This window comes from Erythrolamprus reginae, chromosome 1 (genome assembly GCF_031021105.1).
Source record: "Erythrolamprus reginae isolate rEryReg1 chromosome 1, rEryReg1.hap1, whole genome shotgun sequence".
In the NCBI taxonomy this organism is placed as follows: domain Eukaryota; kingdom Metazoa; phylum Chordata; class Lepidosauria; order Squamata; family Dipsadidae; genus Erythrolamprus; species Erythrolamprus reginae.
The window spans coordinates 197,171,449-197,428,788 of NC_091950.1; the positions used below are offsets into that span (position 1 = coordinate 197,171,449).

Genomic DNA, 257,340 nt, shown 5'->3' on the forward strand with positions numbered 1-257,340 from the left:
CTAGCTCCTCCTTGGATTCAGAACAAGAGTTATGATACAGCCAGGCATGCGGAGAGCGATGCATAGGCAACAACAACTGAGAGATTATTATCAAAGAAAATGAGGCCACCTGTGGTTGGGTGGGGCTGTGGTAATTAGTGAGGCTGCTATAAAGAGCAGCCTGTGGGTTTGGCCATTGTGAAGGATTATCTGATCGTTGTGTTTCATGACTGCTTTACTGACTTTGACCTTTTGTGTGCTGATTTTTCCCCCACTTTGAAACTAAACCAGAGCAAAATGTGTTTCACTTTGTGAAAGAAGAAGGACTGTGAATTGCCTCACAGCTGCAAGCTAAGTATCACAGAACTGATAAGGGACTTGTACAAATTACCAGTCTGTTTGGAGACCAGTGCTCTTTGCTATACCAAAAGAGGGCTTAGTTCAAGTGAATTTTCATTATAAAGAACGTTGTTTTGAATTTTAAAACGTGTGTGTGTCTGAAATTTGTACCTGTGAATTTTTGGGAGGAGTGTACCTGAGAGCCCAACAGAACACTTTTGTCACAATTTCCTGCTTCGTCTGAAAATGCCAAAGCAAATCTCAGATCACCCTACAAAATGCTACCTTAGCAATTCATGTCCCAACCATGAAGACAAAACTTAACTAATTTGTCTCTGTAGGCAAAATGCAATGCAATTCCATCAAAGTGGTGTGGTGGCAGATATTCCTGCTAATCATTTCCAACTGGAAGTCTCTCTTAAATAGTACTACTGGATACTGGATGATGACTCACTGATAAAGTAAGGTTGGAAAAGTACTGATGCTCTTCCAAGGTGTGGGCTTGAATATGAGTTTGTACTCTTATTTGGTTATCATCACTTTTTGTTTTCATTCCCTGGCACTTCAAGCATTTACTCCCATTTCTTCAATTTCTGGAGCAAGTCAGCAAACTAAGGAGGACCCCGAGATCAGAAAATAAGAGAGGCTGCTCAGAGGCAATCATGTCAAATGCAATGCTCACCTTCTAATCAAAATTTTTAACCAAGTACACAACAGGAATTCTTTCCCCTGCAGACAGACAATAAGCTTATTTTATTATTTGGCTTTCCTTTTCATTTGGCCACAAAATACAGGGCTTCTCTTGTGTGATTCTATAATTTGGGATTATATTTTGCATTTAATGTAACAAGTGGGACCATTATTAGTTTTATTTCATTAAATAACCAGTTCAGTAATAGTTTTAAATAACTGAGACATTCCTCTGTGGATTTGTTTCAACGATCCAGTTTTCTTACAAGGCTATTTGTTCAATTGCAACGTGGGATGTTTGATTTTCACCTAGCACGATATATGAACAGAGCTGTGTGGTTGGTATTTATGTACCGATGCTTTATCTGAACAACAAACCAGAATTTCTGCTCTTTTGTGAAAATGTCAAAGTTGGGGGGGGGGGGGGTCACTGTAGTTTTCTTTTAAGCCATTGCTATCTTGCTCAATGTTCTGCACTGCCATGATTCAAAGCTTTCTGTCTCTCTATTCAAGCTGAGACAATTTTTTAAAAAATTAATAATTTGCCTCTGCAATTTGTACAATTTCAAAAGGCTTTATCTATTCATCATGTTATGTCTTTTCTTTTTTACCTTAAGAAAAACGTTAATGTTACCAGCTATATTTCAGCTTCAACTGAGACTTTAATAGCCAAGCAGTAATATGCAATTTTTATGAGATCAAATGGGAATCAGCAATTGCACAATGTGTAGAAAGTTAATTATGAGCCTGTCAGCTATAACCATATGTCCAAAGAAACACAGTGTAGGCTTACAAAGGAAAAAAATATAAATGGCCTATCAATAATACAAAAAAAAAATTAGAAACATTCAGACAAAAGATGCTTTCAAGCAGAAGCAATATAAAAATTGAAAACCATGGGTGTATATATTTATAAAAATCCACATTCGTCCTTAAGCATGATTCCCAAGACTACTTCTTCCTAAATGTTCCTTATACTGGACTACAAATACTGTATAACAATATATTGGACATGGCTTGCATTTGTTTTGTTGCTTCCTTCTGTCCCACCCTGGCAACAATTCATACTATTTCTGTTTATAAATCTTGCAGTGTTTGAATTAGGAATGCGCCCTGAAAATGCAGAAGGCCAGTCGGTCACTAAAGACCTGATTTTTATCATTCTCAGCCTTCTGAGACATTACATCATAGTTAGGGAGGCTTTGTTATACTGATCTTTGTTTGTCTTTAGCATGGGAGGAAAATGTCTCTGCTTTCACTGTTGGAGCTGTGAAAAAATATACAAGAACTTCACAAAATAAAAATAAAAATGACATTTTGCAACTTTCCTAAAGGGAGGAATAAAAATATTAAGAACAAAATTGCTTCCTTCCCAATAACTTAGCACAAATAGTATTTTCAGTTTGAAGTCAAAATTATACTCATTAAAATCTCTTGGAGATTCAGAGGGAAGGGCAGTTAGCTCCATTTTCAGAGCCCACTAAATGATATTTATCAATATTATGTCACTAATATTTTTTTAAAAAGCGTAACTGTGTTTCATTATTACTAAACTGATAAAATGATAAAGATGTTTGATAAATACTGTGAATTTATTTATTAGATTTATACCCTACTCTGTAACAAAAACAACACCCATCCTAACCTCTTAAATCCATTCAATTAAAAAATGTTGATTTGTGTTTACCATCAAAAGCACCCAATGCCAAGGAAAGCGAGGATCGAGAGGGAAGAGAGGAGTTATTACTGAATCTGGCAAAACCTGTCCATCAAAAATCTGTCTACCAAGACACTACATTCTGAAGACAGCCAATAAATCAATTTCTTCTCTGAAATTCTCAAAAAATTCTCAAAAATTATTGGAACAAAATTTTCATACAAATAAACTTCTGAAAAAAGCAGAGGTTGCTGTTCTGTTTTAAAAGCAATCTCTATTTTTTGTTAGAAGTTTATTTCTATGAAATTTTTGTTCCGATAACTTAAAAAATGCTTATCCACATTCACAACTTAGATTGCTGACATGGTGGCACAGTGGTTAGAGTGCAGTACTGCAGCTACGGTGGGTTCTTCCCAGTTCAACCCAGTAGTAATGGCAGGCTCCACCCACCCACCCAGGACGCCTCTGTGCAGAAGTGTTGCATGGAGTGTGTGAGTGCGAACCAGTTTAAGAACCCACTACTGTTCTGCTGATGGCCAATTGCCTGCGATTTGGCAGTTCAACTCTCACCAGGCTCAAGGTTGACTCAGCCTTCCATCCTTCCGAGGTGGGTAAAATGAGGGCCCAGATTGTTGGGGGCAATAGGCTGACTCTGTAAATTGCTTAGAGAGGGCTTTAAAGCACTGTATATTGCTTAGAGAGGGCTTTAAAGCACTGTATATAAATATAAGCACTATTGCTATTGCTAAAGCAGGTTGGATATGTACCAAGAGCTTACTGATAATACGGTACTACTTTTAAATCTTATGAATAATACTGCTGTTGCTATATTTCAACAGTACTGACTTCCTCAAAGGCACATTCACTAAAAATAAATTGGCTCCTTCAATGGAATATCAAAGACAGGGAAATTAATCATCCATTAACTAGAATATTAGAAGGCTAGCTACTAATACCTTGGTATGCTCTGTCCAAAAGCCTTGATTCTGGAGCAAGTGTAGGATATCTTTTGTTGCCTTTTTGAAGATTAATGAATGCTCATTTTGAAGAAAAGGTAGAAGCTACCCTGACAATTTCTCATCAAGTCCTCAGAGTATTTCTCTGAAGCAGACTGATTAGAGAGGAAATAAGGCCGTTGAACTCAGAGATATTTACACCTAAATAAATAGACTTAGGGTTTTATTGTATGCTGAGAGGGAGGATGTAAGTAGTACTAGTGGGAATTCAGCCAAGACTCAAGATATACAGTATAACCCTATATACTGCAAATCTTCCACATGTTGCTGAATTGGTACAGATTGCTGAATATGGTATTAAGAGAGACATAGTTTCTCCAGAATGCTAACAACCTACTTACTTAAAGGAGACCTTGTTACATTTAATAAAATTTACTAGCACATATGTTCTCCAGTTTAGAGTCACAGCAAGATATTACTATTGAGTGTGGGACAATATTTCCTAAACTAATAATTGTGCAAATGCTTGGGGTTTTTTTAACCTATTCATGCTGGAAGATAATCTGGATGGGGTTTCCCCCCCCTAGAAAATTATGCTTGGGGCAGAAAGCAGAAAGTCAACAGCATTTGAAAGCAATTAATGGCTCAAAAATTACCAGAATAAAATCTTCATACAAATAGACAACTAAATAAAGAAGTTGCCATTACAACTGAATACATCACAGATGTTTACCCACATATACAACTTAACAGATTGTTGACTCTGTCTGAACATATTTCAAGAGTATTGACTTCCTGAATGGTACATTTGGCAAAAATAAAGTAGAATGTTTGATTTCACCAAGTTTGATTTCACATTATTTTTAATATTTTCCATTTCATGTTTCTTATATTCTGATGCCACATATTATTTTTTCCTCACCTAAGTCAATATGAAAACTTGCACAAATTTTTATAAGTGTCTCCTAATATATGCCTAGGTATAGTATAGTCAACTTATTTTCCATATATATCTATTTTTGTTGCACCTATCTTCAATGTTCAGTTTTGTACACTTAGTTTGAATCGTGAACTTCATCATAAAATCCATATATTTGTACATTTCCTTATATTTGCATACTAGTTCATGAACAGATTTTTGGATATGCAAAATGTATAGGCTTCCACTGAATCACAAATATGTTTATAATACCCATGTTCCTAAGACATATGTGAAACTAGGATGTCCAATAAATTATTATGAATTACCCTATTTTTCCGAGTATAAGATGCACCTTTGCCCCCCTTAAAAGAGGCTGATAATTTGGGTGCGTCTTATACTCTGAATGTAGGGGGTTCAGCCCTAACTAGCTGCTAATGATCTTCCCAGCACTTACTGTACAGACTATTCCATTGTTTGCAAATAATGTTTTCCAAACTCTAAGTCTTTGCAAAGTTTTTTTCATTGCTCTAACTTGCTCTGAATAAGTTTCTTTCCAACCCTAACCAGGTGCTAAAGATGTTCCCAGCTCTTACTGGCTTGCAAGCTCTCTCATTGTTACTCTCTGCTAACCCTGTCTTTGTAGGTTGCTTTTTTTTTTCATTCTCTACTTGCTCCAAATGTTTCTTTCCAGACCTAACCAGGTGCTAACAATGTTCCCACCTCTTACCGGATTGCAAGTTCTTTCATTGTTAATTTCTCCGAATAAGGGTTTTTTAAAGCCCTAACCAGGGGATAAATAATGTGCTGAAGCTGACCAGACTAAGGATGCCAGCCAGATGAATACCTGGTAAGCAGATTCTTTTCCCTATTTTCCTCCCAAAAAACTAAAATGGGTCTTATACTCGGGTGCATCTTACACTCCGAAAAATACGGTGTGTACATTTTGCAACTTTAGGTACCAAAATATATACTGCATTATCTGTACTAGTCATGGTAAATATGCTAAACATGACATTCTTTTCATAACTAATGTTCACGTGAAAGAATCTAGTATCTTAGATATATATTTGATAAACTTTCATTTCATACATCATAAAAAATTTCTCTCCCATCAGAAAACAAATGTGATCAGAGTGCCCTCTTGTGTCTAAGTATTGATATTATCTAATAAAGAAAATCACTTCTCAGCAAGATGCACAGTTGAAATAGATTCTTGTCTGGGGATGCCATCTTCACAATGCCATATAAATTACCTGTTTAAAAAAGTTGAAGTACAATGTGGTTTGAACTGGATTAGAAAACAAAGCAATTCTCATTGTTAAAAAGTATAACTGGGCTGGAAAAATAAATGCAAGCTTGGTAAAAGTTCTTAAGCTTTGATTTGCTATTGTCATTATTTTAAATTTAAGTTTCCCAAATGTTTATTCCTGAATAAACTTGAAAAAAATTGAATATTGTGCAAAAGTTCATTTATTTCAGTAATGTAACTTAAAAGATGAAACGTAATATGTGAGAGAGACTCGTTACACCTTTGCATCTCATTTAGAAACCAAGGACCCAGAATATGGAGGAAGAATGGAGAGGCACACACAGCAAGATGCTTGAAGTCTAATGTGAAGTTTCCACAGTCTGTGTTGATTTGGGGAGCAATGTCATCTGCTGGTGTTAGTCCACTGTGCTTCATTAAGTCCAGGGTCAATGAAGCTGTCTACCAGAAGATTTTGGAGCGCTCCATGCTTCCTTTCACAGATGAGCTTTAAGGGGAGGTTGACTTCAGTTTTCCAGCAGGACTTGGCACCTGCCCACTGCCAAAAGCACCAAAACCTGGTTTAATGACCATAGGATTACTGTGCTTGATTGGCCAGCAAACTCACCTGACCTGAACACCATAATCTATGGGGCATTGCACAGAGAAAGGTGACAGACATGAGATGAACAATGCAGAAGAGCTGAGGGCTGCTGTTAAAGCATCCTGGTTTTCCATAACACCTTAGCAGTGCCATAGACTGATAGCTTCCATGCCACACTGCAGTGAGGCAGTAATTGCTGCAAAGGGGGCTCAAACCAAGTTGTGAGTACATATGTATGCTTATACTTTTCAGAAGTCCAATATTGTTCTATGTACAATCCTTGTTTTATTGATTGCATGTAATATTCTAATTTTCTAAAATGGTGGATTTGGGGATTTTTATGATCACCACAATTATGGCAAATCACATCTTGAACTATCTTGCTTTGCATGAAACAAGTCTCTTTCATATATTAGTTTCACCTTTTAAGTTGCATTACTGAAATAAATGAATTTTTGCACCATATTCTATTTTTTGAGTTTCACCTATAATGTTTAAGGATATTTACATAATTGAAAAAGAAAGAAGGGAATAAAAGCTCATCATTATGTACATTTTCTATGCCAAGAGCAGGAATGCTTCTCTTTTTTTTGGTCCCAAGAACTATTGAAGTGAAAGGGGTTTTAAAGACACGTAATCATGTTTGGGACTTTAAAGCAGAAAGGGCTGAAAATGCTCTTCAAATTGCACTAACTGCTGTTTCAGAATCCTATTGCTAAAATGTATAAGGATTTCTTTCAGTAGTTCTGCTTGTCAGATTTCCCAATTAACTTTAGTTCTACTTTTATACAAAGACCACAATAGATCTTTCACGTCTCTGAAAGTTAGCAAGTTAGAACTTCTACATAGGCAAAATTTATCCAGCTATTTGATAATTTAATCTGGAATAACACTTTCTTCCAGCAAATCTAAAACATTAATGTAACCATCCTACCATATCCAGAATATTGTGCTACAAATTAAGAAAATGTCAATTTACAACCACAATTTAGCCCCAAATTTGTTATTAAGTGAGACATTAAGTGAATTTTGCCCCATTTTTGCATTCTTTCTTTACACCCCCAATCAAGACAAGAAGCTATAAGAAGTGAGGTTCAACCTCCTTTCCTGGCATTAAACGTGCTTTGCTTTGCAAAGACATCTCCAAAACCAAGAGCCATGTTGCCCACTGTGCTAATTTCTCTTTGGGTGTGGGAGTCATTAGCAGGTTACGTGATATGTTAATGAACAGGGCTGCAAAATAAGCCCGCTCTCTCACCCCACCCACTAATTACCAGTAAATAATAATAACAGAAGAAGAAAAAAAGAGGGTGAGGCATCTGGGATTCATCTGTAGGAGATACTCTCCGTCCCTCCCCATCCATCCATCCATCCAAACAAACACCTGTTCTGAGTGTTTAGCAGCAAACAGCAACAGCTACCTCTAGGCCAGCATTTCCCAACCGGTGTGCCGTGGCACACTAGTGTGCCGTGAGACACAGTCAGGTGTGCCGCGAAGCTCCTAGGGAAGCTCCAGCTGGGCGGGGCGCTGCCGGTGCCGGTGCCTCCGGCCTGGAGCTCCCACTCGCAGCTGTCCCCCGGCTCCTGCCCGATGCCGCTGTTTCCGGCACTCTCCTGCTGGGCCTCAAAGAAGGAAGGCGGGAAAAAGGAGAGCTTCATTCTTCACGCCTCCTTTTTCCCACCTTCCTTCTTTGGGGCCCAGCAGGAGAGCGCCAGAAGCCGCGGCATTGGGAAGGAGCCGGGGGACAGCTGCGAGTGGGAGCTCCAGGTCGGAGGCACCGGCAGCGCCCCGCCCAGCTGGAGCTTCCCTGGCGTTGGCGGCAAGTGTCCTTTGGGGCCCGGCAGGAGGGCACTGGCGGTGGGAGCGGGAGGGTGCCGGCTGCAGCGGCCCCAGGCAGTTGCGGGGAGATGCCAGCGGCAAGAGGGAGCTCCAGGGTGGAGGCACCGACGGTGGCGGTTGGACGTGCTGCTGGACGCCATACATGCTGGCGCTGCGGGGCTGGCATATACGGCGTCCAGCAGCACGTCCAGCTGCCACCATCAGGGCTCCCGCTCGCAGTCAGCCGAGAGAGAGAGAGAGAAAGAAAGAGAGACATAGCAAGAGAGGCAGAGAGAGAGAGAGAGAGAAAGAGACATAGCAAGAGAGGCAGAGAGAGAGAGGGAGAGAGACATAGCAAGAGACAGAGAAAGAGAGAGAAAGAAAGAGATATAGCAAGAGAGGCAGAGAGAGAGAGAAAGAGAGACATAGCAAGAGAGACAGAAAGAGAGAGAGAAAGAAAGAGAGACATAGCAAGAGAGACAGAGAAAGAGAGACATAGCAAGAGGCAGAGAGAGAGAGAGAGACATAGCAAGAGGCAGAGAGAGAGAGAAAGAGAGAGAGACATAGCAAGAGAGACAGAGAAAGAGAGACATAGCAAGAGGCAGAGAGAGAGAGAAAGAAAGAGAGAGAGACATAGCAAGAGAGACAGAGAAAGAGAGGCATAGCAAGAGAGGCAGAGAGAGAGAGAGAAAGAAAGACAGACAGAGAGAGAGAGAGAGAGAAAGAGAGATAGCAAGAGAGGCAGAGAGAGAGAAAGAAAGAGACATATAGCAAGAGACAGTGAAAGAGAGAGAGCAAGAGAGAAAAAAGCAAGAAAGAGATAGCAAGAGAGACAGAGAGAGAGAGAGCAAGAGAGAGAGAAAGACATAGAGGAAGGGAAGGAGGGAGAGAGAAAGAGAGCAAAAAAGAGAGGAGATGGAGAGAAAGAAGGGAAGGAAGAGAGAGAGAGAGAGAGAAAGAGGGAGAAATAGAGCGAAAGGGAGGAAGAGAGAATTTTTTTTGTCCAAACTTTTCTTTAGCCGCCTACCCCCCCACCCCCGTTCAATGTTCCCCAGGATTGAAAATATGAATAATGTGCCGCAGCTCAAAAAACGTTGGGAAACACTGCTCTAGGCAAACACAGCAAGGCAGAAAAGTAAAGGCAGAAAAGGGGCCATTGCCCAGGTACAAAAGAGGCAGGGGACCTCAAGTCTTTACAGTGGTGTGGAAGTCACCGTTTTAACCAGTGTAACAGCTCACTTTCAGAAATTAATTAATTAATTAATTCATTCATTCATTCATTCATTCATTTATTAGATTTGTATGCTGCCCTTCTCCAAGGATTCGGGGCGGCTCACAGCATATAATATAACAATACAGTACAATGGCAAATCTAATTAAATTTAAAATTACAATCTAAAAATCCAATATTTAAAAACAATTATACCAGTTCAGTCTTATCTCATTTCGTTGGCCAGGGGGCTGACACCTAATTGCCCCACGTCTGGTGACATAGGTGAGTCTTAAGACTCTTACGGAAGGCAAGGAAAATGGGGGCAGTGCGAATCTCCAGGGGAAGCTGATTTGATGGCCGGGGCCCCTACAGAGAAGGCTCTTCCCCTATGCCCCAGTAAGCAACATTGTCTGGCTGATGGGACCTGGAAATGGCCAACTCTGTGGAACCTAATCGGTCGCTGGTACTCATACCGCAGAAATTGTGAGCGCTTTGTCCCTGGAGGTTTTTAATTAGAGATTGGACGGTTACTTTGTCTTAAATGGCACTACTGTGATGGCGAAACTGTGGCACGCAGAGCCATATCTGAGGGCACATGAGATGTTGCCCTTTGTCAGCTCCAGCACGGATGTGCACGCTGGCCTTCCAGACGGAGGGGGAGGCTGTTTTTGTCCTCTCCAGCCTTCAGGTAAGCTTCTGGAGCCTGAAGATGGGAGGAAAAAGGACGCAATGGGCCTGCCAGGCGTTCAGAGGCTTCAGTGAGGCCCACGTGCATGCTTGTGGGGCAGTAAGGGTTGTGCATGCATGCGTGAGAGCAGGTATTGCATTATGGCTGTGGGTACCCACAAATGCTATCACCTGTGTGTGTGCCTGTCCTTTTGGCACCCAAGCAAAAAAAAAGCATCACCTGCATAGGATCTCCTGTTTGAAGGGAGGAGGGGTTGGACTAGAACAGGGGTAGGCAAAGTGGGCTCTTCTATGACCTGTGGACTTCAACTCCCAGAATTCCTGAGCCAATCATTCTAGCTGAGGAATTCTGGGAGTTAAAATCCACATGTCACAGAAGAGCCAACTTTGCCTACCCCTGGACTAGAAGACCTGCAAGGTCCCTTCCATCTACCGTAGCTCTACTCTGATTCTGGTTTGAACAACTACTAAACTACTTGTTATAAGGACAAAGAAGCTCATCCACCCGCCTTCCCCCCCCCCCAGCCCTCCCGGTCAATCGCATAAGGTTTCTGTCAGGTTAACCTCTGAATGAATGAGACATTCGCTTCGGAAAGAAGCGGCTAATAAGGAGGCCACGATCACGCTCCTAGCGCAGGAATCGGCTTCCGAGCAGCCATGCGGAAGGGCCCCTGCTGCCCTGGACTTCCTTCTCCGGAGCTACTTTTGTAAGTTTGCAGGGCTTCGCCCCCACCCCTCCCCCACAAGGGGCCTCTACCCTCATATTTCCCCCTCGGAAGACTCGGCAGCCGGAGCTGCGGCCACGTCAGCCCGTTTTGCCTTTTCTCAACTCCGCCCGCCACTCCCGCCGCCTTCTTCTTCTTCTCCTCCTCCTCCGGCTCCGAACCGGATCCGCCGCCTCGCTTTTCCCCCCCAGTCTTCGCCACCGCTCCCGGCTCCATCTCCGGCTCCTCCCCCTCGCCGGCACCAGCAGGCAGGGATCCCCCCAGCATCAGGTAAGGACTCCGGCTGCTGCTCCACCGGCCGCGGCCTTGGGACATTGTGTAAAACTGGAGCCGCCAAGGCACCCTGGCTTTCTCCGGCTGCCCCGATCTCAGCCCGGCTGCTTTGCCGGGAGAGTCTGCCGGCTTTCCTTTCCCGTCCCTTGGATGGAGGGCTCGGTTTGTCTCCCATGTCTTCCACCCCGCTTTCCTTTTTCCGCTCGCCGGCCGCCTCTTCTTTTATTTATTAATTTTGTCAAGTATGTATTGGCGGTATACAAAGATATAACAATGTTTATATACTAGTAAGAGAGAAACATCGGGACAGGGGACGGTAAGCACGCTGGTGCGCTTTCTAGGCCTTCTTATCCTCCACCGCAGCCCGAGCATGCCTTGCTCCGTTTTAAATCCCCGCCGCGGCTTCTGCACGGAGGCGTTTTCTGAGGCTGTTTTGTAGCCTTTCCTCCCACGTTTTAGGCCGGGGGAACCGTTGCATTGTTTCTCGAGATTCTGCTGCTGCCCTGCTTCCTATCCGCTATTGGTGACTCCTTTTTGTTTTTTTGTTTTAAATAAGCCAAGAGTTTTGCAATTAGAAAGTGATTTTGGCTGGTTTCCCTCAAGCCTCCACCCAGTGGGGTGTCAGCTATTTCTCCTCCTTAAGGATTATGGAGAGAGAGAAATTAGCAATAGCATTTAGACTTATATACCCTTTCATAGTGCTTATATAGCCCTCTCTAAGCCGTTTACAGAATCAGCCTATTGCCCTCAACAATTTGGGTCCTCGTTTTATCCACCACGGAAGGATGGAAGGCTTGAGTCAGTGGTGATATTTGAACTTCTGAACTACAGCTAGAATTTAGCTGACGTACTGTGCAGTGCTGCATTTTAACCATTGCCACCCTGGCTCTATAATAAAATTAAAAGTTGGAGCTACGGCTAGTCCTCGATTTAGGACCACTTGAGCCCAGAATTTCAGTTGCTAAGCGAGACAATTGTTAACTGAGTCCCCCACCCCCATTTTCTTGCCACAGTTGTTAAATGAATCACTGCAGTTAAGTTAGTAAGATGGACTTATGGACTTAACCTTGCGAAGTGAAACCTTTGTTAAATGAGACGTGCCCCATTGTATGACTTTTCTTGCCACTGTTGTGAATCACTGCCAACGTTAAGTTTAATATAGTTGTTAAGTAAATCAGACTTTCCCACTGGCTTTGCTTGTCGGAAGGTAGCAAAAGGAGATCACGTGACACCGTTGGGACACTGCAGTGGTCGCAAATATGCCAAGCGTCTGAATTTTGACTGTGGGCCCGTGGAGGTATGCTGCAGTGGTTGTACTTGAAAAACAAGTCAAAAGTTGCTTTTTTCAATGCCCTTGTAACTTTGAACCATCACTAAATGAACTGTTGTAAGTCAAGGACTATCTGTATAGAGAGGTAGTTGCTTTGGTTGATGGCTTCTATCATCCTTTGCCCTTGCTTTTTCTGGCTTGGAATGATGGGAATTGCCTAAATGTGTACCTGAGCTGCATCAAATTACAGGCCCAAAGCAGTGTTTGTATTGATTCATCAGTCCCCCACGAAGGCAAGGTGGATTATTAGTGCTCCAGAAAGGATTGGCAGGGTCCAGATTTATTAAGTCTCAACACGGTAGCTTCGTGAATATTTTTAAAGAACCAAGATGGCTGCTACTTGGCTTTTGAACCATGACCTAGGTTGGAGGGATGTTAGTACTTAAAATTATCACATTTATACTTTCCTTAGGTTTTTTTTTCAAAAACTGAAGATTTTAGTATGTGGTCTAGCTACTAAATCAATATTGATCTAAATCAACATTCTTTTGATTTCTCCTTAGGGTGAACTACAAGTAAGTGCATTTGCTCATTCCCTGTAGCCACGCTTCATCTGAATCTTGCAAAGCTGCTTTGCTGGAGTGCTTCTATCTTTGAACCATAGGAATAAATAGGTGAGCCTTTTCCTTACTGTGCAAGCATTCATAGTTGGCAGGGGTGTAGCTTTGTGTGCAAAAGAGCATATGCTCACAGCAGTGGTGGATTTCACTTTTTTCTTAGTACTAGTTCTGTGGGCATGGCTTCTGTGTAACTTGGTGGGTGTGGCAGAGAAAGGTTATTGCAAAATCCCCATTTCCTCCTGATCAGCTGGGACTTGGGTGGCAGAGAATAGATGGGGGGAGGGCCGGTCACAGGTGGTATTTAGCGTTTCTCCAAACTACTCAATATTTCAGCTACTGTTTTTCCGAACTACTCAAAATTTCCACTACCAGTTCTCCAGAACTGGTCAGAACTTGCTGAAACCCACCCTTGGCTCACAGGCTGAGAAAGTATTGTGTAGAACTGTTGATAAATTACTATATTACTGATCTAAAAGAGCTAATTGCATCAACGTTCTAACTCTGCTCCGTTAATCCATGTATTGAGTGCTTCACAGTTAGATTGTTGTAATGCTGAATAATGTGTGGTTTTGCTTCTGCTAGATCTAGAAGTTGATGTGGAATATAATATGGGAACATCAAATGGATCATTTGGCCATGTCGTCTGTTAAAGCAATTTTATTGACTGCCAGTTAATTTACTAAGCTAGGATTAAAATTTTGATTCCGGCAAAAAACCTGGGACCAGGATGTAGATCCTATCAAACATTAGAGAAGTACTCTTGAAACTGCTGTGTTTGGCAGAATGCCATTTTTTGATTACTCATAGTTGAGCCTATGGTGGCCCCAGCCAGGGATGGGATTCACATCATTTAGCTAAGGGTTCTCCCAGCAGCACCAAAAATGTGCATGCTTTGCTAATATACACCGTCTTTGTGCATGCACAAAACCTTCCGCTCAGGCACTCAGCTCGTACATGTGGCTTGAAAACGTGGCAGCACTCAAAGACCACCCTCGGTCTTTGCGCTGGTGAGCTGAGCTGTTGTTTAGCTCAGCTGAGGCATGGCAATGTGCTGTGCAAATCAGCTGACCTAAAAAGGGGGGGGAATATAGTACAAGGAACAGCGGAGGCAAGGGTGTGGTGCCAACCAGAGGTGGTATTTGCCAGTTCTCCGAACTGCTCAAAATGGCTGCTACCATTCGCCCGAACCGATTAAATATCACCTCCGGCCCCAGCTTTCTAAATGATCTTCCCCCTGAAACCTACGGGGTCATCTATATTTTATTCATTAGATCCTTGTTAAAAACTTTCAAGCCTCCACCAAATGAACGTTATGCACAAATGGTTTTATTTTCTTCCATTTTTGATAATTTTCATTCTTGCATTACTGCATTACTATTGCGTTATAAATACATAAATAACTGATTTAAGATATGGCTAAAGGGGAAACAATGTAAAAACCAGTTGAATAAATTAAATATAAAGCAGCTTTTCTAGGTTCTTGATAATCCCGGAATCCTTCAGGTTTTGAATTTGATTTACAGATTATTCGTCCCTAATTTACAACAAACTCTGCAGAGCTTGAATTGGCCCACAAGAGAAGATTTGTTTATGCGTTTCTACATTTTCTATTAGTTGGTAACAGTTTCATCAAGTTAAAGTACTTAAACTCCCATCCCTGCCTTTCGGGAATGATTTCTCACAATTTTTTCTTCCTAGCATTTTTTCCTGCAAGTGCAGGATCTGTTTTTTTTCAGATCAGCTGAGTGCTAATATGTCAGTGGCAACAGGATTTGATTAGCTGATTTGTCAGCCAACCATGAACTGAAAAAGAGTGAGTGGTCCAAAGTCTCCCAGCCAGCTTTCCTGCCCAAGGCCAGGCTAGAACCCATAGTTTCCTGGCTTCTAACCTGGTGTCTTAAACAAACTAAATTAAACTGATTCTCAATAATTTATTACATGGAGGCCACAACCAATTAATGGTCTTTCTAGGCAAGTGCTGGCGAATTATTTTGCAGTGGACTTTCCTGTCACTTGCGTCATGGTTCTTTAATTACATTCAGCTGGGTGAGATCATCCAAGGGCATGGGGTGAGGTATCATCAGTATGCTGACGATACCCAGCTTTACATCTCCACCCCATGTCCAATCAACGAAGCAGTGGAAGTGATGTGCCGGTGTCTGGAGGCTGTTGGGGCCTGGATGGGTGTCAACAGACTCAAACTCAACCCGGATAAGATGGAGTGGCTGTGGGTTTTGCCTCCCAAGGACAACTCCATCTGTCCGTCCATCACCTTGGGGGGGGGATTATTGACCCCCTCGGATAGGGTCCGCAACTTGGGCGTCCTCCTCGATCCACAGCTCACATTAGAGAAACATCTTTCAGCTGTGGTGAGGGGGGCATTTGCCCAGGTTCACCTGGTGCACCAGTTGCGGCCCTATTTGGACCGGGAGTCACTGCTCACAGTCACTCATGCCCTCGTCACCTCAAGGCTCGACTACTGTAATGCTCTCTACATGGAGCTACCTTTGAAAAGTGTTCGGAAACTTCAGATCGTGCAGAATGCAGCTGCGAGAGCAATCATGGGCTTCCCTAAATATGCCCATGTCACACCAACACTCCGCAGTCTGCATTGGTTGCCGATCAGTTTCCGGTCACAATTCAAAGTGTTGGTTATCACCTATAAAGCTCTTCATGGCACCGGACCAGGGTATCTACGAGACCGCCTTCTGCTGCATGAATCCCAGCGACCGGTTAGGTCCCACAGAGTGGGCCTTTTCCGGATCCCATCAACAAAACAATGTCATTTGGCGGGGCCCAGGGGAAGAGCCTTCTCTGTGGCGGCCCCGGCCCTCTGGAACCAACTCCCCCCAGAGATTAGAATTGCCCCCACCCTCCTTGCCTTTCGTAAATTCCTTAAAACCCACCTCTGTCATCAAGCATGGGGGAACTGAGACATCTCCCCCTGCCAATGTAGTTCTAGTGCATGATATGACTGTATGTATGTTTTTATATTGGGGTTCCTTGCTTTTAGATTTTTAAATGTATAATTGTTATCTTAGATTTTAATTATTAGATTTGTCAATATATATTGTTTTTATCACTGTTGTGAGCCGCCCTGAGTCTGCGGAGAGGGGTGGCATACAAATCTAATTAATAATAATAATAATAATAATAATAATAATAATAATAATAATAATAATAATAATAATAATATGTAAGGAGAGAACCTGGAACTTTCTTCCAGCGCCCAGTATATGCTTTGTTCCTAAAATTATGATTCTTCCTCTTTTTTTTCTGTTTTTGACTGAGTATTCCTAATATGTGGGTTATTTTACACTCAATGAGAATACAGAATAACAGAATTGGAAGGAAACTTGGAGGTTTTAGACCAACTCCCTACTCAAGCAGAAAGCCCTATACCAGTGATGGGGAACCTATGGCACACGTGCTACAGGTGGCACACAGCGCCCTCTGTAGGCACGTGAACCATACTTCAGTTCAGTTCTGCCGCACATGTGTGCATGCCTACCACCGGCCAACTGATCATCAGGTCTCTGCTGCACATGCACAGGGACGTGCAGGGGGCATGTGTGCATGCGTGGGGGTGGGTGGGGCACGTGAGGGTGCATGCATTGGGGCAGAACACGTACACGGGGCCGCGCTTGCATTGCATTTTGGGAATTCAGGTGTGCGCGCGTGCATTTGCGCTTTGGGCACCCGGTCCAGAAAAGATTAGCCATTACTGCCTTATACCATCTCAGACAAGTACCTGCCCAGTCTCTTTGTAAAAATCTCCAATGTTTGAGCACCCACAATTTCTGGAGGCAAGCCATTGCACTGATTAATTGTTCTCATTGCCAGCAATTTTCTCCTTAGTTCTAGGTTGGATCTCTCCTTGATCAGTTACCCTCAGTTACTTTTTTGTCCTATCCTCGGGTGCTTTGGTGAATAGGTTTGATCCCCTTTTCTCCGTAAACAGCTCCTCAAATTTTGGAAGACTGCTATCATGTCAGTCTTCCAAAATTTGTCCTTCTCTTCATTAGGCTCGACATTGTAGTCATAGCTTTTGCTCACTCCAAAAGAAATGTTCATTTTTGTACTTTGGTTGTACTGTCTATTATCACTATTGCAAGATATTTTGTACGAAGGAGGATATGGACAGTTTACAGCAATAGAGAAAAGGAATTAAATTTGAGGAAGTTCCATTTATGTCTCTTTACAAACAAGATAAAAACAGCAGTGTTGTGTTGAATGCTTCAAAGAAAACTCGGGGAACTACTGAGGGAACTCATGTCATGAATTTGCTGTGGAATATGCAGAACCCTAAAATCTGTTTGTTGTTTCTCTAGGCCCTGTCTATTTGAGAAGCACACATTTCTATTCCTGGATTATGACAGCAAAAATCCTACAAGAAGCTTCTTCAGAAATATATGCAGCCCAGGTTACATCAGAGCAAGAGCTATTAAGTCGTCTGTGAAGTACTGTATACTTGACATTATATTCATAATGGAGAGCTCAATTCCCAAAAGACAATGTGTCAGAAACTTTATAAAAATTGCCTCCTTGTACTTCATTTTAATATGGCTTGTAGCTTTAGTTGATCCAACTCAGGATTATTACAGTTTACTTGGAATATCCAAAGAAGCAACAAGTAGGGAAATTAGGCAGGCTTTCAAAAAGTTGGCTCTAAAACTACATCCTGATAAGAACCAGGTAGGTAGGCTTATCAGTAAATGTTTTCCTGTTAACTAAGAAATGTTCATGCAGATGTTTAAATATCTTGGTGTAATACCTATTTCTTGATTAATTGGTATAATTGTTTCAAAAAGTACAGTGTATTATGTTACAGTTGTAGAGTCTTGAGCTTCCTATATAAGCAAAAGGAAAATACCTACAACTTCCACAGTTAGTACTTCTCTGTTTTTTTCCTGCTTCCAAGAAACCATTTCTCTTCATATTCAACTTGATGCTTCTTGTGGACTACAGTTCCAGAGGTTGTGGTCAAATCTATTTGATTATATAATCTACACCAATTTTTCTCAACTTTGGCAAGTTTAAGATAAGTGGACTTCAACTCCCACAGCCAGCATCATAAAGTTGCCAAGGTTGAGAAACACTAACTTATAGCGCCCAGGTAAGTAATAATAATAGATCCATGCAATATAATCCATCATACTACTTTTATAATAGGAGCTGCAGTCTGGCATCAATAATAATAATCACTCTGACAACACTGTGCATGCATTTCAATAAAATGAACAGATGGTGTTCCTTTAAAAATAGGTCACACCTTGTACAGGTTTGCTGTGCAATGTGACATTTCTAACTTGAATTACGCACCCAACAATAGAATCTGTCTTAATGCTGTGGGCATAATAGCCGCGTTTGTTTAACTTCAAGCTCAGAGATGGTGAGATTTCTGCCTATCTCTCCTTAGCAGTCTTTCAGACAGAAGTTGCCTCTGATATGTGAGCTATAAATAGAGAAATAAATGAAAAGGTTCAGAAACAAGCAAAATTATACCAGTATGTAGGAACTTAAAAGTCGTATCACCAACTGCTTATTAATTCTCATGCTACAGTTCACTTAAAATTGAATAAAATAAAATAAGTAAAACAAACTTAAAACAGTCATCAAAACACTCATGCACACACACAAACCCTACTGTAACAAAGTTGTGATATTGTTACAACTAGTAGTAAGATAGTCAAATTATCTTCCGACATGTCATAGCCCATCCTGTTCAGCACTTGTCAGAATCCTAGGTCATGTCTTCAGCTGAAGTTAGCAAAAATGTAATGAGCTCTCTTGACATATGTATAAGAGAGTTTAAAATTGATACAATGGCAGTGTCAAAACGTTTTTGAAAATTGAAATGCCTGAGCAGATTTCAATGTTTTTCTCAATATTTTAGTTTTAACACTAGCGTGCTTTCTCCAGAACAATCCAGAGGCACATGAAAATTTCTTGAAAATAAACCGAGCATATGAAGTATTAAAAGATGAAGATCTGAGAAAGAAGTATGATAAATATGGTGAGAAAGGTCTGGAAGATCACCAGCAAGGAGGTCGCTATGAAAGCTGGCACTATTACCGCTATGATTTTGGTAAGATGTTTTTTCATAGGTAAAACTGAATTGTAACCTATCTTCTTTGGTTTATTTACTTTAAAAAAAAAAAAACTTCAAAGGAAAAGGTTGGCCCTAATTTGCACACTAAAAGGTGTAGGAGAATTTAAGTCTTAATTAGGAGCATGGGTGTTATGTGATAGCATATTATGTACAGTTGGCTTTTTCGATTACTTTGGGAATAGGACATCCACTATATTAAACTTGTTTTGCCATCACAGTTGTTAATGAGTTGTTTCATAGTAAGTTCTCAGATTGCTTTCAGATTGAATAAAAGTCTCCATTTAAAATGGCTTCTTGGTATGGGTGGCCAACTGGCAGTCCACTAGCCAGCCATACATACAGTACATACGTGCATATCAAATACAGTTCTCCTATGTCAGGTAATGCAGAGCCCAGACAAAGAATAGTAGAAGTAGCAGATAAAAGAAATTAAAGGAGAAGTGGGGAGGCAATATAAGAGAAAAGGATGGTAGATCTCTGTTGCTGGGTGGCTGAGGGGATATTTCAGTGTAAGTCTTATCTGGTGAAAAAGATGGTTAGCCCTTTGGTCTCAGACATTGTCTTAATATACTCACAAATAAGTGGTAGAGTGGTGGTTTCTTTCCACGTTTTTGTATTTTGTGTTCTTGACAGTAAACCAAATTAGTGAGATGAATCTTTTTTCATTGCTCTGTGATGTTAGAAACTTGACAATGTTGTAATATATGACAGAATGAGCTATGAAACTCAATTTCAATTGAGCCAAAAATTAAAATGTACTGTCTATGTGTGAATGAAATGTAGCTTCTCTGCTTTAAAGAGATGCATTATAGTCATTATTGCTGTGTTTCTTATGATAAGATTTGGTTATTATAAAATATTCTAAGAAAGAAAATAGAACTTAAAGTATCTCACGGTTCATGGGTTAATGGTCTCTAAAGTATATATGAGCAGAGGAGTAGTAATTGATTATTAGTATTAAAATGTTGTATAGCTGGATTAAATGGACTTCTAAAAATGCTAACCCAGTGCTTTTTTTTAAACCAGGTATCTATGATGACGATCCTGAAATCATAACATTAGATAGAGGAGAATTTGGTAAGTCATGGAATTTCCTAACATTTCTGCTTCCCAATTTCTTTATTGCGTTGTTTTTTATGACTATTTTGTTGTTACTGTAAAGATAGTAGAATGTCTTTTAGAATCCATGTGAGGTGCTCTTCAAATATATATTTTTATTTGCACCTTCTCATTTAGTGATTACAATTATTAAATTGGAAGTGAAACAAACACTGAGTGAAATGACCATTAGGTGACTGAGAGAGACATACATACACTGCTCAAAAAAATAAAGGGAACACTTAAACAACACAATATATTTATGTTGTTTATATATATCCGCTTTATGTATGGTCTGTATAATTGTTTTTTATATTAAATTGTTTTAAATTGTTTTAATGTATTGGATTGGATTTGTACTGTTTCTTGTTGTGAGCCGCTCCGAGTCTTCGGAGAGGGGCGGCATACAAATCTAATAAATGAATGAATGAATGAATGAATGAATGAATGAATGAATGAATGAATGAATGAATGAATAAAATAAATAAAATAAAATATAACTCCAAATAAATCAAACTCCTGTGAAATCAAACTGTCCACTTATGAAGCAACACTGATTGGCAATCAATTTCAGATGCTGTTGTGCACATTCAACTTTGTACAGAACAGAGTATTCAATGGGAATATTTCATTCATTCAGATCTAGGATGTGTTATTTGACCATTCCCTTTATTTTTTTGAGCAGTATACTTTGTGAAGATCACTGCGTGCTGCCATTTCATTCAGATAAAATTATCTGATGAGGCAAAGTGCTAGGTTCTGCTGGTCTGATCATCTTTCAATCTAATTAGCCATGTATCATGTGTTTTAAAGTATGGGAGGGAATCTAGCTCCTTCCCAACCATCAAGGTAAATAACTGTGGATTATAGGAGTTGTTCAGCTGGAACTTGCAAGTTTCAGACTCATTTTTAAGACCTTTTAAATTAGCATATATACTGTACTGTAAGCCAGGAGTGTCAAACACATGGCCCTCAGACCAAACCCAGCCCACTATAGGCCACAGAGTTGGCCTGTGGGCCATCCTGGAAACAACGAGCGACCGGCCCCTACTGCCCTGGGCTCAGTCATACCCACCCAGTCAGCTATGATAACCAGGCCATGCCCACCAAGGGCAAACAAAACCCTGACACAGCCCATGACGGGGTTCAAGTTTGACACCCCTGCTGTAAGCATATAATCCTCCCCCAATGGGATGGGCTACAGGGATACTCCAATTCCTTCCACATACTTTATCCTTCAATTCCCATCATCTCTAGAACAACAGCATGTTGACTGGAAGACATGAAAAATCCTACTCAGCTGGATGACATTGGTTTAGGAGAAGACAAGGCTAATCTACGTGCTCCCACTCCCCCCCCCCCGCCCCCCCAATTATGCTTGTCTGGAAATTGTTCAGTAATAAACATAATGTTTTCATCCTCATTTTTCCTTTGTTGATAGATGCTGCTGTTAGTTCTGGAGAACTGTGGTTTATAAATTTCTATTCTCCTCGGTGTTCACATTGTCATGATTTAGCACCCACGGTAGGTTTCCACTGTAGGAGTGTTGCCATTACATTTATGATTCTGTGTCTGTATCTATGTGTGTGTGAGAGAGAGAGAGAAAGATAGGGGGGCAAGTAGAGAATGAAAGAGAGGGTGGGATAGAATTCTAGAGAGCTGATTGAGGGGAAAAGTGAAGACTTTGAGAATAAGACGAAGCTGCATACTTCTGGCATGGACTAGGACTATATTTCTGCAATACAATGATCTCTAGCCTGTTACATGTTTTAGCAAGAATATAGGCAGTGTCTTGCAGTCTGCCACCATTTCTTCTGAAACTGTTCTGCTAGGAGTCATATCAAAAATTACTCTACCATTTTGACCATCTATGAGAGCATGTAGTGATGTCGAACAAGAGTAAAGAATATACTTGGTAGTGGGGGTGATGTCATTATTCATCTAACTTAAGAAGAAAAAGTGGGGCTTTGTAAACAATACTAGCAAAGAAATATTTGAGTTACACTTAAGGGAACAGATATTGAAATCATATCATTTTTAAGCATTTCTAAATAGGATGAAAGGCTGAAAAAAATAATCATTTTTTTCTCATTTGAAGTGGAGAGAATTTGCTAAAGAAATGGATGGATTAATACGCATTGGCGCCGTCAACTGTGGTGATAACAGAATGCTTTGCCAGAGCAAGGGAATCAATAGCTACCCCAGCCTCTATGTCTTCAAAAGTGGAATGGTAAGTAGGCACAGAACCTAGCATCCCATTACATTCCATAGAGCCGTGGTGGCAAAACTATGGCACTTGTGCCAGAAATGGCACACTGAGCCCTTTCTTTGGACATGTGCACCGTCGCCCTACCTCAGCTACCTGGTTGTCGGGTGTCTGGTGCATATGCACACCTTCCAGTTTGGCCACTCTGTGACAAAAAGGTTCGCCATCACAGCCATAGAGTAAAGTTTGAAATAACTCTGCTGCCCTCGGGGAACTTTGGCAGGAAAAGAAGTCTTTCCCCATTTATTAGATACTTGGGGCCAAAGCTTGTCTTAGTTCCATGGTGATGTGTAACCTCAAGCCCAAGCACTTGAATACTATTGCAAGAGGCTGTACCAACTTTTTGAAAGGAAAGATTGGTTTCCCCCGTAATTTATTTCTTAACTGAGAAGGATGTCTTAGATTTTCTCAGAGAATATGCAGATTTTTTTCCTCTATCCAGTCTTCAGTTGACATAAATTTAGAATTGCCTTCTTTTGAAATAAGGCATTTGATAGAAAGCATTTGATGCCGGGAGGAAACTTGAAATAGTAGGCCATTGTTCATACATTGTCTAAGGCAGCGCATGAAAGAGGTACAAGGCATCCTGCTCCTCAATTTTTTTTTACAGTGTTTGTCCCCAACATTTATATTGAGCAGAGATAAGAAGGGTTCCCCTTGGTTCCAGAAAATGGGAAGAAAAGGCCCTACATAATCCAAAACCCTAAGCAATTTAAACTATGAATTTTTACAATTGCAAAGCAAGCATCAAATCTGTAAAGGTTAAATGGACAGGATATAGCACAGGTTGTTGCTTTGCTCTGCTAGGCACAACTGTTCATAATTTGTAGATCCTTTTAGTGTTTCAGCTAGGAGAAGAACTATAGCATCAATAAGGTAATAATGTTATGTATTTGGTTTCTATTCCAGATTCCTCTTTTTAAATCAAAACAGATCAACTCTTTTTAAATCAAAACAGATCAACAAATCTTTCTGTAGCAAAGATTCAGGATATAAATAAGTTCCCAAGAATAGTAATGGTTAATATATGTGACCACAAAATACTGTTTTAAAATTGGGTGCTTTTCCAAATCTTTTTTAGAATCCAGTGAAATATTATGGTGACAGATCAAAGGAGAGTTTAACAAATTTTGCTATGCAGTATGTCACAAGCACAGTGACAGAATTATGGGCAGGTAAACATTTATTTATTTTCAAATAAGTATTTATTTTCAAATTGCATATGCTTTTCTTTTAGTACTTATTATGTTAGATCACACAAAGCAGAGTCTTGGATAGTTCGCTATTGGATAAAATATAGGTGATTATATTTTAGACAAATATGTTTCTTTCATAAATTATATCTTAAAGTTGTGTTACATCTAACCCATATTATGTAAGACTTGTGAATAAGTAAAACAAAAGGTACAAGTTCCTAAATCTATTGTGCTCTTTTTTTCCCTAGGAAATTTTGTCAGTATTGTTGAAACTGCATTTGGTTCTGGTATTGGCTGGTTAATTACATTTTGTCCGGAACAAGGAGGTAAATATATATATATATTCCTTATCAAAGAATGGATGAGAAATTTTAATTCTTCTAACAGCCAAAAAAACCCTTAAAATTGAAACTAAGCAATAAAATATTTAGAATTGCATCTAGGATAGGAATTTTTAAAATTAGTTTTCATTCATATTTTTTGAACTTCAAGAGGCAGAATTCTGTAATTAGATAATATAACCCTGCAGGAGTAGGTTTTTGGGGGTTTTAACAGGTCTTTTGAAAAGCTATTTTTAAAATCTCACCTCTGCATTACTATTTTCTTTGCCCCTTTCTTATTAATTTTAGACCTTCTCTGTGATTGGAAATCTATCTTTTCAGAGGGATGGAGATTATTATAAATAAATAAATAAATAAAGATAAATAAATAAATAAATAAAGTTCTGTATTTCAGTTGAGACACATGAATAAATCTTTCCTACTTTTCATAGGACTCAAAGCCAAGTATTCTATAATCTCTTTGTGCTAAGAACATACAGTAACAATTTCCCCAAAGAATATCTAGCTGTCTAATGGTATTTGAACATACATACAAATATGTAAATCAAATGTGTATATATTTCAGCTCCCAGAATTCCCAGCCAGCACTAACTGGGAAATTCTGGCACTTGAAATCCATACATTTTAAATGGAGAGGTTGATGTTGATGTAGATTGACACAAGCCTATTAAAAAAATTGTTTACTCCTTTTAATGTAATTTGTCTAGATTGTTTGACTTCTCGAACACGCCTTAAACTGGCTGGCATGTTGGTAAGCATTGGTGTTTTCTATTTTTTAATTTTTAAAATATTAAATACATATTGGAGTTCTTTATGTCGATTCAACTTTGCTTTGGCCATTGTTTTTAACTCTTTCATGGAATGGAATTATTTTGTAAACGAAACATAATCCAAAGGGCAAAGTATGCCTGCCATTCAATGACGCATCTCTCTTAGATTTCAGTTTTTCATTTTTCTCTTGTTTTTCAATACAGGAAGGCCTGGTTAAAGTGGGCTGGATGGACTGTGCCACCCAGGGTGAGCTTTGTGATAGTTTGGATATCTCATCTAGCACAACAGCGTATTTTCCACCTGGAGCCACCTTATCTAATAAAGAGAAAGGAGGTGTTTTGGTATGAGTTTTACCATTGGTTTGCTTTTGTGTATGCTGAATAGTTGGTGGTGGTGGAAATGGTGAAGGAAGAAATACCTTAGTATCTTTTTCTTTCTAAGTTTTGTTCATGCTCAGTTGGTACATGTTAATTTTAAGTGTTTGGGTATTGTTGGTATTCCAGAAAAAGATTAAAGTTTTTTATGTTGGAGAACACCTATGCTTTATGACAGCTTTATCCAATCTGGCACCCTTGAAATAAGTTGTTCTCTGTGTTGTACCCTCATCCCTAGGCAGCATTGTCCATAATCTTGCTTACTGGGCTGCTCAGATTTTTAATCCATCATACCTGGAGAGTATCAATTTGGAGCCCTGGTTAGCAGTGCGCAGTGGTTAGAATGCAGTATTGTAGGATGTCTCTGCCCACTGCCAGGAGTTTGATCCCTGCCAACTCAGCCTTCCATGTTTCTGAGGTCGGTAAAACAAGGACCCAGGTTTTTGTAGTCAATATGCTGACATTATAAACCAGCCACAGAGTGCTGCAATACACTATGTGACTGTATATAAGATTAAGTGTTATTGCTGTTATATCTTTAGAGAGCATATACCTGTACTAATATCATGTAAGCATTCTGGCAGTTAATTGACTTGAAGATACTAAAGTGTCTCCAGTGCTTAACTATACCATTTTATTATATTTATTATATTCTTTTTCTAATGATGGACAAAATATAAATACAGTAGTACCTCTACATACGAGCTGCTCTACATGCGAGTATTTCAAGATACGAGCTACGAGGGGAGAGACATTTCTGTTCTATTCCCGAGCTCAAATTCGGGTAACGAGCCGAGCGTCCACTAGGTGGTGCAAGAATCCTTGCTTTTGGTTATCTCGGAGGGGAAAAACAACTTGTTCCATATACGAGTTGCCTCGAGATACAAGCTCCCTTATGGAACGAATTATGCTCATATCTAGGGGTACTACTGTATTTATAATAATTAATATTGGTAGATACTGAGTAACATTGATGTAGTGTTTAAGGCATCAGTCTAGAAAGCAGGGGACTTTGAGTTCTAGGCCTGTTTGGCCCAAAACCAATTGGGTGATCTTGGACCAGTCAGTTTTTCTCAGCCCTAGTAAAGAGACGGTGGCAAACTACTACTGAAAAATAATCCTTTTTTTCTCTCTGGAATTCCTTTGTGTATTCTGAAATTTTGATAGGATCTAAGTAAGGGTAAGAAAGAATACATGGTGAAAATAGTTTTACAGTTCTCTTTAACTCGTGATAATTTCAAGAAGACTGAAACGTTTTAAGGAATGAGAATGTATCAGAAGTGGCAGTAAACATAAGCTACACAAAGGAATAAAGCTTTTTTAGTCTTACTATTATATTTTTTTCCTCTTCATCTTGTCAGAAGAGTGCAGAAATGGCTCCTGAAATGCAGTTTCAAATTAAAAATTCAAATTAAAAATTACTGAAACATTATTCGGAACAATCTACCATACAATTGAATAGCATTTATATGATGATTTCCACCCTTTTCAGCACTTGGACTCCTTAGATGCAAGAGAAATATATTTGGAAGTCATGAAGCACCTTCCAGACTTTGATACAATCCTAGCATCTACTTTAGAGGTAAAGATTTGAACTCTCAATCTCTCTCTTCATTATTATTTTTGTTCCCTAAATTATCTTCATTTCTCCCTAATAGGTCATACCAATCCTCTTTTCTTAAATCTGGGTCATGTTTTCTTTCAAACTGTAGAGAGGGCCTCCTGGCATTTTAAACATATCAGTAAATTCATTGCTGCCAAATGTTAGCACCACCAGGAAATCTCTGCCCTTGCCCTCCTGAAACAGACTGATGAGTCTCTCGCATGATTCCAGGGTTTACCAGAGTTGCCAACTCTATTGCTGCCATCAGTATGGCCCATTCCATCTACAAAATGTGCAGGCCTTCTCCTGAGGTTTAGTGATAACCCTGGATTTATATCAGAATGTAAGAAGCAGGAGAGAAAGTAACATCAGTTTTGGTTGGGAAGCTCAAACGCTGCCATTTTGAATGAAAAGTCAAATAACATGAACATATTATTGCTAAATGTATTTCATTTGCTATGCCATATATTTGATACAACATATGCATAAGTAAGCACATTGATCCATGCATATGTTTGGCTCCACAGAAATATGCATTTCAAAGAAACTTCCATAGCTTTGCATTATGAGTTAAGAAGAAACACATATTTATAGTTATTCAGTGGGAGAAAGCATGCATATAATAAATAAATATGGGGAGCTACAGATAACCTGACATGTTATACAGCTGGGAAAAATCAGCTAATCTATTTGATCTCTTTCTATGTTCTCTATTTAATGTTTTTTCCTTCAAAAACCTTGAGTTGTTTTTCCTTCCCTTTTCCCAGGATCATGTGGCCCACCATCGATGGTTAATATTCTTTCAGTTTGGCAAAAACAGCAATTCAGATAACCAGGACCTTAAGAAGTTAAGTGTTCTCCTTAAAGCTGAAAATATTCAAGTAAGTGCATGAAGCTCAATACTCTTTGATTTAAAGAGACAATATTGTTTTATGTAGTGCCTTTTTCACCCTTCCACTACATAAAACAATATTAGCAAAAGAAAAGAAAAGAAAAAAAGATCATTTCTTACTCAATTAAGCTCTTGAGAAAAAAATGGACAAAGAAGAAAAGGAAACAAGTTTTTTAAATGACAGTGAAAGTAGAATGTTTATTTTGTGAAAAGTTTTGCCTTAAACTTATAACTGTTTCTTTTGCAGGTTGGGAAGTTTGACTGTCTTACTGCTGCTAATATTTGTAGCAGTCTGTATGTTTATGAACCACGTGCAGTGGTCTTTAAAGGACGGGGAATGGATAACTATGAAATCCACCATGGTAAACCATTTTTATACCCAAAATTTACAACACTTTTAACTGGCATAGGCAATTTAGTTTTTTACAGGTATATTTAACTGTAGCTTCACAGTTCCTTGCCATTGACATTCTAAACAATTGGAATCAAAGTACAAAATGAGTAGATAGCTTATTTCTGATTTATTATAAAAACATAGAAACGTAGAAGATTGACAGCAGAAAAAGACCTCATGGTCCTATTTACTATTTCCTGTATTTTATCTTAGAATGGATATATGTTTATCCCAGGCATGTTTAAATTTGATTACAGTACTGTGGATTTACCAACCATGTCTTCTGGAAGTTTGTTCCAAACATCTACTGCTCTTATGTTGTGATATTTGATAATCTTTCTTTAGAGAAGCGCTGAACTGTCTGTTCCAATTCCCCTTTTAAAACACATTGAAATCCTCCATGAAGTTGCTGAGGATGTAACATTAAAAAAAAAATTCAGGATACTGGAGTCACAAAGGATGTGTCATAAGTTATGCAGATTAAGGCATACGCTGCAACCCTTAACCCCACCCCCAACCCTCAGGTTTATTCTTTACTAGCAAATGGCATAGCCCACACGTACACATAAACATTTGTAAAAGGGCCAGCAACTTGGTCTATCCATTCTGATATTAATATCTGATATCATATATAATGTGATATATAGAAAAGATAAATGGCTCCCAAAAGAAAAGGCTTGCCCACTCTAACCACAGTGGAAAAATAAAAATCTGCAGATACTAAATATCATATTCAAGATTTACATCAAAAGCAATTTTGGATACTGGTATTGTTCAGCAAAGATATGACTAGAAGAGTTTTCAGCTGTTTCTATATTGGTTATTTTTCCATTCTGAATCCTCTCCTTCCTCCTTTGCTGTCATCCTCTAAACTGCTTGCTTTAACACAGCTTGGAAAATAATTTTTAGGTTTGGGTGGCCCTTTGAATGAGAAAATGGCCAATTTTCTCAATTTTTTTCCTATGAATTTAAGCAGTCTTTTCCATTTGCTTGTTTTGCTTCTCTGCTCAAGAGTATAACTATCTAGGATTGTTTTTCATTTGGTGCAAGTTGGAAAGATACCATTTCATAGGTATTCCTTAGATACATCATAAATTGTTTTGGTTCTGATCAATTTAACACAGTATCTAATTTGTTCCTGTATTGTATCGGAATTTTCTGGAGCCCAAACTTTGCTCTCAGTTAATCAGAAAGAGAATTTATTTTATTTTTGCTATTTTAAGTCAAAGAAATTGGATGCTGTAGAAATCAGGGATGATTATTCCATAAGGTTTTTGGCATTAAGCTCAGGGTGATTGAAATAGGCTTTCTGACAATAGAATAGAATAGAATAAAAAAAAAATTGGCCAAGTGTGATTGGACACACAAGGAATTTGTCTTGGTGCATATGCTCTCAGCGTACATAAAATAAAATATACATTTGTCAAGAATCATGTGGTACAACAATGATTGTCATAGGGGTCAAATAAGCAATGAAGAAGCAATATTAATAAAAATCTTAGGTTATAAGCAACAAGTTACAGTCATACAGTCAACATGGGAGAAAATGGGTGAAAGGAATGATGAGAAAAACTAGTAGAATAGAAGTGCAGATTTAGTAGAAAGTCTGACTGTTGAAGGAATTATTTGTTTAGTAGAGTGATGGCGTTTGGAAAAAAACTGTTCTTGTGTTTAGTTGTCTTGGTGTGCAGTGCTCTGTAGCGACGTTTTGAGGGTAGGAGTTGAAACAGTTTGTGTCCAGGATGCGAGGGGTCAGTAAATATTTTTCCCGCCCTCTTTTCGACTCGTGCAGTATACAGGTCCTCAATGGAAGGCAGGTTGGCAGCAATTGTTTTTTCTGCAGTTCTGATTATCCTCTGAAGTCTGTGTCGGTCCTGTTGGGTTGCAGCACCAAACCAGACAGTTATAGAGGTGCAGATGACAGACTCAGTGATTCCTCTGTAGAACTGTATCAGCAGCTCCTTGGGCAGTTTGAGCTTCCTGAGCTGGCGCAGAAAGAACATTGTTTGTTGTGCTTTTTTGATGTAGTTTTTCTTAACTAGCTGTCTGTTGGAGATGCTGGTTTATATTGACAATGAGACTTGCACTCCAAAACATACTTCTGTTAGTCAGATTGACTTGTAGCATTCATGTACTTTCTTTCATTAGGCATGCTATATTTATTATGACTTCTTTAAAAAATATTAAACTTTATTTTGGGAAGCAATGATCTTGCAAATTTGATTAACCTTCCTCAGAACACATGCTTGTTTGTTTGTTTGTTTGTTTGTTTGTTTATTTATTTATTTATTTATTTATTTATTTATTATGCCGCCCTTCTCCTTAGACTCAGGGCGGCTTACAACATGTTAGCAATAGCACTTTTTAACAGAGCCTGCAGTACAACACTCTACCTACTGCGCCACCCCGGCTCTGTTATGTTCTTTTTCTTTTACTTCAAGCTCTCTTTCTCATCTTCATCTGTCTTTTGCTGAGCAAACAGTAGGTGGCTGTCTAACTACATCTCTATTTTTGTTTCCTTTTAAAGGGAAAAATGTTCTGTATGATTTAGTGGCTTTTGCCAAGGAGAGTGTGAATTCCCATGTCATTACCCTTGGACCTCAAAATTTTCCTGGCAAAGAGAAAGAACCATGGCTTGTTGATTTTTTTGCACCTGTAAGTATTTTATCAACAGACGGTTTTGTGTTATAGTTAAGTAACCAAGGTAGAATCAAGGACACTGAGTTCTAATTCCACTTTTAATATAAAGCCAGCTGGGTGGTCATGGGCAAGATATTCTCTCTCAGAGAGAAGGCAATGGCAGGACATTTCGAAACATCTTCTCATTAAAAACTGCAAGAATATATCCAGGTAATCATGAGGAGTAACAACTGACTTGAAGGCCCACACACAAAAAAGTACCTCATCATACTTCCATGTAGCTAGCGCAGGAGCATATGTTGAGTAATAGAAGCATAGAAGTAAAATCATCCTTAAAGTTAAACTCTAAGGCAGTGTTTCCCATCCTTGGCAACTTGGAGATATTTGGACTTCAACTCCCAGAATTCCCCAGCCAGCATTTGCTGGATGGGGAATTCTGGGAGTTGAAGTCCAGATATCTCCAAGTTGCCAAGGTTGGGAAACACTGCTCTAAGGAAAGATTATGTATGAATAGGTAATTACCAAGAACAATCGGTCAAAAAAGAATCAAAAGTTGTGGTGCTCTGGGAAGATTTATTTTTTCTTCATTCTCTCTTTGGTCTTAGTGGTGTCCCCCTTGCCGGGCTTTATTGCCAGAACTGAGGAAAGCATCAAAGCATTTGTATGGCCAACTAAAGTTTGGGACATTGGATTGTACGGTTCATGAAGGAATTTGCCATTTGGTAAGTTGCTTGCATACAGTTACACTGGCATGTGTTTACACATATTAACCATATTAGGCTAGGGGATTTGAGAAATTACATCTTTTTAAAAGTTTCTATTAAAATGAAAGAATGTCTTCTACATATACACTTGCTTGGGTGCACATTCACAGACACACTAATTCTTTGAGGATCTTACAACTTTTAAACTTTATGAACCTTAAATCTTGAAAATATAGAATAAAGTGCATAGAACGTAGGCAGAATAGCTTACCTGGTTTTAAAGAATTATAACTTTATCGAGATGAATATTCAGATAACAGATATCTCTAGACAAATTTATTGCTTATTTACTGTTAAAAGCTCAAGCATTTGGCTCTTAATAATTAGGAAATATGTTTATTTCCTTTAGTTAAATCCCACTTCTCAAAAAAACAAAGTCCAAAGAGCTGCTCAGAAGTTAAAATCGTGTTCTTTGAATTACAATTACAAACTTTGAATTTGTAATCTTATCCATGTTTTTGGGGACTTAAATATATACAGTTGCAATGCAAAACTATTTTTAACCTGACTAATACGTATCCCATCTGACGCATGTGTTTTGTTCACTTCTGGGTTTTTTTAATAAGTGTTTGCAGTGATATAGGATATGGGTGCTTTGGTTTAATTTTCAGAAGAAAGTCCCTGCCAGAATAATGAATGAAAGGAGGCCTAGCTCCTGCCATTTCTCAATACTTTTTACTTCATGATCTTTTATAGCACAACATTAGAGCTTATCCAACTACTGTGGTATTCAATCAGTCTCATACGCATGAATATGGAGGAAGTCACTCAGCTGAACAGATCTTAGAGTTTATTGAGGTAATTATTTATTTATTAACATTTTCTACCACATTGCAATCAGATAGGAGTACCGTTTCCCGTAGGCTGCGCGCGTGAGTGCGCGCGCACCCCAAAATACCGGCCCACCCGCCCTTTTCCATGGGCGCGCAGTCCCCATCCCCCTGCCAGCCCGTGGGGGGGCGGGGAGGCGCTGGCAGCAGAAGGGAAGGGAGCCGCGGCCGCCCCTGCCTCCCCACGGTGCCTCCGGCCCCCTCGTCCTTTCCACGCTGCCCACCACCCACCCGATCTGCCCCCTCTGCTCCTCCGCCACCTCCTGCCTTTCAGCGAAGCTCCTTCCGCACCCGGAATGCATGCCCTGCCCGTCTCACCTTTGCCGAGAGCACTTTCGTCCCTGGCTCTCAGCAAGGGGGGCAGCCGTTCTCTCAGCGGAGGCCGGCAAAGGTGATATTCAATGTCGGGGGGGTGCGGGCGGTTGCGCGGGCTCCCTATCTCCCTGCTAGCCCACTCGGAATATTCAAAATAAGAAAAACCTTCGCCGGCAAAGGCTTTTCTTATTTTGAATATTCCGAGTGGGCTAGCAGGGGGATAGGGAGCGCGCGCAACCGCCCGTGCGCCCCCGACATTAAATATCACCTTCGCTGGCCTCTGCTGAGAGAATGGCTGCCCCGTCTCTCCTGCAACCCCCTTGCTGAGAGCCCGGGACGAAAGTGCTCTCGGCAAAGGTGAGACAGGCAGGGCGTGCGCGCGTCACCGCTGAGAAGAACGGAGAGAGAACGAGAGTGAGTGAGAGCAACAGACAGCAAGATAGAGAGAAAGTGAGAAAGAGAGAGAGAGAGAAAGGGGGGAGAGAAAGATAGCAAGAGAGAGAGAACAAGAGAGAGAAAGAGTATGAGAAAGAAAACAAGAGAGAAAGAGTGAGAGAGAGAGAAAGCAAGAGAGAGAGAAAGAAAACAAGAGAGAGAAAGTGAGAATAAGAGAGAGAAAGAGGGGGAGAGAGAAAGAAAGAGAGAGATGAGAGAGGAAGGAAGAGAGTGAGAGAGGAAGAAAGCAAGAAAGAGAGAGACAGAGAAAACAAGAGAGAGAGAAGAGTGGAAGGAAGAGATAGAGAGAAATAATAGAAAAAAGGGGAGATAAGAGAAATGAGAAAATGATTGAGGCAGAGAATGACAGGAAAGAGAGAGAAACAGAGAGAGAAGTGACTCTTGATTTAAAGCATATGGTAAAAGCACTTAATAACAGAGAAAAAAACCCCAGCCCTCACCTGTTTTTATTAATAGTTATGTTTTTGGTTTTGCTGGTTGATTTAGTTTTAATAGTAATGGATTTTGGGGGGTTTTAATTATTAATTTCTTTTAATAAAAAAGAAGGGATTTTTTTCTTATTTATTTATTTATTTATTATTCTATGCCGCCCAGTCCCAAAGGGACTGTCGCTCAGACACTATACTTTTCCGCCCACACCGAAAACAAATTAGAGGGTACATTGGATAGGAGTCTCTGCAGACAAGAAGACAAATATAATTAGAACACCTATGGTCCTTTTAGCATCATACAAAAGCTGAATTATACAAGCCAGAAATAATTCAAGAATGTGTTGGACTCTTTGGTCTGTAATATATGTATGAAAAAAGGCAATTTATTTTTATCATAAATTCATTTAATGAAACTTTTATATTCTCCATAGAGGGTGGAGCTAGCATCTAGACAAGGGTTGTCCTCATCCGTTCATCCAATAAGACTGAGTCTTTTAAACTGATTATTCCTCTCTGTGAACCGGGAGTCCCAGCTTCACTCAGTCCTCAGACAAGGACAGACATGTGGTTGCTTGCTTTTCCTCTTAAAAAAAAAATCACCGTTTTTCCAGTTGCTGATTTTATCCACCTCTCTATAAACTCTGAGTTGCTAAGGATCCCTCTGCACTGGGACTACTGTTTCTTTTTTTCTTAATTGCTCCGTACTTAAGATTCAGCTGGATAAAGCCAATTGCCTCTTCTGCCTATAGGCAGCTCTATTTATGCCTTGGGGAGGGGGGGCTGTGCTTAGCCTTCCGTGCGGCCTGCCAGAGTTTTTACGCTCCAATTATAAGCTGATGGCTTTTTAACAGGTTTCTTTGTTGGAGGGAGCCTAGTGCTCTCAATCAGAGGCTGGAAGGTGGTTGGAGGAGTTTTTCTACGCTCCCACATATATGTGGAGTGTGTGTTGCAGCTAGCTGGCAGGTCTGGAGCTAATGGTGACAACTGTCCAGCCTGAGCAGCTGCATTCCTAAATGGACCATTTGGCCACTGGAGTTTTGCTGCTCCAGGTTTGAATCTGCTGTAAGGAGTCCAGCAGTTCAAAGCACACCTCTCGGCCTGAGGCCAACCTAGACAAATCTGAGGCTTCCAGTTCTCATAAGGATTCCCACAGCCTCCATCCTCCGACTAGGGCAGGGGTAGGCACAGTTGGCTCTTCTAGGACATGTGGATTTCAACTCCCCGAATTCCTGAGCTAGCATGATTGGCTCAGGAATTCTGGGAGTTGAAGTCCACAAGTCATAGAAGAGCCAACTTTGCCTACCCCTGGACTAGAGGGTCCAGAACTGCTGAGCGGAATGAATGTCGCAGGGACAGAGCACTAGATAATTCCTGTGCTCAGGCAAATCCTCTGATCCTCGGCCCAGTAGCAATGAAGCCCTGACTCTGTCTCCACTCTTCGGATCAATTACCGACCAGCATCAGATCCAAGTGGCTCACTCGGAGGTCTGGGAGATACTGGCAGAATCCTCAGTAGCCATCCCCAGGGCAGAACCTTTGGCCTCTAGCACTCCAATTGCTGAAGGTTCTCATGACCCCGACCAACCTGGTCCTTGTGTCCTCCAAGGGCCTGCAATGTCAGCTGAGATGCAGGCTGGGATCTCAGTGGCCATCAGTAAGGGAATTGCTGCTGGCATGCATCAAATGGGGAGGTTCCTCTCAGTGTATTCTGGTGGGTCTTGTTTCTTCTTTGAGGACCAGGACTGATTTGCCCCAGTCATCAGTATCAGGGCCTCTGGTAAACTATAAATGATCATAAGGTAATCATTACAAGGAAGGAAATGTAAACTGTATAACACCATTTTTTTTTCATATTTTAAGCCTTGATGCTATATAGTCGTGAGAACCACTACCTATCCTCCCTAGAGGAAGTGTTGCTTAGCATCGGCTGGTGAGGGTTGGTAGGGTTGATATGTTTGAAAAGTAATTTCATTAAATCTTTTCCGTTCTGTGTTCCAGGATCTTATGAATCCATCAGTGATATCCCTAACACAAGATACCTTCGTTGAACTAGTGAAGAAAAGGAAGAATAAAGAAATCTGGGTGGTTGATTTTTATGCTCCGTGGTGTGGCCCCTGCCAAGCTTTAATGCCAGAATGGAAGAGGATGGCAAGGGTAAAAGCAAATATTGCTTATTTTTAGTTGAGAGTGTAGGTGGCGAACCTTTTTTCCCTCGGGTGCTGAAATTCAATGCCTGGGGAGGGTGAAACTGATCCCCAGAGGCCCTCTGGAGGCTGGAAACAGCCTGTTTCACTACTGGTGGGTCCATTAGGCTCATGTTTTGCCCTCCAAAGGCTTTCCTGGAGCTTGGGGAAGGTAAAAACTCCCTCCCCCATCTCCCCGGAGGCTTTCTGGAAGCCAAAAACGCCCTCCCAGAGCCTCTGTATGGGTTAAAAATCAGCTGGCTGGCACACACATGCACATTGGAGCTGAGCTAGTGCAGCAGCTTGCGTGCCAGCAGATATAATTCCGCATGTCACCTGTGGCACCCATGGCATAGGTTCGCCATCACTGATATAAAGCATATTTTTTTTCCCAAAATACCATCCATGGAAACACTCTCAGTGTTCCATAACATTTAATATACTTTGTCTAACATAATTTTAACACATTTTTTTGCCTTTGATAAACAAACAACTGTCCTGTTCCAGGACAAGCATACACAAAGCCCTAAAGAGGTGGTTGCAAACTTTACTGATACTTCTGGGAAATAAATAAACAAGAGGAAAAATAAATTTAAATGCAGTTGTACACGTACAGAGCAAAGGAAACAAGTCCCGAAAAGCTTGCCTTAAAAGTTCCAGTCCATAAAAGCAGCTACAAGAGTGATCAAATAATGTCCAAGGTTTATAGAAGGTTCATCAGCTGGTTCTGGATCCAGCCTCAAAGACAGAATAACAGAGGTGGAAGGGACCTTGGAGGTCTTCTAGCCCAACCCTCTACTGAAGCAGGAGACCCTATACCAGTGATGGTGAACCTTTTTTTCCTTGGGTTGCCGAAAGCATGCATGCAAAAGCACACACGTGTGTGCCCATATCCATAATTCAATGCCCCCTGCGCCCCACCCCGTGCACGTGTGTATGACCACCACCACAACCTGTTTTGGGCCTAGCAGGCCTCCCTGAAGCCTCTGGAGGCCGGAAACTAACCATTTCCAGACTTCCAGTATGCCCAATTTCCGCCCACCCCAGGCTCCAAAGGCTTTCCTGGAGCCTGGGGAGAGTGAAAACGGCCTCCCCCGCCCCAGCGGAGTCCTTCTGGAGGCCAGAAATGGCCCTAACTGAGCCAGGGCAATAGCTTGCGTGCTCACAGACATGGCTTCACGTGCCACCTGTGGTGTGTGTGCCATAGGTTTACCATCACGGCCCCATACCATTTCAGACAAGTAGCTGTCCTGTCTGTTCTTAAAATCCTCCAGTGATGGAGCATCCACAACTTCTGAAAGCAAGCCATTATGTTCAAATTGGAAGTCAAGGCCCACACAGTCAGAGTAAATAAAAAGTTGTTGCCCACAGAGAGGCCTGAGCGGACTGGTCTTAACTAAAACAACCCCAGTGTTGCACATTTGGAAGGATAATGTTCCTTTCTCTACTCTGTTGCCCACAATGCAAGCCCTTGTACTAGAGGGGCGAATGAGAAATTGGTGGCAGCTGTGCCTACTGGTTTTCCCATACAGCCGTACTTCCTCTGAAACCCCTCAGGCAGCAGTTAATTCAGAAATTCTGAAACTGGCCACTCAATGTTGGTTTCCTCATCTGACTTTAAGCTAGCCATGACAACTTCTGACTTAGTTTATTCAATATTTTCTTCTCTTTCTGTCATAAGAAGGAGGCAGAATGGAGTATGTAATAGATAGTAGAGTTGAACATAAGTAGGGTCCAAGTTATCTGCTTGCCTCTATGAATTGCCTTTTTGTAGCAGATACTGTTATTCCAAAGCAATTAATTCCATAGTTCAAATTCATTGGACTAGTACAACAATTTTTTTAAAAATCTGTGAAAATAGACATTAAATGGGGTTATGTTTTTCTTTTGAGGTTCCATGTCTGATTTATGGCTCTGGTCTGTTTCAATTCCTCAGTTATTTTGAATAACACATTGCTATTCATGGCATAGAATGTCAGAGAAAAGAAACTCAGAAAAAGAGTATTAACTTATGCAAACACAGGGGAAATGACAACTACTTGGCTGCTTGATTACAATTGCAAAATATTGTCTTTGGGAACAGGAAAATGCTACAAAGAAACCTCTTCAAATTGCTTTTTCCCTTCACTTTCTGACAAGCAAATTTGGGACTAGGAACTCACTGGCGAATCTTAGCCGGATGAACGTCAGCTATAGTTATCCGCTTACTACCATTTTATCTTTAGTTCGTTTTTATAATGAGATCTTAAAGGTTTGTTTTGCTATCATCCCCATAGCCTTTATGCACATATAAAAACTCCAATTCTCCACCTAGGACCTAAGCTCATGTGATTTAAAGGCTTTTCATTTTGGAAAAAGCAGAGAGGTGTGCATTCTTTTCTTTTACACCCAGTGTGGTATCTTAACCGAAATCCATGCAAAAATAAAGAAAGTCGGAGCAGGGGCTTTTCTAACATATACTGTATGTAATTGGGCACTAATAGTAGTGGCAGCTACTCTTTTTGCTGTGCCCTCAAGAGGTTGCTTTCATCTCTTACCCTGCCTATGAGTGAGATAGTCTTAAGTTGTCCTTAGTTGTACTGGTGTTAAAGAGCTATCTAATCTTTCCACTTATTCTAACACTGCCAAAGAACAGCCTCAAGCTGTATAAAATCTGTCAGACTTTGTTTCCTGTTACATTGGAGGGAAGTTGACTTGAAACAGTCTATCTATAGAGGGATGATAAGGAGCAACATAGAAGACTACCAAATGTTATGCCAGTATACTTCCTTGCTAACTCAAGTACACGCCTAGCGAAAAACTCTTTGAAAACTCTATAAATGATAAGCTATTGAATAAGATAATTGGGTAGGTTTTCTTTAAAAAATGTATTTTTTTTTAATTGCAGTAATGTTTGGATGGTTTATTGGAGCAATTTTTACAACTCACCTAGAATAATCCAATCCTTTGTTTTAGTTGCTGAATGGACTGATTGTAGTCGGTAGTGTGGACTGCCAAAAATATTCTTCTCTGTGTCATGAAGAAAATATTCAAGGCTATCCTGAAATAAGGCTGTTCCCACAAAAATCAGCTTCCTCTTATCAGCACTAGTGAGTAATGCAGTTGTTCCTATTCTAGTCTAAATTCATGCAAAAGTGCTTTAGTTAAAAAAGCTTGTATGTGTGGTATATTTTGAAGATCTGAGCAAGTATTTATTTGTCTAGAAGGGGGAAATATTGATGGTCTAATATAAAATTCAGTGATTTGGATTAAATCCTGTTCATTACAATTGTGTACTATTTCATAACTGAAAACATATTAGTAATTTGGCATGGCTGAAAATGTAAATATAGCTGCTACTTGCAAATCCTTACATTATTGCATCTTTTTCCAGGATAGCACAATAGCTGCAGAACACAACCACACAATTCAGAGGAAGTGTACAATTCCTTTAAATAATTGAATATATGTACTATACTGTATTTGCACCTTACGTATTCCAAAATGCTTTCTTTTTATTTCTGAGATGCTATTGCTTAATATTTGTACAAGGATCACTCTCTTTTTAAATATTTATTAAAATATAAGTGTATAATATGACTTATACTGTATTCAAATGTCACTATTCATATTGTGGATCTCACAATTAACTAAACCAAATGAGCATAGTGATATAGGTATCCTAGCTTATACATTTGGAATACATCTTTTTCTGCATCACTTTTATTATTTGATTGTATTTAACTACTCATTTGGGGAATTCTTGCTCTTGAAATGTGGTGTCAGAATCTAGTATAGGGACTTTAAAAGATGTTTAGATAAATTGGGGTGAAATAGATCTTAATAGCACCTATTAGAGTTGTCTGCTGTATGAAACTCTAGATAAGGGCAGACTATCCTTTTAAATGACTTTTGGCTCGACGGTGTCCTACGACTTTGACCACTGGACAGACAGAACTATTGAATCTGACCTAGCACAGTTGTATTTGTAGTATATTCTGACTATTCCTAAATTTTAATAAAATGAAAGTACGCCCATCAGTTCAGAATCCATGACATTAAGTTATCCTTTCCTGTCATATAGAATTTCTTCTGTGGAAGAAATCTTGGGCAAAATTTGAGACTGTTTGTTTAAAGGAAAATGTATTAGTCAGATTCAGGGTAAGGATATTTTTATGCAGCTCTTCTCAAAACTGAATATTCTATTAGAAAGGTAACTTTGTTTTTTTATATATATATGTACCTTTCAACAGTAGCTACAATGGCTGGCATCGAGATGCCTATTCATTGCGAAGATGGGCACTTGGGTGAGTTGCTTATTTATTTATTTATTCATTCATTCATTCATTCATTCATTCGATTTTTATGCCGCCCTTCTCCTTAGACTCAGGGCGGCTTACAACATGTTAGCAATAGCACTTTTTTAATAGAGCCAGCATATTGCCCCCACAATCCGGGTCCTCATTTTACCCACCTCGGAAGGATGGAAGGCTGAGTCAGCCTTGAGCCGGTGATGAGATTTGAACCACTGACCTTCAGATCTACAAGTCAGCTTCAGTGGCCTGCAGTACAGAACTCTACCTGCTGTGCCACCCCGGCTCAGCTTAGCTTAGCTTAGCTCTACCATTGTTCACAACTTGATCAAACTTTTTTTTTTTGCTTAAAAATCAGTTTGCCTGATGAAGAGTTCTTAGAAACGTGGAAGCTTATAGCAATGGTTATAGCAATGCTTTTCATATTATATTGTGGACAAGTGTATAACACATCTTCTAAAACCAGAAATTCTGGCCTACCCTAGCTCCCTTTGATGAATACATTTTTGGGATTGATTCAGCATTTAAATTGTTGGAGACCTTCAAATTTGTATTATGATTCTAATTAATCAAAGGAAATTATTCACTCAGCTAAAGTAAAATGTTACTTTTTTCCCCTGAAACTCAGGCTGATCAATATTTCAGTAGGTGCTCTTCATCTTCGATTATGATGAATGTTCCAACAAATCAACTTTTATGAATCTCTGCTTTTAAGAATTTGAGTTGTTTGTTGCACTCTGAACTTTTGAGATTCTCTGAACTCCTTCACATTAAGGTACTAACTTCATTGTTGATTTCACTGGAATTCTATGCCTCTTCTGTTTCTTTAGTTATCTGCCTCAAGTGTCTCTGGACCTGACACCTCAGAGCTTCAGTGATAAAGTTCTGAATGGAAAGGACCATTGGGTCATCGACTTCTATGCCCCTTGGTGTGGCCCTTGCCAAAATTTTGCTCCAGAGTTTGAGATACTCGCAAAGGTAAAATTCTTATGGTTTTTCAGCATCAAAAAATATTTGTCCAATTGAATTTACTTGGCTGCCAACCAGAATATCTAGCATTTTAATCACTAGATTATTTTTCTCATTCAAATACAGTCTTCAGCAGAAGAAAATACATGTAGCTCATGATTGAAATGTAGAATCCTTGCTGCTCTCTAAGCTTGGTTATTTATGCGTGGAGGTTTCGTTACCCAACTAGGTGACATCAACAGTGAGCAACATCTCTGATGAGCACCATGATGATGCTCCTAATATCACAATGAACACCTAAGATCATTAGTGAGCACCAAGGGCTCCAAATATAGTCTATAAAAACTCAAAAGTTGGCAATGACGGTTGAAGTAAAACAATAAAAGGAGTATGTCAGAAATAGAAATGTTGACAATATACTTATCTAAGCATAGTTCTTTTCTGGCAACTAAATTCTTTATTAGGATCTGGAAAAAATAATGGCGAACTTCATTGGCTTATTTGGTTTGATAGTTAAGGTCCTGGCCTTGAAACCAGGAGACTTCTAGGCCTTCCTTGAAAGCTAGTTTTGTGGTTTTGGACCAGTCACACTCTCAGCCCACTAACCTCACAGGATTATTAGGGGCAGAGTAGGAGGCAGGGGTATAAGGTATTTTTGCCACCTTGAATTACTGTATTTATGTGTAGATAAACCAAGATCAGCTTATCTGTGAATAGGTCCACAAGTCTATATGGTATATTTAAAAAAAGTGGGATTTTAAAAAATGAGGAGATGACCACCAGCAGGATAGTTTGTGGGACAAAGTGTCTGAACCCAAACTTTGAAAATCAGTTTCAGTCGCTCAAGCACAAGTGTGACTTTCTCACAGGAATTCATTGCATAAAAGATAGTTCAAAGGCCGTTTTCCCAGGATTTGCTTGGTTGATTTATGTCCGTATTAGTAATGCTAGAACTACTTTATCATTCCAAACAAACAAATCCTCTTATGGCAAATCCTCAAGCGAGGAATTTTGGGGTGGGATGGGAATTCTCTCCTTTCCTTGAAACAGCCTAAAAAGTTGAGAATGGCTGAACCAAGATCCATTGATTTTGAAACTCTTGAGAACCGATTAGTTAGTATTTGGTATGGCAGAAGCATTAACTGCACCGAGTTATGAGACTGGAATGTTATAAAAGCTTGAATGAATGAATGAATGAACGAATGACAAGTTAATTAACTGCTTTCACCTAATTGCTTAGTAGTAAAACTAATTGTTAAGCTAATGGACTTTAACATGCAATTCCTTTTCTTTTTTTCCCCCATTCTAAAAGACTGTTAAAGGAAAAGTGAAAGCTGGCAAACTTGACTGCCAAGCCTATGCTCATACGTGTCAGTCTGCTGGCGTCAGAGCCTATCCCACAGTTAAATTTTATCCTTATCAAGGAACAAAGGTAAGCCATCTATATCAGCAGTTGCAAAGAATAGGTTAGAATATTTGAGGGTTAACACCTGTGCCACCTTGCCATAGTCATTCTTTTATGAAAACTTGCAGGAAAGCCACCTTTCGGTGTAGACATATAGTACTAGATGCCTGGTTCTCTATCTTAATAAACCATGGTTTGCTAAGTTAGAGATACAGGATGGGCATTTACTATACTTTATTATATATATAGATTAATATCTGTTCCAAGGCAATCTTTTTTGTGTTATCTTAGAATTGCATCTAATAAAATGTGCTTGGTCATATGCAGAGCCCCATCCACTGATTATAAACACACTTTTTAAGTACTGTAAGGCAAAAAAGAGGTTGGGGAGGGGGAGATTTCTTAATCCTGATCTCTCAATATTAAGCTATGAAAGATATTTGAATATAAGTAGCTGAGGTTGGTAGTGGGGCTGTTGGTCTGAGCTCTGAGTTTAGCAATTTGGTTGCATACTTTTTGTCAGCATTCAAGAATATATTGTCAGTGTGCTTTGAATTGTGCTCATTTGTCTGGCCATTAAATACCTTTTTATGTGATGCAAAGTAGTGTGGATATTGTTTGTTCCGCTACCATGTCTCAGAAGTAGCCAAACAAGCAACACTCCCACTAATTTGCATCACATTAAAAGATATTTAAAGGCTAGTGCTCTGAAAGACAGCACAATTCAAAGCACATTGATTATGTCTCCTCGAATGGTGACAAAACGTATGCAACCAAATTGCCAAGCTCAGGGCTCAAACCAACAGCCCAAATATTAAGCTATTCTTTATTTATATGTATCACTTTGTTCTTGTAAAGGCAACAGTATAAAGCCTACATATACATTACCTACATAAGCAGCACCAAACATTACTATTAAACCACCCGTAAATATGTTTGTTCCTGTATGTGCATGTATCTTGAGCAGAGCTGATCATTCTTTCTTGCTCTGTTTTTAAAGAAAAATTATTTGGGGGAGCAGATTGAAAGTCATGATGCAAAATTCATAGCCGAACTACTGTTGGAGAAAGTGGAAAGCCTTAAAAAAAAGAAAAAGCAGTCTTCCAGAAAAAAGGTGGGCAATATTTTATAAGATTTTTTTTTCCAGAAACATACTTTAATGTTATTATCTTGTACCATTAGTATCTTTGAAATTGTTAGAGTTGCCCCATTTGGCCTGCAAGAAATCGGTGTGATGATTAGATGTTAACAAATGAGATTTTCCTGAATATTTACAGCCCAGACATGGCAGCAGTTGCTCCTGAAGGTCAAATAACTTTTCTCAATATTTGATCAGATCACTGAAATTTGCGCGTCCCATCTTATTGGATGATCAACTACGAATACAAACCCCTTCTTCATGCCCTCCAGATATGTTGGCTTTAGTGAATGGAATTTGGGTTGCTGTATACGTGCCAGGTTTGAGAAACTGCCAAAAAGCAAAAGTGCCATGTAATACAAGCCTGGAAAAATGCATCCTGTGAACAAAAACCCACTTTGTTTCCAAATGATGGCATTCTTAATGTTTCCTTTCTTTTTTCAATTTCAACATTTCATGGTTGAGACTGAATCATTTCAAATATTTACAGATTTCTGGAATTAAGAAAGCTGAATTTGAATGGGACTGCAGGCCAAACAGGTGATAGTAAACAAACTTCTGATATGGGAGTGCCTTGCAACCCCTGGGAGATCATTGCAAAATAACACAACAGTATGTTCAGGAAAAAGTGTGAGTCATAAGATTTAATCCAAAGAGGAAAGGGACCCATATTGAACAACTAGGAAATGTTTAATACATTGTAACCAAGTTAATAAAGAAAAGAGTTTTCCTGTCTTTAAGATGTAACACAGCTAATATGTAGCAGGTAGGACAGAAGAAGCTGGTTTTCTGAGACACTGAATGCAATAATTTCTTGGTATTTTACTCGCTCAATCGTGTTTTCTGTTCTTTTCCTCCCTTTTCTGAAAATCAGGATGAACTCTAACTTAAAGAAGTGAATTCAACCCATAGTGAATCTGCAGCAGTGGCTTGATCAGATCATGTTCCTCAAGAAGAAAAGGAAATGCACTGAAATTCCTGGGCACATGAATCTTCTATGACTATCAAGGAACATGTTCTGAATCATCCAAAGTGTACATTTAGTAACAGAGATGTCAACTCCAGCAACCAGTTTGGTACCCGAACTGCATCTCAGGAAGGCTGTTCTTCTTTGATTATGGACATGGGACTTGATAGGTAGTGGGGGTTTCTTTTCTTTTTTCTTTCCATCTTCCCAATCATACTCTAGAGAATCATCTTTTCTTATATTGAAAAAAGATCCTCAATAAGATGGCAGGTGAACAGTCTGTTCTTCAAGATAGAAAGACTGAGCAAATGTCTTCGTCTCTGACGGGGGAAAGCTGAACTTTGATTTCGTCTCAAGGGAAATGGCTGAACTTCGGTGTTACTGTTGCCTTTAACATTCAACCCTCTTTATGTAGAATATGAGTTATCCCAACCTCTAGATCATCACCAACAACTACATGAAGATTTCCACGCATGGCAACGCATGGCAACTAAGAGAAAACCATTTCTCTTGGGTTGGGGGGACATTTTGTGGACCTCCACTGTAAGTGTTCGAAGAGCAATGACGTCGTCTCTAGGGTCATACAGTGAACTCAATTCAGCAGCTGGCAGTACGTGTACAAGGTTGCAGTCTTGCAAGCTAAATTGGTTTGGTTTTTCATCCCAGGCTAAAGAGTTTCCTTCTGCAGATTGTAATAATGTATCTAAGAACATGAAGGAACAGAGGGATCACCCATCATGGGTTGTGTCAAGATCACTTTGAAGCAACAGTAAGATAATATTGGCATGGAAATTCATTGGTTTCTGCAAAACTTGCTTCCAAGTAAGCAACTATAGAAGAACAGCTTAAAGGTTTTTTATATCAAAGCAGATAACACGTTTTAAAAAGCAAGCCTATAAAAAGGTATATCTGGATGGATTTTTTCCAGTTCAAAGTACAGTACACCTTTTTCAGTTTGTGCCACAGCAGAATTATTCTGGTTTTTTAGAACAGGGTAATCAAACCTGCATCTGAAGTGTGCAATGTGCTTTGTTGCCAGCCTGTTCCTATGTCTTAAGCAGAACTATAAAACAAAAATCTGTATTTCAAGTGCCTTCTGAATATTTACTGATGGTTATTGGCTACTTTTGTGAAGCTTGTAGTATTGGGAACCTACTTGAGATATTCTCATTAGACTTGTTCAAAGATTGAAAACAATGTCCTTGATGCATACCTATACAGTATACTATTTGTCTGGTGACAAATCAAGACCTATAAAATTATGAAAATTATTTCAGATTCTCAAAGTCTATATTTCACTTGTTCTCACACCTTTTCTTGCAACTCTCTTGCTGGTTACTTGAAAAAAAATCTATCTCTGCTTAAAAATGAAGTGTGTTTAATACTGACACAAGATTAGTGGCCGTATTGTTTTAAGATAAGGATACCACTTTTCACACTTACAGCCTTTTTGATTATCTGCCATCAAGTTGAGGTCAATTATTGGTGACCACATCCTAATTGTTACTGACTTCTTGCATGTGTAATATTTTTCTGCATATGGAAGGATCAAAAAGGACATATGTACTTTCATAATCTGAAATATCCATACCCAGATGTAATCAGTAATAGCTGAGCTAGGTTTGTTATAAAATTACAAGATATGCTTCTTACATAAGACTAAGGTTACAGACATTGCTGGTGAATAGAAAGCAAAACAAGAATATGATTTTGTCTGTAATAAAAAATAATAGGTAAAATGGCTACATATTTGGGATGCAGGATTCAATAATGTAAAAAAATCTTTTAAAATGCTACTTAGCAGGAAGAGGGAGAAAAAGCTGCCTGCCATTTACTTTTACTCTTAGAAATTGACTTGCAAATTATTTTCTATATACCTGAGAATGGATTTTGCTAATAAGGAAACTTGATTTATGACAGGGTTTGGAAGATCTCTTAGGCTTACTTACCTTTGAGCTCCTTGATGATACAATCTAGGCCAAAGATTCTACACTGTAGGAAAACACTCCTATATTCTTGAATGATTATGTATGTAATCATACTTTGGGATACTAGACTGGAAGAAGAATAAGCAGTTGAAGAAACACAGAATAAATATTTGATTAATTGGGGTTGCATTTGAAGAAGTCTTAATGTAAGTAGCCTGAACTCATTATGAGATGGGTTCATTATTGGCTACAATATTGGGAGTCAAATATATGTGAAGGCATAAAAGCTAAAACAACTTGTCTGGGGAAAATATATATATCTGTTCCTGGATGCCTGTACTTCTGTGTATTAGAAAGAGGACCTTTATAAACTTTCAGTTTGAGAATGACAATTCTGTTTTAAAATCAGTTGTAAAGTTTACAAATAAAAAATACGATACTTTTTAGCCCTTTTAAGCAGAACAGATACAGAGCTACACTGTGACTGACAGTGTCTCACTCCATGATTGTATTGTAAACCAGAGTTTATAATAAATTAAACTGTATTTCAGAATTGTGTTATGTAACGCTTGTGAGATTTTCCCCCTTAATATGTTCTTAACTGTATTGCTTCTTTTCAAACTTCTAAGAATCTTTAACCAAGGAGGCAAAGCTCTAGTGATGGAAAATGAGCTGTGTCTGAACATCCATCCATCCACTGCCCTTAGTATTCTCAAAGAATACTTGGGAAGTATTCTTTATCAGGAAGTAAACCCTGATTCTATACTACTCTCTCCTAAAAAGGGAAAATTGGAGCCTCAATGGAAGTTGTCCAACATGGCTGGATTTCAAGAAGGCACACCATCACTTTCAAGGGCACTGGAATTTTACCCTCCTTAAAAGTGGCATTAATCACCAAACATGTCCTATCAGCCATTTTAAAGAGCTAAAAAAGACCCTATTCCCTTGCTCAGATTTCACAGTCTAGAAATAAACAGACCTATTAGTTGCAGCAAAGCAAGTTTAAACCTGATCTGTACACAGTTCTTATATGAAACAGTTTGAATATCATTACCCGTTTTGTTGAAGTATTATAAACTCTGCCCAGCATTTCAAATGATTTCATCATAAATTTCTATTTATGATAACCACCATAAAGTGATACAACCATTCAATATCATTACGGTGGTAGTTGTTACAGGCGATACATTTTCATTTTGCTACCTATCTGGGAAATAAACACAAGAAGAATTCTTGTTGGTGAATCAAACAGGCCCAAAATGGATGCCAAGTGTTTTATTTAGAACAGGAGTGGTTGATTCAAGTATCAGGAACACCCGGTCATCGGTTGGAAGGGAGAAGATCAAAATCTGCAAGATGAAGGACAAAACCTCATGATCAAAATTGCCTCTTTAGTACATGTGGTATGAATGAGTCACACTGCCATCCTGCATATTATCTCGCACAGTCATATATATGCACAATGCTCATACCACTGAAGATACCTCCTTCAGTGTCCTTGCACTCCCTATATCCCTCTTATTTTTTTTAAGTATATTGATTGAAAATATGGGGCATCGGCATGTTTCAAGTTGGTAGCCATTTCCAGTATTGTCTTTACAAATATTATCAGATCTGATTTTAAGGGGAAGAAAAGGTTAGGTGATTGTAGCCCAGAATATTTGGAAATAAGAGGAGAAAACAAAATGGGAGGAGTAGAGTACAGTGAGAACTCTACTTACCTACTAATTACCTACTAAAGTTCTACTAAACATCTTTTATCAGCCATTTTGAGTATAGTCCCTCAGGAATCACACATCAGCTGCTATAGAAACATTACATGGATACCCTGAACTTAAAATTTCCGGAGGAAGGTTTGATTCTTTTCCTAGAAATCAAAGAACTAATTAAAATGCTACCATAGTTGCTCCAAGGATTTTTTTCCCCCCAGTCAAAGATCATCAGTCACGAAATCCAGGAAGGAAGGCTTGTTGCTTCAGCCAAATAAATAAAAGACTTATTTTCATGCGGGAAGCCATGCTATCAGAAGCCAAATTCCCGAAGCAGACGGGTTCAGCAGATGCAACCTTCAGATCAAGCATCTGGGACATGTCCAGAAAAAATAAAGATACTGAACAGGAGAAGAATGTATTACACTTTCCCAACATGTTTTGTAATACTCTGCAAGGCCATGTATGAAGTAGCAAGCCTGATTCCTTATTAAAACTCCTAACTATATTTGCACACTTGGACACAAATCTGCTTGCCCTGCCTCAGAGAATACCTAGTGGGGGACAGAAGCAGGCCTCTCTCTGTTAAAAAGGAAGCAGCCATCTTGGCTGAGATCTCAGACCTTAAAATAAATTTGAGAGAAAAAAGGTGTCATGACACCAGCAGGGGCGGATTGCCATTACCGCTGCTACTGGTGCACTCCGCACACAGCTTCACTTCTCTTGCATGTGTGCGCATCCCAGTGTGTTTTTGCTTCTGCACATGCACAGGAAGCAAGATTTTGTGAGAGGAAGCGCAAGAGAGATTCTGCATGTGCAGAAGCAAAAAAAAATCACCAAAATCTCACACACGCATGCTTCAACTCGCAAGATTTTGCTTCTGTGCTTGCACACTGTTGTGGTTAGCTCTGGCCCAGCTCCTGCCCCAAGGTCTGTGGATGTGGGGGAGACATCCACATGCTTCAGGCCTGTTTTGCCCCCGGTGGAATCTGCTGATGAAGGCTCCTCTGACCAAGAAGACATGAGTGACAGGGAGGAGGAGAGTGTGGCAGACAGCTCAGAAGGAGATCAATTATCTAGCTCCTCCTTGGATTCAGAACAAGAGTTAATGATACAGCCAGGCATGCGGAGAGCGATGCATAGGCAACAACAACTGAGAGATTATTATCAAAGAAAATGAGGCCACCTGTGGTTGGGTGGGGCTGTGGTAATTAGTGAGGCTGCTATAAAGAGCAGCCTGTGGGTTTGGCCATTGTGAAGGATTATCTGATCGTTGTGTTTCGTGACTGCTTTACTGACTTTGACCTTTTGTGTGCTGATTTTTCCCCCGCTTTGAAACTAAACTAGAGCAAAGTGTGTTTCACTTTGTGAAAGAAGGATTGTGAAATGCCTCACAGCTGCAAGCTAAGTATCACAGAACTGATAAGGGACTTGTACAAATTACCAGTTTGTTTGGAGACGAGTGCTCTTTGCTATACCAAAAGAGGGCTTAGTTTAAGTGAATTTTCATTATAAAGAACATTGTTTTGAATTTTCAAACGTGTGTGTGTCTAAAATTTGTACCTGTGAATTTTTGGGAGGAGTCTACCAGAGAGCCCGACAGAACACACACAAAGCAAAAATATGTTGGGACACACACGTGCATGCAAGAGAACCAAAGCTGTGCACACAGCGCACCGTTCGCTACCAATGCGCCATTCTCTACCGTACCAGTAGCAACCGATACTGGCACCAGAAAGGATAGCTGAAAAGTTTAAAGATAATCTATAAAATGTTGGAAATGATATCAAATACCTGGTTCTTTTTATCATGTGGTGGGCATGTGCTGAAGCTAAAGCATATTGGAGTTGAATTCAAATGTGGATAGAAAATATTTTGAAACAGCTTATAGAGTTGAAACTGGAAATATTCTTGTTGGGGTATTTTCCCAGAGAAATATAATAATAAAGAACATATACAGTATATTTAATTATTTATATTAGTTCCTGCAGTTAGAATTGTATTTTCACAAAACAAAAGAAACAAAAGCCTCCGAAGGGAAGGTAATTAAGAGACTACAGTGTTCCCTCGCCACTTTGCGGTTCACCTTTCGTGGACTTGGTGCATTGTGGGTTTTTATAAAATATTAATGGAAAATAGATTGAAGCCCTACCATACCACCAAACATCCCGCAAGTTCTACGGCTTCTGGCATCGAGCCTAAGATAAGCGAAAGATACTTACAATAAAAGAGAAAGTCGCGCTGCTCGACATGCTGAAGGAAGGGAGATTGTACGCCACAGTTGGCCATCATTACAGGATACAATAGCCCTACTTCCCAATTGTCCCTACTTCATGGATTTTTGTTTATCGCGGGTGGTCCTGGAAAGTAACAGCCACGATAAATGAGGGAACACTGTATTGGACTCTGCAGAAATGAACAGACTAACAGTGATACCTAATGTAAAGGAGGATTCAGAATATTTTTATGATTGGATGGAAAACGAATATGGATAGAAGATAAGTTATACCAACTAAAATGGGAGGAAAATGAAATGTTAAAGATGTGAGACCTGTTGTGGTTAGCTCTGACCCAGCTCCTGCCCCAAGGAATGTGGAGGTGGAGGTAGGGGAGACATCCACATGCCACAGGCCTGTTTTGCGCCCAGGAGGAGGTTAGTAATCTGTACCACCCCTTCTGAACAAGAATTAATGACACATCCACACATGCGTAGAGTGATGCAGAGGAGACAACAACTGAAGGATTATTACAAGAGAAAATGAGGCCACCTGCGGTTGGGTGGGGCTGCTGTAATTAGTGCTACAGATAAAAGTGCAGCCTGCTGTTTTAGCCTCATGGCAGTTTATCTGATTCATTGTTTCGTCAAGATCATGGTTTTTGCTGTTCAGGATTGTGTGTGTGGACTCTCTGGACTTTAGAATTGGACTCAATTTCCCAGTTATTGGGTGAGCAATTGGACTGCATTTAACCTGTGCCTTATGTGTACCAGAAAATCCCTTTGACATTTAAAAAGGGAGCTGTTTCTGTTTTTCTGTTTATAAAAACTTTTGGGTTTTCCTTTTATCGTGTGGTGTGTGTCTTCCTGGACTAATTGCCCTGTAATTACGGGCAGTTGAGACACGCCGGCAGAACAGAGACCCATGTGACAAAATTATGTAATTAGGGAGGTGGCTGTCAACGCCCCGAAAGGCATCTGAGAAATAAATCAGAATCCACTCCAATTCTCACAGAAGAGGTTTGATTTATTATCAGAGCCATGTTGGATTACATTTCAGCCATTCCGATACCAATTTCTCTCCAGTGCTCCACCCAGGTTAAGGTTCATCTCACATCACCACACCCACAAGTGTAATCACGTAGACCGGTCTGGTGCAGGGATTCACCTACTTCCACTTTTGTATAGTTGACGCAGAACAAAAGATGACCTTGGACTTTGAGAAGTAATTTGTTGTGGCTATAACTTCTCTCCACCCATCCCAATTCCCTCATGCTGTGTTACTATGGCAGGCCAAAGCCTCTAATTCCACATGATGGCTTTCGGCCTGGCAGTAGCATTATATTAGTATAAAAATATACCTATAATGATTAATATGTATAGAACTATCAACATGGAAAAGACTTAAGATTAATATTAGTACTCATTAATAATATTAGTTAAGGGAAACTAGAGAGATGAGTCTTTTATCTATTAACCACAAAATAGATTACAAATGGATACACAAGGACGAAATAGAGGGATATAGAGGAGAGGAGGAGAGAAGAAAAGAGTGAAGGTAGGAGAAGACAAGGAGGTTAGAAGGAAGGAGGAGAGAGAGCTGAAAGAGGATAAGGGAGAGAAAGTTAGAGGAAGGGGAAGAGGGAAGTAGCAAGAAGGGAGAGAAGGAGAAAGAAGGTAGATAAAAGGGAAGGAGGTAAGAGATGGGAGTGACATTATCTCAGGGACCGCCTTCTGCCACACGAATCCCAGCGACCAGTTAGGTGCCACAGAGTGGGCCTTCTCCGGGTCTCGTCAACTAAACAATGTCGGTTGGCGGAGCCCAGGGGAAGAGCCTTCTCTGTGGCAGCCCCGGCCCTCTGGAACCAACTCCCCCGAGAGATTAGAATAGCCCCCACCCTCCTTGCCTTTCATAAGCTCCTCAAAACCCACATCTGCCATCAGGCACGGGGGAATTAAGATAATCTTTCCCCCTAGGCTTCTACAATTTATGCATGGTATGTTTGTATGTATGATTGGTTTTTATAACAAGGGTTTTTAGCTGTTGTAGTATTGGATTTTTTACATTCTGTTTTTTGTCATTGTTGTTAGCCGCCCCGAATCCATGGAGAGGGGCGGCATACAAATCCAATAAATAAATAAAATAAATATGGGGAAACAGATGAGCAACCTGGAATTGATATGTGTAAAATTATTATGTTTGTTTATTGGATAATAATGTATAATTTAATACTTGATAAGATACTATAATATATGTATTGATGTTTGTATGTGGGGAAAAACTGGTCCCCCCAAAAAAGAGGGAGAACGTGTCACCATGGCTCAAATGGAGTTAAGAGACACTGGATATGGTGATGGTAGGCTTAGCCATCCCCATTCCTTTTCCCCTTCCCTCTGCGTAGGAGTGAAAAGCAAAGCCAGATGCCCTCCACCCACCCCCCATCTTATTTCAAATTTTAGGCTCTTGTCCCTAGAAGGAGATTGAATCTTGCATTACCTCTTTTTTCCAGGTTCACGTGACACAGCTGAGCAGGGGGAAACAGTTTAAACTAAAACAAGCCTGAGGCTATTTGGGGAGAAAACTAATCCTCTCTTATCCTCCTGCTGACTCAGTTTTTGTGTTCTGTTGAAGTGTATTGTGCAAACCTATTAGCCTTGTCACATTCAGTGAAATCACATTATCCCTTGTAAGGGCAATAAAAGAGGTTTCTGGTAATGTTTAAGGGGACCAGATTTTGGGGAACAGAGGAGGGAAGCAGATATATAGACACAAGTACAAAGAGGTGAGGCATTGCATATTTGCAATTACCCCTTCCAGCCCCATTTATTTATTTGGCTGAACACTCTCACATAATAGTAAGTCATAATGAGTTTGCTCATCATGCTAAGTTAAAAACAAACTGCAGAATCAGAATTTGAAAAACTTTAGAGGCCACTTAGCTCAGGGCAGGATCTGCAAGAAGCTCTCTAGCAGATGATCCATAACCTGTAGAATTCTGATTGACTCTCCCACTTTACCATCTAGAAAAGGGATCCCCAACGTTTTGGACCTCAGCGACCACTAAATCCATAGCTTAAAATCCCATAGACCACTAATATGGTATCCCTAATGCCTGGGTGGGTGGGTGTGGCTAGGTGGTCATGTGACTGGGTGGGTGATGTCTTTTATTTATTTATTGTTAGAGTTGGAAGGGACCATGCAGGTCATCAAGTCCAACCCCCTGCCTAAGCAGGAACCCTATAGCATCCTAGCCAAATGGCAGTACAATTTCCTCTTAAAAATGTCCAGAGTATTGGAGTTCACAATGTCCGCTGGTGGGTTGTTCCACTGGTTGATCGTTCTGACCGTCAGGAAGTTCTTCCTTATTTCCAGGTTGAATCTCTCCTTGGTCAGCTTCCAGCCGTTGTTGATGTCACTCACATCGAGGGGTGCCTCACTGGCGTCAACTTGCCCCTTCCCTCCAAGCCTCGCCTCACCTGCCCGCCCAGGCTCCTTATTGCCCCAACAGGAATCAGTTGTTGGAGGTAAGCAGCCACCACGAGAAAGAGTTGGCAAAGCAGCTGCCTCAGCTCAAATTGGATCTGACTAAGAAGGAGGCTGAGCAGAAGTACCTCACTGAGGACTATGCATTTTCCAAGCAGTGGGAAGACCTGAGGGAATGCAAGACAAGGTACCAGCACCTGGAGGCTCAGCAGGCTGAGATGATGCGGCCCATGATGCAGTCCCACTGGAACGAGGCCCTCTGGCTCTTTCCCACAGCAGCACTTCCCTCCAGCCTTCGCCCAAAGCTAGACATCAGGAGATCCCAAGTCAGAATGTCTGTCTCCATCTGACCTGCACAAAAAGACCCTTAAGGGGGAGATTCTCTGCAACAACACAAGCATTCGTTGCATGTATGATCCAAGGTTGCATATTGCTGGTCCAGAACCTAAGTCCAGGCAATGGATGGCTAATCTGCCTGTGTGTTCTGCAGCCAGGCCAGGCAAATAGTTTCTTCTAAAGATGTGCAAAATGCTAAGATATTTTATCCTGAAAGACTACCTCCCACCAATCCCCTGGTTCTCTGGCATCTCTTGAACCCAGGCCACAAACGTGTACCACAAACATTGTACCACCATTTGGCAGACCATGTCACAGCTGGAGCTCCAAACTGACAACTGGGATTATTAGTGCCAAGCTGGTTTTGACACCCAGCTTTGAGAGCAAAGTAATATCTCAGCATCTGGTGTTTTGATGTCTAGTTTGGTTTCCAGTCTGTCTGTGAAAAAGAAAACAAACTCACAGCTGAACAACTACTTGACATTATCCCAAAGGACTGTAACTTGTTACTGAATAGAACGTTAGTCATTCTGGTTAGAACTAAACAATTGAGATCTAATTTCCTCTCAGGGACAAATAACTCCATTTTGGAGGATGGGAAGAGATTTTGTTGAACACAAATGGCATGGGAGAATCTGTTCAAATATTCTGTCCCATCCTAAACTCATACAGTGTTCCCTCGATTTTCATGGGGGATGCGTTCCGAGACTGCCCGCAAAAGTCGAATTTCCGCAAAGTAGAGATGTGGAAGTAAATACACAATTTTTGGCTATGGACAGTATCACAAGCGTTCCCTTAACACTTTAAACCCCTAAATTACCATTTCCCATTCCCTTAACAACCATTTACTCACCATTATTACTGACACTCACCATTGAATAAGACACTTAGTGATCCTGATATTTATAAACATAATTATTTATTAACAATAATTATTTTTTTTTGTTATTTATTTGCAAAAATTATTAGTTTGGCAATGACGTATGATGTCATCGGGCAGGAAAAACCATGGTATAGAAAAAACCCCGCAAAGTATTTTTTAATTAATATTTTTTGAAAAACCGTGGTATAGGCTATTCGCAAAGTTCAAACCCGCGAAAATTGAGGGAACACTGTATTGCAGTTCTTGTTCCAATCACCTGTCCTTCTTATGACTTCTGTTTTAATTTAATTTAATTTAATTTAATTTAATTTAATTTAATTTAAGAGTCCTTGGAGAGGGGTGGCATATAAATCCAATAAGTAAATAAATAAATACAATTTACAAAACATTGTCAAAAGGGGTATGTTTTGTGTTTGTTTTACAATACCCTGCTTAATTTCAACTTCTAAAAAATGTTTGTTTTCAGGATTTGTGGTCCTTCAATTGATTTTATCCTTTTCATCTCAAATAGAAAGCGCCTTCATGTTTTTATAACCATTTTGTTCTTTCAGCAAATGTTTTTATTAGGATTAAGGACAAAAAATATTGCAAAATCCGTGGTAATCATATTTTTCACTAGTAGTCTTGTCAAGCAGACTATCAAAAATTGATTAGAAAATAACATTATACAGAGTCTCATAAAACTTCTCCAGAGGGAGCATTTTTATAGATGTTGAGAATATTTGAGAGAGAGATAACTGATAAAAGGGGAAGGATAGGAGAAATAATATCATTGGAGTAAAGGGTGAAAAGAGATTGTATAGCAGTGGAGTGATTTCTAAAATCTTGCTAAAATGCAACCAAAATAAAGAGAGGCACCCACTGGAGGACAAACCTGGAAACATGTTTAGAATTTACAGAAAAATCTCCTTTATTATGGACTCACAGCAAAGATTAAAAGTGTTCCAATATGTTCCAAACATAACCTAAAGCAATGAACTGCGTAATCAGGATGTCCCATTATATTGTAAGTTGATATCTTAAATGCTCTTGAAGCCAGTAAATTCTACTCATGCCATTTTAGATACATTTTACTGCAATTAATGTGATTTCTGTATGGTTTTAAGTTACCTTTTGGATGGGAATAATTAGAGTCAGCTGGTAGCATTTCACCTCTCTCTTCCGTCCTCTCTCTGCCGGCTCTCAGCCTGGCAGCTACTTGGCTGTTTATCTTTAGACAAGTCTTTCCTTAGTAGAAAGGCTGGAGGTGATGTCCAGGTTATGGTCATTTCCTCATAGCTCCTCTTAGGCTTCTTTCAAACAAAGCCTGCAACAACTGGGATGGACTTATCAAAGGAGGAATGGAGTTCAAGTCTCTTACGTATTTCCATCCTTTTGTTCAGTAGGTCAATAGACTACAGATCCACAAGAACTGAGGATCTGTGCTACTTGGGAGCCCATAGGTTCTCCCAGAGAGTGGTGGAGATAGGTGCAATAACAAAGAGGCCCAGCACATTAGCTCACAATGAAGTATATTTTCTTTCTTGATTTACAAGTCTATAATTCTTCAAGCGAAACCTTGATTTCTTAAATCTCCCCACAAGGAACACAACAGGTCAATTTGCCATCTGGATATCCCCACTGAAATTACAAGACAGGACTGTTTCCTATGAAGTAGTCCAGACAAGGCAGTTAAATGGATGTTAATTTTACAACATCTGCAGTGGTTTATGTGATTTGTTTAATGACATCATTACAAAAATAAGGCAAATTGGGTAATTCATGGCTATTTGCATCATTGGTGTGATTACGTTATTACACAGATAATGCAGATTGGCACAAATGATGTCAGTTATCATGATGACATCCTTTCAAATGTAATAGACCTTCTGGAATAGTGGATTACCTCCCAAATGATCCATGAATGAGGTTTCATTGTGGTTTCATAGGGGATAAGCAATTTGTCATTTACAAGTTTATAGATGCTCATATTATTTCCCCTGTGGGAGGGAGCGAGTCATCTTTCTTTATAATAAAATGTTTATCCATAAGGCAACACAAATAAATTCAATACTATTCCTTTGTCTGCAATAACGTTATGATTCAATTAGCTTGCACTGTAAACATTCACGCGTTCATATGTTCTCATTTCTCTTCCTTATTTTATCTGCATATAAAGGTGGATGTGTTGTGCTTGTAAAGATGTCAGAAAGCATAGAAAAATAGAGTCGGGAAAAGAAGGTTTCAAACTGTGTTATAGAGAGTATATATCACTATTAGGTCCTGAATTTGGGGGAAAGTCTATTTCCCCAAGGGATGACTTGGAGAAGACTCCAACCACTTTAACAGGAAAAAAGTGACTCCATAATTTCGCAGCTCATTTGTTCAATATATTTCACATGGCTGGGCAAACACTCACAATGTGAAAGAGGAATAAGCAGAACCAATACCAATTGATTTTCTTCTTCTGTGGGCTATCAAGATGACGGCTGTTCTCCACCCACCCTTCTTTGAGTCCATGGCATTTGACATCTGAAGCCTAAAGGTGATTGTCTGGCTTTCTTCCCTATTCATCCTTAGCATTTCAGCTTGGTGAGAGCAAAAAGGTTTTTTTTTTCCTTTTTTTTTAATAAAAGAAAAGATTCTAGGAATTGAAAGCAGTGCCAAAGTGGAAAAGATCTCAATTCTGTTTACTGCCTGGCCTGGGGAAACCAGCCGTTTCAATCGAGGTGAGATATATAAATGTGAATACTAATCCTTTTGTATAATATGCTTAAATTAACATGGTTTACCTTGACAAGGATTTCTCAGTTAGACTAATGGTGTACCCAATGTGCTAAACTCAAATGTAGTTTGCTACTCTGTGGCTCACTGTTTTGCCCAAATCCAGTCCCTGAATTGCTTTTCATGCTCAATTATTCTTTTGAATGACCCTTCATTGTCCTTTGGCTGAAGAGAAGAAAATGAGGCTGAGAACGAATCATTCTGCTGAAGCTTCCAACTGAGATCATTCTGGGAAGATGATCCGCTCATTCAAACTCATAATCCTCATTGGTATATAACCATTAGATTGTTGGGCAACATTTTTCCTCCCCTAGTATTGGGACAATGTGGAGGTTTCACGTTTCTATAGTTATCCCTGTTCTGATAACACATCCAAGCAGCCGGTCCTATGTAACCGATGGAGCAAAAAGGATCATCTGTAACACTGATAGCAAGGGAATTGGAGTGAACTCCACTGGTGCCTAAAAGCCAAAAATCTACTTTTTGAGTGGCTGAAGTAGAAATAGGGTGGTCCTTGTGTATTATTCCAGAGTTCAGACAATCAGGAGAAAGAAATTGAAGCTCTGGAAATAGTTGCTTGAGTACAAAACCATGAAAGGAATGGATAGTCCTATATTTCTGCCAGAATTGGGGGGGGGGGTCTCTTCTTTTTGCCTGTCTCAAGGGCATTGCTTAACAATCTCAGTTTTTCCTCTTAATGGATTTTCTCTGGCAAGAGAAAAGATGGAAGGAGAGGTAGACATGAAGGGAGGATGGACATGAGGGCAGGGTTACCAAAGGCAGCCAACATAACAATCTGTAAATAAAGCAGAAGTATTGCACAACAGGTTCGTTCAGGAATAGCTTTATGATCCAGCCTGCAGATTCAGGATAATCATTAAAGGGAAACAAATTCTGATCTAGCAAACCTCATCAGATAACCGGCGTAGCTCTGTGAAATGCAGTTTCACTCAAGACCACACATTCTTTGAGGAAGTGGCAAACTCCTATCAATGAGGTCTGCTGCGTTGTGCTAAAATGGTATTGCCATCAGAATCCAGATGTTAGCAACTGCACATTATTATTATTATTATTATTATTATTATTATTATTATTATTATTTATTAGATTTGTATGCCATCCCTCTCCGAAGACTCGGGGCGGCTCACAACAGTAATACAAAAACAATATAACAGTGAGACAAATCTAATATTAAAATAAAACATATCTAAAACCCCAACAATTTAAAACCATACAACACATACATACCAAACATAAAATATAAAAGCCTGGGGGAAGATGTCTCAGTTCCCTGGCGATAAAGGTGGGTCTTGAGTAATTTGCGAAAGACAAGGAGGGTGGGGCCCGTTCTAATCTCTGGGGGGAGTTGATTCCAGAGGGCCAGGGCCGCCACAGAGAAGGCTCTTCCCCTGGGGCCTGCCAAACGACATTGTTTGGTCAACAGGACCCGGAGAAGGTTAACTCTGTGGGACCTTATCGGCCGCTGGGATTTGTGCGGTAGAAGGCGGTTCCGGATGTATTCTGGTCCAATGCCATGTAGGACTTTAAAGGTCATTACCAACACTTTGAATTGTGACCAGAAACCGATCGGCAGCCAGTGCAGGCCGCGGAGTGTTGCAGAAACGTGGGCGAATCTAGGGAGCCCCACGATGGCTCTCGTGGCCACGTTCTGCACGATCCGAAGTTTCCGAACACTTTTCAAGGGTAGCCCCATGTAGAGAGCGTTGCAGTAATCGAACCTCGAGGTGATGAGGGCATGAGTGACTGTGAGCAATGACTCCCAGTCCAGGTAGGGCTGCAACTGGTGCACCAGGCAGACCTGGGCAAACGCCCAGGGTAATAATCATTTGGTCCCCTTGTTGTCTTGTAACTGCACTCACTTAGGGCATAGTACATGGCATAGGCAGTAGAAGATAATTCTAGCCGTGTCAAAATCTGAAAGGCTTGCAGAAATGTACCGTCCTAACATAAATGCCTATTCATAATAACAATAGGTCAGTGTTTTTGAAATAAAGGTGCTTGAAAGGAATAGAACATGCTCCAAATATACGTAACATCCAGATGCTGTGGCTTATGAGATAATATGTATAAGAACTTCCAAGCTTGCGGTTAATCTTTGTTATTGGAATTCATTTTCTACACCGAAGCCTGAGGTTTTCAGAAGATTCTGAAGACATTTGGGACTAATTGACTATTTTATGATAAAGAGAAACAGATTGTATCAGGGAAAGTCAAGGACATAGCTCCAAAATTATAAAAACCAGGAGAAGGAAAAGCTTCAAATCTTAACTGTGTTTGGAGTTTTCCATTTGCTGAAACAAAGAAAGATCATATCTTATAATGAATATATTGCAATGAGATAATGGGAGAGAGGGAGGAAAAATGGGAGGAGAGAGGAAAGGGAGAGGGAGAGAGACAAGCAGAGAGGTAACTTTCTATAAAGCAAGTCAGCTATTCTATGCTTAAATTAAAAAGGTGCAGGCATGCCAAATATATAGAAATAGTGACATTGTTATACCTTCTAAAATTCAGAGCTATCCTGCTTCGCACTGAATTTGGAAATTTACTGAACTTAAAACTAGTTTTAGGAAGTTGGTTTCTGTGCCTTCCATCTGAACTTGACATTGCAAAACCTAGAATCCATCGGTTCCTCCCACATATTATCTGTTCACAACAATGTCAAGTCACAGCTGCCTGTTCTTTAGCTGGTGTTCACCTTCATGCACATTGAGTTCTTCCAAAGAACGGAGGATGATGTGATGTATCAATATAGTACATATGTACTATAAATTAAATTAAAAATAAATAAAATGGTTTCTGCTAAACCCAGGGCATGTTTTTGCCTGAGCTTGGCCCCCGATGGACATTCTTAAAAAATAAACATGGTGGCAGGCTGTACTTCAGAACTTATATGGAAGCATGCAATTAATTCTGATGAATTACAAAGGACAATTGTCTTGCTCTTCTAGATATTCCAGAAGCAGAAAAATTCTGATCGAGTGCTTTTAATAGGTTTAGAGTACTTTTATTGGGATGTGCAAAACTTTAAAGCTACTACTAAAATGATTACACAAAAGCTGGGAATGATTCATAAATGTATAAAGAAATTTAAAAAAAAATTTAAAGGTCATGTGAAAAAGATTAAACAACTAAAAGGTACAGGTAAATACTTGTTTTAAGTAAAAGAGAATGTTCAAGAAGAAAATGTCCATTAAAAAAGAATTGTTCTACAGAAGTAATTTCAGAGGTCCAAATGTTTCTTTCAACGCAGAACAAAATCAATTGTAATGGATTTTGGGCTGGTTTTTTTACACTCTACCTGAAATATAATGTAAAGATGAAAACAACAAATATTGTTACTTTCTGTGGGAAGCCATGGGAATGACCTTGGAGAAAGCATCCAGAAGCTATTAGGACAGCAGTAAATGCAGAAGAAACATAGGCTAAGCTCAAGAAGGCAAGAAAGCCTAAGAAAGAGACTGACTGAATGGATAAATGATGTTCATATAACTAAAATATGCAAATTGTTAAGTTTTGATAAAGAGGATGAACAAGTTAAAGACTATATGGTGAAATGGGATAAAATATTTGGTTATAATATATTGTAAATATGGATATATGGGAGAAATGTGGGGAACTGGGGTCAACTTTACTTTAAGAGAGAACTTGAATACAATGATATACCAATGGTATATGACACCAGCCAAACCATCAGAAATGTAAAAAGGAATATCAAATCAGTCTTGCAAGTGTAAAAAGAAAGAGTGGGATTTTTTTAAAATCAAGTGAAATGGATTTATGAGGAAGCAAAGAAATTTGGTGCAAAGCCATACAATGAAGCAAAAAGATATTGGAGACCAGAATCATGAAACCAGAATTATTCCTAGTAGGTTTTGTGGGCATGCACTTAGAAAAGAATTGTGGCTAATTTGGAAGCTTCAGATCAACTGTGAATGAGCATCATGAGGAAAGTACACACCAAAGCCTAAATGGCCAAGCTACCCCATACAAATAATACTTACCTACATATCCATCTTCCCACCCATGTTTAGCATATATTTCTTTCTTCTCCCTTACCTTCTGATCCACCTTTGTGAGATGCATTTCTTTATGGTGACTGCTTCCTGGTGGTCCTTTGCTACTTTTTTTTAGTATTGGAACTGAACCTCATGAAGTGGGTGGGGAAGCTCTGAGTGGAGAAATTGCTGAGACCAAGATAGTTGTTGAAAATCAAAACATGTTCTCTCTCATTCCAGGGCACGCACAAAACAATCATGGATTTAAGGTACAGCAAGGCAGATTCTGTTTTGTAATAGCAACAGCAATTTAACAGTGGAGACACTTACCAGAGATATGGGGGCATTCATTTTGTTGATTGTCTTCAAGCAGAAGTTAGTCAAAGAAATGTTTGAAATGCTTTAATCTGGATTTCTGCACTGAACTGCACTGTAGCCTAAATGCCACATTCTAGCTCTAGGATTTGAGTTCAGTTGCCCATGTCCCCAGTGCATGCCTCTGTCTTAAAAATAAATTTGTGCCAAAAATAACAAACATTACAGGGGAATTGTGATAAGACAAGCTTAATGGCATGCTTTGGGATGAGAACCGTAAAGAACTTGGGCCTCATGACAATTTATCCTCAAGGGTACATACAGTAGTTATAAGAAACGATCATTCACCACGTAACAGCATCCTGCTAATTAGCCGGAGAAGATGTAATTACACATTTGCTCCCTGAAATAATAATACCCAGATGCAGAAAGGTATGGATTTAATTAGCTGCCTCAATAACCCGATTCATCCCATTGCACATACATTTTTATGCATTTGCTATATGAGAAAACAATGTGAACACTTTGCCAGATTACTTGGGAAAGCATTATTGTCAGTCTGTCCAATCTATCTGTATTTCTTTGTCATTTAGCAGTGTGAACTGATTTTATTTTTAGCCACACTTGAAATAATCTTTTTGCCTCATGGAATGGTGGGAAATGGGCTTTAGGGGGTGGGTTTCTTGGGAGAGATGAGCGAATAATTCTGGGAATGTAGTCCAGGAGAATATATTTCCAGCAAGATCACCCAAGGCCTGAAGGTCATCCCAGTTGCCTAGCTTAAAGCAAATAGGCCAGTAGAAATATAGGAATGTGCTGGATGTAAATAATAACTTCAGTGACAATGGCAAAGACTCACATTTATATTGTGCAGGAGGCTTTTTTTTAAAACCAAGAAAAACACAGATAGAACATATATATTAAAAAAATCAAGTAAACTTAATTTTAGCTTTTTAAATACCTTCCAGAGAAGCCCTGTGGTGAGATGGGTGGCAAATAAATTTAATTTAACAATAAGAAGAAACTTGCAGAGAGCACCCTTAGGGACTACAATGGCTTGTGGGAAGGAACTATACAAATTTGTCTTGTAGTAAAAGGATATTTGGCCACACCCATCATATCAACAATTTGTGAGCATGCTTGTAACATGTTGTCAAAACTTAAAATGCCAGCAATGGCCCAAAGGGCTGTCAAATTTTAGGGTGAAAAAGAAAAAGAGAGCAAGATTAAGGGTGTCATTCACTATTTGAGCTAAACAGCTGTGTTGCACCTTTTAAAATCCACCTGAGAAATGGCAAGGGGCAAACATCCAATTCTCTGTTACTATACCTGTTTTCTCTCACCTGACAAGATGGACATTCTAAGGAGAAATATAAGTGGTGACATGACTAGAATGAATGGCCAGCATTGTTCACTACATATTTAACAACAATTATTAGCATTCCATAAAGAGGTGGCCAATTTTGAGCCAATTACCCTAGTTCAGAAGTTAATCGTCATCTTCATTTAACAACCCCATAATCTCTTGCGGGGTGGTCTGGGCAATATAATGGAGCTAGCAGTGTGTTTTACTGGCCGGATGCCCTTCCTGTCACCAATGCGGAACAAATATATTCTCAGTATGCCCAGAGACAGAAATATCTACCTCTATTAGGTTTGTGAGGCAAGAATTCCACCTCTAGGCCACTGCACCACTCCACAGCTCCATCCTAGTTGTCCCATGTTAAATGGCTAACATGGAAGTAACAAAATGAGGGATACATCCTATCAGGAAACAACGGAGCTAGCAACTTTATGATGCATTGCAAGATTGCAAAGAGACCACAGGTTTGCCATCAGTAAAGTTTTATCTTCCACAAGTTCCACAAGTACAACACATTTATCCCCCCTTTTTTTGTTTTGAAGAAGTAACTGGCAACTGTGCAATTATATAAAGTACATTTAGAGCAGCACCCAAAAAAAAAACCAATGTCAATCATTACTGAAAATAAAATCTGCAACTATCTGTATCTGATTCATTTTTAGTCACACTGAACCATGATGCAATGAGTATGGAAAGCCTTTTCATATATAAAAAATGTGTTGCATCTTGACCTTTAGACACATTTTAAGCCAAGAGGGTATAAGGCTAAAAATGACTAGAGAACTAAAAATTTGGAGGAAGGATGCAAACAAAAAAGAAAGAAAATAGGGAAGGGAAATGATTATCAAAATTAAATATTGCACACCACTTCCTCCTCAGAAAAGATTCCACCCCTACTCCGGGTTCTTATCTGTGGTCATATTGAAATAGGATGAAAATTATATCTAACCGTTACCATTTTGAAGCCTTACATATGCACTCAATCTAGTTTAATTTTAATTAATGAATTAATGAATGAAATGAATGAATGAATGGATGAAATGAATGAATGAATGAAATGAATGAAACCACCACACTATTACATGCCAAAGAAAGACATGCCATTTCTTTCTTTTTTTCTTTTTTGCTAAAATAATTGTTTTATTTCAATTCAGAGAAAGAGAAAGATTGGAATTACAACTTCAAGCTACCTGCACTGCTACAAAAGACTTAAAATATCTGATCATTAGGTTAATCTGTTGGCACTTGTTGAATAGAAATATGCATTGTAAGTTACAATTGATTGCAAAGAAGTTGATGCTTTTACTTGTTACTGATAAGGGTAAAGACCCTATGGTTGATCTTGTAAGGGCGAAGACCCCATAGTTCTCCAGGAGTGTTAGACTCAGACTCCCATTGCCCACAGTCAACAAGGTAGGAAGTTTTAGTCCAATAATAGCTGAATGACCACCCTCTCAGCTTTCTCAGAAGCATTCATCCAGATCCCCAACATTGACCATTAAACATTCCAGTTGCATATAGTGAAATACAATCAAAAGGACAGCCTGAAATGATAAAATGTGGGTCTACGCTGAGATGGAGGTCTGAAGATGACCGCATGTATTCCTATGACTTGGCAGCAATAATGAAAAGGAGGGAGAAGTATTAACAGAGGGCAAGTATGGGGTATCTTTGGGCAAGAGTTTAACAATTCTATACAGCTTTTCCCAGAAGGATTAAGACTTTCAAAGTAAGTCCTTCATGAGGTCTTTGTCATAGCTAATGTTTTAAAACAAAGCTTCATATAAGTGGTTTATTGAAGCGGAATTGACATTTATTAGCAAACCTACTCTAAAAGGCTGAATTCTCCTGGTATAATCTCTTTGCATAATCTAGGCTTCCATAAACAGTATGAGTAAGGAGAAGGGGGCAAAATCTTTAAAAATGATCGATTTTTCCACTTGCCAAATTGCAAAAATAGTTTGGTTTTCTCAGATAACAACTTTTAGAACTTATTTGCCTTTTTGGAACTTTATTTCTATTAGGAAAGGCCCATTAAAATCTTAACTTTTCTTAATACGTTGGATCCTAATATTCTTCACATTCACCTCATTCTTCTTTATAACTACAGGGTAATTTGGATTGTGTTTCTTAATACAACCTAAGAATTGTGAGATTTTGGGGGGGTGTTATTTTTTGTTTTTTGTTAATGGCCTTTCAGGCAACTTTTTTATGCATATAAAGAAAGCATTTGTGGCTTTCTAGACTAACATAACTGTATACAAAGAATTATCATGAGCATCTAATAAAATCAATTTGGCCATTCGAAAAAAGAAAAACGTTTGTCAATGTAATTCACAGATAGATGTTTGTGAATATAATATACCTTTCTTTTCCAAGTGTTTGTACTCCTGCACAATTCAAGAGGCAAAAAAATAAAAAATAAGGGAAGAAAACCCCCTGCTAACATTGGCTACAGAATGAACTCATAGTAAACAATAAAAGGCAACGTGCAATAGTGCAATTTCTCTTTTGCTGCTTCAAGAAGGCAAGTCTTTTAATTTATACAAGTCCATAGATTAGTTTTGGCCTCAAGGTATTTTTCATCTCAGTTGCGCCTTTGCCGTGGATTGGTGCTTCTCCCAGATTTGGGAGCAGAATCACTTTGTCCAGGCTCATTTCGGCCTTTGGCAGGATGACGGAGTTTCTGGTCCCAGCGCTGTAAGATTAAAAAGAAAAGGTGAGATTGCCACAAGGGCAGTTCAATTTTCTTACTAAAGACGTGATTCTCTCATCTTTTAATAAGTGATTAGATGTTTATATCAGAATTATAGTTCTATAATGTTCTGGTTTCTGGTAGAAATTTAGCAATTACAAATAACTCTTATTAAATGTCTTATATCATGAATAAAGAAACTCCATTTATTTCTCTGCTCTTCTGGAATTCAAACACATTTCATACACGCACTTATCTGTTGGTCTGTTATCTCCCTTGACCGCATTTCTCACATTCCTTCTCCTTCTCCACTTAACAAGATTTATTTTCCTAAATGCATGATCTCTAAAAACAGCAGCCCTGACTGTTAATCAAACAGAATACTTTTGCTTACTTGAGAGCGGCAAGAAAAACATCCATTTTTCTCATTGGCAAGGTTGAAACTCCACCCTTCTTCCCCACTGACCCCTTGACGTGCCAAATACATCACTACAGTATTTAACCCATTCTCTCCTTAATATCTTCTTCCAGACCTCTGTTCTCTACATTTTTGGGCCCTTCTGAATTTAGGGTTAACCCAGCGAGCATCTGATTCTCCTTCGCTAGATCCTGAACTCATAGCCCCATCCTGTGGCTGGCCTTCCACCTGTTCTACTACCTCTAACCCCCCCCCCCACTAATTCATAAACACTATCTGAATCAGAGTCCTCAATATCTTCATCATCCTCCAACTGACCAGGAGTATGTACAACATATAATATACAATTATGTGCAACAAGATATGCTATTATTGGATCTTTCATTTTATTTGTAGTTTAAGGGATTGATATGGCAACATTCTGGTTTTAAAAATTCTGTTCTTATGATCTGTTGTGATACACATCTATCTATCTATCTATCTATCTATCTATCTATCATCGCTCTATTATTGACCTACCTACCTACCCATCCACCCACCCACCTACCTACCTATTTGCTTTCTGCATTTGCTTGGTCTGTTGCTTGAAGAGGTTTCATTACCCAGCTAGGTAATATCTTCACTGGTGTTTGTTTGTACGCATGTATTTGTATGTTTGTATTTGTGTGTGTGTGTGTGTGTGTGTGTGTGTGTGTGTGTGTGTGTGTGTAAAATACCCTATAAATGTTTATAGGATTGTGTTTCTTTCTTGATAGTTTCTTGCTTAGGCTGTTGTTTACTGCTTGCTTGATAATCTGAATTGGAAGTTACTTGATTAGGGCATTGTTTACTGCTTGTTTGTGTGGTGTTGCTCCTGGTGTTAAACCCTCCCTGCTTATCTAGATGTTGATGCTGGAGAGGAGGCCTTCTTAGCTTTTTGTTTCCTTTTTAGATTTTTTAAATTGTTCTTTTGAATGAATAAACATGTAAATGTGGTTTATCTTTAATAAACTTCTTGATGGCTGATTCATTTGAGTGCCAACCTTCTGGAAATTTCTTAGCTGTTTGGATTTTGCTTGGTCTAAACACTAAAATGAGTTTTACAGTCTGTCCATGTGTAATGAGATTCAAGAGTTTAAGAAATTAAGGAAAACACAATGACACTGTCTCTTTTGAATAACATTCTTTTTTGGGGGAGGGTATAATTTTTTTATTGTTTTTCACATTTTACAGAGATTCCAATTTACATACCGCAAGTTAAAATATAATACAATACAATATCAAATGTCAAATTCTTAGTCAAATTAATCAAATTTTTCTAATTATTTATCCAATTTATTCTGGTATATGTGTGGTTAGTTCTGGCCCAGCTCCTGCCCCAAGGAATGTGCAGATGGATGTGGGGGAGACATCCACATGTCGCAGGCTTGTTTTGCTCCTGATGAAATCTGCCGATGAAGCCTCCTCTGACTAAGGCAGCATGAGTGACAGGGAAGAGGGGAGTTTGGCAGACAGCCCAGGAGGAGATGAATCACCTGTATCATCTTTGGATTCTGAACAAGAATTAATGACACATCCACGCATGCGTAGAGTGATGCATACGGTAGGAGACAACAACTAAAGGATTATTAGAAGAGAAAATGAGGCCACCTGTAGTTGGGTGGGGCTCCAGGTTTTAAGAGGCTTCAAAAAAACCCCAAGAAAATGGGAGCTGTATATTTTTCATGGGGAGGTGGTGGTGGGGAAATGCTGCTCTAGAGAGCAAGGGATACAACAGAGAAGGCATGCTTCCTCAGTTCCATAAGGTGACAACATTTAATTGATGGGTCATAGTTCCCACTCTGACTGAATGCAGCAAATAGGCAGAAACAACCAGAGATAGGCAGTCTCTCAAAAAACTAAGCCCTATGCCATGCAAGGTTCTGTAGGGGATGACCAGCATCTAAAATTAAATCTGGAAGCCAATAGGATAATCGACGTAGATCATTTAGCACAGGGAATCCCAACCCGCAGGCTGCGGCCCAGTACCAGGCTACGGCCTGTTCGAAACTGTGCCATGCAAGTAGTGAGTGAATGTGCATTTCCACTTGTGCAAATGGTGGACAAGTATGTGCACGCAAAGCTCCATTTGTGTGAGACGGAAAGGTTGCTGACCACTGACTTAGAAGCTAAGGCACATGGGCATAACCCAAAGCATTTGTTACTATTTGTTCTGAGCTTCCAAAGTGTCTTCAAGCAGCCCATGCAAGAGTGCATTGCAGTAATCTAAGCATGAGGTAACAAAACCATGAATGACTGTCAGCTAAGTAACTTACATCTACCTAAAAAAAATGCCACTTTCTTACCTATAGTTAGTTTTTCAGATGTCTGTACATTTTACTGCTTTTCCATTCAACCCTATTTGCTTTTATATTTTTAATCAAAGAGCCTCAAAGCTACCTTAGCCCACTTGAGTGCCATCGCATCCACTTTTGTCTAAAACTGTTAGTAAATGGAAAATTTTGGAGGACTTCATTCATAACTAAGAGTTTTAAGTTGTTAAGCAGTTTTAATGTTGGAGGTTAGATATTTAGGAAGAAGACAATGCAATTTTTTTTGGTCACAGAAAAAAACCAAATAACATGAGTAATATGTCATGTTTCCAGGCCACTTTGACCTAGAAAGTGATCAATACTATTAAACACAGACTGCAAATGGAAAGTTAACTCTTATCAAATGATAAATTGAAACAAAGATTTGAACTTTCTACTGCCTGTTTTTTTAAACAAATGGTTTATAACATGTCAAAATTATTTTTCAAGATATTTTTGACCCATGTATGCTGTTTTTAGGACACGATATGTAACTGTCCCTTACAGATGACTTCCTTATAAGGTGAGTTGGGAAACAATTACCTCTTTATGGCTTGTGGACTTTAATTCCCAGAATTCTGGGAGTTGAAGTCTATATGTTATAATAGGGCCATTTTCCCCAGTTCTAAGGCATTTCTGTTGACACATGTCTCTTGCTACCTTGTATTAACACAATGATTAAGTATTAAAAAGTGTGTGATCGTTACAAGAATGACAACATTTCATTTCATATCAAATCCACAGTAAGAGAGTTTTTCAAAAAAAAAAAGAGAGAGAGATTTTATGCACCCCAGTAAGAGATTAGTGCTGGTTACCAGTATATGTTGCTGAAGACTTTATGTTGCAATGAATATGATGGCTACACGTTCAAACAGTGATAAATGAGCGTGGGAAAGTGGACTGCGACATTTCCTTCTTTCAGCAGTGAGAGTAAGAAATAATCTGTGTTGCATAACAGAACAGATTTTAAACCCTGTTATGCAAAATGAATCTCTGGGCATAATGTCATACGCAAAGCTCAAGCGAAACAGCTCGCACCATTGTCCTCCTTACATTGCCAATTTGAAAGGATTTTCCCTGATTCAAAATAATCTTCCATAAACCAAGAAAGAGCAGGAGCATGTTCAAAGCTCAGCATGTTCTCTTCTGGTGTCCCCTCAAGACATGTACTTAAAAGTTCCTGACTTAATACTCTCTTAACCCCCATGGAGATGAATTGAGTGGACTATTGTTTTGTGTTTTGGCAGCAGTTTAAAAAAGAAGAAGACCAGGAGTAAAGACAAAGGAAGCCTTAGCAGTAGTGCTGACAAGATCTCCACAGCCTGTAGATATGGCCAATTCTCAACAGAAGGATAAGCAAACTGTGTCAGCGGTATTGCTTTCTTTTCTATTATTTCTTAACTATTTTGAAAAGCTTCAATCGAGTTGTTGCCATTACAAAAGGAAGTTTACAATCAGTGATATTTCTGTTTAAAAATACAGTAACTAGGTGCTTTTACCAGGATAAAGACAACTCTGAACAAAATGCCTTCTAGGAACAATTATCCTATATAAGGATATAGCAAATATCAATCCAAGAGCACAACAGGGCATATATGGCTCCTGCTTCACCTTCAATTTCAAAGTTCCCTGTGAAATCAAGGAGCTAGCGATGTTTTTTTACACAGCAAAACAACACTATTCTGGATCAAAATATACTTAATTACTCTGAAATCATCAACATTTAATCCCACTGGTACTGCTCTGTAACATAGATCTTAAACTAGCAATGCTTTAGACATCAACATGACCCACAGTTCTTCAACAATATATTCCAATTTGTAGCCAAAATTACAAAATGAATGGTCTGCACCGTGGATGGTATCAACGGTATTCAGTAACTGGGGTCAACTGCAATTGTCTTTAGGGTTTCCCCCTCCTACCCATTCTGTAATTCTTAAAAAGGATTTGGAAAGTATTTTGTTAACTGTTGCTTCCTTACTCCAGCATTCATTCTATCACTGACATTCCATTCGACCAAAAATTCTATTAATCAGTCATAATACATATTTCTTCATGTTTTTCCTGTTCATCTCAACATGGAGTACATCTCTAAGCACCGACAATTGATATACAGTGTTCCCTCGATTTTCGCGGGTTCAAACTTCACGGATAGCCTATACCACGGTTTTTAAAAAAATATTAATTAAAAAATACTTTGCGGGGTTTTTTCTATACCACGGTTTTTCCCGCCCAATGACGTCATACGTAATCGCCAAACTAATAATTTTTGCAAATAAATAACAAAATATTAATTATTGTTAATAAATAATTATGTTTATAAATATCAGGATCACTAAGTGTCTTATTCAATGGTGAGTACCAGTAATAATGGTGAGTAAATAGTTGTTAAGGGAATGGGAAATGGTAATTTAGGAGTTTAAAGTGTTAAGGGATGGCTTGTGATACTGTCCATAGCCAAAAATGGTGTATTTACTTTCGCATCTCTACTTCGCGGAAATTCGGCTTTCGCGGGCGGTCTCGGAACGTATCCCCCGTGAAAATTGAGGGAACACTGTATAGGTAATTCTTGACTTACAACTACCGTATTTTCCGGCGTATAAGACGGCTGGGTGTATAAGACGACTCCCTAACTTTTCCAGTTAAAATATAGAATTTGAGATATACTCGCCGTATAAGACTACCCCTCTTCTGACGCACACCAAATAAAAATGAAAAAAACCCCATCAGATTTGATTTCAATATGATAATAATTTTAATTCAACTGCTTATGACATGCAGGTGTTTAGCAGGAAAACATAAGACTGCTTGTCATCAAACATCAAACCTAACTACCTAACTACCTACCTACTTTTCTATCATTCCATCTTTCTCATCTATTTATCTCTCCCTCTATCTATTTAACTATCTATCTATCTATCTATCTATCTATCTACCTACCTACCTACCTATCTTCTATCCATCTATCATATATCTTTCTGTCGGTCTGTATGTCTATCTATCTATCTATCTATCTATCTATCTATCCATCCATCCATCCATCCATCCTCCATCCATCATCTATCTGTCTGTCTGTCTGTCTGTCTGTCTGTCTATCTATCTACCTATCCATCCATCCATCCATCATATATCTTTCTGTCTATCTATCTATCTATCTATCTATCTATCTATCCATCCATCCTCCATCCATCATCTGTCTGTCTGTCTGTCTGTCTGTCTATCTATCTACCTATCCATCCATCCATCATATATCTTTCTGTCTATCTATCTATCTATCTATCTATCTATCTATCTATCTATCTATCCATCCATCCTCCATCCATCCATCATATATCTTTCTGTCTATCTATCTATCTATCTATCTATCCATCCATCCATCCATCATATATCTTTCTGTCTGTCTGTCTGTCTGTCTGTCTATCTATCCATCCATCCATCCATCCATCCATCCATCATCTGTCTGTCTATCTGTCTGTCTGTCTGTCTCTAAATTTGTAATTGGCTTATAGCAGGACTCTGAGCAGTATACAATTTAATCAATGTAATAAAACGTTAAAACAAAATAATTAAGATTTTTTAAAAATGTAAAATAACATTATCAAATTACATTTTTTGTATGTGTGGTGGTGGCTATCACACACACGTAAAAAGGCTTCAATCCTTGTGGGGCCCACCATTTTAATGCTGTTGACTATGCCTGAAGAAATTTCCACCCCACTTAGCATAGCTAAGAATGCTGACGGCCCAAATTGAGGGAAAAACAAGATTAAGAATTGTCCTAAAATTCATTTGCAGTAACTAAACTTAATAAAGCATCAAACAGTCACCTCTTCAGGTAAAGTCAAGTGTAACCAGCTGTTGGACAATTAGTAAACAGGTTGCTCAACGGCCCTCCTAGAACTGACAAAGGCATTCAAACTGTCAACTGCCACAACCATCTTAGAATGGAACGTATTCAAATATGTGAGAGTTCTGAAACAGTTGCTGAAGGGGGCGGGGGAAGACAGGCATTTTAAAAAAAACCAAAACCTCTTCCTTTTATTTTTTCTTTTCTTCTTTCTTCTCCGCCTCGCCTCCGCTACTCCCGCCGCCACCTTTGCTCTCCCCGCTGGGCGAGAAGAAAGAAGCGGCGGATAGCTGGCGAGGCGCCGGCTAGAGGGCTGGACCCCGCCGCTTTGCCGCTGCCGGCTTTGCTGGGGTTGAGCGCCACGCCCAGCGGCAGGAACTGCGGGGGGGTAGCCGGCGTAACGAGCCCTTGCCGCAGCTATCTGCCGCTTCTTTCTTCTCTGCCTCACCTCCGCTACTCCCGCCGCCACCTTTGCTCTTCCCGCCGGGCAAGAGGCAAAGGCGGCGGCGGGAGTAGCGGAGGCGAGGCGGAGAAGAAAGAAGTGGTGGATAGCTGCGGCAAGGGCTCGTTACGCCGGCTACCCCCCCGCAGTTCCTGCCGCTTCTTTCTTCTCCGCCTCGCCTCCGCTACTCCCGCCGCCACCTTTGCTCTTCCCGCCGGGCAAGAGGCAAAGGTGGCGGCGGGAGTAGCGGAGGCGAGGCGGAGAAGAAAGAAGCGGCGGATAGCTGCGGCAAGGGCTCGTTACGCCGGCTACCCCCCCGCAGTTCCTGCCGCTTCTTTCTTCTCCGCCTCGCCTCCGCTACTCCCGCCGCCACCTTTGCTCTTCCCGCCGGGCAAGAGGCAAAGGCGGCGGCGGGAGTAGCGGAGGCGAGGCGGAGAAGAAAGAAGCGGCGGATAGCTGCGGCAAGCCAGCGGCGGGAGCGGCGGCAAAGCGGCGGGGTCCAGCCCTCTAGCCGGCGCCTCGCCAACTATCCGCCGCTTCTTTCTTCTCCGCCTCGCCTCCGCTACTCCCGCCGCCGCCTTTGCTCTCCCCGCCGGCGTATCCGGCGTATAAGACGACCCCCCACTTTGGGAAAGATTTTCAGGGGTTAAAAAGTCGTCTTATACGCCGGAAAATACGGTATTTGTTCAGCAACCCAGGGCCTTTCCCACACCCCATGCTCCACATAGCATTCGCAGTGGGAGAGTCAGGATTGCATGGATGCCTTGCTCTACGACTACTATAACTTATACCTGTAGTCCCAATTGTGGCCATATGTTGAGGACTACCTGTAAAGAGTTCTGTCAAAAAGAATCTGAAAGGAGAGCAAACCTGTTCCCAAAGTGCTGTCCCTAAAATTTAATCACGCTACATAATTATCCATGCTTCTTTACTCATTTTCTATAACATGTTTAATATTTTTACACCATTCTCTTTGAGGCAATTCTTCACCTCTAGCTTGGATTGCCTCAGTTTATATATTCATTTACAGATTTTGGAATTTGTTTTGGCATGGTATAATGAAAAAGAGATTCAGTATTGTATATGGTAGAAAAAAATATCCCTCTGTGGAGAAAGGAGTTGCCTGAGGCTGTATTCTCATTTAAGCAAGCTGGACAGAGAAGCATAATTGTTGTTTCTGAGTAAACAAACAGAATCCAGCAGCTTGTTTAGAAATGAGCCAGCCAGACAGCCAGACAGCCAGACAGACAGATAAAGAAGCAATAGACATCACGAACTCTGGAACAGTTTAAAAATGTATTTAAAACTACTTAAAAAACTACTAAGCTTTCGTCTTTCTACCAGGGAAGAGTTATATCTTATTTTCTATTGAATCACCCTGGTATATCCAAATAAACTACTCAAGACTCACTTATGCCGCCAGGCATGGGGGAGTTAAGATATTCCTTCCCCCTAGGCCATTACAAGTTATGCATGGTATGTTTGTGTGTATGTTTGGTTTTATAATATGGGTTTTTAGTTGTTTTATTAATTGGATTGTTACATGTTGTTTTTTATCATTGTTGTTAGCCGCCCTGAGTCTAAGGAGAGGGGCGGCATACAAATCCAATAAATAAATAAATATAAATAAATAAATATGGGAGGGAGTGTATTGCTTCCTTTTTGCCTCCTGGTCCTTCCGCAAGCTGAGAGGAGGAGAACCTGTGGCCTAGAGGTTAAAGCTACTTCCTTACAGGAAGACTCCCCAGGTTCAAACCCCGGTAAGGGTAGGGTTAGCTGATGAGAACAAAATAGCTTGAAATAGATCTATACTAGTCTCTCTTCCTTTTCATGATCAGGAAAAATATGTTACACATATAGAATATACTGTAGTTTGTCCGCTATAAAATTTAACTGCCTTGGGTATGGCCGCTGGAGGCGCTGAGAGGCAAAAGGTTTTATACTGTATCTCTTATTGAAATGTTGTGAGCCGCCCTGAGTCCACGGAGGGGTGGCATATAAGTCCAATAAACAAACAAACAAACAAACAAACAAACAAACAAACAAACAAACAGGAAGCAGTATGCTCTCTCCCATATTTGGGTATACCAGGGTGATTCGACATAAAAAACATATATCTGAGCTGCCGTCCCTCTATAAATACTGGTGGGCGGGTGTGGAGTACTGGCTCAGCTGCTGCAAGCAAGTTGGTTGGCTGTGTTGAAACTTCCTGATTAGTTTGTAGGGTAACACCTTCAGCAAAACTTCCTCACTTTTCTAACGCCTCAAAACAACAGGACATGAAATTGACTTTGAAAGAAGTAAATTAATTTCCAAAACTGAACACTCCCCAACAAAAGAATAATTATGGAAGCCATTGAAGTAAACACTCCCACAATATGAATAAATGTGATGATACCTCCCGCCTACCAGACATCTGGAAACTAGCCATAATCAACAAACAAATTCCAACCATGAAAACTGACACCAGACCCAGAACAACACAGGACACCACCACCAATCACTCTCACCAGACCAAAATCCATACTTACCCAACAGACAAAATATAACCACCACCCAGAGGCCAAGCTATGGCGGCACCTCCCTCTGACACGCACAGAAAGCAAACTGACACACACCATCAATGCATGGCCAGACCACAAACTCGGAGTCAAACCAAAACCTGGGATATCATACCACAGACATACATTACAAAACAGCTGACCAGTCTGCAGGCTCCAACTGCCACAACTACTGAGGATGTCACCCCTCATCTGCAAACATCAACTAATCTGCATACATCAACTGCATCAATTACTCAAGGTGTTACCCCACCAACTAATCAGGAAGTTTCAACACAGCCAACCAACCCTCTAGCAGCAGCTGAGCCAGCACTCCACATTCACCCACCAGTATTTATAGAGGGACAGCAGCTCAGATCAGACTTTCTTCACCCGAGCAAAGCCAAAGACAACAGCCTGAAGATGACGAGTGGGACCTTGTCGAAATGTCGCCAGGAGTCTATCAGCCTTACACAGGAAAAGACCCGACATACACACACACACACACACACAATCAAGGTCAAATGTGATTATGCAGTTAAATTTGTCTTACCTTTACTTTTTTACCGAGACGATCCTTCCACTTCTCGGCTATGGAGCCTTCCACTAAGAGTAATCTTTGCATTTTAAAGAAAAAGAACAACACTGGTTATATATAAAAAGCAAAATAGCTCAAGAAAGAAAAAGTTTTATATTCAAAGAGCAAATACAGTTCTATTAAGGACCACAACATGGGACCACTTAAGTCCCATAACAAAAGCCTACTTTTCCCATTTGTACAAATGTTTGTTAATGCAATCTATACTCATAGAAGGAAAGCTGTCTATGGATATATACAAGTACAAACAGTATGTAATACTACAATAATTTATCTGTATCCTGCCTTAACTATTCTGAATTTTAAAAGATGAAGAAAAAAAAAGAAACTGATGTATTGGGCCAGAGATTCACTTGACCAGATCCATACAGTCTCTGATTCTGAAACATGAGTTACAGCCAAGATCCCATTTTTTCAGAATCTGTCACTCAAGATTGCACCTGTTCTCCCCACCCATGTGCTAGAACTGTAACTTCAAGAATTTCCATCTAGAAAAATGCTGAAAATACTGAAGTGCATACCTTACAGTTCAGACGGTTGCAGAGTAGGGACCTATGACCATTGGTTATAAATTAAATGACAGATTGGGTAGACTTTCATGACTAAGGACTACAGCTGAGAAGGCTGAAATCTGCAGAATGGGAGATAATACATCACACAGGGACAGGACTAGTTTGGGGAGAATGTGAGGTTTGTGTTTAGGGGTATGCTATGATATACCTATTTTAAAGGTTTTTTTTTTACAGTGGTAGGAAACTGTGCTAAACATCTTCACCATGTATGAGCTGCAAACTCCACAAAACAAGGGTTCAAGAACTCTCTGAGGACAGCATCCAACAAGACAGATGGATTACGTCAAGCCAATGAGTGAGTCACAACTATGGTCTAGACCACTGAAAGCTTTGGCATGCTTAGTTATTGCAAAATGCAAGCTGTCTGCATTAGTTGAATAAAAATCGTTTGATCAGATCTGAGAGGTTGTTCTTGGTGCCAATTACCTTCTTCAACAATCCAGGGGTTGTTTTCCATTGTTAAATCCTGATTACTAATTCTTATTGCACATACTTCCAAGAAATGTTTCCATGAAGCTGGGTATCCTTAATTTCAGGCACCATTGAATAAATGGAAATTTTAAAAACTATCACAAAGCATTATTTTTCTGGGCAACTTGGAATGCATTTGATAGAATTCTGAATAATGACCACCTACCATTAAGTGCACTAGTACATAAGTGCACTAGTGTGCCTTTTGTCCCTGTCCAATTGTCTTTCCTTTATCTCATATTTGCTTCCTTTCATATATCTTCTCTATTTTTACATATTATCTTTATATATATTACTCCATGTCTATTCTCTTCCATATGTATTGTGTATTGGACAAATGAATAAATAAATAAATAAATTTTGCAAGAAAACTAATGAACTCCCAAAACACTCTTGGAAATAAAGTTGGAGTATTAAAAAAAATCAGATAAACTTTAACTTTTATAAAAATACTAAGATGGTGATGGAACCAAGAGGCACAAAGTATGCCAAGTTTATTCATCAGAGGTGTAGATGTTTTCCCTCTGGCTATTCTCTTCTTTTTTAAAACCTCTTTTTCAATCAAAATATTAATTGGCCATAATATAGCTTGTTTTTGATAACATTTAGTCCACAATCAAGATTTAAGATTTCTGTTTCGGTTTCCTAATTTTACTGTGTTTTAGTAGAACTAATTAAAAGGAGGAGCCCATTATTACCTAGAACGTTCCTCATCTTCATAGCCCATGATGATATATTCTTCGTTAGCGTTAAGTGGTGGGCAAAGACAGCCAGAGTTTGTATATAAATTGACCGTGTCCCTAGGAATGTTCACCAACGAAGATTTTAGAATTTCTTTTACTTCGACCACTGCAGTGACATCATGACATTTGGTCTTTACCTCCTTAACTTTAGCCCGAATAACTGGGGGAAAGGAAAAAAAAGAACAGAGATTAAAATGAGGACAGCTAATATATTTTCCAGAATATTTGGTTCTTTTTAATCCTGGAGGAAAAGGGGTTTTTTAAATGTATAAATTAATAATTGAAAACATAGTAAAAGTGTTCTTATTTTCTGAAAACAATAAGCACTGTTATTAGGACCAGGAGGTTGCTTTAAGAAAATGATGGTCTTATCACCTGATTAGTGATGAAGAATAACAATACCTGCCTTCTTGAAACCAATATTCTTGTTTTGCTTTTCCAAAGAAGTGCTCGCATTTCTAGTTGTATTTGCATTTCTAATTCTAATTGTATCTAATACTTCTGGAATTTCCCAAATGCATTTGGTTGATCTTGTTCCCTCCAGAAAACTACTTATTCTCAAAGGTTTCAGGTGAAAATGAAGGAATGCCAGGTTGAATTTCCATTAAGCTTCAAATCTTTTACCTTGACCTTTGGGATGATCAATCTTTTTTGGCACCCTGAACTATCTAAAATGGTTGCTTTGAGCATGAAACTGGTAAGGGAGGAACCCGAGCTCTTTAAAAGTCATTTTCAGCAGACAATGTTTGGTCCCCAACAGCTACCTGCCTTTGGAGATAGCAATTGGCTGAAGTAGCTACCCAAGAGCCCCTTTCTGTTTTCATTTAATCTTCTGTGCCTCAAAAGTTATTTCCTGTCTTCATGCCACACTTACCATAGTTGTAATTGTTCCGAAGGTAGGTCTTCTGGGTAGCTTTTATAGGCTTGCATTTGCAGCGCTCTAGAAAACAGAATTTCCCTTTGCATTAGAACTAAAAAAAGAAAAGGTATGTGATTTGGCAATAATCACAAATAAATTGTGTTGACAGTAGGAATTGGTTTGTGTCTCACTCAGCCCATTTGTTGACAGGAAAAAAATATAACTTTATTGCTTATATACAATGTCTTGCAGATTTATTAGAAATCTTACTGTCAAAAGAAAGATGTTATAATCATTACAGGCATTTCTTTCTGCATACAGTTAAACACAGCATAAAATTCGAGTTTGCAACAAGTTATTTTCCCAGGATCATAAAACAAGACAGGATTTGTCTTAAGGCACTGATTCAGAGCAGAAGATTTCTACTGGGGATTGCAGACCACGAAGGAAGATTCCTTGGTATGTCTAGACATGACCTTTCCCACCAGCCTACCTCTCCTCCCTGATTTTTCCCAACACTTTCCTCTACTACACCATCTCTGCTGCTGTCCCAATGCAAATCTAAATCTACTTCAATGATATTATCTTGTTGTCCTTATAGATAACAAAGGACCAAGGTTCTTTGATACAGTGATTAGTGGGATGTAATGTTCCCTAAAGTCATGAACAGGGGTGGGATTCAATTTTTTTTACTATGGGTCCTGTGGGCGTGGTATGGTAGGCGTGATGTGATTTGGTGGGTGTGGTTTGGTGGGCATGGCAGGGAAGGGATACTGCAAAATCTCCATTCCTAACCCACTCCAGGGGAAGATTACGGCAAAATCCCCATTTCTTCCCGATCAGCTGGGATTCGGGAGACAGAGACTAGATGGGGGTGGGGCCAGTCAGAGGAGGCATTTACCAGTTCTTTGAACTACTCAAAATTTCCACTACCGGTTCTCAAGAACTGGTCAGAACCTGCTAAATACCACCTCTGATGAACCGTTCATCGAGTAAAAGACCACCCTACCTACTTCCCTTGTGGTGATAGGGGAATGTATTTGGGATGCTTAAAAAACAAAACAATGGAGAAGACAAGTTTCCATGCCCCTAAAGTTCCATGTGCTTTACTTCAGACAGATCTCTCCTCATGGATCACATATTAGACAAGAGAGGTGAAATAGTAGGTGAAAAAAGTGAATGAGGGCACCTGTACTTTTATTCTGGCAAAACAAAAGAAAAAAATCCAACTCCTGGTAAGGAACCTATAGCAAAGAGTGGAATGCTTCTAGGATACAGTCAGCCTTCAGGTCAATGATTGACTTTAATAACACCTTCAAATACACTTTGTCTACTGTTTCAACAGGCTACTACCAAAGCAAATCTTCCCACTCCATCCTTTAACAGCTTCCAAATTGATGGTAACTTTTAACATGTAGAAGATCAAACATTCATCCTTCTTGGCTAAGGGGAAAGGCAAATAAAGTAAAATGATCTGGCAGAAGTACAGGTAATCTTCAACTTACGACTACAATTGAGCCCAAGATTAATGTTGCTGCTAAGTGAGAAATCTGTTAAGTGAGTTCTAAGTGAGTCGGTCCATCATTTTGCAAAAGAAAAAAGTGTGTGTGTACATGTGCGTGCACACACACACATACACAAACACATAGTGATTCAAGATATGAAGCATTTAAAAAAAGCCAGAATCAACCTTTATAAAAAATGTTGAAGGAAAAGCATTATTTGCAAAAGTAACAGTCTTGTTGGATACAGTATCAGTTGAATAGTTACCACAGAACAGAATCTTATCTAAATACGTATATGATTCTACTCTGCCATTGTTTTATCCAATTTATCACTTTCCTCCATGCTACAGAATTGGGAGTAATAGTTAAGGGAGAAGAAACTTATTATTATAAGCAAATAATTTTTGTACCATACAAAATATCCTGATACTATTAGGTTGCTTCTATTCTGTTGAGGCCTGAGCTCAACAAAACAACAAAAGGAAAAGGCAAAAACAAGGTATTAGATAAAAATGTACTCACCAGCATTGGTGCCTCTACAGTTCCCATTATTAGAATCCATAGGGAAATCTGGCATGAATTGTTAAATATGCAAACAAGTGTTAGTATTTTTTAACACTGGATTATTCAAAACAGCCACAACAAAATGCTTAATTTTTCCATCTATTAAAAACAATTTGGTATATTTGGAAGAGTTGGCCTGAAACTCTCAGAATCCCCAATATAATATAAATGCTGTAAATTCTAGGACTTAAAATCATAGTATGAGGAAGACTGAATTGTTAGTAGGTGGAACTAAAATTACACTTGTGGGTTTTTTTAAAAAAAAAAAAACCTGATGGGATGGGGAGTTTTCTCTCAAGAGTCCAACTTCCTATGATAAAAAGAATTTGCCATACAGGTAGTCCCCAATTTATGACCAGCTGCTGAGCAGCTGTTCAGAGTTACAACCAAGCCAAAAAAGGGGACATATGTCCTGGATCCAAAGTTCCAAAAGTGTTTGCACCATCCTGAAATTATATAATCACGCTTACAACACTGAAACTTCTGATTTTGGCAAAACTGTGTCCATTGGTTAATTTAATCACTGAGACCTTCACTTAATGATTATAAACCATCACAATATAGGTAGTCCTCCACTTATGACAGTTCGTTTAGTGACTGTTCAAAGTTACAACAGCTCTAAAAAATGTGACGACAGTTTTCCAGTTACAACGTTTGCAGCATCCCCATGATCATGTGATCAAAGTTTAGATGCTTGGCAACTGGTTCATATTTATGACTGTGGCTTGTGTCGCAGGATCATATGATTCCCCTGTTGCAACCTTCTGACAAGCAAAGTCAAGGAGGAAGTCAGATTCACTTAACAACCAAGTTACTAACTTATCAACTGCAGTGATTCACTTAACAACTGTAGCAAGAAAGGCCGTAAATGGGGCAAGACTCACTTAACAAATATCTCACTTAACAACAGAAATATTGGGCTTAATTGCAGTTGTAAGTCGAAGACTACCTGCATTTTATAACTGCCATGTCATATGTGATAGTGAAAAGCTGGACTAGAGCACACAAGAAATGCTCACAATGTTAAAATAAAGACATTAATCTAAATTTGTTGCTACTACTACTATTCAATGTACACTGCTCAAAAAAAATAAAGGGAACGTTTAAACAACACAATATAACTCCAAGTAAATCAAACTTCTGTGAAATCAAACTGTCCACTTAGGAAGCAACACCGGTCGACAATCAATTTCACATGCTGTTGTGCACATTCAACTTTGTACAGAACAAATTATTCAATGAGAATATTTCATTCATTCGACCTAGGATGTGTTATTTGAGTGTTCCCTTTATTTTTTTGAGCAGTATACAATATCCTCATCTTTAAAGATCATCCCTAAAAATGCTTTATATGAATATTTTTATTCACTGAAAGACCAAGAACAAAGGGTACATGATCTTTAAATATCTATTTCAAAAATGAGCCTGGAGTCCCATCTACAATCTTTGGGCACTGAGTTTGTGTACCTCAGCTCCAACTTTAATAGCAATTCAAAAAACACTGACCAGAATATCATTGGGACCACCTTCTACCGCACAAATCCCAGCGACCGGTTAGGTCCCACAGAGTTGGCCTTCTCCGGGTCCCGTCGACTAAACAATGTCGTCTGGTGGGACCCAGGGGAAGAGCCTTCTCTGTGGTGGCCCCGACCCTCTGGAATCAACTCCCCCCAGAGATCAGGACTGCCCCCACCCTCCTTGCCTTCCGTAAACTCCTTAAAACCCACCTCTGCCATCAGGCATGGGGGAATTGAAACATCTCCCCCTTGCCCATGTTGTTTTGGTGTATGATTGATTGTGTGCTTGTTTTTTATATATATTGGGGTTGCTTTTATGAATTTTTAAACTTAAAACTGTAATTAGATTGGTAATATTAAATTTGTCACTATGTACTGTTTTTGCCATTGTTGTGAGCCGCCCCGAGTCTGCGGAGAGGGGCGGCATATAAATCCAATAAATCTAATCTAATCTAATCTAGAGCTATTCTTGTTAATTAGGGCCAGGAACAAAAAAACCCATGAAAAAATATGCAAAATGTTCTTTACTCATTGGTCCATTAATTCATCATTCAAACTGGTCACAAACTGATCAAGAAAAGCTTAATTAAATTATCATTAAATCTTGTGACTTATCAAAATATTAAATAAATACTGTATATCTTTCATAAGGCAGGATGCTATGAAAGACAGAAGAGAAAATGGAAATTTCCAATTTCTTCCAGAAGACTTTTGGGATGTATCCTGCCGTGGAAACGTGCCTGTCAACTTAATGCATTGCCTATTTATAAAAGAAACATTGTTTATGGCAGTAACCTCCAGCCTGCACTTCTCCAGATGTGTAAAGTTTATAGTATATCCCAGAATCCTCAAACAATAGGATCAATGGTTTATGCTAGGTGGCTATTAATTAGGATGGCTATTACTTCATTAGAAATGTAGTCTCCATAATTGTAATGATTCATGACATTTCAATGTTCTTTCTCCACCTTGCCTGGACAAATTCATTCAATGTGTTTTGGACTAAACTCCCATCACACCCAAACTTCATGCTTGATAATATCTGGACACCTTCTGATAAATAAAAGCAGTATTAAAACAACAGGACAGACTAACACCATTAAAGTATAAGAGTTGTGGCGATTCAGTAATTAGAATGCAGTCCTGCAGGCTACTTCTGCTGTCTGCCAGTTGCCAGCAGTTCAAGTCTCACCAGCTCAAGTTTAACTCAGCCTTTCATACTTCTGAGGTCAGTAAAATGGAGACCCAGATTGTTGGGAGCTAGATGCTGACTCTGTAAACAGCTTAGAGAGGGCTGTAAAGCACGGTGAAGCAGTATATAAGTCTAAGTGCTAATAACTATTGTTATTCACTGAGCAAATGTCAAGAAAGGCACTAGCAATGCTACATATTCATGCTTGGGGTTTTATTTTATTTATTGATCAAATCTATATTGCACCTGACTTGCATATATAGATTCTGACATAAAAAGACTTTGGCATATAAAGTCTATGGCATCAGTATGGAAGATGTAACTGCCTGCAGCTTGAAAATCAATCTGCTGTAGAATGACATTCCCTCCGCCAAAGAAACCAGGATGTCTTTTCAAAAAGGGAAATAACTTCAGACGAAACAAACAGAACTCATCTCTTATCTCTAGATTCTAGTCATAATCTGATAATTTTTTAAAAAAAAACATTCTTAGAAAAATAGTTCCATTGTCTCTCCAGACAATAATGCAGTGTTTTGGCATCTGCTTTGGTAGTAGATTGAAAAATTCCAAAGGAAAGAAAAACTGCAGATTGAATTATTCCAAAATAGAATAAGCTTTAAATCAAGGATTTTTGATCAATAATAAAGTCTTCAAATTTTCTGGTTCAATCATGAACATTCTTAATATTGAAGTAGTAATAGTACTAATTGGGATTTGCAAATTGAAGTTGAAAGAATTTGGGGGCAAAGTCAACTGAAACCAGAACTCATATAGTAATTCCCCAAATATTTTAAATTATTAAATTTACAGCACTGAAAAGAAAACCATTTCAAAATACTACAATGAACTCTTGGTTAAAACCCAAATCAGAAAATGCCCAGTAATATTGATTACTGGATGATTACGATAAATATAATATGATTATTTAAGATTTAAAGCCACATATTTTAATAGCAAATCCCATCAATGTTCTCTTAAAACAGACCTTCTCTAAATTGATTGGTAATTATACTGATCCTACAAGAAAAATGAGATTATGGGTTACCATTTTCTACAGCGGTTGTCCTTTTTAAGCATTTTCTCAGATGTATTGCTTTAGTAGCAAGTTAGTTACTAACACCGACTAATAACAATTTTCCTTTGATAATAGCAATTCTATATTTAAAAAACCCAAGTATCCATGGAGGGCAGGATAGGATTGAAACAAACAAATAGTTTAAAAAAAAAACAATTTATCTTTTCACAAGCAAGACAAAACTAATTGCTTATATGGAAATCTGTAGTTTGGCTTTCATTTCATTTCTCTTCTTTTTCTAGGAAATAGCACTGTATAAGCTTTTATCTGGGTTGTATAATTGAGGTACACACTGCCTTGCTATCAGTGAGGTTAGCAGGGTGGCGAACAAAATTAAATGTTAATGGAAAAGTCCAAAGTGATACAATCCAAAATGCCTTCCCATCAAATACCTTCTTGGGCTGCTTAATAGGTAGCCAAACTGTTTTGGCAAGGCAATTTCTATGAAATGAGGTCCCAGGGAGTGAAAAGAAGCAGTTTTGAGCTGGGGACTTTGTCCATATGAATGCCTGTCAGTCAGCTCTTCATGACTAAAAAAGATTGTTTACGATTGGTGGTCAGATTGCTCTCCAACTTCATACCCTGTTATGCTAAATGTCTTAAGAAAATCTATTTCATGGATCTGAAGGGTTCCAGGGATAATCTTTTCATTTGGGAGAAGTGTGCTCATGGACCTTGAGCCACCAAGGGCTGGACAAGGTTATAGGAGGACAGGACAGGAGATCCTATATTCCATTATAGGCCCAGTCATATTTAGTTTCAAAAGTGGGAACTCTTGTTTCTCCAGATATTGAGTGTCAACTCCCAGCAAATTAATCACAGGAAAAGCTGTGCACTATATGGTGGGTAATGGGAAATGAGATTTAACACAGCTGAAAGCTACTAGGTGGTAAGAGCTGGCCCACAACGTTATGTGCTATTCAGCACCCTGCCACCCTGGGCCTAGAAAGCCTAGAACTACGGCGCCTAAAACACGATTTGAGTATTGCCCACAAGATCATATGCTGCAGCGTCCTACCGATCAATGACTACTTCAGCTTCAACTGCAACAACACAAGAGTACGCAACAGATTCAAACTTAATACGAACCGCTCCAAACTTGACTGTAAAAAATATGATTTCAACAATCGAGTTATCGAAGCATGGAACTCATTACCGGACTCAATTGTGTCAACTCCTAACTCCCAACATTTCTCCCTCAGACTCTCCACGATTGACCTCTCCAGGTTCCTAAGAGGCCAGTAAGGGGCATACACAAGTGCACTGGTGTGCCTTTCGTCCCCTGTCCAATTGTCTTTCCTTTCTCTCACTTATCATATATATTTTCTTTCTTTCATATATCCTTTCCTCTAAGTTCACTTTTACCATTATATATATTACTACATGTCTATTTTTCTTCCTATGTATTTGTATATTGGACAAATGAATAAATAAATAAATAAAAAATTAAGTCAATGAATCAAATCACTAGTTAGCCTATTTCTTAGGCTCAGCCTAATTTTATGCACTCTTCTCACCTAATTTAGAAGCACTTGTCAATCAAGACAAATGACATTATTTTGTTGTTGTGAGCACTCTGATTCTCTGGAGAGGGGCGGCATACAAATCTAATAAATAATAATAATAATAATAATAATAATAATAATAATAATAATAACTAGAATTGAATGCAATAATAACTCACTTTTGACTTTGCCTCCTACCCCTTCCTGCCTCAGCTATATGCATCACTGCCCCAACAGATGCAGCATTGCAGGAGAGGGGAAAGCTATTCATTCCCATTCACAATGATTGGTACCATGGCTTTCTCTGATTTTAAACCAGAGTCTTGCCAGGACATAACAACAACGGGAGTATGTCTGCACAATAAGTGTAGTTTTGTTTTGTTTTTTCCCCTGTGGCTATTATCACAAAGCAAGCTCTTTGACAAATGCAGTGCATTTAAGATGATTCCTCCCTGAATCTTTGTGCCCATAATTTAACAGGACATATCCAAAGCACAGTACAGCCCCAGGTGCTACAAACCCCCACTTCTTTCTGACTACATATGCCTACAACATATAATCCACATAGAGATGCAAACTTAAGTTGTGGAAGAGACTGGTGGGTTTGCTGGAGAGATCCCAGGGCCCTGGAGTGTTTAAAGCACATGCAAACAGGTGTAATAGATGAACAATTTGCATGGACCTAAGGAAGCCCAGGTCTTGGAACACTTCCTAAAAAACCCTATCAGTCTCCCCACCCACCCCCAATTTGAGCTTGGATCGCCAGTTCCCAAAGTTTAAAGTCACTGTTTAGTCTACTTTCAGAAGATGAGGAATTTGTATTCCTGGAAGGAGGTGGGGGGGAGAGAGAGAGCAGTGGGAAGAGAGGTGGCTTCGGCCTAGTGGCCAAGTGTGTTTGTTTAGTTTAAAAAACATCTCAGCACCAAGAATATCATCATGTTCCCCTTCAGTGAAAGAAAGCGTTCATGGATTCCACACTGGCTTTATTCAATGAAACTATTGTGCTTTCTGCTCCTCCGTAATAGGTAACGTTGGGGCAATCTGACAGAAAACGGCTTCTCCATTGCTCTGAATATGACGGTTTCTTAATGGCTGCGAGTTTTGCCAAGCTGGATTTCAGTGCCGATCTGTTCTGAAGGCACTTTAGGAAGCACCTCCGTGCTTAGCGGAGGTGGACCTTTGCAAAGGCTTCAATGTGAGACATTCACCCTCCCCGCCCCCACTCCGCCATTTGAAACCACTTGCCCGCAGAGCTTCCCAGCAGGTATCAAACCCAAGGCAGCTGAAACAACAGTCAACACTCTGTCTGTAGACGGATCTGGGGAGTGAGGTTTAGAATGGCTGAAGCTTGAAGACCAGTTGTCAAAATACAAGGTGAATGAAGAATGGGAAGTGGGATGAGCCTGAGGAGGCAGACGGGCTGTCCCAATTGTCTCAGCTGAGCCAGAAGGTGCAAGTTCAACTCTGAGTTGGAACTAAAAAGCTATAGTTAGAAGCACACTGTTCAGGTTGTACAGTATACTTTTGGAAAGCCACAAGCGACAGCAAACCTATCTTGAGATATATACTGTATCTTCTTTTCTTATAAAAATTCTTCTAGCTCTACTGTTTCAATTCATAAGCTGGTCTAGATTTTCAAATGAATCTCAACTTTCTGGTGTCCAGATGATGTCCTGAATAGTTCCCAGCCATTCCAAAACCTGGCTTAATGGAAAAGCAAACCTCTGCACATAACCACAAAGTCAATCAAGTAGTGTAAGTGAGGACATAGACAACCAAGCCTGAAATATGGCAAGTACGTAGCAAACCAAATGTCAAGCCAATACAGACAACTTCCTTAGTCCTTGTAAAATGGTCAATAGAACAGTTTTGGGGCATTTTCTGTGCATTCTGAAGTTTTTCCATCTTAATTCAGAATGCTCTAGCCCTACAAGAGTAAGGTATGAACCTGGAAATACTTGTGACCTTTCAAATTCAGCAGTTTTCCTCCATTCCTGAATTAGAAAATCCTTTAAAAAAATTAAAATACAATTTTTAAGTTTCACAAAAATGGTATAGAGCCATGTTTGAACTGCCCAGGATTTCTTGATCCTGCTCTAGAGCTAAGCATCCTGGGCAAATTATTTGGGCAAGTCCCTGCAGTTTTTCTTGGCAACATTTAAAAAAAAAAAAAAGTTTGCCCTTGCTTTCTTTCTTGGGGTGAGAAAGAATGATTGGCCCATGTTTAACTTCTATGTCTAGGACAGGATTAGAACTTGAATTTTGTTCACTCTTCATCCAGCATTCTAATCACTACACCAAGCTGGCTCTTGCTGTGCTTATAGATATATCTTTATGTTTAGCTGTCTCATTTGAAAGGCATGCATTCTTTTGCCAGAACCTCTGTCAATTCATGTAGCTTTCAAGCAATTCCTGATCAGGTTGAGGATGTAGATCCTATAGAGCAGGGGTCTCCAACCGCCGGTCCGCGGACCGGGACCGGGCCGTTGGGGGTTTTCAGCCGGTCCGCGGCGCCAGGGCCCCCTCGGCCTTTCCGCGCTGCCCACCGCCCGCCCGATTTGCCCCCTCTGCTCCTCTGCCACCTCCTGCCTTTCACCGCAGCTCCTCCCGCACCCGGAACGCCTGCCCTGCCCGCCTCACATTTGCCGAGAGGACTTTCGCCCCGGGCTCTCAGCAAGGGGGCTGCATGAGAGGCGGGGCCGGCGGAAGGTGATATTCAATGTCGGGGGCGCACGGGCGGTTTTGCGCGCGCTCCCTATCTCCCTGCTAGCCCACTCGGAATACGTATTCAAAATAAGAAAAGCCTTCGCCGGCAAAGGCTTTTCTTATTTTGAATACGTATTCCGAGTGGGCTAGCAGGGAGATAGGGAGCGCGCGCAAAACCGCCCGTGCGCCCCCGACATTGAATATCACCTTCCGCCGGCCCCGCCTCTCATGCAAACCCCCTTGCTGAGAGCCCGGGGCGAAAGTCCTCTCGGCAAATGTGAGGCGGGCAGGGCGTGCGCGCGTCACCGCTGAGAAGAACGGAGAGAGAACGAGAGTGAGTGAAAGCAACAGACAGCAAGATAGAGAGAAAGTGAGAAAGAGAGAGTGAGAGAAAGGGGGGGAGAGAAAGAGATAGCAAGAGAGAGAGAACAAGAGAGAGAAAGAGCGTGAGAAACAAAACAAGAGAGAAAGAGTGAGAGAGAGAGAAAGCAAAAGAGACAGAAAGAAAACAAGAGAGAGAAAGTGAGAAGAAGAGAGAGAAAGAGGGGGAGAGAGAGAGAAAGAGAGAGGGGGGGAGAGAGAGAAAGAGAGGGAGAAAGAGAGGGAAAGGGGGGAGAGATAGCAAGAGAGGGAGAGAGAAAGAGAGAGGGAAAGGGGGAGAGAGGGGGGAGAGAAAGAGGAGATAAAGGAAGAGGAGAGAGAGAAAGGAAGAGAAAGAAAGAAAGAGGGATAGAAAGAGAGAGAGAGTGAGAGATGCTCAGTGAGCCTTTCTTTGAAGTTGCCTTTCTTTCTTTCTTTCTTTCTTTCTCTTTCTTTCTTTCTTTCTTGCTCTTTTTCTTTCTCTCTTTTACCTTTCCTTCCTCTATTTCTTTTCTTTCTCCTTCCTACCTTCTTCCCTCCCTCCCTCCAGTCCTTCCTCTCTTACTCTCCCCTTTCATAAGTTTCCTTGCTTCCTTCCTCTGTTCCTGTCCCTTCCCTCTTTCCTTCTTTCTTCCTTCCTTCCTTCCTTTCCTCCCTTCCTTTCCTCCCTCCATTTCTTGCTTTCCTTTTCCTTCCTCCCTTCTTTCCTCCCTCATTCCCTTCTTTCACTCCTTCCTCTCTTACTCTCCCCTTTCACACCTTTCTTTGCTTCTTTGCACCCTTCTTCTGTTCCTGTACCTTCCCTCTTTCCTTCCTTCCTTCCCACCCTCCGTCCATTCATTCACCCATTCCTCTCTTGATCGCCCCTTTTACGGCGCCGCTGACAGCTAGCTCCCCCCCCCCCACCGGGCCATGGAAAACTGGTCTAGCTGAAAGCCGGTCCCTGGTGCAAAAAAGGTTGGGGACCTCTGCTATAGAGCCCAAGATGTTGTTGAACAACTTCCACTGCCTTTCAGGACGAGAACTTGTAATTCAGTGATGCAGGTAGTCCTCGTTCATTTGGTGACCGTTCAAAGTTGCAGCATCAGTGAAAAAAGTGATTTCTAACCAATTCTTCACACTTACAACTGTTGTAGATCCGCATGGACATGTGATCAAAATTCAGACAATTGGCAACTGGCTCACATTTATGACAATTGCAGTGTCCTGGGATCATGTGATCACCTTTTGCGACTTCCTGGCTGTCAGATTCACTTGACAACCATGTGATTAACTTAACAACTGTCAAGAAAGGCTATAAACTGAGGGGAAACTCACTTAACCAATGTCTCACCTAGCAACATAAATTTTGGGCTCAATTATGGCCGTAAGTTGAAGACTACCTCTATATGACAGATTATGGACCTTTCCACCTTTTCAGTATGGAAAAGGTTTCCTCTCATTGGAACTTTTGGGAAATGGCAGGATACACCAGAAACTGCATCCCAGAAACCTTAAGCAAAGCAAACAAACTACAGTGCCAGCTAATACAAACAATCTTGGTTTTGAGTATACTTTGCAGTTGAAGGCTTCCATTTAATTTCATTGCTCCGAGACGTAAAGGAATTTTAAGGGTCATCTGCCAATACTACCACCTGGTGTGCTCCACAGCCAGGAGACTATCAGCATAAGAAGGATTTTACCAAAGGAATTTCTCCCCCCCTCGGGGATGTTCTGTATTCTGGATTTCATGACTTTTTGTTATAATCTTGCATCATAAAAATTTTAAACATATTGGAGAAATGCAAGGGGAAGAGTTACACCAATGAGTAGCCAATCCTAAAGAATTTACTTAATCATCACTGACTAAGATTGACCAAATGGAATTTCTCAGATCCTGCTTTAATTGTGGCAGACTCTACCTATAGCAGACACAGGTAAAATACCCTCCTGATTTTCTTACTAAATCTACATGGTAAGTTAATAATTGATCACAAAAAGCTACCTTTGAATTCCAATACACATTTCTCTTGGAGTCTCAAAAACTCTCCTAGCCTCTGAGCACAAATCACCAACTGTGCCCTAATTTCTATTCAATTTCCAAAGGGACTGAGAATAATATTGTGTTGAAATGGAAATGGACAAGATGGACATTGTTTATGGGGACTGGCACACAGATCCGAAACACTTCCACTAGATTAAACTGCAAACAAAAAATTATACGCATAAACATTCTCTCATAAAAAAATTAAGTAAACCACAAATTTGTGTAGTGGAAATCTTTAAAAAACTGTTCATTTAACTCTACCATGTAAAGGAAGTTTTTATTTCCTTTTTAATAAATGCACTCATGTACAATATTCTACTTTATGCCATTCGAGGCATTATCCATTAATCTTCATTTAAAATTTTATATTTCCTCTACATTGCTCTATAATTGCAGGCAGGATGTGTTAAAATATTTTTTTCATACAATTTAAAATGGACTCAATAATAATAATGCTTTTTGGTTGTATATGCCTTTGAGTCACCACTGACTTCCAGCAACTGCCAAGGCATTTTTTTCCACTGTATTTTTCATGGCAAGATTTTCAGAAGTGGCTTGCCCTTGCCTTCTTTTTAGAGATAAGAGACAGTGACTGGCCCAAGATTACCCAGTTAGCTTCATGACCAAGGTGAGACTGGAACTGCATCCTAATGTAGGATTTCCCAACCCTTGCAACTTTAAAACACATGGCCTTCAACTCCCAGGAGGTCCAGCATCTTAAAATTCCCAAGGTTGGGAAACCCCTTTTTAAAGATTTTTTTTTAAAAAAAAATAAGAAAATATATTTGAAATGCTATGTGTAGCTGAGATATATTAGGCAGCCACCTCATTTACAAAGTGGCCAGGAGGTATGTGTGCCATTATTCTAATTCCATCATAGGTATCATCATCATTTTCCTGGCTTTAACTAGAATCCAAGGAAAAATAAGAACCCAATCCATCCATGGAACTTCTTTAGATCAAGGAGTATGAGTAGCAAGGGAAGCCACAGAAGGATGGAGGCTCTTAAAACAGAATCCAGAAGTTTCATTTATTTTAGCACATTTAGCCCTAGCATTTTCCAGAACCACCGCCAAAATAAATTCAAAAGAAAACATAAAAGATCCTAATAATAATTTACAAAGTTGCAAAACTTTTTGCAAAGAATTAACTTTGGGGAAACTGATTTTACCATTCTAGTGATAACTGCACAGGATAACCAGGATTCTTAGTGAGAGTCACAGGTGGCAATAAGTTGCAAATCGACATATTTCTTTTCATAGAAGACTTCAATTGGCTTCAATGCAAAGCAAATGTTCAGTTTATACATAAGACCAATTATCTTAATTCATCCAACAGAGAAGAAACCAGCAAGCATGGGCAAGCAACAATGTCTACAATTATGGACAAACTGTCAAGTGTCCCAGACTTATTTATTTTCCAGATGGAGAAGACAACTCCACTAAAGCTGGTACTATCTCTTCTCTTCCCTTCCTAACTTAAATACATTTTGTAACATTTTGAATTAACTAAGAAAAAGCTTACAAGCATTTTCAGTTGATCACAAATAAAGTATTGCCTGGGAACAGAGTCCAAAGATTAAGTTTTCTTGCAAAATTGCTTCTTCTTTTTCTTTCTTTCTTTCTTTCTTTCTTTCTTTCTTTCTTTTTTTTCGGCTATGCAAGTTTTACATTAACTCAGATGAAGAACAGAATATGGGACATTAGAGGAGGTTGCAGACTTCTCATGGTTACACACTGGAAATGGAGATACACCCATATACAGTAATTTGAACAAGAAAATTAAAGGCACTTAATTGCTTTAATTGCTGGTGGAGGTTATTATTATTATTATTATTATTATTATTATTATTATTATTATTATTATTATTTCCCAGGGAGAAACATCTGGAGGCCGCAGGTTCCTCATTCCTGTTAAGATGTATCAGCCATGATCCATAAGGATATGAAAAGTAGATTAATCATCTCATAGTTCTTACGATTCAGTTCGTTTTCCAAACTAGAGATTTACAAAATAAATCAGCATCACTGTGGCTACACAAAGGTACAAGGAAAGTTAGCTGATTATAAAGGACCACAGAGGAATTGGCTTACTTTGATAGGCAAGGTTGGGAACGCGAGGGATTGCCATAGCAAGAGACTGCCACTTCAGTTGTGGGCAAATATAGAAAGCAAGAAATGCAAGAAGTGGAAAGGTTTATTTGCTATCCAGGAAAAAAATGGGGAACCGGGGAGAGGGGAGAAGACAAGGTTCAACTGACAGTGAGTAGTTGGGGTAAGATAGGAATAGCCAATAGATTTGAGACAATGGTTGCTTAGTTGAGGAGGAATTCTACAGGTTCCTTTAGGAAGAAAGAATCCTGAGCATATTTATTATTATTATTTATTAGATTTCTATGCACAATGATTTATGCACATCTCTCCCTCCTATAGTACACACTCCCACTCCTCCTGTAACACATTGATTTTGCTTTCTCCACCTCCCCACCCCATCTGTCTGTATCTATCTATCTATCTATCTATCTATCTATCTATCTATCTATCTATCTATCTATCTATCTATCTATCTAACTAACTAACTATCTAACTATCTAACTATCTAACTATCTAGTTTACAGTACAGTACAGTATTCCGATTTCTATGATGCCCAATTCCAAGGGACTCTGGGCGGCTCACACTTATCCAAGGGGCCTCTAGACAAAATTATGTTGATGGAGTTTTAAGCAAAACGCCAGATTCCGAATTTGGGACAGATTTGGGACAGTCTCCACCCCCTTTGATCCCAATTCTACCCAGGCTTAGAGAGGTGGAAGGGAAATGTCAGAAGGAGCAGAAGGCCAGGACCAGGGCTCCCAGGATGGGTGGCTACAGAGTGGGGAAGAAACGTGAAGGCGACTCACCGGATCCTTCGGCTGTGACGATGGCCTCGGGGGAAATGCAGACCCCTCGGTCGTAGACAGGCAGCTCGTCGCAGGCCAGGCTATCCGGCCAGGCGTGGCCGTACTTGATCAGGACCGGTTCGCAGCCGGCCCGGGCTCTCTCGCAGACGGACTTGCAAGGCTTGATGGGCTCGTGCTGGAAGTCGAGGGTGCAGATGGGCGCGTACATGGAGCAGAGGAAAAAGAGCAGGTCCGGGCTGCAGTGGATGCCCAGCAGCCCTTCGAACTGCTCCATGGCCAGGATCGCGTTGGCCTGCGTGCTGTGGTGCAGGTGGTTGGGCATCTTGGTCATGTTCCAGGGCAGAGACTTGCACAGAGGGATGCGCACCGGCTCACAAGCCGCGCCTCGCGCCATAGGCGCCCAGGAAGCCAGCACCCCAGCCAGGGCGAGCAGCAGAGTGGACGCAGGCACCCCCAGCAGCATCTTCCCAGAGCCGCGGCCGCAGCCCAGAGACATCCTCTCCCCACCACCACCACCCGGCTTCGAAGCCCGCTTTCTTCCCGGCGGAGGGGGATGGATACCTCCTTCCTCCGGCAGTCCAAACTGATCCTCTCTGCGCGACTGCTACAAATAGTTTGGCCGCGGCGGGGGCGTGCCGAGAGTCTGGCTTTCCAAAACTCTTCGCGCAACCAGCCCGGGCGGAGAGCGAAGTCGCGATCCCCCACCACGCACACCCTCTTCCAGGCTCGGGCGAAGGGTGAGGGGGAAGAACAAGCTTCCTTTGCGTCGGCTGAGGGGATCCCGCTCGGGCAGCAGCCGCGGGCTAAGAGGCGCCGAGTTGAAAGGAGTTGGGCAGCGGAGCCCGAGGGGAAGGGGGGGGGGGGGAGAGAGGCGCGAAGTCGAGAAGTTTTCCTGAGGAGAAGAGCCGAGCGCGCGCCGGAGGATGAGCCCGGCTTGCCTGTTGTGTGATTGGGATTCGCGCCGCTGCTTTTTTCACACTCTTCCCCACCACACACACACACACACCCCGCCTCCTCCTCCTCCTCCCGGGCCGGAGAGCCCCACCTCCCTTCTCTACCCGCACCGCCACCCCCTTTCCCCGGCTCCCTCGTCCCCTCTTTTCCTGGGAGGCTCGGCGAGGAGAGGCGGGAGAGAGAGGAAAGCCCTGACCTGAGGCTGCCTCCGCTTCCCTCCCGGCCAGGAGCCCTCCGCCCCTTCTCTGTTTATCCATCTGGAAAACGGCCGCCTCTTTCGCTCGCTTTGCACTGTTCTTTTTTTTTTTTTTTTTTTTTTGGTGGGGAGCTTCTGGTTCTGCCCGAAAATGAGCGCGGTGGGGACAGTCCCCGCTCCAGACTGAGATTCGTCCCCTGACCCTTAAATTGGCAACTAGGTTTAGGAAAGGCACCCTATTTCCCCCACTCCTCTCTCTCTCTGAAATCAGCCTTAAATTCTTCAGGGAGTTTTTTTTTTTACAAATTTCGGCTTCCTTTAATTTAATTTACTGTAATTTATTACATTTATAAGCCGCCCATCTCCTTTCTGACTCAATTTTTTTACTTTTTTCTCCCCTACACTAGAAGCACCTCTGAAGGGTCAAGAGGAAACTGAATATTACAAAGTCTGGGACAACGTCTATGATTGGTTGAACAGAAGATTAAAGAATAACCAAATAATTAAATACATTATATAGAAATAAATAGCTAAAATTTTGTAAATATTAAGAAATATAAGCATATGGTTTTTTTGTATGATATGATTTGCAAAGACTTTTCTCCGGAAACTTCTGATAAGAGTGGAGTAATAGCTCCTATATTTTGTTGTATGTTTGTCATTTTCTTATATGTATGTTGGTGTCTTGTTTTGTCTTAATAATAAAAAGAAGAAGTTTCCCTTAAAGTCCCCCAAACCTGCCTCCTTTTGTCTTTTAATAAAAACCGTTTTTGTTTGACCTGGCTTCTCCCACCCCCTTCCACAAACCCCCCCCCCATCTTTGGGAAAAGTTTCACTTAGCGGCCAAAGGCAGCTCTTTCCACTTGGATCCAGATGCTTTTGATAGTTAGGGACAAATAGAAAGCAGACCTTCTCCCTTTGCTGCCACCTCGACCCTTCTCTCCCACCCTTGGACCCCCCTTCATTTCCTACTGATCTAGGGGGGCACATGGCAGATACCAGCCAATGCATCCCCTCCCACCGAACAGAAGTTAAAAACCAACCAAGGAGAGTAGCAGAAATCTAGGCAAGAGGCAGTCTAACAGGAAATCACCTTTGCTCCCCCATCCCTCAACTATGCTTTTGTTTTCACTCTCTCCTTTACACTCAGCCAAGAGAGATGAAAATAGAAAGGAAACTTTGCTTTAGCCATCTCTCCCAGGGCATTCCTGCGCCCTCGGTTGGCTAGAAGGAACAGCAACAAAGAATTTTGAGTGAAGGTCAGCCCTGCATTGAAACATAGAAACATAGAAGATTGATGGCAGAAAAAGACCTCATGGTGCCTCTAGTCTGCCCTTATACTATTTCCTGTATTATATCTGGATATATGTTTATCCCAGGCATGTTTAAATTCAATTACTGTGGATTTACCAACCATGTCTACTGGAAGTTTGTTCCAAGCATCTACTACTTTCAGTAAAATAATATTTTCTCATGTTGCTTCTGATCTTTCCCCCAACTAATCTCAGATTGCGCCCCCTTGTTCTTGTGTTCACTTTCCTATCAAAAACATTTCCCTCCTGAACCTTATTTAACCCTTTAACATATTTAAATGTTTTGATGATGTCCTCATTGGTCCTGGTGTTTAATAATGGCTTAAGGTGGTTTCCTGTTTGGCTGTTAAGTTGTAGTCAGCCCTCTGCTTTTTTTCAGTGGCATTTTTATAACTCTACAAGGGGATAAATTATGCAATCATCCTCCTGATTGCTTTAGATTATTTCATGGCCTACTCTTGTTGCTGTACAATTAGTTTGTGGTTAAAGATTTGCAGACTGGTGCTGCATTTGCAACCCTGCATGCCCCAAAGCACTAGGTTGAATCCAAAGGGCTGCACCGTTCTAAAAGGTTAAGGTTGAACTTGACTTCTGATGTCTTCATGGACGTCTCAAGGTTGTTATCTTGGAAACAATACAGTGGGTTTCCATTTGGAATGCTTTTCAGATTTCAGAGTTTATAGTTTCCTGGTGCCTCCTATTCAAATACCAATCAGGTCAGACACTACTTGGGTTTTTCAAGATCAAGACAAGGTTAGCTAATTGTTACCAGGTTGGGATGTGGGGCTTTAACATAGCACTGTCATTTAAACTATTCATATAGTAGTACTACCCAGTAGAGCATTGAGAGAAATCGGGAGTGGGAGGACAGGACAGGATATTGATGTCAGGAATATAGTCTCATTTTCCTTGGAGGGTGTAAGAAATTAGCATTGGGTGAATATTCCTGCTTTCCAACAAATTTGGGCTCTTCATGCAGTGGTTCTCAACCTTTCTAATTCTGTGGCCCCTTAATACAGTTCATGTTGTGGTGACCACCAACCATAAGTCTAGTGCCAGTTCTCCCAACAGAGCTTTAAGCTGATTGGTTTGAAGGAAGGTCAAAGGGACATCCCCACTGTAAACGCCTGATGGGTCAGATTGTAAAAATATATTCCAAGGCGCCAGAATAGAAGCATTAGTTCCTAACACATGGGAATTTTTTCTTTTCCCATGGTCTTAGGCGACCCCTGTGAAATGGTCATTCAACCTCCAAAGGGGTCCCACAACCACTGCTTTAGAGGCAATTATGGCCAAACATTGTGAGATGCTTATGTTTTATTACCAGCAATAGCTAGGTACTACCTACTGCGAAGAAGGAGTCCTTTCCCATACACACCCAATGCATCTTTTAAAAAGAGCTTCCCATTTTCCCAACTGCACCAACTATCTTTCCGTCTCTCTGCTTTCCCACCATTCCCTGCAAGGTGTGGTCGGATGGCTCAATCTGGGTCCAAAAGGTGGGTATTGATTAAACTTCTGCCCCGCCCCCCATCCTTTGCCAGTTAAGTGTCTTCTTTACAGCTTGCTATTTATTTATTAAACAAGCATAAAAAAGTGCAATTGGTAAAAATGGGTTAAAAGGCATTCATAAATAGGGAAAAAGAGACATGAAGAACAGGTACCATTTACCTTACTACTGTATGTATCACAAGGACTTGTATAAACTAACTGTTAAGATATTAATGAACTGGGGGAGCCATGTTAACAAAGTTAGTCAATGAATAGACATAGCAACTAAGTCAGGCAATGGGAGCTAACCACACCTGAGTCTGTGCAGAGAATCAAAACTGAAAGCTTAATCTTAAGGCTGGGCATGGCTCAGCTGATTCTACTTTCTGTGCTGAATTGCTTTCTGCTGAAAGGAAATCCTGTTTGTGTTTACTTGAAGAACTGTGCTAATGGCATTGTAAATGTATCTGTTGTTATGTTTATAAAGAAGTTACTGAATCCAGTTGTCATCTGTGTGTACTTTTGATTTGATTTTTACAATAAACTTTAATATACAGCCTTAGGTAAGGCTACACCTAGAATACTGCATCCAGTTTTAATCACCATATTACAAAAAAGACGCTGAGATTTATTTATTTATTAGATTTGTATGCCGTCCCTCTCCTAGACTCGATTCAAGCTGCATTAGGCATTTAATGAGCAACTTCCAAAAGGAACAAGGACAGGTTTACAAGTTCATCTGGCATTTGCTCATGGATGTCATTGTAAAAAAACATGGCAAAGCAGATGAGCTTATTCATGGTTTCATAATATTGGGGGGGGGGGAAATATGTGATAAGGTTTCTTAAATGATCATTTGGTAGGTTAATTCATAACTTGAAATCATGAACTGCCAATGAAGATGTGGGTGCTAATTTTTCTTAACACAGGTTGAGATTTCAGGATGGCTTTGATTTTTGTTTAATTCTATGTCAGGTATTACTAGCAGAGCCCATCTTGTTCACATTATAAATATAGTGGGATAATTTTCACAGAATTCTAATAAGACTTAAAAATGAGATAGCCTTTTGGGTGTAGAAGAGGACTTTATGAGGGAGACTTACACTTACAGGAGCAATAAAACCAAATACAATATATTGGAAAATACAAAACAATACTAGTATATATTATGACACAATAAAACAGTCCAGCATTGATAAGTGCTTGATATATCCTGAGTGGTGGTGGTGGTGGGGAGTTCTTGGCAACTTTTTAAAACTTGCAGAATTCTCCAAGGACTGTAGAGCAGGTTGGCTTTCAGTTAAATCATAGAAGCAAATGAAATTACAGACATTTCATGTATAAATATTCATAATACTCTGGTAGGGAAATTTAAAATGGCATCATGTGTAATTTGTTACAGGTGCAACCTTTGTGTAATGTAACTTAAGATTGTCACACAGAAGAAAACTCCCTCCAAGGCCAAAAAGAAGGTCAAGTTGAAAATGATATGCAGCTGTTGTCAGAGCCTATTTCAATGGTAATTTTTTTAAAAAAAGGTACACCAAAGACCTGCATAGTGTTTTCCTATAGTTACTGTTTTCTGTGTTGTGTATGGCTGTATCACAATAGTTGGAACAAATAATCTAATTTGAATCTAATGGAAGATGTAATAAATTAGGCCTTTTATATGATGGTCCAAGAACAATATTTCTGGAAGATCTTTTGTTTCTATTAACCTTTTCCAATGTAAGAAATATTTGGACTTGTGTCTCTGTATGCACTGGAATAAAATCCCGAATGAAATAAACTGGCTATCAAAACCCCACGGGAATAGCTAACAATATGAATTCTTCATTTGATAAAATATACTATTTCAATTTTCATTTTAATTTCCTTGGAACGTCTGCAAAAGAAATATGCTGAAAGTTTCCTTGAACATTGCCAAGGGTCAGTAGTTGATCAACTAGATTTTCATAGTGATACAGCAAGATGGATCATAATATTTTTGTTACTTATTGCCATTATATACTCAATAGCTTAGGAAGAAAATATAGTGGTACCTCTACTTAACTTAATTCATTCCGTGACCAGGTTCTTAAGTAGAAACGTTCTTAAGTAGAAGCAATTTTTCCCATAAGAATTAGTGTAAAAGCAAATAATGTGTGCAAACCCATTAGGAAAGAACTAAACGCTTGGAATTTGGGTGGGAGAAGAGAAGGAAGAGGAGGAGGAGGAGGAGAGTCACTGCTGAAGGAAGAAGGTGAGGTGAGGGGAATCAAAAAATCCAACTTTAAGGCTTTAAAAAAAAGAGTGACTCTGAGGCGAGGAGGAGCACGCACCTCCCATACACCCGGCGTGAGGCTGCCTCCCATACACTAGCTGCTGCTGCTGCTGCTGCTGCCTCTTCCCATGCTGAAGGGCTCCCTCTCCTTTTGCTTTCTCTCTTTGTAGCCGGCGCTTTTCGTTCGCTGTGGGGACTCCTTGGCTGCCCAGTGAAGGGAGCATTTCTTTTCTCTGGGTGCTGGCAGGTTTGTTCCCTGTCCAAGTGCCCAGAAAAGGACCGTTGAACTTACCTGAACGGTCTTCTCGCTACACTGCGAAGAGAGTCCAAGGTGGGTTATTATTCAGCCTGATTGGCAGGGACTGAGTTAAAAATTAACATAATTGTTATGTCCCGCCCACCACTACACTCCTTAGGTCAGTCGAAAAAACGAAGGAATAGTGAAACAAGGCAAATTTATTCAACAAACTTTAACTATAGAAATTAACTGAACTGTGCACCTGGGCAATTTTCACTGCTCTGCGAACATCCACTTTATGCCAACGGAGCTCTGATGGGTGGGAGCCATGGGTGCAAAAGTCCGGGAGCACTATATCCTGTGACCTATGAAATCGAGTATTGATTTTAGGCATGAAGCTAGGGTCCAAGCGGAGAATCACTCTGTCCGGGTGAAACACGCATAAGTCCGGGTGCACTGATAGGGCGGCTAGCTCAGAAACCCTGCGTGCGGAGGTTATGGCCACTAAAAAGGCCACCTTGATGGAAAGGATGCGCAGTGAAACCTCCCTCAAAGGTTCGAAAGGAGGAGCCGTGAGGGCCTGGAGAACCAAGGGTAGGTCCCAGGATGGAAAATGGTGAATCACCAGTGGGGACAGGTTCGCTGCTCCTCGGAGAAAATCCCTGACCCAAGGATGGTGAGAGATTGGGCAGAGTGGGTCCGGCCGGAGTACAGTTGCGATGGCAGCTACCTGTCTGCGAAGGGTGTTAGGAGTCAACCCCTTGTCAAGGCCCTGCTGCAAGAATTCCAGTAGATTGAGGACTGAGGAGGCAGAGGGTAAGACTCCTTGTGTCCTACAAAAGGTGCTGTACGCTGCCCAGGTCGCCTGGTATATGCGGGTGGTTGAGGGGCGCCGTGCCACTTGTATGGTGTGGATGACATTATCCGGCACCTGTCTCTCTCTCAAGCGGTTCCCCTCAATTGCCACATGGCAAGCTTCCACCACTGCGGCTCTGGGTGAACTATGGAGCCCTGTGTCAGAGTCAGCTGATGGCATGGAATCCTCCATGGGGGAGACAGCGATAGGTCCATCAGGTCGGCAAACCAGGGGCACCTGGGCCAGAAAGGAGCTACCAGGAGTATGTCTGCTCCTTCGGCGATGATCTTGGCTACAACTCTCTGTGTTAGACTGACCGGAGGGAAGGCGTAAAGGAGACTGGCCGGCCATGGTGACAGGAGTGCGTTCGTCTGCTCGGCTCCCGGCGTTGGGAACCGGGAAAAGAACCGTGGGACCTGGTGATTGAGGTGTGAAGCAAACAGGTCCACGACTGGAACACCGTAACGTTGGACTATCAGTTGGAATGTCTCTGGATTCAGGGACCATTCTCCCGGGTCTATTGTTGTGCGGCTGAGCCAGTCCGCTTGCGTATTGTCCACTCCTGAAATATGTTCCGCACGGATGGAGGCGAGGTGAATCTCCGCCCAGGACATCAGGGCATGCGCCTCCTGCATTAGGCGGTCCGACTGTGTGCCCCCCTGGTGATTTATGTGGGCTCTTGTTGCCACATTGTCTGTTAGTATGAGGACATGACGGTCCGCTACAGTCTGTGAAAAGGTTTGCAGTGCTCTGAAGACTGCCCGTAGTTCCAGGAGGTTGATGTTGGGGTCTGTCAGGTCTGAGGCCGACCATCTGCCCTGCGCAACCTGGGATCCGGAATGCGCTCCCCATATGGACAGACTGGCGTCTGTGGTGATAGTCACCTCCTGATGGCACAGAAAGGGGGAACCCCTGGTTATTGCTGGAGATGTCCACCAGGGTAGGGAAAGCCGAACTGCTGTGGTCAGGTGCACTCGATGCTTGGAATTGCTTAGCCGAGCCCTTTGGAATGGAAGAACGAGCCACTGTAGGGGTCGGGCGTGCAGCCGAGCCCATGGTACGATATTGATGCATGAAATGAAGACTCCCAGCAATTGGGAGAGCAGTGCCAGGGGAACCGTGGTGCGGCGTGATATTGAGTATATCAGTGTCTGTATTTTCCTCTGCCTCTCTGATGACAGGAAGACAATGCCGGAGGAAGAGTCTATTGTCGTTCCCAGATGGAGCAGACACCTGGTTGGGTGCAAGTGGCTCTTGTCCTGGTTGATTGTAAATCCTGCCCTTTGAAGACAGTCTATTGTGTGGGCCAAATCCCGGTTGGCCCGTTGAGGGCTGCTGGAAAGGACGATTATGTCATCTAGATAAGCTAGGAGCCGTATGGACTGTGATCGAAGACTGGCTGTTAACGCATCCAGGAGCTTGGTGAAGGCCCTGGGTGCTGAGGACAGGCCAAAAGGCATGGCCCTGTACTGAAAGTGTGTGTCCTGGAGGCAAAAGCGGAGAAATTGACGGTGGTGCTGATGAACCGGAACATGTAAATACGCCTCCTTGAGATCGATGGATGTCATCCAATCCCGATGACGGATGGAGGCCAGGATGCATCTTGAACCTCTGATACCGGATGTAAATGTTCAGTTGTTTGAGGTTCAAGATCAGGCGGCAGCCGCCAGAGGACTTGGGGACCACGAACATTATGGAGTAGAACCCCTTGCCTCTCTGCTCTGCCGGGACCGGTTCTATCGCCCCAATGTCCAAGAGGTGTTGGACCTCTTGAAGAATAAGAGATCTCTTTTGAGGATGACTTAAGATGGGACATTGTACAAATCTGACTGGAGGGGTCCGCCAAAAGTTTATCCACAGACCTTGGCTCACAGTCTCTAAGGCCCATGCGTTGGTGGAGATGGAGCCCCAAAATTCGGTGTAGAATTGCAGGCGTCCACCTATGGGCGGGTCGTGGCCGAAGTCACTTCTGCTTACGGAATCCCCCTCTGTTGCCACCTCTGTAGGATCTGCGAGACTGCTGAAACTGGTGGTTTCTATCTCCGTATCCGCCTATGTCAGATTGAAAGGACGGTTGGGTATATGTCCCCTGTCCATAGGTCCGAGCAACTGGGGATGAGGTTGAGGATGCCTCTGGCCGAAAGGACTGCCTGCGAAAGTAGGGGGCCCCTCGCCTATCATGTCTCCTCGCTGATCGTGGCAACACCTTTCTCTTGTCCCTGTCTTCGATCAGGAAAGTGTCTAACGACTCACCAAAGAGTTTAGTACCCTGATATGGTGCAGTGGCAAGGAGCCATTTCGATTTCACATCTGCTTGCCATGATCTTAGCCAAACCAATCTTCTGGCAGAGAGATTAGTCGCCAATGCTCGAGATGAGAATCTTGCAGATGCTAGGGTGGCATCTGCAGAGAATTTAGTAGTGGCAATGAGTTTGTTAACATCTTGACGTAGGCGAGCGTCCTCTGGGCCCAGCCTGGAGAGCATATCCTGGAGCCACAAGATGGAGGCCCTGTTGAAGAAGGAGGCCGCCGAAGCAGCCCTCAGGGACCAGGCTGAAAGTTGGTGCATTCTCTTGATCAGGTTCTCAGCCCTTCTATCCTCTGGGCGTAGGCCATCTGCCATCTCTGAAGGTACCACTGCGTTGGACATCAGAGAGGTGACAGGAGTGTCCACTGAAGGGTACTGGAGTAAATCCTCCACCTCCGGATCAAAGGAATAAAATCTCCTGTCAATAACTGATGGACCCAGGGCCGCTGATGGGTTGTGCCAGGGCTTTTTAATGTTTTCTGCGAAGATAGGCACGGCAGGGATATGCTCTGATTCCCTCTGGGGCTCATTAATTAGCCTGGCCGCTGGCATGATGCCTACTTCTTGGCCAGCTGGCTTAGATGAGTTATCTGGCAGCAGCCTGGCCTTGGCTTTGTTCAAGAGGGTCCTAAACAAGGAGTGTTTGAACAATCCTATTAAGGGTGGCTGCTCTGGTAGGGTGGCCTCATCCCCTGAGAGCTCATCCTCTGCATCTGAGGCCATCTCTCCAGGATCCAAGTCTTCCTGAAAGGAATCATGCAAGGACGGAGCAGGAGCAGGAGCTGTCCAAGGGTCTGACCTGGTGACTCTGGGTGGCTGAGGAGATGGGCGTTGCTGGGCACCCACTGCGATTCCCTGGGAATATGCAGACGCTATCATGTCCTGTATTGAGGGGGACATAGCCTGCCAGTTATCCATGGGGCCCCTGAGCCCCGCAGCTGTTGGGGTAAAGGTGGCTGCAGGCAGCTGCCCAGATTGGGACCATGATTGGGATGGTCTGGACCATTCAGCTCTTTGAATCCCCTCTGATAGAGGTGGAGCACTCACTGGTCGATCAGGAGACAATTCCCCAGCTGCAGAGAGATGTGGTCCCTCAAAGGGAGCAACAGAGACCGAGGGGCTGATGTTGTGGAATGGAAGTGGCAGAAGAGTTAGGGCCTTGCCTTGGCTTATTCAATTCCAATTGGGCCTCTAGGGCCTTGATCTTCTTCTCAGCCTCCCTCAAGGCTGAAGATTGGGAAGACTTCCCTTTGGACTTAGAGCTTTGGCTCTTATCCTTCCCCTTGCTAGTGGAGGGGACAGCCGGTTCAACTGGATTAATCTGTTGTTGAGACATTATAAATGATCAACACTCACGGTACAGTAAAAACCAAGGGCTCGATATAACAGGCACTGGAAATCACAATTAGAGAGAATGCTATCTCATTCCCCAGAGGAAGTAGTCATCAACTTCCTGTGGTTGGGATTGGTTGAATTGCCCTGGCCACGCCCCTCTCCTCCTGTGGAAGAAAAATGGCCGCCGTGGAGTGCTAGCAATTGCTGACTCACTGGCTGCTAGCCCCCACCTTTGCTCCAAAATGGCGGCCCCCACAAAGAGGGGCGGAGCTATGCTGCCCTCGGTGGTTTGAGGATTCACCCTATTTTCATGCTGGCAGCTCGGTGGGTACCACCCCAAAATGGCGATTATGCCTCCCGGTCAGCAACGTGACCTACTGGGAGCCCCCGCTGCGGTTTTTACCGCCATATTGCCCCTTGCGGTCCCGGTCAGCTCCGTGACCTCACTGGGAACCCCCTCGGCTTTGCGGCTATTCTGGGCATCTGCAGCTCGTCATGCCGCTGTAAATCATCTGCGGCCGCTTATAACACCGCCGAACAGCTGATCCCAGCGGCGGGAAACGGCGCAGCTTCTCCCGCCGTTTCCAGTCTTCCGTGGCCGATTGCGAGGCCGCCAAACAGCTGATCCCCTTCAGGACAGTCGAGCCGAAGCGGAGGTTTGATCTGGCGACGGCGAGGGGGGGGTGTCTGAGCGCGAATGTCAGGGACCCCATAGTCATCTTCCCTGTCTACAAGGCAGTGCTCTGGAGAGCAGAGGCCTCTCAGGGGTGAAGCGTTGGAGAGCAGTACCCCAGAGGGAAGAGGCTCTCAAGGAAATTGCATTCTCTCTTCTTCCTGAAAAAGAAAAGAAGAAACAATTAAATAAAAACATGTATTTATTAAAATAATTTTACTCTCCGTAGAGAGGAGAATAACTCAGCGTCCCTACACTGTGACTGAGTTTTTTAGACTGACCTAAGGAGGGTAGTGGTGGGCGGGACATAACAATTATGCTAATTTTTAACTCAGTCCCTGCCAATCAGGCTGAATAATAACCCACCTTGGACTCTCTGAAGCAGTGCAGTGGAGAAAGGAAGATGCTTTGTTCGCTCTGGACTGCCAAAGCCTCCTTAAGTGCCACCAAAATGCTGGGATTAAAGGGGGAATGGCAGGAAACTGGCCGGGCCTTCATGCTGCTCTCAAATTTCCTGGGAATTTTTTCCGGGCTTAAGTAGAGACAAAAAAATCTTGAACACCCGGTTCTTATCAAGAAAAGTTCTTAAGTAGAGGAGTTCTTAAGTAGAGGTACCACTATACTCTGTATTCAACAAGGTTGTCTTCTGAATAGGTTTAAATTACACCGTACAGGAAGTTTAAACTTCTTGAGCACATGGGCAATGGCACCTATTACCTAGAAAATACATATAGAATAACAGAGACGGAAAAGACCTTGAAGGTCTTCTAGTCCAGCCCCCTGATTAGGCAGAAAACCCTACACCACTTCAGACAAATGGTTAGCCAACATCATCTTAAAAACTTCCAGTGTTGGAGCATGTACAAGTTCTGGAGGCAAGCTGTTTCACTGATTGTTCTGTCAGGAAATTTCTCCTTAGTTCTAGGTTAGTTCTCTCCTTGATTAGTTTCCACCTATTGCTTCTTGTTCTACCCTCAGGCAATGTACCCTCTAATTTTTTTTCAGTGTGGGCGGAAAAGTATAGTGTCTGAGCGACAGTCCCTTTGGGACTGGGCGGAATAAATAAATAAATAAATAAGAAAAAATCCCTTTTATTAAAAGAAATTAATAATTTAAAAAAACCAAAATCCATTACTATTAAAACTAAATCAACCAGCAAAACCAAAAACATAACTATTAATAAAAACAGGTGAGGGCTGGGGTTTTTTTCTCTGTTATTATTTAAGTGCTTTTACCATATGCTTTAAATCAAGTCACTTCTCTCTCTGTTTCTCTCTCCTGTCATTCTCTGCCTCAATCATTTTCTCATTTCTCTTTTCTCCCTTTTTCTATCATTTCTCTCTATCTCTTCCTTCCACTCTTCTCTCTCTCTTGCTTTCTCTGTCTCTCTCACACTCTCTTCCTTCCTCTCTCATCTCTCTTTCTTTCTTTCTTTCTCTTTCTCTCTTTCCCCCTCTTGGTCTCTTTCTTTTTCTCACTTTCTCCCTCTCTTGATTTCTCTCTCTCTCACACTTTCTTGTTTTCTTTCTCACACTTTCTCTCTCGTTCTCTCTCTTGCTATCTCTTTCTCTCCCCCCTTTCTCTCTCTCTCTTTCTCACTTTCTATCTTGCTGTCTGTTGCTCTCACTCACTCTCGTTCTCTCTCCGTTCTTCTCAGCGGAGGCTGGTGATATTCAATGTCGGGGGGGGCCCCGGTTGCGCGCGCTCCCTATCTCCATACCAGGCCACTCGGAACATTCAAAATAAGAAAAGCCTTCGCCGGCAGGCGTTCTCTCAGCAGAGGCCGGTGAAGGTGATATTCAATGTCGGGGGGGGGGGGGCGGTTGCGCGCGCTCCCTATCTCCATACCAGGCCACTCGGAACATTCAAAATAAGAAAAGCCTTCGCTGGCGAAAGTTTTTCTTATTTTGAATGTTCCGAGTGGCCTGGTATGGAGATAGGGAGTGTGCACAACCTGCCCCGCCTCTCCTGCAACCCCCTTGCTGAGAGCCCGGGATGAAAGTGCTCCCAGCAAAGGGACTGAGACGGGCAGGGCGAGCGTTCCGGGTGCGGAGGAGCCGCGCCCAAAGGTAGGAGGCGGAGGAGCAGAGGGGGCGGATCGGGCGGAGGCCAGTGACGAAAGGCCGAGAGGGCCGGAGGCAACATGGGGAGGCAGGGGCGACTGCGGCTCCCTTCCCTTCTGCTGCCGGCGCCTCCCCGCCCCCCCCACGGGACTGCGCGCCCATGGAAAATGGGGACTGCGCGCCCATGGAAAAGGGTGCGCGAGGCGGTATTTTGGGCTGCGCGCGCGCTCACGTGCGCAGCCTACAGGGAACGGTGCCCTCAGGTGCTTTGGAGAATGGTTTGACTCCCTCTTCTTTGTGGCAACCCCTGAGATATTGAAACACTGCCATCATGTCTCCCCTAGTCTTTCATTAAACTAGACATACCCAGTTCCTGCAATTGTTCTTCATGTTTTAGCCTCCAGTCCCCTAATCATTTTTGTTGCTCTTCTCTGCACCCTTTCTAGAGTCTCAACATCCTTTTTACATCATGGCAACCAAAACTGAATGCAGTATTCCAAGTGTGGTCTTACCAAACATTGTAAAATGGTATTAATACTTCATGTAATCTTGATTCTATCCCTCTGTTAATGCAGCCTAGAACTGTTGGGGTTTTTTGGCATTAGGATGGCAGAGAAATAGGTAACAACATGGAAAAGATGAAAGGAGAAGGGTGTAGATTTGAGGGAAGGCATATACCAGTCTCCAAATTCATCTTCAGATACAGGTAATCCTCAACGTACAACACAATTGAGCTCAAAATTTCTGTTGCCAAGTGAGAAATTTGTTAAGACACCTGGATCCAGAAATGGAGGGCAACTGTACGGGGAATGATTCTTGCTTGAAAGTAAAACATTGATTCTAATAGAAATTTCAAAGGGCTGCGCGCAACTGTGTTTTCAAAACAAAGCTTGAGGTTCATGGGAATGTGCATCACCATAAAGTAAGTTAACAGCAAAGGGGAGCGCACAAATATATTATGGTGATTGTTTTTTGTCATTAGCACCTAAGTCAAACCATACAGCTTCCAAGAATAAGCCAAGAGTAATGTTTTCCTACCTGGGTGGAAAACCAAATAACAAAATCACCAGCTGTGTTTTCACTCTGTCTAATGCAGTTAGTCCTGGTGGAGTGATAAAAATGAGCAGCTTTAATTCAGGACTCTGAATTTCCTAATAACACAGTCCATTGTTTCATTATGACAAAGATTACTTGAGCTGGATGAGGATAACTTGAGACAAAGCTCATCCTTCTATCTAACTCATCTTTAATATTTACTCTAGTTTGCAATTAACTCAACTGAGTATCACAAATCTTTTTTGCATCTAAATTGTTGTTAAATGATTGTTTGTCTGTTAAACAGTTCTCTTTGCCAGCCTGTAAGGTATGCTTAACTCATTTGTTTACCCCCACAGTATGTACTTTCTATTAGTCTTGCAAAGTAAACATGACTTAAGGACTGCAGTGTGTGTTCTAACTCCTCACATTTTCTATACAAGCTTTATCTTACCTTTAATTATCATCAGCTAACACAACAAAATCTTTAATTCAACTTGAGCTTCATGTCCTACATCAGCAAAAGCCATTTTTGCAAGTAGCCAAAATGAATGAAATATGGAACTCAAAAGTATTTGAGATGGATGCCTATTATAAATTTAATTCATAAATATATTGATAAATTTGAACTTTATAGTTGCTTTATGTACTTTTTTTCATTTGATTGTTGTACAGCAGCCAGATTTAATTCTGGAGAGATAGGAGTCCATATAAACTTAATAAAGCTAAGGAACCCGTTGAATTTTAGAAAATATTCAAGAGCATAGGATTTCAGTAATATACAGTAATTCTTGGAATCTCTTTGACCCTTTTACTTACACTCACATTGAATGGCCAAAATACTACTGAAAATGTATGGTTTTTTTTTCTTTTTTCTTGACTTGTTCATGTGTGAACTAATGGCAAAGGATGGCATAAACAACTGTTGGACTATATTATGATTATTACACCAGGTATTCAAAAGTAACTGAAAAGTATATAACCAAAAGTTAGGGGAAGTAATGAATACACTTTTCACTTCCTTTAATTATGGTAAGGAAAAATGCAGAGCAACCTGTAATGTTAAGTGTACAGTAATACCTCATCTTACGAACTTAATTGGTTCCAGGACGAGGTTCGTAAGGTGAAAAGTTCGTAAGATGAAACAATGTTTCCCATAGGAATCAATGGAAAAGCCAATAATGCGTGCAAGCCGATTAGGAAAATCCAAAACATTAAGGCTTTTAAAAAAAAAGCTGCCGGCAGACGAAGCTGAGGCGAACGGAGTGGGGGGAGGGAAACCCATGGAGATCCAGAGGGGAGAATGGGGCAGGAAAGACTGGAGAAAAAGGGAGGAAACCCATGGAGATCCAGAGGGGAGAATGGGGCAGGAAAGAGTGGAGAAAAACGGAGGAAACCTATGGAGATCCAGAGGGGAGAATGGGGCAGGAAAGACTGGAGAAAAAGGGAGGAAACCCATGGAGATCCAGAGGGGAGAATGGGGCAGGAAAGAGTGGAGAAAAACGGAGGAAACCTATGGAGATCCAGAGGGGAGAATGGGGCAGGAAAGACTGGAGAAAAAGGGAGGAAACCCATGGAGATCCAGAGGGGAGAATGGGGCAGGAAAGAGTGGAGAAAAACGGAAGAAACCCATGGAGATCCAGAGGAGAGAATGGGGCAGGAAAGAGTGCAGAAAAACGGAGGAAACCCATGGAGATCCAGAGGGGAGAATGGGGCAGGAAAGAGTGGAGAAAAACGGAGGAAACCCATGGAGATCCAGAGGGGAGAATGGGGCAGGAAAGACTGGAGAAAAAGGGAGGAAACCCATGGAGATCCAGAGGGGAGAATGAGGCAGGAAAGACTGGAGAAAAACGGAGGAAACCCATGGAGATCCAGAGGGGAGAATGGGGCAGGAAAGAGTGCAGAAAAACGGAGGAAACCCATGGAGATCCAGAGGGGAGAATGGGGCAGGACAGAGTGGAGAAAAACGGAGGAAACCCATGGAGATCCAGAGGGGAGAATGGGGCAGGACAGGGTGGGAAAAAACGGGAGGAACTCAAGTCTGGAGGTGGGGCATCCCAGCGGCCGGCGGCAGGTTCGTAAGGTGAAAAAAGTTCGTAAGAAGAGGCAAAAAAATTCCGAATCCTGGGTTCGTATCTTGAAAAGTTCGTATGACGAGGGGTTCGTATCATGAGGTACCACTGTATTTAATAGATTAAAAATATTCAAAAATTAAATTACTCTTCAATCATAGTCTTTAGAGATGACAATAGGGAAAATCAATGTGAAATTCCTTGATGAAGATACATTAAAATTGTGTCAGTTCAGTTTTTAGCTTAATATAAAATAGCAAAGTCACCAGGACATTTCAGTGTAGTGTTTATTGTATGTAATGGAAGATACACTTGAATTTCAAAAATTTAAAACATATAAAAAGTGGTTAAGGGCTAACATTTTATCAACATTTGATAAATGCATAAGAATGTTTATTATACAGGAGGATACAATGTAGTGTTAATGCCAATGGGGCACCATGGACATTAGTCTTAAAAAATTTCACTATGTAGGCTTTGTACAAACAAAATCACTTTTTCTCATTTCAGATTGTATGGAGAAGATTGTTTAAGGATAAGCAATCCTATAACTTCTTTTTTAAAATATTAGATAGCATCTGTCATTAATCTGAGTGAGTGTTTCAAAAAATAAAGTAAAAATGTTGTAGTTCACAGAAATGCACATCCAGATCTTATTTCTGATAAGAACAATAGGTACAGGTTGTAAATTCTCCCTATATGAAATAATTTACACACAGATGAAAACTAGGAACACTAAAATAATCACTAAATAGAGTTCTTCATGGAGATAAACAAGCCATTATGATTTCTGCATGATCAAATATGAAAAAAAACGCCATAACCTCAGCATTTCTCTTTTGAAGAGAACTGAAACTCAAAAATAAAAAAAGGAATTATTTCAGCAAATGTGCAACCTAAAAATCAGCCAAGCTTATATTGTAATACAACCATATTAAGAAACCACTGGTCAGAAATACAACTGCATTGGGAAAAAGTTTAGAATCCACAAAACTCTGCCAGGCCATAAAATAAAAACAGCTCCACAGTTTACAAGTAAAACTGAGGCAACAGAGAGGCGTGCTTAATTGGTCTCCAGATAAGTAGCTATTCAGGCAGAGGATGTGACACTTTGTTTATACACAGCATGGTACGCATTCCGTAGCAAGACGTAGGGAAAGCAGGACTCCAGAAGATCCATAGTCAGGAAGGGAGACTCCTGCACAATCTAAGATGAAAGAGGAAATCAGTCAGAATCTGGACAAAGAGTAGAATTCAGGATGCTGGTAAAATTTATCTTCCTATATTTATGGATGTCCCTATAGGACACCATACACACACACACACAGTTCAATTAAGGCTTTAATAAAAATGGCATTTGGGGGGTAATCTCTGACAAGGAGATTCAAACTGGTGGTATAGTTTCCAGTCTGTAAAGCCAATAAACCAAATAATTAATTAGCCTGCTCCTTCTGGATACATTATAAATTATACATCTCATTCACTGGGCTGAATGCCGAAAATGTTTATTATGATTCTGTGCACATCTGTGAAATGATCCAATCAATTTAGATGCAGGAATCATGTCACATTGCTAGCAGACTTTGACCAATAGGAAAGAATCGCAATGGCTAAACTACTACATTTCTTCTTATATTTTCCGAATGAGCTGAATGACCATGACTTCACAATAATAAAATTACTTCCAGAAATGCACTTGATAATGGCCTATGTATTGCTGAGAAAATTTAAATGGGAAACTGCTGAAGTGAGAGACAACACTAAAGAGAAAGCAAAATATATTGATATATCATGTCTTATATTTTTTTTGAAATAAGTGTTTGGCCTTATTGCCATGCACTCAAAAGTCCAATTGGGCTCATTATCATAGGATATTATCAGGGTAATATTGTGGGCTCCAGCTATACTGAACTAACACAAAGTCTGCAGCCAGTATATGTCCAATTTGAGACAAAAGTTAGGGGAAGAAGGCTGAAATTGTTTTAATATGTTGAACTTGTTCAGCAATTATTTTTCTGTGATCCACAACAGTATCTCTCTTCTTATTTGCAAACCAGCTTTAAGGAATAATAATTAGGATTAAAGCCTACCATGTCAAGAAGTAAGTAAACAGATTCTCTGTTCCTTGTAGTAGTTTTGTCTGTCTCCTGGCCAATTTTTAGTAGACTGGAGGAGGCAAGCTGTAAGGATGCATACATTAGAATTATATTTTGTTACTGGTCAAGTGTGATTGGACACACACAGAAGAAATTTGTCTCTGGTGCATAAGCTCTTGGTGTACATACAAGCAACAAGTGACAAATCATGATCGTATAACAAATAAATTATGATCACATATTATTTGATTAAACATAAACAATTCCTCCTAGTTTTAAGGTACACTGTGTCGTTCAGCAATGTCTGAAACAAATACTATGTTAGACTAAGGGCAATTTGCAATGTTAAGGAATGTAGGAAACACGGGGAATATAGAGTAATGAGTAATAAAGAAATGAATGGGACTAATTGAACACTAATTGAATGGTTTCATTTGAGTGCTTGGATCCCTGGAATAGATTAATTCTAATGAAATAGAATAAGCAAAGCAAAGCATGGACATTCATTATAGCAAACATTATTATGTACAACTGCCTCCCCCCCTAATATTATCAAGATTGATGTGACATTAATCACAGTATAGCTGCAAACTTTGGAAAATACAGATTTATTTCTAGAGCAGGTTATTTTAGAAAAAATAATTGTACATACAGCCAAAAATTCTTTGAGACGATCTTCAATGCTTCCCTTGTGAATGGTAAATAAGGCTGCAGCAATCTGATTGATTGCTTTTGCCAGGCAATGGATATTGTTACAGTGACCTAGACAAAAAGACATTTTTATTATTTCATTCATTTTTACACACATAAACACACACACACACACACCTCTCTTCAATACTCTTCCAGATAATCATTATTGTTTTTCATCTTAAAAATACTTCCATTGCATCAGGGTCCCCGACCCCCGGTCCATGGACCGGTACTGGTTTGTGGCCTGCCAGAAATTGGGCTGCGCAAACAAATGAAGCCCTATCCACAGGATGCAGATGGGTCATTCTTTGTCAAATGGACCAGGTGTCCCCACTTGACCACCTTCAATTTCAACGAAACTTTGCACATATATTCCTTACAATATAAAACTGAGGTGTGCAAAATTTTAGACCTAAAAATTTGTACACCTCAGTTTTATACCGTAAGGCATATATGTGCAAAATTTCATTGAAATGGAAGGTGGTCGAGTGGGGAAGATCCTGAAAATTGGTCCACTTGACAAAGAATGACCCAGATAGCACACGAAACCATGCCCCCCATGTCTGTGGGGGGAAAAAACACCTCTCCATGGAAATGGTCCCTGATGTCTAGACTTTGGGAGTTGCTGCACTTTAGCTTAATATTTTCTAACCACTAATGTGTAAAAACCAAGTCGATTGAAGCAAGAGATTTACTTTTTGAAAAGTACCATTGTGAGATAAAAATGACTTGTTATTCCACACCAAAGTGTAACTACAAAAGACCATAAATTGAAATCAACAGTTTCAACTGAATAGTTAACAGATTCTCTCTATGAATTCCCACAAATATTACCTTCAATGGCAGGACTGTATTGAGACATCACATTACTAGCCAAAGTTGGTAAGGAGACTGCCACAAAGACCATCAGAAGGCAAGCAATTTTATATTCCTCCTCTGGACTAATATTTTCTGAAAATGAATTCAAATTAAAACAATTTATTGGGGATGAGTGGGTGTTCTAGAAAGAAACACACCTTAGTTTAATCACTGAAAAGAAAGGTGAAGGAAAATGAATTGCTACGACATTAATGATTTCTAAAAAAGGATGCTAGAGGAGAGACCAGTAAAGTGTGTGTATATATAACTATATATAACTATAACTATATATATATATATATATATACACACAGCAAAAATATGCGACACACACACACACACATATATACATATGTGTGTGTGTGTGTGTGTGCGTGCGTGTGTCACATAGTTTTGCTGTGTATATATATACGCAACTATATATATATATATATTAAAAGAAGAGATGAAGTTATTAAGAATTGGAAACTTAGAATGAGTTATAAGTAAAATGTTTTTAAGGACCATATTCATTTCAACTTGGTTGAAATGAAAACACATGTTTGTATCCTAGATAGGGGCCAAGATAAATAAACTTAAATCAACTTGGAAACAACAACCAACGACTTAGTAGCCAGCCGTCAACAAACACCTCAATCAACTACTAAAAAGTCACACACAACCAGGAACCATATAAATTATCACACACAGATCTTGCATCATTATCCTGGGAAATGTATATTTGCCTTCATTTGTGAAACTTAAATCAAGATTAAGTATTTAGCCACCTCCTCCAGCTGCATGCATTCAGTTTTTCATTACTTCAATTTCCCCCCCATAAATAAAGCATACAAATAGCAGCAATAATCTTGAAATATTTTATCTTGTAAAAAGAATGTTGATTGAAAGGGAAAAAAACCTTTGTGTGCTCTAAAATAAAGGGAAATAAAATCAACAACAGTTGATTTCATGTCAGTAAATGGCTGAATGCAAAAGTGTCACATAACACTCACTATCCATATGACTTATAATCTTGCCTGATTTTTGAGAAGACAGAGCTACAACCAGGGCAGGATCTATTTCACATGGGAGTCCTGCAGCCGATGAGAGCTCATATACATTCATTGCAACCTGAAAAACAAAACACTGCTGTAGAATGAAATATGTCACTAGACCATATGAAATTTAATTAGATTAAAAACAGAATTAGGGAAAAGTGGAAAAATTAAAATGATTTGAAAACTGCTCTTGAGATGCACTAACTGAGAATCTAAGTAACTTCATGCACTTGTGCTGTTAATGCTTCTTGTCTCATATAGAAAAGAAGTATTCTAGATGTCTTCTGTAAATAAAATCTGATTTTATTTCAAAGCAAAAGTCTTATCATTTTAGAGGATGAATGCTCATTATCCTAAAAACAATATTTGCTGCCTGTGAACCATGCAATTATGTACATTTATTAAATCAACCACCCAACCGTCTTTCAAATTTTTCCTCTGCTATGCTTGGTCACATATTTAGGTGTTCATTGATAGAGAACAATTCTATCCCAATGCTTGTCAGAAAAAACATCGGCTGGTGAATATTGCTGCTACAAATTCCTCCCATCCTATACTTGCTTGCATCTGTCTCTTAGAACACCTCAGACCAAAATGATTTTAAAATATCAATTTGTGTAAAGAAGATTTCAATAACTATACTTTAGAAATTCTTGCTAAATGTAAAAGTAACAATAAATGATTATTCTCTTTCCTCTTTCACTCCCTTCCTGGGTACGACTCTATTCTTGCCACTAATGATAATTTAGCCCCAATCTTTCCCAAGATATCACTTAATATTTTTGGTTACTATAAATAGTTCTTCATTATATGTGTTGAAGATAACAAAATGTGGAATTGTAAATAATCACAAAAGCACAATGCTATGATTCTTTTTATCACGCTAATTAAAACCACCCAGACATTCCACAGCTACTGTGGTGTACTGTGGTGTATCATATTATGATTTGATATATATTCTTCATATATATTATGATTTGATATATATTCTCCAGAAAAAATTCTTACCTTCATATCTGTCTCTCTTGGAATGTGGTCCTTAAAGTCTTCAATTGAACTTACAAGGAAAGGAATGTGATAGGATAAAACCTAGGATAAGGGAACACAGAAAATAATTTATTTCTTATATCTTTTCTCCCTTTTGACAGCAATTTATAATTTATGCATATATTTATCCCATGCCATCCTCAGTTTATGCATGGCAGCTGTATTAAGGCTACCAAGACCTTATTTACCATTTACAGTTTTAGCACTTATTTACTTTTACTTTTGTAATATATTTCACTCAATATACATCAAGGTAATTGAATGTGTTTTACAGAAGAATTGCAATGCATAACACAGTACTTACATCCCTAAGCGCTTCTTGTGCAAGTGATCGGAATGATAAAATAACACCAATAATAGTCATCCTCTTCAAAACACTATCAACAGCTGGAAAAAAAAAATAAAGACTGTGAAACAGAATGACAATTTTTCATTAAGTTACACCCATAAACAGTATTTTTTTGTCCATGCTGAGTTCTATAGCACAGCAGCCCCCAATCTTTTGGGCACCAGGATTCTAAGGATAAAGGTTTTTCTGTGGACTGCAAGAAGCGTGGTTTCGCAAGCTTCCCACATCACGTGGATGGAGCTTCTTCACTTGTTTACATGGCCCGGTTGCAGGTGTGCCACAGGGACTCCGGCTGTGGGAGGTGGAGCATGAACCAGGAGGAAAATATTTGCATTTAAAATCTCATGGACATACCCTCCTGGCCCGAAATCCCCCCACCCCCCAATTTCTGGAGGAAGACCCTTGCCTTAATGGATGGAAATGAACTAGTAAAAGGAAAATCAAGACACAGTCCTATACAGAGAAAACTACAACCAAGGTGAACTGAAACAAGTCCTGTATCAGATACAAATCTACCATAGAAAATATATTTCACTTAAGCATATCAAAATGGAAAGCCATCCTCCACTCTACCATCTCATCCTACAGGAAAATAATTAATCCCAAGTAGTCCCAAGGCCTGGAAATTGGAGAAAGTGGCATGCCACTTCCTCTTTCAAAACTAAGAGAATAACTTTTTTTGGGAAAAAAGAAAAGTCTGCAGTATCTCCAGATAACCATTCCCATTTGCCCCAATCCAGTTGGCCTTTTGCAAAGCTTTGAGAACTTGGGTAGATACCTGGGTCTGGGGTTCTGAATGTGTTAAGGGCCTTGTTACTTGGCTTTACCATTAGTTGATTAACTAACCATCATGGCTTCTGCCTGTATTTTACTGATTTTGTGGATGCTTTTATTGCTTTAATTTTTTTAAAATTATTTTAACTATACAATTTTAGAACTGTAAGCTGCCCAGAGTCTCCTGGTTGAGTTGGTGGCTATAGAAACTGATGAATGAATTTATTAATAAATACATCTCCAGCTGGATTTAATTAGCTAAGATGATCAAGGGTAGAGCACAGTGGAGTAGCCTCAATATTCGATTTAAAACTCTGCATTGAACATAAAAGTAATTCCATATAAATTAGCAAGACAATGGCTTAATTACTTCAGCTCATTCTGCAACTTTCTCAAACCTAGCCCCCACCAATCACTGGCTCTGAATTCTGAATGAAAGGTAACAAACTAAAAAGATTAATTTAAGTCTTGAAATGCAAATCAAATCTAAGACTGAATGAAAGGGAAAGAATGAAAAAAAATGAATGCTCTTTTTCCAGAAGCTTGTTTAGAATCCACTTTGATGTCCTCTTCTTAAAATTCTTGCAATCTTTTTTTTTTAAAGTCTTTAGTTTTATTTGTGAGTTTCATTCAACTAATGAATTAAATAGGTTGTTGTATCAACAATATATGACTGTTCATAAATTTATGCAATTCATTAATGAAAGTCCTGTTATTTCTAATGTTAATTTTAGTCTTTATTTGAAAGCGTTGGTCTATTGTGGCTATTTTTTGTGTGTCACTGAGATTATATTAACAAATATGAATGTTTGCAACTTTTATTGATTAGAATACGTACATGACAATCTTTTGAAGAGAGCTGCCATCTGATCCGGTTTATCAAAACTGGTCCTCATTTGCGTTAGTACTTCAACATTCTCAACCACAAGTTTCTAAGACGAAGCAAGATCTCAGGTCAGGCACAGATCTGAGTATAGTAATAAGTGCATGCTTTAGAACATTTCAGTGAGGCAAGCAGGAAACAGCTCACGAAATCCAGATCTTCCTACTATTTGACCAGAAGAACTATGTCATTACACTATTTTAGCCTAAATACACAGCAAGCAGAAAGCTTTGGGTGTAAGAATAAAAGCTCTGTCTGCTTCATAAAGCATTTATTGTTCTAATCATCTCACAAAATTGGCCATAGCAGGTTTGGAATAACTGGATTGCATTCCTCAATCTGGACTAAGATGCCCTGAAAAGAAAGTAGAGCAAAGCAGAGCAGAGCAGAGCAAAAAGCATAGCAGGGCAGACTAGAGAGCAAAACAAAATAAAGCAAATTATAAATAACATTCTCTGCATAATATGCAAAGAAAATTGAAAGCATAACTATAGCAGAACGCAGTATCCAACACAGTACAACATTGGTCCACATCAACATCACTTTTACAGGTTTTCTTCATGGAAAAATAACTTACATTTTCTGAGTTTGGTCTGGCTAGAGCTTCAAAACATTGACTTCTATTATTCCTTCTTTTATTTTGGCAGCATTTTTATAGTAAATCCTTTAGACTAATTTATAAGCTATAGTAATTTGCATTCAAAGAATTAAAGCTATAGCTCTACGGCTACATACCATATCACTCTGCATGATACTACATCTCAAGGATGAAGTTTCCTGAATCATTACTGGATTTCCTTAAATTAGGGATAGACAACTTTAAACCAGTCACATTTCGTATTTCAACTTCCATCAAGCAGTCAAGGCAAGAAGTTGTGCCTCAAAGTATCAAGGAGACATTCTTTAATGCAGAGCTAGCCCAGAAAGAAGTGGTGCAGACAATTTGGGGCACATTATATTATGCCCTTGACACTCTTGTTTTATGCTGCATTGTTAAAGTGGGTTTCTGGGTAGAATGTAATGTGCTGGAAAATCATATAGAATCTTAAATGGGTTTAGGATATTTGCAGTCTTTTGTGTTCAACCCATCAGAACAAATAGCTCTGGCATACACCAGGTCCTGTCCATAAAGAAATATGATTTTTGTAGGGTTTCAAAGTCATGCCTTCTCTGTGTTAGTACCTATCCTGTGGAACAGTATCATCTCAGATCAGCAATTCTGGATTTTTATAAAGGCCAGGATGTCCTCCTAGGCACTGAGCCAGGATATTAAACCTGGTGGTGGATTTGTGGTTTGGTCTCTATGGATTAATATTCAATTTTTAGGTCTGATCATTGCATATTATTATAAATTTAAGTTTCTATTTGTGGCATTATGCTGTGTTGACTTGATTACTTGCTGTGTGTGGCCACCATGAGGTAGGAGGTTATATAAATTGTTTAAATAGATAAATAGGGCATATGGCAGCCACAAAATGGAAAGTTATAGGTAATCAGATGTAAAAGATCTGTTCAGCCAATCCCAGGCATTTATGATTTATGGAGATATGCTGTCTGAGTATAACTGATATTTAAACCAACAAGTTTGTGCACTTAAGAAACTACATTTTTTTCCTAAGTGAAATGAATTTGCCATTAAGATGAAATGCAGGGAAAAATCCTGATGAACAAGGACAAAAGATGGTACTAATTTAAATAATTTGAGGGATACTTTATTTCAACACAAATTTGACTATAAAAACAGTAACCATGCAAGATTATTGAAAAGCTACCTTGAGTTCAGCAACCTGTGAAGATATATGCCACATAAGACTTTCACTTAAGAACTTCATACCATATGGACCAAGCAGTTCTGATAGGGCTCTCATTTCTAAGGAAGATAAATCACATTTATTTGTTTTAATATAATGCCTTAATATAATGCATGCAGTATATATTGGTATTCCGTTCTGTAAGCATCTTACATGCGTACGCTACCTCAAACACCTGCAACAGAAAATAATTTGCAATCTATTTGCTGCAATGTAAATGGATTGTGAAACTAGCCAGTTTGATCTAGTGAAGCAATGGCAAACCTTTTCAACGCCGAGTGCCCAAACCGGAACACATGTGCCTGCCTGCATTCTGCCGGGAACCCGAAGACCAGCTGGTCAGTGTGCACAAGCCTGTTTTTTGCCTGTTTTTAGGCCATTTTTGCCCCCCAAACTGGCCTGAAAACAGGCTGGCTGGTGTGTATTTGCGCGAAGGAAACCAGAAGAGCAGCTGGTGACGCCGCGGTGCCTACAGAGGGCTCTGTGTGCCACTTCTGGCACACGTGCCACAGGTTCGCCATCACTGATCTAGTTAGTGGTTAGGGCACCAGGCTAGAAACTGGAAGATCATGAGTTCTAGTCTCTCCATAGGTATGAAAGCCAACTAGATGACTTTAAGACTGATCCCCCTCTCTCAGCCCAAGCCATCTCACAAGATTGCTGCTGTTGTGGGGAAAACTGGAGGAGGATATTATGTTCGATGTATTCATTGCTTTGAGTTATTTTAAAAATAATAAAGGTGGGATATAAATAGAAACTCTCCTCACTATAGAAACAAACTTATTCTCAACTTTTGCTTTTTACATCATCTCCACTCCTTAGCTCCCTCTGATCCATCACATGTGTCACAGGTGCAACCTTTGAAGACCTTTGGGAATGTGAACTGAATTCTCTTTATTCCCCTCTGGATTCAACAATACAGCTTTGCTATCTGACTTCCCAATGTAGTATTTATACTTAAGGGTGTTACTTGAAAGAGTTACCTGACAGAAAAACTCTCAATATTTTCAAACGATGATACAAACATTTACAGAAAACCTACCTGAGATGTCTGAATATTCTTCTGCATTAAATGTCAGCTCATTTTCGGTAGGCAAGTTGACAAATGCCTTCATCGCAGGGAAATAAGCTATATGGCCATTACTGACTTGCCGTAGCAAAGTTTCCAGATACCTGGAAACAAATAAACAAAATTTATTTTCACAGCAGAATTCACATCATATCAATTCTGACAAGATCTCTATGAATCTTTGTCCTTGCTAATTCACATGTGACCATTTTCACATGTAATATTCAGTAAATATCAATTTCCTTAATAGGAAACTAAAAAACTTCACTTAATGAAATTCAGTAAGCTGATATACTAATTAATATCTCTGGTACAGCCTCTAAAACTTTGAATGTACTGAAGTTCTTTATTGAGGCTAAATGGACAATTTATTCCTTTAAAAAAAACTTTGGACAATATACAATAGACTTGGAACACATAATTGGGGGCTGTTAGATTTCAATTTATATTTTTCTGTGTAAAAGAATTTAGAATCTACTGGATCCCTCAGAAAATAATTTTAAAAGATTGTCTTAATCCTTACTACAAAGATGAATGACACTTGTCATTCTGTAGCGCTTAGGAGTTATTGCTAAAGTGAACTATGTTCTTCTTGGAAGGCAGTTGGATTTAAAAAATAAGGGATGCTTAATGTTAATGAGAGAGAGAGAGAGAGAGACAGAGAGAGAGAGAAAGAGAGAGAGACAGAGAGAGATATGAGTGTCTTACGGGAGATGGTGCTCTCCCCACTCCCATAGCGGCGGCTCCAGAGCTTTGATCCCTGCCTCACTTCCTCCTCACAGGCAGGAACGCGTTTCAAAACGCCACTGGAGGAAGAGCCCAGAGGATCCGAGTCCTGCGAGGTGTGTGTGTCTTGTGTTGGTGCATGTGTGCACCCACCTCTCGCTTGCTGTCTCTCTCTTTCTCTCCACCAGCCAAGAGTGCCTGCTTGGAAGAAATGGGAGCCACCAGACGAGGGAGTGGCTGCCTCTGCTGCCCCTGAGCGAGCTCAGCCTGGGTGTGTGAGGCATGTCCCCCCTTTCCCCAGAAATAGTTGGGGGGGGGTGCTTATTGAGGGAGGGGCTTATTTTAGCGCATGGCCTGAAAAGCCCTGTGTTGTGTCCCACCAACGTCCTGTGCAGTTGGCACCAGAGTCGAACAGTGAGAATGCTGGAGAAGACTTGGTTCCAGAGGCAGGGATTCAACCAGGTCCTTCAGAACCTCCAGAGACTAGAATGAGCGAAGAGGAAAAAGAGGCGGGGACTGTTCTCAATGCACGGGGACGCACAGCTGACTAAAGGCAGGAATGGTTCCTGAGCAGGAGGTCTCCTTGGAAGTAAGGCTTGGGGCTAATTGGTTACTCCCCCAGCCTATTTAATAAATGACAATGATGGAGTCAATTTGCAGGAAACCACTTCATCCATATTACATCCTGTCTTGAATTCAGATACATCTGTTCAGTTCTTGTTTTCCACTGACATTTTCCCTGCAAATTGCTTCTGGGCATTTTGCTAACCACAGTAAGATTACTGTTATCTGAAAGACTTTGCATCAGAATTGAGGTTTTTTTCCCTTGGACTCTTGCCAGCTGTTAATGAAGTTGAATTAACAGTCATTGTTCAGAAAAGACTGAATTAAACTGTATTTGTGTTTGAATGACTACTATGAAAGCTCATTAGTAGCCCTTAATTCTCTGTATGTGCTGTGTTCTTTGGGTGGGTCGCTGGGGCAAAACACCCTGTTAGGATTAATATCAGGACAGGTCGTATTTTCAGGGAAACACAGTACAGTGTTCCCTCGATTTTCGAGGGTTCAAACTTCGCGAATAGTCTATACCACGGTTTTTCAAAAAATATTAATTAAAAAATAGTTCGTGGTTTTTTTTCCTATACCACGGTTTTTCCCCACCTGATGACGTCATATGTCATCGCCAAACTAATAATTTTTGCAAATAAATAACAAAAATAATAATTATTGTTAATATATAATTATGTTTATAAATATCAGGATCACTAAATGTCTTATTCAATGGTGAGTACCAGTAATAATGATGAGTAAATGGTTGTTAAGGAAAGGGGAAATGGTAATTTAAGGGTTTAAAGTGTTAAGAGATGGCTTGTAATACTGTGCATAGCCAAAAATGGATTATTTACGTCCGCATCTCTACTTCGCGGAAATTCGACTTTCACGGGCGGTCTCAGAACACATCCCCAGCGGAAATCGAGGGAACACTGTAGTTTTTTTATTCAATTGTTCATAGAGTTATACTGATACTTAATGAAAACCAAGTTTTTAAAGAAATATTAATTACAATGTTTTTAAAGTTTAAAAATTGTAAACTTGGAAGTTTTCTTAAATTAAAAAAACAAGGTCTCTGACATATTCAGTTTCAAGCTGCATACCGAGGCAGGGCACACTATGCTCTCTTACTTGGGCACTCATTCTCAATCTTTTTTTTTTAAGTCTCAAAGTTCACCTCTTACAAAACGTAACAGAGGAAATAGTCATTCAAATTCTTACCAATTTGTGTACAGACTGGTGATGGTTGGCTCCCCATGGCTATCTAAATGCTGGGTTTGCTGAAGAAGGACGTTATTAAACACTCTTGTAATGTCAATCTGTACATAATTTTCTATTGACTGGAGCACTGTCATATAAGCTCTGACACTCGTTAGCAATTCTGAAGGTTTTGCAATTTCTTGTGTTGCCTGATTATACATTGTCATCCCAACAATTGACCTTTGTAAAAATGAAAGAAGTTATTAGCACATTAGTGTCATGCAGGTACTAAATGATCTAAGTGAAGAGTTCTCAAAAAAGCAAAATCTGGCTTTAAACTACTATAACACAGTTATTTATATCATCGGAACAGTCTGTGGTTTGCAGCCTGCTTTTCCAGTACCAATAAAGGGTTGCAATGAGGGGTTCTCTCTGAGCTTGATTGTTTTCTTGCAGACATTTCATTATCCAAACTAGTAACATCATCAGTGTTAGTAAGAAACCAGTTTTACTCTCTGTTTATATTTATAAGTTTATAGAATACAAAATGAGAGCAAATCACACGCCTTACTAGCACTGATGATGTTACCTAGCTTGGCCAATGAAACACCTGTAAGAAAACAACCAAACCTCATGAGTTTCTATTGACGCCAATTGCTTAGCCCATGATTGGCATTAAAATGTTTAACAGGCTAGACGCTTTCATACAGAGATGTTGAAGTATGCTTTGATCTACCTGATCTACCTGAACTGGTAGGATTAATCAAAAGCAACAAAGTCTCGTGTCTGTAAAAACAATAGAGGTGCCTATTGCAAAATGTCAACTGACTAGGATCTTTCCAATATTCAATGATTCTACTTGTTTTGATATTAAGAACAGGCACATCCCACCATCTAAACTTAAGGTATTTGTCATGAATATCTGATTGCTACGATCATAACCTTGGTAAATTATAAGTCTAAATGCTAATACTATAATCCCTGTAAGGTGACAAAAGGCAAAGCATAATATAGTTGCACAACTGAAAATAAGCAGCTGTGCAACTATAATGTTGGTCAGCACCTAATGCAGGGGTGTGTCAAACTCGCAGCATCATATTGACATATCATGACTTTCCACCACCCCTTTGCTAAACTGGGGGTGGGCATGGCCATTGGGTGATGTATCCTGCCCACGGGCTGCAAATTTGACACTCCTGACCTAATGGAACGTACAAATGGAAGATTCCAAAGAAGAATTATTCATGACAGCCAAAGGCCAACATTTAAAACATTTAATCGGACTTACTTGGTAAAACGAATTTCCAAGTGAGATGTTAAATACTCTCTTGGGGTAAAGGTGTGTTCCCATACGATCATGTTAGGAACATAATTGATAGAAAAGCAGAGTTCAGAAAGTGCTGTGTGCAATTTGTCCAGGCTTGAGTAGGTGAAAAACAAAGAATATGCAAGTCACATAAGAAAAGTTAAAACTACATAAATCTAAATGTAAATCTATATTAATTAATTAAAATTTATAGGCTGCCCTTCTCCTAAAATGGACTCAGGGTGACGAACAATAATAAAAATACAATAATAAAAATGCAATTTTAAAACCCCAATGTTAAAGCATTCCTACATCACTCGTTCATTACTATTGGCCGGAGCAGAGTATAATGCTCAACGGCCCAGGCCTGCCGGCAGAGCCGTGTTTATAAGGCCTTTTGGAAGGCCAGGAGGGTGGGGCCGTACAAATGTCTGGGGAGAGTTGATTCCAGAGGACTGAAGCCGCCACAGAGAAGGCCCTTCCCTGCAGCTCCGCCAGTTGGCATTGCTTGGATGACAGGACCTGGAGAAGGCCAACTCTGTGGGCTCTGATCGGTCCCTAGGATGTAAACCCCAATGTAATATATGCTATTTGAATGCAATTACAGTATATAATTCTTTGAGAGCTGTTAAGGCATCAGTCTAGGAACAGGAAAACTATGAGCACTAGTCTTGCCATAGGCACAGAACCAGGTGAGTGACCTTCAACCAGCCATTTTCTTTCTGTCTTGGAAAAAAAGGAACCTCCAACCCCATCCGCAGCCCATTAGGAACCGGGCAGTGGAAGTGGTGGGTGCATGTGCATGAACGTGTGCGTGTGTGAAGCTGCATTTTTGAAAGTGGCACATAGGCATGCACACAAAGCCATCCCCTCTTCCATGCTGGTGCAGATCTGCTGAATCGGAAAGGTTGGAGACCATTGCTGTATGTCAAGGAAAGTTTTTAAGCAGGATTCTCATTGATAAGGTCCAAGAGATGACAAACTAAACTTGGAACATTTTGTTAAGTTTAACTGGGTAGGGAGCATGCAGACCAATTAGTGCTCTGTAGCAGTAATTGGGGTAAAATATGAGAAATGTTCACTTTGTTGATTCAAAGAAAATATTTGATAAAGTGAATCGAATGAATTCAATTTTCTGCAAATGTGCTATTGAAAATTGACTAATGGATGTAGTAAGAATAGCATATGACACAAAAACATGCAAGAGAATGGAAAGCTTAGCAAAATGATTCAACACAAAATGGGGAGAAGGGCAAAGATGTGAAATGTTCCCTGATTTTTAAAATATATTTATGAAAATGTTTATGGTGATGCTATAGATTATGTTGGTTGGCATCATGACTGTGCACAGTGAAGCCCTTTGGCTGAGAAACCTGAATGATGCAGAAAATGTCAGGTAGATGTATGGTTTAAATTAAAGCATGGGCCTGAAAGTTAAACTATCAAATTAATTCATTAAACACCAAGGTGAGTGATGAATGAATATAGAATGAAATAAATGTATACGATCAGTGAAAAAAAAACAATAAAAACCAATATTGTGATGGTTTGGTCATGTATAAAAGGACAATGCCTGATTCAAGAGAAGGTAGATAGGTTAATCTTATGTCTCCTTTAAGAAAGGTATAGTTGATGCGGTTGATTATATTTTCAAAAGGCAAGGAGTGAATGAAATCATGTGTCATGTTGTAGAAACAAAGATGGCTTCAAGGATATAAAGTGATAGGGAGTTATAGTGAATGATATGACTGCAAAATATATTTAGCTATATTTCCTCTCCTTTCTCGTATCTTGTACTTTTAAGTAGTTTAACTATTTCTCCCTCATTTTTTGCCTTTTGCACAGCACTACTTGGCCTGGAAGGGAATAGCACGATATTTATGTATGTAAATAAAAGACAGAAGAAAAGTTAAAATAAATAGTATCTACTTAAAGATAAACAATCTCAGAATTACTCACTTGGTCACTACCAGCCTATTTTTTCTCATGCTTTCTACTCCTGGTTTTTCTCTTTCTGGTTCTCCTTTCTTACCCGTCTGTTTCTTTGACTTTTTGTTCACTGCTTGGCTAATGGTTTTGGCACAATGTTTTGGCAGTAACTTAAAAAAGGAGAGGAAAAAAATCAAAACAGATTACAATTTGCAAAAAAACCCTCCACAAAAACCCTAACTGATTTCATTTGCAACACTGTACTTTGTATCTTCAGTATCATTTTGCCTTTGATGATTTGAGTAAGACCGTCTATTTCCAGGATTTTACCCACTTGCAATGTAGTAATGACATTTTAAATTGAAAAAAAATATATTCTAATTTCTATGTATTCCAATTTATGAAAGGCTATGCTGGCTTCCGATTGAAGTAAAGACTGGGTTATGATGAAAAAGACTTCATTAAGAATTTAAATATTATATTATGTAACAATATCTAAATTGCTAGAATGGTCCGCCCAGCTCCGAGTCTTCGGAGAGGGGCGGCATACAAATCTAATAAATAATAATAATAATCTATCCCTCTAATTTTATGTCTCCCCCATGGTAGCCAAGTAAACTTTAAGCAGCTAACAAGGGTTAAAATGTTATAATATGAAACATGATAAACTCAAATATAATATAGTAAAACACATTAAAGTGGAAACCAGGTGCGTAACCTTTATTATTCCAGCAGGTTTATCATTCTGGCTCACATCAGAACTAAAGCTTCAGGGGTAGGGCCTATTTAGTATTGGGGATGTCTGTTGTTCCATAGGATAGGTGCTTTAACAGAGAATATACACCCTACAGATCCCGGAAGGTAATTCTGTTTAATTAACAGAACCTGAAGCAACCTTTCAGATCTTGTAGGATGGGCAGTTAACTGGAGATAGATGATCTCACAAATATTCAAGTTTTTTTCTTATTTTATATATTTTTCATTTTATGTAGGTGACATTTCACATAGAATTGGGGGAGAGGGAGACAGGTTTGGCTTTTCAATGTGAGTAGGGGACAAGGTAAACTATGGAAGACAAGGGTTACAGGCAGGGATAAACAAAAAAAAAGTGTAATTATTGTATAGTACTGACTTTCATTTAGTTACAATACAAAATAATGAGATTTATTTCTCACCTGGTCACTTAAGGTACATTGCTCTGTACAAATATCTGTGATAAGATTCCGGGCCTGTTTAGCCATTTCATCCAAAAACATGTTACACAAGGAGAGACTGCGATCACCAATGTGGTGTCTCTATCAAGATAGATAAATCGATTTTCAATTTATTTCTACTCTTTTAAAATTAGGAGATCATTAATAATAATTGAAAATAGCTTTTAAAAAATTATTTGAACTAGCACCATGGCAAATAGGTGATATTCTTTATAGATTAGTCATTATATTAAAGTATTTGGTTATACACACTGAGCAACAGAATGAAATCTAACGAATAAACAAATATATTAAGTACACATGGCTAGACCTCCCTTCAAAGGAATTGACAACATTAAACAGATGACATGCATTCTTACTATACCTAGCTAACCTCTTTCCATCCAAATATATGTGAACCAATATCAATAATTTTATACCACACGTTTAAAAAAATCCTTAACTTAGAAGAAATGAAATTAATCAGCTAAAAATGATCTTTCTATTTTGCTGAGTTGGGGACGAGACAGAAATGTATTCCTTACTTTCTGACATATTACCTCTAAACCAATTTTGCCCCCTTTCTTCAACATTAACATAAGCAGACTAAGTCAGACTGATCTAATAGGAACCAGGCTTTTCTACCTGAACCAATCTTAGTTCAGGTATCAGCTTATGTCCAATGTATTTTAAGTTTCTGCTGTCCAAAGGGTCACTTATGGAAATTTTATTAAACTAGTTGGCATATTTGAACACTAATTTAAAATTTAATGTTCTTTATCTATATGTGGGTATGAGTGAATTCATAACCAGCCCTCTGTTTTTTATTCGTCAAGAATGGAGGAATTTCTAATACAACAGACAAAATTTTGAACTGTGTTCAACCAGATTGTGGCTGACGAAGCAGACACCCTAATTCAGTCTTGCCTTTATATACATAAAAAACAGTATGATCCTCTAGCTTCTCTTTCTACTTATGCAAGGAATACTTTAAGTCACAGTATTACCTCTTCTGGGCACAGTTCATGGGTACAGCTCATAAAGTGAGTGCAAAGCAGTGGAAATGCAATTGAGTATCTGGACTGGGAGGGCAATTCCAAGCACTGCTGAAACATCTTCTCAAAAGCACGACTGTAAAAACTGTTAAGAATCATGATTCATTTTCACTTTACATGGAAAAAGTGTTTTATATCAATAAACAGTATAAAACATGTTACTAAATGCATACATTTAACATACCGCAAAAGCCTTAACACCTATCTTTGTCGCCAGGCCTGAGGCAATTAGAGCATGCCCCCTCTTCTTTCTGACCATGAAATATTGTGTGGGTGTGCTTGAATTAATTGACTGATTTTTAAATATAAGGGGATTTTAGCTTAGAATTTTAGATTTGTTCACATATTATTATTGTACTGCATTTTGTGAGCCACCCCGAGTCCTCGGAGAAGGGCGGCATACAATTTTAATTAATTAATTAATTAATTAATTAATTAATTAATTATTAATAATAATACCAGAAATTGTACCCTATATTCTATTTATACAATAACTGGGACCATCTAAAGACTGAAACATGATATAACATATAAGAGCTTCACAAATTATTCTAATAAAATTAGAGGAATAAATATATTTAGAGCAATAATAAATTACAACAGAATCAATCTTCATTTCAAATGTTTCTGAAATAAATAAGTCATCATGGCCCTCTTGAAAGAAAAAAAGAGCAGAACTGTCTTTTAAAAATTCAAGAAGGTCTTTTAAAAATTGAAGGTTTCTAAGTGGATTTTGATTAAAAAACAGAACAGCAAAATAATGAAAAAGGGTTCCCATAGTCTGTTAAGTCACCAGTATAAAAACTGAGACACTTGAATTCTATTCCTGGCTTAGGCACAAAGTCAGCCGGGAGACCTTAGGCCTGTCAATCTCATTCAGCCCTGTAATATATCCACTTTTTAAAAATGCTGCCAAAAAACTGCAAAGGGTAGTTTCCAGGAATCAAAACTGATTGGGTGGCACAATTTTTCTTCCTTTGTTGTTGCATTCCACCACCAACCGCCAAACAGATGAATGGCATGGCTGGTAGCAGTGATCTAATTCTACAACCATTGCTAGCCTTGTCTTTGGTAACATCTCCTTTATGGCCTCCATACAAGATATATTTCTTCCCACCTCAGGTAAGCTACTGTCAATAAATACTGTATTTTTGCAGTATAAGACGCACCTACGTTTTGGGGAGGAAAGCAAGGAAAAAAGGCCTCTGCCTCCCAGCAATTTGTCAAACAGCAAACAGCACAGATGATATGCACTGTTTGCTGTGTATTTCACAGCAAAGAATTGGAGAAATGTACATTATGGCAGTATATTAATGCCAGAAAGTTTTCTTAAATGTAACCACATTAACTCCTCCCAATTATTTAAATAGATCTACTGTACTTCAAACATGACTAAGTGAGGGTTTAACTCAGCTGCCTTATGTAGGACATTGTTACATTTCAGATTTTACTTTTACAGTTCTTTAAAATTGATGTGGTTTTTTGGAAGTATTCTCTGCTATTTAAAAGAAGATACCATAGCACTGGGCCACTTCAGAGCAAGCAATTTTTTTTAAAAGCTTCTTCATTTTGTTAAGTTAATAATAAAGCAGTCTTTAAAAAATAAGTCTAATAATTTGAACATTCTATAGTCATTTATAATTATTGACTTACCTCCTTGCAGCAAAAATCAAACAGCCAATTTCAGCATAATCTGCTCCCTCCAGCAATTTGCCGCCATATTTTACTTTCATTTTAGCAGTTGGCTTGCCTGAAACTTAATTCAATCAGCTGAGTGCTGGGAGGCAGATAGTCAGTGGCTTGTGCTAAGCAGGCTTTGCTGCTATTTGCTGTGAGGAGGTAAATTGCTGGCAGGTATAGACCAAAGAGTGGGGTGGTGGTGGATGGGCAGGGTATATTTGGTATATTAGACTTACCCAAGTTTTCACCCTCTTTTGGGGTGGTGGTGGTAAAAAGCTGCATCTTATCCTCCGAAAAATATGGTATATAAGCAATAGCATGGCACAGAGGCTAGTTTAATCAACTAGATTAAATTGATACAATTTAATAAGATCAGTAGCTGTATTCCCACTCTTTTGTCGGTATCAAAGGACTAAAATCCAGATTAAAGTAGTTTCCTTCCAATCTCTGAATTGAAGTAGCTCATAATATGTACTAATACGTGCATTCTGTAACATCTATTCAAAACTGTTCTATTGAATTAAGTAGGGCCTAATAAACTGCAATTTATTAAGAATGCAATCTAATCATGTTAACAGCAGACCTTATACAGTATTTCATAATTTGTACATTTTCTTTAGAGTTGGACTAATATCAAAAGTTCAGAACTAAATTAAATGACATACCAAAATATAGAAAGATCCGAGGTTTCAACCAACATTTCAACCAAAGAGTCTACCATTTTTGTGTGGAAAATTATTGTATTCATCATCTTTCCAAGTTCTCTGTGGTCAGCAAGACTAAGTGAAGCCTTGGACACACTAGTATAAGCCTGTAAATATAAAACAAAAGCAAAATAAACAAAAGAGGGATCCCAGGCTAAGACGTATTCCTCTTAGAGAATCTGTCACCATTTATATGGAAATATTTATGTAATAAAATTGAATGAAAAATAAAACATAATATGCTTTTGTTATATTTTGCTTAACTTGGGACAGGTCAGTTTTAGCAATCACCATTTGGAAAATTTCAAAATGCTCCTTAACAACCTTTTATGCATAAACAATCTCTTTTTACAATGGCAGTTTATTTATTTTATTTATTTAGTAGATTTATGTGCTGCCCCTCTTCGTAGACTGCAAATAAGTAAATTGAAAGAGTCATTTGAGAACCTAGGAAGACTATTTTTCCAGTTACTTTTGTTTATCATCTCAATTTAGAACTATGAGTTACCGGTACTTATTTTCCTTATAAAAAACATTTATTTCTTCAATATTTTTATAAAGCTATCTGAGTCAAATGAATGCCAAATCTGATTAAAATAGTAATGTGCAAATTAGAAATTAAATAAATGTTACTTGAAACAATATGTTTACAGCCAAAACCTCTTATGTTCAAATGCAGAATTAAAATTTTAAGCATATTTTCCTGTAGTATTTTTTTAGGGATGGGTGAAATCCAACATTGTATAAAAAGATTAGTATGTTCTTCCAATTCTTGTTCTTTGAACAACTGAGGAAAACCAGACTTTACACATTATCTCAAAAGCAACTTACAAAAAAAGTTTATTTGGGTTTAACAATGGGTTCTTTCTACAAGGATACACTTAGGGTACATGCAATAAATTCATCAAGAACAAACTACAAAACCAACTCTAAACTGATTTGGCTATGCAACTGTTATTACAGTTCTCTATTTGTAACACTTTATTTTACATTTCTTCAAATAATCTGGTGCTACCCTGCCCTTTTGCTTTAAACAAGGGCCATGTCTAAATGACTAATAATGTTTATTTTATGAAAAGGCTTGTTCTCCAGATTAAGATATCTATGTGTTTTAGAGCTCTTAGAAAATATAATGCCAAAAATAGCAATAGCACATAGGATTACATACCACTTTACAGTGCTTTACAGCCCTCTTTAAACAGTTTAGAGTCAGCCTATTGCCCCCAATAATCTGGGTCCTCATTTTACCCACCTCAGAAGAATGGAAGGTTGAGTCAACCCTGGAGATACTCAGAATTGAACTCCTGCAGATTCTAACCACTGTGCCACCACGGCTCACATATTCAACATTCAAGCCTGATGTGGTGATTGTTAGATGACTGACACTAGCTTGCCATGTTAGGTGAACATAAATGAATGGTTCATATGCTAATCCAAACAAATGCTTCTTCTGCCCAGATATAGCTAGCACAAGCAATCACAAATTGGAAGCAGTTTTGTCAACTGAGCAGTCTCTACAAGGCCTTGCCAGAATAGCTTGTATTTTCACTGAAACTCTCTCAATGTTTGATTTAATAGAATTCTACCTCCTGACACCAAAGCAGTTTAAAAGAAAAATCTGATCTGAACATTGCTTTTAAAGCCCATGCAGGATATTGTACTACTGTAGCTCTTTCCAGCATGTCCAATAAGAATCAATGAAATCATATAGGGAAGTTATGCAAGTACAAATCAATGCAATGCCTTTTAACATCAATAAATGTAGGAACACATTGACAACAGAGATATTGAAAAATAACATTTTTCTGCTTGTCAGCAGCAAATTATTGTCTAAGACTAACAAGAGGTCTTTTTGTTTTAAAGGTATGAGTTACTGCAATATAAAACATATCCTATGATTATCAGATGAGAGATGATTAATCAATCAGGGACACATTGATTTATTTCACCATAAAAGACATGGAACAAAGTATACAAATGTCCATTAAAATCTGGGCATATTTCACCTTTAAATTGACATATAATTTGTTGAATCAGACCAACGTTATATATTGTATTATAGTTTTTTTTAAAAAAATAATGGAATATACTTAAAAATTAACAACTCAAAAATCAATGGAATATTTGAGAAACTATCCTTCCTCTCACCAGGCAGCGCCCATGTAGGAAATCTTAAGTTTTTATATTTTGCTCTCTAACCATATGAATGATATAGAAATTACCAGTTCTATTGGAAAAATTCTAGGCCTGTTAATGTTAATTTGGAGATTATTTTGTTCCAAATAACCAAACCCAGATGGTCATATGCAAATTATTCAATTTACCATCCATGCATGAACAATAGCAATAGCAAACATACTTTTTGCTGGTAGATCAAGATGGCAGCTTTAATCATTTAAGTTCATTTATTATTATTTAGTAAATTCACTTATGCTCAGGAAATATAGCTCTGAAAATATGAAATCATAAACTTAAAAATTATTAGCTTAGCTGAAAATGATTAGCATCTAGAGCAGAAAAAAGTAAAATACTTTAGAATACAAGAGGATAATTCTTACCTGTAATCTAAACCAATCAAGCCTCATTCCTCTAAAGTCAAATACCTCTCCATCTTCAACTGCAGGATAGAAGGAAATGAAAAATCAACTTGGTAACACATTATTAATGCACAATCTTAACATGTTGTATTTAATGTGTATGCTTTTTAAATAATGGGGGTTTTAGGCTTTTAATGTTAAATTGTTATTTTACACTTTTAATATTAGATTTGCTATTGTATATTGTTTTATCACTGTTGTGAGCCGCCCCGAGTCTGTGGAGAGGGGCGGCATACAAATCTAATAAATAATAATAATAATATAAGAATTTTGCCGATTATTTTTAGTCCTATGCAAAATATGTTTCAAAAACACATGCAGGGGAAAAAATAATTCAAAGATGCCTATTAATTGGTTAAAACAGCTGCACGAAACACACAATTCTCTATATATTTGTATGCACAATATTGTTCAGAATAATAAAAGGCAGGAATCAGCACTTTCAAGCAAGAACACTTTCACTGTTATAGGTGCCTCTGAATAAATAAACAGATAAGATACAATAAAAGTTCGAACCCCACAATGTCATTTGTAAATATTAAGATTTTGCAAGATGTGGATATCTCACAAGATTTCTACTCTTCTGCTGCACCCTGGTGTAAGTGTAGCTTTTAATGAAGAATGAAGAGTAGATAACTCATCTAAACCATACTCCTTTTAAATCCTTTAATTTCATTCTCATTGTTATTCATTCATTCTTTCATTCATTCTCTCTCCCCCTCCACTTCTCCCTTCCTCTCTCTCTCCCATACACACACACACACTCTTACCTTGTTTGACGCTCAAAGAGGTCATAGTGTTTACAAAAGAGGACATAATGATGGATTCATCTTCAGGGCACACTGAAAGATTCTAAATATTAAAATGTATAAAGAGAACAAGTTAGAGCATTACTTACTGTTATTTTTCAGAGTATGAGACACACTTTTTTCCTGCCTAAGAGAGGCTGAAAATTTGAGTGCGTCTTATACTCCAAATATAACCAGCCCCTACCCTTCAGCCTCTGGCAATCCTCTTCCTGGCTGCAGAGATTGCCACTGACAATGACTTGTGGTTTTTGGCTACCCACGTTGCATTTTCAGCCTCCAAACACTCATGCGGTGCCCCAAATGGCTTCCTGGAACAGCTGCTGCCTTCTCTTACTCCTTCTCCACTTTAGTCACTAAAGCTCCCTCTGAGGATCAGCTGTGCTTTTGAAGCTGTTTTTCAGCCCAAACACAAGCAAAGCAATCATCCATGCTTTGTCTGCTTTACTAATTGCTGCTCCCTCCGACAATCAGCCGTGCTTTAAAAGCATAGCCCCAATCATCCCCAACCTCAAAACGAGAGCGAATGAATGTGGTGAAGTTTATCCCCCACCAACCCAATCTCAAAACCAGCAAGTGAACTAATGCGCTGAAGCTGACCAGGCTAAGAAATAGCCAGATGAATAGCTGGTATACAGAATCCCCCCCACCCATATTCCTCTCCAAAAGCTCAGGTGTTTCTTATACTCTGGTGTATCTTATACTCCAAAAAATATGATAATTCTGTAATCATTAACTGCAAGTTACCACAAAAGGGAATTCTTATATGCACACACAAACACATTCTATCTCTATATATTAATGATAAAAAGGTGCTTTGAAAGCCATGTAAGTGTGGATTTAACAAGTGTCTGCAATTGTTTAAAGCAGCAAATTCTTTTCTTGGGATTGTTTCTTATGAATGAAATCTATGTATAAAAGAGTTAGGGTAAAGGAGAGTACATAATTTTATAGACGGGTTATTAAGAAAATAAAATCAACCAACAAAATTTAATCTGAAAACTGTTCTTAATATTCTTTCATAGCTGTTAGGCTAAAATAATTTAATTACAAACAAAAATGAACTATATTTTTAACATTCCCTACCCCGATATCTATATGATATAATCCCAAGAAATTATTGATGAAAGCAGGAAAACTAGAGATTTTAATTAAAGATAGTTGAGAACTTTCAAAAGTCAAATGCTGGCATTCAGGGATAGCCAACCTAATAGTTACTATCAAATGCTTTAGACAATTTGTCTTAACCATGCTAGGTAGAGCTGAAATGTGTGGCAGTTTAATTCATGGAAGGGAACTTCCTCGTGAGCCTCAAAGTGCCATATAAATGACTGATTTTTATAAATACCTTTCTATCTGTATCTCTATTGTATAATTTCAATGTGATTATCTGCAGGACCATCGGGGGGGTTTTTTTTTTTTGGAAGCTATCCAAACATGGAGAAAAGGCCTTCTAAAAATGCCACTGATGGCCAAGGTTCACTCTTAAAGGGTTGGAGCAGAGGTCTTCAATCTGGGCAATTGTAAGACTTGTGGTCTTCAACTTCCAGAATTTTCCAACCAGCTTTTTCCAGAAAAATTTCCAGAAAATTCTAAGAATTGAAGTCCACAAGAGAATTCTGGAAGTTGAAGTCCACAAGTCTTAGAGTTGCCAAGTTTGGGGACCCCTTCCAAGGAACATATTTCCTCTGTTTAGATGCAGTCACAATGTATTCTTTTCCCCAGGTTTTTCTCAATTAATGCAAGTGTTCTTTTTGAACATACATTTTTTAATTTTTGTCTGTAGTTTGCTGTTCAATTTCTGTTACCCATCCTGACAACTCAGCTATGATCATAAATCAAATTAAAAGATAACCAAAGGTTACTAAACTACACTAATAAAAGAGGGGCGAGAGGTACTAGTTGTTTGCTTTTATTGTTTTCGCTTCTGCTGGGATGTCCTCACATGCCTTTTCCTTGTTGCAACAACCTTCAACTTTATTATATGCATTTATTGTTTAAAAATATAAGCACATTGGTAACTATTTCCTCTTCTGAACATCTTAATGACTCTTTGATGAAGAACAAACTTTGAGCCCCATCTAGTGGACACTAGAAAAAGGTGAGTTGTCCTTCCAGACAAAATACGAAGCCCTTAAAAATGTTGTTATCACTATAGGAAACACAGGCTTTTACACTGACTTGTAATTTTAAAAAATAAACATAACAGTACTGTATTTAATCCAACTCTTGCAAATTGTATTAAATTTTATGGCAAAATCTTCACCACTCACCTGTACAAGTTCATTTAAAACAACTGCATCAAAACCTGATAGATATTGAACATAGTATCTTTGCATCACTGGGCCATATTTTCGTATGTGTGCTCTAAGCTCTTCCATGTAGAAAATCAGTTCTGCTATGTGCCTGAAGGAATAGAATAAAACAGATGGAAAAAAACAGTAAATTTGAGTGAGTAGGAAAAGACCTATAAGCTCGGATGACTTTGCTTTTTCACCATTAACTTAATTTATTATTTTTATTATTTTATTATTTGGATTTGTATGCCGCCCCTCTCCGAAGACTCGGGGCGGCTCACAACAAGTGCAACAAATCATAAATAATCCAATTAATTAAAATATTTAAAGATTTAAAAAAACCCATATACTAACAGACACACACACAAGCATACCATGTATAAATTAAACATGCCCAGGGGGAGATGTTTCAATTTCCCCATGCCTGACGGCAAAGGTGGGTTTTAAGGAGTTTACGTAAGGCAGGAAGAGTAGGGGCAGTTCTAATCTCCGGGGGGAGTTGGTTCCAGAGAGTCGGTGCCGCCACAGAGAAGGCTCTTCCCCTGGGGCCCGCCAACCGACATTGTTTAGTTGACGGGACCCGGAGAAGGCCCACTCTGTGGGACCTAATCGGTCACTGGGATTCGTGCGGCAGGAGGCGGTCTCGGAGATATTCTGGTCCAATGCCATGAAGGGCTTTAAAGGTCATAACCAACACTTTGAATTGTGACCGGAAGTTGATCGGCAACCAATGCAGATTGGTTGTCTCATTGGTTAATGAGACAGAGTTGTAAAAAGAAGAGAATTAAACAAGGTATCTCGTGAAAATATTACATGAAAGTATCTTTTCATGCAAATGTAGATGTGCAGGCAGAGCTGGGAGGGTGGTGTTAAATGCATCATTAATTTAGAGCCCTTGTGTTGGTACAAAAGACACCCCCACCCCACCCCCCGGAATTCTGTCAATCCACAGCACCAATTTAATTTTGATTGTTAATTGGCTAGGTTCTTGAGGATACATTTCACTAGTTCATTTATGCTGTGATCGTATAAATAGTCTTGATTTTTTGTGCCTGATAGCAAACGCTTTATTACTGAAAAAGCTTTACGTTTGTCCCAGTTAAGCTTATATAATTATATAATTACCATTGTATAAGACACCACTCGAAAATAAGCCCTCCTCCGAAAATAACTCTTCTCCCAAAATAAGCCCTCCACCAAAAATAAGCCTTCCACCAAAAATAAGCTCTCCCCGAAAATATCTAAACATATGAGCATCCAGTGCCTGCCATTTCTTCTGGTTAGGGAGACAGAGCTAGAAATCAGGCAAGACTGGAAGAGGTGAATAAGATCTCCCCAAAAATAAGACCAAGCACTTATTTCAGTGTTCAAATATACTTAAGGCAGGATCTTATTTTGGGGGAAACATAGTAAGAAGAAAAATATTAAAAAGCCAATTTGAAAGGGGACAATTGGAAAGGATGAATCATTTTTGGCACCATCACTTGTTCAATGGGAAGGAAGATCTAAGGGAACCAAGGAGAAGGAGGGCCACCAGTAATGCTATGGTTTCTTGAGATGTAGGGCATTTTCCTAACTCTAACCCTCGTCTAGGATTTATTTCCTGCCAGTTTCAGATATAAAACATGTGAACACAGTATAATAAATCTCAAAAAGTAAAGTGCTCGACCCAGGAACAAATGTGTGCTGTGGTTCTACCCATTCGTATTTGTGATGTAGTTCTACCCATTTGGAACTATTCAGTCTCTTAAAATGCTGCTCTTGACAATGGAAAGGTTACCCTATTCTGCTATAGAGAAAAGACAGAGGGGAAGGGTTAAAATGTTCCTGTTTAAACAAGCCAACAGAGATGGATATCTAAAACAAAACCTCTATCATAAACAAGGCATTTACTGAACTACTGGCAATCGATTAAAAATGATGGCACACATCCAAGAGCATTTGCAGGGAATATTCTCGTACAAGGAGTTATCCTTTTGAGAGAAGCAATTCTACTGGAAAATACCATGCCATCGGTTGATAGGTCCGTAAGGTCCCATCAGCCTATAAGGGACAATTTTCACAGTATCCATGGATGGGCTTATTTGTGTGCACGCACACATTAACTTTATGTATGTGTTCAGTGTAGTTTTTGCTTGTTGCTGACTCATCAAATATCACCACAGAACAAACTGGTTTTGAGATCTACTGTAGTTTAAAGATTGCCTTACAGCACAATTATCCATGTATGTGAATTTATTAGCATAAATATTTTTAAATCTCTTTAAGATATTGATAACATTTTTGAGATCTTTTAGGTGAGAGGTATTGGAACATTCTTTACACTGAAGGACCCGGTGAGCATTAGTATAGCATGCACATAATTTATCTGTATCTTATTTATTTATCTTACTTATATTTTTAAGATATTAAATTAATTAACATTATTAACACATTATTCTCAAAGACTTGCCAGCAGCCATTTCACCATCACTGCAATAATACAGTAAAGATATGCTGATGGGAACATGTTTCAAATTCCACTTTAGTTATCTACATGGTGATAGTACAGAAAACAACAGCAACAAAAAACCTAATAAAGGTATTAAATACCTTTATTAATATGACATTTTCTGTTGGAGTCCTATTACTTTCTTGTCTGTTCACTTTCTATAGACAAATTAATGCTTTTGGAAGCCCTGTCCAGTCTCATTTAATTAATAAATGTTATTTTCAATTTGCATTTTATATCCTATTTTTATTTTTCAACTTTCTAAACACTGCTAGTAGTTAATATTTTGAATGAAAGAAACATTTGTATTATGATCAAGCTTTTATATAGTTAAGTAATGCAGTTCTTGATGCAATACTAGTATGGCACATATTCAAATCACCATGTCACATAAACCGTGCTTTATAAATCTTGATATATAACTTTCAATCAATATGCAATACCATGTTTTGATATAATTTCATTTTTACAAGGACCTCTCAGGAGCTGTTATAGAAAACATTTATTTAATCTATCAAGAGATAAATGTCATCTTGGGATCCCAGGATACAAGTAACACCCAGTATCAAAAAACAAACATATCATATGGCCCCACAGTGTTATTCCAGCTATTGCCTTACTTATCTATGAAATCATCTGTGCTTTTCTTAGGCATGTTATCGGCATGTCGAAGCAGCCAAATAATTTCATCACGAGCAAAGGATAGTGCCATAAATACAAACAGAGCCTGAAAAGAAAGAGACACATTTATTAATGCAATTCATTTCTAAACAATGTATGCATGTTAAATGGAATTGTCCAGAATGATGAAGCCACATAATTAGTAATTCTGAAGGAAAACTCCCCACCCCCCAACATTATTTATTTACCTTGGGACCTAAAAGTCCTGGCTGATCTGACAGGACAGTGGCTAGCTCTTTTAGTGCAGACCGTAAAAACTTGCGCCGTTCTCTGTGCATTGAACCCCTGTTTGAAAAATACAAAACTTTATTATTAACAATATATTACATTTCAGAAATACCATATTTTTCAGACCGCAAGACACACCAGTGTATAAGATGCACCAAGATTTCAAAGAGGTAATTAAGAAAAAAAGTTTTTGTCCTCTGTAGGCCTCTTAAACCCACTGTGCACCCATTTTTTACAAAAAATGGGGTATGAAGAATATTTGGGAGACCTGCAGAGTGCTTCTGGGGGCTCGGTGAAGACAAAAAAGTCCCTGTTTTTTGGCTATTTTTTTCTTTTCTTCACAAATATGGGGGTGATTTGCCTTCCCCCAGAAGCACCCTGCAAGCTTCCTAAACCCTCACGTGCACATTTTTGTGAAAATTGGGCCCATTTTTTAGCAAAAATGGGATGTGGGGGTGGGATTTTGGGAGGCCAAAAATGGCTGTATTCAGTGTATATGATGCATCAATATTTCCTTTTAGGGGGGAAAGGTGTGTCTTATACTCCGAAAAATACGGTAAATCTCAAGTTGTTTGGGAATTTCTTGGCTAGTAATCAACCATATAATTCTGCAGTCGAATTATTTTTTGTTAAAGCCTATTATTTATAAATATTACTTTTAATATTTTTTATAAAATTTTAAACAATTCAATCTAGAATTGTTTAACATCTATTTAGTAACTTTGTTCTTAAATGTTTTAACAAAAACATACAATTCAAGAACAGATCAACTATGGAAGATAGCAGAGAGTGAGCTGCATGTTAGAAAACATACACTGGGATTTGACAATCCAGCTGAAGAAGCCAGAGGATAATTATGTTCGGCCATAAAGGGACATGTTGTTATTCTCCCCCTTGAAACAAATTCCACAAAAGAAGATACACATACACACACACCAATAACATTTCTGAATTGTGTGGATGTGCAGCTGCAAGAAGGGGAAAGAAAAAAATTGGAATGGCTTTCACTTTGTGAAATGGGATCTAAATCTATCTTTTAACTTGATTAATAAAGCTATAAAATTTAGATGGGTATGAATACATAATTAGCAGCCTTCTAAAATTGTTACAATTTAGTATACTACTTACGCATGTGATACAGCAGCTTCCTTGCACTCTCTTATGTCATTTATACGCTTGTTATATCTGCAAATATAAATGAAATGTAAACATAGTGGTGATCTACATTTTCTGTGGCTCTAGTTACAAAAGACACGACAATCTTACTTTATTTAATTTCCGCAAAACCCAAAGAGTTACTTAATATATTTAAATCCAATATAAACACAAAGAAATAGAAAAGGGATTATGTATCTTTCTCTTTGCAGAATCAGAAGACATAGAATAAGAAGCGCATTTTAAAGTAAGATTTAATTTTAGAAGTTAAACAGCTCTGAGTAGTGCCTACTGTTACTTTTGTATTTTATCCTGCCAGTCCATTCTCTTTTGGCTCTTCTAACAACATTAACCTTAAAATCTCCAGGCATTACTTCAAGATATATCCAGTCTTTCTTACATAACAGAAACCATGCCTGTCTTACTTTTCAATTTAAGAAACAGTTTGCTGCTTAGAATGAAAGGGTGATCTTTAAAAATATAGTCAAAAAACATTCTGGGAGGAGAGGACTAGATCAACACCTTATAGACAGGATCAATGAAACATTTATGTACTTCAATAATGATCAAATGAAATATGTACTAGTAATTCAACATGCCTTTAGGTTCAATGCTATGAATACTCTAAATTTAAAGTAAAATGAAATCTATTAATGAATATTGAAACATGTACTTAAGACTTCAATAGATGTAATTCTCTCTGGTCCAAAAGGATAGGGCAGACCAATTACTCTGATCTTCCCTTCTAATTTCACGAGTGTTTTGAATCTGTTAATGCTACTAACACATATTCCTATTATGGACCCTAATTAAACTTATGTTCTAAAATAAAGGCAATCTTAGGTTCATTTTAACAAGACAATGAGGATGAAACATCATCTGGGTATGATAAAGCTACAAATGAGTGGCGTGAGGTGGAGTATAATACTGCTTTTTCTACTAATCTGTTAATGAAGAATTATCTGGACTCTCTCCTATTTTATCGTATCTCAGTCATCATGTAATATGCATATTTTTTTTAAAAACCGCATACCCTCTTATGTTTACAAACAAATCTTCAGCAGCCTTATGAATATGAAAAACTTCATCCCGAAAGAGTGCCAAGCAAGAGCTGCTTTGAAGAGCGAGTTTCCAAAGAGTCAAAGCTGTTGTGTCATTATTCAGGATTCCGTGGCACAAAATAAATCCAACTTTAAAACGAGGGGAGGAAAATCACAGAATTATAAAAATCATAATAACTAAGGGGCAAAGCAGAATATTAAGATACAAATCGATTACATTCTACCCACAAAAATAAAAAATAAAATAGACCATGCATACGTTTTATTGCATCCAATTAATACATTTTCAACCTGCTTGATCTTAAGATAAGTTATTTTAACATCCCTGTAAAAGTTTAAATTAATCACCATACAGTTCTCACTTAATGATTACTCATGCAGTGATCATTTGAAATTACAACAGCTCCAAATGAGAGAAATGAGCATTCTCATGGTTATGTGATCATAATACAGATGCTTGGCAACTGGCTCACAATTACGAGTATGATGTTGTAGCATTTTTGGGTCATGTGATTTCTATTTGCAATCTTCACGGCCAATAGCTGACAAGTTATTGATGGGGTAGATGGCAGAAGACCACAAATGGTGATCCCATGACAGTAGGCAGCAATTGGGATTGTTGCAAATGACATTGTAAATTAAATGGTTATATGACAATGATGGCGAACCACGTGTGCCACAGGTAGCATGCGGAGCTATATTGCCAGCACGCATGCTGTTGCCCTAATTAATCTGCAGTGCGCATGGATATGCCAGCCAGCCAATTTTCAGCTTGCCCAGAGGCTCTGGGAAGGTGTTTTCAGCCTCTGGAGGACATCCAGGGGACGTGGAAGCCATTTTTTCCCTCCCCAGGCTCCAAGAATGCCTTTGGAGCCTGGGGAGGGCGAAAAAAGGGCCTACTAGGCCCACCTGAAGTCGAGAACCGTGTGAACAAGTATCGTGCATGCATGCACAGGGGGTGGGGCAGCACAGAGACATCACATGTGTATGTGATCACTGAATTATGGGTGTGAAAAGCCAAAAACATCACCTGAAGATGAAATGTTGTTTAGCATCATTTTTTATGCCACTATACTCAAAAAAATATGGTTAATGCTATGAACATATTGGGGCCGAGAATAGCACAATTGTTCTATTCTCTCAATGATTTCTTACACATTCGATACTGTGACATCATAGTAAAGAACATTATTTGTAAGCACATCAGTAAATTTAAACTTACAAATTATCCACTTTTCCATTGTATCCAGAGAGAGATATTCACATGGCATCTGTTTAGAAAAGCAAATTTTAATCAGCCTCATTAAAGATTCATTTTCATCTAACATCTACTTACGTTTTATATAAAAGCATTCTTTCAGGAAAATATAATGTACAAATATTTCAGGATTATAAAAATGGTTTAAAGTCTATTTTTTTTATACAGATTAAGCTAAAATGGCTTAATCTATATATATTTTGCTTTAAATACAATGACTGTTTCAATTCCTAAGTTTTAGACTGGCATGATCAAAATATAGGTCAGGGAAGATTAGCTATAATTCTACGAGACAGTGTGAATGGAGAAAGGCAGTTTAAATAAAAGCATACATGTTGTTATGATCTAACAATTACACATAAATACACTGAAATTTCTCCTGACTTAGAATTGTGAAGACCTTTAATAGTTTATATTCAATTTGAGCTCAGAGACATACGCTCTAACCTGTATTTAAGAATGAGCTAACTCTTCTTTGTGATGATTCTCATGGGAGCCCCTTGGGAGAATATAATGACTTTATTACCACAATTTTGCCAATTGCGATAGCCACAGATATAATTCTAATGGATTAGTGCTGTGCAATGAAGCATAACTAAATATACTTACTGCATATGTAAACACAATATGTAGGGTATGTGGAATGAAAAAAATTAAGCAATCATTGTTTGTAGCCTAACAATTTGTTATTTACTTTGATTCCGTAATTTAATCATTTAACATCCACAACATAGAAATTACAATTCTATGCTTAATGGCCCAAGTGTAATCTGACTTGCAATAAAATTAATAAAGAGAACTAGAGATAGAGGCATGAGAAAGTAATCATAATACGGTGCTTACCATTACGATAAGGCTGAATAAAATTCATTCATGATGCAAAAAGGTAAATGGGAATAAACCTCCCCCTTCCATAATAATACAAAATAAAGATCCTCTTCTAAACTGAGCAGGGGCATTCAAATATAATACTCATTTACATAATGACTGGTTAAAATATGGAAAATTCACTGCCATCTGTCCCAAAGGTGATATTACAAAAGGCAATAGGACTTTGCTGACATTAAAAAAAAATTTTATTTCTCATTCAGTTCTTGGATGAGAAGCAAAACATTTAAAAAAAAACATGCACCAAGAAAGTACAGTTGTCTTTTGAAAAAGCATCTTTGGGGCAACCAGGACATGGATGATTGAAACTCTCCATAAATATTCACTACCATGTGATTTGCTGATAATCACTAATTTACAAATGGACGGATTATTTGAGGGCAGGGATATCCATGTCTACTAATTAATGTTGATAGCAAAATCTAATAAGTTCAGATATGTCTTGACAGTAGAAGGGAATTCTCTCTCCAATGTTCAATTTGTAAGCCTACAGAATGCTTCTTTTGGCCTCAATATCGGAACAGATAGTCTTTCAGTTAGCCTGTAGATGGCTTTTTAATTTATGTATTAATTTATGATACCAGACCAATATATTAACTGGGTTAATATAAAATACTACCTCCACGTTAAAAGAGCAATGCACACTTTATGATTTAGCATGTCACTATTTCAGCCAGTATTTGAAGTTTTTAAATTAATTAATTACTACTTCACATTTCTCAGGGGTCTAAATAGACTCATGGTTGCGGGTTCTCCACATGAGGCTGCAGAAGCATGTTTTAACTACTTAAATAAGTACACTTATTTGCCTGAATATATGCATCACTTAATTTATGTTAACCTACATTTAGGCATAATATATAAACTCAGCAAGCAAACTGAATTCAAAGGATAATTAAGGTTCGTGGATGAAAGTTTTCCATTCCTCCCTACCCATAATCAGAGTTGCCCTTTCCCTATGGTATGAGGAAGAACCAAAGAAGGAATTATTCCAAGACATAAATATAACACAGATCAATCAAAGAGTGACATACTGTGTCTGACTGTGCAGGATTAAGCATTGTGCTGGGAGCACTGATGAGGCTCAAGAGCTGGGCATTTCTCCACTGATCAGCTGAAAGGTTCCGACGAGGATAGACCATCTGAAGTGAGATTAGGGCATCCGAAAGAGCCTAGAGCACAAATTAATAATAAACATTTGAATCTAATATCACAGATTCAAATATCCAATGTCACTCATGTTTAAGAAAGTCAGAACAGAACACGAACATTGACTCCAATTTGCATCCTAAAAGTAGTGTTTTACATGACTACATATAAAATGCACCCTGTTGTTTTTAAGTGCCTGTATAGTCAGAGAACTGGCAAGCTAAACCTGCATTAAACCAGCTGGGATATATTGTAAATTCACATTATATCTCTCGCTAATGGGATATATTGTAAATTCACATTATATCTTTCGCTAAAAGAAAACAGTATAACTTATTACTATTTATTACAAAGGCTTACACATCAGTCCAAATATATCGGACTCTAAATGGCTTACACTTCCATATTCCGTAATAAGACAAAAACAAATAAATACATTCAATGTATCATCATCACTTCATATAAAAAGAGCCAAAATCCAATTAAAACAGATATTTCTCTTGTGGGAAAGAGAGAAACTCCAAACACATCAGCCTCTGTAGCCTTCTTAAAAAGCCATACATATTAACTTTCTAAAATACCTAGTGAGTTGCGGCTAATCAGATTTTGGGGGGGGGGGGGGGGAGACAATTCAACCTCACAGCCCTTGCAATAAGAGAATAATCTGTTCACAAGTCTTCCCTCCCAAATCTTTTAAAAAAAATAATCGTTATTAATTTTCATTTCAAAACAAACATATTTACACACACACACACAAGACTTACAACATACAACGTACACATACATATACATATGAAATAAGATTAATAATTCTTTTTTTCTTTACAGCTTGTCGATACTATTTCCTTGTATATTTACAATTTAAAATATTATCAACCTTATTATGTTCTCCTGCTATTGTAATAAAAGAAATCCCTTTTCAGTAAATTGAGTCACCTATTTCTATTTCAACAACTTCCCTACAAATCTTATTGAACAAGCATACTTCACAGGGAGGGTGTGGTTTTCTAAACACTCAGCTGATGAATCATGAAGAGTTTTAAAGAACTTTGAATTGCACTACCAGCCAACCCATGAAGCTTTTGCATTCAGTAAGAAAGTGAAAAATCTGAATGTCATATTTTTAGCAGTGTGTAAAATTCTTCTTTAATGGGACTACTGCAAGTACAGTCTAGGAGGTGAAAACTTTATATCCCAAAGTATCAAATATAATTATTTATATATTATTGAAAATAATATATCATTATATGTTTTTATATTTTTGAAAATACAGAGAAAATGTGGTAAGCATACATAACACTAAAAGGGACAGTGAAGGCTAAAATATTGAATTGAATAAGACTATGAAATGTTGGTTATAATCCAAGACATAATAAGTGACTGAACATTATCTCACTATAAAATATTTACAAATTCAGAAATCACTGATAAAGCATAAAGGAATCACAATAACACAGCAATTTACACAATTTTGCTTACAAGGAACAAATAAAAAGTTTTATCTATTTAACTAGCCTAATTAATGATTTTTAAAATTATTTTTAAATCATTAAAGAAAATAGTGACAGACACATAAAGCAGAGGTCTCCAACCTTTGCAACTTTAAACCTGGAGGACTTCAACTCCCAGAATTCTGGGAGTTGAATTCCTCCAGGCTTAAAGTTGCCAGGGTTGGAGACCCCTGTTATAAAGCAATTAACTGAATTTTAAATATACATTTCAGCAAACAGAAAAGTTCACACATACTTTACTATGTGGTACAAATTCTTCCATCATTTTCTTCAACGGATTCTCATAATCCACAATCATCTGGCCAAGACGTGGATACTCTCTATCACTGAAAGCAGAAGAAGAATTCAGTGTAAAAAATACTTGTCCAAAGTGAATGAAGTTCCCAAAGGCCCCCAGTGTAACCAGATACCTTGCTCCATGTGTCATTTCATGAGCATAGTTGTATAATCCTATGATGGCTTTCCGTTCTTCAATCCGAGACAGCAATATCATTAATGTTGTGTAGGTTATGATTAAGTCTAGATAGTTCTTTGTTAAATCAAAGTTTACGGTCTGAAATTAAAATACAAAAGAGCTATTTTAAAAAATATATATGCAAAATCAAATTCACTGATTAAACAATACACACTTTTTACAGCCGATTACTCATGTCACCTTCAAGTTCTTATTCTTCATGCATTTTCCCATGCTCATTTTCCCATGCCCATTGACCCTGGTGTCTGTGAGTGACACAGGCCCAACCATTTGGAGCTCTCAGATTTAGTCTGACTTTTAACTTATCCCAGCCAAAATCTTCCATGTGAGCTCATCTAATAAAATAATGTCAAATGTCTTGAAAATACATTTCTGGGTTGTAAAAGGAGTTAATGACAAAATTTAAAGTTCTCTCGGTAGCTGATATTCTAATTCTCCATCCTCTTCCTGACAAATCGGTATACTGTTGTATGGAACAGTCAGAGAAGTAGGAATTTGATTTTTTTTTGTAGTTTTGGGAAAATTTAAAAGAAAAAACTTTAACGATAATTAACCCTATTAATTTATTAAACTTATTCAGCCAATGACTTCGTTTTGCCAAAATTCATTGGGAAGCTCCATAGTTTGGCAGTTTAACATCAATGATCATTGCCTGAATTTTTAACAGCTTCTAGAGCTTGTAATATTTAATTTTAAAACATAAAAATTAAATACTGTGCACATTTAAAAACCCTAAATTGAACATATATTTCTGATAGAGCTTTTTTCTCTCATAACATTTTTATCTTATTTGCTTGAAAGATTCTTTTTTTTTCAGACTTACAATATCAAAGAAGACTTGGCAAACATCAATAGTATTCAATAGTTCACAGACATGATCCTTTGAAATAAAAAGGAAGAGAAAGGTATGATTGTTTATTAGACCACAACATTTTACAGTAACAAATAATTTATGATAGGCTATATATAATTCCCAAAGTAACATCATAGCGAATGATTTAATCTATACTTAATGGGAACTTTTAGCTACAAGCTAGAAGCCTCTCAAGGAAGTTAATCTATACTTAGATGCGTACCTTAAATTCCATAACATCAACAAAAGTGAAGTAATATAAAGCTAGATTCTTCAGAATTTCTGATTTCTCTTTCTGCAGCTGAGCTAGCTGTTGCTGTAAATTAAAAAAAACAATAAGTTTAAACATTTATGCATATTCTTATGCATAAGCAATAGTTTAATTTGGGGAAATCAAGAAATAATATTGCAAGAAGCATATGAATCAAGTTTTCCATAATTTATTTTTATTGATGATTTTACTGTATAGGTCTAATATCAAGTTGTATTTTTTAGGAATTTTACGAAAAACAATAAATAGCAGGATGCAGTCTTTCCTGCTATAAGCTCAGTGGAGTTCTCCCCTGTGAATACAAACATCTACCATAATGCTGGCAGTTAGAGAAGCAAGAGGGTGGATAGAATGAACGTTTGTTTGCATTACATCTAAATTAACCAGATTACTTCAAGGAAATGTATATACTTTAACCATTGTGTGTGGCTTTGTTTTTAAGACCAAAGCATTACCTAAACTTAGAAAGGATGGCCCTTCCAAGCTAGCATGAATTGAAATTTGCAAAGGTTAATTATTGATATATATTTTTTCTTTCCATCTATTTATGCACAGACCATGGTTAAAGAGCAATGCAAATCAGGAAAGGAGATGGTACCATGTGTGTATCTGTTCATCAGTCAGATTGGCTAACACATCATGTAAGTCAGATATTTTGTTTCTTTTCTTGACTTTCCCACTGAAATGTTGAGTACATAGTACAAATTATGTGTACATATAAATAAGCCAGCCACCCATTCCAAATAATGAGTAGCTCTCTGTGAAACACAGGTGTGTGCACACATTTCATGAGTAAAGGTACACACACAAGCACGCACGCGCACACACACACACACACACACACAAAGAGGACTCCACTGGCTCTCTGCAATCTTTTCATGAAATCTGAAAATGATTCCAACTATATTCAACTATTATCTTGAATTACCATATTTTTCAGACTATAAGGCACACCAATGTATAAGATGCAGCAAGATTTCAAATAGGTAAGTAAGGGGGGAAAAAAGGTTTTGTGCTTCCTGGCCTCCAGGAGATCTCTGCAAGCCTCCCAAGCCCTCTGCGCACCCAGTTTTTTGCAACAATGGGAACCAGGGCGGGGCTTCGGGAGGCCAAAAATGACTATATTTGGTTTATAGACCCACCAACAATTCCACCTTCATTGGAGGTGAGGGAAGGTGCATATTATACTTCTAAAAATATGGTAGTCCTGATTACTAAGTAATTAGTACCCATTAGTACAGAAACTGTGACATAGGCACAGAATATCTAAATATGAAATTAAAAGTGTTATGTATTGGTTGTACAGATAATTAGCCAAAACAAAACCATTGATAAGCACAAATCAAGCATGATGAAAAGAAGGATAGATTTTTTGATGTGGGAAAGATTCGTGAATATAGAATTTACAAGTTTACTACAGAAAAACAATACACTTTTAAAATTCAGAACTTACCAAAAAGAATATCCAGGCAAAGCCACGTTAAGCATGCAAAATAAAATGTAGATACAAACATAAAATACGTAACGGTTCTTTAACCAGGCCAATATAACACAATATACATTGAAACACAAGCAACAAAAGAAACAAAGTTGAAAAAGAAAGAAGAGGCTAGCATGTTAAGACATTGGTGAAGATATGGAAGAATGAAATATGAAAACATCAGTGAACATAAGCTTTCACACAGTATTTTTCAGCAATGTTACCTTTTGGGGTGCTACATACATTACACCCTGGATGCTATGATAAAGGCAGTGATTTCCTTAAAGCTTCATTCTGAGTTTCATGAACAGTGTCATAGATTTGAAACTGTATGTATAATATGCTATGTTAATTGAGGATGGGACGCAAGATAAATGATATGACCTTTTAGAAATGGTCTTAGGACAGGTCAATATATAAGTGTAATACAATTTTCAATCCGTTTACAAAAGTCAAATAGAATGTTATTTTCTATTTTTTTTCATAAACATTCAAGCAATTCTCTATAACTATCTCCTAAAATACCTTAATTAAGTGCAGGTAAATTGCACCTGAAAATCATGACTAGGAATAATTTTTGGAAACATAAACAAGACCTGACGTTGACAGTGGTTACTAGTAATGGATAAAATAAGATGTGCTGAAGAATTTACAAGGATAATGCATATTAACGCAGATTAGTCAACTATGGAAACATTTACCCATTATATAATTCAGAAGATAGAATAATCAGAAGAAACAAAAGCAGGTAACTGGTTTTAAACAGACAACAAAAGAAATATGAAGGCCATATTTGGTTCCATTCTCAGGATATATCACTTGGATTGAGGTAATCTAAAATACAATTCCAGAGATACTGAAGTACTGTAACTATTTGCAGAGTATCTTAGGTTTTGGCTAATTGTGGCTTAGCTACATATCTGTGCAAACTTAAGACTGTATTTTCTTAACTGCATAATTGCAAAGCAGTTGTGGTTTGCTTTTTAGATTGTGTTGTCCGAAGATCATATGACAATTTCTTTAGCTAAAATAAAGTCAACAAGGGAAAATTAAAACTGGTTTTCTTCTTTCCTACTTCACAGCAATCCAGAAGCAAATTAGGGATGGATAACCTGAAGTTGCATTATCTGGAAAGAAGCTGTAAGTAGTACCCATGATATAAAATAAATTTGAAGTAGGACTGCTGTCAGTAAGTGATTTGGTCACAAAATGTGATATCATGTGACTGTACCAATTAGCAACAGCAATTCTGTCAGGCCTGGCAACTGTCGTAACTTCAGGATTGTGCAGGTCATTCAGCAGGAAAAAGCTACAGTCCTGCATAAGAGAGTATAGATCAGGGGTGTCAAACTCGCATTGTCATGGGATGTATCATGACTTTTCCCCCTTCGCTAAAATGGGGAAGGGTATAGCCAGCGTGTGATGGGTACCATGAGTGGGAAATGGGGAATGCCAGCAGGCCAGCAATCATGATCACTTGACCACAGGGATTCTACGATGACCACAACTTTGTGTACCTATTGTAAGTCCCCCTTGTATAGAACCAGCATAATTTTGAATGGCTGTTCAACAAATGGTTGCAAGTTGAGGATTATCTCTATTGTATATCTACGTAGCTAAGCCATAACAGACCAGTCATATCATCTCAAGGTGATCATTCTTAATGTTGATATTCTTCATCGCTTTCTAACTGACATTAGTAATCAAGTTCATAATATTCTTTTATCCACTTGGAGTATATCTGTTGAGTCAATAGTATAAGCAACTAATGCGAGATGATTAACTAAGATGGCACAATATTATCAATATAGCCTTATAGCCTAAGAGTCAATGTATCTCAAGAGCAAGAAAAATAGATAAAGTCATTAATTAAATCAAGATGCGTTTAAAAATGTATATTTTGCAAAACTATTATTGTTCAACCTGTATAATTTGGTTTGGAATAAATTGATATTTTTATGTTTTCCCTAGTATTAAAAATAATTCTATACTAAAATGGACTCAAATTTAAGATATTCATAACATCTTTTCTTAGCCAATGTATGAGTGTTTCACAGAAAATACTGGAGATGATTCCAGCTTGGAAGTACATTTCATATAAAATATTTTTCTATCTTTTTAGAAAACTTAGTATTATAAAATTATAAAACATCAATATATTTGATATTGATGTGACCTTGCCAATTATTTAATCCAATCTCTCCAAATGCTTAAATCCACAACTTTTAATAAGATTTAATAGTATTTTTCATTAATAAAATGAAGAAAGTTGTGAATAATTTGTGCTAACTGATAATACACACACAAAAAAACCCTGAACAGAAAAAGAATCCATAAAGGAGAATATATGTAGCTTAAAATTGAAAGGACGGTTCTTAAAGGTTGGTTGTTTTCTTACAGACACTTCGTTACCCATCAGTGCTAGAAAAATGATCAAATATGAAAGGAGTGGAGAAGGGGAGAAACAGGCATAAGAAAAGTCAAATTAGAAAGTGGAGAAATCAGGCAGGGGGGTTACATAAGGAAAAACATTCCACAAAATTCCCCAATGACTTCCCAGCTTGGAATGTTGCTAACTACTCAATTAAAGGGCCTTTTCCATTCTGGCCTTGTAAAACCAGAATAGAGTTACTTTTGAGGAGTTTAACAAAGTATTTTAAAAGCCATGGTTTTCCTACTTTTTCTCTCTATTATTTCTCTTTCTAATCAACTGCCTTGTAATTTGAAAGATGAATCTAGCTTTTTGGGGAGGAATGATTTTGATGTGTGTTTTCACATATGCAATAACAGTAGCCATCTGATCCCTCATTTGAGATCTTCAGGATTAAGTGCTCTACAGAACTTTTTTCTTCTGCAAATAAGCTAGAATACTTGGTTGAAGCTTGTACAAATATTAATTAAATGGAGATATAATGCTGTTGCAAACAGTTTTGCTATTCTGCAGCCTATTGTTTTTTATTATTTTTCATAATTGCATAATTTAGCTTCAATTGTAAGAAGTACAGCAAACATTTTACATGTCATCAATGAATACTATGCAAAAGACACAGATTCCATTTTTAAAGACACATATTACATTAACAATTTTCATCTGTATTCTAGAATCTCTTAAGATCTTTCCAAAGTGAAACTTTTTTTTGCGCTAAAGTCAATATATGTTTTCTAGGTAATATTCAGGGATCTCCATTCTAAAAATAGAGCAAAAAATAAATAAATACAAATGTGAATTTACATAAGATAGCTAATATGTATTTAATAATTTTTTTCTTTTCTGACAGTTTAAATAGTATCTCTAGCAGGTTTTTTGAGAAGTTTCAGGGACAGCAACCACAATCAATTCTTAACTATAATATATCAGGAAAAAAACTTGATAAAATGAAAATAAAGGAGGAAAACGTTTAAGTAGACCATATTTTAGGTTTTAAATGAATTATTATTTATTCCATTCAATGTCTTTAAGTTGCATAAGGATTTGGCAAATTTCTGGTTTTATTTCTCCTAATTTTACTTAGAGTATTTAATGTTTAGATTCTATTATTAATAATTTCTAAAATAGCAAGATGTTCATTTTTTGCAGTTCATGGTACAGTTGAGTCTATCTAATGACTAACAATTCAAGGAAAGTAATGAAAGTATATAATTTTTTTTTTGGCAATACATCAATTAAATATTTACTGATTAACTTCTGCAATACTTCTACCAGTTCCTTCCCAAAGGAAGGTTACTATTTTCTGGGACAAAATCTTATGAAAGAGAATTGGTTAGGTGATGCAAGTAGAACATTCTGTTCAATGTGATTCTATAGTCGGTCATTACTGTAACTATTGCCAGCAGTCTTCTCAACTCTGCAGCTCTGGGAATGGGCGGGTCAGTGAAAAGAAAATATTAGTAAAATATTTCTTTCTCATCCCCCCCCCCCACTTCTTTTAATAAATCACCACATCTCCAACTTAAGCATGCCACAGTAAAACTGTCAACTTAGTCAAACTTTATATTTTAAATGGGAGAGTGATGGGATTTTGGACAAGGGTTTGTTGGAAGAAATCTCATTTTGTTTTTTTCCCACTTTACAGGCTAATGCTGTAAGGAAGGCAGGAAAGAAAAATTCTGGGGTTGTTTCTAGCCTAATCTTTATTGCCCTGCTTACAGAACCTTCCTCTCTGGTTAACCCTTATTACATTGTAACAGCTAAGGCTAAGCACCCATCTATGTGAGGTTCAGTTGGCCACGCCCACATTACCATTGAGCCACACCTACCCAGCTGATCATTAGAGCAGAGAACCAATTGTTAAATTATTTGAATCCCACCATTGGATATATAGTACAAATTAGCAACATGGAGAAAGAAAAGTTACTTATCATCCTGATTTTTGCCTTGAATTACATAGCCCTGTAAAGAAATACAGTGGAACCCCGACATAAGAGCTGCTCTACTTAAGAGCAACTCGAGATAAGAGCTGGGAGGGGAGAGATATTTTTGTTCTACTTACAAGCCCAAATTCGAGATACAAGCGCCAAGGAGCTGTCTCCTGAAGCCAAACGCTAACTTCCGCGTTCGGCTTCAGGAGACAGCTGCGAAGCGGCGCGCATGTTTTAAAAGGTTGCAGCCGGCCTGGGGGGCTCGGGGGGGTGCTTGCAGCTTTCTTTCTTGCTCTTTTTCTTTCTCTCTTTTACCTTCCCTTCCTCTATTTCTTCTTTTCTTTCTCCTTCCCACCTTCTTCCCTCCCTCCCTCCCTCCCTTCACTCATTCCTCTCTTACTCTCCCCTTTCATAAGTTTCCTTCCTTCCTTCCTCTGTTCCTGTCCCTTCCCTCTTTCCTTCCTTCCTTCCCACCCTCCGTCCATTCATTCACCCATTCCTCTCTTGATCGCTTAAAGCCGGTCCCTGGTGCAAAAAGGGTTGGGGACCTCTGTCCTACAGGATTGGGTGGCAGAGAAGTTGAACATATGTAAATTTAAAAGTTTAAGAAAGTTTACAAGTTAAGTGAAAGAAACTTCATTATTCATTTATATGTACATGTACATTTCTTCATTAAAAACATGTCTTTCTGCATAATTTAGACTAACTTTGTGAGTTTTTTGAGGGCTGGAACCAATTAAAATTATTTACATTAATTCCTATGGGGAAAAGTCGTTCGAGATAAGAGCTGCTCGACTTAAGAGCCCAGGTCCGGAACGAATTAAACTCGTATCTCGAGGTACCACTGTACTGTACACTACAATCCTGGAGGATATACAAACATCTGAGGCTGCCTATCTACCTCATGCATAACCTGTAAATCAGGTCCCTGCAGTAGTTGGCCCATACAAAGTAGTAATTAGCAGAGGCATGAAACTGCTAGGAGTCAAAATTTAAACTGAGTACATATAACAGGAACTGCTGCAAAGCTTCTAACTGAGATTAGAGAATACTGTACTTGTTTTTTGCATAATCATTTACTAATTTGTAGCCAGTATAGGATGGGTTGTTTAACTGATCAAATGTCAATCAATCTGACATTTCATTTGGATGATTGTAAAGTAAGAAACTCACGTTTATATTGTTGAATGATTACACCTTAATTTTCATGTGTCTTAAGAATTGCGGGAAGAGTAACACACTGGCAACAGAACATTTGAAATACAATACATTGCCTAGTCCCATGATAATTCACATGGCTTGAGTTATGCAAATGTATTTTTTAATATATTTGTATAATATTTAAATAAATATTGTATTGTGGAGAAATATAAGTTGTCTTTTAAAAAAATCTTTAAAAGTTTAAGTCTTTTTTATTTTTTACTATTTCCTCATAATCCAATTCACCAAGTGAAATCATGACCATAAAAATCAAACTTGTATCTTTAATAGTATAGCGTGTGTTTCAAAAATCCTATAGATGTAGCATAGGATTTTTCTTTTGTAAATAAAGCTACTGAACATTTATTTTCCATATTTTATTCAGGAGACACCCAACACTCCCTCATCCAATTTTTCCTAACGACAACAATCTGGTGAGGTTGGGTAAACTGAGAGAAGAAAAGAACCCCAAATCACCTTGTGAATTTTTAATTAATGGGTGGATTTGAACCCAAGTCTCCTCTCAATATTATAATTGTTACACAATGCTACTGAAATATCATTACTGTACTGCCTAATGACCTCATACAAGATAACATTTTGAAAAGTCAGAATCTGAAACATACTTCGCTGCTACATTTAACATTAGACCCTCTAATAATTTCAGATTAAACATGATTCTTTTTATTGCAGTTTCATATATTCACTTGTCTCCATATTTATAAAATAGAACATAGTACTGCTGAGCAAATTATTCAAAAATGATGCTATGTAATTTATGGAAGACTTTCTCGTTGAATCATTGAAAAAGCAGTGCTCCCCACCCCCAAAGTCTTGCATGCCTCCTCCAAAGAAAAATTATGTTTTCCCCAATGAAATAGTTGTGTATCAACTGTATGGAAAAACAGCTGGGAACTACTTACTAAGCAATCACATGACCCTGGCAAAGGAAGTGGCTATTAAAACTACTTTAGCGCTCTGCTCTCAAGTACTGGAGCAGAAAGCTACAGAAACTACAAATATAAATAAATGGGAGACAATCATTTAGATATGGACCACACCCATTTAATAATCCAATAGAGTGAATGGATGTAACTCAAGCAATAATTATGTCATCTTAATTGTAGCATCCACCATGAAACATATAACAACCACTCAGCATAGTCATGTTCCCTAACCAATCTTAGGCAATTCATTTAAACATTGCTTAAATGATTATCTTGGTGAAATAAAATCTGTTTTTAAATATTTTAAATCTGTATTTTAGGTTTGGACTCCGATTTATTTCTTGGATGTTATTTGGAATGCTGAATTTATCCCGATACTCATTAAGCTTTCATCTCATCCAGCTACCCCAGTTGGGGTGATGTTGGGGTCCTGAGCCCCAACCACTGTTCCTGGTATCGGGCAGTGGGAAGACTCAGGTGCAATGGAGAAGGAAAAACAAGCTGAGGAACTAGCTGTGGGAGGCATGGGAGTCCTCGATCCGTGACTCCAAAAACCTCTGCCTTTGAAGACCACCTGGGTGACCCTTCACTCAGAGCCAAGGACAGCACCTAGACCCAGTTTTGGAAGCCTCCAACGCGGAAAGTGGGACCCAGGGACATCACCAGATGCAAAACCACCGGGGGTGGTATTTGGTCCAGGGATAGGACGGGCACGAATCCCAGCGACCGATTAGGTCCCACAGAGTGGGCCTTCTCTGGGTCCCGTCAACTAAACAATGTCGGTTGGCGGGCCCCAGGGGAAAAGCCTTCTCTGTGGCGGCCCCGGCCCTCTAGAACCAACTCCCCCGGAGATTAGAACTGCCCCTACTCTCCTTGCCTTTCGTAAGCTTCTTAAGACCCACCTGTGTCGTCAGGCATGGGGGAACTGAGACATCTCCCCCGGGCATATACAATTTATGAATGGTATGTGTGTATGTATGTGTGTTTAGAAAATGGGGTTTTTAAATGTTTTTAGTAGAATTTAGATTTGTTGTAAACTGTTTTTTTTCACTTTGTTGTGAGCCGCCCCGAGTCTGCGGAGAGGGGCGGCATACAAATCTAAATAAACATAAACATAAACAATGGGCACCTAGCCTCCTTCCAGGCAGTGGAACCATGCAGCCAAGATTCTCTGCAGCGAGCGTGGGGGCATGCACCCTGTTTTCCATACAGCCGCCTCCTCCATCCCAAGAGATCGGACTGAAGAGCCCCCCCATGGGGGATGCTCCAGTAGGAGGGGTCCACTCTCTGTTCGCAGCCCCTATGGCAGTGGTTGCACCTGCCGCCATCCCGATGACCTTTTTGAGCCAGGTTTGATGATGACCCAAAGAAGTTAGCTTGCTTCCTCCACCGTGTGTGGTCATACATTGTTCCAAATGGCACAGATCTCCAACAGAAGAGCTCAGCCCAAGATGGGATCAGGGGGGCAGTGGAAAAGATGATCTAATAGTGATTGAAGCTGCCTGCCCATTCCTCCTTAAGGCAAAAATTAAGGTGATAGACATGAGGGAATAGGGAAAAATGGATGCCCCGATAGATACAGGTTGCTCGAGATGCCTGATTAGTAAAACAGTAGTAGAAAAACTGAGAATCAAAACAAGACTTTTAGCCAACCCCATCTGATTCCAACAAGTGGACGGATCTCTTATCCAGCCACCCTCTAACTGAGTTAGTGGAACTGCAAATGGGCCATCACCATGAACCCATTTGATTTATAGTTCCCCCTAAGATGTCTGAAGCAGTCGTATTGGGCCTAGCCTGGTTGGATAAAAGGACCCCACCACACAGTGGGAGATGGATACCAAAAGCTTAAACCTTCACATTGGCCCCATTCCTCCACCAGAAACCTGTGAGAGGAAACAGCCTCCAAAAGATGCAGCAGAGGCCCCCTCTGCTACTGCAACGAAAAAGGCCTTGCCCCAGGGCTCAAGTAGATGGCAGTTTGAGTACCAGAACTTGGAAAGGATTTTTAGTGAGGAATTGCAGTGAACTTTCCCCTCAACGGCCAACAGACTGTGCAATAGAATTTAAACCAGGGGTAAACCTGGTCCCAAAACCCAAAATGTACTCCATGGCACCAAAAGAACTGGAAGAACTGAGAAAGTACATAGATATGAATTTGGAGAGGAGATTTATCCTGCTAAGTCAAGGGTAGCCGTCCCCATACTTTTTAAAGAAAAAAAAGATGGGGGTTCATTACTTGATTGTCGACTTTAGAAACCTGAACAATATGTGTGTGCAAAACACTTACCCCCTCCCCCTCATGAAAGACTTACTGAATCATCTGTCCAAGGGGAAGATATTTATTAAATTTGATTTGAGAGAGACTTATTACTGCATAAGAATAAAAGAGGGAGATGAGTGGAAGAATGCTTTTAACTGCCCCTTAGGGAGTTTCCAGTTCCGAGTCATGCCTTTCGGGCTGTAGGGAGTCCCTGAAATGTTTATGCAATACATTAATACAGTGCTGCACCCCCACCTTTACAAAGAGGTTCTCGTTTATTTGGATACCATCCTCTTATACAGTAAAGAACACACAAAACTGGTCCGGCAAGTTTTGAAGAACATGCTAGCAGCCAAGCTCTATGTTAAGCTACCCAAATGCGAATTCAACATAACCTAAATAGACTACTTAGGATATTGCATTTCAAAGGAAGAAATAGAAATGGACCCGGTGAAAGTGAAAGCGGTAGTTGCCTGATAACCACCACGCACACGCAAATAGCTTCAAAACTTTTTAGGCTTTGCTAATTTCTACTGGCAATTCATTCCAGCTTTTGCTGAAGTGGTTTTGCCTCTGGTGGAACTGCTAAAAACAGGACCATCCCCTACTAACCCTAAGCCATCCCAATTAATTGGATGGACAATGGAATGCCAAAAGGCATTCGAGGGGCTCAAGAGACTTTTTGCAAGAGTCCATCCTGTAACACCCAGATCCAGAACACAAATTAGTGATCCAGTCAGATGCCAGTGATGTGGCAATTGCAACTGTGTTTTTGCAAGGCAGTGGAAAAGGATAACTCCTACCATGTGCGTATATCTCCAGGAAACTCAACCCCACTGAACGAAGGTGGGCAATTTGGGAGAAAGAAGCTTTACAGTCTGTTTAGTGCTGTTGACCTGGAGACAATTTTTAGAAAGGGGAAAACTTCCCTTCTAGGCATGGACTGATAATAAAAACATCAAAGCTTTAAAGATCCCCTGGAAACTTTCTACTAAGCAAATGCGTTGGGCACAATACTTTAGACATTTCAATTTCAAACTGAAGCAATTCCAGCTGGGAAAAATCTGGCTGATGCTTTGTCATGGAAACCCCAATACAACAGTCAGAGGTAGGAAGAGATCCATCCTATCATTTCCTCTTCCCCGAGGCAACCCGAAGAAGGTGAGAAAGCAGCTCTGGTCCTCACTAGAGGCCAATCCAGGAGGCCCAACCTGCAGAGCCAAAGACAGTGGGGGGACAAATTGAAAGCAGTCTTGCCTAATGACCCCTGGCTCAATAACTACAAGAAAATCCTAACTCTGAAGGAATGACTGGCTTGGAAAGGGACCAAGTTATATGTGCCTGTCAGTCTCCGACTAAAGATAATCCAGCAAAGCCACGACTCCAAATTAGGAGGACGTTTTGGGTTCCTAAAAATGCTGCACCTCGCTCAAAGATAGTTCTGGTGACCAAGAATAAAAGCAGAAGTGGAAGACTATGTAAGGAATTGTGCCATTTGTGCCACTCGGAAACACAGACCAGGTAAATGAGCCAGACTGTTGCAACAAGTCGCTGACCCCAGCAAACTCTGGGAAGAGATAGTGATGGATTTCAGAGAGGAATTATCCATTTGTTCTCTAAACAAGCTCACTTTATTGCCTGTTCCGGATTGCCATCTGCTAAACATCTAGCTAAGTTATTCCTTAAACACATTTACAGACTACATGGAGTCCCAAGGAGTCATCTCTGATCGGGGAGTACAGTTCACTGCAAAGTTTTGGAGGGAGTTCTTTCGGACTATTGGGTCCACACAAGGATTTAGCTCAGCTTTTCATCCTAGCACCAATAGAGCAGCAGAAAAGGTTAACACTATAGTGGAACAGTACCTCAGATGCCATGTGGACTACCAACAGGATGACTGGATGAAATTGTTCCGTTTTGTAGAAGTGGCATATAACAACGCTGTCCATAGCAGTATGGGACTAACCCCTTTCCAGGTCACCAGTGGCCAAGATTTTGTTCCTATGCCTGAGTTACGTACAGAATCTCCTTCCTTGACTTCCCTAATAGAATAGGTGGAAAAGCTAAAAAACACCAAGATGCTTGTTGAAATGGCAGAAGCCTACAAGTAGCAAGCCGAGAAACACCGGTTGCTCCAATCTCCTTTTAAAGTGAGGAACAAAGTCTTTTTGTCAACCAAATACATTTGATTGAGAATGCCTAGCAAAAAGCTAGGACCCACATTTTTTGACCCTTTCCCAATAGTAAAAGTGATAAATCCAGTCACTGTGCAAGTGGCATTACCTAGAATTCTAGGGAAAATCCACCCTGTATTTCACTGCAGTTTGCTTAAGCTAGTAATTGGGTCCAATATAAGACTTCACATCCAACCACCATCTCCCCCAGTAATAATACAGGGGGAGACGCACTATGAAGTGAAAAATTTTTTTAGACTCCTCAATTATAATGTTTAATTCATTGGAAGGGAGGCAACTTGGGTAAAAAGTTGGAATGTAAAAACTGACAAACCAATTAAACCCTACATTTCTGATTATAATAATGGCAGACTGTACCAATTAAAACTGTTCTATGATAAACTTTGCAGAAAACATGTGCAAGAAAAAATTCATGACTAAGAAATAGAATGTAGTTTTCCCCCAATCGTATCTACAAATCAGACTTCTTAGCGCTACTTGGAGACTCTACGGGAGAGTCAAGGGGGAAAAATATATTCAGAAGATAAAAGTTCTGGTCATCACCAACAAATTCATTTTGACTGTACGATCAAAGAGGAATATGCATGGTGTTCGGTGCTCCAAAATTCTTTAAAAGGTTGGCTTTGGATCTTGTATTATTTCACATTCCAGTTCTAGTTCTGTTCTTCAAAGTTGATATTTTGGAAGATGCTGTACAATTCCTCTTCCCATTTACAGTTTTCCAACCCACCCTTGTACTCTGACAATTTCAAACCTCCATTTTGATCACATGATACTATTCACCTACCCAGGCCCATGACTATAACACCTTTAAGTTGTTACGTAGGTAGTCCTTAACTTACAACCGCAATTGAGCTGAAAAATTCTACTGCTAAACAAGGTGAATATTTTACATGTCTCATTTTACAGCCTTTTTTGCCATAGTTGTTAAATGAATAACTAAAGTTATTAAGTGAATGCTTAACAAGTTGTTTAGCAAATCTGGATTTCTCAAATGATTTTACTTGCTTGGAAGTTGGCTGGGAAAGATACAAATGGTGATCACTTAATCCTGGGACATACAGGTTTCCAAACATCTGAATTTTGATCATGGGGATGATGCAATAGTCATGGGGATGATGCAATAGTCATAATGGTGAAAACTGGTCATTAATCACTTCTTTTCAGTGCAATTGCAACTTCGAACAACCATTAAACAAATGGTTGTAAATCAAGGATTACCTGTATATAAGTGGAATATGCTCTTTAAGCCAACATGTCCTAATAGCAATAACAACACTTAGACTTTTATACCACTTTACAGTGCTTTACATCACTCTCTAAATTGCAGGGAGCCGGTAGGCAGTAGAAGTAGCCTGCAGTACTGCACTCTAACCACTGTGCACCTTGTAAAATCTAGAATGCTTTATCATCTATTCTCTTAGAGGCCAAATCAAGTGGCTTGTAATGGGTGTGATCAGAAATTTATTTCCAGACTTCATCACTACCCATAGTTGGCTGGGATAATTTCTCTTCCAGCAAGTGCTCTCCCTATTAGCACTATGGCTCCTGGATTCTCTTCATTTATGTCCTGTCTCTTTTCTAACTTGAAAGAGCCTTCTCCAGGCTGTCTGAAAGTATAGACAGGAAAAACAGATCTCCACTACTTTATTTAGCAAAGAAGAGGCAAATCTGTACAATTCTGTTTTAACACTACTCTAAAACAACATTTCTGCTATTTCGTTTTGGAGAGGGGTGGGTGGAGTGAAAATTCACTTCAATAATAATCTGGCAGAGTGTCATGAGGGAAATTACAGATGCTCTGTGTAAACCATTCTCTTATGATTTACATATAGCAGCTGTAATTTCCCTCATGCACTATCCAGAAGATAAAATGATATCTCAAAAGTGCTTTCGTTTGTTCATTTTCCAGTTTTCACTCCTCTTGAAATAAAAGATTGGCCACACGATTTTAGTCTCACAGTTTCAATTGTTCCAGATTCAGATCTTCTGTATATGCTTGCCCAATTGTGAGAGTGTCTTGCTTTCCTGCTCTCTGGGGTCATCCTCATCTGATGTTTATGCTTTATTTCACATTTTTTTTAATCTTGAAGAGATATCTGATTGGTGTGTGGAAAAAAGAGCAGACAAATCTGTTCAGAAACCAGCTTCTCCCTGCTGACCATAGACTTGCTGAAAGCGGTTAACAACAAAGGCAGACTAACAAACCAGGATCCCCTCATTTGATGGGATCTCAGAACAGTGGCAACAGAGACATGATATACTGGCATTGTTTAGTGCCAACTGAAGGATAAGCAGATAGCAATTTATCCCAACCTAATAGAAATAATACATTATAATGACATTCCCTTTTGTCATTATTTTTTCATTTGAATTCCAAAAAGGAACAGAAATTCTATCTAATAATATCTAATATTTATCTTATGACATATTTTTGTGCATTCAAGATAAGAATACTAAATGTTTATATACTTGGGACTTTTTAAAAAAAGGAATCTGTTCTATTCCAGCCATAGCATTGAATTTCATTAACACACAATTAATGTACCTGTAATACAAAATAAGTGAACAATTTAAAATTAGTTTAATCTCATTCTAAAAATTACAGGGATAGGGGAAAATAACAACACACCAAACCCAAACCTGATTAGTTCCAATTTTTTAAAAACTTCTTTGGTATAAGAACTTTACTTAATCACTGCATCCAACTGTTATTCTCAGTGCATTATATGCAATGCAAATCCAGTTTTGACAACTTTTGCTGACTCTTGAGATTTTGGTCTTGTTGCAACATTTTTGTCTGAAGCACAATATTAAGCAGGTAGAACCTGTCTAGCACCACCTTAAAATTAGCTTTAAAGAATACTAAAATGTAAAACAAAAATATATACACATATTCTGCAATCAGGCTTTTGAGTGCATGGCAATAAGGCCAAGCACTTATTTCAGGTTTCAAAAAATATATAAGACCGGGTCTTATTTTTGGGGAAACATGGTAAAAACCTAGTTCTGATATCTAACTTCCTCTTTTATTGCAAAAAGAAATATGACAAGAGGAAAATCCAATCTAAAACTGTGCCTTTCTCTCCCTTTATCTGGAATTTTTCTATCTTAACTCTTGAGTGGGGTTGCATTCCGAAACTCAAAACCAGTGCAGATTTGGCAGGGTTCATATACTTCGGATCCGCTTGATTAGAAATGACATCTAGGAGGACATACAGACCAAGGTTTATCTAATATGGTATCTTCTCTGAAATGAAATTTCCAGCCACCAAGATCCATACAGTTTCCAATGATGTTACAGAAGAAAAGGATTATTTTCCCAGGCCTTGGGAATCAATATTCAGTGCAGAAGTGGTCAGCCTTTGAGCAATCAGGTCACATCCCAAATTCTGATCTTCTCAGGACCACAGGAGACCCATGCAATCACAAGATGATCCCAATGGCAAGAACCTACCCCCATCCTGCTTAAAGTTGTACAGGACAAATCCAGATATTTTGTTATCTAATTTCAGCCGCATGATCTCCAACTACAAGTGAATTGCTTTGCGTCTATGTCATATGGAGACCAGACCACCAGTGGTTTGCAATGAGACATAAAAAATTAGAAAAATGTTCTGAATGAGTTTTGAAGGAAAGTGTAAATCCTCAGACAAATTATATCTGAGTTTGGGCTCTTCTAAACACATTGGGTAATTCCATTATGTAATTAATCTTTTCATGGATTGATGATGCTTTCCACTGTGAAAGTATACATAGAGTTCATGCTAAAGTGATTGCAATTTAAAGTTACAGATATTGCTGTGGCTTGCAAAACTACTTATTTGAAATATTGAATAAGAGCTCATCATTCTTAAAGTAATCTATAGAAATCTACAGGATCTTAATTTTACATAACTAATAAGCCTTACTGATTTCCAATGGGCCTTCTCTAAACATAATTGTCTGGATGCAACTTATAACAAATATAAAATACATCTGAAATAAAGTTTTAGATGCATAAATATATTAATATTGCCAAGTGGGACTATAAAAAAGAATAAAGTTACTGAACTTAATAACTGCATTAGAAATAGGAAATTTCAAGCAGTCGTGCAAGCTGTTCCATGCAGAAATCATGCAAGCCCATTACCTGCCTCCCCTTTCCACTTCTGAGAAGAAAAACAGATAAGTAAGACCATCTTCCTCCCAATTTTCCATTATAAAGAAATAAAAAATTAACCAGTGGAGAGCTTTCTATATTTCTATCAGCATTCAGTCAAGATTATAAATATCTTTAAAGCAAGATACACCTATTTTATTGAACAATATTTGATAATGTAGCAATAACACCAATGAATTAATTGAAATAAATCTAAAGGTACAGAAGAGAATTGTAAAAGGCATCATTTGAGGGTACTGTATTTTATTCCATCCTGTTCACAATACCAAAAGAAGAGAAATACTTTAATTTTGTGTAATTACCCAAATTGAGAGCTGGGATATTAGAAATATGGTATCATTGTGGGAGATGATTCTATTTTATTTATTTACTATATTTTTAACCTACCTTTGAACATCGCTACAGAATGGTTTATAAAACTGTAAAACATATAAAAACATAACACATATCCTACCCCCCAGTCCCTATTCAGTATCTTTGAAGATGCTCTGCTATCAAAACAAATCACACATTTTCAGAAAGTCAATGGATTAATGGATGATGAAGTGGTGAAATGGCAAGAGATGGTGAAATTGACAGTTTTGATGAAAACAAAGACTGACAGATATTATTTCTTCTTGAAAATCACTTTCGGGACTTGATTATAATTACATGGGATTATAGAAATAATGTAGACAATTGTTAATTTTAGATTAAGAGTTTGGCATATTTCACTTGTATCTGTATGAAAAAAGTTGGAAAGCCTTTTCTATTTTCCTTTTCTTTTTTGCACTTTCACTTTTTCTATTCTGACATTTTTGTTTTCAGATCTTTTTTCTGCTTATATTTTAACTTAAAATCAATAAAGTTATATAAAAAAGAATTTTCAGAAAGTGTCATGGCTCACTTTCTACCCCAGGTTATGATGGAATGATTAGTTTAATCAAGAGGCAGGAGCCCATGTGAAACTTTCTTACAAATATATTTATTTCATTAAGTTTTCCTCTACAGTTAATTTAAAAGAGTGATGGTTGTGCAGTGCTTAAGAAGTACTGTATCTGCTAATATATCTAGCTACATTTTTTTCAAAATACTTCCTAATTCTCTATTGAGTTTGTAACATCTCAAACATACCCACAATAAACCCTAACACACTAAAAAATGTCCACTGAAATTCTGTTCTTAAAAGCTATTGTAACTGCTTAGTATGGTCATATCCTAAATTAGATAAGATCCTAACCAAATATAAAAGTTTTAGAACATAGTAACACAGAATGCTTCCTCTATTATGTTCTTAACAAAGTTACAACTATTTAATGTCAGTTTTTCATCTAACATAGTCACCACAACCTGTATCATAACTAATATTATGGAAACATCAATAAATCCCTAGTAGTTGTATTAACAGAATTGATTTAAGAAATTCAATTATTTATGGAATGTTTCATTACTTACATTATTGTTGCGTGTCTCTACAGCTGGAAATTTTCTGACTATGAATTTAACAGCTGATTCCAGATTTTTATCAACAAGATATGAAGGTTTAGCTTTTGGGTCTCCGCAAGCCTATGGAAGAAAATAAAAACAAGAAACTAAAGATATACTCTTTTCAACAAGAATTTATTATAAATAATCTGCAATCAAGAAATAGAAATATCTCTTTGGCTTTGTAGTGAAGTGGAAAAAAATGAATGAGAATTGTCACAGCTGGACAATGCAATGAGACACAGTACAGAAATGTTCTCCTACTTGAGAAAGAAATGTGTGGACATTTCAAAGCTGTTAATGCAGGACAGTAGTGAACAGAAAAAGCAATCTTAAAAGAAACCGATATTTTCTTTTATCAGAGAGTGAAGTAATTTATAATTGTCACCCTGAATTAGTGAAGCTAAACAACTGGCAAAAAATAATAATCATGGGCTTATTTTTATGTCTCACCTAAATAAAAGAAACAAGCAGCTTAAGAGTTAGCATTGGTCTGTCTACAATTTGAACAAACAATGCTACTGTGCATTCAAAGGTAAATTAAAGCAAAAGTCTTAATAAAGTAGACCTATTTAAACTGTGTTTATCAAGGTTACCTTTAGGCACAAGTTTTGCACCTGCAGCCACATTCATTATGTTCTGACCTACAAACACACCACAAGCCCCACATAATTATTTCTATCATAAAAATAACATTCTCGATTGGGCTGGTGATCCTGTCCTACTACTCTGAAATATACTGAATATCAGTATGGTGAGCGGTAGGAACAGTTCTCAATTTGACTATTACTAATAACTTGCTTCCAGCCTAAAGAATTATATGTTAATGTGGGTAGCCTTAATTTTATCTAAACTTCTAATCTCAAATTTGTTAACATAATGTTTTAATGGGTTCTTATGGGATTTTGTGTAATGCAGTTAATTCCTTCACTGCTAAAGGTAAACCTTTTCTTAAAAATACAAGGTTCTAGTTTAAAATGAAGTCAATCAGGAAGAAGTGGTACATAGTAAAACTATGCCCAAAGTACAATTAGCAAATTCAAAATAGCTATTCTGAAGAAAATTGTGCAGTAATTCTAATTTGGCGCCAATGCCTTTTCTTCAACATAAAATTCTCATGTAATCTGTCTCATGCAAATTGTAACATGCTGCACATTTCTATACAATATAGTGAAAAGCCAGGATGGCAAAGTATTATTATTTACAGTTGTGAATAATAGAGAGAGAAAAATCATGGAAATATGAGGCTGATCTGAAAGCGGGCAGAGGGAAGGTGAAAAAGCTTTGCAAACCTTCCATACTTGTCCTTGCTGGGGAAGCATTGTAACGAAACAACAACAAAAAGAGAAGATTACACATAAACAAAAGGATTTTTTTAAAAAAAATTCCCATAAACATCACGTTCAGGAATGCATACTAAAACTATTAACAGAGTTAAAGCAAAATATTGCTACTCAAAGTCAACATTTAACTATCTCCATTTACATATAGGTTATTTATAAGATGCAAATTGGAATTTTCAATATAAACATGTCTCAGATCATATCCCAAAGTACCATTCTTGATAGTTTATTAAGAAACTTTCAGGAAGAACTCTTAGTGAAAATTTTACATACCTGTAATAGAAATAAAGAGCCAAGAACTTGGGGGGAGGGGAAATCCCAGTCATTATAGCAGATTTATAATGTTTATTGAATATAATTTGTCGTAAGATATTTAATATCAGGTAAATTTTTCCAATGCCCTTTTCATATACAGAAGAAAAATGCTACTTGTTTTAAAATCAACTACAAGTAGTTCTCGACTTACAACAACAATCGAGTCCAAAATTTCTGTTGCTAGGCAAGACAATGGTTAAATGAACTGTGTCCCATTTTTACTACCTTTTCCCCAAAGTGGTTCAGCAAATCATTGCAGTTGTAAAGTAAAATCATCCAGTTGTTAAGCAAATCTGGGCTATGCCATTGATTCTGCTTTTTGGAAGCTGGCTAGGAAGGTTACACATGGTGATCGCATGACTCCAAGTTAGTGCAACTGTCATAAATAATACCAATTACCAAACATCTAAAGTTTGATCATGTGACTATTGCAATGCTGCAACAGTTATGTGGAGATTGGTCATAAGTCACCTTTTTCAGTGCCATTGTAACTTTAGCAATCAATAAACAAATACTGTAGTTGTAAATTTAAAACTACCAATAATTTTATATCAAAGTTTCATTTTAAAAAAAATGAACACAACTTTTTAATTTAACACAATTTTCAACATTTTCTGGATGGGAATTTTGGTGGGAACAATGTATCTGAAGGAGACCAAAAGAAGACTAGTCTAATTCCTAAACAATCACTGATAGGGAGACCCTAAATAATTCAACTCTCTCTATAGACAACATCTGTCATATTCATGCATAAATGAAATGCCTTCATTCAGACATTGATAATCTGCTGAATTAGTAAGAGTAATATATTCTATCTTGCAAATTACTTTTCACTATTTCACATAATTTAAATAACACATTCCAGAGAAGAAATAAGTAATCTTATTGCAGATCACTAAATCTTTTAGTCTCTCCTTCTATTTAATATTTTAAACCAGCAAAATGTTCAAACTGATGAAATTAAGGTAAAGTAAAGCTTATTTGAGAAATATCAATTAAGAAATATCTTCTGCCAAAAATATGCATAATTATAAGCAACATGTGTAATGCACTGATTTTAATTAAATATTCCTAAATTTTAAAACTAACATGAACTAAGGAAGACAGGATAAAAACTAACAAATTAAAAACTGTTAAAAATGTACAATTTTGCAGAGTTTGTTCATAATGTAAAGAATGTCTTGTAATTAGTTCTGTTTAAATTGGATTAATCTATTATTGATCTTTCTTTTATTGATATTGTTATTCTTGGATTGAATTTCAGTTTAGGAAGATTGAGAAGTTTAGAATTTAAATCCAAAACATGTACCTGTTATGACTGAACAAATTTGTACAAAAAGTGTAATTTTTCAAATTCTCCAAAACTTTAACTTGGTTGATTAATAATTCATGAAGATTCAAAAGATTGCACTTTTGAAGTCCATTGTGGCATTTTTGATTAACATGATCAAGATACATGTATAACCCAGTATAACCCAGTTGCGGACTTTGAATTTCAAAATCAATTTGGATTTTTAAAAAGTTTTTCTAATTGCAGGATTAAATAACAGAAAAAAGGTTCTGAAATAATTCAGCTACACTTCATAAAACTGTATTTCTAGCTACAATACCTCTGTTTAAACTGCTGACTTCCTCCCAGAGTGTGCAAACCTCTTCTGTAATTCAGGGCAGTTGTTGAGAAAAATGTTTAAAAATACGTCTGTGGTAAGGCATGTGGTTCTGTTGTGGTTAAAAAAAATCAGAACCAAGAAGCTTGACTTATTCAGCTCCCAGTACATCTTGAGTATCCCTTGGTAGGCTAACAACAAAAATTATTTGTAGAAAAAGCTTGTCGTTTAGAAAACAAGGGCCATAGGACACCTAAGGGTCTAGTGTTATGCCATGAAAACATTGTTCATATATCATGCAAAGAAGCATTTTAATTAACTCAGGAAATAGCATTTTAAAACAATCTTTATTACAAAGGCAAATTGCCTTTTCTAGTAAAGTTTGAACCATTACTGTTCTGAAGCCTGCATGTTTCACCCTGTAGGGTTAACAATTATTGTGTTTCTTTAGTGCATACAATCAGGCAAGAGTGCTGGAACATGAAAACCACAGGAGTGCCTCCTAATAAAGATTTCACACTATCTGCATCCCAAGCATACAGACTGGTACAAACAGCCGTTTCGCAAATACTGTATAACTTTTAAAGCCTCAGACACTGTTTTGAGTCTAAAAGGCAACTGAGCTTAATATATTTCAGAGGAAACTGCATCATCAGTCCATAGCTATTGTTCACCAACTTTTCCTAAGTTAACTGAGCATTACATTATGAGTGTGGGTGCATATGCGCCCACTATTGCATGTCCACCTGCGGCACCCGAGCAAAAAAAGGTTCTTCATCACTGATGTACTATGTAATGCCAACTTCCTATTTTAATTCAACTATAGAAAGTGCACTAGACTAGACAATATCAGTTGCAAAATAAGTCACACTAGTAATTCTATGTTTCCCATCTGATTGTTATAACTTAAAAACTCAGCAACAGTTAGCAAAATTGCTGAAATAAAAGTTCTTAAAATTATGGACTGAATGGAACAAAAGGTTGGTTTTGTGTACACTGTACATCAGACCTGGGCCAGGTGCGGCCCGCCCGCTGTCTGTGACTGGCCCGCGGAGGTCGGTCCAACTTTTCTAGATAAGAACCTCGTGTTCAAGATATAATATATAATATATAATTATATACATAATATATAATAATATATAATATAATATATAATTATAATTTATAATTATAATATAATTAACTTAGTTCTACCCAATAATATACAGTATTGGGTAGAACTGAGTTAATTATATTAGTCCGGCCCTCTAAAACCATCCAATTTCTCATGCGGCCCTATGGCAAAAATTAATTGCCCACCCCTGCTGTATATAATCCTAAACCAGACTTTTAAAACATTATTTCTTACATAGTATGATCAGGTTCACCCACAATACTAAGCTATAATAGTGGGTTCAAACAACATCCTTATACAAAAAACAAACCACATTTATAATTTATTACTATGCATGATATTTAAAATATAAGTTATAGAATCATACTTTGTCTGCTAATATACCAGTTGGAATGTTATTCAGAAGTGGGAAATTCAATATCAATTAACAAATCAGGAAAGCCTGATTGCCCTGGTTCAGATGTTCTTCAGAACTTCATACAAGTTAAAAGCATTCTTAAGGTATCAGAGATGAAAATGTAAAATATACACCTATAGCAGTGATAGCGAACCTTTCTTTGCTCAGGTACCAAAAGTGTGTGCATGTGCCCACACCAACCAATAATGTAATGTCTTCCCCCCACAGATGCACATACAACCCCCTCTGCTACCCCGCCACGCATGCGCAAAGGCTTCACTGGAGTCTCCAGACTTCTGGTATACCTGTTGGGCCTGTTTTTCGCCATCCACAGGCTCCACGGGCTTTCCTGAAGCCTGGGGAGGGCAAAAATGGCTTCCCCCACCCTCCAAAATCAGCTGTCCAGTGTGCACATGTGCAGTGGAACTGACATGGGGCGAAGCCTTGTGTGCCTTCAGATATGGCTTCGCGTGCCACCTGTGGCACGTATGCCATAGGTTCGCCATCCCGGGCCTATAGTTTCATAAACTATGACATATGAGTCCTGAATTAATCATCTAAAAGCAACCACAGCACTGCTCATCTTTCAGATAAAGTTAATGCAAAAACAAGAACAACTTTCCTCTTCTACCTAGTACTACTGAATTACTAAAGTTCTTTCAATTAACTCCAATAATTTATCAAATATTCTAAGCCAGAAGTGGAGGATGCTGATCTTAATCTCGATCACCAACATTTACTGCCCCTTCCCACTCTTAGCTATTGTCAACTTTTAAACAACATTTGTATGTATTTGTGCTATCTTTTTTTTTCTCAAATGAAGGTCTAATACAACTAGTTTTGCCTGGTTCTTGAATGCTCAGTAAAAGCCACGTAACAGTTGTGACTGAGATGTCAGGGAATATAGAAACTGGCCCTATGCATTGCCATCCTTTGGTCTCAGATGACAATTTTGGGGAACAATCTGACTATTGGTTATCCTGTTTCCTACCATTGACGAAAATTAGTTATTCATTTTTAACTAAAAATATTATTCTGCTTTTAATAGAGTGCTAAGAGAAAAGAAAGATTGCTTCTTCAGCTCTTATATTGTCCCAGAAAATAGGCAAGCATAGAGTGGGCACTAGTTTTTTTGTTTTTTTTTAAAAACCACCTGAGGATTTAGCTGCTTTTGAGTTAATTAGGTGACTTGTATAAAAAATAAGAGAAGGGGGGAGAGAAAAAGAATGCAGATGTTAACCATGGAAATACTACTGTAGTAATTTTTCAAATTTTATCAGAGAAGTTTCCAGCAAAAAAATAATTTGGTTTCAAAATGCTTAACTTTAGTGGGGATCCACCAACTGTTACCACTGATAGCTTTAGCTTCTGCTTTTCTGTTTAAAACAGCCAATTCATCTAACCACAATACCACATATTGCTTGTGCAATCCTACAAAACAAAAAAATCAGCTTAAATATCATTAGAAGCAAGAATTGTGGTTTTACTTTCCTTCTCTAGACTACTAGAAAGTCTAAGCAAGTCTCTTGTTTTACACTAAAAGTCAAATCTATGACTTTTACCCTCCTAAAAAGCCGGAAGCCCAGAACAAATCCTGGTTTTAGATTTTGGCTTTATCAGAAACGTACAGAGGGATCACAGGGATTGCATTTTGGAAACATCCTTAATAGATGGTTTCCTGGTTTTGTTATTTCTCTGTGATTATAATAACAATGTAAACATAAATTAGATAGGATGCACTTTGAACCCTTGTTTAATTCCTGATAAATGGAAAGAAGACTGTCATGGCAAAAGATGATACAGTATATGGAAAAAAAGATCCCTGGAAAACTACAAGGATCCTTTCATATGCAGATATTTTCCTGAATAAAGGACTTGCAACAGAATGAATAATAGCTGCCTGCACTGTTCAGAATCTCATCCATTCTGCTCTACCAGATCCGATCAGCCCAAACCAATGAGAAACAGGGGCTTTAATCAGTAGTTCTACAGTTACCATAGTGATGAGTACTCTGTATAAAATCTAGATACAAAATTGCAATTAGCATTTCTGCAAAGGAAAATTGGCAGAAGGTGAATTGTACCAAGCCCAGCTGTTTATAATGTCTTACTTTTTTTAATTCAACAGCTGGTGAACACAACTATCTCAACTAAAGTATGGTTGGCTATTTGAGTTTGGGCCTATTTGTGTTGTGCAAATCAGAAAACTGGATTGAATACACCAGTGATGGTGAACCTTTTTTTGCTCAGGTGTCAAAAGTGCATGCACACACACACACTATCCCGCTGCGTGAGTGCCCGCACCCATAATTCAATTCCTGGAGAGGGTGAAAACTGCCTCCCCTGCCACCCCCTGGTGGCCATAAACAACCTATTTCCCAACTTCTGGTGGGCCCAGTAGGCCCATTTTTCACCCTCCCCAGGCTTCAGAGGCTTCCCCTCCCAAAGGCCCCCTGTAAGCTGAAAATGCCCTCCCAGAGCCTCCATGTGAGCAAAAAATCAGGTGGCTGATGCGTACATACGCATTGGAGCTGAATTAAAGCAACAGCTCGTGTGCCGGCAGATATGGCTCCGTGTGGCACCTGTGGCACCCTTGCCATAGGTTCTCCATCACTGAAATACACCATGGTTCTGTTAATCTGGATGCAAACATCATAATGGTGGAAAACTGGGTTTTATAATTTTGGCTGAACTGCTTGAAGTTCTAGAGGTGACTGCAGAGAGCAGCAAAAGATGTCGACATCTTGACATCACTTATGTAGTACCATCAGACATCATTCTGTGACTTTATATAATTATTTCATTTGAATAATGTGCATATTTTTGCATTACATCCATTTTGTAACAGATGCCTACGTGAAGTTATTAATCAAAAGTAATTGAGATGGAAATGGAAGATATTCACTCAGGTTTTGAAGTTCTTGGGAGTGATTTAACTACTTGCCACCCTGAGTACTGAGAGAGGGGCAGCATACAAATACAATAAATATATAATAAAATAAATAAGATGTTATTCCTTTACTAAGGAAAAAAAGCAGATTGTCAAACTTTTATTTTTGGTTCAAGCATCATTTAGGAGCTGTAAAGTAATCCATATATCAGGTGACTTGAGACCTAGATATGCATGGGTTGCCTATTACTAAAAATGGTGGACAGTGTTTTCCTTCCTCTATCTGCCGAACTGCTGAAGCCACACAGTGCTTCCAGGTGCTGCTGAAGCTGCGTGTTTTTAATATACAGACTGTTTTTAGCAGTTCCGGAAAGCACTACATGGCTTAACCATTTTTTGGCTCAAGGAAGGACAAATGATATCCACCACTTTTAGTAAAAGACCATTACTAAAGTACAAATTCTGACATTCATACAAATTTGACAGTGGTATGAATAGAATATCTTTTTAACCCAGGAACTATCTCTATGTATATTTTATGAACTTGGAAATCCTATACTGTAATATTTAACCAATTCACTATTTTGACAACTATGGAACTTTTAATATTTGAAAGCTGTTTCAAATATGATTACTAACTCTTCTCTGATTTTTTTTTTTGGGGGGGGTAGTGGTAAGAAACCAGTAGGATTTTTAAAAAGGACTTTTTGAGGCTGGATTTTTATTAACTATTCTATCTTATGATACCTGATCTATAAGTTACTGTAACAAGTCAAATTGGCAATATTTCCTACCTAATGAAGACTCATTAGTAGATTTTTATGACACCTTCCTAAAATGAAACATATATTCTTTTGATTTGTCTTATGTAGACAGTCAATGGATAAATTTTAACAAAGAAAAAGTGCTTGATCTGTTGTATTTAATATAACTTAAATATATTTTAATATAATTATTATATTTACAATGGCTATGGCTAACAATATAGTGAGGTATTATGATCAGGTATTATGATCCAACAATGTTAGTGCCCATTTTAAATGCTAATATAGGTAGCCCTTGACTTACAACCAATCATTTAGTGACCATTCTTAGTTACGAGGGCACTGAAAAAGTGACTTGTGACTGTTTTTCACACCATTGTGGCATCCCCAATGTACCTGGCATGTATTTATGGTGGCTGCAATGTTCTGGAGTCATGAGATCACTTTTTGCAATCTTCTGACAAGTAAAGTCAAGAGTGATGTCAAATTCACTTAACTATCATTAACAACCATAACTACCATTGCAGTGATTTACTTAACTGTCTTGCTTGCAGTGGAAATTTTGATTTCAATTATGGTCATAAATAGAGGACTACCTATACTATTAAGTGATAATCAGATATTAGTCAATGTGCTGGCGGAACATATTTTAGCTTTTTTTCCCCAACCTCATTTTCAAAGACTGGAGGTCTTTTAACAAAGCTACCAGATAATTGGAGGACTCTGATAATACAAACATTTACAGGAATAACATTGTGAAACATCTATAAAGTTGTTATGTGGAGGGAGGGGGGAATCCACCTAATGATGACCACACTTCTAAATACTTTCATATTAAAAGCAAAAGGTTTTAGATCAATGTTATATCACATAGCGATTTTTATACCTAAGATGCTCCAGTACTTTTACACATAATGATGATTTAATATCATTCAAATCAGAGCAAAACCCGCTTGATTATTTTCCAATTACATTTCAATGCTCTTAGCAAGAAACTCTCAGAAACACACCATCAGAGTGAACAGAATTGCATATTGAATTTTGTAGCATGTTAATGCTGCAAGTTGGTAGTCAAATATCAGCAAATCAATATCAGAAGCACGGTCTGTCAAGAATCTCCCTTCTCTTCCTTTATAATCAGCCCACCGTGCTTTTCCCTCTTGGCTAAGCAATCAGGGGAGCTGTTAGTAAACCCTAACATAAAAATGTTTACTAAGCAGCGAACCTACCATTTTTCCAATGAGCATTTTTTACCTCAAACAATAACGACACGGGGGAACGGAGCAATTAACGTAATACTTTTATTACAATTTGGGCAACAAGAGTACGAGACCGAGGAGAAAAGTACAGGTAATCACATATCCAGTTTGAGATCTCCCCTTATACAGAACACGCAAACATACGTGCATACATACATACAAACACACAGGGAATATTGCACAGGGTTTTGGGAAACAGTGGCAAAAACATTCTCTCCCTACGTATCTTTTTCTCTCTACTTCCAATGGGGCAGACGGGATCAATCCCGAAGATGCATCCGGCCTAATCCCGGTTTTTACACCCCTGCTCTTTTCCCTTCCTCTCCCGCTCACTCTTTGCGTAAAAGGAAATGGGAATTGAATTTAAAAACCCGGGTCGGCTTCCTTTTGCATTCCGGGCCTCCGCCTCGAAGCAAATCAGTTCCTCACACCTTGCAGGCCTTGCTGAGTAAGTAAGCAGCCATAGGGTCGGGAAGAAGGCCCCGGTGGGGGAAAGCGGGAAAAGAGGAGAGAGAGACTTCGCTCCCGGTGCTACGGTCGCCTCTTTTCCTCCCGCGCCCCTCCAAGCCGCCGGGAAATGCTCCTTGCGCGCGGCCTACGGGCTCGCACCTTCCCAAAGCCAGGCCGGAAATTCCCACAGCTGGCGGAATAATCCCAGTGCGGAGCGAGACTCGCTTCCCCTGCCGAGCCGCTGCCGAGCCCACCCCAGGCCCGCTTGTCCCCTCACGGCTTCACTCTCCCGCCTGCCCTCCCTCCCCGCAGACGGGCCCGCGCACCTTCTTAATGTTGTAGAGGCGAGTCAGCATGCCGACGCCGCGGTCGTTGAGGATGGTCAGCTTCTCGGCCAGCTTCTGCTGGCTGGGCTGCAGCACCGAGCGCGACATCCTGGGAGAAGAGAGGCGAGGCGGCCGAGGCTGCGGCTGCTGGCGGGGAAAGCGGCTTGGCGCTGCCCTGATGGATCAACCGCTCGCCCCCCCCCCCTCCCCCTCTCTCTCTCCTGCCTCCGCCGACCCCCGCCCGTCAAGCAGCCCGGGCCGCGCTCACAGCGCCTCCATCGCCCCCGCTTCGCTCCAGCCGCCTCCGCCACCCGCGCCGTTTGTTCCCCACCACCGCCACCACCGGCGCGCTCCTCCCAATCTGGGTCTTCGCTAGGCGTGGCGGCAAGCACTAGCAACAGCAGCCGAGGCTCTCTCGCCCGGCCGCTGCCCACAGAGAGGCCGGGCTCCTCCGCCCCACGTGATGCGCCTCTCTGCTGCCCCTCCGGGGTGGGAACCCGGCAGAGGAGCTTCCATTTCGTTGGCGCGCGAGAAGCGGAATAATACTAATAATAATACTAATAACAACAACAACAACAGTGCGGTGCCCGGAGGCAGCAGAGTAGAAGAAGAAGAACATGAATTGGGGATGCCAAGGCCTGCAAAGAGAAGTAGAACGACCGTGGGAAAAGAAAATAAAGATAATACTAGTAGTAATTGACACCTGGGGTGCAATTCCAGACCATCTGTAGCGCTGGCTGAATACCGTCGGCATTGACAAAATCACCACCGCTCAGTTTCAAGAGGCAGCTTTTATTGGGAACAGCTTACACTCTACAACCACTACTACCCCAGTTCTTTCATGATGATGATGATATAATAATTATATTATTAGAAAAAATTATGAAATATGAAGATCTGAAAATCGAGCTTGTAGCCACTGGCATAAACCAGTGGAAAGTGATCCTTGGTGCAGTGCCAAAAGATCTCAGCAGATATTTGAAAACCATGGGAATTGACAAAATTTATTTCTGTCAACTGCAAAAGGCCACTTTACACATAATTTGCTGCTACATCACGAAGTCCTAGGTGCTTGGGGAGCGCAGGATTGGAGATTAAATATGAAATCCAGCATAGTGATCTCATTTGCTGTGTTGTATTGATGATGATGATGATGATGATGATGATGATGATGATGATGATGATGATAACAACAACAACAAGGTTAGGTTAGGTTAGGTTTATTGGATTTATATGCCGCCCCTCTCCGCAAACTCGGGGCGGCTCACAACAACAGAGTTCTAGTTCAATCCCCTGCTTAGGCAGGAAACCCTATACTACTTCATATAAACGGTTATCTAGCATCATTTAAAAAACTTCTAGTGTTGGAATATTTACATCTTCTGGAGGCAAGCTCTTTACCTTTACCACTTTTAAAATCTGTCTATCCCAGGTTTTGGGGAAGGACTTGATAGGTGGATAAAAATGCCAATCCAGTAGAAACATCTGGCTGTGTGATGAGCCATAATAATAATTGCTACTGTTGCAGAAACACAGATGTTTGATGCCAATAAGGGACCAGAGACCACAGGAGGATACAGGATACAGGATACAGGTTTATTTGGTGCATGCATCAGGTTCAGAAGATATAAAAGCAATGTCTGAACGACGTGGATTGCTTTTCAGGGCTCTTTATACATTTCCAAAGGAGTACAAAAAACACACAGCATCAGCCAATCAGATACTAGTTGTCAACGTTTCCTTATACAGAAAGTAAAAAGAGGTTATACAATGTAGGAGATACAGAATGTACAGAATGTACAGCAAAGAGGCACTTGCGGTTAGATTGTGGGTTCCTGCATGGAGCTATATGCCTTGAGAGCAGGTGGCTCCTTCCTGAGTACATTTCGTGGTTACGCGTTCAAGCAGGAGATGCACCCCACCCGGGCACAGAGGAAACAGAGGTGTGAAAACGGAAAGATCCTTTTGCCCAGCTCTCAGCACTTTAAGAATGCTAAGAGTACAGCAGATATGTAGGACAAAGGTCATATATCAGAAAAAAACAGAATTCAGCAAGAGATGCAATATAAAATGATATCAAAGCAAAGCCCAGCTTCCTCATTTCCCCCCTCTTGGAACTCCAACCGAAATAAAGTTTATTCGGATGGGGTTTCAACCATATTACTGGAAGGGCGTTGAAGGTGTTGGAGGGGCTGGGGCTGAAGTGGCAGGAGTACTTCGTATATTGGCTCCTCACTATCGGGGTCCTGAGTGGCAGGTTCCCCTTCCTCATTTCCTCCCCTGCGGTTGTTTAGCAATTGCATGTGCCACAGAGCCAAAATCTTCTCGGAGGACTTTTTGTCCGCCACCAGCGAAACAGTGCTATGAAAAAGCTTCATAAAAAGAGGAAGCACACAGGGGACAATAACACAGCCAGCCACCAGAAAGACAACACAAGCCAAAACATATTTTATACCGGGAAAAGAGGGAAGCCACCCAGCAAGAGCATGAGAGAGGTCCAGACCTCTCCAAGTCTGCACTGGAACATGTGCAATCTTGACCATGCGATCTGTGATCTCCTTAATGACCTCCCCACTGTTATCAATCTCGATGCAGCAGTTAGACAAATTAAACTTCCCACACACACCCCCTTCCTTGGCTAAAAGATAGTCCAAAGCCAGTCTGTTTTGCATGATATGAGTGCCTGATGTAACACTCTCCGAGGCCAAGTGGGCAAGACCACGGACCGTCTCGTTAGTGACAATTTCCACCACAGCCTGGAGGCGGATGAGACGGTTAAGCATATAAATGGGGGTGCGATAACCAAATGTACCATCCTCAGCCCAGGTGGCCGGGCCATAAACCTTTATAATACGTTCGGGGGGCCATTCATCATCCTTCCAGTTCCCAATCTTAAGGTCACTAATTAGGGATCTCTTAGAGCGAACATTGCCAATTTCATCATACACAGGCACCCCAAGAACCTGCCTATGCTTCAGGGGGAGCAGGAAAAACCCAGGGCGAATAACACCAAGAACACAAGAGCCACACCAGTTGAGTGGGAGTTGGGCATAAGCATACTTCCCACAAATCCAATACATGCCATCCGGAGCAAGCCAAAGCAATTTGGTGTTTTGGGGGTCCAAAATATACGGGTTCAGGAGGCTAACGTTTTGCAACGCCCGGGCCATGGGGGTTGGCTGCAGACCCTTGCCAGACCACCAGGCTGCATTGTTCCACGTGGACAGGCAATGCAGGTTTCCAACGTGGGCACAGCCAGCGGTGTGGTTACGGGTATAACAGACATTGCCCACCAAATTAGAAGACAGAGCCCAAGTCCCCTCCTTCTCCACAGTAGCTGTCAGGTTACCGGCCAGCTCCATGTCATGAACAATGGTATAATTCAACTCAAGTGCTTCCCAAGGCCATTTCTCACCCATGTTAGTTCCCCCACAGACAAAACAGTTCTTAACCTGAAGGGTGCGTGCCACATCTTGGGCTAGTTGCACAAAAGTATTGGTTACAGCAGGGGGGGCTGCCCATGTATTCAGTTTATCCATTTCCTGATAGTAGGACCAAAAGAGGCTCTTTTTCCGTCCCACTGTCCCGGTCTGGGCCGTGATTTCCAAGGACAGAATCAGGGAGGGGTCATATCCCTGGCCATCTATTTGCATTCCAAAAAACATAGGAGCTTGTGGGACCACAACCGGAGTGAAAGAAAGAGTGACAGGGTTACACTGGCCACTTTTGAAGTTCGGGGAAACACCCACAAGATAAGGAGAACTTCATCCCACCCATAGTGCCAGGGGTCCATGTAGCAAACGTAACGCAAGACCAATAGGGACAGTAGTTGTGGCCAATCACATGGCAGTCACCCCATTGGGAACAATGGCAAACATATTTATGTTGGGATGAATAGGAGCGCTCCCAACTCAGGCTGCCACACCCGCCTTGGGGGTGGGCATTGCGGTCAATATAATAGCAGGCATCAAAAGTAAAATTAACAGGGAGATTGAGAGTGGGAATAGAGGTACGGCGAATCTCCTCTCTCCGACCGTATGTAATGTGGCGGAGAATAACACGATATTCAGTGATTTTAGTGGCCTGTTTAGGGTCATAACACAGAATACCCCGAGACCCATTGCATCGCTGGTAGGTAGTGGCATTCACGGTGCAAGGGGGAAGATTAAAAGTTTCACAAGACGGAGGAGTAGCCGTATGGTAAACATGAGTGCGGGCAAGAAAATTGTCTGTGCGGGTAGTTTGAATACAGGGGAGGCAGGCTGAAGGAGAGCGTGCCTTGTCCCGCAAAGCCCTTTTATTACGAGAGAGGGTCTTAGGGCCGCCGTCAGGGGCCCGTAAAGGGATTATCGGAGCGCGGGGCTGCAATTCATGAAGGCGGCACAAGAAGCCCTGAGTTCCATTACAGCGATAAAGGGTATCCCCAATGTGCTGGCATGGGAGAAAATCCAAGGGGGTACAGGATGGAGGCTCCCCAGCATAATAGTACACAGTATCACCATTAGGAAAACATATAGGACAGGTGTCAGGAATGGAGCGCCCCCCCTTAGAGAGGGGCTTGGGAGCCAGTAAAGGGGGGGGTTGAGTGAGATAACATCTAATAGTACTCCCAGTCTTACACTGATAGAATTTGCGACCATCATGCCAACAAGGGGGCAGTCCAACCTCAGTGCAGTTGGGGGGGTCTGAGGGTGGGGTCTGCTTTTTACCAGGGGGGCCTCGCATACACTTCATGCAGGGGGGGTTTGACACTGCTGTAACCTGTAAAGGTGTAAGTGCCAAAGCAGAGGGCTCCACCGAGGGGGTGGGATCAAAATTGGGATCCGTGTCTTCGCATATGGCAATGGAATCCAAAGGCCCATCTGACTCTCCCTTTGCACGAAAGATACGATAGGCATACATAGAATTAATAGAAACACTCATCAGCAAGAAAAAAAAGGAAAAAAAATGAGCACGCTCAATACCAACACAAGGGTTTTACGGAGATAAGCCAAACGGCGGAGGGTGGTATGCAAGTAACTTCCAGACTCCATAATAGGACAATCAACCATGGGGACCCTGGCAGTGGAAGAGAGGGCGCTGAGTACTCACCAAGAAGAGGAAGTAGAGAAAGGCCAGAAACTGAAGCAAAAGATGAATCACTATAACGTAAACAGTTTTGATGCAATCGGGGGACATCCAGGAGGTAGGGGTCCTGGAGAGACTGCAACTTCCACCGCAACCTTGGGGGGGTGGTAATAGGTTTAGCGGCACCTGGGGTGGCGGGTAAGGCCGCTGCTGGAGTTGCTGGCAAACCGTTGCCCGTGCGATGGACGCGGGCTTCCGGAGCCGCGGCTACAGGGGTTACTCCTGGATCGTTGCCCGTGCGATGGACGCGGGCTTCTGGAGCCGCGCCTGCAGGGGGGGCTTCTTCGAGCCGTCCGTCCGTTGAGGGACCGCTTCCGGTGGGTCTCCTGGAGGGAGGGCTCTCCTCTGCTTCTTCAGCATGAGTTTGAAAGGATCTGTGGGGTGAGGCAATTCCTTCCATGTGGTGGGGATTGCAAGCTTGATCCTCGTCCAATTAATCCAAGATTTGATGGAATCAACCTCGACAGCAAGAGGGGAGATCATGACCACAGTATATTGCCCTTTCCATGTGGGCCTGAGAACTTCCCTGTTCTAGTCTTTCACCCACACCTCTTGGCCAGGTATAATGTTGACAAGAATGTAAGGTCTGCATTGTAACACATAATCCTGGAGTTCATTAACAGTGGCATTTAGTGTCTATAGCTGTTTAAATTTAAGGGAATCTGCCACATGAGTGGAATATTGGATCGTGGGGGGTAAAAGATTGGGTACCCTCCCATACAGTAATTCATAAGGGGAAACATGTATGTTCTTTTGAGGGGCACATGTCACAGCAAAAAGGGCCATTGGAAGCTGAGTTTTCTGACATATTTTGGCTAATGTATCTTTAACAGTCCTGTTAACTCTCTCCACGCGACCACTGGGGGGTGCATGAAAACTACGTGAAGCTTCCAAGTGATGCCAAGCATCGAAGCAATTTTCTGGGTGCCCTTATGGATAAATTCTGGACCGTTGTCTGAGGAAATTCTTGAAGGCTGCCCATACCTCGGAATGATGAGGTTTAGTAGGGCCCGGGTGACTTCCATCGGGGTTTGGAGAATAAGGGATGGCTTAGACATGTTAATGGTGGGTTTCCCTGCTTGTCACACTGCTTTCATCAAAAGGATTTGGTAGTCCTTGATCTTGTCAAGGTTACCCTCTACATAGGGGTCCCACTGGGGGTCCTCTGCAGGGAACTTCTGACCCACATGTCTCTAGGTCTAAACCTGGGGGGGGCATCTGGTTTTAGGATTTTTTTTTTTTCCTCTTTCCTCCGATTTAAACAGGGTTCCCATTAGGTGTTGCAAGTCCATCCAATTGAGATTTTCAAGAGGCTTGCAACTTCTAAGGGTTTTTCACTATATGGGCCATAGTGCAATTTCCAATTCAAAAGATCGGAGGTGGTGAAAGGAACATGTTGGAATAGGGGCATTCTTGAGGTTTTTGTGAAATCATCTGGATCAATGACAATTTGATCCACTCTGCGAAGTGGGGCTGTGAAGGACACTGATGTGGTTTTTGCTCTGGTGCGTTCTGCAATGGGTCCTTCACTTACTGGATCTGGCAAAGACAGGTTGGCCATTCGTCCACTGGGGCCTGGTGGGGTCTCCAGTTGAGGAGTGGACCCTGAGGAGGGGGCTTCAGGTGCAGATGGGGATTGAATGGTTGCGAGAGACCCAGGAGATCTCTTTGTATCCGGGTATTGCTGGAGGAGGGTGTCATAACGGGCAAACCTGTCAGCGTTGGTTTCATTAGGGTCTATTTGGGAGACCGGGGATCCCAGTCCCCCCCCCGAAGCGGGTGAAGGAGCGGGGGCTCCCTCACGTAGAGGGGGGGCATCCAGTGGGGTTATCCTCCCAGTCCCTAAGGTAAGGGAATCCTGTAGGGATGATTGTGCCTGTATCTGGCCATAGGGCACAAGAACATATGGTGGGGGCTGGGGCACCTCCTCCGAGCAACTAAAGAGTACGGGTTTTTTTTATTTTTTCCATCTCCGTGGGGGGGGGGCTGACTGAGTCCTTTGCCCCTTTTGGTGTGGGAGATGGAACAATGTGAACTTCTCTGGGGCCGCCAGGGAGGGGATGAGTTACCTCCCCCTCTCCTAGGGGTCCTTCTCCTGAGCGTGGCCCCTGAAGGAATGGGGACAATGGCCAGGACTTTACACTGTTGGGTCCTACATTTGGTGACCCATGGAGGTGGATTTTGAGCTAGTTTCAACCAAATATCAATGTATGGCTCTTGGTCAGGATGGCCCAAGGCAGGATCAAATACAAGTCTAGTGGGAATATCGAAGGTTCCTATATCAGGCCATCCCAAGTTAAAAGAGGGCCATTCTGACGTACACAGGTCATTTTATACTATACTCTCGAGTTTGATTATTATAGACCTGGTTGAAATGTTTCATTACACACTCAAGGGGGGGTCTTGGGCACACTTGGTTTCCCTCCCATATTCCACCCGGGGCACCAGACAGAAAAGGGGAGGGAGTATACAAGGGAGGTAAGGGGTCCTTCCCTTGAGACACAAAAGGAATTTTATTCACTTCACACAATCTCTACCGGCCCAAGGTCCTGGAGCTCACAGCCACCTGTGGGAACCGCGGTAGGCAATCACACACACAACGTTTTCTCTCAGAAAACACAGGCCACCCACCCTGGGGGTCTCTCAGTGAAGAACGAGCCAAAACGAGGGTGATCAGTCCTCGCCTCTGTCCCTCTACATAGGGAGAAGATAGACTCGTACCAGTCTCTAAAAAGTGTCTACTACAGAGGCCTCGCCTTAGAACTTGCCTTTTATCTTGGAGACTCGGTTACTCTTCCAGGCCGGCGTACAGATGTCCTGATCTCTGGTTTCCTCTCTTGAGTGGTTCTTGGATCGCAAACCGTCAGCGTGGCTGCCCCGGTGTCAACAGGAAGGTCCTCGGAGAAAGATTTCCGATGGCGCCTGGACTGTTCCTCTTTCACACCTGGGGCAGACGCCACTGAGGTGGGCGTCCAGAGGGATCCAAAGTCCCGTCTAGTCCCTTCGTGGTCGCCAGAAAATGTTGCAGAAACACAGATGTTTGATGCCAATAAGGGACCAGAGACCACAGGAGGATACAGGATACAGGATACAGGTTTATTTGGTGCATGCATCAGGTTCAGAAGATATAAAAGCAATGTCTGAACGACGTGGATTGCTTTTCAGGGCTCTTTATACATTTCCAAAGGAGTACAAAAAACACACAGCATCAGCCAATCAGATACTAGTTGTCAACGTTTCCTTATACAGAAAGTAAAAAGAGGTTATACAATGTAGGAGATACAGAATGTACAGAATGTACAGCAAAGAGGCACTTGCGGTTAGATTGTGGGTTCCTGCATGGAGCTATATGCCTTGAGAGCAGGTGGCTCCTTCCTGAGTACATTTCGTGGTTACGCGTTCAAGCAGGAGATGCACCCCACCCGGGCACAGAGGAAACAGAGGTGTGAAAACGGAAAGATCCTTTTGCCCAGCTCTCAGCACTTTAAGAATGCTAAGAGTACAGCAGATATGTAGGACAAAGGTCATATATCAGAAAAAAACAGAATTCAGCAAGAGATGCAATATAAAATGATATCAAAGCAAAGCCCAGCTTCCTCACTACCATTAATATCTGCAAAAATCTGGAGGATTAAAGGGATAGCAGCAGTTTTTAACTCAAGGTGGGTTGGGTTTTTTGCAGCCGAGATAGTAATAGTAGAAAATATATTCTAGTCCTTCAGCAGCCAATCCTGAAGTTGGGAAGCATAGATCTCCTTTTTTGATAACTTACCCTCTCCGTAATAATTTAGTTTGCTAACCCTCTTCAATTTCCTTCCATTGCTGGGTTTTTTCCAGCTTTATTGATTGACTTCAATTTCTATGATCCCCATAAGGCAGGGGACCATCGTTGGCTGAGTGATGAGAATATTCTCAATGCAGTTGGAAAGGCATCAGATTGGAAAAGATGCCCCTCTTGAGAGGAAACTTGGTTCTTAATGCAGAAGCATGCTAAGGATGTAATATTTATGAAGGCAAACCTTCATATGCATATACATTCATATGTATTTGCCTTTATGAAGGCAAACCTTCATATTCATATACATATCTATATGTTCCATACATGTATATATGTTGGATCCAATTATTGGCTGCAATAACTATTTGGGAAATTAATATCTTTTTTTGAATAAAAGTAGAATAATGATTAGTGTAGAAGGTACTCAAATCATTAGGATGTGGCACTCATTGATTGACTGTCAATTAATCATCCAAAACTATCTGAATAAAATAAGAAACATACCCTGCCATTTCACTTTAACATCACAGTGGTTCTCAACCTGGGGGTCGGGACTCCTTTGGGGGTCGAATGACCATTTCACAGGGGTGGCCTAAGACCATTGGAAAAGACAAATTTCCCATGGTGTTAGGAACTAAAGCTTTTATTCTGGCACCTTGGAACATATTTTCACAATCCAACCAATCAGGCGTTTACAGTAGGGGTGTCCCCTGAACTTCCTGCCAACCAGTTTAAAGCTCTGTTGGAAGAATTGGCACTAGATTTATGGTTGGGGGCCACCCCAATATGAGGAACTGTATTAAGGGGTCACGGCATTAGAAAAGTTGAGAACCACCTAGAAACCGAGGTGAAAATTCCACAATAAATGCAAGGAAATGTTTTGCTTCACTTATATCTACTCCCAAGTCTCTGCTATGTAGGCATTTAAATTTGACTGTGCCCTTGGTTTTGCTTGGAATAACAGATTGAAGGAGTCCAAAATAATATTCATAATTGTCCATATAAATTAAGTTAAATAAAACTTGAGTATGGCTCAGACAACCCTCAGCTGTGGCACAAACATAACATCATATAACTCTTTTATGCAGTCTCCATGATGTTGCTTTTACCTTATGCCCAATCCACAGCTGAGAGTTTAAAAGCATCCTTAGCTGTTCCAGGTAGTCTCTCTTATTCTGCTCTGGACAGGATTTAGCATGCTTGTCGGTCATTTGCTTGAGGACATAGTTGGGAGCTGTGATATACCCCATTTCTGAATGCTGCTTCATATTCCTGCAATTATAGCCTCTTTCGGAAAGAATACATGTAATTGGATTAAACTTGAAAAGACATGTTTATTAAGGTTTCTTCCTTATTTTGTCAAGGGAAGGTGGCCATTATCAAGCTCCCAATCCAGGCAATTCAGCTGCTCAACTTGATAAGATATGGAACAATTGATAAAATATACCTTCCAATGTCTTCTTCCCTGGTAGTCATGGAATATGAGTTTGCTTATGTGTGCATACTCTCCAGATACTCCTAATCCTACATGGTTAAAAAAACCACCGACCCAATGATTTCCTAACATCAAATCAATGAAAGACTGGGTTTACAAATGTAAAAATAAAAGTAATTATCCATGCTAATTATCCATTAGCTATGTCAATATTTGACATGTTACGGATAGGATTAAAGATTCTTTCTTTGCCTAATCCCCTTTATGGCCCATTTTATACTCATCTCCCACAACAAACAGGTGCCTTAGACCCTCATCTCCAGATACAGATGATGGAACCAAAGTTCACTTTAACCTATCCATTACTTCTGCTTGTAGTTGACTTGAGAAGCATAAAGTAAGATAAACTAAAGGTAAAATATCCTTCAAGTCAAGCTCAGTTTTATCAATGCATCATTTTGTTGGCAGTAATGCAGTAATGGTTTGCCATTCTCTTTAGACATTTCTTTGAAATCTTCAAATCCTACAAACATTCCTGATAATTCATAGTGGTCTAATTACTAACTAGATCATGCTTAGCTTTCAAACCCATACAACTAAAACTGGCTATATAATATGGTTTCATTGCTTAATCACATTTCATCACAAAGTCCAAGTTCAAATACTAAAATAATTGACCTGCTTTAAGCCATTTATAACTGGTTTTCTATTTATTCTACTTATTAGATTTTGGGTAGATTTCACTGATCTTGTTGAATAAAATCTAAGCCTGCTTTCCTTATAAATTGCAACACAGTAATATAATCTCTTTTTGTTATAGGGTTTTGCTATTCACTCAGCTGTTTATACTCAACAAAATAGTTTTTTAGACAATTTTGAAGCATTGCCAAAATATTTGTCATTTTATAAGTAAATAAGAAATACTCTACCACTTGCATTCTTTCAAAAAATCTTTGGCTAAGAATTTCAAGCACCTACATGTCTTTAAGGTATTCTTATTTGTTAATAACAGACTCCCAGTGTTTATCCTGTTTGTACAAGTAGCAATTGTGCAACAGCTTCTCTGGGCTTCTGAATTCTCTTACAGATGTAGATTTTCTCATCCATCACATTCCTCTTGGGGAGGAAGTGGATATCAGACTTGGCCAGAATAGTCTTACAATTGTGTTTACATTTCTATTTAGTAAAGTTAAAGGATTTATAAATATTGTTAGCTCTTTTTTCCTATGAAATAAATGAATACTGTAGAGTTGTACTCCCCCCCCCTCAAAAACATGATTTTTTTGGCTATGGATAGTAAACATTTCTTCCCCTGCCTGCCCTCCACCCCAAATTCAAGACACATTGTACATTATTAAAGCGGAAAGATTTCATAGGGAATATACAAATTTGTATATAGGTAGCCCTCCGCTTACGACCACATTGAGCCCAAAATTTATGTTCCTAAAAGTGAAAAATTTATTAAGTGAGTTTTGCCCCGGTCTATGACCTTTCTTTCCACATTTGTTAAGTGAATCACTTGCAATTGTTAAATTAGTCACACAGTTGCTAAGTGAATCTGGTTTCCCCACTGACTTTGCTGCTCAGAAAGTTGCAAGAGGTGACCCCAGGACCCTGCAACGAAATGTGAGTCAGTTGTCAAGCATCCAAAAATTAATCACATGATCATGGGGATTTTGCAACTGTGATAAGTGTAAAAAATAGCAATAGCACTTAGACTTATATACCGCTTCACAGCCCTCTATAAGTGATTTACAGAGTCAGCATATTGCCCTCAGTAATCTGGCTCCTCATTTTACCCAGAAAGATGGAAGGCTGAGTCAACCTGAGCTGGTAAAGTGCAGGCAGCTGACAGTTAAGAGAAGTAGCTTGCAGTATTGCACTCTGCACACCAACCACTATGCCACCATGGTCATGACTCCTAACCAACATGTCAGGCCTGGAAACCATTTTGGGGCTTTGGATCTTCAGCCCTGCCACGTTTGGTGCTGTGGGAAATTGGGAGGAGGGATTGCATGGAGTTGTGGAGATACATAGTCAAAATAACAGACCTTTCTTCGAGAGTCAAGGCTACTTTGCCCTCGACCTGAAGGGGTGTGACTGGGAAGCATCTCCAGTTGGGTTGGTGCATTGATTAGATAATATGATGGACATGTGGGTGCTGGAGCAGGAGAAAGCTGGCATAGAAATTGAATGAATGAATGAATGAATGAATGAATGAATGAATGAATGATTAAATGAATGAATGAATGAATAAATAAATAAATATATATATATATTTACAGCAGCACGAAGCTTATAACTTCAGCTTGATGATGGTGAATGTGATTTCACCGAAACGTCGACACACACACACACACACACACTTTTTTGGGGGTGTGGAAAACCCAGAAGCTTTCAGATTCAGGTTTTCCCAGATATGCCAATATGACATCTCTAATAAAATGGAACTTTGAGGAAACTTGAGCCCCGGAGTTTCCTTTTGTTGGGAGTGTTACTTGGAACCATGACACAATGGTCATGTCACTTTTTTCAATGCCATTCTAACTCTGAATGGTCACTAAGAGAATTGTTGTAAATTGAGGACTACCCGTACTTACCTTTTTTTAAAAATCCCTATGCTATACATTATATTATAGTAATGTTAAGACATCCTAAAGAAAAAAATTCACATGCACACACTTTCTACTTACTTGAGTTCTGATTTCATATAACCAATAATCAGCTTCCTAATCTTCTTTTTCAAGTTGGAGATAAAGAAAAGAAGAGTAGGGCCACCAAAATTGACATTTGTTATAGATTTTTAAAATAATATATGTTGCTGCTCATTTGCCAAATGATGCTGGATAACTAACAGATACTAAAAACATCCAGCAAAAACAATTCAACTTTATAAATAATAAGTACAACTTTAATAAATACAACTTGATTAATAATAATAAGGGGTGTGCATAAGTGCACCAGCGTGCCTTCCATCCCCTGTCCTAATGTTTCTTTTATTTTTTACTAGTACCATGCATATGAATACTATTATATCTAATGTTTCTTCTTATTTTTTCTTCTTCTTACTAGTATTATGTATATGAATATTATATCTTTACGTACCTCCAATATGTACTTGACAAAACAAATAAATAAAGTCAAACACTAGGGAACAGATACCCCATACATGTAGCTCTAATAGGTACAAGCAACTTTTCAAAGTACCTGATAAAAAAATCATGGTCAGGGCCTTGGAAAGGCTGCCAGAGACACCTCTTTTTTTTCTGTGGGAGGGGGAAAGCTATTCCATGGGAAAAGTATTATGTGAGAAAATGCATGCTTTCTGAGTTCAAGAAGGTGGTACTCTTTAATTGATGCAACCTATAGCATGTCAGCCTATCGGATCTTACAAAAGGGTCTGTCAAATGGTTTCCCAACTACAGTATCTAGATCTTATGGCATGAAGGGCTTTTAATGTGAATATGAGCATCCTGAATTGTACCAGAAAACTAGTGGTAACCAGTGAAGTTCCTGAAATAATGTTACATGGATGTACCAAGGTGCACTCATCACTACGGTATTCACATTGCTATGTTTTGGACGGCTGTAATGTCCAAGGTATTACATTATTATGTAAATGTAGTTAAGTTATGACTTTGAAATTAAAAACTGATCTAAGGTTACAGGAAGGAAGAGAGAATATCATGTTCTCTTGTTGAAAATATAAATTGTGATTAAAGCTGGTATAAACTCATAATATAAATTTCCGCTGCTATGACAGATTAGACAAGAAATCCTTAAATTACTAGTTCTTGAAGATTCCTCTTCTAAAATTAGATGGAGGGGAGGAGGTGTCATATCCAGCAACATTGTCTCTCCCTCTTTCCCCCCTGTTCCCATCTCATTTCCATTTTGAGAGAAGAGGACTGAGAACTCGAATATTTATTCTTGTAATGGCAATTCTGATAGAGTAAAAGCCTAGAAATCTCAAATTCCTTTCCAAGAAGATCTAAAATATCCTGCTGCTTTGGAGTAGTATCTTGGTACTTATTACTACCAGTATATATTTTCTAGGAAGATCCTCACCTGGCATCTTCCCTCTAATTGCGAGGGGGGGAGAGATAGGGATCCCATATGTTGCTGTCATGGCTGGCAAGTAAACCTTTTAAAAATGGTGTAAAGGAAATCAATTCTATGGAACAATCTCTTTGCTCTGTACTCTTGAACCATTATTATGACTATATGATTAGCAGAAACATTTAAAGGAATTATATATATATAAAAAACGTGCTAAAGAAAGTTAAAATATAAAGCAGGTCATCATAATTTGTGACTTTAAATGTTCTTTTCTCCTATAGGAAAATAAGTAGAAAATAAAATAAAAGTTGATGCTGGCTTGCTCTTTATCTAGTAACTAGGGGTGCGTTTCAACAGGTCTTGACCTGTTCTAGAGAACCAGTAGCAGAAATTTTGAATAGTTCGGAGAACCGGTAAATACCACCTCTGACTGGCCCCGACCCTACCTATTCTCTGCCTCCTGGATCCCAGATGATCAGGAGGAAATTGGGATTTTGCAGTAACCTTCTGCTGGAGTGTGATGGGAATGAAGATTTTATAGTATCCTTCCCCCACCGGGCCCACAGAACTAGTAGTAACAATTTTTGAATCTCACCACTGGATGTAATTGAAGTTCCAATTTCCATAAAATGTAGTTGTGAAGCTTGTGCAGTGAAAATAAATATAAGAGGGAAAAACCTATTAGGCTAAAATGTACAGAATCAAAATGAAAACAAATGCTATGCAATATTTGTAGCTATTTTTTTTTTACCCATCCTTTCGAAGACAATTGTTTTCCTGACATAAATATCCCCCCCCCCACTCATGAATGTTCCCTCCAGATCCCTGGAGATTCCAGTCAGTTAATTCTGAGACTACTGGTGGATGGTAGAAAAAACCATTTCGTTCCTCAGCCTGTTCCCAGGGGCAATGTTTAAAAGTCCAGTACATTTCTCTCTCTAGGAGGAGAGGGACTGAGGGAATCTTCTGAGAATTTGTGCTGGAAAGAGCATGAATTCCATTGAAGTTGTACATTCAGTGCCTGTAAATGTCCACTCTGGAGTGGCAAGAAAGGCTGGTGAGTGCTGTGAAAGTAGACGATCTGATTATGATGCCTTCGTGATCATTGTTATTGTTCAATTTATTTTTATGTCACCTTTATTATTTTCTGCAAACATGCTTCCTGTTTTAGCCACAACAGCCAACCTGAGGAGGGTTGTGCTGAGAGAGAATGGGATCAGTCCAAAGTCACCCAGCCAGTGTTCATGCCTAAGGCAGGACCAGAACTCACATCCTCCTGGTTTCTAAACCCAGCATCTTAACCACTACACCAAACTGGCTCTAGGTTTGTATGATTAAGGGAATATATGTGAATATTTGAGCATAAGGCCCAACAATTCTCTCTCCAGCCACATTCTTTGCAGTAAATATACACTGAAACCCAAGAGCATTTTAAATACAGTAGTCCCTCACTATACCGCGCTTCACCTACTGCGGCTTCACTTCATCGCGGGTTTTCAAGAAATATTAATGAGAAAAATCATTCGCGGATCTTCGCTGGTTCGCGGGTTTCTGAGGAAGTCGATCGGCAGATTTAAACAGCCCGCCGAACTCGATCGGCAGGTTTTTCAAAAAATATATATCTAAAATTGTAAATACTGTATTTAAATACTGTATCTAAAATAAATACTGTGTGGGAAGGGTTTATAAACACTTAAAACAATGAAAACTTACCAAACAATTACAATATAAATACTTAAATAAGTACTATCAGTCGATAAATTCCCCATTGCGGATTTCACCTATCGCGGCCGGGTCTGGAACGTAACACCATCGATAGGTGAGGGACTACTGTATGGTAAATTATTGCATTGAAGGGGGGGGGGTGGCTATTATATATTATAGCCAAGAAGACCTTCAACCTATGCAGGCTCGCTGCTCCTGAGATAGCAGGTCACTCTTTGTAAAGTTGGACCTAGGGGTTGTTGCTCATGTACTTGCCTCCCAGCCCTGCCTGTACTACTTGAGAAAGTAGCAGGGCTGGCAGTGGAGTTCCCCAAAGTTATTGTCTTAGGGGACTTTAACCTACCATCGCTCGACGAATCCTCTGGGTTGGCGCAGGAGTTCATGGCCATCATGGCAACCATGGACCTGACCCAAATAATTCAGGGCCCAACTCACAAAGGGGGGGCACACTCCAGACATGGTATTCCTCTCAGAGCAGTTGAGTGATGGTCTGAAATTAAGAGGCTTAGATATCCAGCCTTTGTTATGGTCAGATCATTTTCTGCTGCAGCTTGATTTTAAGGTTTCAATCCTCCCCTGCAGGGAGGCAGAACAAATTAGGAGTTACACCCCAGGTGCCTGATGGACCCGATGGGCTTTCAGAGGGCACTTGGGGTTTTGCCGGATTTACTTGTACACAGTTCGGCAGAGTCCTTTGCTGCGGCCTGGAATACAGCAGTGGCAGGGGCTTTTGATTGGATTGCGCTGTTGCGATCTTTCTGTGGCAATAGACCCTGGAGATCTCCTTGGTTTACTGAGGAACTCCGGGGGATGAAACACTAGAAGAGACATCTAGAGGAGCGTTGGAGGAGAAGTAAATCCGAATCCGACCCAACACTGCTAAGTGCTTATATTAAGACTTACCAAGTGGCGCTCGGGGCAACAAGATGCGCGTACAATGTTGCCATAATTGCATCTGTGGAATCTCGCTCAGCCGCCCTGTTTAGGGTGACTCGCTCCCTCCTTAATCAGGGGAAGGGGGGGGATGATGAATCCTTGCAGGGTAGTGCTGAGGACTTTAATAAGTTTTTCGCAGATAAAATTACTCAGATCTGGACAGACCTTGATTCCAATTGGAACGCAGTGTCGACTGACAACGAGTCAGTTGAGGTGACAGAGGCTCATCTTAGTTCTGTTGTGTGGGATGAGTTTGACGGGGTAACACATAATGAAGTGGACAAGGCCATGGGATCTGAGCTCTGCCACCTGTTTATTGGACCCATGTCCCTCATGGCTGGTCTCGGAAGGTAACATGGAGGTAACATGAAGGTAACAGTCCAGGAGATTGTCAACGCTTCCTTGAGGGAGGGGTCCTTTCCAGCTCCCTACAAGGAGGCACTTGTGCACCCCCTCCTCAAGAAGCCTTCCCTGGACCCAGCTGTATTCAACAACTATTGTCCGGTCTCCAATCTTCCCTTTATGGGGAAGGTTGTCGAGAAGGTGGTGTCGCTCCAACTCCAACGGTTCTTGGATGAAGCCGATTATCTGGGCCCTCAACAGTCAGGATTCAGGCCCAACTACGGTACGGAAACTGCTTTGGTCACTCTGATGGATGATATTCTGTGGGATTACTGGAATTTTGAATCAACTGAGTTGTAGCAATGGCTTGCTCATAATGCTGAGGCCATCTAAAATGAAGGCTGCTGTATCTCAGTGACTAATTTTAGAGAACATATATTAACTCACTCTGGCTGACTTTATGCCTATATTACAGGAGGAAGACTTGTTTAATTTTTACCATTACATTTTTATTTCACATTTATATTTGGTCAGTTCAAGATGGCATGAAAAGACAGTTTGTTGTAATGGTTAAGTTGCTGGCTTACAAATCAGGAGACAGTGAGTTCTAATCCCACCTAAGGCAATGAAAGCTGGTTGGGTGACTTTGGGCCAGTCACTCTCTTTCAGCTCAATCTTCCTCACGGGGTGGTTCTTACGTTACATACGTTAAGGGAATTTTGTCCCAGTTTACAACCATACTTGTCACAATTGTTAAGTGAACCTCTGCAGTTGTCAAGTTAGTTACATGGTTGTTAAGTGAACCTGTCTTCTCCATTGCCTTTGCTTGTAAGAAGGTCACAAAAGGTGATCACATGACCCCCAGACATTGCAGCCCTCATAAATATGAACCAGTTGCCAAACATCTGCATTTTGATTAAGTAACTATGTGGGGATACTGCGACAATCGTAAATGTGAAACATGGTCTTAATAAGTCACTTTTTTCCGTGCTGTTGTAACTTTGAACAGTCCCTAAATGAACTGTTGTAAGTCGAGGACTACCGTATTACGTTTTGCAAACATTGATTTTGTTTAGGAGTTTGTCATAAAATTTTCACAATGTGCCAGATACTTGGGCATATAGCCAGTGATGGTTCTACCAAACTTTTTACTACCACACTGTGGGCGTGGCTTATGCATTTTGTTTCAACATCTTTCAGTGCAAATTGGGTGCTCTAGGGTGGAGCTCCAAATTTTGCAACCGGTACTGCATACCTGACTGTACCCGTAGGAGCCCATCACTGCAAATAGCTATCTGTAGCTGCCATAGCATAATGTTAGGATAGGATTTGATATCTGGACTTCTAACAACAAATGCCTCATACACTCCGACTTCATTAGCCAGAACAGGACTGTACATAAAGGTCATATAGTGAGTCTGCATTTCTGGTAAAATCTGCTTAGGAAGTGACTGGCCATAAAGTGGCTCAAAGCAACTCTCCTCGAATAACAAGAATGTAAACAGGACGAAGGCTGTGATAAAAGACCTTGCTTTATGGTAAACAGGAGATAGCCGTATTAACAACAAAGGGGCCCAGGAAATTGGCCATGAAAGACATTTGTTCAGTAGAAACTAGTTACGTGCCATATGTAGATAGGAAGGACTCGGAAGTTGTGTCATATCTTAGAGTTATGTTATTGGATGTTTGTATATCACTTGACATATACGTGTAATCACTCCCATTTGCATATCCCCCCAATAAAAGGAGGTGCACAGCTCAATACTGTGTCATTTCACCCGGAGAGAAATGTGTCCAAGTTTTCTTTCTAGGATTCGCATTCGTGAGTGACCCCCCATGGCTGTGGTTGCTGCAAAGTCAAGGATATATAAAGGTTCAAGGATAGCTGCGGGTGCTGCAAAGTCCCTCTGAAGACATCGTTCCGCTCAGGGACTTTGCAGCACCCGCAGCTATCCTTGAATTGACACAAGGGTTTTTTTTAAAAAAACTTTTGTAATTTGATATTACAGAAATCCAAAACATCTTCCTTTCTGTTTTCGTAGCGTTGGGCAGAAGGTAGAAGCCCTGCCTGCAAAGTCTAAGAACACCTTGGCTGGGAAAACTGGGTAGACTCCAGAGAGAGTAAGATGGGAACCCTGCCAGGATGTGCTTATGTCTCCTCCTTGCTTCCTCCTTTTCTTCTCTACCTCCCAGAGAAGCAATGGAACAAACTGGGTGGATGAGTCTAGCAGTAAGATACCAACAGTGGAAATTCAGGATCAGACGGTACCAAAATAACTTCTGTAGCAGAGGAGAAATTAAAGCACAAACTACATTATTGAAGCAGCTGGAAGATGAACCATTATTTCCCATCTTGTATGGAAATGTCTAGGCCTGGCTTTTTTTTATTCAGAGCTCCCCAGGAAAACCTTAATTGTGGAAATATTTTAAAACCAAACACACACACAAACTATAAATAGTAGCCACAGACTTTCCTCCCACCCCCAAAAAAGCAGTTTGGATCATTTACCTAAAAGTTTGGAGAATTAGTTGGTCTTAAGATAAAGGTTTCATTTTCCTTAATACAGATAGTCCTTGACTTATGACCATGATTGGGAACAGAATTTCTGTGGCTAAGCAAGGCGGTTATGAAATGTGCTGCACCCACCCATTTTCTTTGGTCATGGTTGCTAAGTGAATAATGTGGTTGTTAAGCAAATCCGGTTTTCCACATTGACTTTACTTGTTGGAAGACAGCTGGGAAGGTTGCAAATAGTAATCACATAACTTTCAAATGCTGCAACCATCATAATTGCATGCCAATTGTCAAGTACCCAAATTTTGATCACATGCCATGGGAATGCTGATGGTTGTAAGTGCGAGGACACAATTGTGTTGCTTTTTTCAGTATCATCGTAACTTTGAATGGTCACTAAACAAATGATTGTACGTTGAGGCCTACCAGTAAGGATTCACCCAAATATAAATGATCTGGCATGATGTACCGAGGAAGAAATGATGGGCTCCTAATGAAGTTACATGGCAGAGAAGAGTGAGATGGCGATGAATATTAGTTATAATCATTAATTATTTCTCACTTCTTTATACATGCAATTGCATAAATGTGCATGCATGTATGCACCCACCTCTTCTCATATACACACTCAATCCAATCCAATCCAATCCAATCCGTCACTTTTTGGTCCTTCTTTCTGTTTTATTCTTCAGGTTTTCAGATTTGTCTCTTTCTCTCCTACTCATGCTAAACTCTCATCTGCTTCTCCACCACACCCAGATCAACCCTCACCAATTCACTGAGTGCCATGCCTCCAGTTGCTGTTGTTTCAAGAAGAAAATGGGAGAGACGTGGGGAAGAAGCAGGTGTACTTGTGAGCTACATTTCTATAGCAATTCTTGGCACTGTACTCCACAGTTTTATTGTGGAATTCTTCTGTGCTCCTCTCTTCTGGCATTTTCCTTGATGTTATGGCCGTAGCAGAAGCTGATAAGCAACCCAACAGACATTGCAAGGAGAACAAGAGTTTGTTTTGTGAGTGGTGTACATATGAACTAGGAGATCAAAGACGTGTGCCACATACAGCCTCACCCTGAAAGCTGCTAAGCTGCTTTAGCAGCTGTTCCCCATTTAGGGCTAGAAATTCATATGTGCACCTGCCTGTTGATCTCTTTTCTATTTTCCTAGCAACTGTGGCTGCCATGGCAGAAACAAGAATGTAGGAGCTGGGGAGGGAGACAATAAGAGGCTTGGAGTGTGTTGAATTTTCCTGAGAAATAAACTCTATACTGTAAAAGGATGCATGCCACCCCAGAAAAGCTCTAATTCTGGACAAGAATAGCATTGGGCATGCAGGCCTTGTCTTGTTTTTATCTGGTATTTGACGTTTTGAACCTTGACTCTTCCCTAAGATGAATATTCTTTAACCAGGATGCTGTCACTGAAAAGTTTCTAATGATGGACAGGAATGAACTGTTGTCGAAAGAAGCAAAAATGGATGTGTTTCAGAGTGTGTTTCTTCCCACTTTGCGAAATAGATGTGAAAGCTAGATTTGTCAGAAGAAATGTAAATGATTTGAGTGCAGTAGGAAGGAGACATTTTAAAAAAGGTGTGCTAAACATAATACAATAGTAGATTATGTAGGTGGCTTAGAGTTGAATGGCTGAGCTCTTGGTGTTCTTGATTATTTTCCTGCAGCCAGTTAGTGGATCCTGAATGAATGTACATTGAGTACAAAAGACAATGACCAGTAAGTTGAGGTGGTTCTTTGGTCTTTTGGGGAAAATGAATGACAAAAGAAATACACAAAGGAAGATGAAGACGGAGAAAGTCATGACTGGATTGAGTTGCTAAAATTTTCAGAAGGAATAGAGGAGAAGTTTGAATAACACATTTTTAAATCTCTTTACTTTATAATTCAAGCAATTCTCACATTGCAAAAACATATTACTACTACTAAATAGAAAAAGGAAATCTCTATGACTGCAGCAAAATTTTGTACAATCACTATGTCAGAACCTTTTACATCTAATAATTTTCTCAGATGAATTTATTTGAACCATTAATAGGCTTTTATTGAAAAGGTGTTATCTCTCTCATTCATATATATACCGGTGTGTAGAGGTGTATTTTATTTTACATACAGATGTGTGTGTCTAGATAGATAGATAGATAGATAGATAGATAGATAGATAGATAGATAGATAGATAGATAAATAGATAGACAGACAGACAGATAGAAAGATAGAAAGAAAGATAGATAGATAGATAGAAAGATAGATAGATAGATAGATAGATAGAAAGATAGATAGATAGATAGAAAGAAAGATAGATAGATAGATAAACACACCTGTTTGTTTGATCTATGACTGAGCAGTTTAATAAACCAAATGAAAGAACAAAAGTAAATGGAATAGTGTGCAGATGTGATAAAAGGAAAGATGCTTTGCATGAAAAGAAATGTATTGGAGTTAATTGTTGATGTTTGTGGGAACTATTTTTTTCTGTTTCCTTTTCTTTTTACTATTTCATACTTTCAATTTCTTTTGGCAATTACTTTCAACTCCCTTTCTGTGTTTTGCATCATGTTGTTTACTCTTACTGAGTACAATGTACAGTGATCCCCCGCCACTTTGCGGTTCACTGTTCGCGGCTTTGGTGCATCACGTTTTTTTTCTCTCCCCCCCCCCCCACACATTGTCCCTCACCTGCCCAGTGTTGTCGGACCTCTCTCCAGGGGACCCCCTGAGCCAGGCGAACTGGCTTCCCATCTGGATCCTGAAGATACTGAGCGAAAGAAAGATGCATCGAGCAGCAGAATTAAACCGTGGCGCAAAGTTCAAAGTTGGGAGCAAACCAGCAGCAAGGTAAGTTGGAATCCACCCTTGCACTGTCTACCTCCTTTGCACTTCCCTATTTTGCTTCTATTTTAAGTCACTGCAGGTAATGAATGACTTGGTCATGTGAGGTAGTCCAGACAAGAAGCACACCCGGTTCTATCTTTATTGTAAGATTGGCATTAACACTCTTGTAAGATTGAAAGTATTTCTCCCCTCCTTTCCTTTTAGTCTCTGGAAAACTACGGGAGGGGGCCTTCTGAAAGATTTCCCATGCCATCTCCCTTCTGTGAATTGAGACATGCCAGTAGTCCAGTCTATGGCTCTCCATCCTGTCTCCCAAAATCATTCTCACATACTGTTGCAACTAATGACTCATCCACACTACTTCTCTGTCATACTTTCCATCCCTGCCAGGTCTGAAACTGCTTTCCCCCACTCAATGCGCCACTAACAGGCATTCAGAAATAGGCATTTAATGCTGCTGCCCATACATACACTGTAATGGCAACAACAGGCAGCTTTCCTTGGCAAATTTCCCTGAATCGTGAGCATCACCAACCACAGGAAAAGTCAACCTCAATTGCCAAACAAAAAAAGTGTATCGGATGGGACTTGTGTACCTGGGCCCCTCCATCCAATTAATGTTTTTTTTCTCCTAAAGATTGTTGCCTGATCAACCACCAGATGGCAACAAAAAGTTTGTCTTTCAGAATTGCAGTTTTAGCTTGTGCGTGGATTTGGGCAGTCAATGTGTGAATATTCATGGAGCTGGAACTCAAGAAAGGGATTTTAATGTACGCGAGGGACAAGTTTAGCTGTAGGTCGCTCTCAGGTATACTCACAAAATTTCTCCAAAATTATTATTGGCTTATTAACCTATCAGCAACTAGGTGGATGTAAAAAGTTCTGAGTTTGTCTCTCTTGGATGCTGTTTAATAGTTTTCCACATTTGGGTAGCAACATGCAGCTGCTGCATATCATTTAAGAAATGGAAAATTGATTTTTGTTAATCCACTGAGTGTGTGTGTGTAAAGAATATAGCAGATAATCCTCGATTTACGGCAGCAATTGGGGCTGAAATTTCTGTTATGAAGTGATATGGTTCTAAAGGTAAACCATGCCGCTTGATGATGGCAATCTCTGCAGTTCTGATTGCGGAATTCCTAAAGTCAGTGGGGAAGCCTGCAGAAAGTTGCATGTCCCAGGCCCAAAGACAGATAATTGGCTGCTGCTAGGTGGGAAAGGAAGCAAGGGGGTGGGCACAACGAAGCAAGGGGGTGGGCAGGAATACTTTAGCAGATTGCAGGCTGCAAATGCAAAGGTGAAGGGAGAGTATGCATGGGCAGGAGAGACAACACCCCCACCCCCATAACTTGTGATCTTTCCTCATTGACTTTCTGGGGAAACCAGTAGAGAAGGTTGTGAATAGCAATCATACACATACTTTTATTTTAATTAAATTTCCTCCTTAATGTTCCTTCAAAAAGTACAACACCAACTTATTAACCATTATGCCAAAGTGCTTCCTTCTTTCGTTATACATTTTTCTATAAACCAAGAAAACCTTGTATAGCCAATCAGATGTTAACAAAAGAAAATTAAAAACAAAACATAAACATATATGAATTTCAGACTTCTTCCCCCCCTCTAAATAGTACGTTCCCATTTTGTTTTTTACTTTAAAATAAGGTATGTGCAGTGTCCTCCAACAGTCCGAGGGACAGTGAACTGGACCCCTGTGTAAAAGGTTTGGGGTCCCCTGGTCTAGCCCCTCTCTCCCAATCCTAGGAAGGAGGGAAAGTTAAACCATATCCCCAAAATATTGCCAGTAAAACTGCAAGGACCCCTTCTAGTCACCAGGACTCAAGACTGATTTGAAAGCACCCTGCCTTATCTCCATCAGATATGGAAATAAGCTTTGAAAAGCTTTTCCAAACAATGTGCAGGAGAGAAGAACTGAAGTCAGGGCTTCCCTGAGCATAGTGACTACCAGGAAAGGAATTCTGCAGAAGGGAAAGAATGGAGACTTTTCAATTATATGCACCAATTGGGAATAAATTATTTACTGTACTTTCTGGAATCCCCCCCCTCTCTAGATCAGCTGTTAAACTAATCTGTTGGAAATGGGAATCAGTTGGGTGCAGTGGTTAGGGCACAAGCCAGAAACCAGGTGACTGCGAATTCTACTCCCCTCTTAGGCATGAAAGCCAGCTGGGCAATCTTGGTCCTTGCAGCTACCAGGAGTAAAAAAAAAAATCTAATTAAAAGGCATAAAAACAGATTGTCTTTAGAGGGAGTCAGAAAAGAAAAGATTGGGGGGGGGGATTACAGGAAAGCCAGCTGGGAGATTTTGATCTGGGGGTGAGACAAGGAGACATGCAGAAAAAGGAACATAGTTATGCCAGACAAATGGGGAAAGGTTATCAACATATCTTCAAGTAGATTAGATTAGATTAGATTTATTGGATTTATATGCCGCCTTTAAGTAGCACTTAAAGGCCTTTCCATTTCATTTTATTCTGCCCACGACCCAGTTTAAGCTGCCTAAAGATACTTGTCATCCCCATTTTTGTGATTATGATCCTTGAAATACATTACATGGGATAACTATACTTCTCCAGATGCTGCTGAACTGAACCCCCCAAAATTCAGCCAGCATAATAAAGAAGGTTGGCTATTATAGTTCACCAATATTTGGAGGGAACACAGGTGCCCAGTTCCTGTATTAACCTTTTATTTTCTGCTCTCATCTTTCAAAAATAATCCTATGCAAGTTATTTGAGAGAAAGCTGTTACTATATAAACCAGTGGGAAACATCCGGTCCTTTGTATTTTGTTCTTCTTTTTTTTCCAATTCTACCTGGATATTTTATTTCTCATATATATATAGCCACAGAACTGCTTCACTTTTCCATATATCTAGTGGTGTGTGTCTGTGTGTTTTGTATTTGGGTACTATTTTATGAAGCTGAGTAGGAGGGCAGCAAACTGTACTTCTGCTTTTCTGTACAGTAGTGGGCATGAAACAGTGGGGCTCCCTTGGTTACAGTTGCTATAGGAAAGAGACTATAAATTGATATTTCAAATATGACTAAAGTAGCCTTATTTATCGAAATTCACCAGAGACCTGCTGTCTTGCAGTCGCCTTGTGAGGAGCAACTGTCTGGAGCACTTGTGGATGATCTCAAATCCTCTCCCTGTCTGGAGAGGAATGAACACCCAATGTACTCACCTGCAGAGCACCTGGGAAATTTAAATCTCACTTCCCCTGAAATCACTTCCAAGCATGTGTGTCTCCTGGTTTATAACTCTGAAGTGGCTGAGTTGAGAAGAAGAGTTTTGGTAGCAATTCATTCATTCATTCATTCATTCATTCATTCATTCATTCATTCATTCATTCATTCATTGGATTTATATGCCACCGCTCTCTGAAGACTCAGGGTGGTTTACAACATATAAATAAAAACAATACAAAAATTTCCTAATCCAATTAAATTTAAAACTAGTTAATCTAAAACCCATGTTTAAAAATCAATCATCTCCACTCAAACAGGTAAACATACATTTTCGCACATTGGCCAGGGGGCTGGAAATTAATGGCCCCAAGCCTGAAAGCACAAATGAGTTTTCAAGCTCTTGGGGAAGGCAAGGAGGTTGGGGGAAATGCAAATCTCTGGGGGGAACTGATTCCAAAGGGCCGGGGTCCCACAGGGAAGGCTTTTCTCCTAGGCCCCACCAGATGACATTGTCTAGTTGATGGGACCTGGAGAAGGCCGACTCTGTGGAATCTGACTGGTCCCTGGGACTCATGCAATAGGAGGAAGTTCTGTAAGTAATCTGCTCTGATGCCATGTAGGGCTTTATAGGTCATAACCAACACTTTGAATTGCGTCCAAAACCAATCAGCAACCAAGGCAGTCCGCGGAGTGCTGGAGAGACATGGGCATACCTAGGAAGGCCCATAACTGCTCACACAGCTGTATTTTGGATGATCTGTAGTTTCTGAATGCTCTTCAAAGGTAGCCCATGTAGAGAGCATTGCAGTAGTTGAAAGTTCTGGTTATAAGGGCATGAGTGACTGTGAGTAGACACTCCCTGTCTAGGTAGGGAGTGCACCAGGCAAATCTGGGCAAATGCCTCCCTCGCCACAGCCGAAGGATGATATTCCATGATCAGCTGTGGATCGAGGAGGATGCCCAAGTTGCGGACCCTCTTTGAGGGGGTCAAAAGTTTCCCCCCAGAGTGATGGATAGACAGATGGAAGTGTCCTTGGGAGGCAGGACCCACAGCCACTCCATCTTGTCAGGATTGAGTCTGAGCCTGTTAACACCCATCCAAACCCTAACAAACTCCAGACATTACTTTTACTGCTTTTCCGACTGGACATGGGGTAGAGATATACAACTGGGTGTCATCTGCATACTGATGGCAACTCACCCCATGCCCTCGGATGACCTCACCCAGCGGTTTTATGTAGATATTAAATAGCAGGGGGGAGAGGACCGACCCCTGAAGAATTCCACAAGGGTGAGATGTGTTAAATCCTGTAAGTTCTGTATTTTTCTATATCTAGGTTAACTTGTTAAACGGTGTTGTTAAGCAGAAATTGTAAAAACCCATAGGAATTGTTTACCTGCTTCCTATTGGTCGCTGTAGAAGGCGCCAAAATAGAAGAGCTGTCAGCCGCCGGTTGTTGCTGGGTGAAAGTCTTTAAATAGAAGCGCTACTTGTCTTACGCGCCTTCTGCTTCACTCGCGCCTAGAGTGAAAAGTGTTTCAGCCGCTCGCTGCGAGCCTAGGAGAAATAAAGAGTTTAAATTGGAGACCGTGTTTCTCGGTTATTACAAGATGTAGGAGCCCACCTCTGATCCCCCACTAATACTGACCGTGACCAACCGGAGAGGTAGGAGGTGAGCCACTATAAAAGGGTGCCTCCCACTTCCAACCTCTCCGGACGGTGCAGAAGAATACCGTAGTTGATGGTATCAAAAACTGCAGAGAGGTCAAGAAGAACCAGGATAGAGAATAAACCCCTATCCCGAGCCCACCAGACATCATCCATCAGTGCGTCAAAGCAGTTTTTGTGCTGTATCCAGGCCTGAATTCTGACTGTTGAAGGCCCAGATAATCAGCTTCGGCCAAGCACTGTTGGAGCTGGAGTGACATCAACTTCTCAACAACAACAGCAGTGGCAGTCTCCTGGGTGGAAGTGGAGTGGCAGTAACCTTTTTACTTCCTATGGTTATGTGGCTAGACTGTCATGAGGCAAAAGTCAACGGTGCATTCGGGAAATGGTGGCAGATAGAAGCATGCAGGGAGGATGAGAAAAAGGCACTGGGAGAAAAATGGAACAGCAACAAGAGCTGTGTGTGTTTGTGAGAGATATTGTCCCAACTAGTTTTGGCTTAAGACTCTAAGACAGGGCTGTCAAACTCCAGGCCCATGGGCCAGATGCATCACATGCTGGACATGCAAAAGGAAAGAAAAAGTCCCAATATGTCATATGATAACACCGTGACAACATGAGTTTGAAACCCCTTCTCTAAGAGCTTCTTCCTAGTAGGAAGATGCATTCCAGTCCAATATGCTTACCCATAATTTTATTCCATCATCACATTTTTTTGACTATTAATTTTCAATGTTTACAGACCTCTCAAATTCTCTGATTTATTGTGTTTTCATAATTATACATCATCTGAAAGAAAATCCTCATTATGTTACAATGCATTCATTATATAATTTTAACAAATATAAAATAAATTTACACAGCTAAGTGTTGCCAGGTATCAGTTTGCATCAGAGTAGATATAATTACAGCTGGGTGTCATTGTAGTGAGAATCCCACATTTGACAGGGTTTTTGTTTTAGTAAAGCTTGCCACATTTTGTTTCAACTTTCTTTGCACATAGAATAAAAAATGGATGAATGCTGGGTGGTTAAAATGGCTGCAGGTGATATAGCAGATGGTATTTATAATAATTTGGCTTTTAATTAAGCAAATATAAGATCCTATAAAATATTGAGTTTAAAAAAGCAACAAGTAATGTGGAACAGATTGTCCCCATTGCATAGATTATTCACACATAGAATTGGATACCCCCACAAAATAGATCTTGTTAAAACATTATTTAATAAAACACCAGCAATGAATTGTGTGAATAGTCTTCTTTATTACATTAAAAATGAATTACTACTGTCTTTAAAGTTAACAGCTTGCTTAAGGGGTTATCCAAATCAGTCTGCATTATGCTCACAGAGGAATTTAATCCTGATTTTCTAATTTTACAATTATTTATGTTATTTATTTTGTTACACATTTTTTGAAAAAGATGGATTCTAATATGACTTATGCTCCAGTAAACAATATGTGTACAATTGCATAGACTTAACTTTCTCTTCATCCCTCCCTTCTCCTAATGTGGTCATAGAAGAGGATCTTTATTGAAACTGAGATGGGAGAGAAATTTTCTCCCATGTAGATTTGCATGTTGAAGCTGCTAGGCTCCTTTAGTTCTGCAGTAAAGCAGATATTATCAGCATATGTCTCCCCCTACCACCACCTTTGTGTATTATCGGTATGACATAATGGGTACCTTGCCTTAAAAATTAAGAAAGACTAATTAAGCCTATACAACAGTGATGGGTTGCTCTTGGTTTGGACCATAAAGGCAGTGATGGGTTGCTCCTGGTTTGGACCATAAAGGCAGTGGCAGGATGCTCCGCCCACCGGCCCAGGATGCTTCTGCACATGTACAGAAGTGTTATGCGAGTGTGAGCACAAAACAGTAGTGAAATCATTTAGAACCTACCACTACTATACAGTATCCTCCTTGGAAGGAAGACCACTCCAAAATGCTAGACTGTGAACATAATGCATGTGAAATCTTAGCAAAAAGACAATAGCAAAACATTGCCAAGTAAACCATAATGTCCAGGGAGGAACAAGATATTGAGACCAATAAAAGACTGTCTTGGTTTTTTTTTTGTAGTAGTAGTAGTAGTAGTAGTAGTAGTAGTAGTAGTAGTAGTAGTATTTATTTATTCATTCATTCATTCATTCATTCATTCATTCATTCATTCATTCATTCATTTATTAGATTTGTATGCTGGCCTTCTCCGTAGACCCTACACAGTAACTAGACAGCCCATGAACCATTGGATCATTTCAGAGATATTTTCTCACGCAACACTTCTCCACACACTCTCCAAATCTCTCTCGAACCTGTGTGCTTCCTCATATCTCTCACCATTCACCAACCCATACACCTCCAGACCCTCCTGTTCAACCTGTGCCACATCCATGCACAAACCTTCTGACTTGCATATCACCTTTCTAGTATCCCCACACAACTCCACTCACCATCCTTGACCCATCCTGCAACTTTTGTATATACTGGACTTCCCATGACCCATTTGCAGAATTTCACACTGCTTCAGAGGGAATCTATCAGTCTTTTAACATAGTCCAGATAGAATACTCAAAGTTCTTCTATTATTGTATGGTATTTTTGAATACTACTGACTGAAAAAATTACCATTACAGTGTTCCCTCGATTTTCGCGGGGGATGCGTTCTGAGACCGCCCGCGAAAGTTGAATTTCCGTGAAGTAGAAATGCGGAAGTAAATACACTATTTTTGGCTATGAAAAGTATCACAAGCCATCCCTTAACACTTTAAACCCCTAAATTACAATTTCCCACTCCCTTAGCAAACATTTAGATTATTACTCACCATGTTTATTTATTAAAGTTTATTAAAAAAATATTTATTAAAAGCAGACGAAAGTTTGATGATGACATATGACGTCATCGGGTGGGAAAAACTGTGGTATAGGGAAAAAAACAGCGAATTATTTTTTAATTAATATTTTTGAAAAACTGTGGTATAGACTTTTCGCGAAGTTCGAACCCGTGAAAATCGAGGAAACACTGTATTGTAATATTATAGTACCACAGTCTTGCAACTTTGAAAGTACTTCTCCCCTCTCCTGCTTTTTCTTCCAAGAGAACTAAAAAAGGGTCTCTTCTGAGGTTTTCTATACCCCTACTCTTTCTATGGGCTGAGATATATCCTAACTGACTAATGCCCTGAACACAGCTCTTCCTCCTGTCTCCTAAACTTCTTTTCCCTTCCAGATATATACTTTTGTGAGGAATTAAAATAAAAAATGATTTGTTCCCAGCCCCTTAAGAAGGCTTTATGAAATTCTAAAGGATGCACACTTTTGTATAGGCTAAGGCTGGATTTATCTTTGGTTCTTATGTTATGGTCTAGTCCAAAAAGTCAGGGATATTCCAGGATAAAAATCTAGATTTCATTTTATTTGCCTGTACATTTAAATGGACTAAAATTAAATATGCTAAAATCTGATTATTCTCCAGGTCTATATTTAATGATTTCCTAATACATAACACAAGATCCTTTGAAACAACTTTTAACAGTGTTTTATGTGACAAAACTCTAGGTTCTCAGCTCGTGTTTGTCTGTCAGAACGAAGGGGAAAAAAGATACAAAAGCATTTTCCAAAGGATTGAGTTATGTAGCAAAACAATGAAGAACCTTGAAACACATTAAAAACTACTGTAATGCATTTATTATCTGCAGAAGTGAATTCCTCCTAAGTGACAAAGCATACATGATCATAAATTTGTCAGTCTTTAAAAAACCATAAAAACCTTGTTTCTGGAAGTGAGCAATATAACATCTATGGGGTGGAGTGAGACAAGGGAGGTTAAGTCGTTTTTAATCATCATGAGTAGTCATGGATGGGTATGCATACAAATACCAATAAATTGCTGCACATTACTGTAGTTTTCCTATTCAGTCTAATAATCAAAACCTCTTGATTTGGTCTTGTAATGAATTGTTTGCAGAGCTGTGTAAGATGAGGGAAGCCCTGTACAGATGTTTCTTCAGGATAAAAGGGTCTCCAGTACTAGAACCTAAATAGCACTACCTTTTTTTGTTTTTCAAAATAAATTAATAATGATAGATATTACTATTATTATATTCCCAACCTTTAGATGATTAGGAAATGCCATGTTTTTTAATTTTCCCAATGTCTCAGACATAGAAAAATATGTGACTGTTCAAAACAAATGAAATATTTTTATAAAGATCCCTGCAAACAGTTTTTACATTGTTATTTTTTCCAATAATAATGTTATTAATATTTATTTAATTTCTGAGCATTTGAGAACGCCAAGATTTTCCTGGCTTTTATCCCAGTGACATTTCTGTAAGGTAAGATTTGATCACATACAATACATTAACTTGAGAGTTCAAAACACTAGGCTCAAAATTCCTATCAAATAAGTAGGAAATCCAACAGCGCCAAGCTATTTACTATTGTGAGCAAATTACCACTTCTTTTTCAGATTCAGTTCTCTTGCAGAGATTTCCTGCTGCTTATCTATGGATGGAAATAAGGTTTCAATACCTTGCACTGTTGGAGTACTATAAGCAATTAGAAACCCTTCAAGGATACACTTTCGCTGAACCTTGATGGTTTTTTTTATTGCACAGCTGGGAATCTCCGACCCAAACTTTTGTCATGTAACCTACAAATGTATTTGCTATCCACTTTGGAGGAACTTAGCTTTGGAATAGAGAAAATATCAGAGATGAATGGTGTGAAAGGGGCACCAATAAAGGTGATACTACAGTAGATTCATCCAAATTATGGGTTTGGTTTCAGCACTATAAAAATGACAGAAACCTCTCCCAATATTTAATATGCAGAATGCAGCTGCGAGAGCAGTCATGGGCTTACCTAGGTATGCCCATGTTTCGCCATCACTCCACAGTCTGCATTGGCTGCCGATCAATTTCCGGTCACAATTCAAAGTGTTGGTTATGACCTTTAAAGCCCTTCATGGCACTGGACCAGAATATCTCCGAGACCGCCTCCTGCCGCACGAATCCCAGCGACCGATTAGGTCCCACAGAGTGGGCCTTCTCCGGGTCCCGTCAACTAAACAATGTCGGTTGGTGGGCCCCAGGGGAAGAGCCTTCTCTGTGGCGGCCCCGACTCTCTGGAATCAACTCCCCCCAGAGATTAGAACTGCCCCTACTCTCCCTCTCCCTTCCGTAAACTCCTTAAAACCCACCTTTGCCGTCAGGCATGGGGGAACTGAAACACCTCCCCCGGGCATGTACAATTTATGCATGGTATGTTTGTGTGTGTGCTTGTTAGTATATTGGGGTTCTTTTTAAACTTTTTTAAATATTTAAATTTATTTGGATTTGTTACGATTTGTTGTGTCTTGTTGTGAGCGGCCCCGAGTCCGCGGAGAGGGGCGGCATACAAATCTAAATAATAAATAAATAAATAAATAAATAAATAGATAGATAGATAGATAGATAGATAGATAAATAAATAAATAAATATTACTAATATTTAGTGGCCCAACAATGAAGGCTTTTATGTCCCTTTGTTTGCAGACCAAGTCTTCAGCATATCTTGAAAGGAGATTTGTTAAGTGCCCTGTTAAACAATATTTTCCTCCTTGTAATGTTGGTCAAGAGTACAAAAACCATTTATTTTATTTTTCCTGTTGTTTGTATGTGTAAGATTGTATTTTACAAGCAAACACTCCTTGTTGGTCTTCAAAGCCTTTTTGCAAGGGATAGCTGTGCAGATACAGATTCTCATCTTGCATAGGTAGCACGGAATTGCTCAAGTTGGGACCCAATCTACATCTAAATGTTGTTCATTTAATCTAAATGAAACATAAATGAGGCACTGTTGAAAATGTTAACTATTGTATACTGAATGAATTTCTATAAAGTATTTTTTTAAAAAGCAGTTGTGGCCAAGGTAGGATAATCCTTCGAGACCTTGTGCAGGCTTCCTGGAATGCACAAATGTCACTCATCCTATTTCATGAAAATTTTGCTGAAAATTTACCATTTGTCACATCTTAAGGGACATTGCCTTATGAGCAGGGGTGAAATGCTCCTGATTCATTTATGCCTGTTGGTCATCAGAGAGCCGGTTGCGAAGGCAGTGTGAGGCTCTGCCTACCTGCCGGGATACTGCCATTTAAGTTCTTTTACTCTCTGCCCGGGCACATAATGCTTTGTGCATGTGCAGAGAGTAAAAGAACCCAAACGGTGGCATCTGGGTAGGTAGGTGAAGTCCTCCTGGTATGGTCAGTGTGCTGCACTGGTAATGGTGGCCCACTGGTGACATCACGAAGATGTTACTGTCATGCCCCCCACCTTAGGAACTGACTTGAGCCCTCGCCGTAGCGTTGCTCTCCCATTGTTCTCATTTCACGCCTCAGACAGCTCAGGTCCACCAATTTCCACCCTTCCCTGCTGAGAGGCACTCTCTGTCTCTCTTTCTCCCCAGATATTTATTTATTTGTTTGTTTGTTGGATTTGTATGCCGCCCCCTTCCGCAGACTCGGGGCGGCTAACAACAATGATAAAAAACAGCATGTAACAATCCAATTAATAAAACAACTAAAAACCCTTATTATAAAACCAAACATACACACAAACATCCCATGCATAACTTGTAATGGCCTAGGGGGAAGGAATATCTTAACTCCCCCATGCCTGGTGATAAAGGTGGGTCTTGAGTAATTTGCAAAAGACAAGGAGGGTGGGGGCCATTCTAATCTCTGGGGGGAGTTGATTCCAGAGGGTCGGGGCCGCCACAGAGAAGGCTCTTCCCCTGGGTCCCGCCAAAGGACATTGTTTGGTCGACGGGACCCGGAGAAGGCCAACTCTGTGGGACCTTATCAGCCGCTGGGATTTGTGCCTCTTGGCCACCTCTTGGATACCTCTTGGCCACCTTCTCCCAGTCGTGGTCTGTCCCATTAGAGGCGGGCAAGGGGCGGGAGGAGCGGGAGCAGCCTGACTTCTCCGCAGAGACAGGCCTGGAGCCCACTGCAAGTGAGTCAAGGGTCTTCTCCCATCCTGGGCTCATTAAAAGTGAGGAAGGAATGGGAGGAGCTGGATGGCGATGGCTGAAGTCAGTGGCGAAGAGGGGAGCTTGGGAGCGGCCGGAGAAGTGGTGAGACATTTCCCACCCACCAACGCAGCCCCCCACAGTGGGAGCAGGAAGACTGTGGTGGCGGTTCTTCTAGAAGGCTCCAGTTATTTCTGTTCCCCCACCTCAGCTGCCTGAGAAACTCTGAATGCGAGGCTATGATCCCAGGTATCCGCACGTTCAGAGCTTCTTGGGATGCCGAGGTGGGGGGAAAGTGGCTAGATCAAAAGGAGATAGCTATGCCCACAAAATAAACCACACCCACCGAGTGGTAGTAAAAAATTTAGAAACCTGACCCTGGTGAACCCACCCCATGCTGCCTTCGGGACCGGTTCTCCAACGACCAACAGGCACCAGCGAACCGGGAGAATTTCATCCCTACTCATGAGCCTGATTACTTTCCAGAAAAGTATTAATAAATACTTTATAAGTTATTTACCACCAGTGATGGTCTACCAAAACTTTTACTACCACACTGTGGATGTGGCTTATGCACTTTGTTCCAACATCTTTCAGTGCAAATTGGGTGCTCTGGGGTGGAGCTCCAAATTTTATTTATTTATTTTTATTTATTTCTTTTGTCCAATACACAATGAGGGTTTTAGTGGGTATATATCTATATACACATAGTAAAATACATGATGAAGGTTATAGAGGAGATACTCATAGTAAAATATATCTAAGAAATAATAGAAAAGAAGGTAAAGTAATAGAACATATCAATGAAAGAATAGAAGAAGAGATATAGGAAGAGAAGAAAGGTATAGGAGATATAGGAAAGCAATAGGACAGGGGACGGAAGGCACTCTAGTGCACTTGTACTCGCCCCTTACTGACCTCTTAGGAATCTGGATAGGTCAACCGTAGATAATCTAAGGGTAAAGTGTTGGGGGTTTGGGGATGACACTATGGAGTCCGGTAATGAGTTCCACGCTTCGACAACTCGGTTACTGAAGTCATATTTTTTACAGTCAAGTTTGGAGCGGTTAATATTAAGTTGAAATCTGTTGTGTGCTCTTGTGTTGTTGTGGTTGAAGCTGAAGTAGTCGCAGACCGGCAGGACGTTGCAGCATATGATCTTGTGGGCAATACTTAGATCTTGTTTAAGGCGTCTTAGTTCTAAACTTTCTAGGCCCAGGATTGAAAGTCTAGTCTCATAGGGTATTCTATTTCAAGTGGAGGAGTGAAGGGCTCTTCTGGAGAAGTATCTTTGGACATTTTCAAGGGTGTTAATGTCTGAGATGTGATATGGGTTCCAAACAGATGAGCTGTATTCGAGGATGGGTCTGGCAAAAGTTTTGTAAGCTCTGGTAAGTAGTGTGATTAGGTTTACAACTCTTGAAGCCTTCTTGGCTATATTGTTGCAGTAGGCTTTTGCACTTAAATCTTTTGTTATTAGTATACCAAGGTCTTTTACCGAGTGGGGATTATCTGTGATAATTTGATTATTCAGTTCGTATTTGGAGTTCAGATTCTTCTTCCCAATGTGTAGGACAGAGCATTTGCTAGTTGAGATTTGGAGTTGCCATGTGTTAGACCACTCAGAAACAGCGTCAAGGTCTTTTTGGAGAGTAGTTGAGTTATCGGTGGTGTTGAAGAGTTTTACATTGTCGGCGAAGAGGACACAGTTGCTTGTGATGTAATCGCAAAGGTCATTTATGTAGAGAATGAAGAGCGTTGGTCCCAGTACACTACCTTGGGGAACACCGCTTTTAACTGGGACGGGGGTGGATATGGTGCTTCCTATTTTGACCACTTGTTGTCTGTTTGACAGGAATGCTGTAATCCAGCTACCAGAACTGCGTTCCTGACCATTCCCGTAGGAGCCCATCACTGTACACCACCTATCTTTTCCTGTTCAGTCAAAAGCATGATATGAAATATAAATATTAGTAGCTACAGTAACTTTAGTTGGATCTTAAGAAAGGCCAAATTTCTTCTACAAACCACTAACCTTTCCTACTAGTGCTGACAATCTTATTGTGTTTTACTTTTATCTCAGGATAAATCATTCCATATGTTCTTCTGTATGGAAGAAAGATGACTTCTGGAGGGTAAAAATAAAAAGTGATTGTGAAGAGCTCCATAAGATACTCTTTCAAATGGGAAAATGATGAATTAATTAGCACATACAGTTTAGAGTGGGGCAAAAATACTTTACCCCATATATGCATAGATTAATGAGCTGAGCTATCTGGAAAAAAGATCTTGAAGCTACAGTAAATAGCAGTCCAACCAAGATGTCTGTGCTATATGGCACAGCCATAAATATATAAATTCCATGCTAGAGATTGCATGGAAAAAAACTGAAAATAAAGCTACCACCACTTTAATGATTTTAAGCAAATCTAACATGCATCTAGAGCTGCCCATCTGGGGGAAAAATTGTTACTGAGCAGGAAGAATTATAGAAGAATATACCCAAAATGTGGTTTGAACACCTTGTTATAAGAAAAGCTAGAACATTTAAGTCTCTTTAACCTAAACATTTGGGGGCATGATTGAATGATTGAATTTCTGCACAAAGAAATTGGGAAGGGAACTTCGCTTTCTTTCCCTAAATAATATTATGGATTGCTTAATGAAAGTGATGGGAAGTCCATTTAGAAGAAACAACAACAAAAGTATTTCTTGACACATTGGATAATTAATTTACAAAACATACCATGACAAGATATGGTTATGGCTGTGAATGTGAATGACTTTAAAGGGGTATGGGAGGAACCAATTCAAGGAAGGCAGATCTATCAAAGTTTTTCAATCTCAAAGCCTCAGTGCTACTTCTGGATTAGAGGGAGCATATCTTCAAATATCAGTTGCCAAGGACCAACAGCAGGAAAACCTCTTTTATTAGAACACTGAATGGACTGAGCCACTGGAAGGAAAAATAAAATCCCACTTGTCTAATCTATTAATGCTACCCTTAAAATATCAAAGGAAGAAATTACCAAAAAGGTTTCTTCTTCATGTTCTGCCAGGCTCTCTGATAGGAGCCTCCCAAAAATTTAAGGATACAAATTTCAGACACACACACACACGTTTGAAAATTCAAAACAATGTTCTTTATCACAAAATTCAAAATAAACAAAGCACTCTTTTTGTATTGCAAAGAGCACTCTTCCCAAAACAACCGGGTAGTCTGTACAATTTCCCTTAAGCAGTCATTAAGTACTTAGCTAGCAGCTGTAAAGAAACTTCACACCCCTTCTTCTTCCAAGGAAGTGACACACACACACACACACACACACACACATGTTGCTCTGCTTTGTTTTCCAAGGCATGAAAAAGCAACAAAGTCCAAACAACACAGGATTCCTAATGAACTGCGATCAGATATTCTTCCACAATGGCCAAACCCACATGCAGCTATTTATAGCAGCAGCCCTAATTATTGGAGCCCCACCCAAACACAGGTGGCCTCACTTATTTCCTGTAATATGCTCTTACTTGGTCTCTTCTATGCATAATTCTGCGCTTGCGTGGGTCCAAAGCGTCATCATCTGAATCAATGGAAGATAAGGGAGATTGACTGCCTGGGCTGTGTGCCAAACCCTCCTCTGCCGAGTCACTCCCACCTTCTTCTTCGCCTGAGAAAACTAAACTCTGAACTGATTCTGTCTGCAATAACACAGGCCTGTGACATGTTGAAGTTTCTCCTGCATCCACCTCCCCATTCCCTGGGGCAGGAGCTGGGCCAGAGCCAACCACAACACTTCACCTCCCAGACTTGATTGAGGAGATGGGAAAAGGATGGTTTTTTATTGGGCTTTAAGGCTTGATTTAGTTCCTTGCTTGCATGCAGTTACTTCTGATGCAGGTGCGTGATCTCTTCAGATCAAATCTCCATAATAGAGAACAAACAGATAACATTTGTCTAGCCTTTGGGTTCTGTAGAAAAGCCTCACATGTTCCCTGCTTGCAAACCCAGTACTGACTAAAAAAATCAATCAACAGTTAAGTAGAATTATATATATGAAACACTGCCAGATAAGGCTTTAATGCCCAATTGTCCTTTCTTATTCGTTATTTTTCACTCTTTCTCCAGGTCTTTTTTTTTTCCATAAAAAAAATCCTTAAAGTGTTAGATTAAATTTATTGGATTTATATGCCGCCCCTCTCCGCAAACTTGGAGCCTTTTATTGGAAAGCAATTTTATGGTCTTTCAAATTCCCACTGCATATAATCTCACAGATCAATGTCATCTTTTCTGTTTTACCAGTTGTCTCCAGGGTAAACCTATGTATTTAGGAATCTCAGTAATTTTTTTCTCTTCTAGTGGACTTGTTATATTGTGGAGTCTATAACAGTGATACTAAGAACTAGACATATGTACTGTAAAGTAACTGCTATCCATTCATCTTTTGAAATCTTTAAATTTCACTTAAAATTGAGTCTATATTTGTCATAAAAGTCTAGCCATTTAAAATGCAGTCTATGTTTTGTATTAAAAATGAAGATCTAAGGATCTGAATCTAAGGATCTGCGAAGATCCTTATTTTATGCACATTGACTAGAGATGGGTAAAACTCAGCTGATTTGGGAACTGAATGTATATTTTATTATTCTGCAAAGATTATGTACATATTGTCATGGTTATAAGCACTGTCTCCCTTTTCAGGGTTCTTTAATTTAATTTAATTTATTAGATTTGTATGCCGCCCCTCTCCGTAGACTCGGGGCGGCTCACAGCAATGATAAAAACAATATACAATGACAAATCTAATAGTTAGAATAATACATTTTAAAAAGTCTAAAAACAAGAAACCCCAATATATATAAAAAACATACATACAGTCATATCATACACAAAAAACCACATAGGCAGGGGGAGATGTTTCAGTTCCCCCACACTTGACGACAGAGGTGGGTTTTAAGGAGTTTACGAAAGGCAAGGAGGGTGGGGGCAGTTCTAATCTCTGACTCCAGAGGGTCAGAGCCACCACAGAGAAGGCTCTTCCTCTGGGTCCCGCCAAACGACATCGTTTAGTTGACGCAACCTGGAAGTGACCAACTCTGTGGGACCTAACCGGTCGTTGGGATTCGTGCGGCAGAATTAAGTGTGTTTTGTCTCCTTTAAATGTGTACTCAGTTTTATAGTTTGTATGTGTTTTACTTGACACAAAGAATTAAAAGTGAGGAAATGATTTGCATTGAAACCAAAATGATGTAATATTGGAATTCATATATTAGAGATTCCAATAGGAATATTCATAATTTGAAGAAAGGAATTGAAATAAATGCTGCTCAATCTCTGTGTCCAAGAAAAAAAAAGACAATAACATAAATGTGACAATATTAAAGAAGTGAAAAAGCTGCATGTACTGATGGCATAACTGACGAAATGTTGAAGTACATATAGATGTTAGTTTACTTTTAATGTAAGTGGAAGTTAGGTGTGTGTAGTGAGTGTATTGGGCAAGATGCCTGAAAAGCAAAAGCAGCAAGGCGTAAGCAAAACCTATACAGAACATTTATTTTATTTATTTATTTATTTAGTTATTCATTTGTCCAATACACAATACATATGGAAGAGAATAGACATGAAGTAATATATATAAAGATAATATGTAAAAATAGAGGAGAAGATATATGAAAGGAAGAAAATATATATGATATATGAGATAAAGGAAAGACAATTGGACAGGGGACGAAAAGCACGCTTGTGCACTTATGTACGCCCCTTACTGACCTCTTAGAAACCTGGAGAGGTCAATCGTGGATTGTCTAAGGGAGAAATGTTGGGGGTTAGGGGTTGACACTATTGAGTCCGGTAATGAGTTCCACGCTTCGACCACTCGATTGTTAAAGTCATAGTTTAACAAACTAAATAAAATAGTTTAAGTGTGCTTACGAGGGTGTTTGGCAGAATTCTGATTAAGAAAGAAAGAAAAAAGAAGTAATGATGAACAAAATTTGGGAACTGCATTGTGGTTTATAATAAACACTGGGTGTGTGGGCTGAATTCTTGCTCTTCAGAAGATAACTGAAAGAATAGATGAAAACAATGAGAGTGGTGATGATATAAAGGCTGTCAGCACTGAAAGAAGCAAAAATAGATGTGTATTGGAATGTGTTATACGTAACTGAAAACCGGGTCAAAACAAGTCTAAACTTGTACTGTACATGTAGTAGGAATGTGGGTCTTAGAGGTATGTATAGCAGAAAGTTTTCCACTCTACAATCATTGTATCTGTTGGTGTTGCAGTTTAGGCACAGACATGGCCTGGTTCCTTATTCAGTGACATCAAGGAAGAAAGTCCAGTTGGTTGGCCAAGCCTGAGGAGAAAGAGGAGCTCTGGTTGGTGCCAAATTTAGAGAACGCCCCTGGATGTATGGATGCAGTTGGATTAAAAATAAAAAAGTATCATATACCAAAATGTCCTACCTGTTAACGACTACTTCACCTTCAACCGCAACAACACACGAGCACGAAATCGATTTAAACTAAATGTCAACCGCTCCAAACTTGACTGCAAAAAATACGACTTCAGCAACAGAGTAATCAATGCCTGGAATGCACTACCTGATTCTGTGGTTTCTACTCCTAATCCCAAAACTTTTAGCCTTAGACTATCTACAATTGACCTCTCCCCCTTTCTAAGAGATCTGTAAGGGGCGTTCATAAGCGCACCACTGTGCCTACCATCCCTGTCCTATTGTCTTCTTTTGTTACTTTTTATCATTACTTATCTAATATGGTATTTGTACAAATTACCACCCTATAATTGTTGGACAAAATAAATAAAATAAATAAATAAAATAAAGTATGGTAAGCTGTAGGGCATGTCCGATTTAATTACATTTTATTTTATTTTTTTCTTCTATTGCATCTCTTTATTTTCTGATCATTTTTTTTGCCTCATAGCACTTTAAGACAAAGAGATATTACATACAAAACAATATGAAATTGAGAGTGGAGCAGAGCATGCGTGTGTCTGTAAGCTGTTTCAGCAACCCTGGAGATTTCGTGCTACTTCACAGAAAAAGAGCTCTCAGCCAATCCAGAAAGGCCTTTCTATAGCCAATCCAAAACTCTATTACATTGTTGTCTGAGAAAAAGGAAGCGTAATGGGCAAAGCTTCTATGCTGTTTGCCAATTGTGCTGGAAGACTCTCTGAGGAGGGATGTGTGTGTGTTTAGACAAAGCCGAAAGACTGGGAGCGGATCTATTCTACTCACACACACAAAAAAGAAGAAATCAAATGCAAAGAAGCTTCTCCTTGGCTCTGCTGATGCCCGCTTGAGGGCTTCTTTACTCATGTAATGCACTCACTCACCCAAGAAATCAAATCCTTCTCCAGGACTAATTTGAAAAAGCAATGCACCAGAGTCACAACTTTATCTGGAAAGAGACTTATCGAGACCTGGAGGGATGCCCAGATGCAAGTGCTGGAAGTGGCTGATTGTAAAGAGGGGGATACATGCGGTTATGTGCAGGATCTGAGCCTGGATCTTCAAATTGGGGTGATTAAGCCGTGGCTCTTGCTGGGTACGTAGTTGTTAGCCAAAGCAGCATTAATAATTTTAAGCATACCTGTGCCAGCTGGAAAATTATGGGTGTGTATGCCTGGCTGTGCACCATGGTTGTGCATGGTGGATGTGTGTGTATTTGTGTATATACTGGGATAAGTGACTATATGATTTGGCACCAGGTTTTTGTTGTTTTTAATGTGCTTAGTTTTATAGTTTTATTAAGATTTTTAGGTTCTTGCTTTTGACTGGGAGCCACCCAGAGTTGGTTATAAATAGGTAGCTACTGCTTTGGGATCATAATGGTAGCAGTGTATAATGAAACAGCAACAACAATAATGCAGGGATTCTATTAATGTACTACTTTCAACACATAAGAGCATCTCCAGAAATGAAATCTGTAGATCTTCAATTGATAATAATTGGCATAGCTAATTCAAACTGCATTGGCTGTTGATCTGTTTCCGGACACAATTCAAAGTGTTGGTTATGACCTATAAAGCCCTACATAGCATGGGACCAGATTATCTCCAAGACCACCTTCTGCCGCACGAATCCCATTGACCGGTGAGGTCCCACAGAGTTGGTCTCCTTAGGGTCCCATCAACCAAAGAATGTCGGCTGGCGGGACCTAGGGGAAGAGCCTTCTCTGTGGGGGCCCCAACCCTCTGGAATCAGCTCCCCCTGGATATTCGCACTGCCCCCACCCTCCTTGCCTTCTGAAAAAGCCTAAAAACATATCTTTGTCACCAGGCCTGGGGCTGCTAGATCTTCCCCCTGACCAACGAATGTTTTTTAGTATGATTGCTGAATGAAAGTTAATGGAAGTTTTTTAAAACTAGAATTTTAAAGATTGCTTTTTATGTATATTAATTGGATTGTTTTACTATTGTTTTTTGTATATGTTGTGAGCCGCCCTGAGTCCTTGGAGAGGGGAGGGGGCATACAAATCCAATTAAACCTTAAACCTTAAACTGGATCCATTCTATAAAAGGGGGTTTCCCCCCTCTTGGCTGCACTCGTGTCATATATATATGTATGTAAGAGCCGGGGTGGCGCAGCAAGTAGAGTGCTATAATGCAGGCCACTGAAGCTGACTGTAGATCTGTAGGTCAGTGGTTCAAATCTCATCACCAGCTCAAAGTTGACACAGCCTTCCATCTTTCTTAGGTGGGTAAAATGAGGACCCGGATTGTGGGGGCAATATGCTGGCTCTGTTAAAAAGTGCTATTCCTAACATGTTGTAAGCCGCCCTGAGTCTAAGGAGAAGGGCGGCATAAAAATCAAATAAATAAATCTAAACAAACAAACAAACAAACAAACAAACAAATAAATAAATAAATAAATAAATGCAGAATGTACATATATGTGCTACACATACATGCACATGTGTAATAATAATTTATTTAATTAATTTCATCAGCGTGATATACAGTATTTGGTCTTGTTGTCTGCATGTAATTATTTTCCAAACTTGGTGGGATAACATCTGTCTTTCACAGGTTCCCAGGATGCCGCTCATGACCTGGAAATGATGAAAAAATATAAGGTAATACAGTACAGTGATCCCCCGGTTATTGCGTCCCCAACCATTGCGAACAGGGTAATTTGCGAATTTTGCGGAAGTCAAAATACCATCTACGCATGCGTGCCCTTTTTTCTATGGGCACGCATGCGTAGATGGCGCCCGGCAGATCAGCTGCTGGGCGGCTTCCCTGGGTCTTCCCCCTCTTGCTGGCATCAGCGAGGAGTTTCCCCACCGCCCACGCAAACTCCTCGCTGCCGCTCGCCCGCCTTTCGCCCGCCCACGCCATTCGCTCCCCCTCTTGCTGGCGGGAGGGCGAGAAGCCCTCCCCAGCACCCGCTCGCCTGCCCTTCGCCGCTCGCCCGCCCTTCGCCCTGGCCGCTTCTTCCCAGCGGAGAAATTCCAGCCTCCACCTGGTCCCGCCCGATCCTCCTCCCTGAGGCAGCTCGCCCTCCCATGGCCGCTTCCTCCACCCTCCATCGCAAGCCCTCGCCACCGCAGCCAACGCGCGCTGCGATCTTCAAGCCCGGCTCCTTTCGGCCCAGCATCCCGGGCCAAGCAGCTGCCTTCCGTGACTGAGCCTGGCTCGCCCGGAAGATCGTAGCGCGCGTTGGCTGCAGCGGCGAGGGAAGCCAAGCCGGCAGCAATGTCGCCGCCGCTGCAGCCAACGCGCGCTACGATCTTCCGGGCGAGCCAGGCTCAGTGACGGAAGGCAGCCGCTTGGCCCGGGATGCTGGGCCGAGAGGAGCCGGGCTTGATCCGCTGAGCCTGGCTGGCCCGGAAGATCGTAGCGCGCGTTGGCTGCAGCGGCGGCGACATTGCTGCCATCTTGGCTTCCCTCGCCGCTGCAGCCAACGTGCGCTACGATCTTCCGGGCCAGCCAGGCTCAGCGGATCAAGCCCGGCTCCTCTCGGCCCAGCATCCCGGGCCAAGCGGCTGCCTTCCGTCACTGAGCCTGGCTCGCCCGGAAGATCGTAGCACACGTTGGCTGCGCTGGCGAGGGAAGCCAAGCAGGCGCGCCGTTCTCCGCTGACTCCTAAAGCGGGGGAGTTCGCCAGGAGTCAGCGGAGAATGGCGCAACTGTTTAAAAACGATCGGAGCTTTCCAATGAGTCCCGAAGACAAACGGCAAACTTCCGCGTTTGTCTTCGGGACTCATTGGAAAGCCGCGCGGGTGTTTTAAAACATCCCCGCCGACATGGGGGGCTTGCTAGCACCCCCCCAAACCCAGGTTGGGGGTTCGGGGGGTTGCTAGCGAGCTCCCCATGTCGGCGGCCACGCCGCCCCCCAATCTTCGGCTCCTCGCTAGCGCTGCGGAAGTTAAAAACACCATCTGCACATGCGCAGATGGTGTTTTTACTTCCGCAGCGCTACTTCGCGAAAACCCGCTCGTTGCGGGGGGTCCTGGAACGGAACCCTCGCAACGAGTGGGGGAGTGGGGGATCACTGTATATGTTTTTTTTAAAAGCAGTTGCAGCTGATGGTCAACATTAGTACAGCTCTGGTAATAGAAAATTGACTACATTTGGGTAAATCTTTGCCCTTAGCCTCTCACAAATAACATTCCTTCTAACTGATGGGTTGCAGACAATAGCATGTTGACTTTCAAGGTAGTCTGTAAATTAGAGCAGCAGCCTCCCAACCTTTTGAGCACCAGGAACTGGTTCTGTGGAGAGAGATTTTTCTGTTGGCTGGAGGGGGCATGGTTTTATGTGCTGCTTGTATCCCGTGAATGGGGTTCCACTTGTTTGTGTGGACCGGTTTCTGGCATGCCGTGAAGTGGTGGGGTCCACAGATTGGGGGTTGGGGAGCCCTGGGTTAGAGATCCCAACTTGCCCAGGATAACATGAGCATGCTCAAGATAAAAGTGGCCATTGGCTATGCTTGCGAAACACAAGTCATATTATGCCAAACTAAATCAATATTATTTTCTTACTGTTGTCTAAGGATGGTAATGATATCCACATCTTATTTACGCTGCTAAAATATGTTATGTGAAAGCCTCTATTGACCAAACTCACAATGAATATTGGTGACACCCCACCCACCCGCACTGATAACTTGGAACATAAGAGGAGAAATTACCATGGACTAATGGATGAAATGAAGTAGAAAAAAAATATTTGTCCAACTAAGAGAGAGAGACAGAGAATTTAACAGATCTGAATGTAGATGCCACTCTGACTTTTTGACTGATGAATGGAATTTCTCTGAAAGTGCTCTTAATTGTATGTCTTTTCTGTTTTAGGTCACCCATGTTCTAAATGTAGCTTATGGAGTTGAAAATGCCTTCCCCAATGACATGATATATAAAACTATCCCTATTCTTGATCTGCCTGAGACTGATATCACCTCCTATTTTCCTCAATGTTTTGAATTTATTGAGCAAACCAAGTTAAAGGTAAACACTTGTTGCAAGGAGTGATGCGTGTGTGTGTGTGTGTGTGTGTGTGTATAACTCATCAATTTTTTGCATTGATTAGTTAGGAGCCTTTTAAGAGACATCCATACTAAGATAAATTAATTAATGCAAACCAGGTGCTATATATGACCACATATATATGATATTCTGGCAGGAAGATGATCTTCTTTAAAAATTGTCTCTAAGATACTTATTTAAGTGTAAAGCTTAATAATATATGTTAAGTCTTGCAGATCCAAAAGATTTCATACATACGACTAGGATTTTGTCTTGCATATGCAGTAGAATCTGTCAAAAATAAATTAGAAAAATCATTTTATAAAGATACAATGCTTCTACAACTAAATGTACGTGTACGTAATCATCTGATGTCTGATCTATTTCATATAACTTCACTTGATGGTACAACCTGTTAGTATCTTGACATTTTCAAACCTAATTTCAAGTGCTTCTGAGTTTCTTCGTGTTCATTATTTACACAGGTAGAAAAAAAGGAAGATAACTTTGCTCCATTACACTTTGTCTTATATTAGAAAGAAGAATGTGATGCATTATTAACAGGTTACCTGAAACGTGTCTTTATTTCATGCTCTTCTGAAGGTTTCTAGTTACCGTTTCCACTTCATTTCTAAATTAGATTGGCCATTCTAATATCCTGGTGTTACTGTTCTGCCTCAGAAGTTTTAATTTTTCAGTTAGCTTTGTGTACTCAAGATTGCTTTTACAATCTTTCTTTCTTTCCTGATATTTCTAGTACTTCATAATGCAACATTACTTTATTGCACAGACAAAAACATTCAATATTTTATTGAAGGTACCCTGCCAGGCAAAGCAGGACAAATGAATAAAGTATGAGATCACAATTGCTTCATTAAAGCAAACAAAACTGAAATAGAATACTTTTTCTATACTCCCATGCATGACATATGCTTTTGAGATCAAAATTCTCAATTATGGAACTTTACGACTACCAAATTACAGTGGTACCTCTACTTAAGAACTTAATTCATTCCGTGACCAGGTTCTTAAGTAGAAAAGTTTGTAAGTAGAAGCAATTTTTCCCATAGGAATCAATGTAAAAGCAAATAATGTGTGCAAACCCATTAGGAAAGAAATAAAAGCTCATAATTTGGGTGGGAGGAGGAAGAAGAGGAGGAGGACAGTCACTGCCGAAGGAAGGTGAGGTGAATCAAAAAATCCAAAACTTTAAGGCTTAAAAAAAAGGGGGCTCTGAGGCGGCGAGGAGGAGCATGCATCTCCCATACACCTGGCGTGAGGCTGTCTCCCATACACTGTGCCAGAAGGAGAAACCCAGGTGGGCAAGAGGGGGGAACCTCCCGCTCCTTTGACCGAAAGGCAGCAGCTGCTGCTGCTGCTACCTGCTTCCTCTTCCTTCCCATGCCGAAGGGCTTCCCTCTCCTCTCGCTCGCTCGTTCATTTTGTAGCCGGTGCCTTTCCTTCACTGTGGTGACTCCTCAGTTTGGTTGAAGCCGAGTTGATCTGGCCGGGGCGAAGCGCCCCCTTTTGCCTTTCTACACCCAGATGCTCCCGGAAGCAACCTCATGCCGGGTGTATGGGAAGTAGCACGACGGAGTCAACACAGCGAAGTGGTTTATCCCCTCTCCAAGCGCCCAGAGAAAGGAAAACACTCCATTCATTCTGGGCTGCCCAGAGCAAAGAGAGTGTTTCTTTTCTCTGGGCGCTGGCAGATTTATTCCCTCTCCAAGTGCCCAGAGAAAGGAAAATGCTTCGCTTGCTCTGGATGGCCAAAGCCTCCTTAAGCGCCACCAAAAGGCTCCTCTGGCAGCCCGGAAAAATCTGAGATGGCTGGGATTAAAGGGGGAATGGCAGGAAACTGGCCGGGCCTTCGTGCCACTCTCAAATTTCCTGGGAAATTTTTCCAGGCTTGGGTTTTTAAGTAGAGAATGGTTCTTAAGAAGAGGCAAAAAAATCTTGAACACCCAGTTCTTATTTAGAAAAGTTCTTTAGAGGTGTTCTTAGGTAGAGGTAACACTCTATCTTTTTGTAGTGTTGTTACTGTACATACAGTAGCTATATCTTTGAGGGGCACAAGCACAAAACCTGCATTATGTAACTTTAATGATTTAATTCTTAGAGTTTTAACTTCTCTATCTTAAATGTAATCCTAATCCTATTTGACCTCCATGCTTATGTTCTCAAATCCCCAATTACTTCTAATGTACACCAAAAAAGACAGAATTACCCATTCTGATTTCAAATTATATATGGTTATATTCAGCAAGTGTATATTTAAAAGTTTTGATTATTGAAACATGCCATCCTAATAAAATGGATCTTTAGTAACTGGTTAAGACCACCATGGCAAATCAGACCACCATCAGAAATATATACAGACCATTAAATGTGCTTGCTGGCATGAACAGATGGCTTGTCTGTCATAACACAGCCATACCATCAGTCTCTAGCTACCGTAAATGTCATATTTCTGCTGGTGTGCTGAAAACCATGAAATGTTTGCTGCTAAGGGAGAGAAAAACAGTAGAAGATCCTGGTCATCAATCTGAAAAGAGAAGCATTGATTCTACTTTACATTTTAGCCGTCTACAGGTACTTCAGAAAGGAAGAGCATTGACTAAATACTGAGGTGGGGAAAGATTGAATCTAGCAAAATCTATGCAGTCCACAGGGATTCTGGTATAAATAAACATATGTATGAAAGAGTATGCAATTGCCGTATACTTCCAAGGACTTTGTAGAGAGCTTGCTTAAAATGCCTTGGTAGTAAAAGAAAATATTGGTGGCTCCATTTTGATAGAGAAAATTAAAGCTTAAATGTACCTTTCTTTTTCAAAGGGTGGTGTTGTGCTCGTTCATTGCAATGCAGGAGTTTCCCGGGCAGCAGCAATTATCATAGGGTTCCTAATGTACTCAGAAGGACTCAATTTTGCCATGGCTTTTTCTGCGGTGAAAAATGCAAGACCTGCTATTTGTCCAAATTCTGGCTTCATGGAGCAGCTCCAGAAATACCGTCATTCAGTCATTAAAAATCAATAGGGGAATGATGAAGAATGAATTTTATGGTTGTATTTTAATGAAATTGACTTTTTAAAAAACCACGGTGTTAATAAAAGTGGCACATCATGACAGCTCTTTATTATTGAAAATTCAATCTTGTTCTTACATATAATGTTGAATTAATCTCAGATGCATTTTGCTTTTTTAATATTAATTTTAATAAATATAACAATTACTGTTGACTTAAGCTTTTTTAATTTAGCAATTATCTGTTACTTTCAACTATGTTTTACCAATTAAAAAAGGTTAGAATATCTAATCATAACTCACAAAGGTACATCTGGTTTGTTATGCTGGTTTGTTAGGCTACATTGGATTCATCTCAGAATCTAATAGAAAATTGGCTATTAGTCCAAGTGGGTCCTTATAAAATTGGTAGGAGTCAGGCTCAGAAATAGAACAAATGCAAGTCAAAATTCAGATACATCAGAGGTCAAAGCAAAGAAGTAAAAACTAGGCAGATTCATAGACAGGTCCTTTAGGATATGGATCAGGTGTTCAATTTTGCTGGATTAGGACTGTCCATGAGAAGTACTTTTCAATGCTTAGGTAAAGTTAAATCCACTTCAATCACAAACTTAACTCCGTTTGTACTGTGGCCAGAGCATTGATAACAAGGCATTTGAAGATAGCATCTAGTAATCCAAATACAGGTTCTTCTGCTTGGTGATATATGTTCTGGTTTCTGGTAGAAATTCAGCAAGTACAAATAACTTTTATCAAAAACATTATTTCATAAACAAAGAAACTCCATTTTATTCTCTTCTCTTCCAGCTATACACACATTTCATACTGGCGTATCTCTCCTGGCTCCGTTATTTTTCTTAATTGCATTCCTTACATTCCTTCCCCTGGTCTGCTAGACAAGATTTATTTCGTAAAAGCATGATAACTAAAAAACAGCAGACGGACAGTTAATCACACAGAATACTTGGCTTACTTGGAGAGCGGCATAAAAATCAACATCTTTTTGTTTGGCAACGTTGAAACTCCACCCTCCTTCTTCACTATTCCCATGACGTGCCAATTACCTCCCTCAATTATTTAACCCATTCATCTCCTTAATATCTTCTTCCAGACCTTTGCTCTCTACGTTTCTGAATTCTTCTGAATTTAGGATTAACCCAGCGTGCCTCTAATTCTCCCTCACTAGATCCTGAACTCATAGCCCCATCCTGTGGCGGGCCTCCCACCTGTTCTACTACCTGTAACCCCGGAGCCCCCACTATTTCATAAACACTATCTGAATCTGAGTCCTCAATATCTTCATCATCCTCCAACTGATCAAGAGTATGTACAACAATATATAGTACTATAGCATTCCAGACCTAAGAAATATACAGTATACAGTATTGGTCTTTGCATATTGCAGGAATAATGCCTCAAGAGTTAGAACAGCACAATTTTTCTTTCATCAAGGAACACCCATATACAGAACAGAGGACTTTTAAACCCAAGAACATGCAACACAAATGCTCACTTCTACGATACTTAAGATTTTAAGCAGACCATTTTGTCCCTCCCTGAAATCCATGTTTCTTAATTTATAAATGGTGCCCAATGTTCCATATTTTAAATATTTCAGAGAAGCATATGTCTTTCTTGCTTTAGCATTCATGGCAACTTATACAATAACAAGAAAATAAATATGTCTAATATCCAGATGTCAAAAACAAAATGAGTTTGAAAAAAATATGAGTCAAAAAGTTTATATTAGAAAATTGAAGGATGATTTTAGAAAAGTAAAATTAAAAATTAATTGTATTGCCCACTCTACATTTGTTTTGAATTTAAATCTTAGTAATCATATTGTCAGTGAACATGATCACTCTATTTTACATTTGCATCTTGGCAACATCTTTTAATTGTGGTAATAAAGGACTATTATCATAAATACTAAGCTGCATCAGTAATGGCTAAACACAAGACAAATCTCAACACCTTTATTAAATTATCATTAAAATGCAATACTCATAACAGAATGGCTGCAACCAGTTCTATCATGTTGAAATGGTATTAAGATTTTCACTTGCCTGACCCTTCCTGTATTTACAATATATGAATCTTATTAAATTGCATTATAAAATTCATGCAGACTCCAACTGCCATCTATTCCTAGGATTCTTAGATTACATGAATGCCTGAAAGTAAGATCATAAACTCAATGTCACAAATCTATCATTGATGTTGTATTATATAGTATGCATCATTAATGTAACATCAGTATTGGTTCACATAACTACTGCAGTTATTCTTTTTTACCATCAGATCCTTCCCCAAAGTTGCATTGCATCACTGATGGCAATATTATACAAATTACTGAGGTTTCAGAATATCTTTCATTTGAAACTGCAGTTAAAAATATTTTCTTTGAAATGTGGCTTTGTGAAACATGTGGCTGATTAATATATTCTCCGCAGATATTTTTCCTTCTCTTCATTTCCTAAGCGTAAACCATTTTATAGTCTTTCAAATGCAAAAGTCAGTTTGATACTGTGCAGCTGTGTCTTCATCTGAATTTTTTGTTTCTTCTCTAAGACCAAATAGATGCAGCTTTCACTCACATTTCCATTCTCCAACCTTTCAGAAACTCTTTGAAAACAAGCCATGGTTACTTTAATGCCAACAATTCATGATTAAGAAAAGAGCCAAGAACCATACAGCTGTAAATCTAGGATGCTCACACATGGAAGGAATTTTACTGGTTTTTTCCAGCTTAAAATGCCTTCATTAAAATATAAACATGCACACACAAACATATATACATAAATCTTTGACTACGGGCCGCTGTGAATAGTTTGTTTGTATTCACAGCAGCCCGAAGCCAAAGACTTCATCCTGAGGATGGCAAGGGTGATCTCGCCGAAACGTTGCAAAAACACTCACAATATTACATGGGAAAAAAACCGAGCGCACAAAAATTTACATATACCTGTGAAAATCTACGAAAACACACACACACCTATTTTGAATACATAGAAGAGTTGTACCACATGATTCTTGACAAATGTATCTTTTTCTTTTATGTAGGCTGAGAGCATTTGCACCAAGACCAATTTCTTGTGTGTTCAATTACACTTGGCCAATGAAATTCTATTCTATTCTTGAGAATTCACAAGGTTGTTGCTATAGATCTCAGGTAATTAAACAACAATTTCCTATTATCTTAGAGCAGGCGGCATTGACGGTGCAATTTATGTTTTAAATAACTTAAATTCCTTATTTTCTGCTCATGGAGCTTGAAAAAGTGAAAAGCTTTTATCCGACCTCTCATCTTCCACAGAAGAGTCGCTGTCATTTTTTTTTAAAAAAAATCGCAGATTTCAAAAGCTTTTAATTTTTAACCACCCATAGGTAAAGGCTACTCCCTCAGAGACCCAACTGGGCCATGAGTCAAGACCGAAAGTCGAGCCAGGCAATAAAACCCAGGCGGAAACAGCCTGCAAAAAGAAAGGTTCCTAACGCTTTCGTTTCCTTGCGCATGCCAGAAGGGAAACGACCATAGAGACGCAAAGCTAGAGGAGAGGCCGTCAGCCTCAAATTTATGTTCCGTTCTTGTGAAAGGAAGTGGCGTCTGCCTTTTTCCCCACCGCGGGCAAGAGCGGCACACTTCCGCCTCATTTGAAAGCCAAGGCTGAGGCAAAAAAGAGGCGGCTGCTGTGCACGCGGCCGGTCTGCCAGTAGCTGCTGCTCTCCCGGCGTGGATGTCTGCCTTCGCTATGGAGCTCCCGCTGTCTTCCCCTTCTTTGGGTGAGCCTCGTCTCGGGTTGAGGGCCAAGAAGACTACATGAAATTAAATTAAATTACGTTAAGCGGGAAAGGCGGGAAGGGGAGACTTGGTTTGTTGCCGGTCGTTTCTCTCTTTCTGCCTCACGTCAAAGGGCTTTGGGGACCCTGTGACGGGATGAGTGGGAGGAATTCTAGAACGCCCAATCTCGCGGGGAGGGTAGGGTAGGATAGATGAGGGGGTGGGGGTGGGTCCCCGATTGTTACGTTACTTGTACCTAGACCTGCATGAAAAAATCCCGGGAACAGAGTGCCAGGGCGTCTGAGGAAGGAGGAAAGCAGGTCGTTTGTTTAACCGCTCGGTAGAGGAAAGGGGGGGGGGGGAAAGCAAATGAAACCCAAGTATGGGTTCAAAACACGGCCCGAGAGGCTGTTTTTAAAAAACCTGTTGGCTTAGGTAGCTATAAAACAGGGGTCTCCAACCTTGGCAACTTTAAGACTTATGGACTCCAATTCCCAGAATTCCTCAGGCATTCCTTTGCTGGCTGAGGAATTTATGGGAGTTGGAGTCCACAAGTCTTAAAGTTGCCAAGGTTGGAAACCCCTGTTCTAAAACGTTACTGGGTGGTGTGGGGGAGAAACTTGCAATTAGGACTGCTATAATTTGTCCGTTGTTTGTTTGGAGGGAACATTGTTCTAGGGATAAAGTAACTTGGATTCAAATATCTGCCGGTAGTCCACAAGTTATGACCACATTGACTTTGAGCCCCACATTTATGTTGCTTGACGGGACGTTTGTCCAGTGAGGTTTGTCCCATGTTACAAATTCTCTCGCCACAGTTGTTAACTGAATCATTGGATTGTTACGTTGGTTATTTAGTCAATCTGGTTTCCCCCGTTGACTTTGCTCATTGGGAGGGTCATAAAAGCTGGTTGCGTGATCTAGGGGCACTGGAAATCATCATAAATGTGGACCAGCGGCCAAGCATCTGAATTTTGATCACAGGGCATTGAGGATTGCTTGCCGTGGTCGTAAGTGTGAAACGTGGTCGTAAATCACTTTTCATTTTTACCATTGTCACAGTCGCTGAATGAACCGTTGTAAGTAGAGGAATTCCTTTATGGTAGCTGTAAAGACAGTAATGCTTAAGAGGGAAGTTGTATTCAATTAGGAAAGCTGTTTTTGTTTTAAGGCAGGGGTGTCAAACTCGGCATCACGGTGGCGTCACGGGATGTAGCAGGCCTTTCCTCCCATTCGCTAAACCAGGCATGGTCAGCACATGACGCATCCGGCCCGCGGTCTGTGAGTTTGACAGTCCTGCCTTAAGGTCTCAAAATTAACAACCAGCTATAGATAGGTCTTTGAGTTGCAACCACAATTGAGTCTGAAATTTGTTTTGCTCAGTGAAACATTTCTTGAATTCGTCCCATTTTACGTCTGATCTTGCCACAGTCATAAAGTGAATCACTGATTGGTTAAGTTAGTAACATGCTTGTGAAGTGGATCTGGATTCTGCATTGTCTTTGCTGGTCAGAAGATCGCAAAAGCTGATTACAGGACCCTGGAACTCTGCAACACTCATAAATATGAGTAACTTGCCACGGGTCTGAATTTTGATCATGGGACCATGTGGATGCTGCAAAGTTAAATGTGAAAAACAGTCCTAAGTCATATTTTCCAGTGCTATTGTAACTTTGAAGGTCACTAAGTGAGGTGTTGTAAGTTGAGAACTATCTGTATCGTAGTATCTTTAGGAGAAGCTGAATGTAATTCTTATGTGAACCCCCTTTTGTAACACAGGTGCTGAGCCAATGGCACTAGGATCCCCTTCTTCACCAAAACCAGGTGCTGGTGCTCAATTTCTGCCGGGATTTCTGATGGGTGATATGCCAACTCCAGTGGCACCACAGCCTCGCTCTTTAAGTGGTCCTTCAGTTGGTGTAATGGAAATGAGGTCACCAATGCTTACTGGTAAGCTGGTTTTGAATTAAAATACTGTCCTAGTAGCTGCAAATGGCAAAAATTCACCAAAAATATCCTAGAATAGTATTGAGGGTGGGTGCTACTTGAGATAGGGATAAGTGGCTACTGATGTTTGCTGAGAACAGGACTTTGATACAGACACACACACACACACACACACATATATATAAATTCAAAAATTGGGAAACAAGCTAATTTTGGCAGGGCAAAAGAGCACTTGTGGTATTGCATTGTAAGTATTTTCTAGAGTGAGTCACTTAAAATTAATTTTTTGATAGCTTGACTGATATTCATGTTACTGAATTTCCAAAATATTGCATTTTAAAGAAATCATAACTGCTGTATGAATAATGTTCTTCTTCCCTGAAAAAAAATACTTAGGATACATAATCACAAATGCAATTCTCACAATTGTAATTCGGAATTTTTTCCCCCTTAAAAGAATGGATTTGTTTGTTTGTTTATTTGTTTGTTTGGCAAACATGTACAAGATAGTAGGTATGAATAGGAACATGGACCTGAACAAAGGAAATTTATACAAATAAATGGGGACAGTAGGACAGGGACGATAGGCATGCTGGTGCACTTATGCACGCCCCCTTTAGGTCCACAGTAGACAATTTGAGGTTGAATCTGTGAGGATTTGAGGATGTAACAACCTAGTCGGGAAGAGCATTCAGGCGTTTGTTTCTTGGTTGTAATACAATATCTATATCATATAATTTGTTCTTGATTGATGAATATGTGCTTAATGTTTGCTTGAAATGACAATAGACCTTCCTAGAACTACTTATGTGACCGTGATTTACAATTTTTTTTAATTTCTGACAAGGTTCACAAATGGTTATGCAGCTTTATTCATACACAAGATTTTTAAAAAATTGATAATAATCACTTTAATCATAAAAATGATAGTACCAATTACAGAAAACTCCATGCTAATTAGTTCTAATATTACATGTTTACTTAGGTGGATCTCCTCCACAACCAGTAATGCCAACACACAAAGATAAAGGTGGTGCTCCTCCAGTTAGAAGTATCTATGATGATGTAGCTAGCCCAGGTCTTGGATCAACACCTTTGACGTCACGAAGGCCTGTAAGTAATTCTTCTGAAGCTGCAAAGTGAGACTAAGACTTGCAAGTGATAAATAATCATATTTTTCTGCATTGGTAATGTAGAATTTCCACTGAAGAAAAGAGCACAGTGATGAGAAATGGCCAAGCTTTATTCGATGATCATTGCATGCCTGCTTTTCAAGAAAGAGGGACCATATAATGATACATTTTTATGCATTTTTGGGATTGAGTGGTGAGAAATCCAAAAGACCTGATTATGGTTACATGTGGAATAACTGTTTAAATAAAGGAAAACATATTCTTCTATTGTAAGGCAAAGCTGCTAAGTATTCTATTAGTAAAAGGATGGAATATTGAGATAATTGTATGCATGCTTGATTAGATTTTTCTGTGGTTTGTGGCATATGTTTAATAAATAGGTTGTGCATTAATCTGGGCCTAGCTAGATTATGTATGCAAGTGATGGGGGCAGCAGGAACAACAGAGGAAATTGGAAAAGCTGTTTGGAAAGGTAGGGAAAGGAAAGTGGAAGAGTTCATATCTTTATTTCATAACTCCTTTATAAAGACCTTACAGTGGGGTTAACCTTTCTGGAATGTGAACTGAGCATACAAAACAATTGTGATACTATGCCATATTTAATAAGAAACAAGCAAAAGAAGTAACATTCTCTTCCTTCACAGTTCTGGGTTGCAATTTATATATTTATTCAAATTTATAAGCCGCCCCTCTCCTGACGAACTCAGGGTGGCGTACAACAATAAGGTAAATACAAAATTTAAAACCCCCATAATAGCATACTACAATTAAAAAACAAATACAAAACATATAAAACAAACATACAGCCATCAATCTGTCATACTACTGGCCAGAGCAGAATGTCGTCGCTCAATGGCCCGAGGCCTGTCAGCACAGGTGTATTTTTAAAGCCTTTCAGAAGGCCAGGAGGGTGGAGGTGGTGCGAATCTCTGGGGGGAGTTGGTTCCAGAGGACCTGAGCCGCAACAGAGAAGGTCCTTCCCACGGTCCCACCAGCCGGTCCCACCAGCCGGCATTGCTTGATCGATGGGACCCAGAGAAGGCCAATTCTGTGCGATCTAATCAGTCGCTGGGACATGTGAGGCAAAAGATGGTCTATAACTTTCATTGGCTAGCGTAAGAAGTGAGGCTAAATCACTTATTCTCTTTCTTAGCGTATCGCATTTTTCTATATCAGGTGTCAAACTCATGGTGTCACATTTTCGCCATGTGACTTTCCGTCCTTCACTAAAATGGGGTGGGCGTGGCCAGTGAGTGAAGCATCTGGTCCATGGGCCATGGGTTTGACACCTCTGGGCTATATTAATACATAGCAATGGCACATCATTGTTCCCCTGAAGTTATAGTACAACTTAGGGTATGTGACGAAATTATACAATTATAACAATTATCCTTGTTATCATTCTTACTTCAATGTTAGTCAGTGTAAATATTTTTATGACTATACTTGGTATCGAAAAATGCACTTATTAATTTGAGAGCCACTGTATTTCTTTAATGTATAAAGAGATGTGGAATGTTTTTGTGATTTACTGAATCTTCGAAAAAGACATAGAATTAATGGAAGAACTTGCTATATTGAGACCAAGATACCATAGTCAGAAAGCATCCCTCTATGCAGCCAAAGAACACAGTTTGGATTTGAATGTGTCAACATTAAGTTCAGGGAATATTTAATATTACACAAATAAAAACTCTTGCCTTTGGAAGGGAAAGGGTTGAAGGAAGAGCATGATACTTTGCTGGTTATTATAGGCTTTGTTGACCTTGTATGTGCCACAGTATGTTAAAGTTACTATACCTTTGGCTGTGTGTAATATTTTTATGCAATTAATATTTTCAGAGGCCCAAGCCTGATAGCTGAGAAATGGTTATATATATTTATATTGGAATCCCTATATTTCTGGAAAATTATTTGTACTAGTTGACATTGCAGAAAACATTTTTCCCACACTGGTGACCTCATCTGATTCTACAGTCCATTGACTGTAGAATTGTGAATTGTGACCTATTTTAAATCAATACTAGCCCAAATTACTCAATTTTTGCTTCTGTTATTGCTCAGTAAAAAGTGTGGCGCTTGAGCTGTGATCAAACCCCAAAGAAAATGTAAACTGCAAATGAGATCCTATCAAATAATAATCCCTACATAGCATATTATGTTTGTATAGTTCAATCTTTGGATTTTATTTGTTTTTATAAAAAAAATAAACGATAATATGCAAGTGTATTTTTGAGTTGAATTGTGTTGACTAATTTTAAAATCAAACATTCTGCTTAAAGAGTTTATTTTCTGGCTTTTAAAACAATTTCTAACTTAGATTGTACTTTCATGCAGGCTACTTTTTCTGTAATACAGAGTCCAAATGTTGGGTCTTTGCCAATGACTCCTGGAACAGGTACAACATTATTTTCTCCTCATTATATTTAATTAAGAATTTATCTGCAAGGAAAACTTAAACGAATCTGATCTATTTAATTTGTATATGGATCAGATTTTTAAAATTCCTGCTCTATTTTATGTGTGACATTGATTGAAGTCTTCCTCTTTTAAGTTACTCTATTTGCTTTCCATTATATTTATGTAAAATGCTGGCAATCGGGATAATATTTTTATTATAAACTTTATAAATCTTAAGGATTGATAATAGTAATATTTTACTGGCCTTGAGATGCCATGTTAGCATCGTCACTAATTCTCTTTCTTCAGTATAAAGCTATATAAATTTGATAAATATGGATTCAAAAATTAACCAGTAAAATAGTTTAATGGGCTGTGCCTATCTTTTATTTTAGCTTGGTGTACCTAGTTCATCCTTTAACTACAAGGTCTTATAAGGACATTTCGTTATATTTTGACAGGGGCAAGTATGTTTAGTCCAGCAAGTCTTGTGCAACCTAGAAAAACTACCATGTCACCAGCTCAGCTAGATCCATTCTATACTCAAGGAGATGCTTTAACATCAGAAGATCAACTTGATGACACCTGGGTAACAGTGTTTGGGTCAGTGATTGGCAGTTCCATATGATAAACAGGAGGCTAACTGGCTACCGTGGTTTTTGCATTAGGGATGTTGATTCTGTGGGAAAACAAAATTTTATAAAATTCGAGAATGAGAGTTCATGTGGTTGCAATATACATATGCAGTTTTCTTTAAGCTGAATAAGGTGTGTTTAGATTGTCATAAACCTGATAATTGGTAAAGCAATTTACATAATGAAACAAGGGAATAATCAAACTCCTGAACATATTTATTTATAGTTGTCATTACAACATTAATTCTTCCTTTGTGCATTGAAATATTGAGGTTTGGACCCAGAAGTAGTGTTGGCTGCTGTATTAGAAAGCAGCCATTAATTAGCCAGAAAGAAAGCAGATGGAGTTTTTAGATTGAAAGGATAAAAACAAGCAGGGAAAGGTTAATCCCTTAGTTTCTATTGAAGAGAAAAAGTAGGCAGTTACTTTGAAGGCAGAAGCATTAAACTGCTCTCTTTATGCATGTGTTTCAGTTTGCCCATCTATAAAAATATTCTCCATGAAATGATGCTGTTCCCCCAAACCACTCCCTTGACTGTAAATTAAGATAGCATTTTCCACCTAGACTTAGCTAGCCCATTATATATAGCATATCATTTGCAAGGTGAAGATAACTTTGCAAATGATACGCTATAAAATGGGTTAGCAAGTAAGGAGCTACTCAGAGATTGTCAATGACCTGGGCATAATGTATTTGTATGCGCTTCTGAGACAGTTATCAGTGATATAATGTTGCAGTAGACTGAATACTGTGTATTTTATTTATGATGTCAAATAGTAATACAACTCTTTTCTGTTGATATTACAGATTTCCACAAGCATCTGCTTCATATATCCTGCTACAGTTTGCACAGTATGGAAACATATTAAAACATGTGGTGAGGCTAGCTGTGTAGTTTTGCTTTTTTTTTTTAAGAGCCATTTTAGTTTGGCTTTGAAATTTTATTCTTCCTCATTGTCTTTATAGATGTCTAATACAGGAAATTGGATGCATATTCGATATCAGTCAAAGTTACAGGCTCGGAAAGCCTTGAGCAAAGACGGAAGAATTTTTGGAGAATCTATCATGATTGGAGTTAAGCCTTGTATTGATAAAGTGAGTTGTTGCTCTATGGCTATGATGGTGACCTTATGGAGCATGTGCCACAGGTGGCATGCAGAGCCCTCTCTGTGGGCATGCCAGCTGTTTCCCCAGCCCAGCTCCACCAAGCATGTGCGTGTGCAGCCAGCTGGTCTTTGGATCTCTGCTGCATATGCATGGGAAGGCAGGGCATATGTGTGGGGGGTGCTCATATAGTATGTTGGGGATTCACATAGTATGTTGTATGTGTTCACATAGTGCGTCTCCCCCCTCCATGGCCCATTTTGGGCCTGGAAGGCCTGCACCAATCTGAAAGTAAAAAATGTGTGAGGTGGGATGGGGTACATGTGCGAGGGATGCTGGCATATGCATTTTGGGCATTCAACACCAAAAAGATTATTCAACACTGATGTGAGCAAGGGAATTAGCCTAAAATAGGGTGGAGAATACAGAGTCATAACTGATCTTGGGTGGTAAATGTGATTAATAGTACAGGTAGTTCTTGACTTACAACAGTAATTGGCTGTTTAAAGTAACAGTGACACTAAAAAAAATGATTTATGACTATTTTTTCACACTTGCAACCATTGCAGCATCCCCGTGGTCACCTGACTATAATTCAGAGGCTTGTCAACGGACTTATATGTATGAAAGTTGCAATGTCCCTGAGTCATGTGATTATGATTTGCAACCTTCTGGCAAGTAAAGTCAAATTGACTTCATGACTGTATTACTATCTTAACTGCAATGATTCACTTAGGAACTGGCAAGTAAGGTGATAAAATGGGGCAAATCTTATTTAACAAATATCTCGCTTAGCAACAGGGATGTTGGAATCAATTATGGTTGTAAGTTGAGGAAAACCTATACTGTTCCTCTTAAATCAGGAGAGAAAGCTAGAAGAAATATTAAGAAATGCAAATAATATAACTATTTCATTTTATTACCGGTTGTATGGGTAGCATTTAATATATTAGAAAATTAATATGGAAGTAAATAACGAATTTGTACTTAACACAAAAAGTATTTCTAGTCCAAGTTAATCACTATTTTCATCCATCTTATTTCAGAATATTAAACACTTATTGCTATTTTAAATCAGGTTTTTCAATGATACCTTATTTAAAGGTACAGGTGGTCAACCTGGGGAACCAAATGGCCAATTTGTGAATTTTTAGTGCTCTCATGGAATTAGAGTTGGAGGGAGACATTTGGGCTCCAAAAGCCTGTCCCCTGTGGGTGCAGGAATTTAAATTAAAGTAAGCATATAGCTGGAGTGTCAAAGTTGATTTCATTGAGGGCTGCATCAGGTTGTGTTTTAGCTTGGGGGGGCTGAGGTATGTGTGTGTGGCCAGGGTGGGCATGGCCAGCTCAGCATCTTTTCAGATGTGACAGCCTCCTGCAGCTCTCTGCCAGTGAAAACAGAGCTCCGTTTTTGCTGGCAGGGGCACTGGGGCCATTCCTGCATTGTTTCCAGGTCAGTGAACAAGATCTCGGGTCTTGAGTTTGGCACCTTGGCATATAGGATGGCTCTTTATCCTTTACTTTAACTTACTTAGTGAAGCAGAGACTAATGCACTCCTTCGACTTCCAACATTTTTAAAGCTTTAATACTGGTTAGAGACATCTCTAAAGATATTCCTTGATCTTACTTGTAGAATGTGATGGAAAATATAGATAAAGGCACTGTATCATCCCCAACTTCAGTCTTCACACCTCCAATGAAATCGTTTGCTGCCCAAGCACAGCCTTCAAGCACACAAAGGATTTCCACCATGAGACCTCTAGCTACTGCATATAAAGCATCAAGTAGTGATTACCAGGTATTTTTGTGAAGAAATACTAGTCACTATTTTTGAATGAAATGTATTGACCTTGGTTAAAAAGTTATGAAACAGCTACTTATTTAAATTTGTCTCTCTTGTAGGTAATTTCTGACAGACAGACTCCAAGGAAAGATGAAAGCATTGTGTCCAAAGCTCTGGAATACATATTTGGTTGGTAGTTGAGGAAAAAATAGAGTAAGCTTTGTTAGAACATATAAAAGACTGCCTGCACTTCTGGTTAGTTATATAACCATTTGTGATAGTATCAGTTCTGCCTTCTAAAACTTTGGCACAGTTACTTGCACTTTAATCCACAGCTGGGTTTATACTTGACTCATGTTAAAATGGTTGCAATCAATATTAAACTTATTTCTATAGTAATTGCATGATACAACCTAAAATGGACAGGTATACAATACAGTATGTGAGTTTTTCTTCAACACATGCTAATACCTTCCATAATTTTCCAGTTGCATGATTTTCTTCCTACTTCAGAGAATACGGTATTTCTTGCTGCAAGATAAATTCATGGATATTATTATACAAAACTCCTGGGATAGATTTTGTCAAATTTAAATTTGAAAGCTGTACTAAATGTAACCAGTCTTTAAAGGAAATTTGGACAAATTGCTTCTAATTTGGAAGATGTGCTTTTTAAAAACTAAATAAAAATTGTGGTGCTATTTTTTTTTTTGAGCTGATGGTGGCTTTTGTAAACTATCCAAACATACTATCATTGTATACAAACACCACTGCCGATATTGTTATGTGGCTTTCTGTGCATTGGGACATGTTTAATTGCACAGATATTTTAAAATTTCAAACGATTTTACATGATAAAAAATGCATGAAGTGCTTTATCTAGGTCTTGTTTGAAAGCTTACAGTAAATTTAGTTCTGATAATTCCCCTTTTAAATATTATGGAAAACTGGTCAATATACAGTTTTACTTTTCCCATCCTACAGTAGTTTTATTTCCAGTGTGAGTACCAGGAGGTTATCCTTTTGAAAGTAGACTTTGGAGGGATAGTAGAATGTTTTGCTGATGCTGTTCTGTGAGTGAGAAGATACAGGAAAGCTCCCCAAATTATCTGAACGCTACTGTTATCATTAAAAATATCCCCATTATATTTGGTAGTTGGTGTAAGAATTATTTATATATATTCTTGCCTTTCAAATGCATAAGAATAGCAAGACAAACTAATATTAAATACATCCTGCTGAATGTTGAACTTGCACCACTATTTAGTATCATAAATAAAATATGTAGTAGTAAGTCTCTTTTATACCTCACCATTCTACCGTTTGTAGAATTCTCAAAACTTTGTATTAGTACACCACATGCAAGTCTCTGATAATTTATAGCTGCAGTTTTCAACAATATTCTATTTTCTGTGGATTCGTCAGGCCCTTGGTGTAGAATAGTTAAATATGACAAATCAGCACAGATCCCTCTAGTTAAATGGCTGTCTTTGTAGCAGATTTTAATATTCTCGTAGTATTTTTTTAAGTACAAACACTGATTTACTACATTTATATCCACTTTTTGTCTAGAACGTTTTTATATTCTTGCAGCAATAACACTGAGAGATAGATTGGACTGAGAAACAGATCTGGCCCAAAGTCCAAGTATTTCCTGGACAGGTTGGAATTGTACTTGGGTCTCCATGCTTCCAGTCCACTATTGAATCTACTGCACCACATTGAGTCCTGTTTGATGCTGCTGAGATGGAATTCATTAGTAAACATGAGCTTCAGAACGCTATTTAGTAGATAGTAGGTGGCTATTGAAAGAGGACGCAAAAAGGATCTAAACATAATTTTAAAAAATGTTTCTTTCCTGGTTTTATACTGTTCATTTTCATCACTAATATATCCTTCCATGATGGGATCATATTCTTTTTTTGTACAATATAACTATATTTTAAAAGATATGGTAAATCTCTTGTAAAAATGAATTTGTTCTTCAGAGAGACACACCAACACTCTTCATATATGGACATTTCTGCCAAAATAAAACATGCTAACCAAAATAAACACAACCTTATTCTCTGGTTTTATTTACCACTTTACATTACATTTTTTTGTAGCTGATAACTGGGGAACGTATTGGAATTAGATTCAGTTCCTTTGTAAGATTAATGTATTTGATGGTGAATGACACTCAAACAAGAAGTTATTTTGATCTCACGCAAAATTACTGTAATAACGCTAATACTTGAAAAGGTTTGTAAAAATGGATGTTGTATTTTATCTTTGTAAAGATTATTTTCTGTTTGCTTTTTGAAAGGCATCACATTGATTTCAACATTTAAAGCTTTAATAAAGCTGTATGCTGTACTAAAATACTTTGCATAGTTAAGGAGCCATTTTCTGGAGCTGTAACTCCTTTGACACTTTTACTACCAGTTTTTGCAATTTGTTGCCGCTATTAAAAGTTTCTTTCATTTCTGAATAAAAGATGCTGCTACTTGGTCAGAACCAAGATGTTATGTGCTACATTTTTCACTGTACCTATTGGTCAAAGATATGAATCACTTACATTTAAATGTTTTCTCGTTGTTGTGTTTTGTCTATAATATATGCCAATGAAGTAGACTTTCATTTCTCCTGAAGATTCTCAACCTGCTGTAAATTTTTAGGGGACCTTGTGAAACTCATTTATTGTGTGGGGAAGGCTACTTAGAACATTTATTACTAACAATATTTCTAAAGGAAAGGGATGAGGAGAGATTGGCTTCCTGAGACATTGAACGTAAGTAGCCATACGTACTTTGAAAAGAGGTGTGCAGCCTCCAAAGTGACTTACGTTTTTCAATTGGAGTGGGCTCAAATATGATCCTTTCCTACCCTTCCCCCTTCAGTCTCATGGATTATGATTGTTATTATGGCTAGAATTTCACAAAGGTAAGGGAATCAAATGCTTTTATCAATTTGGCAAAAGGATTTTTATTGAGATATCTTTCTGAGACTTCAAATGTTGTAATTGTGACAAACTAATGATTAAGATAGATATCTGAAAAGTAGTTTTCTGTTCACCCTAAATAATAAACTATTGTTTAAACCAGTACAAAATAAATGAGGAAAATTTCCAAATATTCATGTACACATGTTCATGATTGTAAGACCAAGCCAATTATTGAAGAAAGATGAATGTTTATTTTTTATTCAGGGTCTAGTCTAGTTTGCTAATTGTATATGGCGTGCTGTCATAAATATTTATTTATTATTATTATTATTATTATTATTATTATTATTATTCCACTTGCAACATTTTCCTTTTTTAGTGAAGTAGCTTCACTAAATGTACTGTTTAATGCTATGATAACATATTTTGGGATGTGAGAGCCTTTGAGTCAGTTGACTCCTGACAATTGCCTGGAGAAATCCCCAAAATTTCTTGGCAATGTTTTTTTTAAGTGTTTTGCCATTTTCTCTTTCCTAAGATTGAAAGTGAGTAACCCACCCAGTTGGCTTCGTGCCTAAGGTGGGGCTTGAACCCCTAGACTTCTGGTATCCAGTTTGGCATCTTAACCACTCCACCAATATGGCAGTAAAACATTCAGATGAAAATTTCCATTGAAGATGCAGAAACAATTGTTTGCTTTGATTCTTCTGACTAAACCAAGGAAGGACCACTTTAAGCATTACAGGCTAGACAAGTACTGTACTGGACTGGTACTCACATGAGGAAATACGTTCACAAAAATACCTTGGATTATGAAGCCATATCCCAAGCACTAAAATACCTTGTAGCAGTGGACCAACGGGTTGAGTCTGATTCACAATACCTCTTAGTCTTCCTAGCGGCTCAGCTTGTATGCTCTATTATGATAGTGCCTGTGTCTGACACAGACTGTTTGCCTCTGCCTCTGACCCATTACCAAACAAACATTCCAATCCTTTTAAACGCTTAAAATAAAGGGGCTTAAATAAAATCTGGAAGCATTGATCTAAATAAGAAAAATGTTGGAGGTTTGGCCTTTTGCTTTTCCCATGTTTTTTAAAATCAAAAACAGGTGAGTGATATCCAAAAGAACATACATCATTTTAGGAGCTGTGTTTGTCAATGGAAGTGAGAATTCATAGGAATCTGGTAGCACCATTTCTGATTAACAAATGTTACTAAAATATAAGCTTTAGTGAGCTGTGGCTCACTCATTTCATCAGAGACACAGCAGCTCACTCCTTTTAACTCTTCAGGCTTCTTCCTGTTCCCAATTCAATCCTTATTTTTAATTTGTAATCCTTGTACTATAATATGTAGAATGCTGATATGTGGACCTTTCCCAAATATTCCTAGCCTTTTGTTATTGTTTTTTTGTGTTTCATGCAAAACTTGAGTTTCCAGTTGTTCCGTGGGCAAAACCTTATTTTAAAAGGCTATTGAGGCTTCTGTTATTAAATACAGCTGACTGCCACCTTGTGGCATCCATCTGAAGCTTTCCCACAGCATCAGCATCTTAATCCCACTTAATCCATCTACCCTTGAATGTATTATTTTCACATTCTGAATAAATCACCAGAATATTTATCCTTAAAAAGAACAAAAACAAAACAGGTGGATTGACAACTGGTATGAATGTGACTTTACTTTCATAAAAATGTCATCATTCTGAAGTTGTGATACTGTGGTGCTTTTCAACAAGATGTTTCTTTTGTACTCTGCGAGCCTGTGAATCTGGAGTAGGCAGATCTAACATAAGATCTCTGACTTAAAAAGATGGTCTTGGATGGTCGCCTGCTGGTCATTCATCTTTCAATAAGGTTATTTCTCATTTCTAGAAATGGGTATTCAGTTGCCCTTGATGAAGTTTATAATTTTAATGTGTACTACTATATTCACGCTCAAGAGAAAGGGAGTCATTTTCCTGCTCCTGTTCACACTGGGATTTGTTCCCAGACATCATTTTGAAGTTTGCATATGATAGTTAAAGAGCTAAAAATCTTCAAGCAAATTTTTACTCAATGGATATGTGGGTATGTACTTTTCTTGGTATACAGTGATCCCCCGATCATTGCGGGGGTTCCGTTCCAGGACCCCCCGCAACGAGCGGGTTTTCGCGAAGTAGCGCTGCGGAAGTAAAAACACCATCTGCGCATGCGCAGATGGTGTTTTTACTTCCCAGCAGCGAGGAGCCGAAGATTGGGGTTTCCCCGCCGCCCACGCAAACTCCTCGCTGCTGCCGTGCCCGCCGCTCGCCCGCCCTGAAAGGGAAAGCCCCCCCAGGCCGGCTCCGATCCCCCAGGCTGGCTCCGATCGTTTTAAAACAGGCGCGCCACTTCTCCGCTGACTCCTGGCGAACTTCCCCGCTTTAGGAGTCAGCGGAGAAGCGGCACGCCTGTTTTAAAACGATCGGAGCCGGCCTGGGAGGGCTTTCCAGCAACCCCCGAGCCCGGGGGTTGGGGGCTCGGGGGTTGCTGGAAAGCCCTCCCAGGCTGGCTCCGATCGTTTTAAAACAGGCGCGCGGCTTCTCCGCTGACTCCTGGCGAACTTCCCGGGCGAAGGGCTAAGGGCGGGCGAGCGGTGAACGGCGGGCGAACGGCGGGTGGCCGGGCGAAGGGTGGGCGAGCGGCGAACGGCGGGTGGCCGGGTGCTGGGGGGGCTTCGCCCTCCCGCCAGCAAGAGGGGGAAGACCCAGGGAAGCCGCCCAGCAGCTGATCTGCCCGGCGCCATCTACGCATGCGTGCCCATAGAAAAAAGGGCACGCATGCGCAGATGGTGTTTTGACTTCCGGGTTGAAAAATCGCAAATTAGCCTGTTCGCAATGGTCGGGGACGCAATAACCGGGGGATCACTGTATTGTCATTGCCTTTGTTCCAGGATGTATTTTCAATTTGTTCAGTCTAATGGTTATCCTTTAACTTATAAACCTGTAACTTGGTGTCTCTTGTCTCTCCTCCCTTCCACACACAGGTCCAGATCTGCTTACTCTCCTCAAGAGCTTGGTTCTAAGTGTTCCCAATATATTTTCTATTGAGTTCAGTCCCCCCTGGCATTCTTAGAAACTGTTTGTGGAATCGGTGTAATAGACTATCCACATTAATGTCTCTAGCTAATGCCCAGGAAGCCTCACTTTCTGGGAACCCTTTCCGTCTCACTAGACATCGAAGCTTCCCCCTATGCTAGTGGCAATCTAGAATTGTGTCTATCTCATAATGATCAGCCACTACTGGACTCAGTGGCTCAGGTATAGGATGAATATCACCTTCTCCTACCGATTTTAACAGACTGCTACGAAAGACTGGATGTATGCAACCCAATAAGGCTTCAACTTCCAGAATTCTACAGCCAGCCATACTGGAAAAAAACATTATAAGGTGGATATTATAAGATGATTCCACAAAGGAAATTAGCTTTTTTGGATGTATAAATAAAAATTCCCAACTTTGAAAATTGGATCTGCCCTTGAAGTCATTTGGAAGATGTGAGCAGCACTTGCTTCATTAAGCTCCTTGATGCAATGTAACAGTGATGGCGAACCTTTCCCCCCTTGGGTGCCAAAAGCATGTGTGCACATACTATTGCACCTGTGTGAGTGTCCACACCCATAATTCAGGGCAGGTGAAAATTGCCTCCCCTGCCCCCCCCCCAGGCCCTCTGGAGACCAAAAATCACCCGCCTATGTCACCAGACATGGGGAAACTGATACACCTCTTAGCTATTACGGTTTTTTATGTATGGTTCGTTAGGTTGTGTGATTGTTTTTTATAAGAAGGGTTTTAAATTGCTTCTAACATGGGAAAAAATTAAAAACAAACATTATTCTAGAGCAGTGTTTCCCAACCTTTTTTGAGCCGCGGCACATTATTCATGTTTTCAAAATCCTGGGGAACACTGAACGGGGGGACGGGGTGGTGGTGCGGGGGGGGGGGGGGGCTAAAGAAAAGTTTGGACAAAAAAATATATCTCTTCCTCCATTTCACTCTATTTCTCCCTCCCTCTTTCTCTCTCTTCCTTCCCTTCTTTCTCTCTCTCCATCCCTCTTTCTTCCTCTCTTTTTTGCTCTCTTTCTCTCTCCCTCCTTCCCTCCCTCTATGTCTTTCTCTCTCCCTTGCTCTCTCTCTGCCTCTCTTGCTATCTCTCATTCTCTTTCTCTCTTTCTCTGTCTCTCTTGCTATGTCTCTTTCTTTCTCTATCTCTTTCTCTCTCTCTGTCTCTCTGTCTCTCTTGCTATCTCTTTCTCTCTCTCTCTCTCTCTCTCTTGCTATCTCTCTTTTTCTCTCTCTTGCTATGTCTCTCTTTCTCAGGCGGGGGTGGGGGCTAAAGAAAAGTTTGGACAAAAAAATATCTCTTCCTCCATTTCACTCTATCTCTCCCTCCCTCTTTTCTCCCTCCCTCTTTCAATTGTATCTCTCCCTCCCTCTTTCCTTTCTATCTCCCCCTCCCTCTTTCCTCCCTCCCTCCCTCTTTCCTTTCTATCTATTTTCTTTCTATCTCTCCCTCCCTCTTTCCATTGTATCTCTCCCTCCCTCTTTCCTCCCTCTTTCCTTTCTATCTCTCCCTCCCTCTTTCCTCCCTCCCTCTTTCCTTTCTATCTCTTTTCTTTCTATCTCTCCCTCCCTCTTTCCTTTCTATCTCTCCCTCCCTTTCCTTTCTATCTCTCCCTCCCTCTTTCCTCCCTTCCTCTTTCCTTTCTATTTTCTTTCTATCTCTCCCTCCCTCTTTCCATTGTATCTCTCCCTCCCTCTTTCCTCCCTCCCTCTTTCCTTTCCATCTCTCCCTCCCTCTTTCCTTTCTCTCTCTCCCTCCCTCTTTCCTTTCTATCTATTTTCTTTCTATCTCTCCCTCCCTCTTTCCTTCCTCCCTCCCTCCTTCCTTTCTATCTCTCCCTCCCTCTTTCCTTTCTATCCTTCTCTCTGTCCCTCAGCGGCGGCAAAGAAGAAGGAAGGCAAGCTGCAGAGGGCACCGAGGACAAGAGCGCTCGCTCGCTCCCTTGCCCTCTGACTTCCCTCCCTCGCTGCTGAAGGGACGAGCATGGACACGAGCGCGCGCGCGGGCCCATTGCAAGAAGTTTTTGTTTTGTTTTTTTTCCTTCCCCCGGCTCACAGGAGAGAGAGAGAGAGAGAAAGAAAGAGCGCAGCCAGGGAAAGCGGCCTCGAGCCGAGTGCGAACTGCAGGATGCGGCAAAGGACTCCTTGCCAACCAAAAAGGGGGTGGTGGTGGTGAAGGCAAAGCCTGGGAGATGGGGAAGGGAAGAGCGGGAGACCCCCAGACAGAACGGTTGAGGGGAAGGAATGACGGAAGGAGGGAGGAATTGAGAAGCGAAGCCAGGGAGGGCTGAGAGAAAAGGAGAGCGGCGCGCGTGCGAGGGGGGGGGACGGGCATTCCCGAAACGGACGGAGAAAGCCCTCTCTTGTAGCGAAAGTGCTCCCAGCCAGGGGGCTGCGAGAGAGGGCATTCTCCATCCGTTTCAGGAAAGCCCGCCCCGGCACCCGCAGCGCCCCACCCAGCTGGAGCTTCCCTAGGAGCTCCGCGGCACACCTGGCTGTGTCTCGCGGCACACTAGTGTGCCGCGGCACACCGGTTGGGAAACGCTGTTCTAGAGTACCTTGTTGGACTGCACCTTTGGAAGCTCAGATACACCCTAGCAGAGTACAGTGGAATAAAATTTCAAAATATAAAGATTTAATAGGACAGTCAAAAAGGTTGAAAACAATGATAGAACTAGAAAAACAAGGTATAAACCTTGATTGGTATAACTATATACAATTACAGGCAAGATATAACGAAGATAATGAAAAAGGTATACATCTTGAAAAAACTAAACTAGATGAAATTTTCTTTGGCTCAGATGAGCATATGATAAAGTTTTATGGTTATTTTTTATCTATTGATTTAGAATTTGAACAAGTTAAAAATACAATGATAAAGTGGATGAAGAATATAGGATATTTAATAGAGATAAGTGGCAACAAATTTGGGAAAGAAATTATAAAATGTCAATGTCAACAGCGTATAAGGAGAATATATATATAAGATGTTTTATAGATGGTATGTGACACCAGAAAGATTAGCAAAAATGTTTAAGAATAGATAATGAAATGCTGGAAATGTAATCAGTTACCAGACTCTTTTTATTATATGTGGTGGACATGCACAGAAGTTAAGAAATTTTGCAAAGAGATTCAGCAATGGATACAGAAGATTTTGAAAAAGACTATTGAATTTAAACCAGAAATATTCTTATTATGTATTTTACCAGAAAATTTTAATAAAGAAGAAAGATATTTGATTATACATATTTTAGCAGCAGCTAGACTAGCATATGCACAAAACTGGAAGTTGAATAAAATTCCAGACAAAAGAGAAATATTACGTAAGATTTTAGACTGTGCCGAAGTGATAAGCTTACTTTAAAACTTAAAGATAAAGAGGAGTGTGGTTACTATAAGATTTGGGGAAAGTTTTATGAATGGTTGGAAATTAAAAATAATTGAGAAGTATTTTCTTTTACATAATTTTGAAGAAATACATAATGATTTAATTTTAATCTATTAAAGACCCAGATAACAAAATAAGGACTGGTGGCAGCATTGGATAAGGAGTCAACACAGAGATGAAAGGATTAAATTAGATATTGTGTTAAGATGTTTATGTTTTATTATAAATAGAAAAAGGGAATATAAGGGACTGGATTTTATAATATTGTTATTTGTAGATGAAATATATCTCATGTGTGGTTAATTTTAATTAACGTAGCAAAGAAGAGGATAAAAAGTACATATTGAAAGTATTATTAGCGCTTTTTTCTCTCTCCGAATGTTTAACATATCTAAGAAATATTATTAATTATTATTTTAAGCATTGATTCTGTGTTTTTTTTATTGCTTATGTTGTTTTATTGTATTGTGAAAGAAAAATAATGGAAACTTTTATACCCGGAAATTGCTTTTAACATTAGATTTGTACATTGTGTTTTGCTGTTGTGAGCTTGCTGTTGTGAGCTGCTCCGAGTCCTCGGAGAGGGGCTGCATACAAATGTAATAAATTATTATTATTATTATTATTATTATTATTATTATTATTATTATTATTATTATTATATGCTTGCATGCCTGCATATATGGCTCTGGGTGCCATCTGTGGCACCCCTGCCATAGGTTCATCATCAATGCCTTAGGTCCTGTCTTTGAAACTGTTGTGATTCAGCCTGAGGCTGCTCAGGGACCAGCTGTGTCTCTGCTGGCTCCATGCCCGGAGGAGGAGGACAGCGAAGAGGAGGGGGCTGAACAGTCGGACGGGGGAGAGGAAAGTCAGGAATGGGACGAAGGAGAACAGCATGAGAGCCCCGGGGGGGGGGGGCTCTCCCCAGCCAGTAGCTTGGAGTCATTAGGTGATGACGCACAAGCCGTCATTGACATGCGACAGAGACATTCAGATTAAAGAAGTATTATAAGCACTGAATTAGGAACAGCTGGGCTTGGGTGTGGTTCTCCTTAGCAGGGTTTAAAAGGCAGGCAAGCCCTTGAAGCCATGTGGAGTGTTATCAATTGGAGTTACGGTGTCCTGCTTTGTTCTTGGCGTCTCTGTTCCTGGCTTGTGGCCCAGCAGTTTGGAAGACCCGTGGGAGGTGTAGGTCTGCTATCTACAGCCTCGTATTGGCAGCAAGAACCCTGTATTGCTGCATGGACTTTTGCTTTTGTGGATATATCTGAAGATACAGCATTTTCCTGTTTGTAAGGACATTTTCTGTTACCTGTGTTTTTTCTTGAATTTTATAAACTGCCTTTGCCTTTTATCGGTGTGTCTGGCTTCTCTTTTTGGGTTGGTATTGGCTTCCGGAGTGACCCAGACAGAACAGAAACTATGCCATCTGCTGCAGCAGTCCCTAACCTTTCCGGCTTGGGATGGAGGGGCATGTGAGTGGCAGGCATACACTTGCGCACACTGCTTCATTTGTGCAGTGGGCGCACACCCCATCCTCTTGCATAAGCCCCCTCTGCTCATGTTCCCTCTGCTTGTATGTGAGTGCAAATGCCCTCCGCTCATGACAAATGAGCTTCACTTGCCTGCTTGCCCTTCTCCTGCGGCCCGGTTTTGAACAGGCCACTGCCCAGGGGTTGGGCACCCCTGATCTAGTGGAATCCAGGAAGTGTGCCTGCCCTGTGAAGCAACATGTATTCCTCTGCTCCCAGCCTAGCAAATTTGGGTCAGAGGTTCTACCGGTCATTTTGGGTTTGAAAGCACTGACTCCATCAATAGGAGTGTTTAATTCCAAGTCAGCATAATAAAATCACATAATTACATACGGTTGCAATTAAAGAATATTCAAGAAGCCTGAAGAATGCAACACAGCACATGACAGCAATTAAAAATATACAAGAACACAATAAGACAATGAAAGACCTTATGCTCCTCCTCCCACTCAGGGACCCTTAGAGAAATGACAGCAGGCAGACCCCTGCTTTGAAGCAAACAAGCACACTGTCATTAGATATGCATCAAAGCTATATCCCATGGAGCTTCTCTGACTATATGGACTTTGAACCATAATTAAGCACACCTGTTTTTCCGTAGTCTCATTGAATTTTACCAAGGGCACAGAGGGCGAGTCTTATGTCAGAATACTTTGCCTTCTTATGTCAGAATACTTTCTGCCAATAGGGAGATTATCAGGGTTCCAAAGAGACCATTAAAGCTAAGAAGTCTTATAATGAGACCATCCCAAAGCTAAGGACTATCTTTTTCTCAAGGTTAATTGGATTGAAGATGAGAAAGATCATCCTACTTAACACAGGTATTTCACCAAGGACAAACAATGAATGTGACCCTTTCGTGAGTAAAAGAAATAAAAGAATTCTGCACTACAGTACTGAATTATGGCAAAATCATATAGAGAGAAAGGTTATTATCACGGTTAAATTTATCTTTGGCACTCTCGTGGAAGCCCCAGCACTAAATAGCATCCTTGTTGAGATCTGGGTGGGTTTGGCTCTATTGGAGTTGGTCTATTTCCTCAGGGCTTGGGTCCAGGTTATTAATAGAGTCTTACACTTATAGTTTGATTGTGTTGCAATTATTAGGGGCAGGGGCTTTGTTGTAACATTATTTTGTTTCTTATTTTTATGCTTGCATTGTGAGTCTACCAAGTTGACAAGACTGAGATGGTCAGTTTCAGGGGAGGTTCAAAAATGCTCCCAATTCACTCATGCCTGTCAGTCATTGGAGAGATGGTCGGGAAGGGAACATGAGGCTCTGCCCACCTGCTCAGATGCCACCATCTGGGTTCTTTTACCTTCTGCGCATGCTCAGAATGCTTTGCGCATGCGCAGAGGGTAAAAGAATCCAAATGGCAGCATCCGGGCAGGTGGGCGGAGCCTCACACTCCCTTTGTGATCAGCTCTCTGATGACCAACAGGCATGAGTGAACCAGGAGCATTTCACCCTTGGTCAGTTTAAATAAATAAATGAATACATCAAACAAATTTTTGTTTTTGTTTATAAGTCAGTGTTGGCTTAATTAATACTGTTGTACTGGTATGTTATTCAGTTCCTGAATGTTGAAAATAAAAGAAAAAAAATGTACACAGGTGCAATTCTGTTACATAGCTAGGCAATTATAAACACAACACTTTTGGAGTACAATTCCATGAGATAGCAAGACTATTTCTGTCTCTATTCCTTTATTTTAAAAAAAGTTTCATTCATCAATTATGCTTCTTGACTATCTTGGTACAGAAGTGGACAGTACCCAGTGAAGGGCTACCAAAATGTTTACTACCACACTGTGGGCATGGCTTATGCAGGACGCCCTGCATTTTCTTTCAACATCTTCCAGTGCAAATTGGGTGCTCTGGGATGGAGCTCCATTTTCGCTACCCTACTGCGTTCCCCCCCATCCGGGCAATAGCCCACCCCTGACAGTACCCCCTTTTTGGTACAGTCTGATTTTCAAGCTAGTTGCAGCTTTAGCACATTACCTTGTTGTGAAGAGTAATTTCTATTACATTTTTTTTAAAAAAAATCCTCTAAAATAAAAATCGAGGGGGGAAATTAGTTCCAAGGCTGAATTTTCATGTGTGATGGAATCCATGAAAGATCAATGTCCCTTTTGGCCCTTAGCAATTATTTTGTCCCTACTGCCTTACCTTTCAAAGAAATTGTCCCGAAGATATCAAGGTTGTTTGGATAGAAACATAGCAGAGTTTTTAGCAGAAGCTATTTTTTCACACAACAAAGAGGCAAGAGGCCTCAAAAAATATTTTACAAATGTCATTTTATAAAGCAAAGCAAAACAAAAGAAGAACAACATTTGTTCTACATACCTCTGAAAAAGACTCGGGGTTCTATGGCAAGGTAGATGCCATCTTTGCAACTTTTAATACAAATTGATTTGATTTGCACTTTTAGATCCAAGGAGTGGATAAGAACACCAGAATTTTGCAATTCACGTGTTGTGATTTGATTCTTGCTTCCTCCACCAATATACAAATGTATTACCAGAATGAAAATACATTTCAAAAATATGCATTTAAGTATTTTTTTTTAAATGTTAAATGTTGTAGGCTAGAAATAGGCTAATCAGTATGTTCCTAAGATATGCATCTCTCTCTCACTTGATTTATATACTTTTGTATCCAATTTAAATTTAGAAGAACGATTATCTGATAAAGAAAAAAAATTCCAGCTGGTTTATCTTCTTTCTTTGGAATAGGAACGCATTCATATTTTTTCTTCTGAATGGCTTGGAAGCTGCATCATTCTGCATGTCTCATCACTAGCACTTTTTGAATAGTTAAGCCCTGCTATTTTAGGCCAGCAGGATATTTAAATAACTTTGCTCAAACACCCAAGAGCACCAACATTAGCAAATTATAATGCCCTCCCAATCGCTATTCACAAGAGCAAATAAAAAAAGTCTTTAAGAGGTAAAATCAGAGCTGGGCTGCTGGTAGTTGGCAGGGGTTTGCCCATTATACCACCCCCACTATAGCCACACCCACTCAGCAACCGGGCAGAGAATCCCTTGCTAAAATCTTTGAAGTCCACTTTTGGGTAAAATTGTGCCCTTGCAGAGAAGGCCTCTTTGAATCTATACTTCCTATTCTGTTAGACTGCACTTTCTATAAGGTCATAAGGGCCCAATTCCCAGTGTCCCAACGTAATGAAGTTTGTAGACAATTCTGATTTACTGCTTGTTCTTGACTTATGACCATTTGTTCAATGAGTGTTCAAAGTTATGATGGCCTTGAAAAAAGTGGCTCATGACTTGTACTCAGTAATGGGCAGCCAACATTTTTACTGTCACATTGTGGGTGTGGCTTATTTTGTGGAAGTGGCTTATTTTGTGGGTGTGGCTTGATAGTTATGTGACTGGGTAGGAGTGGCTTGCAGGTCATGTGACCAGGTGGGAGTGGCTTGAACGATCATCATCGTTCAAGTGAACTGTTAAGTCCTCGACTTACAATCTCACCAGTGTCGCTCTCTGGGGTGACAATTTGCTTCGCGTTTCCCACGCTCTCCTTCCTGTGGGTCACCCCCTGCCTCAGGCTGAGTAGCTAGGTGAATGGGTGCCGATCAGCTGTTGAGAAAAGAGGGGAGGAAATGGGCCCCCTGCAACTCCTGCTGATGCTGGTCTCCCTGCCGTTTTCCAAGGAAGAGGAGGAGGATGGGAGGGGGGAATAATCAGCTGGAACTAGACACACAGCTTCATTTCCACCCCGTCCTGCCTGCTGCCCACCACTGCTTGTACTCACAACTACAACTATTGCACCTCCCCCCCTTGCAGTCAATGACCACAATTTGGGCACATGGCAATTGACTCATATATACCCCCTTACCATGTTCTGCGGGCACATGATTATGATCTTTTCTGCTTATTTCCAGCAAAAATGATGAGCTGAGGTGGCGCAGTGGGTAGAGTGCAGTACTGCAGGCCACTAAAGCTGATTGCTAGATCTGCAAGTCAGAGGTTCAAATCTCATCACTGGCCCAAGGTTGACCCATCCTTCCATCCTTCCGAGATGGGTGAAATGAGGACCGGGATTGTGGGGGGCAATATGCAGGGTCTGTTAAAAAGTGCTATTGCTAAAATGTTGTAAGCCACCCTGAGTCTAAGGAGAAGGATGGTATAAAAAAATTTGAATAAATAAATAAATATAAATGCCCATTGGGAAAGCTGGATTTGCTTATCAATGCATAATTCAGTTAATGAGTGATTCTAAATTCTAAAACATTCATTCAATAATCACATTAACGACATTTGTTGGTCAGGGGGAAGGTCTAATGTCCCCAGGCCTGGCAGCAAAGATGAGTTTTTAAACTCTTACGAAAGGCCAGGAGGGTGGGGGCAGTGTGAATCTCTGGGGGGAGCTGATTCCAGAGGGCAGAGGCCCCCACAGAGAAGGCTCTTCACCTAGGCCCCCCCAGCCAACATTGTTTGATCGATGGGACCCTAAGTTGACCAACTCTGTGGGACCTCACCGGACGCTGGGATTCATGCGGCAGAAGGTGATCTCGGAGATAATCTGGTCCTATGCCATGAAGGGCTTTATAGGTTTGAAGTTTCCGAACACTCTTCAAAGGTACCCCCATGTAGAGAGCATTGCAGTAGTCGAACCTCGAGGTGATAAGGGCATGAGTGACTGTGAGCAAAGACTCCCTGTCCAAATAGGACCGCAACTGATGCGTGGCTTAATGACCTCTGTAAAAATCCTCTTAAAATTGGGACCAACTCAATTGTAATGACTTATGACAGAAATTCACATCCCAATTGTAGTAGTAAGTCAAAGACTTACTACTGTACAATTAATTCTCACTGGCCATAGTGACCAGGACTTATTTTGTGATAACCAACATGCCTTAAATTGCTTCAACTACAGTTTTTAAGCGTCTATTTTATTTTACCTGAAGTAGACACTGTTTATTGTAACCTGCAGAATTCTGGGTCAGGGGACTCAAAGGAAGAAATGGAGCAAGGAGAGCCCAGGAATCAACCACTTTTTTAGGTGCCAACGACCATGCACAAATTTATCCAATATCATGGCTACCAAGAACAGTTCTTAAATTAATATAATATATGTTACGTATATAAAATGACCAAGATCTTAAGTACAAAAAAACAAATATTGTGAGATTTGGCTGTCTCGTGAAATTTTTTGTCATTTTAAATCACTGTTTTTAATTTCCATGCTCAGTAGATGCTACCTTATGGTACCAAAATATCTCTCCAGGCATGGGGCTGTTGATCCTAGCCTTGGGCATTCATGATTTTACAGAACTGGATCTAAGAAAAGTTTGCTATGAAAACCAGCTGAATGCTGAGTTCAAGAACTCTGGAACTTCCAAACACACAAATAGACAACACAGGCTTATATTTCAATAGACAAAAAAGGGCCCATTTTCACCTCTGTCATAGCAGCCCTGTAATAGACTATTGATTTCAAGCACCATTTTCTATTTCTTTATAATTGAATTGTGCACATAAACATAAGAATCTGCAGGATGAGGACAATAAAGGGAAAGTGGCATTGTGGGATCAGATTTATGATGGCTATACTGGAACACGGTGAAGTAAACATTAATTTTCTCATTGTCTTCTGAGCAGCTATGATTAAAAAGCAAATTTGGTGTACACTTTAAGTGATATGTGATTTCACTTCCTAATCTTAAATTAGACACCCTACAATTATTTAAACATTCAATTCATTTTTTAAAAAATGGCATTAATATATGCCCCGTTTCTTCTTCTTTCAGATCTTATTGATTTTTCCTGCAAGCACTATTTTTATTTAAGTAAAGGAACCGTCACTATCTCCCCTCCCTCCTTTTTCTTTTCTTTATTTCCTGTACAGCAAGTGAATTGTTTGCAGTCAAAGAAAGTGAGGATGCCAGCCTTTATTCTAAAAGTGAATCCAAGGTTGATTCCAGAATCCTTTGCATTTTTATTTACCAACCTCCTCGGAACCTTGCTGAATTCTGTGATAGTCAAGATTGATTAAAATCAAGCCTGTAAGAGGTGAGAATAAAAGACAGTGGAGGGAAACAAGATACCTAAGGACACTGACGTGTCATTTAAATGGAAGG

General features: G+C 39.7%; 5 protein-coding genes across 14 annotated transcripts; 3 read left to right on the forward strand and 2 right to left on the reverse strand.

Annotated features, from left to right (window-relative positions):
* The first annotated feature begins 10,889 nt into the window (after window positions 1-10,889).
* DNAJC10 (DnaJ heat shock protein family (Hsp40) member C10) lies at window positions 10,890-46,918 on the forward strand. Its single transcript, XM_070731878.1, has 24 exons — window positions 10,890-11,107; window positions 12,944-13,054; window positions 17,332-17,695; window positions 18,923-19,088; window positions 20,139-20,189; window positions 21,652-21,734; window positions 22,309-22,440; window positions 23,558-23,651; window positions 23,921-23,998; window positions 24,721-24,764; window positions 24,988-25,125; window positions 26,651-26,740; window positions 27,529-27,642; window positions 27,901-28,015; window positions 30,575-30,702; window positions 31,293-31,409; window positions 32,148-32,249; window positions 35,482-35,637; window positions 38,622-38,755; window positions 39,899-39,952; window positions 40,789-40,936; window positions 42,240-42,359; window positions 43,333-43,446; window positions 44,345-46,918. Exons 3-24 carry the CDS (start codon window positions 17,489-17,491, stop codon window positions 44,354-44,356), a joined length of 2,397 nt encoding a protein of 798 aa, XP_070587979.1. The 5' UTR covers window positions 10,890-11,107; window positions 12,944-13,054; window positions 17,332-17,488; the 3' UTR covers window positions 44,357-46,918.
* Window positions 46,919-64,552: 17,634 nt separating this feature from the next.
* On the reverse strand, window positions 64,553-95,510 carry FRZB (frizzled related protein). Of its 2 annotated transcripts, XM_070731886.1 has the most exons (6): window positions 94,315-95,510; window positions 80,992-81,039; window positions 78,980-79,045; window positions 78,061-78,265; window positions 76,275-76,338; window positions 64,553-66,147 (listed from the first exon to the last, which is right to left on the reverse strand). In XM_070731886.1, exons 1-6 carry the CDS (start codon window positions 94,808-94,810, stop codon window positions 66,037-66,039), a joined length of 990 nt encoding a protein of 329 aa, XP_070587987.1. In that variant the 5' UTR covers window positions 94,811-95,510; the 3' UTR covers window positions 64,553-66,036. The 2 variants fall into 2 exon arrangements, with proteins under 2 accessions (XP_070587987.1, XP_070587986.1); XM_070731885.1 differs by lacking the exon at window positions 80,992-81,039 and having other exon boundaries at window positions 94,315-94,910.
* Window positions 95,511-111,381: 15,871 nt separating this feature from the next.
* On the reverse strand, window positions 111,382-186,602 carry NCKAP1 (NCK associated protein 1). 9 transcript variants are annotated; one of them, XM_070731895.1, is made up of 31 exons: window positions 183,421-186,602; window positions 167,835-167,945; window positions 149,747-149,833; window positions 149,494-149,550; window positions 148,606-148,748; window positions 148,431-148,521; window positions 146,570-146,707; window positions 144,612-144,660; window positions 143,362-143,518; window positions 142,302-142,358; window positions 141,134-141,230; window positions 140,885-140,991; window positions 137,750-137,882; window positions 135,441-135,522; window positions 134,632-134,690; window positions 132,035-132,180; window positions 129,642-129,774; window positions 128,617-128,736; window positions 127,472-127,611; window positions 125,495-125,626; window positions 124,228-124,446; window positions 121,702-121,832; window positions 120,621-120,718; window positions 118,804-118,897; window positions 117,147-117,229; window positions 116,804-116,884; window positions 115,775-115,868; window positions 114,735-114,851; window positions 113,860-113,969; window positions 113,202-113,291; window positions 111,382-112,318 (listed from the first exon to the last, which is right to left on the reverse strand). In XM_070731895.1, exons 1-31 carry the CDS (start codon window positions 183,505-183,507, stop codon window positions 112,202-112,204), a joined length of 3,360 nt encoding a protein of 1,119 aa, XP_070587996.1. In that variant the 5' UTR covers window positions 183,508-186,602; the 3' UTR covers window positions 111,382-112,201. The 9 variants fall into 9 exon arrangements, with proteins under 9 accessions (XP_070587996.1, XP_070587995.1, XP_070587991.1 ...); XM_070731894.1 differs by having other exon boundaries at window positions 149,747-149,839; window positions 183,421-186,600; XM_070731890.1 differs by having other exon boundaries at window positions 115,751-115,868; window positions 149,747-149,839; window positions 183,421-186,600.
* A 33,516-nt stretch (window positions 186,603-220,118) lies between these two features.
* DUSP19 (dual specificity phosphatase 19) lies at window positions 220,119-227,813 on the forward strand. The gene is made up of 4 exons (XM_070731897.1): window positions 220,119-220,556; window positions 222,040-222,086; window positions 224,310-224,462; window positions 227,319-227,813. The coding sequence occupies exons 1-4, from the start codon at window positions 220,331-220,333 to the stop codon at window positions 227,517-227,519; spliced, it is 627 nt and encodes a 208-aa protein (XP_070587998.1). The 5' UTR covers window positions 220,119-220,330; the 3' UTR covers window positions 227,520-227,813.
* A 3,230-nt stretch (window positions 227,814-231,043) lies between these two features.
* Window positions 231,044-242,657, forward strand: NUP35 (nucleoporin 35). Its single transcript, XM_070731898.1, has 9 exons — window positions 231,044-231,290; window positions 233,068-233,238; window positions 234,221-234,348; window positions 236,706-236,766; window positions 237,230-237,371; window positions 238,213-238,282; window positions 238,372-238,500; window positions 240,144-240,308; window positions 240,413-242,657. The coding sequence occupies exons 1-9, from the start codon at window positions 231,245-231,247 to the stop codon at window positions 240,488-240,490; spliced, it is 990 nt and encodes a 329-aa protein (XP_070587999.1). The 5' UTR covers window positions 231,044-231,244; the 3' UTR covers window positions 240,491-242,657.
* The last annotated feature ends 14,683 nt before the right edge of the window (window positions 242,658-257,340 follow it).

Excerpts from the sequence above, each read along its gene's own strand:
- DNAJC10 (XM_070731878.1), top strand. The coding sequence starts at position 17,489 with ATGGAGAGCTCAATTCCCAAAAGACAATGTGTCAGAAACTTTATAAAA. Across the intron at positions 19,089-20,138 it reads CTATTACCGCTATGATTTTG|GTATCTATGATGACGATCCT; the intron begins GTAAGATGTTTT and ends TTTTTAAACCAG. Across the intron at positions 25,126-26,650 it reads AAGAGAAAGGAGGTGTTTTG|CACTTGGACTCCTTAGATGC; the intron begins GTATGAGTTTTA and ends CACCCTTTTCAG.
- FRZB (XM_070731886.1), bottom strand. The coding sequence starts at position 94,810 with ATGTCTCTGGGCTGCGGCCGCGGCTCTGGGAAGATGCTGCTGGGGGTG. Across the intron at positions 79,046-80,991 it reads CTGTAGAGGCACCAATGCTG|AGCGCTGCAAATGCAAGCCT; the intron begins GTGAGTACATTT and ends TCTGTTTTCTAG. Across the intron at positions 66,148-76,274 it reads GTCTCGGTAAAAAAGTAAAG|CGCTGGGACCAGAAACTCCG; the intron begins GTAAGACAAATT and ends TTAATCTTACAG.
- NCKAP1 (XM_070731887.1), bottom strand. The coding sequence starts at position 178,437 with ATGTCGCGCTCGGTGCTGCAGCCCAGCCAGCAGAAGCTGGCCGAGAAG. Across the intron at positions 137,883-140,884 it reads ACAGATGATTTCATAGATAA|GCACATAGCAGAACTGATTT; the intron begins GTAAGGCAATAG and ends CTATTCCTTCAG. Across the intron at positions 116,885-117,146 it reads CACAAGAAGCGCTTAGGGAT|GTTTTATCCTATCACATTCC; the intron begins GTAAGTACTGTG and ends CCCTTATCCTAG.
- DUSP19 (XM_070731897.1), top strand. The coding sequence starts at position 220,331 with ATGCACTCACTCACCCAAGAAATCAAATCCTTCTCCAGGACTAATTTG. Across the intron at positions 220,557-222,039 it reads TAAGCCGTGGCTCTTGCTGG|GTTCCCAGGATGCCGCTCAT; the intron begins GTACGTAGTTGT and ends TGTCTTTCACAG. Across the intron at positions 224,463-227,318 it reads TTGAGCAAACCAAGTTAAAG|GGTGGTGTTGTGCTCGTTCA; the intron begins GTAAACACTTGT and ends TCTTTTTCAAAG.
- NUP35 (XM_070731898.1), top strand. The coding sequence starts at position 231,245 with ATGTCTGCCTTCGCTATGGAGCTCCCGCTGTCTTCCCCTTCTTTGG. Across the intron at positions 231,291-233,067 it reads GCTGTCTTCCCCTTCTTTGG|GTGCTGAGCCAATGGCACTA; the intron begins GTGAGCCTCGTC and ends TTTGTAACACAG. Across the intron at positions 240,309-240,412 it reads CATCAAGTAGTGATTACCAG|GTAATTTCTGACAGACAGAC; the intron begins GTATTTTTGTGA and ends TCTCTCTTGTAG.